Consider the following 224,364-nt stretch of genomic DNA (forward strand, 5'->3'; position numbering starts at 1 on the left):
ACGAAATCCGGGTGGTGCCTGATCCACTCATCAGTGTATTAAAACCTGCCTTTCCGAGCCACCTCCGGAAACAAAACTCCCTGAAGCATTTTTGGTCATTTCCACAGAAGCAGAGGACAGGCTGGAAGGTATCCACCAAGCTCCTGGCCACAGATTTGCCCGGAAGGAGAAGGGGTCAGCAACGTGGGAAGGAGGCCAGGGACAGGGCACTCGGATCTCAGCCGCTTCCTGGGCACAGCGTACCCCTCATAGCAGCCCTTCCCTGGCGCTACACACCCCTGCCCCTCCCCTCCCCGACATGGCTGCAGGAGATTGGCTGGGGTGGGAGGTGGCCGATGAGTCCCTCCCAGGCTCTTTTGTCTCTTTTGTGGGGAGCTGTAGTGCAACTCAAGCCCCTCACTGCTCGGGAACTCCAGCAGCATCCATCGTGGGCATGGCCTGGTGGGGGGCTGTTTAAGGCTAGCTCTGTCTTACCGAGAGAGAATGCAAGCCGCCTGGATAATGCAAAATGTCCTAGTAGCCATATTTTTTGAAGTAAAAAGAAACAGGTGAAATTAATGTTAATAATATGTTTTCTTTAACCTACCATGTCCCAAATATTATCATTTCAACATTTAATCAATGAAAAAAATTATTAGTAGATACTTTTTTTTTTCCTATGAAATCTTTGAAACCTGGGGTGTGTTTTGCTCTTCCTACCAATCTCAGTTGGGACCGGTCATATCTCAGGCACTCTGGCAGCCATACGTGGCCAGTGACTTGTATGGACAGCACAGTTCTAGGAATTCTATAAACCTGGAGCTGGGACAGCATGGGTAGGAAGTGGGGAGCATTAAGGGGACAGGACTTGAAACAGAATTTACACACAGATTAAATGGTTTTTGCCTAGATGGTGTGTATTGAGGGGGCCTCCTCAGAGCCACCTGTGAGCGACCTCAAGCAGGAGAACCCTGGGGGGGTTCTTGCAGAACTGACTTGTGGAACTGCCAGGTTCACAGCTCTAGCCTCCAGCCCCACCGGAAAGCACGCATCGTCTATGTTAATTGACTTTTAAAAAGAAGAATATGTTCATTGACAGGAGCAAGACACGTAGGTCATAACCACGCATTCACAAGAAATGAATGAATGAATGCAACACTCCGATGTGAAGAAGGAAAGTAGCTCTGCCAGTGAAAGGGGGTCGGGGCCTGGCATCTGACCTTCATCTAACCCTAGAGACTGGAGTTTTGACCTTGAGCTGAAGACAACCCAGATGTACCTGGGGCAGCCAGGCTGCTGGCTCACTCGGAGCTGTGTCCCTCCTTGGACATGGGGCCACAGTGGACCTAGTATCCTTTCTCCCGCTGCCTGTCATCCACCAGAATGCCCCCGCTTTGCTTCCTATACCCTTTCATTCATTTAATGACCCATTCATTCATTGAGTCAAAAGTGCACTGTATTGATCCTTGAAAACTAAGTGAAAAGAGCCGGTCACAAAAGACCACATCTTAGATGATTCCACTCAGATGAAAAAGTCCAGGAAAAGGGAAATTTATGGAGATGGAAAGTCCCATAATGGTTACTTAGGGCTAAGGGGAGGGGGGCATTTAGGGAGGTGACAGCTAAGGGGTGCCAGGTTTCTTCACGGAGTCACCAAAATGTTATTGAATTGGCTGTGGTGATCTCTGCACAGCTCTAAATACACTAAAACCCCCAGAAAAACAGTCTACTTGAGTGGATTGTACATTTATGTGACTATATCTCAGTAAGGCTGTTTTCTAGAAATGCATCGAGCACCTACTGTGTGCCGGGCACACTGGGGACTCAGAAGCCAATACAACAAACGCCATCCTCTACCATCCTCTGAGGGAGGGTGGAAAATCGCTTTTCAGGGCGCTGGTGAAGAGCTCTCAACACCAGGGCGGGCTGGAGCGAGAGCCCCCGGGAGGGGGCAGCACTGAGTGGATCTTCCCAGACCTGGAGGAGGAGCCGGAAATGACCAGCCCCGGGGGAGGCTGGAGAAGGGAACAGCCTTCCAGGTACAGGGAAGAGCACGTATGGAGGCCTTGAGGCGGTGCCCGGCACTGGGAATGGGCGGCGGAAGGGAGGAGGAGGACCGGGGCCAGGCTTGAGCCGCCCACAGAGTGGCAAGGCCTCTGGGGTCCTTCTCTGAGGCCGGGTGGTGGCAGGGATGGACTTGATAATTTGGGAGCTGTTTAAATAGCGCCCTGTCCTTACTGGGGAGTGGGCCACAGGGAAGCAGATGGGGGGTGGGGGGGAAGGCGGCACATCGCCTCCCACGTAACTATTAAGATGCGCCTTCTCCCTGGGAGGGGGCTGCCAGTTAATGAAACAGGAAGTAGCTCTCTGAGCCAACAGCCAGAGGACAGCAATTTGAGGACAAAGGGGCAGGAGGCAGCCGGCTTCTGGAAGATGGCAGGCAGGTGAGGCCTGGCTGACCTGGTTCACCCCCGTCTGCCTCTGGTGGCCAGGACTGGACAGGTCAGAGGCCGGCCGGCCAGCAGGAACGCCTCTGCATTTCGGGGGGCGGGGGGCTGCGGCCTGGCCCCTGCCGTGGGGGCGGGAGGCAGCGTTCCAGGCCCCAGGTCCTTGACGTCAGTGTTGCCATGGAGACCCTGGCTTTCATCCGCACGTGTCGCAGCTGCTGGAGACCCCCTGGTTGGGAAAGCTTTGCAGGGTTGAGGGAAGCAGAAAGCACAGAGCTGGGACCTGCAGGCCTGCAGCGCCGCCAGGGATCAGGGTACCGAGACCCCACGAGGCTCCCTGCCCACCTCCAGCCTGCCCCCAACCCTCTTGCCCAGACAGAGCTCCTTTCTTGCCGCCTAGGAGATGCCCTGTCCTAAAACGGCCCAGGCGTCCTCCACGGCCCTCCCGCACAGTCACATACCAGGGGGGCATGCGCCCCCTAGCGGCCCCTCCCACCCCCACACTCCTGGCCGCATTGTTCTGTTTGCACCGCCCCCAAGGGATGTTTGTGGAGGCCCTCCTGGTGCCACATGGCGTTCGGGATGCTCTGCCGAGCTCCTGTGAACCTCAGGGCGACCCCAGAGGGAGAAGAGGCGCTGGAACAGGGACGCAGGGCTCTTGGGCCCAGGACTTATTGACGCACGCGTGTGAAAGTGTTTTCTTTGTCTCCAAACCTTGCCCAGTGAAATCTGCCTTTCCAAATTCGTAAAAGACATCTTCAGTAGCAGACAGTCCAGGCTACTTGAAAACTGCAGAGGGCCTCCCATTTCCGGTTCATTTCACCCTCTTCCCTTTTCTGAGTCCCATCTTCCTCCCTGGGGGGTGAAGGTGGAAGAGGACCTCCCATCAGTTCTTCTCCCTGATCTGGGCAGGAAGCAGCATGAAGGTGAGCAATACCTGCCTCGCCTGGACATAGGTGCAGGGCGGGGGTGAACTCGAGACCTGGGGAGGGGGGTTTCTACCCTGCTCCTCCCACCCCAGCCTGCGGGTGGTGATAACGCGAGGGAGAGCCGCCTCCCCTTCTTCCCTCTTCTGGGCTGGTAGCCCTCCTGAGTCACAGACAGCAGCAGCCTTGGCATTTGCTGTGGGGGTGGGGCGGTGGGGGCAGAGAGGGAGAGAGCAGGGTGTTTTATCAGGTAGGCCTGAGGGACTTAGGGGAGGGATGGGGTGGTTCTCAGCAGGAGGAAATGAAGCGGAATGGACTCAGGTGGGGCAGCTGCTCCCCAGGAGGTGGCCAGCTGTGGGCCAGAGTCTGTTCCTGGGCTGCCCAGCCTTGTCTGGCATGACCGGGCACCAGCCCCTTCCCACAATGAGCGGGAGCTGTGTTTCTCAGTGGCTTGCCTTGGCAAATAACATGGAGTTGGTGTTTAGAAAATGTTTGTGCATTCATTTGACAAATATTTATATGGGTCTACTAGGTGGTGAGCGCTAGGTTCTGTGGTGGATGAGTGGGTGGAGGGTGGGAGGGTGGAGAGATGGGTGAGTGGATGGGTGAATGAATAAATGAATGGACAGGTAGGTACATGGATCAATGGATAGATAAGTGAATAGGTGAGTGAGTGGGTGTGGAAAGGAATGAAAGGATGGTTCAATGGCTCATGAATGGATGTATAGTTACCTATTGCTATGGAACATATCACCCCAAAATTTAGTGAGTTAAAACCAACATTTATTATCTGGCTGTTCCTGTGGATCAGGGATTTAGGACTGACTGATCTGGGTAGCTCTGGCTCAGAGCCTCCCATGTGGCTGCAGTCAGAAGAGACTGAAGGCGTAACGTGGCTGGAAGATCTGCTTCCATGGTGGTGCCCTCGCATGGCTGTTGGCAGGAGGCTGCAGTTTCTCATCACATGGGCATCTCCATAAGGCTACTCAGGTGTCCTTGTGACATGGCAGCTGGCTGCCTCTAGAGTGAGTGATCAGAAAGAGACAGAGAGGTGGAAACCACAGTGCCTTATATGACCTGGTCTCTGACATCTCCTACCATCACTTCTCCTGTTTTTCCCCTATGTGGGGCCAAGCACTGCCCACTTGTAACCTTTTGTCCCAGAATAACCATGTGTCTACATGGCCTCTCCTTCAGGCAGTATGCTAGGTATATGGTGTGTTGATGGCCTGGGGCTGGCCAAATCCAGGCCCGCCCTGTCAATGGAAACATTGGGAGGCAGACCCCTCTGACCAAGGTTTTATTCCTTGGGTGCTGGTTGCACAAGAATGAGCCCTTCTTGTGAAGTATGTAGTCTGTCCACACACCCCATTTGAAGCAGTCCCCTCCCCGTTCACTAGATCAGTGCACAACCTCGTCCATCTGGCCCTTCCTGGACTCCCTGTACGGAAGTCCCAGTAAACCCTCATGACTCACATGGTGTCCCCAGGCCTTTCCTTCTGTCTCTGGGGCGGCCCACCCAGTTGGGCTTATGATCACACACCCTGTGGTTAGAAGCAAATTACTGAAGCCAGCGCACACCCAAGAGGTGGGAGATCAGTTTCTACCTCTCGAAGGAGCACCAAAACTTTGGGGGCGGATGTTAAAGCCACCACAATAGGTGGATGGGCGGCATACCCACTGTTCTTCCCTAAGGCCGGAATCTTAGAATAACGTCAGACCTGCGCTCGAAGACTTAACCGTCATGCCTGCATGTTAAATTCATCAGGGACACTTTTAGAAGGTATCAGTGTCCAGGGCTAAAACCCCAGACAGTCTTGCTTAACTGATCTGGTGAGAGACTTGGACATTGTGTTTTTGTTTTTAGAATGATCTTAAACTTTGAGCATGAAGCCCAGCATTTATGTTTCTGCTACATTTTTTTATTGTGGTAAAATACACATAACAAAATTTACCATTTTGAGCATTTCTAAGTGTACGGTTCAGTGGTATTAAGTATATTCACATTAGGGTGCAACTGCCACACCCAGAAGTTTCTGCTTTTTCCAAATGGAAACTCTGTCCTCATTAAACAGTAGCTCCTGTGCCTCTGGTTACCTTTTTCCTACTTTCTGTCTCTGAATTTGACTACTCAAGGGACTTCATGTATGAGTGGGATCATATTTGTCCTTCTTGTCTGGCTTAATTCACTTGGCGATGCTGTGACGTGTCAGGATCACATTCCCCGGATGGCTGAGCGGCGTATCCCATTGTCTGCGTGCACCACGTTCGGTGCATCCATTCATTCGTCGATGGACTTTTGGGTTGTTTCCATGCTGCTATTTGTTAAAGCTCCTGGTGGTTCTGATACGCAATTAGGGACGAAAACCAAGGCCTCAGACCAGTGGTTTTAATCCTGGCCGCATGTTAGAATCACCTGGGAGCTGTTAAAAAAAAATACCGATGCCTGGCGCCCAGCGCACACTCACCGAATCAGGCTGTGGGGGTGGACACAGGCGTCCGCAGGAACAGAGCCCTTCCAGCATAGAAGCCTGGGCGTGCAGGCTCATGTCCGAGGCTCTGCTGCCCCCTGGTGGCGCAATTAACGACAGCCCTGGTCGCAAGAACGGGGTTCCTGCCTCTCCATTACTAGCTTGCCCATCCGTAAGGAGCCCAGATCAGCCAGCCTGGGGGTCTAGGGGCCCTGCAAGGTTCTGACTGCACCCTCCGCCCCCTACTTCCCAGCTGACCTCACGTGGCTCCATGTGTAGAGGAATGGGTGAGTTCATGAAACAGGAGGAGGTACAGACAGATGGAAGACTGCACCTGCTCCTTGGCAGCTGTGTGACCTTGAACAGTTAACCCCTGCCTCCGTTTCCCTGGCTCTCACGGGAGGATCCCCGTGGCTCCTTCTGACAAGTCCCTGAGCTTGCAGGTGAGTGTCTGTTGTGCTGGGGAGGAGAGCTTCTTGTCCTCGGCATCGCTGGCACTGGGTTCTCTGTGGCCAGGGTCCTGGGCCCTGCACGGCATTGAACAGCGTCTCTGGCCTCAACTCACTAGATGCCGGTGGCACCCCCAGTTTTAACAATCAAAAACGTCTCCACATATGGCAAACCTGGGTTTCAGTTTGTCAGACAAAGTGCAGGTTTCCCAGTTAAATTTGAATTTCAGATACGCAACTCATATAACTTTTTAGTATGATTATGTCCCAAAGATTACATTTTTATTTGCTAAATCAAAGAAACTCCAGCTAGGGCTAGAATCACCCAGCTGGGAGCTACCACCCTAGTGGGATTTTTGATACCTGCTAAGACACCAGATGGGGAAGTTGCGGCAGTGGCCTGGCAGGGCCGGGGCACCGCCCCGAGTGCCCTCTGGGGGCAGGCCCAGCCGGGGTGAGCCAGGGACAGGCCGTGGCCGTGCAGGAGGAGGCTGGGCTCACAGTTGGGCCTTCTCCCTCTGGGGCCTGAGAGCCAGTGGTGTGATGTGCTAGGTGCCAGGCTGAGGGCTGGGGCACCTCGTTTCCCCAGCACCTGGGGCTGCTGGCAACAGAGCAGTTTGTGGCCAACCACAGTTGGGGCAGTAGTTCACCCCAGCTTTCCCCCAGAGAGAATCCCCAGTGACAGGGAGTCAGGCCCAACCTGCTCATTTGCAAGAGGAAGCAACAGGCCCAGAGAGGGGCAGTGACTGGCCCCGAGTCACACAGCCAGCTTGTGGCAGTGGCACAGCTGGCATCTGGCTCTTCAGGCCTGGACTTTTGCCCCAGGTGGAGCCTGGGAGTGTCCTCTCAATTTCCAGTACATTCTCTGGAGCCCCCAGCATTTTCCAGACGTGGAGACAGTTGAGGCAGGCTTCCTGTTGAGGCTGTGTGGCCTGCAGACCCAAGCTGCTTTCTATACTATGCCAGGGAAGCGCTGGGACCCCTTCCTTGGGGCTGCCGCTGCAGCGACTGTCTCATTTCTGTCTGATGGGAAGAGGCGACGTGGGGAAGTGGAGAAGCACTTGGACTGGGAGTCAGACTGTCTAGGGCTGAATACTGGCTCTGCCCCTCCCCACCTGTGCCTGAGGCTCCCTGGGCCTCAGTTTCTTCATCTCTAAAATGGACTGCTGAAAACGATACCTGCTGTGTAGGGCTGTTGTTAGGATTCCATCAGTCAGCATGTACAAGCACTGAACACAGCGCGTGGCAGGTAGTGAGGTTTACCGTGTACCTCATTTTCCTCCCTTACGGTGACTCGACCCTTCTCCCTTGGGAAGCTAGTTCAGTGTGTCTGTCAGTCACAGCCACCACCACCCCCTCCCCCAAGGCAACCACTGCCCCCTGTTGCCCAGACAACGGGTCGATGAGTGAGACAAACCTGAGGATGGGCCTCACCTGAAGCTGGTATCTCCCTGGGATTCCCAATATATGAGACAATAAATCCCCCATTTTGCTTAAGAAATTTGCACTGAGTTCTAATCCCCACACCCCCTTTGTTCCTTAGAGCAGGAGGGGTTTCCCCAAGGTGGCCCCCTTCTCCCCTGGCCCGGGAGCCTTGGTTGGGATCCAGCCCCACACTAGATCTGTGACCTTCTGCCAGGGAGGCAGGTCCTCTGTTTGAGCTGCTATTGGAGCTTACAACAAGAGGAAACAACTTGTATAAAGTGTCTGCTGTGTGCCAGGTACTGTGCTGGAGCTTTGATGTTATTTTAATTGCATTTTACAAGTGAGAAAAACTGGCTCAGAGAGGTAAAGTGACTTGCCCAAGGTCACACAGCCAGGAAGTAGAATCACTTCACTGTAAGGAACCCAGATAGTCTGGCTCCAAAGCAGGGACACTTCCCACTGCACCAAGTGGCTGGTTACCTGCAGAAGGGATTTTTTCCCAGTAACTAAAATTTTTATTTTAATTTTTAAAAAACACAGATTTTTAAAAAATTCGTAACACAAAAATGTCTAATCTTTACCCCAATAGTAGTAGTGATTTTAAAAAGAATGTTTGCTGTGGAAACTTTTCTCCATCATTCTATACATTCACTGGAGAATAGAGGAGTCACTACATGCTTGTTGTAAATGAACCCCCAGCGGAGGGCCCGGGGGTTGCACCCAGGCTGCCGCAACACTGAACTGCAGAAGGTGTGTCCACTTCTACGTGGCGTTACCGGCCCCCTCTCCTCCTCGCTGACCCAGTGCCAGGGTGCCCGGCCACAGAGAGTGAATCTTGATTAGTGTAAGTCCTCCTCCCACTGATTGACAGGCTGGGCATGTGACCTGGAGCAGACCTAAGAGAAATAAGTTGGGTTGCCAGAGCCTTCCATGATGACCTGTGGCCACACATGAATCTTTCTCTTCTCTAAGTTCCAATACCCCTTAGTTTTGCCACCAAATATCTTTGCCCTGGACCATTCTTTGTCTCTCCCAGCTTGAATTTTGCTGAGTTACACACACACACACACACACACACACATACAAAGATTAAAACTTATGGACTGTATTCAAAATATTTAATAACCAGAATGACATGGGCACTGGATGACAACTGGCCTGTGGTAAATACCAGCTGGATGTTGACCCCAAGTACACCCCATACTGTGGGCAACATGGGCTGTGTGCTGGGGCTATAGAGATAAATTATGCAAATTTATTGCTCTCAAGGCAGGCAATCCGGTAGCTTCTGTAAGAAAAAGTAGGCAATTCTAAAACAGGAATGTTTCACATTTTTCCCTGTAAACCTGAGGTTCCAACCTTGGCTGCAGGTTAGAGTCACAGGAATTTGTCTGGGCTCTGATTCAGCAGATCTGGGTTGGCATGGGCATGTGGGTTATAACAAAGAGCCATAGGTTGAGAATCTCTGCTTTCAACAATTGATTCAGAAGCTGACTTTGTTGGCCAGAATTTATTCTTGAGCATCTGCCTGTAATACAACCATTTGACTATCCGTAGGAACAAGCCTATTAAAAGTTGCTTCCTTTTATTTTTTTCTTTACTGCTTAGAAGGAAGAGGGTGTTTCGAGGAGGAAGAACGTGGGTGTGCTTCCGGGGCAACATGATGTCACAGAAATGCAAAAAGGAGGCAACCGGCCCCAAACGGAGTCACTGGTGCTAAACCCACATCACCGAACTGCAGCTTAAAACGTAATGTAGCGGAAGTTCCGACCTTTCCCTTGGAGTGTAATCTTAACCAGTCTGTAATTTCCTGGTCTTTACCAGCGGGGTGATATTCCTGACTGACACCTCTTGTCTCTTAAAACAAGGTGACCTTGCCTGAAACATCCACCCTTTAACCCTTCTGCCTATAAAAGCCTTCCTCCCTGTGCAGCTTCTCTGACCTCAGAATTGGCTAGGTGGGATGCTGCCCAATTTGTGTATCATTGAATAAAGCCAATAGCTCTTCAAATTTACTTAGTTGAACTTTTTAAAAAAAACATTTTGAAGGACAGAATCTCACAGACCCTAGAAAACTCAACAAAGTGAATACCAGGACCCTAACGGGCATCTCTGCTGACCCTAAATTTGGTCAGATTAAAGTCCCAACGGTTAGCTCCCCAAGGCCATGCCACCACAGACAGAGCCAGAGTGCTGGCCAAAAGGAGGTAGAGGGTGCTTTCAGGCCTGCACAGTGTCTTCCAGCTTATAAATGCGGCGTTTTCTCGCCCCACATGGCTTTGCGCCGCAGGACCCTTCTCTCACCTCCTAGGGATCCCGATAGTCAGAGACCGCAACTCCCAGGAAACACCGGGGTCGGAAGTCGGGCGGCTGGCAATATAGTGGACGCACTATATTCTGGGAGATGTAGTCCACAGAGGCCGGAAGCTACCTGAGAGCGATGCATTCTGGGGAAGGTAGTTTTCAAGTCGTTTGATTGCCCCGCGTGGATACTGTGATCTCACCTGAGCCTAACGCAGCGGTAGGGGATTGACAGTGTTCGGATTTAGAGTTAAAATGTAGGATTTGTTTTTTGTCTGTCTCCGTCTCCAACATACAAGGAGAATAAGAGCTGTAACACTTCTGGGGTGGCAGGCAGGTCTGGATCAGTTATTTCTCGCTCAAGCTTCAGTACACAGGCTGCTTATCCTCCCTGAGCCTCTTGTTTCCTTATCTGTAAAATGGACAAACTAGTCATTCCACTTGGCAGGCTTGATAACACGGATCACGCAGCTAGCAAAGTGCTTAACACATCCCTCTTCTCTTTGAATAATAGCAGTTTACAGAGCAATGGGTGTGCTTTGAAACACAGCAAGAATTTTGTTCCAGGAGAGCACTTTGGTCTTCATATTTGGAAGGTAGGATTTCCTCCCAATTCCAGCCAAAGCTCATAAGTGTAAGGAAATCTTGTTATACGGAGGCTCAGCGAGGATGGGTGGCCCTCCTAGCCAGAACACAGTGAGATGAAAATTAGGAAATGAGACAAGCTTCCGGGGCAGGCATCCTCACGCAGTATTTGTGGGAGTATTGGTAACTACATCCTCTGTAGAGGGCAATTTGTGTAGGTGCAGTGGTTCCACTTCTAGGAGTTTATCCTGCAAACATACTGGATACTTTCAAGATGACAGAAGGTTAAGAATATTCATTGTAGCACTGTTATATAAAACGAATGATTGGAAATCACCTAGGCATCTATGGATAGAGGACTAGTTAAGTCAAGTGTGGTACCTCCATCGGCTGGAATACTGTGTTGCTATTTCAAACAATGAGGTGTAATATCACCTGTGTAACATTCCAGAGCAAAAAATGTTTAAACTAAATCTGTTGTGATGAAAGTACTGAAGAAATCTAAATTAATGGAATTTTGTGAAACTGGCTTAGACACTCAACACTGTCAGTGTCATGAAAGACAAAATAGGCTGGGGAACTGTTCTAGATTAAAGAAAACTAGAGACATGATTGTTGAGTTCAATGGATGGGCCTTAACTGGGGCCTGGATTTTATTTTTTTCTTTTATTTTTTTATTCCTTCTTTTTTTTTGGAGCCTGGATTTTAAAAAAGGACTTCTTAATTAGACCCCTTGGGAGCAGTGGGGGAATGTGATTATGGGCTGCATATTAGTTAATAACATTGTATCAATATTGAGTTTCCTGAATGTGATCATTGTATTGTGGGTATATAGCAGCAAGTCCTTGGGAGGTACTGACTGAAGTATTTAGGACTGAAATACTGACTCTTGGGCAGTTCAGAAAAAAGACTGGAAACAGACAAGCAAATGTGGCATATATTAATAATCAGGGAATCTAAGTTTTGAAATGTGGCTTTTCATTTTCCTGTTCTTGCAACTTTTTTTATGGTACTGAAATTTTTGAAGTAAAAAAAGAGGGAGGAAGAATAATGTGGAAGCCCCCATATACATTGATAGGGGAGAAGCATAAAAAAATACTGGTAAATTTTTTTAAAAGCCAGGTGAGAGCAGCCAGTGTAGAGTGCTGCCTTTTTGTGGAAATGCACAAAAGGCTGACCCTGGAAGGAGACACAAGGAAGAGGTGACAAAGGTGCCTCTGGGGAGGAGGGCCCAGCTGGGCGGAGGGGAGGTCTGGGAGTGGGAAGGAGACTTCTCACACCCTTTCAGACCTTTTGGATTTTGTATCGTAGGCATGTATAAACGATTCAAATAAAAAATACTAATAACTTCAAAAAAGGTTGTTTCTGGGAAAGCGCTTGTGGTCAGGAAACCCCAGACTGGCCCTCCCCTACTGCCCAGCTATAGACCTGATGGCAAACCCAAAACAGAAGGAAGGAAAATCAGTTACTTTCACATCCTTTCCCACAGCACATCCTCATCGCAACCCAGTGAGCCAGGCAGGTTTTACGGGGCCCATTTTACAGATTTGGAAAACAGGCTCCAAGAGTCTTAGCAGCTTGTGTAAATTCTGAGCAAGACACAGTCCCCAGCAGGGATTGACACTGTCTTTCCTGGGGACCCGGCCTGGCTCCTTCCTCCTGCGGGTGGCCTCCTCAAGCCCTGAGGGCTAGAGGCGAGGGCCTCGGGTGGGAGGGCGAGGGCGGAGGTGACTTCCAGGCTCCGGGTGTTCACTGAAGCTCGGCCCAGCTGCCTTCCTGCAGCGGCGTTTACACGGGGCTCTCCAGGCAGGAAACAGAAGTCGATGCTGGTGGCCCAGAGCATGGGTTTGATTTACATGTTCATGCGCAACTGGTTTGGGGGTTTATTTGGTGGGGCTAACTCAGCCCAACAACCTCCTTCCTCAGCCCGTTTGGCCTGCTGGTGCATCTCTGTAACCTTAAATAAAGTGGTCTTTAAAAAAAATTTTTTTTAATCATCAGAGACGTGGGCAAAGATGCACTGCTTCTGAGAGCGACAGACACAGCCATCAACGTCCCCCAGGAGGCCAATGCTGCATGCAGTGAAGGAACCCGCACAAGGAACAGCAGAGTGCAATGGCCGATAAAACACAATAAACAGGTTTGCTGCATTTGCTGACCTAGAAAGATAGCCACAATATAGTAAAAAAAAAACAAAAACTGGTCCCATTTTAGAAAAAAAAATAGCTATAAGCATACGTATATATAGAGAGATGTATTTGAACAAACAGAAAAACAGCTTACAAAGTTAAATTATTTGACTAGAATGTAAAAATGGCATTTCATTTTCATTTCTTTGAAGATTAGGGAGGTTGACTGTTTTTTTTTAAGTTGGCCAATTGTGTTTCCTCTGGTGTGAGTTGCTGAAATATTACTGCTCCTTGATCTTCTGTCACAAGCAAATAGTGTAAAATTCTGGCACCATGTGTCATAAAGAGAGTTTCTGTTTAAAATTCCAACGCTTCCATTATGATGGTATCTTGGAAAAGAGGTTGCTGAACTTGAAGTGGAGGGCTCCAGTCTTAATGTAATGAATTATCCTGTGAGATAAAGAGTTCAGAAAAATAAAGGAGGATATTTCCTACACAAAGCATTACTCCTGTTTCTTCCCTTCTTTTAATTCTAGGATGTTCTTATAAAGTATGTTGTTGGGTTCTTGGTGAATAGTGTGAAACTGGAGGTGGTTTTGATGTTTGAAAGGAAGAGTGACGGGAATGAAAGACTGACCACCAAGGCCAGGCTCAGGGTGAAGTGAGGGGGATGCCCAGGATGTGCTCAGTGAAAATGTCAGGAATTGCACACTTTAAGGATAGGCAAAATTGGAGGTGGTGTTCACGCAGGCACTTCACCCATGCCATTCAAGCCCCAGCCCTGTTGGCTGTCTCTTGGTGACAGAACAAAAGATCTGTGAACAGCTACTGTACTGCAAGGCTAAAGTGGTGATGAGTATTTCAGCAGAACTAGACTGGAGGGTGCAAGCAGCAGACAGACACACTAATTTTGCATCTGGGGCATGGCAGCAGAGTCTTGGCCTAGATGAAATGGTGTCCCAGACCCCTTGTTCTGGACTACTTGGCATGTTGGCCGTGCCTGCTTCCCAGGAGGTGTCTGAGTATTAGACATGCTACACCGGGGTTCACAGTGGACCTCAAGAGATGGGGATCATTCATTTTTGTCCTTAAGAATTTTCTGATTCATTCTCCATTGATGATAGCAGCATGGCTGGTTTTCTCTGGACATGCCCTGTGTGCAGCCTTTACCTGCTGCCAGCCCCTACCTGCTGCCAGCCCCAGGTCCCGCCTCCCAGAGAAGGGAGGCAACCTGCAGGCCCTGGGTCCTCGGAGATCCCCTGACATAACCCGACATGATTGATGCTGACATTTTACCCAACTGGCTAGATGGGGCAGAGAGGCTATACACTGAAGAAAGGTGGGCTTCCTTGTCAACCTGAGCTTGAGAGCCACACCTGCTGTAGGTGGAAAGCCAGGGGCTGCTGGGACAGGGAGGAGGCGGGGAACGGAGAGCTCCTGACGTAACACAGCTGTCACTTATTAAACTCTTACTGCGCACCAGGCATTGCATTTAGCACTTCACATCTAAAACCTCACTGAATTCTCATCACGGCCTTTAGAGGTAAGGACTCTGTTATCTCCAGGTTGCAGATAAGGAAACTGGGGCCCGGAGAAGGTAAGCAACCTGTCTGACCACAGAACTAATAAACGGCAGAGCCAGTATTTGGACCCAAAACTCCAGGGCTGCTTTCTTCACTCCGAAGCTCCCCCCTCCTCCATTATTCATGACCTCTGAGCCCGCTGAGTGCTGGCCACTGCGTGAGGGTTTGCTCTGTCCCCGGCGCTGGACCTCTGGGCTCCCCAAGGCCGCAGGTCTGGAGGCCCTCAGAACTCTAGGGTATCAGGACATCACTGTGGGGTTAAAGCAGGTTCCATCTTCCCGGTGGGGGGAGGTTCCAAGAAGCTCAAGCCCAGCTTGTCCCCTTTTCCCCAAGGGGAGGCGGCAGTATGGGTTGGGACACGTCCTCTTTTCAAGTTCTTTCTCGCTGCTTCTGACCACTTCCTCTTCTCCCCGGGGTGGGGGCAGCCGTGGCCGCAGTAATGGCAGCCGTCCAGGCGGTGGCTGAGGAGGCCTCTGAGACCCTCTGGAAGGGCTCACCAGCTGGGCCGAGGGCACTTGTCCACCCGAGTTCCATCCCCGCCTCCCCAAGACCCCCTCCCGAGCGCAGCAGGTCCGGGGACAGGCTGCCTGAGCTCTCCCTCAGCCAGACCAAAAATGTGACTGCGGCTGGTCACCTCTCCATTCAGGCTCTACCCAGGCTGCATCCACTTCCTGCGACTTCCACTGAGGGCGTGGCCCAAGTCCAGTACCCCAGCCTGGACAGCCAGACCCCTTAGGATGCCCCGGAGGCGAGGCCCTCAGTCCTGGGTGGGGGCCCCGGTCCAGCACGGGGCACCTCAGCGATGAGCACCCCACACGGGCCGAGGAGCTGAGGCATGGCAGGAGGGTGGGTATCAAGAGATGGGGGTTCCAGGTCCGGCTCTGCCACTTGTTAACTGGGGCCCTGGGTGGGTTGCTTTTCCTCTCGGGGCCCTGGTTTCCTCATCTGCACAATGGGCATAAATAATAACACCTCTAAGGGTTGTTGTATGAAATAAATGAGGTGCTTGATGTATTGGGCTAAACACAGAACCTTGTACACAGCAAGTGCTTAATAAAGGCATTAACTATTGTTAAGCAGAGCCTGCAGCTGGCCTGCGCCATTCAGGAGGCCTCCCCGCCCCACTCCCTGCTGAGAACAACCAGTCCCAGCTGCCCCAGTAGCCCCCGGCTTTCCACCTACAGCAGGTGTGGCTCTCAAGCTCAGGTTGACAGGGAACCCCACCTTTCTCCAGTGTATAGCCTCTCTGCCCCATCTAGCCAGTTTGGTAAAATGTCAGCATCAGTCATGTCGGGTTCCCCCAGCCCAGTGTGGTACCAAAGCCCTGGAGTGTTTTTTTTTTTCCTTTTTTTTTTATTGTGGTAAAATATACATAACATAAAATGACCCCTTTTCAGGTGGGCAGTTGAGTGGCATTCTCACAGTTCTGCAAACATCACCACTGTCAATCTCCAAAGTTTTCTCATCTTCCCAAACTGAAGCTCTGTCCCAATTTAACTCTAATCCCCGTTCCGCCTGGCACAGCCCCTGGCTACCACCATCTATTTTCTGTCTCCATCAGTTGGACTGCTCTACAGGCCTTGTATAAGTGGACTCCTACAGTACCTGTCCCCTTGTAACTGGCTTATTTCAACGGGCATGATGCCCTCAGGGTTCCTCCATGCTGTAGTGCGTGTCAGATTTTGCCTCCCTTTTATGGTTGAATAATATTTCATTGCATGCACAGACCACAATTTGTTTATCTTTTCAGCCATCCGTGGGCATTTGGGCTGCTGCCACACCTCGGCATTGTGAGTACTGCTGCTGTGCACATGGGTGTGCAAATATCTGTTCAGGTCCCTGCTTTCAGTTCTTTTGGGTGTATATCTAGAGGTGTAATTGCTGGGTTGTATGTAATTCTGTTTGATTTTTTTTGAGGAACTGCCAAAATCCTGGGGTTTTAAGTAGGACCCAAATGTTGCCTGGGGAGGCCCCTCTGGCCATACTCTGGGCAGGGAGGTATGCAATCAGGAGCTGGACATCTTGGGTTCAAATCCTGGCTCTGCCACTCTCAGTGGCATGACCTTGGGCAAGGTACGTGCCTATTCTGTGCTTCGGTTTCCTCAGCTGTACGGTGGGATGAGGGCAGTGCCCACCTGCTGGGACTGCTGGTAATCAGAGTGTTTACTTAGAACAGTGGCCCGGCACAGGAAGCACTCTGCTCACCGCTGTGTCTGTGGTCCTGCTGAGATCTGACCCTGCAGTCTTACTGCTTCCTGTTGCAGTGGCCCCACACCAGCCTGAGCCCTCTGCGGAGCACCCCTTTGGAACTAGCCCTGGTCCCTCCCTAGGACTCAGATTTCTTTTTCCCCTTTTCTGGGTCTCTGGGAATCTCCCTTCATTTGGAGGGGAGTTCCTCTCTCTCCCTGTTCATGGCTTAAGCTTTTGAAGTCAAAAGCCAGGAAGTAACGCCTTGAATGAACTCCGGGAGAGCTTGAGCCAGGACCAGCAGGGAAACGGAGGGCGCTGACCAGCAGGCCGGCATGGCACAGGCCAAGGGGAGGCCAGCCCGGGTCACTGTGTTTGCAGAACAGTGTGAATGTACTTCTTCTTTCCTTTGACCTTGACCGTTCCATCCCTAATGACTGGGTCCTGAGCTTTGGGAGGGGTAGGGGGAGCTGGAGACCAGGGAAGAGGCTCTGGGCCGGCACACAAGGAGCCAATGACGTGGTGCTTTCGTCTGGACGGGAGTTGCTGGGGGACTGGGCTTAGCAAGGGGTGGCGGTGGAGGTGAGATACCCCATCCCTGGACCAGCAGCCGGGGCTCCACGGCTGGGCCCGGGGTAGTCTGGCCCTCCTCCGGCGGCGGAAGCTAAGCGGTCAGGATGGTGCAGGCTTGTCTGGTCTGGGGCCCCTCCCAGCTCCGGCCCCTGGGAGCTGCTTCTGTGGACCCGGGGTGACTCCAGGAAGAAGGTCAAGGCCAGACCTGACAGAGTGAGGACTTCGGGGACCATGGGGACCACCCTGGGGGTCGATCCCGGGTCCTGGAGACCCGCTTCTAGGCTTGCCACCTCCACCTCTGACAGGAGGAGACAGAAGCCTCTGGGATGCCCCTCACTGGCCCCCTTCATTCCATTCCTTTCCTTTCCCATCCAGGTTTTCTCTGTTCCTTTCACTTCATACCAGGTGGTAGGTGGTTTGGAAATTCACAAAGCAGTGCACTTCCCTAGACAGTTTATCAACAACAAGGACCTTTAAGGAGTCAGCACTCTGTACCTGCTGTAGTGAATGACTTTTTGCACGGCCCTCTGGCAGAGGTCCCAGTGGGACCACTATTCCCCCAACACCTCATTTTCCCAGCATTGTCAGAGCAGGCCTGTCTTAAATACTTGCAGAGATCCCCCAAGAGGTGCTAATACCTGCTTTGGGGTATTAAACAGAATATGCCATAAAGATGCAGTAGACTGCCATGTAGAAATTGCCTGGCACTTGGTAGTTATTTAAAAATTAGGTATTGTTATTTTTTATTTTAAAAAGTTGTTATTATAGAAAAAGGGAAGACATTGCTTTTTAAAAAATATTTATAGAACACCTTCTATGCTCCAGGTACTGCCAGTTGGGATTCTGCCCTGGGAATCAAGCTGATTTTCCGAGCCTAGATCAGAAGCAGTGAGCCCCGCAAAGGCCATCACCCTAGCAACAGCACAGAGGGACGTGTAGGAGGAGGAAGAACCAGCTGTGCATCCTTAGGCAAGTTGCCTGGCCTCTCTGAGCCCTGTTTCCTGATCTGTGAAGTGAGGCTGGGAATCCCCCCTTCCCCTTCTATCGGGGTGAGGGTCAGATGAGATAAAACACACGGTCAGTCTTGACAAGGAGGAAAGTGCTGCCTGGCCAAGCAGAGAGGTGGCCATCCATGGGAGATAAGCCCCCACCTGGGCCTATAACTGAAGCTCCTGCTCTCAGCAACTAAACCGTCCCCACTGAAGCTCTGCGACACCCCTCACGGAGACTCAGACTGCCCTCCCCCGGGCCATCTGGAGGGAAATGTTCACCAGGGCCATCCGAAGATGCCCATTCTCCTCGTGCCCTGGGTTAGAGTGCAGGCAGGCTTCGCCTCCAACCCGTCCCAGTCCACGCCGTGACTCCAGGCCAGTTGATGCCATCTGTTTCCATGGAGACTAGGGACCATGACAGCATTTCTGGGAGGAAAAATGGACTTCTTGTTCGACGGCACAGTGGGATTTTAGAGGTTGGGGAGGGTGGTGGTAAAGCAGAGTGGTAGAGCTGTCATTACTCCATCAGGACAAGGTAGAGGGTTGCCAAGCCCAGGGACAGTAAGGGAGCCCCAGTGGATGGGCAGCATTTCCTCTGGAGGGCCAACTGGATAATTCACCGCCTGCCGTCTGGCCTTTCCGGCAGAGCATAATGGGATCATGGTATAGGCTGCTGCTCCGTGTGCTTGCAGAGCATGCACGCATGGAGTGCACATTATGTGCCCCCACTGGCCCCGGTGATTTATAAGTTTACCTCCTTTAATCCTCACAATAGATGTGTAAGGCAGCTACTATTATTATCCCCCTTTTATGGATGAGGAAACTGAGGCAGAGAAGTTAAGTATTTTGCCCAAGGGCTTACAGTGGTGGGGCTGAGCCTAGACTCCAGCCCACGTTATCTGAAGCCAGACCTGTGCAGCTAACCCTCCGTATACTCTGGTGGGCCAGGGGAGGACAAGCAGAGAGCTAGGTAGGGGGTAAAAGGAAGGCAGGTCCCAGGTCCCAGGTCCTACATGAACCTGTCATTAATACTGGTGTTGAGAAGTCACAGATTTCACAAGGAGGTGTCACTAGCTCTACTTTACAGACACGGAACCAGGAACACAGCGAGGTTAAATGAGTTGCCCTTGTAGAGGAGCTGCTTTTTGAACTAGAGGTGCCCACTGCAGACCCACTGCTCTTTCAGCGACCCCACCACCTTGTCTTGCTTCTTCCGCAGTTTGATCCAAGTCTGATCCCTCTTGAGAAGGGACAGGCCAGGGCACACCAGGCCTCGGCACATACTTTCTGAATCATGTAGGAGGGTCCCTGTCGTTTCCACTTGCTGCTACTTTGGGCGAGGGGGAGGAAATGTGGCAGGAAATGTAGTGACCTCGCATCTTTTGTGCATAGATGTTTGCCTGAGCCTGACTCTGCTGAAATGGAGAGTTTCGAAAAGAGAATTGTGTTGGGGTAGTTGACTCTCATTTACATTTAGGTGAGTCGGAGAGAAAAGAAAACTCTAGGAGGGACCCAAAATTGAAAACTCCATCTACCCACCCACTCATCTGCCCCTCCTTCCATCCATTTATCCTTTCCATCCACCCACCCACCCATCTATCCATTCACCCTTCCTTCCATCCATCCTTCCTTCTATCCACCCACCTACCTACCCACCCCCACACACCCATCCATCCACCCACTCATCCATCCATCCACTCACCCATCCATCCACCCACCCACCTATTTATCCATCTACCCACCCACCCATCTACCCTTCCTTCCACCCATCTATCCTTTCCATCCATCTACCCACCCACCCATCCATCCACCCACCCATCTATCTGCCCTTCCTTCCCATCCATCTATCCTTTCCATCCATCCATCCACCTATCTGTCCATCATCTATCCATCCATCCATCCACCCACCCACCCATCCATCCCTTTATTAATCTCTATTAGTAGTGATCTGTTGCTGCCTAACTCCAAAACTTAGTGGTTTAAACAACAGTAATTTGTGATCTCATGGTTACTGAGGGGCAGGAATTCAGCGACAGCTGACTGCTTAGCACTGGCTGTTGGCGAGAGGCCTCAGTCCCTGTCCACAAGAGCCTCCCCGGAGGGCTGCTTCGTGTCCTCACAGCATGGTGGCTGGCTTCCCCCTCTGCCAGTGGCTCAAGGGACCAAAGTGGAAGCTGCAGGGCCTTTTATACCTAGCCTCATACATCATGCACTGTCCCTTTCACAGACTTCTTTGGTCCTAGAGTCAGACGCTGTTCATTTTCAGAGGAGGCAACGCAAAGGCATGAATCCCAGGAGAGGAGGGTCATCAGGCCATCCAGGGGGCCCGACCATCCATCTCTCCCAGCCATACTTTTGTCATCTGTCCATCTGTACATTCAGTAACATCTGCTGGGCTCCAATTTTGGGCCAAGCCCTGAAAACAACACACACACACTCACTCAGTCACTCAGTCACTCAGTCACTCAGTCACTCACTCACTCACTCACTCACTCACTCACTCACTCACTCACAAAACCCCAGAACAAACAGAAAAGAGGAAGCCTCATATAAAAAAGCCATAGTTTGACATTTTCCTCCAGTTCTTATTTTACATTTGTAAAACAGCTTTATTGAGATCAAATTCACATACCATACCATTTACCCAATGAAAGCATACATAGAGCATTCAGAGTTGTGAAACTATCAATACAATCGATTTTAGAACGTTTTTATTACTCCAAACAGAAACCCCATACCCGCGAAGCAGTTGCTCCCCATTTCCCCTTTTCCCCAGCCACCTTCAATCACATATTTACTTTCTGTCTCTATAGATTTGCTTATTCAGACGTTTCATGTAAATGTAATCATGCGCTATGTGGCCTTTCTGACTGGCTTTCTTCACTTAGCGTGATGTTCTCAGAGTTCACCCATGTCATGGCATGTATCAGGGCTTCATTTCTCTTTATTGTTGAATATATTCCATAGTATTGGTAGACCACACTTATTTATCCTTCCATCAGTTGATGGACATCTGGGTTGTGTCCACCTTTTGGCTATTATGAATAATGCTGATGTAACATTCTGTGCAAGTTTTTGTATGGTTAAATGTTTTCGGTTCTCTGGGGTAAACACCTGGGAGTGGAATTGCCGAGTCATATAGTAACTCTACATTTAACTTTTTGAGGAACTACCAGATGGTTTTCCAAAGCAGCTACACCATTTTCCATTCCCACCAGCCATGTATGAGGGTTCCAATTTCCCCTTCATCTTTGTCAACACTTGTTACTGTATTTTTTTTTCTTTTTTGCCATTCCTCATGGGTATGAAGTGATATAAGTGATTTTCAATTTTCATTTCCCGTATGGCTGATGACGTTGAGCATCTTTCATGTACTGTATTGCCAATTTATATATCATCTTTGGAAAAATGTCTATTTGGATTTTTTGCCCATTTTTAAGTTGGGTTATTCATCTTATTGTTACTGAGTTGGAAGACTTCTTTATATATTCTATTTATATAGAAACAAGATATAGGTCTCTTATCTGATATATGATTTTCAAAGATCTCCCATTCTGTGGGCTCTAATTCTTTTTCACTGTACCTTTTTTCTAATTATTAAAGTATATATCCTCATGATGAGATAGTTGAAACATGCAGAAATGTATAAAAAGGTGGAAAAATACTCACCCAAAGACCACCAGGTTAGTATTTAATCATGTTTCCTTTTTCTTTGTCCTTATAACCAATTCAATTATGTATTATTTTTTTGGTAGGTGCTGTTTACAAGGCACAGAATTCTGGGGGTTTAAAGTAAGTCTCCTGTCTTGAGCCCCAGACACCCAAACTCCTTCCTAGGGATAGTCACTGTTACCACTCTCTTGTGATTTTTCAGATAGTTTATATTACATATAGACATACATGTCCATTTCCCTTTAAATTGTAGGACATTATCCATTCCACTCAGCATTTGTCAAGAGCTCCTTTCCTGTCTTTTAGCTCTGCATACTTTTCCTTATGTAGTTAACAATCACCCTGAAGATTCAATGTATCCACTAGTTTTGGGAGGTAGAGCAGGAACTCATTCTAGTTAGCATAAACAGGGACTTTATTCAAGGACATAGGTGCTTACAGACTCTTGGGGACAACAGAGATCCAGGTCCAGAATCGATATGGCCAGAAGCAAAGCTAAGCCAGGCATGAGATGGTTCCAGTGGAGATGTGCCAGGGCTGGGCGCAGACTGTTCAGCGTTCTACTGCTGTCCTGCTGTCACTGGACTCCAGGTGTCTTTGCCGTGGTCTTCCCTAGGTATGTGTTTTCTGAGACCCACATCTCCCCTCTCCAGCTTCTGAACACAAGCCTGGGGGCTGGTGTGCCTCATTCATGGGGCCGACAGGAATGTCTGCACTCAATAGCTGCAAGGGAGGCTGGGAAAGGTTCTGGCTTCTACCTTGGCAAGGTGTAGCCTCCTAAGGGGGGGCTGCCTTGGACAGAGGAGGGCTGATTTCACTGGGCAGCCAAAACGAATGGCAGAAGCCCAGTATATAAAACTTTAATGTGAGTGTATTATTATTATAAAATTATAATTCTTATGATTATAAGGGCAGTACTTGAGTGAGAGGTGAATGTTGTAATGGTTAAGTGCACAGCACAGGACTTAACTGACTGCCTGGCTAAGTCTTACTATTGTCCTTTACCAGCCTTCCGAACTTAGGCATGATTTGAACTTCTTTATGGGAAGTTTCCTCATTAATACAATGGGGATAATAATAGAACCTCCCTCACAGGGCTGGACTGAGGATTGAATTAGTTTCCAGATGTTAAAGTTCAGAAGTATACCTGGCTCACTGTATTGTTATTTAATTATCTCTTGTTATTTTCTCAACATTTTATTATGAGCATTTAGAATATATGGAAAAGTCGAATTGTATAGCAAGCATCCTATAACTACTACACATGATTTTGCCATGAACATTTTTTTTTATTTTGGTATCATTAATCTACAATTACATGAGGAACATTATGTTTAGTAGACTCCCCCCTTCACCAAGTCCCCCCCACATACCCCATTAGTCACTGTTCATCAGCGTAGTGAGATGCTGTAGAATCACTACTTGTCTTCTCTGTGTTGCACAGCCCTCCCCGTGCTCCCCCCCATTATACATGCTAATCGTAAGGCCCCCTTTCTCCTTCCCCACCCTTATCCCTCCCTTCCCACCCATCCTCCCCAGTCCCTTCCCCTTTGGTAACTGTTAGTCCATTCTTGGATTCTGTAATTCTGCTGCTGTTTTGTTCCTTCAGTTTTTCCTTTGTTCTTATACAAATGAGTGAAATCATTTGGTACTTGTCTTTCTCCACCTGGCTTATTTCACTGAGCATAATACCCTCTAGCTCCATCCATGTTGTTGCAAATGGTACAATTTGTTTTCTTCTTATGCCATGAACATTTTACTGTGTTTGTTTTATCACATATTTTATCTGTCTGTGTCTCTTTCTAATCATTCACACACCTTAATTTTAAATATATTTCAGAGTGATTGCAAATACATAATATACTATAATATAATATACTATTATTCGTTAAACTAACTCTTAACTATTAGTTTAAAATATGTGTATAAAATTTGCCTTGTCTTTCCCCTTAATATAATGAGCTGAGTCCTATAAGATGAAATATAATTTGTCAGAGGGAAGCATGAGAGAGCCAGGCAGGGCCTTCCTGACAGTGGGCATAGCCTGTGCAAAGAGTGCCACACTGGGATACAGAGCCCGCTAAGGCAGGCTGACCATACAGTGCCCCTTGAAATGGATGTTTTAAAATACTTGTTTTTTACAAGATTTTATGTAGAGGAGGGGTCAAAGGAGAGGCCCAGGAATGGGCAAAAGGGGAGAGTTCCAGATGGCAGAGCCCTGCCTCCCTTCCAGTGCCCTGAATAGTTCTGCTTTGCCCTGGACTTGCTAAGCAAACCCCTTGTCTTGGTTATCTATTACTGCATAACAAATCACTCCAAAACTTACTGGATTAAAGCCACAGTACTTGTTTATTATTGCTCATGTTTCTATGGGACAGAAACTCAGGAGTGGTGGGGCAGTTCTGGCTCAGGGTCTGCCGTACAGTTGCAGGTGGATGCTGACCTGAGTTGGGGTCATCTCAAAGGCATCTTTACTCTCCTGTCTGGTGCCTGGCTGGAAGGACTTGACCAGAGGGAAGCTGGAGCAGCTGGGGCTGCCTGGGCATCTCTGTCTCTGTGTAGTCTCTATGTGCAGTCTCTCCAGTGTGGTGAGTTCAGGGTACCTGGTCTTCTCAAGGCAGCTTGGGGCTCCTAAGCATGATTCCTGAGCCAGGCAGAAGCTCTCATACATCATCCCATCTGCCACATTCTATTGAGGCAGTTGTAAAAAGTTACAAAGATTGGCCAGGTTCAAGGGGAGGGAACCTGGATACCACCTCTCAGTGGAGGAATATCAGACTCACGTTATAGGAGAGCAGTTGTCTTTGGGAAACACAGTTGCCCACAGCTGCCTTTTGAATAGACTCACTCTCCTCAGGAGGCAGCTGGTGGCTGTGGATTTTCACCAGGCAGGTCCTGTGGGGTTCTCAGCCCTGGCAGTTGTCTGCTCAGCCGCACAGGCAGTGCTCCGGTAATTCTGGCTCTGCAGGAGGCCCGCGACAAGCCCAGGTTCCTCCATCTCGTTTGCTGCTGTGTGTTCTGGGTTGAACAGTGTCCGCCTCAAATTCATGTTCGCCTGGAACTTCAGAATGTCACCATATTTAGAGATAGATCTTTGCTGATGTAATCAAGTTAACATGGTCACATAGGGTTTGGGTGGGCCCTAAATCCAGTGACTGGGGTCCTTATAAAAAGGAGAGAGGACAGAGAGAGAGAGACAAAGGGAAGATGGTATGGGGACACAGACACAGGGAGAACGCCACGTGACCGCAGAGGCCCAGATTGGAGGGATGCTTCTACATGCCAAGGGACATCGAGGGTTGCCGGCAGCCGCCAGAAGCTAGGAGGGAGGTATGGAACAGATTCCTTCTGGGACCCTGCCTACACCTCGACTTGGGACTTCTGTCCCCTAAACTGTCAGAGAATAAATTTCTGTTGTGTTAAGCTACCCACTTAGTGGTCCTTTGTTGCAGCAATCCCAGGAAAGTAATGGACCTTCTCAGGGACATTTTGATCTCTTACAGAGCGGTGGTCTGGCTGGCTGGTTGGCAGGTTGATTCCGATTCAACGCAGAGGTTCAACCTGTGAAAGAATGCCCCTAGTGCGTGGCCGAGGGAGGTGACATGCCAGGAGAGAACTGGGATGCCAGCTCTGTTGACAGGGAGAACTTGGGTAACACATGAGTCATCAGATATTCATGGATATTTGCTTGCTTGAGTCTTTTTTTATTTTTTATTTTGTAAATTAGAAAATCCAGACTGGCCTTCCCAGGTGTGTCTTAAGTCTCCCCGTCTCTGGAGCTGATGTGACTCTGTCAACATGGCACTGTTTATAATGGCAACAGCTGTGACCTTTAGAATCAAGAGGAAAGTTTCCTTAATGGATTCAGGACACTGTCTCCATGCTTGGGGCCATAAACTAGTATTCACCAAAATATGGAGACACGGGGCAGAGGACAGAAACGCACCTGCTCCTTGGGGGAGGTTCTGCCCCTCTTCTGCTGGAATGGAGACTCTAGGGGGGGCATAGCGGGCCCCCCACCCCAGGACTTTCAGGGGTTCTGTGTTCTACACCCACTGTGTGACCCTCAGAAGCAATCAGGCATCTCTCTTGGGGCCTTTGCACTTGCCTGAGAAGTTCCTTCTCCAGACCTTCACTTAGGCCAGCTCCTCCTCTGGTCACACTCAGATGTCACCTCCTCCGAGGGGTCTCTGTGATTGCCTTGTCTAATCTCCCTCACTTCCCCGGTTATGTTGGTGGCGTTGTCAAAGTCCTTACTCTCATCTCACATGACCTTGTTAATGAGTTTCCTCACTTGTGGGCTCCCTTCCCTAGTAGAGTGGAAGAGCCACAGGGCTTTGTGGTCCATTCTTGTACTCCCAGCTCTCTGTAACTGTCTGCCTGGCACATGGCAAGTGTTCGGTTAATATCTGTTGAGTGACAAAATGTCTCAGCCAAGAACACACAACTCTTGAGAAAGAATGTCTTGGCCAGTCTCCTGCCTTCAGCCTGGCTGGCTCATCCCACCCTCTGCTGCTCACACACGATTTTTCCAAACCAGAAATCATGCCGGTCATTCTTCTGCTCTAAGACCTTCGGGAGCTGCCCTTGTCCTCAGGGAAAGTCCACATGCCTTAGCAAGACTCAGCAGACCCTGTGTGAGTCGAGCCCTGCCTGCCTTCTGGGCACACACGCTTTTCACTCCAGCAGAACTGAGTCACTCCCCAGAGTGTGTGTCATTTATGCTGTTCCCGCTGCCTGGAATCCTGTCTTCTCTCTTCACCTCCCTGTTCAACTGCACAAGGATCACCACCTCCTGGATGTCTTCCTGACCCTCTTTTCCCAAACAATCATTAATGATTCCTTCTCTTAACCCATCCTGGCTTTATCAGCTTTTTTTTTTAAGTAAAATATTTACACTCAGTTAAATTCACTCTTCTTGGTATACGGTTCTATGAATCTGGGCAAATTCATAACGTTGTGTAATCTGTACCACAATCAAAATATAAAACAACTCCACCACCCCACCCTCAAAAATTCCTTTATGCTCGTTTATAGTCAAGCCCTCTCCCCATCCCCAGCCCCTGGCAACCAGCGATCTATTTTCTGTCCCTATGATTTTACCACTCTATGATGTCCTATCAATGACATCATACTTACGTAGCCTCTTGATTCTGGCACCTGTAACTTAGCATAATGTGGCTGAGGTTCATCCTCGGGGTTGTGCCTGGGAGTGCTTTCTTCCCTTCTGTTGATGAGTACCCTTTCTGTGTGTGGATGTTTGCTTATCCATTCACTAGATTAAAGACGTTTGGATTGTTTCCAGTTCTCAGAGATTATAAACAAAGCCACCACAAGCATTAGCATACAGAGTTTTGCTTGGCCATATGTTTTCATTTCTCTTGGGTAAACGCCTAGCTGCAGGTTGCTGGCTCATATGGTAAGTATATGTTTAATTTTTTAGAAACTGCCCCGCTGTTTTCCAAAGAGGCTTCACCATTTCACATTCCATCCAGCGGCTCCACATGGGCGGCGCACTGGGTATTGTCAGTTGGTTTTAGTTTAGCCATTTTAACAGGTGTGTAATCTGTTTTGCTTTTTTTGTTTACCTGCTTGTCTCTCCCACCAGCCAGGAGCTCCTGACAATGACATTACCTCTCTTTATCCTCAGAGCCTAGAGTGGTGATGACACACGGCAAGGACTTAGGAAATGCTTGGGGGCTGAATGAGTGAATTGAGTGATCTATTGAATTTGTGTTTAAGGAGAATTTGTCTTGGATTCCATGAAAGGAGGGTTAGTCAACGCCTCTTTTCCAGTTATGGAAACTAATTATGAGATGGTGTTTCTGGAATCTTTCAGACAAAACCTCCTCATCTTTATGGCTAATACCTTCCTATACATGCTCCAAATACTAGACTGCTCTCCACCTGTGAAAAGACTCACCATGTGTTTCTTCGACGGTTCAGCAGAAGGCCTTGGTGCCCATACTAAATGGTACAAAAGAATCATGAGGTGTGGGGGGATGGTTAAAATGTGGATCCACAGGCCCCACCCTGACTAAGGTTCTGAGTCAGTAGGCCCCGCATCTCCGACCTCCCTGAGAACCCCTCTCATGAGAGGTAAGCATCCTCTGGAAATAACCTCAAAGAAGTCACTGGGATTCAGATTCCAGCTCTGTCACCAACTGGTGGGTCACCTCTGCAAGTCATTTAATGCCTCTGAGCCTCAGTTTCTTTGTCTGTAAAATAGACTTGAAAATAATTGAGTTTCTCTACTCCATTGTGAGGAGTAAATACATTTGCTGCATGAAGCGTCCTGATTTTGGTAAACCACAAAGATTTGAAATGTTTCCTGCCCCCCTCTTAGCTAACTGCCTAATATTTTAATCTTTTTGTTGATGCATAACATAATGCAGAAAAGTATACTTAATGTAAGTGTATGGTTCAGTAACTTTTCATACAGGTAATGCACCAGTGCACCCAATGCCCTGTCACCCCCAGAACTCCCCTTAGCTTACCTTTCACCACCACGTTCCAAGTGCCCACAGGTGGGTAAGCGGAAGAGCCACCAGGCCTGCCCGTCTCATGTCCTGTGTTCTCAGCCGCTCCCCCGCTGGTGCTTATTTTAGACCATCTCTCTTGATTTTATACGAGGCTCAGGCCCCGGGAAAGGCCCTGACAGTGGGGACAGTGTGTTGTGTGTCCATGACGTGATGACTGTGTGTCTGCTCTGGGATCCCATTTAAGCAGGATCAGAACCCAGAAATCAGGCATGCATCAGTGGACTCTCTCCTCCAAGGCAACCCCCTCTACCAGTGAAGAACCCAAACCTCACAGAGGATGGGTGTTCTGTGCAGGGCCTTGCGGACAGTGAGGGGCAGATCTGGGGCCAAACCTGGGCAGTCTCACTCTTGAGTCCCCTTCCTGTGTCCCTTCATTTACACTGCACGTTCATTGGTCAGGGCTCTGATGATTGCTGCTGCCTCCCTGGAGCCCAGCAGGGTCTGACCCCCTCACAGATGCTTGGCAAATGTTCGTTGAATGAATAAGTAAGCCCCAGGAACCGAAGGCTTGAGAAACCCAAAGAAAAACCATGGAACCAGAGGCTCTTCAAAGCCGGCCTCAGTTTAAATAGCAAACTCCTACAGATCAGCAGCACACACACACACAATTACATGACTTAAAAATGGGCAAAGGACTTGAATAGACATTTCTGCAAAGCAAGACATATAGATGGCCAATAGGTATGTGAGAAGATGGCCAACATCACTAATCATCAGGGAAATGCAAATCAAAGCCACCATGAGGTATCCCCTCACATCTAGTAGAATAGTTATTATAAAACAACCAAAAGGTACGGTTTGGGAGAGGATGTGATGAGATTGGAACCCTTGTGCACTGTTGGTAGGGATGTAAAAAGGTCCAGCCACTAAGGAATAGGGCAAGGAGTTTCCTCAAAAAATTAAAGACAGAACTTCTGTATGCAGCAGCAATCCCACGTCTGCCTGTGCATCTAAAGAAGAGGAAGGCAGAATCTCAGAGAGGCCCCTGAACCCCATGTGCACCGCAGCACCTTTCCCAACAGCAGGACACGGGCACAGCCTGAGTGTCCGTGGAGGGATGAATGAATGAAGAAAATGTGGGGTGTGTACACAATGGAGTATCACTCAGCCTTTAAAAAGAAGGAAATCCTGCCGTTGTGAAAATATGGATGGACACGGAGGACATTAAGCTAAGTGAACTACGCCAGCACAGAAGGCCAAATACTACCTGGTTCTGCTCCAGTGGGGCATCTCAAAGAGTCAAACCCACAGGAGCAGAGAACAGAATGATGGTTGCCGCGGCTGGGAGGGGTGGGGGACATGTGGAGGTGTTCAGGGGGTATGAAGTTTCTGTTACACTGATGAGTAAATTCTAGACTTCTGCTGGACAATATGTGCCTGGCGGTAACAATACTATATTGTACACTAAAAAATGTGTGAAAATGCAGAGTTCTTATCACACACACAAAATACAGCAACACAAAGAGCAACAATAACAATGGACACAAGGAGCCATTTGGAGGTGATGGATCTGTTTACTACCTTGATTGTGGTGGTGGTAACGTGGGTGTATGTGTATGTCCAGACGTATCACATTGTACTTATTATGTGCCATGTTTTATCTACCAATTAGACCTCAATAAAGCTGGGGGGAAAAAAGCACAAGGGCCTGCCCCACTGCATGCAGAAGCTTCTAGGCCAGGCCCAGCCCTGACGAGGTCTGGAAGCTGGGTCTGGGAGGTACTTCCTCTTACGGAGGCCTGCCAGCCAGCAGCTGGGACTAGGCTTGTCCCCAGGGAACATGCACTTCTCTGAACAATGTTGGGAAAGGAGACTAAACTCAGAGGCTCTCAGGAGTTTGTGGTCATTTCTGGCAGTGGGGCGGAGGGGGGATGCTGGCACGGCCCCCTGGGGCAGGGCAGGAGGCTTCAGCCTGGCCGCGGGGAGACGAGGCCCAAGTTTGGAAGGGCCACTGTGTAATAATGATTATAATGAGTGGCTGTTATTTATCGAAAGTAGTGTTGTGTTAAGCTCTGTGTTATCTGTTATCTGAAATTCTTTAAACAACTTTGTAAGGTGCGTATTTCTTTTAACAACTTTATTGAGATTTACTGCACATAGCATACAATTATCCCTTCTGAAGGGTACAGTTTCATGGCTTTTAGTGTTTTCACAGACCTGTGCAACCTCACATTCCGTTTCAGAACATTCCGTCACTCCCGAGAGAAACTCTGTCCCCTTAGTCCTCACCTTCCCACACCTGCACGCCCTCAGTCCCAGGCAACCACTGATTTACTCTCTGTCTCTATAGATTTGCTTTTCTGTGTATCTCAAATGCAGATCACACAATGGGTAAGTTGGAGGTTCAGAGAGGGTAACCAACTAGCTTAAGGTCACAAAGCTAAGAAAGCTGCAGACTTGGGACTTGAACCTAGTTCTTGGAGTCCCCGCTTGCCCATTGCACCACGAGGCTTTTTCTTCTAACCATCAACAATACTAGAGTCAGCCCTGATGGTTGAATGGGACTGCCTGCTTTACCTTCATTGTCTCATTTTATCTTTGCAACCTACACCCCAGGGAGGCAGGTACAGTTATACCCATTTTTCAGAGAGGGAAACTGAGGCACCAAGAGGGCACGGGTCCAGTGCACCATGGCTGCTAGTGAGTGGAAGAGGGTTATGGGAAAAGGTATGTGTGCGCACTTGAGGACTGGTGAGGGCCACAGAATAAAAAGTGAAGAAAATACTGGTTAAAAGATGATGTTCTTTAAGGTTACTCCCTCCCTCCTCTTTCTTCTTTCTTTTTATATGAAAAGGAAAAGAAATTTCCCTCCACCCTTTGAGGTCATTTCCTGACCCGTTTGTGAATCTATGTGAAGTGGTTACAAACCCATTTCTCCCTGCCTAACAACGCTGGGGAAGGGCAGCGGGCCTGTCTAGGGGCTCTGGCACCAGACAGCCCTGGGTTCAGAGCCTGTCTCCACCACTGTAACACCCTGGAGTCCTACCACGACTAACCTGTGCCGGGTATTTTGCTGTATATGCCTGAACATTCAGGGTGGCTCTCCCCATACCCATTATGCTTTGGAAAAGAAGGGCCATTTTATATTTGAGTTCTCCCAGAATCAGAGCTGCTGCCTCAATTACTGTGTTTTGAACAACCAAGCTGAACTTTGAGAGTAAGAGATGAAGAGCCCCAAACACTCCCATTCATTGCACTGAATTCCACTGGCCGTTCACCTGAGGGCAAAAAAATGAGGCAAAGAAGAAAAGCAGCGAAACTTATGAGAAGAGCAAACTGGCCTCCACTGTGTCCATCATCTCACACACAGCAGACATGTTAACTCCAGAAACACTGTGGGCTCAGTCACAGACTGAAAGACAGTTCCTCGCATTGAAACATGTCCTACGTGTTCTTTTGTTGCTTGATCCGTGGGGAACAGAGAAAACTCCAGGCTGAATTAGGATCTGTCTGGACAGAGGTTAGGAGCCAAGGCTTCCTACAGTGCTCACCCAAACTTTGGATTGTACCATCTCGTTTTATCAGCAGGAGATTTAACATGCTTGCCTACACATGTAGATTTTGTAATGATAAATTATACATGTATATGGTTGTACTAGTGTACAAGTACATTACATGACGTGTACCAAAATGAAATGTTAGGACTGATGGCTATAAATACAAGTTGGAGTTCTAAACAAAATAAAACAAGGCAACGAAGTTTAACCCAGAGTTAGCCATTATTCCTGGGAAACTGGCCCCATGATTCCAAGTGGTTAACATTGTAACAAGCCTTTCAAAGGTCCCTTCAAACAGCTGCAGGAAGTGGTAAATAGCATTGGTACACCCCTGAGGTAGGAACAGTGAAAGGAATGAATCCATGGATTTTCTAATGTCATTGAATAGGTCCTGTGGCTTCTGATACAACTTTTTCAGTTATAGCGACATTCATAGGTTGTAAAAATGCTTTAACTTAGGCAACTCAGGAGGAAAACTGATGTGCTCTGACAGCTCGGTAGGTAACCCTAAAGCCGGTCCCTGGTGCCAGGAAGATGCTCCACAGAGGCACAGGAAAGGTTTGAATAAAGTTGCTTCATGAACATAAGAACGGAAAACAGCAATATTTCTCCTAAAGAGTATGTAACATCATATGATTTGTGACTTGAAATAGGCACGTGCAGTTCAATGAATCAACTACATGCCACATCTAGGAATTTCACTCTCATACGTGCTTAGAAGTTTCTAAAGTGAGCCATAAATAAGACTCATCATTGGGAAAAAGGGAGAGCAATTCCCTGGTAGTCTACGTTCCTTACAACAAACTTTTGGGGGCGCCACTGTTTTGATCCCGTCTGACGGAAGGGGAAACTGAGGCTGAGGGTATTGGGCTTGCCTAAGGTAGTTAAGAGGTGGCCTGACACCTGGGTATCCTCCGTGAGGATTTCAGATGAGGGCCACCCATTGCCAACGTTGGGGGATTATTAGGATTATGAGTTCATTAAATGTACGTAAAACCCGTGTGTGCAGCACGCGCTCCATAAATGCTACGCCCTCCCGGCGGTTCTCTCTCTGCTCGCGTAAGCGGGCGCCGTGCTGGTTGCCCCGGGGCCGCGGCGCTGGGGGTCTCGGACGGCGGGCCGGGCGGGGCCGCCCGGGGCGGCGGGCGGGGCGGGCGGGGGCGCAGGGGCGGCCCCGGGGAGTCACGTGGCGCGCGGCGGCGGCCGAAGCAGAAGTAGCAGCGCCCGCAGTGCAGGGCGCGCGCGGCAGGGAGTGCCCGGAGCCCGGACGGCGGCGGGTGCGCGCGGGATCCCGGAGCCGGCACCCCCGGTGAGCGGCCCAGCGTGGCGGGAGCGCCTGCGGGCGCCGGGGAGCTGCGGGCCGGGTGCCGGCGCCCGGCGCCGCGATCGCGAGCAGGGGAGGGCGCGCTGTCGGGGCCGCCCGGCGCTGTGCCCGGGCCCGGGCGGTGACTGCGGGGTCCGCGCCCGGCTGCCGGCCACTTCCTCACTTGTCGCCGGCGCTACTCCGCCGGCCGTGCCCCGGGGCGGCCCCGGCTTTGAATGGGAACCCGGAGGAAGCGGCGCGGCTTGCGGTCGCAAGGGTGCGCGCGCTGGCGTTCAAGGCTCCGGGGCCGCGGGGTCCCGCGTCCGGGTTTCCTGGTCACCTCCGCGCGCAGGACTTGCCGCCTCCGGGCCGCACGGCGGGCCCCGCACTTCCCCGTATTACACAGGTGCCTGCGGGCGGATGGGCGGCGGGGCGCTGGCGGGGCGCTGCCCTTCCCCGGGAGGGCCGAGGAGAGTGATCGGGGAGTCAGGAGCCCCTTTCCCGCCCCGCGACGGCTGTGTATATGATTATGCGCGTACGTCTGTGCGTTTTCCTGGTTATGCTTTGGAATCTCAAAGAGGTCGTTACCCGCGAAGCGGAAGATGTGTCTTCGGGGCAAAGATGTGTCTCCTGCAGACCGGGGATTTGGCACCTGGATTCTGGCGGACACGGGGGAGGGGCTCCTTTAGCACCTTGGTCTTGAACTAGACAAAGTATGGTGGGGAGAGGGGGTGACGTGGCGCGGTGGGAACAGGTGGCCGAGTCAGTCAACTTAACTTGAATTTCAGTTTCAGCTGTGTGACCCTCGGCAAGCTGAAGACCTCTCTGACCCTCAGGTTCTTTCTTGGGGTACAAGGGCCACCCAGCCTACATTCCAAGGCTGTGTTGAGAACTGGGGACTGGAAAGGGTACTCTGGCTAGTTCTCGATCCCCTGGTTAAGGGCCCGTGTGAGGCTCGGCCCTCATCCTTAGCTACAGTTATACAGACAGGCCTTAGTAATTTAGGGTTCCACGCCAGCCCCAGGCAGTCACCCAGTTACAAAGGTGTGCGTGGCACATGTGTACCAGCTCAGGGACAGTACTCACTGCGGGTTTTATTGATGCTGATGGCTCCCCCAGTCCCTTGACCTGAAGTGTTTGAAGCTTCCCTCAAAGTGGCAAAGGAGGGGACCCCTATGAGTAGCTCTTTTGCTGGGTGGAGTTGGTGGAAAATTGCTGGTGGGAAGACTTGAAAACACTCCGTAATTTAGAAAACAGTAAAAACCTAAAAGAGAAAACTCATCCATATGTCAAATCATTCCCTCTACCCTTTCCCACCCTCCCAAACTAACCACTGTCCCTGGATTTATAAGCAGATAGCCTTAAAAAAATGTAACTATATTATACTTAGGGATTTGCAACTCTTGTTTCATGTATCTCATGAATCTTTCCAGATCAAACTGCTTGTAAATTTTCCATATTCTTTACAATAGTTACCGAGCATTCTTTAATGTGCATGTTCCCTTATTAAGGACTCCCCCCACATTGATGAGCAGTTGTTTCCTGCTTTCTTTTTCTTTTACAAACAATGCTTCCGAGAACATCTTTGTGCATTTCTTCACATGTGATTGCTGATCAAAGCATGTGAATATTCTATGTTTTAATAGCTGCTCAGGGGTTGCCTCCCCTCAAAGTTGAGCCAGTTTACACTTTTCTACCCGCAATGGTGGATACTGCCTGGTTCCTCCAATGAAAATATGTGTCTCCCTGTTCCTGCAGGGTGGGAGTGAGATGCAGCAATAGTGCCCTTCCAGGTGTAGGAGGGGCGGTCACCTCTCAGGGATTTGGCTCTGCCAAATTTCATCCCAAAATTGTTTTGTGGGATTTTGTACGGAATCCTGTATGGGGCTAATATGTGCAGAGAGCACGAAAGAAGAGAGCTCGCCTGCTTCCTGGTGTTGGATGCTTGCATCCCAGAAGTTTATTTTGAAGAGAAGGTTATGAAAAGTATAAACAGCAAAACCTCTTGTTAAATCTCAGACACTGTAGGTCATTTTACAGAGTTACCCAGGGAGGATGAGAAACGGGAACAAAAGAGGGATTTCAAGGCTGTTTCATATATATATATATATATATTTTTGAAAGCAGAAGCAAAATGGAAATGGCCTGTGATGGCTAGTGACCTCCCCTGGGGCCACGGCCTCGGAGACCTTCTTACCTTAGTTGCCGAAGCATCGAACTCTGGAAGCCCGAGTCGGGAGCCGGCTGGATTCTGGTGGTTGACTCCAAGGATCTTGTGGCTGGTGAGGATCTCTTTCCAGTTCTTGGCAAGAGGCAATACGAGAGACTTGATGTTTATGGTCGAGCCAGTCCACTGGGCTTCTGAGCTGGAAGTTCCTGGAACCTGGGGAAGGTTAGGTACAAGGCCCACCAGAGCGAACTGAGGGCCCTAGTGCCTGCTGGCTGGCAGGTGTGATTGGAGGTGGGGGAACCTGTGTGTCTCCTGTTTATGCCCTGCTGTACTTTGGCCGTGAGGCCTGGGGGTGGGGTCCCCCAGAAGCACATGGCTGGGGGCGCACAGCAAGGTGAAGAGCTGCAGAGCTGGGACGAGGTTCAGATCCTGGCTCTGCCACCTGCCTGCTGTGTGACCTTGCACAAGTCCTCTACCTTCTCTCTTGAGAGGGATTGATTTCTATCTGGCCAAATCCTGCCACAGGATTCTGAATTCCAGGAAAGGTGCTGAAGGAGCAGGGCCATTGGATTCAGGCCAGGGTCCTCATCCTGGTGCTGCCGCCTGTCTGCCTGACCTTGATAACATTATCTCACCTCTCGGGTCTTTGGTGAGATAAAGGAGATGAAGCAGGTGGAGCAGCTGCTGGCACCCGGGGAGGGCAGGAAACAGAATGAGGCTGGCCACGGGCACCTGTTCATCCCCTTGACCTGGAGTAGAGGTGACAAGGCATGAGGCCCACTTCAGGCAGAGTTCTTTGTGCACCCTGTTAATCCTGCCACTGGACCTTTGCTTAAGTCTGTTCCTCTGACTTAGAACACTTTCCCTCTTGCTTCGTCTTTTAAAATATTGGATCCAGATGCCCTCTTCCCCCAGAATCCTTCCCTGAGCCCTCTGAGTGCCCAGCCTAGGTTCAGGGTCCCTTCCTGATGCTCTCTTGGCATCCCTGCCCTCCCCATGGTGCCCCCCTGCACCCCCATGGCTGTGCTTCTGGTCTTACCTTTTCACATGAGAACTGCTAAGCCAACTGGGCTGTTTACAGTGGGCAGAGAGCAGGTGTAATCGATGGTTTTACCTCAGCTGCCAGCATACCTGCAGATGGGCCTTTGTGCCTTTGGCTGTGGGTGTGAAGTAGAGGGAGGAGGGGGCAAAGGGCAAGGCCTGGGCCTCTCCCCTCCCCTCATTTGCATCCTAGTCCGCTTCCTAGTGCCTGGCATAGAGTTGACACTCAGTTACCACACTGATGCCCTGCATGATGAATGTCAGATGCCTTGCTCAGTGCTGGGGGCTTGCGTGTAGTATAGCATGTAGTCTTCCCAGCACCCTTTGAGGGTGGTATTGTTATCCCCATTTTACAGACGAGGGAACTAGGGCCCTGATATCGAGCAACTTGGCAGGAGGTTGTGAAGAAGAGAGCCAGAGCGGAGGCCCAGACAGTCCTGGCTGAACACCTGCCTCTCTGCAGACTAATAACGGTGGGCTCCTGAAGGGCTTCGCATCAGAAAGATACTCAGGACGAGTGATGGCAGTAGTGGCAATAGTAGCAATAGCTACCCAGAGGCACACTGACTCCACATCATTGTTTGAGGGCCCGAGATGCACTGTCTGGTTTAATCCTTACAAGGGCGTCTGCAGGGGCAGCGTGCAGAGAAGCTCGGGACAACTGCAGGCTTGAGCAGATTGGCGTGATTTCACTCTTGTTCTGCGGGCATCCTTCTGCCTTCTGGTCTGACAGTTGACTGCGGTGGCCGGCCCAGAAGCAGGGACACCAGTTAGTAGGAGATTAGAATGACCCACGTATAAAATCCTAGGGAGAGCTAGGGAGAGACCCTGGCAAGAAGGGTTGGATTTACTAGTGGATTGGATGCGGGTGTGAGAGAGGCCAGACAAGGATGCCTCTGAGATTTCGGGCTCCAGCACCTCTCTGACTTTGCATGGGAATAAGTGGCCATCAAGAACATCTACTGGATGCTAAGGAGCATGCTAGGTGCTTTGCTGGTGGCACTGAATGAAATCTGTAACTGCCCTAACACTCTGGGGCTGCGGCTGCGGCTTGTAGGGGCCATAGCAGGACCCTGCACCAAGGTTTGAACCTGAGGCTGCCGGGCTCCGGCGGTCTGTCCTTTCGGACCCATTTCCATGCAGAGTTCTCCAGGGACACATTGTGAACTTTTTTCCTGTCCCCAACTTTGCTTAGGAAGTAAAGGGATGCTTAGGAATCTCTGGGCAGGATAGAAAAGGGTGCTGGTGGTGGGGATTGGGGGATGTGGGGAGCCAGTTGGCTGCTTTGGCTATTCAAATAGTCTTAGCATAAAACTGTGGGGAGGGGCTCTGCGGAGGGCGGGGGGTTGGTTATTCAAAGCCAGGATAGCGGTTGGGTCACTGAGGTCAGGGTGGCTCCCTGCTGCCTCCGCTTCCATTTAAACCTCTGTGTGTCCTGCCCGGGCTCTGTGAGTGGTCAGCAATTTCCTGCCTCTGTGACCTCCCAAACTTCACCCCGACGGGCATAAGACAGGCTTTTGGCTTTTGCTGGCCAAGCCCTATTCACTAAGCCTCCGTTAACTAAAACCAGTTCCTGCCTTCACTCCGCTCTTCCAGGCTCCTTGTTCCCTCCCTTCTTCCTCCTCCCTGAAGTGGCCAACAATGAGCGCCATGGTCAACGTAGACGCCCTTCCAGAATACGAGAAGAGTCAGATCAAGAGGGCCCTGGAGCTGGGCACAGTGATGACCGTGTACAGCTTCCGTAAGTCCACCCCGGAGCGGAGGACCGTCCAGGTGATCATGGAGACACGGCAGGTGGCCTGGAGCAAGACGGCCGACAAGATCGAGGGCTTCTGTGAGTATCCGCGGTGAGGCGGGGAGGCCCTGCACCGTCTCATCTGCCCGCCTTCCGCTGTCCCTGTAGGTGTTGCTGGTTTAATACCTTCTTCCGTTCTGGAAATGAAAGTGTGGCCACTCTGGGTGGGCCTCTGATGGGGTTTAGAGCAGGTGGGGTAAGTTGAGCCAGGAAAGCCCTGGCCAGGTAACAGAGGCCTGCCTGAGCCAACTTGGAAATGGCCTGGGGACAGCTCACCTGGCTAGCAGGTGCGTTCCTGTCTGACAGCTTCAGGAATCACTTGGTTCCCGTTGATGGTCACCCTGCCCTCTGGAGGGCTAACTAACTGAGCTTGTGGAAACCCCTAGCTGGCTAGCCAGTTGTCTGTTCTGTTGTAATGTAAACTGCAGAGTGGGCGGCCTTTACTTTAGCTGCATGTGGACAGAGCATCTCACTGAGTGTTCCCTAGCTTTCCAACGATGTGCTGGTTCTCGGGGAGGCATCTTTTCCCCACTCCCCTGCATTGGGTGATTGGCTCAGCTCCTAAAGTTCCTAAGACTGTTTCTAACAGATAGTAAGAAGACATAAGCAATTTTCAGTTGCAAGAGCCTTGCTTTCATTTGCATTCTTTTATTGATGACTTTTTAATTGAAAAATTAAAATGTGCACTTCGGGGAAAATCAAACAATTCAATGTCTCTCTTCCTCAGTCCCACACTGTGCTCCAGAGGCAAGCACATTACCAACTTCTTGTGTCTTCTAGGAGTATTCTATGCTTATGTAACGTGTGTCATGTTTTTCACACAAATGGGTATCTCCTAGATACACTTCTATACCGCGAGTTCTTTTTTTAGTTTCGTAATCATCCAAGAGGTGGTTTCTTATCAGCACTTTGATCAGCCTTATTCATTCACTGTCACGTAGCATTCTCACTGCAGGGTAACATTTTAACCCTAGAGGTGGACATTGAGGCTGTTTCCAGTCTTTTGCTGTTAGGTGCAGTCACTGTAACTGTATTTGTCATTCATTTTTTTTAGCAGCTTAATTAAAATATAATTCACATACCAAGTAATTCACTCGTTCAAAATGAACCACTCAGTGGTCTTTAGTATAGTCACAGATACGTGCAAACACCACCACATCGATTTTAGACCATCCCTTGGCCTAAGCAACCATTCATCTACTTTCTGCCTCTGTAGATTTCTCTGTTCTGGACACTTCCTGTAAACGAAATCATATAATATATGGCCTTTCGTGACTGGTGTCTGTCACTGGGCTAATGTTTTACAGGTTTGCCCACATGGTAGCATGTGTCAGTGCTTCATTCCTTAAGACAGCCGAATCGTGTTCTGTCACATGATGTTGCACACTTTCCTGATGGACATTTGGGTTGTTTCCACCTTTTTGTGAATAGTGCTGCTGTGGGCAGCCATGTAAAAGTTTTCGTGTGGATGTAAGTTTTCATTTCTTTCGAGTATACGCGTAGGTGTAATTGCTGCGTCACGTGGTAACTGTTTAATCATTTTAGGAACTGCCAGATTACTTTCCCTTTCCCATTCCCCCCAGCAGCATGTGAGGGAGGGTTATCCTTCATTAGTTCTTTACGCACACGCACAGGTGTATGTGCCGGACAACTTCCTCTAAGTATTATTTTCAAGTTAAAGGGTATGGGGTATTTTAACATCAAAGGGTACTTAGGCAACATCCCATAAAAGGTGTGGTGGCGTTCCCCACCAGGTGTGAGAATACCTGTTCCCAACACTGTTGCCCACACTGCAGTGGGGTTCTGACCTTAGCCTTCCACAGGTAGACTCTGGTAGCTTGGCGCAGTTTTCCACTTGATTTCTTTTATCATGAGTGAGACGAACCAGCTTTGCAAAAAGTTTCTCCTGGGCTCAGAGCCAAGCGGGTCTCAGATGCAACGGAGCCAGAAGCCCTGCTTAGAAAATGCCCCTGTGTGGGGGCAGCCAACCTTCCTCCCAGTTTTGTTTGCATTGGCCACACTCGGCCTCCCAGGAGGCGCAGACACCTGTTGCAGCTGGGGGGGTGGTCAGGCAGGAGCCTGGGGCCGGACCAGCCACAGATGGTAGGGGCAGGCCTGCCACACTGCACGGCCAGCGGGTCCCAAGTCTGGCTGACCATAGAAAGTCTTGGTGGGGCTTTAGAAAGTGCAGGCTACTGGCACCGTCATCTGAAGCTCATTCTGAGGGGTGTGAGTCAGGATTTTGGCTTCTGAAATCCATGCCTTGGGGGCCTCCACACAGTCCTAGAGGCAATTCTTCTCCCTGGAGCAGCTGAGGATGACTCATGCACTAGGTTGGCTGGGACTCAGGAGTGTAAAAAGCTCCCCAGGTGATCCTGGTAACTAGCCAGATTGGGTACATACTAGAGGCTCCTTCCGCCCCTCTGTCCACCTGTCTGTTCGTATTTGAGTACCTGCTCTGCCAGACGTTGTTCTAGGTCCTGGATGTACAACAGTAATTAAGTTAGACTCAAGTCCCATGGTAGCCTCCGTTGCTTCCACACCCTTGATTCCAACACCATTTGAGGAGCTCCGCTGTGGCTGTGAGCAGCTGATGTCCACTTTCTGAGATGAACTCTCTTACCTGTAGAATGGGCATGCTATTGAGGTCTACCCCGCAGGGTTATGGTTGGGGGTGAATAAGTGAGTGAATACATCAGAGGGGTTTAACCAGGTGCATAGCCGGAGGTAAGCACTCAGCCAGTGGGAACTGCTGCTGTTATTTTTGCCTTTGTTTTGGTTAACAACTGGCATCTAGCTTGTCTGGGGCGGCAAAATCTTGCTTCGGCATTTGGACTTTTTCTGGAGGGCAGTGAGAACCCGCTGAGGTTTTCAGAAGTGGGGTGGTGTGATTGCATTCGTGTTTTTGAACATGTTCTGGCAGTCCTGAGTGAGATGCCTGTGTTGGTGGTTGTAAAATGACAGAAAAAGCTAATTTTGGGGTACAGAGCTTAGAAATGGTGCTCCCCTGACCACTTTGAGAGAGCAGGCCTTCAGGCCCTGGGGGGAATTCTCACAGCTACATTTCCAACCTCCTGTTGCAAGGGTGATCACCCAAGGCCCTGCCCCCGCATTCCTTCAGGGGTTCTAGCGAGCAGGAACCTCTAGTTCCTGTGAGGTCAGCAAGGGGCAGGCATGTGCAGGTAGTTCTGGGATACTTGGCAAGTGGTGTGTGACTTCTCCACAGGTGTCACAACCCCTCCACGCAGGCTGGGGTGAGAACAGGCACACAGGATTGCACTGCTAAAGTGGTGCGTGGTTCTTAGCCAGGTGATTCCCCCTCTGGGGCCATTTGGATAGCTGAAGATATTTTTAGGTGTAATAACTGGCGGGAGCTGGGGTGGGAGTATGTGCTCCTGGCATCTAGTGGGTCGAGACCGGGGATGCAGCACAACACCTCACAATGAGCGGGATGGCCCATATCACAAATAATTATCCGGCACAAAATGTCAGTGGTGCCAGCGTTGTGAAACCCTGGTCTGAAGTCATGTGTTGCTTTGCTTAGAGCCATAAAATGTCACTGGGTATAATAGGGTTTCCCACTGGGCCATGTCATGATGGAGCTACTGTGTGTGGTCAGCCCATATTTGCCACCATACTGGGCTCCACGCTCTGCTGAGAAAGGCGGAAGGATGGAGTCCCTGCGCTGGCGGAGGAGCTGGTCGGGCACCGGACACTACAGGATCAGTGCTCCGGGGAGGGTCTGGGCTGCATGCCCTGTGAGGAAGGAAGGGGGGCATCCGTCTGGGGGTGGGGAGGTGGTGGGGTGGTAGGGAATGGGGTAGGCGGGGCAGCTTCTTGAGTAGAAAGGGGAGGGAGGGGCTTTCCAGGTGGCCAGCATGGTGGCCGGTCCTGAAGTGGGATCAGCAGGTGCCACTGAGTGTGAGCAAGCGGATTTATGGGTCAGATTTGGGCAGGGTGCTGCGGGATGATTCTTCTACTCTCTGTGGCCTGGAGTGTGGTGATTTGGTGGTATGCCACCTGGGTCTGGAAGGTTCCAGAATGTTCACTCTGTATCTGGTTCCTTGGTGGTGATGGCTGGAAGACTAGGCTAGCTGGAACTGTCACCTGAGCACCTACTGCTTGGCGTCCGGGGTAGCTGGACTTTTTAAGTGGCACCTGGCCTCCTGCCAGGTGTGTGTCCCAACAGTCCCAGGTTGAGGCTGCAGGGCCTCGTGGCTTGGCTATAAGAAGTCACTTTGCAGAAAGTCACTTGCACCAGCTCAGGTTCAGGGACCAGGACTCTCCTCTAGGAGAGGGAGTTGCATGCGTGTCCAGGGTGGGAAGGGACTGATGGCGGCCACCTTGGAGCCACGCCACCACAAGGACACCTGACCTCTGGATGTGGACTCGTAGCTCAGGTCTCTGCTCTCCCATTCCTAGGTGCATGATCTGAGGCACTCTGTGCCTCAGTTTCCCTATCTGTCAAGTAAGAGAATAATAGTTCCTGTCTTCTGGGGCAAGAATTAAGTGGATTTTATATTATGTATTTTTTTATATGCAGGAAATATGGTGCACAATTGAAATGTAGTACGATAAGCGGAAAAAAGACAGCTTTCATCCCAAGTTCTCACTTTCGCTTAACATGTTTTCTCTGTGTGGTTATTTTTGTCAAGTTGTGGCTGCCCATGAGTGAGAGATTCTCAAAAATAGGAGCTGTCGTGTTTCCCTGGTATCAGGTTCCCGGCCTGCTCCTCATGGTGACGACCCTGGTGTGCCGGGTGGTGCAGCCACCGCTGTGATGTCAAGAACCACCCCTGACGGATGATGCTCTTGCACACGAGCCTCCACGTGAGCACGTCACAAGGAACAGCTCTTTAAATCCTCCCAGGGACCCTGTGAAGCAGGAATCACTTCCACTTTATATATGAGGACACAGAGTCCTGGAGAGACTGGGTGACACGCCCGAGGCCACACGGCCAGGCGGGTGGTACTTCAGTTTGCACTTGGACCCGCCTTCCGAGCCTCAGATCTCCCTGCTCTGTGTTGTTCCTCCTCACACGTGATCTCAGGTGGTTCAGTTTTGTGTGCAGTAGAGAAACACCCTGCTGGGGGCTGAAGAGCTACAGCCCCATTCAGACTTTGTCACAGCAGGAGGGAGGCGCAGCCATTCCTGTGGTGCAAAGGACTGCTTTGGTGGTGCAGAAGGTGTCAGGAGGAAGGGGGCAGAGGTGCCATGGGCAGTAGGGGGACGCTGTGCCAGGAGGGCACCGTGGCATGACCCAGTGCCAACAGAGCCAGGGCAGTGAGGCTGGCGGGTGCTGCACCTCAGCTATTTCTGAAATCCTTCCTTGGGCTTCTTATCCATTAAAGAAATGGAATGTTTGAACGTTGTTTCGTCATAATGATTTTGAAACAATGGTGAGGTAGATGTTTTTCCACTGGCATGTTTCATCCAAGAGGAAGCCCATTGTCTGGAAGGCCGCCATGCTTCTCTGGCCAAGCTTTCCAGGAATAAGGTTCAGCCAGGCTCTGCAGTGTCTGTGAACTTAGCTGCCTCTTGGTCATAAAAATATGGCGTGTACCTGGCGTACGGTGCCCAGCAGCACAGACTCTGCAGTGCTTCGGTTCAAATCTCGGCCCTGCCGCCTAGATGGGCTATGACCTTGGGCCACTGAAGTCACCTCCTTCTGCTCCCATTTCCACATCTGCACAATGAGACTAGGAAAAGAACCTGTCTCACTAGGCTCTCAGGGGGATCAAATGCAGTGATCTGTGTAAAATGTGGCAGCATTGCCAGGCTCAAGGTGCTCAGATATTAGCTGCTCTTCTCAGTGTCAGCATCGCCATCCTCAGACATAAAGGGAAATAGCATTGCAGAAAGGGTGAAAGAAATACTAGAACTCCCATTTGTATGATGATTTTCCTTCCTGTACCTAACGGATTATCCTGCTCCCCTCTGGGGTGTACGTTCTCCACGCTGGACCCTGCTGGCATGAAAACTAACATTGATGTTTTTACCCTTGACACTGATACTTAACCTGCTTGTGTGCTGGATGGCAGAGGAATTGGCTTTTGTGGTTGTTCAAGGGTTGTTTTCTGTCCTAGATAACAATCACTCGATGTTCTTAGAATTCATTCCTTTGTTGATTTAGCAGATACTCAAAGAGGACTTGGTGTGTGTCGGGTGTTACACTTGTCACTAGGGATAAAGTGGCGAATGGACAGGGTGCTAGAAAGGAAGAAACGGCATTGTGACAGAGAGTAACTGCTGAAAAGCGCTATTTTAGTAGGGCAGGTCTCCGGAAAGTCTCTCTGTGGAGGTGACATTTGAGCTAAGACTTGAAGAGTGGGAAGGAGGGAGCCACTGGAAGCTCTGGGGGGAGAGCATTTTGGGCAGAGGACACAGCAATAAAGCTTCTGTATGAGTCAGGGTAGGCTAGCAACAGTGACAAATGATTTCTTGATAGGGTCCAAGTTCCTCAAGTCATGATCCAGTGGGATTGTGGGGTGGGGTTCTGCTGTCTGGTGGCACCACCATCCTCTAAGGCCTCTGAGGCCACCTCAGGATCGTCCATGTCCAGCCAGTATGTAGGGGAACCAGCAGAGTGGAGGATGCCTGAGAAGGTTTTTATGGGTCAGGCCTGCAAGGTGGAAGGCCCCCCGCTTTCCACTGACCAGACTTCAGCACATGCCTAGCTGCAAGAGGTGCTGGGAAGAATGGGAAATGGGTAGCTGAGCATCTCTCTGCCTCTTCCACATCCCCTAATTTTGCAGAGTGCAGAGGTGGCTGTAGGAGCCCCACTGATGGCTGCAGAATCGAATGATTGTGGGGATTTGGGGGCTGTTGTAGGAATCCAGGAAAATGAATGCCTTCTCACTGGGCCTCGTGGGAAGGGGAGGGACTGTCCCATCTGGTGCAGGACAGGAGCCACTGTTGGTGATGTGTCTCCATAGACGGGCCTCATCTGCCCCCTTAGGTTCCTCACAGTGTGGCTAGACCCTCCCCAGCAGAGCCCTTGCCAGCTGGACCCTCTGTGCAGCCTCCCAGGAATGGATTCCCGAGAGGCCTCTGACCAGCCAGGTGCTTTTGAACTGGTGCTCAGGGATTGGCTGTTCTGAGGCTGCTGTCCTCTGCTCAGCTTTGGTGGGAGAGGTGGGGTGTCTCTTGTTGGAGAACAGTCTGGCTTCTTTAGGGCTTCTGGTGGGGGGGGGTGTCCCCGTAATGGGTGGAATTATGATCTGCCCCAAACTCCTGTGTTGAAGCCCCAAGCCCTGGAGCCTCAGAAGGTGACCTTTTTGGAAATATGGTTGTTGCAGGTAGAAGTAGTTAAGATGAGGTCACAGTGGAGTAGAGTGGGCCCCCGATCCAAGATGACCGGTGTCCTTGTACGAGGAGGAGGGAGACGCGCGCGCGCACGCGCGCACACACACACACGGCCGTGGGATGGTGGGAACAGAGATGGGGGTGACACATTTACTGGCTGAGGGACAGGGATTGTGGCCACCAGCAGGAGAGGGGAGAGGCGTGAGCTGACTGTCTCTCGCAGCCCTCGGCAGGACCCCACCCTGCCAGCACCCTGATCTCGGGCTGCTGGCTTCCAGAGCTGCGAGACCATAGCGTTCTGTAGTTTAGGCCAACGGTTTGTGGTATTGTTGCGGCAGCCCCAGCAAACTAATGTGCTTCCCTTTAAAAGCAGCCTGAGGCGCAGCATGAGTGTGGCAGCTGAGGTGTCTGTTCGGCCGGTTATCACAGACAAGTTGGAGCTCGTAGGAAAGGAATGTAGGAGCCCTTGCTTGATTCCAGCTGTCATCTCCTGGCCACACTGGTCTTGGCCTGGGCCCCGAGGGCACGAGGGGGTAGTATACTGGTTAAATGTGGGGAGTAGCACCATCCTGCTTGGGTGTGATCCCTGACTCTGGCTGAATAGCTGTGTGACCTTGGAGGAGAGACTTACCTCTCTGTGCCTCCATTTCCTCCTCTGTAAAACAGGAAGAATGACAGTATCTACCTTACAGGGTGGTTAGGAGGACTGGATGAGCTCTCGTAGGGGTATCATTCAGGAAGGCGCCTGGGAAGTGCTGTGGAGGATTTGATCTTGTTATTACGGCTCATGCTTGTCTCCAGTCTCTCAGAAATTCATCCCCTGAATTCTCTACTCCAGGCAGCCCAGCACCCCGTTTGGAGGCACCTGAGCATGTCCAGTCAGTTGTGGTCGATCCAGTTCTCTGCGCTCCTGTGGCTGCAGGCTGTGGACTGGGGTTGTTTTCAGTCTTGCTTTTGGGGAGCTAGGTGTTCCAGCCCAGAGCTCCCTCTGGCCGTTGGCGAGGAGAGGAGAGAGGCAGCTGGTGTGGACCCATCCCACCCACTCTGAGAAGCCAGAAGGCTGGGCACAGGGGGCTGATTTGCAGAAGGGCGGCTAGCAAAGTGCATTCAGCCCAGCACGTGGAGAGCCCTGTGCTGCGGAGACCCTGCTCTGGGCCTGGGCGGCCTGCCGGGCTGCGGCTTCATCTCCCTGCAGCCAGGTGCCGCCTCCCTGCCGCCCCTGCCACCCCAGGCCACCTGGGGCCTGCTGCCAACCTCAGGCCACGGGCTGGAGGCCTGGCTGGAGAGAGTGCGTCCCCGGGGAATGTCAGAGGGGCCCAGGCTGGGGTGGCCGAGGGGAAGTTTGTGCCCATTTCCTGTTTAAGAAGCTCTGAGCTTCTCTCCTCTGACCTTGTTTTATTTCCCCTGATTAACACAAGTCTTGCTTTGTCTCCCTGCAGAAGTGACGTGTACTCGACAGCACAAACAGTTTCAAGTACACCTGGCTGGGGATAACAGCCCCTTTGCCCAGACGCGGGGGGCTGTGTGTCAGCCCTGGGTGCCCACCCTTCCAGACTGTTTCTATTTTTGTAGGACACAGATCCATTTTTACACATTACTGTCCTTCCAGGGAACTGGCTTAGTGAGATGCCTTTTCCGTTTTGCCCTTTGCTGTGACCGTATTCCTCTTGTTATTCGGCGCTACTTTGAGGTTGGCGTGGAGACTAAAACACTCACCACTGCTCAAGAGCGCGTCCTCTGCAGTCTGACTGCCTGAGTTCAGATCTTGGCTTAGTCACTTAACGTGTCTGTGGCTGTGGACAAGTAATTGAGTTCCTCATTGTACCCATCTAAAAAATAGGGTGGCAGGGGCACCTTTCTCACCCGATTAGAAGTATTAGGGGAGCTGAGGGTGTGGCATGTGGTGGGGTGGTGCCCACGGGTATCCCAAGGCACTCAGCAGGAGTTAGCCGCTCCTCATATTTATCATCATTTCCGTACAGAATAAAGCCATCTCCCCCAGGGGGTTCACATCTTAACCTCCCTTTGTGGCAAAAGGCGTTTTTGTAGATGTGATTCAGTTAAGGATCCTGAGCCAGGGGGATTATTCTGGATTATCTGGGTGGGTCTCATGTAATCAGAAGGGTCCTTGTAAGTGAAAGAGGGAGGGAGGGGAGTCAGAGAAGGAGATAGGGTGACAGAGCCAAGGTCAAGGGTCAGAGTGATGAAATCAGCTTTGAAGGCGGAAGGGGTCCTGGGTCACGGGGTGCAGGCAGCTCTAGAAGCTGGAAAAGGCAGGGACAGGGATTCTTCCACGGCTGACTCCTTGATTTTAGCCCGGGGGGACCCCTGCCTGACTTCTGGCCTCCAGAACTGTGAAACCAAAAATTTGCTTTGTCTTAAGGCCCTGAGTTTGAGGGTTGGTTTTTGCAGCAGCCATAGGAAATGAATACACCCTTCTAACCAACCTGGACAAATCATAATACTTGCTTCAGATATTTTTTGTTCATATTAAAGAAATATTACACATATAGTTAAGCCTACCGGGTACCCCCTCCCTCTCTAGAGAATCCAGTATTACGCTTTGACAATGATCATTTGCATGCATATTTTCTACATTTACTTCAAAAGTTTTAATCTACAACTGATATGAATTATGAGGTATCCAGATTGATATTGGTAGCTTTATTTTAAATTCCCTGAGTGGTTTCACTCAGGGAGTACAGCATGATGGAGTGGCCTGTCCTTTTGATTATGAGCATTTAGGTTGTTTCCAGTCGTGAACCCATTTCCACTCCAACTATTGTGGTCTCTTTTGTTTTAAAGGGCTATAGTTTTTCACTTTATTTTACACATTACCTTATTTTTTCTTATCAATCTCCTACTTTGGCATATTATGTAGTTTATTATTTTGCTATGCCACACATTGAATCTGGGAACGTCTTTATAGTTAACTCTTCGTCCTGTGCATGGTAATTTCTACAGGATAAGCCTCTAGGGAGGACGGAAGGGCTGTGTCATGGGCTCCAGGCACAGTGCTCACTTACCCTCAGGAAAGCTGCATGGGCTCTTACTGCCCGCACCACCCTTGCTGGCATCTGGATGCTGTCAGCTTTGACATCTATTACAGACACGAAACTCACAGGCAAAGAAAGGGTCTGCTGAGTACTGTTTGTGCTTCCTCTCCTGGTTTGCAGTTATTCTGTCCCAGGTTGTGAGGCTTGATCCCCCTGCTGGCTAAAGGCTGTGGATCTCATCAGCATGGGGTGGTGGTAGGGGAACTTATTTTACAAGTTATCTTATTTTTGTAGGCCACTGACATCCCCTTGAGGTTATTTTCCTAATCTTCTTGATGAGAAATTTGATGCTGAGGCAAACCTTGTAATTTCCCAGGTCGACAGCTAGGATTTAGTTTTTTATTCTGATGTTTTTGTTAGCAGACAAGGCCGTCTTCTGGGATTTGAGTTGGGTGTTATTTTCTTTTGAGAATAAGGCTTTGAATAATCTTCCATTTCAAAGTTGGTTCCAAGAATGTATGGCCGAGTGGAGTTGTCAACCGGAGTTAGGTCTGGAATGAAAAGACCAGACCCCAGCTCCTTGAGGCAGGTGGTATCTTGTTTGTACTTCTGGCCTCTGGCACCTGTCGCTCCCAGTACGTGCTCAATAAATGGGTGCTGTTGCTCTACCATCTTCCCTTGAGGAGGCATCTACTTGCCTCTATACATTTTCCTATGCTGCGCATTTCACGTCAATGGAATCAGACAATACATCTGACTTCTTTCTTTAACATAATGCTGTCGAGGTTCATCCACACTGTAGCAGGTGCCAGGACCGGATTCCTTTTTTTAGCCTAATAACATTCCACTTGTGGATAGACCCCATTTGGTTTATCCATTTCATCAGTTGATGGACATTTGGGTTGTTTCCACTCTTTGGCTGTCATGAATAATGCTGATGTGAACATTTGTGTACAGATTTTTGTGTGAGTATGTTCTCATGCTCTTGGATATATATGCCTAAGAGTGGAATTGCTGGGTCACTCGTAACTCTGTGTTTAATTGTTTGCGGAACTGCCAGGCGTTTTCCATAGTGGCTGTACCGTTTTCTACCAGCAGTGTATGAGGGTGCCAGTTTCTCCATATCCTCACCAACCCTTGTTATTGTCTGTCTTTTTGATGATAGTCCTCCTAGTGGGGGTGAATTCACATCTCATTGTGGTTCTGATTGGCATTTCCTTGATGGCTCATGGTTCTGTTTTATGTAGAAATCGTTACATGCTTTTTGGTTGATGCAGGGTTTTCCCATCAAACACTTGCTTTCTGTGGGCAGCATCCAATCTTAACTTTCCCTCACCTGGTGCCCGGCATTGCCACCTGGGTGCTTACCATGGGGCAAACCAGTGAAGAACCTCAAGCTCCACTAGCACAGAGCACGTGGGCAGGGGCACCGATCAGCAGGGACCTGATTCTTGGTTCGACTTACTTTAGAACCATACGTTTTAACCATTACTTCTGCTTTTAGGGGACAAAGGACCATTTTTTTTTTTTGATAGGGCATCTCTCATATTTATTGATCAAATGGTTGTTAACAACAATAAAATTCTGTATAGGAGGGTCAATGCTCAATGTACAATCATTAATCCATCTCAAGCCTAATTCTCGTCAGTCTCCAATCTTCTGAAGCATAATGAACAAGTTCTCACATGGTGAACGAATTCTTACATAGTGAATAAGTTCTTACATGGTGAACAGTGCAGGGCAGTCATCACAGAAACTTCCGGTTTTGATCACGCATTATGAACTATAAATAATCAGGCAAAGGACCATTTTTTGAAGGTGGTAGGTAGCCCATCTTAGTTTCCTTAGTAAATGTCCAAGTTCACCTGGATGCCGTGGGTGAGGTGTGCACAAGATTTTCCATCATTTCAAGGTTTATTGCCTCCCCCCAGGGAGTCCATACTTATGAATCTTTTGAGAGCCCTGGAAATGCCTCCTCCCTTCATAGTTGCCCACTTGAGCCTGCTGTTTGGCCACCAGCCACCCCCTAGGGAAGTTGGGGGAATGGAATTGGGAGGGACTGCTGGCACCAGGACAGGGGTACCTTGCAGGCGTGATGACTATTGGCATTGAGGGTGTGCCCTGAGTCTGCATTCTGCTACTACACTGGGCACTACAAGCACGTGTGCCCGTGGGGTCATGTGTATGGATATTCATGTACGGTCTCCAGTCATCACAGTAAGTCCGTGAGTTATGCCCTTTTACTGGTGAGTTAATTGCGCTTGGGTGATTTGCCAAATGGTACCAAGCTTTTTAGAGGAACTACATCAGGTCAGTTTTCCCCAGTCCCCATATGCTATAAAAGCTTTAGGTTAGGAGATTGAAAAGACAAGCCACAGACTTGGGAGAAAATGTTTATAAACACATTGCTGATAAAGAACTTCTTTCCAAAATATACAAAGAACTCTTAAAAACTCAACAATAGGAAAACAAATAGCCCAACTAAAACGTGGGGAAAAGATCTGAACACTTTATTCCCTCTTCCCCCATCCCTCCCACACTGCCCACCCACCCACCTCTCCATTCCGCTGTAGCCAAAAGAAATATGACATCGGCCACCAATGCTAGCCACGTGTATGGTTTAAACAGGTTAAAAAAGGTAAAAGGAAAGAGGTGAGATGAATTTTTAATATATTTTATGTAACTCAGTATGTCCAAAGTATATCAACATGTACACAATTAATTATACATAAGATTTTACGTTCTTGTTTTTAATCTGCATCTTCAAAATCCAGTGTGTATTTAACATCTGTAGAACATCTCACTTTGGACCAATTCAATTCTGAGCGCTCAGCAGCCATATCTGGCCAGCTGTGATACCAGACAGTGTAGTTCTGGAATATTCCTCCTTCCTCTTTTTGTATCACCCACTTCCTTTATTATCCTCATACACTTCCTTCTTCCCCAAGCAACAAAGGTGTTTTCCTTGTGGCAGCCGCCGTGGTGATCATGATTGTGAATCTCGTCCTTCATGGGGCCAACTGGCTTTATTTTCCCCCAGAGACCGAAAATGTGAAATTGTGCACATCTGGTAGCTTTGCCATCTGTCTGGGCGTCTGTCTAGATTTGGGTGTGACACCTGACCTCTAGACCAGAGCTTACAGTTCCCCCCATTCTGCGAATACTTGATGGTCCCAGGAGAGCCTTCTCTGGAGGGTGGCCTGCATCCCAGGTGGCACTGACCACCTTGCCGAGGGGCAGCTTGTGTGCCCGCGCTCACTGTCATGTCCGTGTGCACACCTCTGTGTGTGACTTTCTCCCCTTGTTTCTGGTTGCCCAGTCTTCTCTCACTCTGTCCTGATTCTAGAGAGAGTATATCTGATGGCCCAGTTACCACTGCCCAGTGCACAAATCAGAATCTTTTGGCTGCTGGGGTCAGAAACTGGCTTAGGAAGCGAGAATTGCCTGGAATGTGTGGCTGTAACTCACTGAATCCAAGGAGTTGGGGCCCCAGGGAGCAGAAGCAGACCTGCACGTCCCATCTCTGTCCATCCTTCTGCGGGCCCTTCTCATACGTCCTTTCTCAGGCAGACCTCGTCTGCAGCAATGCAGCCGGGAGCCCCCGAGGAGCGTGTTGCTCTCTCTCCGTGTCTGCAGTCGGTCCTCATTGTTCATGGATTCCATAGTTCCAGGTTTGCCTACTTGCTCGTGTTTGTTGGTAACCCTAAACCAAATCTCACAGAACTTTTGCAATTCTTCGCAGACTTGAACAGAGCAATGAAAAATTTGAGTTGGCAGTGTGCATGTTCTCAGTCAGCTGGCTGCTTCTTGTTTCAGTGCTCATACTGTTAACAAATGTGTTTTTTTTTGCAGACTATTCAGTGCCATGATTTTCTTATTTCTGTGCTTTTTGTAGGTAATTTTGTGTAAAATGCTGTCTAGTGTTCCTACGAGCAGAAACGCCGTAGTGTTTCTTATGGAGAAAATAACAGGTGTTGGAGAAGCTTCATTCAGGCGTGAGTTGCACCATGATTGGCTGGGAGTTCCGTCGTAACGAATCAACAATATCTATTAAACAAGGTGTTTTTAAATGGAAACACAGCAAGTGAAGTTACGTATCGATGACCGGAGGCTTGCAGGATCCTGGCCCTGTCCTTGCCGAGGAGCAGTGGCTCAGTATTTGCTAATTCAGTGTTCACAGTGACTTTCCAGAACATTCTGACAGAGAGTGATGTGAACTGGCTGCACATGTCAGCCCCGGGCTACGACTCTGGCTCTGCTTTGGTCAGGCCACTAAAGCCACCCATTGGCGTCTCAGGGTGAAACCCACAGCCCAGCGTTCTGCTTGCCAGAACTTTCCACCTGCCCTTCTTACAGTCCCAGAAGGTACTAGATTTTAAGGTTTGAGAGGGAAGAATATGTTTCTTTGCACTAGCTTCTTTTACTTCAGGGGAGTACAGGCTTCTGAGAACTGGCGTGGTGGGGGTACGAGGTCAGCGGGACATGTCTTAGGCCGTAGCTCTCAGGGCTGCTCAGAGGTGGAGGCCTCTGCCTCTGCCTACTTTCATCCTTGCTTCATTTATTCCTCCCATTCGTTCATTCATCTAGTGACTATTTTGATCATTTACCGAGGGCAAGGGATTCTTGAGTTCTGATCAAAATAGACACGGTCTTTCATTTTATGGACATCATTGTTTGGGGAACAGGCAAACATTGGTTGAATACTCACGGGAATGCATTTATAATGAAAATGAAGATAATTTCTGCTGTTTCTGTGGGCTCATGGAGGTTTTGCACTTGATGGGAGCCCAGGAAACAGCAAGCAGACTTCCAGCAGTGGCCTTTCTCGTCCCAGTGGCTTGCATCAGTGGTCCGAGGCCACACCTGACTAACCCGGGAGGCTGGGAGTGTGCACCTCCTGGGGCGACCCTGGGGTGTTGCTGCGGGAGGTCCTGTGATGTCACATGTACGAGCAGTGTGGCACTCCGTGTGGTGTCTCACTTCAGTGTCTGCGTCTGTGAGACGGGCCCTGCCCTGTGGGTTGGTGTGCATGTGGCTAGTATGTGAAGTCTTCAGCTCAGTGCCTCAGTGAATGCTTTTGTTACAGTGTCATCATCAGGGCATGGCTTTGCACCTATGGTCCAGGACTCCCCAGTGGGAAGGCCGGTCCTGGCGTCAGTCTCCTCACCAGGGGACAGAGCATCCCCTTTCCCCCCTGGCCTGGTAACCAGTTTGGGGATGGTGTTTCAATGATTTATTGCTCTGTAACAAAGCCTATCAAAACATGGGCTTACCATAACAAGTCTGTGGGTCAGGCACTTGGGCCGGGCTCAGCTGGGCGGCGGTTCTGTCCTAGTTGGTGCTGGCCGGGAGTCCCCCATCCGGCCGCACTCAGGTGGTGGGTGGGCTGGAAGTCCTGAGAAGGCTCGCCGCCCATTCAGGCCCCTCGGTGCTCTTCCGGTTGCCTGCTCCCCGATGGCCAGCATGGATTTTCTCGCACTGAGGGTGGAAATGGGCGCAGTGTCACTTCTGTTACATTCTTTCGGCCAAAGCGAATCAAAAGGCAGACCCAGATGTGAGGGGAGGGGAAAGGGTCCCACTTCCTGATGGAAAGAGTGACCGACTTTAGTCCCGCAACAGACACCACGGTAGCCAGGGGCTGCTCTCTGCCTTTCTGGGCCTTGACCTCGGATGTGTCTGGATAACTAGAAGGCAGCTGCTGTCAGTGGACAGTAAGTGGGTTCCCTCCACAAGGAGAGAGGGAGGGAGGGGAGTGGGAACCCAGGCCAGCGTCTGTGTGCTGGTGCCAGATGTTGGGGCTGGACTACAAATGCCCTAAGAGATGGCGGGAGGAATGCGGTCTGGTCCGAGGGATGGAATGTCTTTCTGCCATTTCTTTTCTGTCCCACTGTTCATAGCATTGTTCTCTGCAGTGGGTAATGAAGTCTTTCGAGGGCATGCACTTGTTTTAGCTGAGACAGGGCAGAGGTTATCGTCTGAGGGCGGAACATTCAGGAGTGGAGGTCCTGCTGGTGGGGTCAGCAAGGTGGGGTGTAGCAGGGATCAGACTCAAAAGACACTGGCAGGAGACACTGAAGCACAGGGGGATTGGAGAGCACAGACCTAGGCTTCTGTCCTGGCCCCACTGCTCCCTTGCTGTGTGACCACGAGCAGTTGGCTTAACCTCTCTGAACCTCAGTGTCTTTGCCTAGACAGTGGATCATAACAGCCCCACCCCATAGGGTGAGAATCAAATGAGCAAATACACTCCTGGTGCGTAGCCCAGGGTTTGGCCCCGTGAGTCCCAGTGAATGCCAGCTGCTGAGGATGTCATCTTACTATTATCAGAACGGCTTGTTTCAGTAGTTGTTCCAACTGACAAATCTCCTTCTAGCACTAAGCCTTCCAGTTGCTGAGGTTAATTTTTAAGTGCTTCTTTTTTTCCCAGTTACGAAAGGAATGTGTGGTGGTCGTCGGCAGTTTGGGAATTCGGAAGCCTTAAAATACAACACCTGTGACTTGGCCTCCCACCAGGCCTTTGGTGCTGAGAGAAGTTGAGTGAGGGGCTGGGGGCCCTTGGGTGGAGGGTCTCCGCCCCCCTGGTGCCCAGGCTAACCTCCGGGCCCTCACCAGGGGGTCTCAGCCCAATCAGGTGGGGGCCACGCAGGACGGCAAGGTGCCTACGTGGGGCCAAGCCCTTGGAATCCCAGGGGCAAAAGATACAGCCCCAGGGCGACCAGTCCTCCAGGAGGAAGCCTTGGGGGCTGTGGACCACCTGCCTGTACAGCTGCCATCTGCAGGGGCTGTTTTTCTCTTCCACCTGCCCCGGCCTGGCCTGTTCTGAGGTTTCCCTGGCCTCCTCAAAGGCCACCGGGGCTCAGGAGCCATCCGGAACACGAGGCTGGCTGTGGCAGCTTGGGGGCTGAGCTCCGAGGATCCAGCCCTGTGCGCAGGGGTCCAGTTTTGGTGTTTGATGCTCCAACGTTGTGCAGCATCTGGCCTCACTACTGAGTACAACTCGGGGTGGGGAGAGTTCACGCTGGGGGTGGTCAGCAAAGGCCTCAGTCTCCCCATGTTAAAATGGGCCTAATAGAAATGCCCATGTCATTGAGTGGTTATGAAGATGGAATGAATTAGTGCCTGTAGGCATCTGCCTCCACTGAAAACAACAGATGTTGGACAAACTATTATTTCACTCTTTTAAGCTAGAGAGGAGTCTTATTTTTCTCCTCTGGGAAACCCAAAAGTATGTGTGTGTGTGTGTGTGTGTGTGTGTGTGTGTGTGTGCGCGCACGCGCGCGCTTGCGTGCGTGCTCACGCCCTCGCACATTCACACAAACTCCTGCCTGGGTGTTTGAGTGTTTCCTTCCATTGTTCATTTCAGTGCCTTCTGGAGTCTTTGAAAGGGAAGGGTGCTCCCTCCCCCATCTGGCAGAGGTTCTGGGGGCGGGGCAGGTGTGGACGGTGCTGGACCGCAAGCCCTGTGGCCTCCCCTCTGTATTTCCAGAGGCTTACTGCATCTACGAGCACGCACACACACGAGCACACAAGCACCATATCCATTTTAAAGAGTAGCAAGTCATTCTTGTCTATATATGAGACCACACAGGCTGTTCGTGAGGCCCTCGTCTAGATGCACGTTTCAGTAATTCTGTCTCTTGATGCCTGAAGGCCCTGAGTGGTGCTCTAGCTTCATTAAGCCTGGAGGTGGGCTGTGTGGTGTGCCCGCTGAGGGTGTTTGACAAAGGAGAAGCGGCAGTGTGGACCAAAGGCAGATAGTTGCGAGGCTGTAGAACGAATGCGTCCATTTGGACTAGAAGAATTTTTTTTAGAGACAGACAAGTCCGGAGTAGTGGTTAAGACCCAGCACCCTGGAACCCCTCTGTCCACACCCTGGGCTGCTCTCTCTCCAGCTTTGTGACCTTGGGCAAGTCACTTCACCTCTCTGGGTTTCTTTTTCTTCATCCACAAAAATGAGGATAATCAAAGCAACTACCTTGCAGATTGTGGCAAATTTTTAGTCCGTTAAAGTCATGTAAAGAGCTTTGTTCAATTCCTGACATATCGAGAGGGCTGAATAAATGGGCAGTATTGTTAAGTGCAGGGGATTAAGATTGTGGGCTTGAGCCAGACAGCCTGAGTTCAAATGCTCACTGGTGGGTGACTGTGGGTAAGTCACTTCATCTCTTGACATCTTAGTTTCCCTTTTTGTTTAAAATAGGGGAAAATATTATCCTCTTTATCGGACTGTTGTGTGGATTAAATGAATTAACACTCCTGGCATGTGGTAACTGCTGAATGAACGGTGGTGCTGGTGATAATAATATCACTACTGCTGTGTAGCAAGCTGCCCCGGAGCTTAGTGACTTAATAGAACTGCAGTGATACATTACTTTGCACCATCCTGAGGCAGTCCTCCTGCTGGCTGCGCTGGCCTCACTCCTGTGATTGCTCTTGGCCAGGCTGGAAGTCCTAGATGGCCCGGCTCACGTGCAGGCAGTCAGTGCTGGCTGGTAGCAGTGGGCCTGTGTCCTCCACGTGGCCACTCCATTAGTGGGCTAACTGGGCCTCCTGACGTGGTGGTCCAAAGAAACACTTTACGAGGCAGAAGGCAGAAGCTCTAGAACTTGCACAATATCATTTCTCGTATGCTGTTGGTCAAAGTGGGTCGCAAGGTCAGCCCAGATTCAGGGATAGGGAAGGAGAGCGTTGTTCTTGGTGGAAGAGCCGGGAGAGGCAGTGGCAGGGCTTCTCAGCACACCCGCGTCCCCCTCTCCATCCGTCATTGTCCTGAGGGGCACTGTCTGCTCTCTCATGCAAGGCATGCCCTTTATCACTAGTGTTTAGTATGACTCTGGCTTCAGCGAATGTAGCTGTTGAAAGAGAAGTTCTCAAATTGCCCTGGTCTTCTGAAGACTCCAGACGGGTACGTGCATGCATAGTATCAGAGTCTGTGGGGATTCCTTAACGTATGTACTTACTGAGTATTTATAACGTGTCGGGCTCAGGCCAGGGTGTGCAAAAGCAAGATGCACTCCCGCCCTCACGAAGCATGCAGTCTAGGGTCCCTTCGTCCTTGGGGGAGGAGTAAAGGGATGTAGTGAGCTTTTGGGGTTCAAGCGAGGGCTCAGGGGTCTTCAGATTCTCCCAGAGGGGAGGGGGGCAAGATGGAGAGGCCTGGTTGTCCACCCCTCTCTGCTCCTTCCTACCGCGTGACCTGGGCTCAGTCACTTCCTCCCTGCGGGCCCACGTTCCAGTCTGTGGAGTGTGGATCACGGTACTTCTGAGGGTGGCTGTGAGCATTCGGTGAGCCGGTGTGCTAGGCTCTCAGTTATTCTGGTCGCTTCCATTCTCTGTGCCCTGGCCTCCTCACTGGGGCGGGCTTTCTGGCTCGGACTGTCCATGGGTTCACTCAGCAGCCCACCTCCTGCCTCTGCCCTCCTCGTCTCTCTCGTTCCGCCGTGCTCTGCTCCTTGGGAGCTTTCTCACTCTTGTGAGTTTCCGTGGGCGTTTGGTGCTCTCCCTCCGCCACCCCTTGGAGGGGGCCACACTTGCCCTGCTCCCTGCCCCAGCATCCCCCATGATGACGGGCAGCTGCCAGGTGCGCTGTAGACACTGTCTGAGTGGCTGAATGCCGCTCCTCCCCTGCCTGGGCCTGGGGATGCCCCTTGCCTGCAGTGAAGTGAAGCTCTGGAGGCCCGAGCGTTGGGAACTGTCTGTCTGGCAAGGGCTGTGTTTCTGGAGGCGTCCGTGGCCTGAACAACAGCCAGGCAGAGCCACCCATCCAGGTGCAGCCTCCATCAGATGTGGCAGGTCTGGCTGGCACTCACACGCAGAGGAAAGTGGCTGGGACAGCCTCCGTGGAGGTGTACCTTGTCATGAGTTTCCATGGAAACTGAGGGCTGCCTGGTCCATCGCCCTGGCATCGGGGAAGCATGCGGAGGGCAGCATCATGAGAGTTGTGTTTAGATGGAGCACGAATGGTGGAGGTTTGCTTCCTTTTGCAAAAATTAGTGGGAACTCACAGGATTTTTAAATTTTGGTGGGGGACTCTTGGAATAAAAAATAAAAACAAATACTGCCTTTAGTGAGAACTTGCGGTAATGCCATCATTCATTTCATCCTTCCAGCCTCCCCTACACAGGTTTACTGATGAGGAGGCTGAGTCTCAGAAAGGCCCAGTGACTCGTCCAAGGCCACACAGCCAGGGAGTGGCAGAGAGGGGGGATCCCAAACTCACCTGCCTTTGGGATTTGCTGGCTGATGGCAAGGCTGGAGTGTGGAACACAAAGCTGCCCTGGGGTGCAGGCTGCTTCTGGGGATGCACAGGGTTGGGGGGGGTGGCACGTGTCCCTCGCAGGGCCGGATGGCTGGGCAGAGTTGGCGAGGGGGGCTCGCGTGCGTCCCCTTTGTGCAGCCAGGCTCAGAGAAGCAGGGGATTGGGCCCAAGCCCCGACGGAGCCCGAGGCTGAGCCGAGCCAGCGTCCCGACTTCTCCTTCCTTGAGGGAAGCAGTCACCCAGGATGTCTCAGGAGGGCTGGACTAGAACCCACTGGGGTTTTCGAAATTGCATGGACTATGGATTTATTTTCTATTACAAGAGGAATACATGTTCACTCTAGCACCTTTGGAAAATATCGAAAAACACAAGTAAAAAATATCTCCCACTGCCTACCATTCAAGATCACTGGAGCCAGACTAGTATTTGGTTGCTTTTCTATAAAGATGTCATAGCTCACCTTTAAAGTTTTGCTCTTGTAGGAGGTCGATGATATGCCTGGTATTTAAAAAAAAAAAAAAAACTTTAAAAATGACCTATATTGAGGTATGATTCACATGCAACGATATACACCCATTTTAATTATATAATTTAGTACTTTTGACACATATACACATCACGACCACCACAATCAAGACAAAGAACACTTCCATCACTCCTGAACCCCTGGAGGACCCCTTGTGTCCCTTGCCAGGCAGCAGCCTGCACCCCCTGCCTGCCCAGGAGCCCTTGATCTACCTCCTGCCACGGTCAGCCTGTTTATCTGGTCGAGACCCCCACGCACGTGGAATCGTACGGTGTGCGCTCTCTTGTGCGTGACCTCGGTCGCACAGCGTGATGTTCCTGGGGCTCCTCCTGTTGTTGCAGGTATTAGCCGTCTGTGTTGGCCGAATACACCTCTGTTTGCCTCTTCTCCTGGCAGTGATCTCAGGCACCTCACTTTCCCCTTTTATAAAGGGGGGAGAGATTGTATCTACTGGGTTGTTGTGGGGGAATAAACGAGTTCCTGTGAGTGATTAGAAAAATGCCTGGCACATAGCAAGTGCTAAATACATGGTGGTGGTTATTGGTAGTGATTATAATGGTTTCTGTTATCTGTTGCTGTGGAACAAACCACCCCCAAAACTTAGTGGTGGGTATTGGAGGTGTTTGCAGTTTGGAGCTCTTTTGAATAACATGAATAAATGAATAAAATAATAAAAGGAGCAGCCCTGATGGCTACTGCCTTCGTGTGGGCTTGGACGCTGTGTGTCTTGGCCACATGCTAACAGGCAGCCACAGCCTCTTCTGAGATGGGCAGGTTTTGTTTAGAGGTGGGTCCTGATCTGATCAGCGCCAGCCCAGCTTCTTGCCCTGCGCCCTGCTCTTAGGCTGGCTCTGGTCTTGCTGGGCAGACACACCAGCTTGCCTCATTTGAGCCTCAGGAAGTGGCCTCTGTAGAAAAAAAAAACGTATAAGCAGCGGGTGATGAGCTTTTAGGCCAAGTGAACAGATCACTGAAGCAGAAAGCCCCAAAATAGATCTTTCTCTGCTCAGCCACTGAGCAAGTGGGGGCAGTGGCAAACGCTTTGCATAACTTCTTACCCGAAATGACAGGTTTTACTGTGAACATTTTGGGACCAAAAGAAAAAAATTCTCAAAAAGATCCAACTCTTTCCAGAGCAGCATAGAGTAAGAGTAGAAAGGCCTGGATTCAAATCTCAGATCTAGCATTTTGCAGGCTTTGTGATCTTGGGCAAGTTCCTTAACTTCTCTTAGCCTCACTTTTCCTCTCTGTTAATTGGCAAAGATGAGATCAGACTCCCAGGTGTGTATGCAAAGCAACTTGCAGTGTATTTGAAACATGATCAGGATGCTGCAAATGTGGAGTGTCTTTTTTCTCTCTCTCTCTTTTTATCCTCTTTCCTTGTCCCAGAACTTGTGCCTTAGTTTCCATTAGCTTCCTAAGTATGGTAGGCAAGAGGGGAGGGATAAGTTTGGCTTTCCCAGGAAGTTGCTTCCAAAGCAATCTTTGCAATAATGCACCTCTCTTCTGCAGATCCCTGGGGAGAAGATGAATGGTAGGCATCTGTGGTTGGCATGGATAATGCCCCCAAAGATGTCCACTCCTAGAATGTGTGGATATGTGAACTGACATGGCCAAGGGGATGGTGCAAATGTGATTAAGCTAAGGATCTTGTGATGGGGACATCGCTCTGGATTGTCCGGGTGGATCCAGTGTGATCACTCAGGCCTTTATCGGAAAGAGGCAGGAGGGTCTGGGTGAATGTGGGCAACCGTGCGGTGGCGGGAGCAAAGGCTGCAGTGACGTCCTCTGCAGGTGGAGGAAGGGGCCATGAGCCCAGGTGTGCAGACGGCCAGGCCACTCGAAGCTGAAAATGGTGTGGAGGAGGATTCTCTCTTAGAGCTTCCAGAAGGCACCATCCCTGCCCACCCTTTGATTTTAGCCCCGTGAGACTGATTTTGACCTTGGAACTGAAAGAGAATAAATTTGTGTTGCTTTAAGCCACTCAATCCGTGGCCATTTTCCTAGCAGCAGTAGGAACCTTAGAGCACGCTAGGCTCATGTTACGGTTTCACAGCAAGGCCGCCTCCCAGGTGTGGGCATGTTGTGTTCACGGTTTTGCTCTTGCCCTTCTGACTTGGGTGGACTGTTGTGTCTGGTCCGTGGGACTTGGGTGCTCTGGCTTCCCGGGGCCTGGCCTGGGAGGCTCAGTCCCTCTGGTCAGGCGGCCGCCAGCCCCGGCGCTGGGTGCCTGCTACGGAGGCTTCCTCCCAGGGCAGGAAGAGACGCCCCGCGTGCTGGCGGAGGCCAGGCTTCCTGTGCTCTACCGCCCAGCGCCCGGCGGCCGGGTGGGGAGGGAGGGGCCTCCGCTGCCCCAGTGCTCTCTGAGGCAGGCTCCTCCCTGTCTGGTGAGGGTTTGTGTTTAAGTTTTTAAAAACCATCATTGCATTGCGATTGGGCACCCATCGACCCCGGGACACATGTCAGGGGGCAGCACCAGCCTCCTCCGGGAAGCAGGACCTGGGCCCGGCACTGTGACTCCCTTGGGGCCCCTGATTGGATTGGTCTTGGTCCCTCGTGTCCTGCTTCTCATGCGCCACATTTGTGAGGTGATAGGGCATGGTGGGGCTGGGCATTCAGATTTAATAACAAGTGTTATAATTAAGGAGCAGCGCTGGGGCTGAGCAGTGAAGCCTACCCACGCTGGGGTCATCTTGCTGGCTGCCCTCATGTGACCTCTGCCCTTTCTGTCCTTTCCCATGATGCCCCTTTTCATTGGATGATGGCCTGTGTAGGCAGAATAGTAGCTCCCAAAGAGCCCATGTCCTAAGCTCTGGAGCCTGTGAATATGTGACTTCATTTGGCCAAAGGGACACTGCAGGTGTGATTAAGCTAAGGACCTTGAGACGGGACATGATCCTGGGTTATCCGGTGGGCCCAGGTCATCACAGCCATGTTTAAAAGATGGAAGAGGGAGGGAGAAGGTGGGAGTCAGAGAGAGATGGAGAGACTCTGGCTTTGAAGATGGAGGAAGGGTCCGGAAGCCAAGAGAGGCAGACGGCCTCTGGAAGCTGCATGTGGCAGAAAAGGGATTCCCCCGAGCCTGCGGAAGGACACAGCCTTGTCGTGCCTTGATGTTAGTCTGATGAGACGCATTTTGGAATTCTGACCTGCAGCGTTGTAAGCTAATGTTTGTGTTGTTTTAAGCCAGGAAGTTTGTGGTGACTTGTTAGAGCAGTACTAGGAAGCGAGTATGTGTGTCCGTCTGAGATCCTTTCATTGGTCTGTTTGGTGAACGTATATTGAGCACTGACAGTGTGCTAGACAGTCTGCTGGGCATCGAGGTCCCAGGCGGACTAAAGCAGGGTCCCCTCTCTCTGGGCTGATGTGTAAGGGGAGAGAGACGGCAGTGACCACGCTGCTGGGAGCCTTCAGGGAGCCGTGGGATTGAGGGGAAAGCCGAGGAGTCAGACTGGTGGCCACGGAAGGGTTCTTAGAAAGTCATCAAGACGAACTTTGAACTTGGAGGACGAACTCCGGACATGTCCAGTATCCTCTTGGTCATCCCCTTGGGCATCAGCCTTTCAGACTCAGCCTCTCCAAAGTGGAACTTGTCACCAAAAATTTTAAGGTCTCCCCCTTTAAAATCTGCACTTTCCTGTTTGCCCATCTCTGGGAGAGGAAGGCCACCACCCACCCGGTTACCCTCGCCGGGAAACTGGACTCACCCTGACCCCCTCTCCTTCACCTCCTGTGTCCATCGCCTCAGGGGTCTGTGGTTTTAAACCCATTCAGGGGTGTGTTTCCCTGTGCTGGGGGCAGAGCACAGGAATCCCAGGCTCACCGAGGGGGGCCTGAGAGGGACATCAGCAGGTCTCTAAGGGTAGCAGGAGGCAGCGAGTGTCATGGCCAAATGGGGGCTTCCTGGGTTCAGATCCCAGCCCTGCACTTAGGGTGACCTTGAAGTCGGGTTGCTTCATCTCGCCTGCCTCAGTCTCATCACTGATGAATTGGGAATAACAGTAGTACCTGTGTCACAAGGAGGTTTTAGAAGTAAATGTGTTAATACATAAAAAGTGCTTGGAATAACACACTCGATAAATGGCACTGGTGGTTGATAGAGAAGTCACTAAAGATCATGACAGTGCAGCCACCTCCTAACCGTGTCCTCTGAGCAGCCTTATTAACCTGTAAGCCTTAAAAAGTCTCAGAAAGTAGCATGAGCTTCCTAAAGCCTCCCAGCTGGAATAGCTGGGCCGTCCGTCATTTTTTCCAGTATGTCTCTCAAGGCAGCCCGAGATGGTTTTGAAAAACTCTTGGGTTTTTTGAATGCTCTTTCTGTATCCATTTGGAAGTTGTGGGTTCACTGCTGGCTCTCTGCAGAACCAGCTTCCTGCTTCCCCTGGACGGCCGATCCAATAACCCGAGCCAGGGCGCTGGGCCCAGAACTTGTCTCCATATTCAGTCTCAGTTCCCATAAGGAATTGCCTTTTGGTCCCCGGATTCTCTGCCACTGTGCCCGTGCTGAGTGGCCTGAGTGCATTTTCCTTTGGGCCTTGGGCTGAAATAAGACTCACTGGACTTTTTCATGGGCCCCTTGGTGGGATGCTTGGCAAAGCGCCTGGTCAGTTCATGTCCATTCCAGTTATAAAGGGTCAGTGTTGTTTTTGGAGCACGAGCTGTTTCTGTGCAGCTGCAGGTAAGTTTTCCACCCCTAGAACAGCACTTTGCATTGATTTCCTTCAACATCCCACCTCCTCTGTTCCATATGAGGGACCAGACACTCGATTACCTACAGAAGGACAGACAGGTGACCTAAATAAGAGAAATGGGCTGGGTCCAGGGGACACATGACAACAGCCACGGGCTGCAGAGTGGGTGAGGCGGGAACCCCGGTTGGGGGAGCCCATACCTGCCTGGATCAAGGCGCACAGACTGTACTCCACACTGCAGGCTCAGCGTGGATAGATGGGTGGCTGGAAATACAGGTCGTTACTGTGCAATTTGCTCATTTTTAAAAAGTGCTGACTCATTTAAACAAACAGCCAACTTGATCTTGACCTAACAGATCACATCTGCAGCCAAGTGCAGTTCCCTGGCCAATGATATATAAAGTCTGTTTTAGGCTCTTGGGGACTTGAGAAACTTTTATTGTTGCCTGGCATGTGGGGCACCTTTCTTTGCTTATATCAGTTTTGATCGGTGGGTCCTTAGGGTCTGTAGAGAATCCTGGGAAGACCCACTTGTGTGACTTCATGCAAGTTTTAAAACTTGGCTGTGACTCAGTGTCCTCATGTAGAAACTGGGCTTTACAGCACCAGCCTTCAGAGCTGCAGTGACCCTGGAACAATGCATGGTTTTTCAGAGCGCCTGGGGAAGGGCGGGTTACATAGAAGGCCTCAAAAAATGTGAATTTCCTCCCCCTCAATTTGCATTGTTTCTCTTTTCCAGACTTTGGATTTAAAAAAGGGAACTGAGAAGGGCCAGAGTCGTGGGGTTCATCACTAGAGGTCTCTTTCCAGGGTGACACTGCTTGGCGCCCCAGCATCCTGCCATGCAGGCCTCTATGTTGGTTTCTGGTTTGTTTGTGTTGGTCTTGTTCACACTTGGCTTGGGTCTGGAGATGCACCCGGGCGATGTGGCATTCAGGGAAGAGAGAGCGCTGCAAGAGAATGGGTTTGGAATCCCAGCAAGTGCCACCTGTGGCCAGAGAGCCTTTGCTAAAAAAAAGTAAAATGGCCAAAGGAGGGTGCAGGGGACTGGCCGCAGAGTGGCTGGAAATGAGGTCGGTGAGCTGTGGGCCTGTGGCTATCATAAAGACTGCTGCATTGACTGTGTCTTGCATTTTTAGGCTTTTTAAAAAGATTTGAAGCAGCACCCATTAAGTATTCAATGAATAAATTATAAGATGAACTATCATGTTCCCATCACTGAAGTCCAGACCTACAACATTGCCAGCCCCCAGAAGCCCACATATCTTCCCACTCACCTCCCCTACTCCCCAAACTGCTCTTCACTTTCTAGCTTGACCATCTGCTTTTGCAGCAGTTTGCTTGTGTCACTGAGCAGTTCAGGAAAATTTCCTAATTCAGTGGACACAGAGTCTAATAAGCCCTTTTTACTGGTTGCCTAATAGCCCACATGGCTGAACCACAGTTAAATCAGCAATTCCTTTAACCTTCGCTGTGTTCCCAGGTTTTTGTTTTTTATTTAGCCACTGCAAAGACTGAGATAAAGGGGCCTCATTCTTGCCTTATTATTGTAAGAGTGATATCCGCTTACTGTAACAAACTGCAACAATGTGAGAATAAAAAAATTATCTGCCCTTCTTTCCCCAAATCCTGAAGGAAACCAGTATAAACCGTTTAGTGTATTTTTTTTACATCTGTCGTATGTGTATATATGTCTATAAATATGTACATAAGTTTATGTACAGTTTTTAAGTGAAAATAGGGCCACATGATGCATATTGCTCTGCGTCTCCTTCTCCCCTTACCATCCTGTGGGCAGCTTTCTCATCAGTACACGTGGGTCTCCTCCATTCTTTTTTGGTGACCGCCTGGTGGCCCGGAGGGTGGTTGTGCTGTAGTTCATTTAACCAAAGTCCTACGGGTGGACAGGTGGTCCTTTCCAATCACCCAGAATAGGAATCCCCTGTACCTGCATCTTTCTGCCCCTGTGTTGAAATTTCTGCAGGGTGGATTCCTAGAAATGGGATTCCTGGGTGTGCACCTTGAAGGTTTTAATAGTTTGTGTCATATTATACCCTAAAGAGATTGTGTCTTACTAGCAGCCACCTGGTTTTGGAGAGAACGTTGAATGAATTCTATTGTGAGCATGAAATCAAACTGTTTCTAGACTTGGGAGTAGTCAGAAAAGCATAGAATCTGGGTTTTAATGATGGTGAGGGGTGAGGGGTGAGTCTGCGCTCCGCCCTTTTTCTGCTTTTGTAGTTGTCATCCATTCACAAGCTTTTGTCTATTTTAATTAAAATATGCTTGCGTTTTTAAATTATGAAATATTTCAAACATATATAGCAGGGTGCAGAAAATAATACAAATGATACCTATGCCCCATGACCCAATTCAGCTCTTAGCGTTTTCTTTATCATTTGCTTGAGATCTTATTGAATGCCATAGACACAGCTATAAAGCCCTCTGTCATTTCTCCTGGAAATCAGCGTTTCATGAAGCTGGTGTGTGCCTTTCTCTTTCATGTCATACTTTAATGCACAGTTGCCCATAATTATTGGTTTGTGTCTTTTAAATAAACCATTTTGTTACCATTTGTATACATTAAAAAACTTTTTGCAACCCATTTTCCTGCTCAGCATTTTTTGGAAAATGAACATTTAATTTTGGGATAATTTTGGATTTACAGAGGAGTTGCAGAGATAGCAAAGAGCTTCCATACACCCTTCTCCTCCAGGGACCCCAACCTTATATTACATGATGAATTTGCCTGAACCTGTACCCAGTTATCATGGGTACATGACTATTAACCAAAACCCAGACTTTATTTAGATTTTACCAGCTTTCCACTAATGTTCTTTTTCTGTTCCAGGATCCATCCAAGTACCACATGACACTGAGCTGTTTTGATTTATCCGTACTGATGTGTACAGATCTTTCTTAAATAGCTGTAGAGTGATCCATTATGACAAGAGCCAGTTTGCTTGCCCTTCTGATGCTGGGCACTCATGGTGACCCCCTGTCTCCTTTGCAGTGGTGAGCAGTCTGCAGTCAGCCTGAGTGGGAGGCCGTTGTGGGTGTATCTCGAGAAGTGGAGTCGCCTGGTGGGAGGGGGTGTACATTTTCAGTGTCCCTGGAAATCAGTGTAATCCGTGATCGCCAAATTCCTTCCAGAACCTTCATTCTGCCTCTTGGCTGAGTCCCTGCTTGGCTCCAGCCACCCCGCTGAATGTTCTGGATACAGAAACTAGCAGGACAGCTCCTCCTTTGAGGAACAGGGGGCTAGAGCCAGGTAAATAATGGCAAGACCGCCTGCCAAGGGCTGCAGCGGACTCCACAGGGCTCCAGAAGGAGCCAGATGAATACAGTGGCGCTCATGAGAGGGATGGGACAGCTGAGGGGATGAGGCTTGAGGCAGGTACAGAGATGACACAGGGGTCCTCTCCAAGCAGGTGGGATGTCTCGATGTTTGGATGCCCAGCTGGTGTGAGCAGAGTGTTCAGGCAGGAAGGTGAGGGGGGCAGGCCCTGGTGGCCACCCAGATTCCAGGAAGCACATGCATTGTGTTCCAGGCAGCAGCCTCCTGCTTTTTCTAGAGCACGTCATGAACATCCCCCTCTTGAGGGCTTTGCACTTGCTGTTTGCTCTTCTTGGACTCTTTCCCCCCAGGCAGCCACATGGATCTGCCTTCACTCCCTTCAAGCCTCAGCTTAGAGGGTGCCTCCTCCAGGGAGGCCCACCTCATCACACCTGCTGCCAGCGCCCCTCCCTGCCGCATCACCCATGCTGCCTCACTGTGCTTCGGTTGAACTCCTAACAGCACTTTCCCCCACCACATGGAATGCGGACTGATTGGCTTCTCTGCGTGCCCTCCTCACACTGTAATTCCTGAGGGCAGGGATTTGGGCTGTTGGGATGCCCGCTCCCACGCAGGCCTTCAGCAGCTCTCTGTTGACTGACTGTGGGCACTACGATCGCTGTGATAATCTGGATGACAGCAGCAAGCATTTAGCACCAGCTTTGTGTCATGCACTCTGCTAAGCTCTTTGATGTGTCATGACTGTTGTCACATCAACTCTGTGAGCCTGACCTTACTTGTTGTGTCTCCATTTTTCAGGGGGAACTGGAAGCCAGAAGGATTCTGGGTGGCTCTGATGTGGTGGGGCTGGGATCTGGACCTCTGCCTGGTGCTGCACTCCAGTTGGGAGCCCGGATTGGGTCCCTAGCAAATGCCGCGAAAGGGGGACACAGGGTGTGGCCTTCGGCCCCAGGCTGTGGGGGTTAGACATGTGCTTGTGCACCCCCCACCTCCCCAGGCTGGACTAAGATCCTTGTGCTGGCTGGGGGGACTCTGATGGGCCTGCCTCGGCTGCAGTGCTTGGGGGACCCTCCTGCCACGATCCTGCCTTCTCTGAAAGGGAGGGCAGACTCACCTTCTGGCTTGCTGCAACAGGAACTGCCACCCCCACCCCCCAACCTTGGTTTGCAAAACTCTGAGCCCAGTGGGGAAATGAAGGGCTGGCTTGCTAACCACAGTGAAGATCGTTTGCAAAGGCAAAGCAGGGGCAGCAGGGCCCTCCTCAGTCCCCAGCAGGACGGACAGGTTCACAGGCTCGTCTGGCTGGAGGTGGGCTTGGGAGGCAGCAGCTGTGGGCTGAACTGTCCTTCAACCTCAGTCTTCTCCTCTGTGAAATGGGAGTCATGATAGTCATGATAATATCGTGGCGGTATCGTGAAGCTTGAATGAAGAGTGTGTAAAGCCTCTGCCCAGAGCCTGCCTTCGTGTGAATGCTCGGGGGTCAGGAGCCGCTGCTGTCATGGTGGTGGTCGCAGTGGGTGTTTGTTTCCCTGCCTCTGCCCCCCACAGAGAAGCACACCTGCTTTTTGGGAGTAATCCTCAGGTGAAGGAACAAGGGGGTGAAGAAGTGTCCCCACGTGTGCCCTCTTCTTGTGCTTTTTGAGCAGAACCTGCCATTTTACTTGAACTTCCCTGGGCAGCCTGGTGTTGAGTTGACCGAGGGCATAGGCAGAGCCCATCACTATGAGGCTAAGGAATGAGGCGGGTCAGCCCTCCTGCCTTGGGTCCAGCTGGGCAGACCGTGGGGGGCCCTGCAGCTGTACGGGCGCAGGTGAGCATCAGAACAGGAAGGTGCTACCGTGCTGGAGCACCTCTGAAAGTTTCTTGTCGCCCACCTCTCACGGTGCTCGGGCCACAGTGCTAACGCGGGGAAATGAGTAATTACCGTAAATGTGATGAGAACCAGGAAAGGGGAAGTTGAGAAGAGGAAGGCAAGGCCTCCCTAAGGGGGGGCATCTGAGCTGGGCCTTGAGCTGAGGCGAAAGCTCTTTCCTGCTCCTGGACTCCTTGGAGAACCTCCTTCCCTGCAAAGGGGAAACATTTGGCATGAGAGCATTGCATTTGGCATTCAAGGACCCCTCGAAGGCTCGCAGACATAAAACCATCCCTTGAAAGAATCAGGCTTTCCCCCTCAGAGGGGGCTTTCCAGGTCAAGAGGGCAGGTGGGTCATGACTAGGCTCGGGGTGTCCTCTCCCTGGGCGCTGGGAGGGCTTCGGGGAGACCAGGGCCTCCTCTTACCATCTGGTCACGTCCCTGAGCCCTTTCCCTCAATCATGGCTCTGTTGGTTGATCCGAGGGTCTCGAGCCAGGATTCTGGCCAATTTGACACAGTCCTTGCTGGTAAAAGGGTCTGGAAGTTGCTGTGGGAGGCATCTGGGACCCCCTGGCCCTTCCTCCCAGTCTCCTAATGACTGACTTGGCAGTGGGAGCCTGAGCGCTTGGCATCTCTCCCCAATCCACGGAGACTTGGCTTCAAGGCGAGGATCCACCTTTAGCCAGAAGCTAACCTGTTCACCCCTGGGTGCTCTGAGAAGCCTCTGTGGGAGCAACTCCCTCCGACGGGCACAGGAGGGGAAGGAGCCAGGCTCACCTTGCCCGAGGTCTCTGAGGTGCCCCGCCTCACTGCCCTGCTGTCCTTGGCATCCGGGCCCAGCCGGGTGGCCCTGAGTCAGTGATTTCACCTTCCTGAGCTGATTCTGGAAAGTGGAGGTTTGTTTCCATGGTTGGCAGGAAGATCAAGGAGTCGGTGAAGTCAGCTCTGGCACCTAATAAATGCTTCATAACAAGAGTCCAGTCTCTTTCTGTCCAAGTTGGGTGTTTCTACCTTAGGCTTGATCTTGGGCTCCATTTGCTGCTGGCAGACTCAGTAGGTCAGTGTGCGTGGGCGCCTCAGCCAGGAGCCGGCGGGGCTGGGCTGGCAGGGCTCCCTTCAGAATCCCTGGTGTGCTGCCTGGACTTACCAGATGTTTCCATAATCGTGCCTTCCCTTCCCTTTCCTCTGAAGCCAAGAAGTCCTTGGTAGGAAGGTAAGGACCAGCGTTTTCCAGGGGAAGATTCAACATCGGTCAACCTCTGGAATTTTCTCTAGGGGTTGAGATAATGGTCTATGTTCTCAGAACTTTTCCTGTAAAAAAAGACACAAAAGATGAGCCCTCCAGCTCACGGAGTGAATGCGTGGTACACGCAGCCTCAGTTGGACCGCGTGGTCAGAGAGGGGCATGGTGAAATGAGGGGCTGCTGTCAAAGGGGGAGTCTGCATCTGCTCTTCTGTGAGTGCTGTGAGCCCCCAGAGTCCTTACGGAGGTTCATAGAAATTGGGTTCTTGGCCGTTGTGTTGTGCGAACGAGTGGGGCCCCCAAGCCAGGCCCAGTTCTGGGCCCCCCGCAGGCCACTTCCTTGGGGTTTCAGAGCCTGGCTTATCAGAAGGCAGGCTGCAGAAGCATCTATTTCTGTCCTGGCTGGAAATAGTATGGATCCTGGGGGAAGGCGGAGCACAGTCAGCTCCTGGAATGGAAGCAGCCCCCCGTCTCTCCAGTGTCCCAGGGAGGAGGCTGCGCCTTAGTGCTGGGCACTGGCGGACAGTGTCCAGGGAGCGTGAATCAATGGTCAAAGCCTGAGTCCCTTCATAGCTCTTTTTTTGGGGTTTCTGATCATGTCAGGGAGACTATCTCTTTGGTACTAGTGTGTTTTCCATTTCTTTCTTTCTTGGTACTCTGTATTTTTAGTTGAGAATTTTATTTCAATAATTGTAGGGTCACGTAAAGTTGTAAGAAATAACACACAGAGATGGGTCTGGAAGTTGCTGTGGGAGGCATCTGGGACCCCCTGGCCCTTCCTCCCAGTCTCCTAATGACTGACTTGGCAGTGGGAGCCTGAGTGCTTGGCATCTCTCCCCAGTCCACGGAGACTTGGCTTCAAGGCGAGGATCCACCTTTAGCCAGAAGCTAACCCGCTCACCCGGCTCACCGTAGACTGTATGCAGTTTTCCCCCATGGTAACATCTTGCAAGACTGTAGTGCGCATATCACAGCAGGATGCTGACTTGATTCTATCCGCTACCGAACTTTTCAGGATCCCCCAGTCTTTCTTGTACTCGGTGCCTGTTTGGTTCTGTACAGCGCCTGATCTGCCACTCAAGCTAGGATATTGACAGCCCATAATGGCACGGAGCCCTTGCGTCCCCCCTTAATGACCAAACCCTGCTCCATTTCTAAAATGTTAACGTCTCTCTTTTTGAAAGACGTGTTTTCTTCAATAAGGCATAACGTACTATGGTAAAATGCACAAATGGTGAGTGTAAGCTCAGATGTACATGTGAGTATTCTCTCTGTGACCTCCCCACCATCAGGTCCAGACCACTCCCCAAGCTCCAGGACCTAATGGCCCCACCAGACAACCACCACTCTGACTTCCGTCTCCATCTGTGAGTCTTGCATGACTACTGGCCTCACTTCTGCCAGTTGCTTCTCTCCTTTGATAACTCAGGAGAGTCTGGCGGGAGGAAGTGGGCGTGCCCGGCTCAGTGTCCTTGTCCAGCCCTGATCCCTCCTGTCCTCCAGGAACCACACCCGGCCCCACCCTGCCCCTTCAGTCCCAGCGCTCCCCACCCCCTAGGGAGAGATAGTCCCTACAGGGAATAGAAGCCCAGTTTCTCCATTATCACTTAAAACTCTTAAACACCTATAAAGCAGTGCATCAGACACTTTTGCATGAATACAAAACATTAGATAGTCTCCACCAGACATCGGCACCGTCTCAATTTTTTTTTTAAACAAAGAACATGAGGGTAACCCCCTCTGCCCCATCTCCAGACTTTAAAATAATTTTTAATATCTAAAACTCATAGAACAGCTTACATTTTACTGAGTTCTTTCAGGTATATTTATCCCTAGAATGGATGTCACCTCCCCATTTTACAGATGAGAGAGTAGAGGCTAAGCCAGAATCAGGAAACCAACCCCAGGTCACACAACCGGGACAGGCAGAGTTGGATTGTAGGCCCCCATCTGCTAAGTTCTTCTGAAGTTGGGCTCTTTCTGCTCTCCTGAGTTGAACCTTTATACTTGTATGTTCAGCAGTGCATCTTGGGTTTTTATCTGGCTGCAAGGTCAGGGGCTGATACGAATGTGAAGTAACCCAGCACCCTTGGTTTTTAAAGCCAGGTCCTTCGCTGAGACGTAGCAACACTGAGACAAAGCGAAACCGTCAGTGGTGGCCAAGGTGTTACTGAACGATGGTATGAAAGAGCGTTCATCCCCTGAGCTGACCTGACCTTGACTGAGACCTTAAGGGCCGATGTGGTTGCACTTCAATTTCATCTTGTTTGCAGAGCAGCTCAGTGAGGGCAGTGTTGTTATCCCTGCCTGTGCAGGTGAGGGAACAGCATGGAGAAGGGAGGTGACTTGCCCACGCTCCCACGCACTTTTGGGGAGCAGAACTGGGATTTGAGTGAAGGTGTCTGACCCCCAGGACGCCTCACAGGGCTCTCTCCTCCCCCTTTACCAGATTAACTCCAGTCTTCAGAACTCAGCCAAAGTGCAGGCTCACGGAGAAGCCCCAGGTCTGAGGCATTTAGGGTGGCATGGACTTAGGGGTCCGTGTGCTGGTCTGGACAGAGCCTGAAGTCCTCCCTCCCAGGCTCTGAGCTTCCAAGGCAGGGACTGCATCTGTTTGCTTCATCCCTGGCGTCTGCGTGATACTCAGTGACTACCTGGCTGATGGAGTGACTGATGTAGGCAAGGAGGGAGGGTGCATGATTTCTGAGGCGCCCGAACCTCGAACCTCGTGCATCCCTTGTGCCCTTGGGTACCTTTAGAGCTTCCTGGAAGATGCTTTGTTGAGCTTGCCGGCAGATGGCGCCACTTGAGGCCAAGTGTGGGGGTTAGGGATCGTGTGCCTGGTGTGAGGGATAAGGGTACTCCAGGCACAGGGCAGCCAGGGAGCGGCCCAGAATCAAGGCGGAGGAGAAAACAGGAGTCTGAAGAGCAGGGTTATGGGGACAACCAGCAAAGGGGGGCAGCAGAGTGAGACGTGGAGCTGGAGGGGGATGAAGATCACTAGTGTGCCCCTTCAGGGGCTGGGCAGGGGTGGGGTGGGAGGACAGGCCAGACCTGGGGAGGACCTGAGGTGATGCTGGGAAGTGGGCTGTGTGCAAAGGCAGGACCTCACTTCTGGGCTGTGTTATCTCACATTTCTTCAGGCAGGAAGCACGGCTGCTGAGCCCCACCGCGTGAGCACGCACGGCCTGAGCTCTGGCCGCCAGAGCCTGCTTTGGAAATGAAGTCAGTCACTTTAATGACTGCGTGCTCTTGACAAAAATTCCAGCCGATACAGATCAAGCCCCACTTGTCTACTGTTAACCCCTTACCCTTCCCACCGGTGACCCCTGTTGTCCGCCTACTGGTGGGGATCAGTTTTTATCCTTTCTCCTGCATTTACACACATCCGTACTCATGTACAGATACGGCATCCCTCCTTAGCTGAGCCTAATGCATTCCTGAAATCATGACGGAGAGCACTTTCTTTGGATAGCAGTTTATTCGTATTTTGTGGATACAAATGGTGATGCCAACCGATTGAAAAGCCCAGCCGAGTTCCCCAGGAGCACTCAACACCCTTAAACACCCAGAAACCAACTTGTCAAATATGTCTGCATGCATGCGTGGCACTGACAGCAAGAAATACCTAATTATTTGCTGTTTTAATGAACTTGTTACTAGACATGTTTGCAGACAGTATGTAGTATATTATATGATACTGGATCTGAATTTTAATTTTTTTCCTCTCTGTTTTGTAACTTAATAGAAATGACAGTGAAATAATCAGTTAATAATCAGTTAAATATATTAAAAATGTCATCTAAGTTGGACTTTGCTTAGTGCTTGTGAGAAGTAGATGCCAGGACTCAAGAACTCAGTGGGCGGGGAATAGGATCCTAGGTTTAGTGCATGATGATTTCCAGCATCGAGGGCACTGGTCATGTTCCTCTCCCATTGCAGACTGATACATGCAGTATTTTCATTGGCACCTACCTAGGAATGTCCTACTGTGGGTGTGTGATCCGGGTGGAGCATTTTGTGTAAAAGATGTTTGCAAGTTGCAGTGGATATTCAGATAATGAGAATTTGAATAGTGACAGACACCTGTATACAATACGTTCATGTACATGTGTATGTATATGTGGACACACACACTCATATTTATCCAGTTTCTTGTTTATATAAACTACATTACTGTGCTTGGACCTGCCTCTTCAATTTCTACAACAGATAAATTGAGAGTCGTTTTTTTCTTGTGCCTTATATGAGTCCAGCTTTATTCAAGTGCATTAATATTTTAAAAATAATAGCTACAAGCACTTAGAAGTTACTGCATCTTTATTAAAATACCAGGCACTGTCTTATAGCACACACACAAGTATATAGGCACACCCTCAGTCCTCAAAGGGTGCTGTGTGCAAAGACTGTTACCACTTCGAGTGGTCATGTGAGCACCTGGAGGCATGGAGAGGTGCAGTTCCTGCACGAAGCCATCTGTTATGAACTGGGATTCAAACCTAGGCAGACAGAGTCCATCTGCTGAGGATCAGCCACATGCTCACGATTTGGGAGGCCCCTGGGAACAGGTGAGTTCGTAACCCCAGGGGTAGGATTTTATTCCTGGCTGCAGGTCACAAAGGTGGTTTGGGATTAACGCAGCTGCAGGCAGTGGGCCTTGCCCCCATTTGCTGCTCTGCACACCGTGGGCAGTGGAACCATCATTCAGCAAGGTACCCCGTGGGACGCAAGATGAGGTGCTGGGCCCCTGTGACGCTGCTGATTTCCAAATAGGAAACTATCTCCTCTGGTAAGAAATTTCCTCACCCAGAAGGCCTGGGAAGTGGCAGCCACGGTTGTGAAGGGCTTGGTGGTGGCTCCACAGCCACCTTCTGCTCACGGAGGCCCCAGGTGCAGACTCAAGCGTGGCAAGTGACCTTCCACCTACATAGGAGCGCCCTCCCCGACCTGGGTGGATGGCGGGACAACCCCAAGGCTTGATGATTATAGCATGAAGATTAGCACCTCATGTATGAAGGTGTAGTCAGTGGAGGACTGCTTTCCACTCCTCGGAGATACCCAGGAGACTTGAGCACAGGTGTTCAAACAGAAACTTGCACGAGAATGTTCATAGCCCCACGATTCACAGTGACCAAAAGGTGGAAGTAATGCAGATGTCTGTCAACTAAAGAATGCATAGATAAAATATGGTCTTTCATGCAATAAAACATGATTCACCCTAGAAAGGAGTGAAGCACTGACACATGCTACAGCCTGGAAGCACCTTGATGACTGACGCCAAGTGCAAGAAGCCAGACATGAAAGACCATGCATTGTACGCAGTGTCCATAAAGGGCAGCTATAGAGACTGAAAGACTGGTGGTTGCGGGGGGCTGGTGTGGGGGTGAGAGGGGAGCAGGGAGTGACTGCTAATGGAATGAGTTTCTCTTTGTGGTGAGCATGTTCTTAAATTGACTCTGCTGGTGGTTTGTACAAGTCTGGGAATATGTGAAGAGCCATTGAATTGTTCACTTTCACTGGATGAATTGTGTGTGAGCTGTATCTTCGTAAAGCTGTTGTGTTAAGAAAGCATGCTGCTATCTACAGTCCAAGAAACACCTGTTGATGCAAGGTACCTTTGAGGGTGGGAATGTCCAGGGGCAGGAGGGTCTTGTCTTGTCTTCACGTAGGGGCTTTCCTTGGGGAGCCCAGAGAATCTGTTCTCTTCAGTGACAGGGACTTGTCTGCATTCATCACTGTTCTGCCTGGACTAGGGAGGTGCTGGGCCTTTGATCCTTCAAACATGGGTCCCTGCATCCAGTGGCATAGAAACTACCAGCCTGATAACGCGCTGTTGCAGGCGTAGCTGGGGGCCTGCTGATCACCGTAGCGTGTGCGTCTGCACGGTGAAGGCAGCTTGGTGTGATGGTGTGAACACAGCTCTCTGCCTGGGGGCTGGGGAACTAAGGCCCCCAGAAGCAGCCCTCAGCCGGCAGTAGGTGGGGCTCGGGGAGTACATACCCCAGCTCCCTCGCTTCTGGGTGGGATGGACTCTGAAGGGCCCCGAGTCCCCTGTGGGGTCAGCACCAGATGACACAGCATCCTCCTTATCAGCCCCTCTTCCCTGTCATTCTTCCCACTTCTTTGATGGTGTGTCCTGGGATGGCCTCCCAAACAAACTGTGCTCAGATCCTCGCCTCAGGGTCCGCTTGTGGGGAAATCAAGACCCCTGGGAACCTAATCCCTTCATTCTGAGTTTCTGCCCCGAGCCGGGCTCTGGTATAGGTGGCAGTGGGGCTGCCTTTGTGAACAGGACAGACATGATCCATGTTCTCCTGGGGCCTAGAGGAATGCAGGGATGGGGTGACAGACCTACAAATACAAATGGTGCTAGAGAGGAACTTCTAGGGATAAAAATCAGAGGGTGGATGGAGGTGGAGAGGAAGGCATTGTGGAGAAGTCACCTGAGTGAGGTCTGTGTGTATGTGTGTGTGTGTGTGTGTGTGTCTGTTAGGGTGCATGGGGGGCGGGAGTGGGACTTGGCTGGTGCAGTGTAGTGACGAGGGCTGGATCCTGATGTTGCTTTGCTGAGTCACTTGCTTGACTATGAAAAGCAACCTAAGGGTTCGGATCCTGGCTCTCCCCACCTGCCAGTTGGTGACCCTGGCCAGGGTACCTCCCCGCTCTGTGCCCCAGTTTCCTTGCCTGTGTGATAGTGAGCAGTGCGGTTATTGCACCTGCCCGGTGCTGTGAGGACGGAAGACTCAATGTAGGGACTGTCTTGCCCCCACCCAGACTCTGTGCCAGGCTGGTGCACGCCCCCCCTCCCCCGCTGCTGGAGGCTGGGAGGACAAATGCTTGTAAGAATTTTGCATGGTTATTATTGCCTTGGTTTTTATCCTCATGGAGGAGACTGAAGTGTCTATGACTCTCGAGGGCCTGGGCCAAGTGCATCCTGCAGAATGGCTGATGGTTAAAAATATGAAGGTCTAGTCGAGTTCACAGATAGGAAGGCTTAGTGTGTTGGTTCTTCCCAACTTGGTCTTAGGTTCAACGCAGTCCCAGTGGACATCTCAGCAGGGTATTCTGTGGGTGTTGACAAAGTCACCCTACAGTGGAGGGGCGAAAGGCCCAGAAAGGTCAACAGCACCGAAGAACAAGGTCAGAGGCCTGATGCCGTCCCCCTTTGAGACCTACTAGGAAGCCATGGTTATCTCGACAGCGGGCTACTGGTGAAACAATAGGTCAGGGGGACAGAATGGAGGGCCCAGAGCTAGACCCACCCAAGTACAGCCTACTGGTACCCGACAGAGGGGCAAGCGCAGTCTGATGGAGAAAGCGTGGTCTTTTCGGAAGGACGACGAGGGAGCCAGCGCTCTTCTGGGGAGAGGAAGGGGGGGACCGGTCGGTAATGCGGTGGAGGTGACGTCATGGCTGATGAGGCTGGCTGCCGGCAGCCCTCTCCTGGGACAGGTCTGGCTTCTAAAGCAGGCAAGGATGGTGGGGATGAGCAGGCCGCTTGCACCGTTAGAGAAGCTTTTACATCTCACTCTTTTAATCTCCCGTGTTTCTTTCTCTGTGTCTGACTGGTGTGTGTGAGTGTTTGCATCTCCCCCTCTCCATCCTCTCTTCCTGTCAGGGTTTGTGCCCCTCTTTCACCAGTCTGGGTGTCTCCGTTTGTGTCTGTTTATGTCTGCGTGTGTCTGTCTCCCCGTCTGTCCTATTTCCGGATCTGTCCCTGTGTGTCTCGTTTTTCTCTGTCCCTGTTCCCTTCAATAGCTTCTTATTGGGCTCTGCTGTGTACCCCCCGCTGTGCTGGGGTGAGGGTGCAGTGATGCGGAGAGGAGCCCCGTGTCGGGAGGGAGCCGAGTCCACGATCTGCACTGAACAGTGCCGGCCTCTGTTGGTGCTGCGGGAGGGGCTCGCTGTGCATCAGAGCAGGAGCTGGAGGGTGTTCTGTGCCTGAGAAGGTAGGTTAAGCTTCCTGGGAGGGATGACTTGGAACTAACTGGGCTAATGGTGTTTGTGGCATGGCTGGCATCCTGTGGTGGGAGTAAGCGCCACTCGCGGCTGGCGAATCCAACGTGGAGAAGGAGGCATGCGGTTGGCCCTGTGGGGTCTGTGGGATCCACATTGGGCCTTGGCTCTTAGTCCCAACTGTGCTGGGATGCCATCGAAGGTCTGAAGCCCAGGAGTGGCCTGAGCACATTTGCATGTCATAAAGATGCCTCTGGGGGTAACTTCTGGCTTCCTCAGTAGACCACACGACAGAGAACAGGGGCTTGGATTATGGTGGTGGCCATGGAAATGGATAGAAGTTGACAGATTTAGGAGCCATTGAGAAAGTAGAACTGATAAGACTTGGTGATTGCCTGAAGATCATGTTACGTTATCTGAAATTTTGTCTGTAGTGATGTACACATGTCAAATTTTGATTTTAATTTTGCTGCAAGGGCAAAAACTCACAGTACGTCAAAGATGCCCTTTTAGATAATCAGTGTCAGACTAGATAGGGAGAAAAAAGTATTTGCTCAAAGTCGTTAGACTCTTGACTGGCCGTCAGCAGGATGGGCGAGTGACTAATATTCGAGAACAAATCTAGGTACGTTTACTGTCCTCAGCGGAGCAGCTGAATCAGCAGTGCTCACCTCCCAGGAGGCTGTGAATCTCCGCGCACACCAAGGCTGTGTGATTTGTTGTTGTTTGTGAGGAGTGAAGGTAAAGAGGTGAGACTCCCAGGTTTCTTGGTTGTGTGAAGAATGGGGATATGACCCCCACCCCTCACCACTCTACCCTCCCAGGTTTAGAGACACCGTCCCCCAGTAACAGGGCCACCCGTAACTGATAAGTGATTTTAGCTTGAAACGATTTTAGATTCACGCGAACATCTCAAAATCGGCCCAGTTTCGGTGTGCCTTTTATCCAGCTTCAGCCAGGGGTGATGTCTTTCATCATCATGTTATCACACCCAGGAAGTCGACACAGCTGCAGTATTAGTAAACTACACACCTTGATTTGTTTTCATCATTTTTTACGTGCGCTCGATTTTTGTTTTGTTTCTGTTCCAGTGTACAGTTCTACAGAATATTATCACGTGTATGCATTTGTGTAGCCACTGCCACACACAGGTCGCAGAGCACACACTGTTTATTTATAGGCTTTTCGCATTGCCCTGACTCTTGTCCCCAAATTTGTTTTGCCTCTTCTCTCTTCTCTCTCATTCCCTCTTCTCTCTTCTCTCTCATTCCCTCTTCTCTCTCTCGTGGTTCCATTCTCGGCAGTCCCGCTCCTGTTGCTACCAGTGAATGGCCGTGAACCTCTCCTGTTATTTCAACCCTGACTCTAAATGCCTTCGTTCGCCTGTGTGGACTTGGGTCTGTCTTCCTCCTTGACCCTGGGTGGAAGTGGAGATCCCCTGCCCTGCCCTCTCATGGCCAGGGATACCTCTCTTTCTTTTTCTCTGATCAGCGCAAGAGCTGAGAACCAGGACTCTTACGGTTGCACGTGATGGAAAGTCATGTCTCACTAACCAAAACTAAAAGAGAATTTATTGAGTCATGTCAGTAGCATGTTCCAGAAGTGGCTTCAAGCTTTACTGGACCCAGGGGTTCAAATAGAGCATCAGGGCACTGTCTGTCCACATGGACCACTCTTTCTGCATGGTCCCTGTGACCCCCCAGACTCATGTTTTACTGGCCAGGCAGCAGCAGGAGTAACTTTAGGGACAGCTCGGGCCAAAGAAGCCTCTGGCAGATGCTGATGGGTCCATCTTGGGCCGGGCCCCCATCACTGTGCCAGGGGTGGGCCACCTTGCTCATTCTCAAGACCCTTGGCCCCCTCTTTGGCTTGTTGTGGGGGGAGCTGACTGTGGGTGGGTCAGCTGCATCTGAATGAATCCATCCCAAGAAAAGGTGATTTTCTGATAGAAGAAAGGGGAGGATGGGACTGGCTGAGCTTGTCTCTTTGTGACATTTCACTGGTTGTGCTACCCAGGGGTCTCCCTTGGGTCAGGTGGCCATCCTTTGGAGGAAGGAGGTCACCCTTAGGTCGGGTAGTCATCTTTTGTGGGGAGGAGGTCAAAAGATGGCCCAGCAGGTTTTGGCCGTGAGGGGGTTGGACTCACATGGCAGCAGCGGGTTATAGGGAGGATGGGTTCCTCTGTGCTTCCATTATCTGTTGTTGCACAATAGTTATTCCAGTACTTGGTGGCCTAATACAGCAGACATTTTATTTAACTGCACATAATCTTGCAGTTCAGGCGGAGCTGGGGGTCTGGCACAGCGGGTCTGCATTCTGGGAGCAGAGGAGCTAGGCTGTGTGCGGGGTGCAGGCGGGTGGCTGCAGCCTCGGGTGGAATAACTCCGGCCTCTAATGGGCTTGTGTGACTTCTCCTTTAGTGGATATCATGGAGATAAAGGAAATCCGCCCGGGGAAGAGCTCCAAGGATTTCGAGCGTGCAAAAGCAGTCCGCCAGAAGGAAGACTGCTGCTTCACCATCTTGTATGGCACCCAGTTCGTCCTCAGCACGCTCAGTTTATCAGGTGGGTGCACATCCGCGTGCCGTGGTCCCTTCCCAGGACGTCCCCTGTAGCAGAATGCTCTCCCTGCCTGCTCATGAATGTGTGCTTGGGGGCATCATGGTTTTGAATCCTAACCCTGCCCCCTTTCAGCTGTGTGTCTTTGGGCAAGCTACTCAGCCTCTCTGAGCAGCAGTTTGCTCAGTTGTGAAACAGGGAGAATGGTAATGCCCACCTCATTCAGATGTTGTACGGATTATGTTAAGGGCCTGCCTGGCTCATGCGGACAGCCTGACCTATGCCATTTATCCAGCTTAACTGCTGAGTAAATCTTGTCTCTCCCACGTGTAGACATGCACACACAGCACACGCATGCACCCACACATGCGTCACACACGTGTGCACATACAGAGACATGCATATCTGAAGGCGAGATTTGTGGCCATCCCTGTGAACACACCAAAAAGCCAAAGAGGCCTGTGAGAGGCCTTCACTTGGGCAGAAGCTGCAGCTCCTTCACGTCCTGTGCTAGACTGCATTGCCATGGAACTGCACATACATCAGACTGATGAGAGAAGATGACTACCATTAAAAGTTGACCAAAGTTGGGGGACACTCTGTTAAGGAGATTTCATTTGGGGTCAGATAGGTTCCACTGATCTGATTTCTCATTCATGCTTTCATCAGGCGTCTTTTGGGCAGATGCTCTGTGCTAGGTTGTGCCAGAAATCAGGGGGGCTGGAAAGATGAATAAGACACAGTTGCTGCCTTTCAGGAACTCACTGTCCACTTGGGGAGACAGACGTGTGGACAGGAACCTCCCGTCCACTGTGATAAGAGCTATAGTCTGAGCATAAGCAGTGTGCTGTAGGAGCACACAGTGCCTAATTCCAGGGGCAGCTTTGCAGAGGAGGTGACTTTGAAACTGGGTTTTGAGGCATCAGTAGGAGTTGGGAGGAAAGAGGGAGGATGGTTCAGGCAGACAGCATCACATGTGAGGCAGGAAGTAGGAAGCTGGATGTGGATATCTGACTGACGGCGTGTGGCAGGTGGCAGGGATGGGACGGGAGAGCGGTGGTGGTGGTGGGGGTCTGTAAACTTTCACAAGTGTGTCCACTCAGCCCCGCTGCAGGCTGAGGCCTGGCCACTGCTCTGGGTAGGCGGACCCAGAGAGCCCAAGGAAGACTCAGAGGCCAGCATGTCAGTGCCTCCCTGGGGTCTCTCTTCTGCCCCCTGGATTTCAAGGTCAGGTAGAGAGACGGGCAAGACTTGGACCCGGACTCCAGCTTCTTGCTTACTGCCTCTGGGGCAGGTCTCTTGACTCTTCTGAACTTAGTTTTCTCCTCATCCACATGGGCAGAGGGAGCAGCGACCTCGGCAGGCTCTCTTCCAGACCGACAAGGTCCCTGGTTGTTAGGAGATGTTCAGTAACTCAACGAGGTGTTGGCATTGCTAGCTGCATTCTATCGATGAGGAAACGAGGTCCAGAGGCGTAAGCCCCCAGTTGAACATCACACAGCCTTGAAGTGGTGTGGGGGCACTTGGCGATGATGCCCATCCCTTAGCCACTGCGTCTTGCCCCTTCCCTCGTGGGCATCAGCATCGCCTGCTTGGCGCCTCTCTCCCAGTGGAGGGCTGCTGGGGATTGTGGTGTGGGTTATCTCAGGCCCTGCCTCTTACACATTAGTGTAAGACTAAAAGCTAATACTCTTTTAAAAAAACAGTCACCCACTTGTCGCCCCTGCTGCAGAAGGTTCCTCGTGGACGTGCGGCCTCATCTCAGACAAAAAGCAGGTCTTAGGCCCATGAAGGTGTGAAGATGACTCCTAGGTGCCCTTCCTCGGAAGTAGAAACAGCACGATTGTGTCCCATCCCCGCAGTCTGGGGGGCTGAGGAGGCGCGGGGCCAGGGCTCGAAGCAGAGGCCTTCCCAGGGAGCCACAGCTTTGTGTTCGTTTACCCCTCCAGCTGACTCTAAGGATGATGCGGCCAAGTGGCTTTCTGGCTTGAAAATCTTACACCAGGAAGCGATGAATGCATCCACACCCACTGTCATTGAGAGGTATTGGCTTTTGTCTGCTTTTGTCTGTATTCACTCACTTGTTCATTCATTCTGCCCCCCCTTTAGCCAACATAGGTGAAGGGAGGGAAAATGGGACATTTCACTGTGGAGGCTGCTGGAGCGTCCTGTGGGCCGCAGGTGCCCGGTAGTGGCTGTGGTCTCCAGGGGTGCACAGAAGAGCCCCGCTCAGTGCCAGGCCTGGGCAGGGCCTGCCGGGGTGAGGAGTGCGGTGCCACCGAGACAGAACCGCCTCCGTGTGTCTGAGGGAGGACTGGGGGCTCTGTCCTAAAGGACGTGAGAAGGGGTGAGGCTGACGGATCTGAGGACGGTCAGCCGTGAGGACGGAATTCTCCACCGAGCCGGAGAGTTGGAAACCCTTCCTTTGCTTTTCTGTCTCCTTTGTCCTCGTCCCGTAGGACTCACCTAGGCTTGGGCTGTTTTCTAACTTCTCCCTCTTTTTTGTCTCGACTCTCTTCCCAGTTGGCTGAGAAAGCAGATTTATTCTGTGGATCAAACCAGAAGAAACAGGTGAGGTTCACTCGCACTTCTGCGGTTCTCTCCAGATCACTTTGAGCTCCAGAGTTCTTTTCCTTAACATCCCAAGGGTTCGGATAGTGTTTTGTGGTGTGGAAAGATCCTCCGGGGGTCAGATCTGACCTACAAGGTGCCAGACGCTGTGCTGGGGGCTAGGGGTCCGCGGGAACAAGCTGTCCACCTGCGTGGGGCCTCGTTGCAGTGGGAAATTCGAGTCCGTCTGGTACACGACTTCTCCGGCACAGCACTTGGAGCCCATCACCTAGGTCTTCACCCTGGAGCCCTGCCATCTCTGGGGCAGAGACGGGGTTGCCATGGCCCTGCCCTTAACCTTGCAGCGGGGGAGAGATGGAAGGTAAAGGACCGAGTTAAAGGGTGATGGTTGTGAGGGCCGGGAGACATGGGGTGGGCGGCGTGCTGACACACAATCCTGTGTACTCGCTCACTTCGCAGCGCACCTTGCAGGGGTTCCCTGTTGGCAACCAGCACGCTCGCTGCTGGACGTTGTTGTAACAGACACAGTTTTTGTCCTCAGATGGGTGCTGCGTGATTTCTGTATTTGATCAGAAATCATTTCCTTCTTGAAGGCCATAGCGGTGTTCGTGGTCCTTTGTTATCATTGTAAATCACGCTGCTGTGAAACTCTTGGGGCCTTACAGTTTGTAAACAGTGCGAGGGGGCTAAGAGCAGGGTCAGTTCAGAGAGCAGCGTACCAGCCGTAAGGCATTTTCCAGTCCAACATTTTCAGGGAGGCATAGCAGCTCCTGTTTCCACCAGGGGTGCAATTTCCTGATGCCCTGTATCATCAGATTTTCACCTTTGTTAATCTGTTGGGTGAAAGGCAAACAGCAGAATTTTTTGCTTAAACTTGCATTTCTTTCTTTACGGGTGAGGTTAAGCAGCCTCATATCCATTTTTTTAAGATTATGATTCAGTTAGGAATAATGTACCACCACTTACTAAGCCCTCAGCATCCATGGGACTGTGCTGCTAACTAAGCACTTTGCAAATCACGGCATCACTTAGCCTCACCTTAGATCCATTCACAAAATTTTAAACGCTTCTCCTTCCCTCCATTCCCCGTTAAGGTATGTCCGTCTTACGTGTGAAGCCGCGGCTGACCTGCACAACTCTCCCGTCTTGTGCCCAAAAGGTGTGCGCCTGTGTCAGGACAGTGTGCCCCATCACTAGTGGCCTCGTTTGGGTGTGCCTCTGCCATCTCTCTTACATATGCCACCCGGGGGTGGGGTGACTTGAAGAGTAGCTGCAAAGTGGTGGACAGGGTGGTGATGGTGCAGGTCAGCCAGCAGCGCTCTCCGTGCTGGTCACTGCCCGCCTCTCCCCTTCCCTCCTCCATGCAGCCAGTGTTCGCGTTGGCCCCGCGCCCTGGCCGAGTTCTGCTGTTACAGAGGTGGGTCCTGTGAGGTCGGAGTTGGAGGGTTCTGGACACAATGTTCTCTTTCAGCCTGAGAGGCGGTGCCTCCCTTAAGTGTTTCCTTTCTCTGTGGCTTAGGGGTGATTCACTGTTGCGATTGGCACTGGGAGGACAGGTGGAGCCCTCCTGGGCCCCCTCTCCACGTGGTGGTGGGACAAGGTTCTCGACTGGGTTCCAGGGTCTGCTTCTCTGTCTTCCGTTGTCAAGAAATGGAAGCATCCCTCTGGTCCTGCTCAGAACGGATTCTCGCAAGTCCGTCACCGAGACCCGTCTTGCTGTCAGCTGGCCCAGAGCCTGCCGCCTGGAGCAAGTCTGTGATTCCTTGTTCTGCGCTGACTTCTCCCTCCCCTGAAGCCTGCACAGTCGTTTTGCTCTGTCCACCTGTGGAAAATCCTGCCTTTCCGAGGTTTTCAAAAGGAACTTTAAGGTGCCAATGAAAAGGCAACCGACTCCTCCTCTGCCAAGTTCCCCTCCTTTCCTGCTGCCCACGACCAACCGCGCTTCCTGAAGGAAAACAAAGGAGAGACAGGGCGGCGGGAGGCAGGCCCTCAGCTGGCCTGCCTTCTCCTGGGCACCGTTTCCACTGTTCACCATCTCGGGGGGCACAGTGGTAGCAGCTGGCATTTGTTAAAAGCTCAGTTTGCAGCAGCCACCGTGGTGAGCACTTTACAGAGTCCCAGAATTGGGGGATGCTTATGGAATGTCCCCAGCCTGGTGAGCTAGGGGCCCCTTATCCGTTTTACGAGGACAGTGAGGCTGGGGGAGTTAAGTAACTTGTCTACAGCAGCTCACTTATCGGGCGTGGCACTGGGGTGAAGGCTTACTTATCACTGCTCAATGGCCCTTTTTTTTTCTTTTAAAGTTATGCACTTGAAAGCTGGTCAGTGGCAGAAATTGTCCCTTCCCCACCCCAACCTGTGACTAAAAACTACTTAATTTGTTTTATTGCAGGAAAATATACGTAACAAAGTTTACCGTCTTAAGCGTACACTCCCCATGAGATTAAATGCATGAACGCTGTGCTCTGTTACCGGAACCTCTGTCCCCATTAAAGACTAACTTCTGTTCCTCCTCGCCCAGCCCCTGGGACCCTCTGGTCCACTTTACGTCTCCCTGAATCCGACTGCCCTTGGCCCCCCATGAGAGGAATGGTGCAGTCCTTGTCTTCTCGTGGCTGGCTTAGTTCACTCAGCGCAGTGTCTTCCTGTTTTACCCACGTTGCTGTCGCGTGTGGCAGAGCATCCTTCCTCTTGAAGGCTGCCTAATTTCCCACCGTATGGCTAGCCCACCTTTTGTCTGCCTCTTCATCTGTTGATGGACGCCTGAGCTGCTTTCCCTGTGGCTGTGGTGAGTATTGTTGCTGTGGACGTGGGCGTTCGAGTCCCTGATGTCCGTTCTTTGTGCCCTGCTTTACCCAGAAGTGCTGCAATCGAACAGCTAGATGGAATGGTAGTGCTGTTGGACTCTGACAAACTGTCACACAGAGGCCGCAGGCACTTGACGCCCCCACCAGCAATGCACAAGGGTTCTGTTTTTGGACCCCCTTGCCAGTGCCTGTTGTTTTCCCTGCCCTCCCCTCCCCTCCCCTGCAGAAAGCTCCCCTAAACCCTTGTCCGGTTTTCCCTAATGTTCACAGGGTACGTCACCATGGTATATTTGTCAAAACTAAGAAACCAACATGGTACGTGACTGTTGGCTACACCCCAGCTTTATTTGGAGTTTACCATTCTTTCCACCAACGTCCTTCTGGTCGGGGATCCAGCCGCATGTCCCACATGGCATTTGCTTGTTCGTCCCCTTGGTTTCCTCTGGTCTGTGGCGGTTTCTCAGTCTTCCCTTGTCTTTCATGACCTTGGCAGTTTTGAAGAGCACATCTCAGGCGTTTTGTACGAAGTCCCTTGGTTTGTATTGGTCCCATATATTTTTGCTGTGCTCAGACTGGAGTTATGGGTAGCCTGTGGCTGTGGGTGTTTGGGAAGAACACCGTGGGGGTGAAGGCCTCTCTCATCACATCGCATCGTGGGGTGCGTTCTCACCGTGGCTTGTTGAGGGTGATGCCAACTCGAACACCTGGCCAAGGTGACACGTGGAAGGTTTCTCCTATGTAAAGTTGCCCCCACTGCCTCCATTCTTTGGGGATAAATCACCAAGTCCAGCACACACAGGAGGGGAGGGTTAGACTATGGTCAGTGCACATTGAACCATGGGAATGTGGACATTGCATTGCAGCTCTTCACAGACGTTATGTCAGTGCCTATGTTCTCAACTGGCCAGTGGGCATTTGACATTTGGCTTGAAGTTTTGCCTTTAGTCTGTCATTTAGTCTGTGCACAGTTTTCCCTCGCATCACGTTTCCAGTAAATTGAGTTCAGAGTAAACCCGCGACGGGACCCTCCCGGAAGCCCTGAGGGGCTGCTGTGCCTTGACGCGGCAGGGCCTGCGGCACTGTCCTGCCCTGCTGCCGAGTCTCTCCCGTGGGGCTACTGCCCAGGGGTGTTGGGGGGCCCTAGAGGTCAGAGATCTGGCCGGCTCAGTCTGCCTGGTGTGTGTCGCATGAATGAAAGTCCTACCTTTTCGTTCCCAGACCTAATGCAGGCAAACGGAACATTCTAGCTTTGGGAGCTTTCCTTGTGATGCTTCTGGGCCTGGAGGGCCTGGGCCCGCGGGGATCTTGGCCAGACTTCCAGAACCCCTCTCTCCCTTTCTGAGCCTTGGGAGTTCAGTTGGCTCCCATCTGGGAATCAGGTTGTAAGGTCATACATAAAGTAAGAATTTTTGTGGTCAGAATAACTCCTTTGAGTAAGCCCCAGAACCTCCTACAAGATCCCAGAAGGTGTATTCCTCGCAGGGAGGCTCATGGGGGCCGAGCCCCACAGAGGGGACAGCGGTCCCCAAGGCCAGCAGCACTTTGTCTCCTGTGCGCCTTCCCTCGTTTGCGCTTTGCCCTGCGGCGTATAACCCTGGATGTGCCAAAGCTGAGTGTGTGCTTCCGGGGGCGGGGCGGGGGGAGACGGGGCTGGGCCTTCCCAGTGGGAGGGGGCGGGGCCGCAGGTGGGAGGCCGGCGTGTGGGTGCGGTTCTGTCCGTCAGCGGGAACGTGAGGAGGTTTCATGCTGTTAATAATCGGTCAGCCGTCTGCTCTAGCACTGGGGACTGCGGGGGGCATTAGCCATGGGCTTGCACAGCCGACCCTGCAGAGATCTGCCTCACTGCGTCTGGCGTGGGGCTCAAGAATGTGCATTTTTTTAACAAATCCCCAGCTTGTCCAGGGACCCTACTTAGAAAAGCAGGCTTCTGGAGATGCTCTGTCTGATTTGGTGGCTACTAGCCACTTGTGGCTATTTAAATCTAAATTAATTAAAATGAAATAAAATAAAAAATTCAGTTCCTTGGATGCGCTGGCCACATTTCAAGTGTTCAGTAGCCACATGTTCCCAGTGGTGGCTGCACAGGACAGCCCAGGCCTAGAACCTTTCCATCATTGTGGAAAGTTCTGCTGGACAGGGTTGATGGTTGAATCTCAGCCCTAACACTTACTGGTTAAATTGGGTAAATTACTTACTTTCTCTGTACTTTAGTTTCCTAATCTGTAAAAGAGAGATAATAGTTCCTACTCCTAGGATTCCGGGAGATTGAATGTGAAAAGTGCATGGATGGTGCCTGATTTATGGCAAAAGACTGAATGGTGTTTATTATTGTCATTATTGTTATAAGAAGCTGGGGGTGGTGGAGGTGTTGGTCCAGCCTCAGGGTGGCAAGAAGGTTTTCCCGGGCTGCCACCCTTGGCTGTTGGGTAAAGGCTGCCCGGGTGCAGTGTTGCAGGAGCTGGGGCTGTGCCAGGCTGAGAAGGGACAATGCCACAGTTATCGCGGAAGAGGAGGGCTGCTCGTGGCCCCCGGAGGATTATGTTTGCCACCCCTCCCCTGAAGAGATTGCTCCAGTCCCTGTCCCCCTGTCACGGGTTGAGTCCTCAGGAAGCAGAATCTTAGATGTGGGTTTGTGCGCAGGAAGCTTATCGGAGAGGGTGTTGGGGATCAGCATCTGGGGAACTGAAGGCAGCGCCAGGAGTTGGGCTGTGTGGCAGCCACAGCCACGGCCTCAGCCGACCCCACAGGGAGCTCAGGGCGGCCCTGCAGAGCTGTCCTGAACTGAGGCCAGAAGGCAGCATGTTCGCAACAGTCAGATGCCCAATGTGACTTTGGCTGAGGCGCCCTTTATCTGATGGCAAGTCCTGGACGGGGAGGGGCTGAAGCCGGGAACTGCTGGCTTCTTACCTCCAGCAGCTGGGCGGTGAGTGTGCCTGTCCTGGCCGGGGGTGAGGGGTGCAGACAGGTCCACAGGCCCAGGTGGGTGGGCGAGGGCGGGGAGGCAAGTAGCGGGGCGGGTCCGGGCACTGAGGCTCAGAGGAGCTCTTTGGTCCCCACATCTACCTGGGGGCCCAGCTGCCCCGCTGTGAGGTGGGACTTTCGGACGAGGTGGGCTCAAATGTCCCCCGCTCAGATTCTCGTGCCCTGGGGCCCTGTGTTTGCTCCACTGGCCCCCAGCCGTCTCTTTGTTCCTGGACATGGGAAGGTATCTCAGCCCCACTTCTGTCTGGAGTTTCTGGGTTCCTGAGGGAACTCTGACCTCTCCCTTGGTCCTTGATGAGCCCCGTGGTGGGGAGACCCTCTCCCCGCCTCCTCTTGTGCTGCCAGCCCCCACCATTCCTCTCCCTTCATCCTGCCCTGGCCAGTTCCCGGACACCTTGGGGCTGGGTCAGAAAGGGGGTGTCGACCAGCCTGCTCGATTCTTTTCCGGTCAGCGCCCCCCAGCTCTCCAGAGGCTTTCGTTCTCTCAGCAGCATCTGGGGAGGCCCGCGGTGCTGGCCTTGGTATTAGGTGGGGGGCGGGAAGCATTCGTAGGTGACGATCCCCAGTGTGAGGGATGCCGCTAGACTAGAGTCTTGCAAGAAGGCTGGTGGTGGAGACACAGGGACGCCAGGAGTCCCACATAGTTGTCGCCAGGGGCAGCTGCAGAGTGTGACGTGCTGTTTCCTTCCTGGTGTCCCGGCCAAGGTCAAGTTGACAGTGGTGGGGAAGCTGGGCCTTTTTCTGCCCACATCCTGGGCAGGCTTCCTTTCTTGGCCACACACAGCCCCTGTCCATTCTCGTGTCTCCAAGAGCACAGCAGTTTCCTCTGATCACACCAGCGGTCCCCTGACCACCCTCTCACCCTGCCGGCTGCCCGGCTCTGCAGCCACAGGGTTCTGGACCCCATGCCTCTGACCCACACCCTAATTCCACCCCTCCCCAGCATTCTTGCCATGCTGGGCAGCGGTCAGTGCAGCACTCAATGCAGACCTGGCGGCAGGCTGCCCCGGAGTCCACCTCCCACCTGCAAGCACCGAATCTCTCTGAGCCTCAGTTCCTCACCTGGAATGTGGAGACGAGGGCAGTACCCATCTCAGAAGGTCCTGAGGGCTTTGCGTGTGTGTGTGTGTGTCCCAGGACATGCCTGGCATTGAATGCACACCACGTAAGTGTCAGCTGTTGTGACTGTCATCGTCGGCACTATTCCCGCTGTTTTCCCTGTTACTGGAGTGCACCATCCCCCCTCTCCTCTTACACCAAATCTTGCTGCCCAGCCCGGGTGAACATACTCGTGAGGGTCTGCGTGTTGTGGCCCAATGACTGTACGCTTTGGGATCTGATTCAGACCCAGGGTGTGCTGCTGTCCCTCTCTGATTCTGAGGGGCAGATCCCCAGCACCTGCCCCCATGGCCTGTTCTGAGCCCCAGGGGTCGACAATTTACACCGTGGAGGGGGTCCAACATAGTGAGAAGTTAGGAGCACTATTGCTTGGATGATGCCCAGGGCAGCCTGGCACATAGTAGGTGCTCAGATAAGTTCGGCCACCTGCTCCTTCTCCCCAACCTTCAGTGACCTCTCCTTGGTTGAGCCCCTGTGATGACATTGCCTCTCTGCAAAGGTTGTCTTGTCATCTGGCACCGTGTTGTGCTCACACCGAGAATCTCCCGGGTGACCGGCACCCACAGCCGTTCCTGACGGGTGGAGACCGGGGTCGTGCATGGGGTGTCACCCCCACCTTGAACCCCAGGGTCTCTTGTTCCCGGGTAGTGCTCCCTAGACATCTGCTGGCCAGCTCTTCCCGGAGACCCCGGGTCTGCTCGCCCGCAGCGGGAGCTGATGGGAGCAGCCAGACCCTCTGTGTTGAACCTCCCAGGGTGACGGAGCTGGGCTTCCTCTTTTCCAGCATCAGCCTCCGAGAGTTGAAGACCGTCCTGCCCCTGGTCAACTTCAAAGTGAGCAGCGCCAAGTTCCTCAAAGATAAGTTCGTGGTAAGTGTGTAGCTCAGCCTGGTGATTTTGTGACCTCAGGGTCACTTGTGCCTTGATCTCCATTAAGTGGTGCCCGAGAAAGTCCTTTACCTACAGGTTCATGTGTCTCAGTCGAGCCCTAGGACCGTGTTCTCATGGGGATGTCACCCTGAGGACCCGGTTTACCAGGCTGCCTGAAGAACATCTCCAGCCTGACCCTCCCTCTCCCGCATGTTCCCACAGCCCATTTCTCTTCTAGTAACGTGAATGGATGTGTTCTTTTTTTTTTTTTTTTTTTGGAAAATGTGAAAAATTCCTTATGTAGGTTGCCAGGAATGTGGCATTTTCTATGCAAGTCCTGGTTGTCAGAATTGGTTCTTCTCTGCTTCCCCCTGCTTCCTGCTGCCCTTCCCTCCATCCCCCCATCATTCAATTTCTGTTCTTGTGTGATTAAGCTGCTGATAGATCTGGGGCAGGTAAAGTCACTGTGCGTGATGACATAGAGCAGGTCAGGTGGGACATTTCTGAACGGTGTGAGGGTGGGGATAGCGTGCAGGCCTCCTTTCTGGTGCTCGGGTACCGATTCTTGTCAAGGAATGCAACCACACTCCAGGCCAGTAGCCCCCGCTGGAGGAGTTGGTGGCCATGTCAGCAGTGGCCCCCCCACTCACCCCCCCAGCCACAGGATTCTCCTGCTGAAAATGCTCATTCATTTTGTACCAGTGAATGCCTGGAAGAGCTGACCCACTTTATGGCTGATCAAGCATCTTTTTTTTTTTGAGAGGGCATCTCTCATATTTATTGATCAACTGGTTGTTAACAACAATAAAATTCTGTATAGGGGATTCAATTCAATGTACAATCATTAATCCACCCCAAGCCTAATTCTCAACAGTCTCCCATCTTCTGAAGCATAACGAACAAGTTCTTACATGGTGAACAAGTTCTTACATAGTGAATAAGTTCTTAGATGGTGAACAGTGCAAGGGCAGTCATCACAGAAACTTTCGGTTTTGATCATGCATCATGAACTATAAACAATCAAGTCAGATATGATTATTCATTTGATTTTTATACTTGATTTATATGTGAATCCCACATTTCTCTCTTATTTTTTTTAATGAAATGCTGAAGTGGTAGGTAGATGCAAGATAAAGGTAGAAAGCATAGTTTAGTACTATAAGAGGGCAAATGTAGATGATCAGATGTGTGCCTGTAGACTAAGTATTAATCCAAGCTAGATAAGGGCAATAAAACATCCACGGATGCAGAAGATTTCTCTCAAAACAGGGGGGGTGAGGTTCTAAGCCTCACCTCTGTTGATCCCCAATTTCTTACCTGATGGCCCCCCTGCGACTGTGCCTGTCTTAGGTTGTTCCTCCCTTGATCAAGCATCTTTTTGACCTTCCCCCAGCATCCCTACTAATCCAGGAAGGCAAAAACACAGGAGGGTGGGGATAAGGACCAGCAGAGAGATGGGCGGGCATTTACCACAGCCTCACGTCATCGGACATTGGTTCCTTATCGAGTCTTCACTGTGGAGGTGTTATGTAGGTGTCACCTGGTGTGGTTTCAGGGAAGTCTTAAGAAGGTAGTGGTGATTCCCCCACTTCACAGATGAAGAAACTGAGGGTTTGAAAGGGTTGAGTAAATTGCCCCAAACCATTAAGTAACTGAGGGGGCATTGCTCTCCCATGGGCTGTTCTGAGCCCCAGGGGGTTGTGCTCTAACTCCAAAGCTTGGTTAGTTTTTTTGTGCCTTTAAAATGACCTCTTTGTACCTACCGTATAAATATGTCTAGATTTGAAATTGTCTTCTGCCTCCCCCCAAAGGAGGAGGTCTGCCCTGTGGCTGCTGGAGTTCTGGCCCAGACTCTTCCCTCTTGGGGTCAAGGTCTTACCTGGTGGGGTCCCTGGGGGGCATGTTCTCCAGGCAGGTAAATTAGGAAACTTGTGGAGAGTTTGGGTTCAGAGGAATGGGAGTTTGATTTTAGCCACTGTTGTAGAAAAGCCGTTCTATTTCTGTGAACAGGGAGGAGGCCTTCTTGTGGTGGACCCATCAAAAACCGTGTGGTCACTTTTTTTTTTTGTATTTATAGGAAATCGGCGCCCACAAAGATGAACTCAGCTTTGAACAGTTCCATGTCTTCTATAAAAAACTTATGTTTGAACAGCAAAGATTGGTAAGCCGATTCTTGAGCAAATGATGAAATGTGTCTGTTTCCTTGTGTCCGGATGTCTGGCACTTTCCTAAGAAACCCCTGAGAAGCGTGCAGTCTCCCCCCTGGTCAAGGAAGTGCCAGGTGAGAATGACAAGGACATGCCATTTTCTTCTATTAGATTGGCAAGTGCTTCAGAGTGTGATAGAGTGATGGGAAAGATGTGGGGGATGGTGCTTGCCTGCCTTCTTGATGGGAATGTGAACGGCACGAAGTCTGACTGGAATTTCATCTGAGTCTGTGAAAGTAAAAAAGTTAACTATTACATGATTTCATTTGGGGAGGAAGTTTATCACATTATTAATATTAACCACCTCTGGGTTGAGAGATTATGCGTGTGTGGGGTCCTTCTTTTTATACTTTTATTCATTTTTCTAATGAGTATACTTTTTGATGATTTTAATTTTTAAAAAATTAAATGAAGATGTGCATATATTTTGACCGGGCAGTGGCATTTTGGGGTCTCTGTTTTAGAGAAACGAAAGCCCTGGGACCTAAGACTATATTACCAGATTGTTTATTACAGCACTTTTCATGCTGGCAAAATAACTGGGAACCATCTGACTGTCTCTCAGGGAGCAATAGCTGGATGAGATATGGTCCATGCACACTACACAACATTTTGCAGTTGAGTGAGAAGCCCGAGTCAGCTGCATTTCTGTTGATCTGTAGGGATGTTCACGATGTTTTGTGAGGGACGCCAGCAGCAGGTTCATATAAGGAGCTACGTCTGATTAATCAAACAAACAAAACCCCCCCTGTGTATGTTTGTGAGTGTTCTTATGAACAACGAGAAAGTGTGGAAGAACACACCTCTCATTTAATGTTGATTTTGTGTGTCCTGGAGAGGTTTGGGAAGGTGGGAGGGAGAGATCATTAGATTTTCCTTTGCATACCTCAGTTTTCTGTGACCAAGTAGTGCATTACTTGTGCAGTACAAAAAGTTCCATAAAGTATAAAGCTTACAAAGTGGGACATTGGCTGCAGGGCATGGAGCTCAGTGCCTGATGGGTGGCATGCACCCCACATACACGAACTGCTGCCATTAATGTTGGCAAAGGGCTTTGCAGGCCGCAGAGGTGGGTGCAGAGCAGAGCTGGGAGGTGGCAGAGAGGATGTGGGACTTAGACCTTGGTGAATCTGGTTTCTCCGGTGAGCTGTGTGATCTTGGGTCAGCCACTGACCACTCTCTGTCTTCTCATCTGTGCAGTGGGGGCAGTGATTCCTATCCCACTGGGTTCTGTGGAGGGATTGGGGTTGAAAGGGCAGACATTTTACAGGGATGAGCGTGGAAGTCGCTGGAAGACAGTTACCCATGGTGTGGGTGCAGGCCTGCAGGCTGGCCACGGGATAAGGTCTCCATAGGTGACCCCTGCCCATGGGACGTTGGATGTATCTGAGGTAGAGGAATGGGAGAAGCATTTTTCTGTCTGCCTAGATGGGGGAGAAATACATTCTTTTATAGAGTAAAAAATTCAGTTTCAGTATGTTCATTTTTTCACATATGTGATAATTAGTTCCTGGCTTGCCAAATAGAGTAGAAAGATTATAGGCTTTGGAAGTTGAAAGACCTGGACTCCAGCCCCAGCTGGACCTCTAACTGACCAGTTGGTTTTGGGCAAAGCCATTTTTATCCCCTTACTTCGTCTCCTCTATAAAATGAGGGTATTAAGTCAGGTCATTGGTTATAAAACTTTTAAAACTATGTGATCCCTCTGTACCCTCTTTTTACATGAAACTTGAACTTAAAAAAACTGCATAAAAGCTGATGAAAACACTTCGTAGGTTAAAATCTGTAACTTTTATTTATAGTCGGTTCTTGAGAATGTTGATGGCAGCGTCCAAATGAAAACCGGCCTAATGGCAATCACTGTCTTATGCGGTTGGCCGGGATTGAGAAAAAGCTTGATTCACTCAAGATAAGTAGTTGCAAATAACAGTGTTTATAATTGGTTGCCTTGAAATTTCGGGATGTCGTCTCATCAGACAGATGGCAGGCAAAGCTTGAGAATCAAGTTTGCACAAAAGCGATCTCACCGGCCAGCACAGGACCACTGATGGTCTCTGCTGTGATAAAATTCCACATGAGACATGTTTCAACCTGCAGTTTCCATTACGGTTCTTCTTCAGGCTGATGTGTGTGTATGTTTGAGAGAGGGAAGGGAGAGAAGGAAATCTGAGTCAGATTTCTACAGAATTCCTGAATGTTCCTGCAGCACCCTGGATTGCTCAATTTTGGGAGTAAAAATGTCGGTGCCAGAAGTTGTCCCTGGTGGCCAGACTGCCCCAGTCAGCCTGCGTTTGATTGCTTGGCCTGTCTAATGTCTTCAGTGGTCTCAAAATGAGCTGAATGTATATGAATCCTGAGTTCGCCAAGGGGATGTCGGAGTGGAAGGGAAGCATGCCCTCTCTGGTTTGCCCAGGTTCCCACCCCCCACCCAGGTCTGTCAACTAAGTGATGACGTCCACTGGGCCCGAAAGACTCCTTCGCACAGGGCGGCCTCTGGTCTCCACATGGGAGGGTAAAACTGCTGGGTTTGGACTTGCATATTTTAATTCAGTGACTTGAAATTTGAATACCAAAACGTCAAACTCTGTAGCCCCTTGAGAGAAACCTCACGGTCATTTTGTAGGTAAGCGCTCCCTAACCTGTTAGCATGCAGTTTACCTCCTGAGCTCCTGGCGGGCAGCACAGGGCAGAGAAAAGTATGAGCTATGTGCTCCAAGTGGCTCAGCCTGATTTCTTGGGTTCCTTGGGGACACAGGACTGTTTATGATGATTGACAGCTCCCAGGCCTAGTTTTAACAAGTAGGTTCCTGCTCATCAGTAACTATAGGTGTCTGTCTTGAGGCTGCCAGTTCATCCTTGTGCCTAAACACATGTTTATGTGCTGCTCGCAAGCTTCAAAGCTTCCAAAAGTTTGGCCACAATGGGAAGAAGAAAATTTTAATTCCGTATGTGCCCCCTTTTGGGGACACTTCTACCTAGGTCTATAATAACAACATTATGAGTAGAGGTCATAGCTAACAGTTTCCAAGTATGAACTATATGCTGGGTCTTGTGCTAAGTGTTTTACATACATTTTTTTCTCTGCACAACCCTTTGTGGGGGGTAGTGTTATCCCCATTTTACCGGTGAGGACACTGAGACTCAGTTACTTGCTGAGGGTTATGCAGCTAGTAAGCTGCAGAGCTCGGATCTGAGTTCTCCTTTGTCCAGCTTCAGTGCCCAGCCACTGATTACTTCTCTTAGATTTTTAAAACTTTTGTATTAAGGGGAATTTTGAACATATACAAAGATGAATAGTATAGCAGACCTTCAGCAGTGATCAACTCCTGGCCATCTTATTTCACCCAGACCCACACCCACTTCCTTCTTACATGATTTTGAAGCAAACCTAAGACATAGTATTATTTCTTCCTTAAATATTAATCTAAATCCCAGCTTTGTTACTACTGCCTTTTGCTTTCTCCCCACCAAAACTTGGGAAGCCCTCTTGGTTAGTGGAGGCTTGGGGGGTCAGGCATTTACAGGCCCTGATTATAAACAAGGACGCCTGCCTGATTTCAGTCTTGCTGTCAGGCCAGGACTTGAGTTTTACCCCCGTGGGAAGAGGTAGTTACTGCTTGTTCATCTACCCTGGTGGTTTTTACCCCCTGCTATTTGTATGGCCTGTTTTGGTTCCCTCCAGTCGGTCCTCTGGAAATGTGTAAGGGTCTGCACTGCTTACACATAGCTGCAGAGCGGTATGCCCACTGTGCCCACTTGTTCTCTCATGGTTTCTGGGGCTCAGGCATCCAGGCACACCTTAGTTGAATTCTCTGCTATGGAGTTTCAAAAGGTTACATTGAAGATTGAGGCTGGGGCTGTGGTCTTATCTGAAGCTCAAATGGGAAAAAGTCTTGCTTCCAGACTCATGTGGCTGTAGCAGCATTCAGCACCTTGCAGTTGTAGGACTGAGGGCTCCAGCTTCTTGCTGGTGGGAGGCCACCCCCTGCCCGGCTGTTTGCACCCTCAAAGGCAGCAAGATGGGTGCCACAGCTGTCTGTAACATCATCATGTAATCATTTACACATCATTGTTACGTCCTGTTATTTTTGCAAGTTACAGGGACAATGCAAGGGTGTGACTACCACCTTAAAGGTCTATCCAACATGGGTTCCCATGAACACAAGGTTCAAGCTGCTTTCTAGCAGCTCCCAAACCAGATCCAGTGCAATTCAGAGGACAGAGGCCTCCCGGTCCTGCCAGGTGCCAGAAAACATCAACACGCAGCCCTTCACCATCCTGTGACTGTCCCCCTGGAGTCACTGTAGGTGTTTTCTGTTGCTTGTCTGCCTGTAAAAATAGAAAACAACTCTGGTATCTCTTTTCTTTAAGGTGGCACTCATCTTTCTTGGGCATTACTTTCAGCCAAGAGAAACATTGCATTTCCGGGCCCTCAGTCTTGTTTGCCCTATGGGGGTGACAGTACCCAGTGTCAGTGCCGCTTAGGAGAGCTTGTAGGTATCAGTCACCACCAGAGTGTCTGGCATACAGCTGGCCCCTGGAACATGGTATCTGGTATTGCTGTCAGCTGGTCTTTTCAGGGGGCAGAATCATCCCAGGATGGTGGGGATGGGGGGAAGCCCATCCCCTCCTGCTCCTTACTCTCTGTCCTGCATCAAAAAGCCCAACGTGGTCAAAACTGGGGGGTTTCCCAACGTGTCCTTGGATTGCTTACTGTACCGAAGCAGAAGGCCAGGTGGTACTCGATAGGAAATTCACTTCTGATGTTTGAATACACTATTATAAGTAAAGTAGTACACATTCATTAACAAATGTTCTAAACTAAAAGTAGAAAGTGCACATGAATAAAAAGAAAATGCCTCCAAACTTACCTGTGATATATAAACTCTAAGTTTAATACTTATTCTTCCAGGTTTAGATGGGTGTGAGTGGTTAGCATTGTGGTGATATTTTGGTGGAGGATTCCAGGGAATATCACAGACTGTTCTAATCGGTGCCAGGGGAGAGACGTGTCCGCAGAAGTTAGCCGTGAGACTCTGGTTAGCTTCTCTGTCACTGCGATTTTCCCCTGGGCCTCCTAAGGCCAAACAGCTCACAAGACCTGCTGAGCACAGGGCGTGTATAGGCTGAACCACCCCTGCCACATGGGAAAGCCCGATCTCCTGACCTCAGGTGGACCTCGGCGCCGCTGCAGCCCCCTGCCTTTCACACGACCCCCTCCCCTGACCAGCTGGTAACTGCCTCTTCTCCTGGGGGTCGGAAGTCACAGGTGACCTTTTCCTGTAGCCTTTTAATTTTCCCCTGACAAAATTAATTTACCCATTAGTCGTTCATTTGGTAAATGTTTGAGTGATTCAAGAGGCCACCCAGGTTAACAGAACAGACGTCACCTTGGCCTGATCCATCCCTTGCTGGGGACGAAGGGGTCAAGGATGTCGCTCAGAGCCGCACAGGGATGCGCACTGTGGTTTTGGTAGAATTTGACCACGTAACCCTACACAATGATGCGAAAATGAATTAATTTCTGTCTCCACTGTATGCCTATAGCATCTAGAATATTCTCTCATTGCTAGGATGTCATTATTTGTTTTAGGTACATTTGTAGGGCAGTGAGATTGACCAAGGTGGGCCTGGGTTGAAATTCTGGCCCTTTGTCCCAAGTATTTATCCTGGAACAATGGCTTGTCCTCCCCGAGCCTGTTTCTTGTTTCTGGGATGGGCTTTATTTACTGCCTTCCTGGTTGCATTGGCATGAGCAGCCCCTGGGACTGTGGCCGCCCGCACCAGCCCACAGCCCTGCCTTGGTCGTCCCCAGGCCTGCCGTAACCACGTGCCATAGCCGAGTAGCTTAAAGGAGCAGAAGTTTATTCTCTCACAGTTCTGGGGGCTCAAAGTCTGAATTCAGGGTGTTGGCAGGGCCCCACTCCCTCTGGAGGCCCTGGGGGAGAATCTGTACCCTCTCCCTCTCTGAGCCCCTGGTGTTTGCGGGTGCTCCTTGCTCCGAGCTCTGCCTCCAGTGGCACATGGCCGCCTTCCCTGCTGTGTGTCTCCAAATCCTCTCTTTATAAGGACTTCCGCGCTGGGTGAGGCGTACCCTAATCCAGAGTGACCTCACCTTGGTGACGGCTGCATGGGCCGTTTCCAAATAAGGTCACACTCACGGGTACCAGGGGTTAGGACTTGGACACATCCTTTGGGGGACGCGGCTCTACACATGACACATGCTCTAACTTTTGCACCTGTGTGGTGTCCCCCTTGACCCAGCTCCCCCTTCCAACTGCGGCCCAATTTCTCTGCCCCGCAGAGTGACCATCCCCAGGAGCGCTGTCTACGCTGCTGTCTCCACTGCCCCCCCTTCCCTCCACCTGTAGAGCCTGTCCCTCTGTGTTTCCCTGCCCGCCACCCACAGCAGTTCATCTTGTCACATCATGGGTGACATCTGTGTCGAGGAATCCAGCAGTCCATCCTCTGGCCTCTGTCTTGTCTTCACAGTGGCACGGGTCACAGCTGGTGCCCCCTGGCTTTTGGACCCCACACTGTCTTCATTCTTCTCCTACCTCACCATCTCCTCTCTCTCAATATTCTCTGCTGAGCCTTTGATTTCTTGGCATCTGAATGTTGGCATGTCCCAGGCAGGGCCAGTACTTAGCTGGCAGGTACCAATACCAGGGTTAAAATAGAGAGAGTCCTCAAGTGCCCTCTACCCCCGCCAGCCCCCCCAGTCCTGGAGAGTCTTGCACGGACCCCATGGGGGAGCATCCCAGTGCCCGCCAGCTGCCAGCCAGCCCCTGCATGTCCTTGTGTGGCCCTGGCCAAAGAGCATGGGCACGGCTTTCCCTGCTGTCATGCTCTCAGCCAGAAGGACAGATGCCAGGCACCTGCTGCACCCCCAGAGCAGCCTCTCTGCTGCTCTCCGGAGAAGAGCCACCACACCGTTCTGTACGGTGCTATTTGTCGCATAGCTCTGTCCTGTCAGTCAGTCCCCAGAGCTCTTGTCTTTATGTACCTACTCCTGGTGTGATCATATCCGGTCCACCCGCTTCAGAGTCTGCCTGTAAGCTGCATATTCCAGAAACATATCACCAGCCCCACCTCGCCCCTGAATGGCAGACTCGCCCCTGAATGGCAGACTGTCCTATCTCCCTGCCAGCTTGCCTGGCACCTCACCCTAGACTGTCCACAGGAGGCTTACCGCTTGGCTCTGCTGCAGTGAGTGAGTACCCGCTCACCTTATCGGTCCAGCCTGGGACGCATCTAGACTCCCCTGTCCACCCCGGCCCCCCACTGGCATTCTGCCAGCACTCTGACGTACTCTCCAGTAACTCCGACCTCGGATTCTGGGAGAGCCACGTTCCCTTCTACTTGTGCTACCCAGATGGCGAGCGCTGGGCTGGTAATATTTGTCTCCTTGCTTTCAATCCATTCCCTGCCCGGCCTTGCACCCTGGGAGCTGACCCCTGCCAACACATCCCTGGGTGCCTCTGTCAGCGGGCTGCCGTTCTACTCAGCAGAGGGGGTGTCCTGGAGGGACACTGGGCAGAGGAGAGGAGGGCGGGGAATTCCTCCCTTCTTTTCTGGAAGCATCCCTGCAATAGGGACACCCCCTCCTTCATCCCAGCTCCCACGTGGCTAAAAAGAGGTGGAGCTTTTACTGGGTTTCATGGAAAGGGCAGAATGGCATGGGTGGGCTTTGAGGACTGAATGTGGTGGGTAACTGAGGGTGGGCAGAGACGGGGCTTTCTCCAGATGGAAGGAGACCAGGTTTGGGTTTGGGTCTGGCCTTAAGCACCAGAATGTGACCTAGTGATTGCCAAATGAGTCCACGTAATAAGCGGTATACCCTGCCTAAGATCTCTTCCCCCCTTTAAAATGCATAGCTATGCTGTAAAATATACTTTGTAAAATTAAGGTATCACTGATATACACTCTTATGAAGATTTCATGAGAAAAACAATGTGGTTACAACATTCAGCCTTATTATCGAGTCCCCCCCATACCCCATTGTAGTCACTGTCTGTCAGTGTAGGAAGATGCCACAGAGTCCCTGCTTGAGTTCTCTGTGCTACACTGTCTTCGCCGTGACCACCCCCACACCATGTGCACTAATCATGATACCCCACAATCTCCTTCTCCCTCCCCTGCCCCTCCCCCTTGGTAACCGCTAGTTCCTTCTTGGAGTCTGTGAGTCTGCTGCTATTTTGTTCCTGTAGTTGCTGTAAAGTACACTTAAGTGGAAGGAAGTATTTGGGGAAAGAGTGGCACTTAACCTTTTTGAGTGACCTACTTCTTTGAGATGCTGATTAAAGTTACGGATCATCTTTCCAGAAAAAACAAAATACATGCACAGACTTACACAGACCTCCTGGTGCTTCCCCGGGGCCTGTGGGTACCTTTTCTAGAGCTTTGATTTGCCACAAGTCATCGTGGACTCCAAGCAGTTTGGCAAGGGGACTGGGGAGTCCTGAGCAGGACTTCATATCTTCAGCATTTATAATGTGCCAGCGGCTCCCTTTCCATCTGTGCCTTGAATTATTCAAATGATAGTCAAATCACAGTCTCATTCAAGATCCTTAAAGTAAAGCTACCTAACCAGAAAAGGACATGGTGTAGGTGTGTGGTGTGTGTGTGTGTGTGGTGTGGATGGGTGTGTGCATGCACATGTAAAATGCTCGGCCGGTGAGCTGGTGTGAGTGGACACTGGAAGGAGGGGTGCAGTGGGATCCCCCCCAGTGGAGAAGCTCTCCATTGTTATATCAGTAGTCAGAACATCAGAGGACCAAAGCTGCTCAATATTTCTCTTTAATTTAAAGATTAGATAATAATTCATTTAAATATTAAAGATTTGAAATGTAGCAGTGAGGGCATAGAGTAATCTCTGGTGGAGTGCTGGTCGGGACAACTGTTTTGAGAGCACTTTGGCAAATCCATCAAAATTAATGTGCACACCCCAGGTGCTTTCCCTTCTAATACTGGCCCAAGTGGGCACAGATACACATATATAGACATTTTTTATATTACTGGATATAATAGCAGGAAATCAGTCATATATGTATTATGGAACACAGAATAGGTTTTCAAAGTAGTGAAGCAGGACTATTTGAGGTTGCAGAATAATATATAAAGTGTGAAATAACAGTGAAAAGTTTTGGAGACACGGACATAATATGATAAGATACCCAAATTCTAGAAGGAAACCTATCAAATTATTAGGACTAACTGCTTTTCAGGAATTAGACTGAAGGGTGTGAAGAAGATTTCTACTTTTTGCCCCCCAAGTTTTGGTCCTATTTGAATATTTACTTACAAGTCACACAAATGTCAACGATAATTTTCTAACAACAAAAAAATCTGTTGGTTTGTATTAAGTGGGTTGACTTGTCTAACATTCTGATTTTACGTGTTTTTCTTCTATTTCAGATTCTTGATGAATTCAAAAAAGATTCTTCTGTGTTCGTCTTGGGGTGAGGCATCTGCTCCGGCTCCGGTCAGGGTGGTGGGGGTGGGTGGGGGGCTGCCTCTGGGGGTCAGGTGCTGACCTTCACAGGGACGGGTGCCCCTGACCAGGTCACTGGCCGTTTGCCTCTGGCATGGGGTAAACACAAACAGCAACACGGTTTGTGGGGTGCTGGGAGCGTGGCACAGAAAGTCCTACAGCGAAACTTGCGCGCTCCATAATCTCCTTTCCCAGAGATGGGTTTGGGAGATTACTGGTTAAGCAGGTTTGACTGAATGAAAATGAGTAGAAGGCTATAAAGTGCCCTCACATGGTGCATGGCTAGGGCTCATAAACACTGGTAATGCTATTATTGCAATGTTAAGTGCTGCAGGGCTTGTCAGGACCTTTACTGTGCTTACTAATTCCCCAAGTGCTACAGGACTTGTCAGGACCTTTACATGCTTAAAGTGTTTTGTGTTTCCCAAGCCTATCTGCTAGGGAAGAGTTGCATGGAGTCAACAGCGCCTAGAACATGATTTGTGGCACTTTGATCCAAGCCTGCTTTTTGGGATAAGCCCTCATTGATGAGGACAGTCCAGCAACTGTTCCCTCTATCATTTGTTAAACCAGAAACCCCAAGACACCAAAAAGGACATATAAAACCAACCTTGTTTTTACTTACTGCTTTAATGAAAAGATTTGTGTTAGACCATGAGGCTGGTTAGCAAAGATTAGAAACACTCTCAATTAAAGACAATAGACTTTTGGGCTCTGAGTGGCCAGTAAAGGGAGAAAGCTTAACATGTATTTATCTCCTGCATTTTAAAAAATGTACGATGTTATCCCCTTTCCCTGACTAGTGCCCAGGGAAAAGTACCAATTTCCCTGGAAAGCTCTGTTCTCAGGATGCACTTCCCTTAGAAACCAGCGCGGCTTGTGCCTGTCTGGGGAGGTCCCGTTTTTCCCGTAGCCACCCACATGGTCCAGGAGGCCATCTGTCAGCCGGCCGTGGGGAGTCTCCCCTAATACCCGGTGAAGGGCTCCCTTGTCTCAAGTGGCAGATTCTCCCATCGGTGCACCTTGCTTGCTCCAGGTCTTGCCTATTCCAGCTGATTCTCTCCATCCACCTGGAGTCTAGGGTGAGGGGTCACCTGGCCCCCACTCTTGCGTCAGAGCCCTTGGAGGCTCAGCCAGCTCTGGATGGTGGCTTCTGAGGAGACCCGTTGATGCGGCCCTTGTTCCTTGTCCAGTGCCAGCTGCCCCTAAGCACTGCTCACACCCAGCCCTGCCCACCCCCGCCAGGCACGCTGTGTCCCTGGACGCTCCCTGCCACCCCTTTTCCTCTGGGCCTTCTGCAGGGATGTTTCCCTTTGCCTGAGACCCTTTCCACCTTCTCCTTGCTAACCCCCCCTCATTCCCTGAGACTCCATTAGAGGCTTCTTCCTCCAGGAAGCCTCCCTGGCCCTCCAGGTCTGGATTTGGGCCCTGCCTCTCTGCTGTCTCCTCATCTCCCGCACACACTCTATGTGACTGCCTGGCTTGCCTGACGCCCCTGAGGCCACACTCCCCAAGGTGCTTCTCAGCTCACAGGGGCCCCGGAAAGCCGCTCAGTGCAGATTCCAGGGCCTGTCCTCTGGCGTCAGGGCCCCTCTGGACCCTCCTAGGGCGGGGAAGGCATCCCGGCACCTCCGTCTTCCCATCGACCAGGCTCCAAGCCGGCTCGAGGAGGGCTGCCAGGCGTCTGGTGGCGGGCTGCCTGCGCAGCTGGCCTGCGGGCCGCATCGCCTCCTGCCCCCGTCGAGTGTGTCCATCTCTAAACGCCCTTCCTTTCCCGAGGGCAGCAACACCGACCGGCCGGATGCCTCCGCTGTGCGCCTGCTCGACTTCCAGCGGTTTCTGCTACATGAGCAGCAGGTGAGGGAACCGCGGGGCCGGGGAGCTGGGCGGCGCTGCGCGGACGGGTCTCATCTCGCCACCCGCCACCTGCCACCCTCCACCTGCCTTCCTCTGGAAACCGCTTCAGTCCCCCTGTCCAGTGGCGCTCCCGTGTCTTAGACTCTGGAATGAGAATAGCCTCATCTCAGCCGCCTTGCAAGCCGCACACTGAGGAAGGAGGGGATGTGAGGATACCCCAGGGCGGGCGGCTGTGTCCCCACCTGGCCGGCTTCTCCTCCTCCTGCGTCATCTCAGGTGTCCCTCCCCTGGAAGCCTCTCCTGACTGGTGGGAGGACGTGACCAGGCAGGCGAGGTCCTGGGGGACAAGACAGCAGGGCCGTCCTCGAACAAATGGCGCACGGGGAAGTCCTGAGCAGTGCAGAGGGAAGCAGCTTGGTGCTGGGCGGTGGTTCTCACTGGTGGTTTTGCCCTGCAGGCGGTATTCGGCATGTCTGGAGACATTTTTGGTTGTCATCACTGGGGGTGCTGCGGCAGCTAGGGGGCACAAGTCAGGGATGTAGCTCAGCCTCCTAAAATGCACAGGTCGCCCCTCCCAGTTCCAATGTCGGTAGTGTGTGGCTGAGAAACTCCGAGTCACTGAGATAAACCTGGGATCCTCTGATTAGCTGTATGACCTCAGGCAGGTAGATTGACCATTCTGTGCCCAGTTTCCTCTTCTTTAAATGGGGATGAGAACCCTCCCCTCCAGAATTCAGGGATCAGAGACTGCATTGATCTGTGTGTGTATGTATAAATATGTGTATACGTGCATGGTCATGTGTATTTAAAATTTTTATAGGTGTCACTGGAGGCTTATCTTTTTTTGCCTTTAATTTTTTGGATTTTTTTTGTTTTTAAATAGGCCTTATTTTTAAGAGCAGTTTGAGGATCACAGCAGTATTCAGTTCATTTACTTTTCAAAAAAGTTTGTATTGCAGAACATGTCAAGCATACACAGAAGCAGGCAGGCATCATGAATCACCATGTACCCATTACTCAGATTAAAAAATTATGAATGTTCTGACAATTTTATTTCATCTCTCTTCCATCTCCACACCCATGTGCTTCCCCCTTTCCTTCCTTCTTCGCTTCTGTGCCAGAACATTCTATAGTAATATCACTTCATTTGTAAATACTTTTGTATCTCTTTTATACATCCGTACTTAACTTTTCTTTTTTTTAAAACAAAACATAACCGTAATACTCCCATTGCACTTTACACAATCAACACTAATTTCTCCATGTCAGCTGATGCACATCCCGTGTTCAGATTTTATGGACTGTGGAGAAAATAACGAACAGATACATGCCTTGCTGGAGGCCAGGCACCGGGGGTAACACACGGAGTTACATGATAAATGGGGCATTGGGAGGTCAGCCTTCCCTGCGCGGGGCTGAAGGAGAGTGATGGAGAGGAGGCTTGTTGGCCCCGCCTGAGACTGGCCGAGGGGAAGTGGGGTGCGGGGGTGACTGTATTCTTTGTGCACAATTCGGTGCAAGGTCCGGTGCTACCAGTGAAGGGCAGCCGAAGGGGCACGTCCCACTCACCCATTGCTCTTCCTTGCACTGAATTGCTCAGTTTTGTAGGGAGCTATTGAAGTTCAATGGTTTAACCCTGGGGAACAAATAGCCTTATCTCCTGGAATTCCCCACCTACACTTCTGGTTTGGTTTATTACATGGGAACCTCAGGCTCTCCCAGCCCTGGTCCCTTCTCTGGGCTGCCCTCAGATGAGGTTAAGAGTCAGGAGCAGAGTTCAGGAGCTCACTCCCCGCACATGGGGAGCTGGGACCCGGGGATCTGTGTGAGCTTGCGATGTAAAGGATCGGGACCCTGAGCCATCAGCCTTGCAGACCCTTAATGGCCCGTGTGCCTGGAGCCCTGTGGGATGGTGGCATGAGCAGAGCCGGTCATCTAGGACTTTTGGGGCAATGGATGTTCACATGTGGAATAATCACTGTGGCACCTGGTGTGGAAATCATAAGCTTTTTAGAAAACACTCTGGCAGTATGCAATTAAAATGGAAGCTTTGAGAAAAGGTTTATATACTTTGCTTAAGTAAGTGCCCTCCCAGGAACTTATCCTAAAGAAATAATGGAGCATTTTTAATAGAAATGAAAATGTGAAACTAACCTAAATTTCCTTTGGGGGACTGGCTAGATATGCCACAGCCTAGCCCTGGGTGGGTCGGGTGATGCTGTAGAAAGGGGGTTAAAAGGCAGACCCCTGAACCGCTGTTCCCAGGCTGGTCTCGGGCTCATTGCTGGGCCAAGCTACTGAATGACTTGAGACCTCAGTTTCCCCGTGCATGAAACACGGAGAATAATATTTATCTACTGGGGTTTGTGTGTTCGTAGGCTTAGCACGGGGCCTGGTATGCAGCGCATGCCTGGGGTTGGTGGCTGTCACCATTACACCCTCACCATTTCCATTCTTAAACCTGGAACAGTACCCCACACCAAGCAGAACATTTTTTTTTTTTTTTTTTTCAGAACATTTTTTTAACCCCCAGAATGTTTGTATTTTAAGATCCTTTAGGTAGAAGATTTCTTCATTCACAACCAGTCTAGTTCTAAGTTGTAATAGCTAAGTATACCGTATGTTAAGTTGTAATAGCTAAGTATACCGTATGTTAAGTTGTAATAGCTAAGTATACCATATGTTAAGTTGTAATAGCTAGGTATACTGTATGTTTTAATAAATGTGAAAGCTCTTCAGAACAAGGAAGGAGGAAGCTTCTGGCCTTTTGGGGCATGTAGGTGTGGCAGGGTGTTTGCATTAAGTATCCTTCAATTTGAGTGTCACCTTCTAGTATTCAAAGACTATAACACCCCTATATTCAAATGAGGTCGCTGTCTCCCAGCCTCCTGGTGTTTTGCGTCCCTTATCCAAGTGATTTGCAAGAACCGTCCGGGAGGCTATTGGCCGATTTGCACTCAGGTGCCAGGGAAGTCAGTTCTTCACATTGTCGTTTGTATCTGTCCCGAGGCTTTTCTGAATTTCAGGCATCTTGGTCTAGTCCTTCCCTTCCAACCATGCACATACCTGGTAGCACATTTGTTTTTATTATTCTTAAAGTAAGAGGCTTTAAAATACAGAGAACATTAGTCAAAGTTGAATCTGTATGTTATGGTTCATGCTTTTGCTTATGAATATTTGGGGTCTTAGGGTTTAGAGAGGAAAACAATAAAGTTACTTTATATAATGTAGCCTTTTTCTAAAGGGCTGCTGAATTTCTAAGATCTTGCAGAAGCTGTTTTTGAACTGGTCATGTGTATTTCAGACGTTATCAGCGGCTGAGCAGCATTACTTGGCCTACTCTTTGAAAGAGGGTGTATTTTATGTCACTTTTCCAAAGTGTAGGTATTTGGAACCCTGACTCTGTTATGTACTGGATGTAAACAACTTGGAATCATCATCAACATCTGGAGCCTCTATTTCCTTGTCTCTAAAATGATGATGTGCAGAGTTGTATGGGCTGAACAAGATGACCGTAGGAAGATGAGAATCATTCTCACAAGGTGCCATTTCCATTCTTGCACCTGGAACAGTACCCCACACCAAGGAGAACAGTTTTTGAGCACTTCCTATTTACCAGGGTCTGTGTTAGCATGTAGCCTTATCTCATGCAGCCCCTCACAGAAGCTCTGCATAGGTGTTATTATTTCCATGTAATGGCAGAGGAGGCACGGAGAGGGTATGTAACTTGCCCGGGGTGAGCAGGATGAGTAACCCCCGTGGTCTGACGTAATCGTGCCCCCTGGCCGCCTCATGCTAACAAAATGTAGAGTAACAAAAAGAACTAAAGCAGAGCAAGAGTCAGGAAACAACGGCCTATGGGTCACATCTGGCCCACCTCTCGTTTTTGTAAGTAAGTTTTATTAGAGCACAGCTTTGTCTATCTGTATCATCTGTGGTTCCTTTCACACGATAATAGCAGAACGGAATGGTTATGACCGAAAACCTAAAACATTTACTCTCTGGTCCTACACAGGAAGAGTTTGCCGTGTACACAGTGAGGCCCCGACATGCGGCAACCGGGCCGCACATGCTTCCAGAATACGTCCACATGTTGGTCTTTGATTGAAACTGTGAGCTGACAGATGAAGAAGTTTGCGTCCTCTTTTTGATGATTTCTTGTTCTCGTTATCATTCTGAAGGAGCTGTGGGCTCAGGATCTGAACAAAGTCCGCGAGCGGATGACAAAGTTTATTGACGACACCATGAGGGAAACTGCCGAGCCCTTCTTGTTTGTGGATGAGGTGAGTGGGCTCCTTGTCTTGGTGTTACTTTTTGATTTGTCTGTGTCCTCTGAAGTTTACTTTTCTGGTTCTGTTTTCTTGGAGAGCTCTCCTGTCAGAGGACCTCTTGGTTGAGAGCTGGTTTTCTTCCAGGTTCTGAATTATCACAGCTTTTCATTTTCTCATCTTCCCGGTTAAGACTGCAGAGCCTGGGTGGCTTCTTCATTCTCGCCACTAGAGGGCGCCTGCTGCACGGGAGCGTCTAACCATTGTATTCACAAAAGGGGGTGCCTGTGAGCAGCAGAAATGATTGCATTTGGCCCTGAGTGAGATGGCAGGGGAGGTGGGACTGAGGGGCAGCTGGGGAGCTCCTGCCACGTGTAATGATGTGCCCAAGCAGCAGGGTGTAGCCTCAGTGTCACTCAATCTTTCATTTTTTTTTTAAGGGGTCAGGAATTGCAATATGAAATATCCTGCCTTTTAGATGTTATGATACTGGTAACGTTCTATTTCTCAGGTTGGGGTGGTAGGTTTAAAAAATGTTCATGGTATTATTATGCATTAAAGCTTATATATGGGAGATGTATACTCTTGTAGTATCATATATTTTAGGTTACACGTTAAAAAGGAAAATATTGTGTCGGAAAATAAGCACATGTCTATACACCCTACTGTACTGAAAGCTCGGGCAGCTGAGGTCTGCAGACCATCTGCTGAGTTCACGGATCAGAGCGACCTTCCCCGTGTTGGCACAGACTGAAGGAGCCAGGCAGCAGACACCCACACAGCCACCGTGATGGTTTTGTCTTTGTGTTTGTGGCTCTCCTAGTTCCTCACGTACCTGTTTTCCCGGGAGAACAGCATCTGGGATGAGAAGTATGACGTGGTGGACATGCAGGACATGAATAATCCCTTGTCCCATTACTGGATCTCCTCCTCACACAACACGTGCGTTTCACCACGAGGCTGGGCTAGGTGGGGCCACTGAAGGGCGATCTGGGGGCAGGGGTGTCCAGTGGGCTGCTCTGGCCAAGCGTGTGCGAGGTGAGAGGTGGGCGGAGTATGGCGCCATGCTTCCCAGACTGGATGTACAGGAGCTTTTGGAAGAGGTGGGTAGGTGCACCTCCCTTTCCTAGTTGGCAATGCAATAAAAAAATAGTCCTTTTTCTGTGGCCCTAAGAAGCAAGTCAGCAAAGCTGGTGTTTACAGTTTGGGCATCTCAAGGCAGCCACAGCAAAGCAGCTGAATCAGTCACGGAACTGATGTTTACTCAGTGTCTGCCCTGTGCCAGGCCTTGTGCTTGTAGGGTGTGGCATACACAGCAGAGAAGGGGCGGAGCAGCCCCCCGTCCTCATGTGCTGCGAGGGAAAAGGGCCTCCTTTGTGTCTTAACAAACAGAAATTGGTGAGCGAAGAACAGTGGTGAGGCAAGGATGAGGGTTTCAGACTGAGGAACAGCATGTGCAAAGGCCCAGGACAGAAAGGAGTGACAGGTGTCTGTTATGACTAGACTGTGCAATCCAGGGGGTGAATGGCAGGAGAGGAGGCCGTCAGGGTCAGCTTGAGTGGCATCTTTTAAATCACCCTGAGAGCGGTGGCACTGCAGCCACAGATGGCTTTTCATCCAGAGAGCCACATGCCCACATTTACATCTTTGGAAGATACCCCGATTGCAAAAGAGTAGATTGGGAGGGAGAAATGGATGTTGCGCTCAAGTCCCAATAGTTTGCCTTAAAAGGCAAGGAGGGTGGAGGCCGTGCGGGCAGCCAGAGGGCTGTCGGCTGGTACGTCCCCTGGTGCGTTCCAGGCAGGAGTTGGAGGGAAGGCCTTTTAAGTTCATCTCCGGACATTTGGGGAGGTGGAATCTTTTTCAGGGGCCAGCTGAGTTCCTGGTTCTCCCTCCCCACCGTGTCCATTGGCTTTAGAGTTTGTGTCCTAGAATGGTGAATTCTGCCACTCAGAAGACGGTTAAGGAACATAAAGTGAAAAAGGGGAGACGTGGTGAGGAGCGAGCTATTTTCATGTCAGCTCTGGTGGGCGTAGTTCTTAGTGTAGTGCATTTACCAGGAGTTGCAGGACACCCACCTGTGCCTGGCCTGGTGCCCTGACATGGAAATGATGGGCCATCTCTGCCCTGTCTAGACCGAGGGCCCAGGGCACAGCCATGGGGGGCAGTCACTAAGCTGCCATCACATGTCAGTCTCACTCCTGACACCTCCTGACCAAGTTCTTGAGAGAACACACAGTCTCAGCCCTCCGCCGGGGTTACCCGGCTGGCCTTGGTCACATCCTGTGATCGTGGCCTGAGTCGAGGCTCGTGACTGGCCCAGATCCTAACCATGGTCGGTCTAGACGGGAGGAGCTCAGGATGTGGGGGCTGGGGTTGAGCCGCTGCCCAAGGGCATCCTGGAAGCAGGCTTGCCCCCTTATGGCCGTGCCTCCCGTCCAGGTACCTCACGGGCGACCAGCTGCGGAGCGAGTCGTCCACGGAAGCCTACGTCCGCTGCCTGCGAATGGGCTGCCGCTGCATTGAGCGTGAGTGCCTTGCCCAGGCGGGGGCGACAGGAGCAGCGCGCCGAGGCTGGCGCTGTGGTGGCTCAAAGCTTCTTTTGTTTGAAGCGCCTTAGTAGTGGGGATGGGCGGGACGGGCGGGGGAACACCCAGGTGCGCACAGCATCTGGGGTGGGGGACGTGGCTACCGACAGCCAGGGATGTTTCCCCAGAAGACAGCTGTCCCCAAGATGAGGACTGGTGTCAGCCCAGCCAGGCTGGAGCCACAAATCCGTGGGCAGCAGGCTTGGGTGCCTAGAAGGTGCCCTACACACTGGCCGGGCCGGGCGGCCAGTAGTGATGCCCCCTGTGTTTCAGCAGCTGGCCCTGCTGGGGGTGCCGCCCGGACCGTTCTTTCCCAGATGCCCCTGCGGGTGATGAGGAGCATCCGCTCTGCCTGGAGCCGGCTGCTTGCTCCCTTCCTGCCTCTCGCCCTCCCGGCCTGGCCTCACCAGCAAAGCTTGGAGACGTTTTGGGCTGAGGAAAGGCCTGAACCCCTGATCTAGGCTCCGCTTTTACCAAAATCATTTGTCATGGTATCAGTCTTCAGTGGCGCTTATCCCTACACTCTGTCACCACATTTGTGGTCTCTTCCCCTGCAGGAAAGGGCAAATGTGAAAAAATCATGTTTGATACTGTCAGCTCCTGTTACCTTTGGGGGTTGAAAATATAGGGGTTGTTCACCTTCTACTACTCTAGTTCTGTTTGACTATTTTACCATACATAAACCTTTAAAAATAAATTTCCCACTGCTGTGTATTATTTCCACTAGCAGATAAAGCAAGCCAAAGATTAGATAAGTGAAATCAGAAAAAAGAAACCCACCTTGCAAATATTTTTAGAAAAGAAACATTTGAACTAGTTTCTTTGGGGCACAGGGACCTTTTAATTAAATAACCAAAATCTTGCTGCTGTAACTGCACAGGTGGCCCATCCTCATGATGGGGGGCCCCGAGGGTAGTTACTGGGTCAGGCCCCCCATTCTCTGGAAGCCGCAGCTGATCTCCTGGCTGTTGTGAGGGGACCGGTGAGGTGGGGACCGGCGGGTCAGGTGCTCAGGCCGCACGTTTCTCCCCTAGTGGACTGCTGGGATGGGCCTGATGGGAGGCCCATCATCTACCACGGCTGGACACGGACCACCAAGATCAAGTTCGATGACGTTGTGCAGGCCATCAAAGACCACGCCTTTGTCACCTCAAGGTCGGTTGGCTGGTTTCCCAGAGGTTTGCCTGCAAGGGGAAGGCAGCAAGGGCTGGGCAGACAGACCCCCCCACTCAACCCCTCCACCTGCCGCCGCCCCAGCCAGAGCTCCATCTTGGCCAGAGTCATTGCCAGCAAGGCCTCAGCCATTGGCGCCTCCTGCAGGCCAAGGGCACAGGTCACTCCCCGGCGCTGGAGCCTGGAGGAGCCGGATGCTAGGAAACCCTGTGGCTGTTCCGTGCTGTCTTACCCCCTTGCTGAGTGGCCTGGCCCCTCTGCCGGGAAAGCACAGATGGAGTGAGTGCCTCGCCCTCTGACCGGCCCCTGCGCCTGCAGCTTCCCCGTGATCCTGTCCATCGAGGAGCACTGTGGTGTGGAGCAGCAGCGCCACATGGCCAGGGTGTTCAAGGAGGTGTTTGGCGACATGCTGCTGATGAAGCCCACGGAGGCCAGTGCTGACCAGCTGCCCTCGCCCAGCCAGCTGCGGGAGAAGATCATCATCAAGGTGGGTGGCGTTCATTCAGGAGAGCCAGCGGCTCCAGGCACCGGCTCCAGGTTCTGCCGCCCCCTTACTAAGTCTGTGCATGACCCCGGGCGAGGTCCTCTAGCCTCTTGGTGCCTCTGTCCTGGCTGCTCTTGGGGGGTTAATATTAGAAACCCCCACATTCTCTCTGAACGTACTGTGAAGGGATGTGCAAGAGGCTTAGAATGGTGCCCATTCCAGAGTAGGTGCCACGTAAATGCTGACTCACTATTAGTCATTCATTCTTTTGGCGAACCTGCAGCGTGCCCCTCTTGGAGTCAGGCCTGTGGGACGTTCTAGGAGGTGTGCCTGTGCCCCAGGCACTTTCTCTCGGGGGCACCCAGTCTAGTGGGTGAGGCAGATTGGCAGTGCACGGTTGCTCAGAAAGGCACTGGGGACGGTGTGGGTGGTGTACCAGGTGTTCTGGGGACAGAGGAGTGATCAGTCGTACCCCAGAGTGCCAGGCAGGGGCTGCCGTTAGGGCATTTGTATTACAGACATTAAAAGACCAGATGGATGGTGGCTTGCAGCATCCAAGAGTTTATTTCCTTCTCATTGGAGGGACAGGGTTCTAGAAGCATGGAACTCTGGCCCAAAAGGTTATCCAGGGACCCGGGGTCCTCTCCTCTTATTCCACAGTCTCCCACGGAAGGGGCTTTCAACTGGGGTCCCACAGACCCCCGAAGAATCAGAGAGAGACTGGAAGGGGTGTACTGTGTAAACTTTGGGGGAAAAAATATGCCTCTTTATTTTTATTAACCAGTAAGTAAAACTTAACATTTCCTTCCATTATGAATGTTGGCAATAAGCCACTGGGAGCTTTGACACCAACAGAAATCACGAACATTTTCATGCCACATGTGTTTGTTGCAAATACCTCAAAATAATGCATTCATCACTACTTTGAAATTATGGTGGTTATTAGCTCTGCCTCTAGATCTTATGAGATGTTAATAAAGAGGCACGCCTATTATATATTGCAAATATCTTTAATTTAGTAGCTTAATAATTGTGTTTCAGTAAAATTAATTTCTCTTATCATAATAAACATTATTCTCAGGAAAGGGTCTGTGGTCTTCCCCAGACTTCAGGGCAGGTCCATGACACGGAAATAGTGATGGCTCTGCCCCAGGGCATCATCATGTGGGGAAAGTGCCTCAGTTTGTAAAGGAAATGTGAGGGTATCGAGGGCCAGCGATTTCTGGTAAGCAACGAGATGCTATATACAGGTCCTCCTGTGCATTAGAATGCAGTCACATGACCACACCACCTGCCAGGGAGGCTGAATATGAGCGGTTAGCTGGGCAGCCATTAGTGGAAGGAGGCGGATCGATTTCACTGATAACAAACAGGTTCCTGTGAAGGACGGACAGGTGTTGACCCCGCAGAGAAGGAGCGGTGCCCTTCAGGTTGGGGGAGTTACATCGTAAAAGTGTGGTGGTGTGAACATGTGATGCACCCCCTAGACTGTGACCAGACCCCAGGGTGCACTGGGAACAATCCCTACTAGCCATGGGGTCACGGTGTCTAGTGGGGAGACGGAGCCTTCAGGAGAGAAGCCTCAAAACCAGACATTGTGAGGGGGCTTTGGTGGAGGCCCGTCCAGACAAATGCTGTCACCTGCCCAGGGTCGCAGAGCCACAAGGGCAGCAGCTGTGCTGTCTGCACCCAGGCCTCCTAGGTCTGCCTCCTTCCGCTACCCTGCATGGCCATGCCCGCTGGGCTGGCTCTGCTCCTGCCTTCCGCTCCGTGGGCTGGAGAATGCTGGGCACGTGGAGGGTGCCACCGACTCACCTAGGGGTATCGAGCCCGTGCTCTCTGCCGAGCACTGTTCAGGCCTGGGAGGTTCCGTGGGGAACCAAGCCAAGTCCCTGCCCTCCAGGCCTTATATTCGAGCAGGGAAGTCAGAAGACAAACAGGTGGACACATAGATACCCACAGGGCTAAGCGCAGGAGAAAGCTACCTACCAGGGTGGTGACAGGGGAAGGGACCTGTGGCAACTTTCAGATCAGGTGGTCAAGGAAAGCTCCTCTGAGGAGGTGACCCAGAGCCAAATGCAGGTAGAGAGAAGTCAGCAGCGAGAACACCGTGCAGAGGTCCTGGGTGGGCCGTTGCCGATGGAGGCCAGTCGGCTGGTGAATGCTCACTGCATCCCATGCCGGGGTCTCCAGGGAGACAGACTGTGTGCATGTTTTCCCCTCAGCATAAGAAGCTGGGCCCCCGAGGTGACGTGGATGTCAACATGGAGGACAAGAAAGATGAGCACAAGCAGCAGGGAGAGCTGTACATGTGGGATCCCATCGACCAGGTGGGACTTCTTGCAGCCCTTCTCAGAGCCTTGCCCATGTCCGAGCCTGCTGGGGAGCTCTGGGGATGCTCCTGTCCTGCTCCCGTTGACCCAAGTGAATTTATTGTTACAATGAAACTTGATTTTTCTTTTGTTTTAATGATGTTTTAGTATGAAATAATTTTATATTCAGTAGAATATGCTGTGTATTTACACACACACACACACACACACACACACACACACACACACACACACACACACAGATACAGAGAGGTCTCATAAACCTTCACCCAGCTCTCCCCAAAACTAACATCGCATATCACCAGAGTATAATTATGGTGGCCAGGAGATGAACGTGGTTCAAAACTTCTAGTTCAAAGACCTTATTCCAGTTTCACCAGTTGGTCCACCGGCGTCCTTTTCCTGGCCTAGGATCCAGTCTAGGATTCGATAATTAGTTGTCCTGACTCCTTGGTATCCTCCAATCTGGGGCGGTTCCATTGAAACCTTATTTTTTTGGGGAGATAAGGCATTTGAGCACTGATGCCACTTCTCATATCCTTTAACCTAAGGTACAAATTCATTAATGTAAAAATTCATTAAGGTACAAATTAAATTAATGGTTAAGTTAATGACTAAACCATTAATTTGATGGTTACAATTCAATGTTGAAGAAAGGGTCTCTAGGCAGACTGGCTGAGAAAAATCCCGAAAGTCTTAAAAAGGGGATGAAATAGAAAAATACAGTCATTAGGATACAAAAAAACAAACCCACCATTCATAAGAGGCTTCAGATTAAATAAACATGAAATAGAAAATTGATATTAAGTTGTATCTACCCTCAGAGACACTGTATAGAAGGTCCTGAAAATGCCGAATTAACCCAAAATAAATAGGTGATTTAAGAGAAATATCTCAGGGGGCAGTGTCCGTGAAGTGACTGCAAATGTCTTTGAACGTTGGGGAACACGCGTCCCCAGTGAATGCTGGGGTGAAGCCAGGCAGGGGCCCTGGACCCCAGTGTTGACGGGCGGAGGCTCCGAGGGAGAGCTCATGCTGGGGTCACTTTCCAGAAGTGGACTCGGCACTACTGCGCCGTCGCCGACGCCAAGCTGTCCTTCAGCGATGACATTGAACAGAACGTGGACGAGGAGCTGCCCCAGGTGGGTGGGGACCTCACTGTCCCTTTGGTCCTGTGGCCTGCAGCCCGGGACATCCTCAGCCCCAGGAGCCGCCTCTTTGGGTACCAGGGCCTGCCTCACTGTTCTCTGATTGGCTGGCTGGCCCAGGCGCTTAACCAATGAGGTTCAAGGGTCTTTCCTGAGCTTGGGAGAGCCTCCTTGCCCTGTGCTGCTCGCTTGGAGGGCCCCTGCTCTGCCTAGCCCGCCCCCTGGCCTGCTTCTGGGCTGTCCTGCCCTCCGCCCTCAGGCTGTTGGCCATCCTTGGTCTCATAAACCTTCACCTGGTCCTTAAGCGCAGCCCCTAGGGCAGTGTGGCTTTCAGATTTTCTGCACATTTGACCTGAGGCTTGTATGGGGACCCCTCACCCCACATCCCAGGACTTCAGGAGGCTGCCATAAAGGGGGTCTGTTGGGAGTTAGGAGGCAGGCAGGGGGTCTTGGAGTGGGGACGAGCGGAGACCAGCGTCCGTTCTCTGGGCCTGAGGCAGCATGTGTAGAGGGAACAGGTGCTGGGGGTCTGGTGCAGGTTTTCAGAAGCCCCTCCTCTCCTTGTGGCCCAGGACACGCCCCCCACAGAGCTGCATTTTGGGGAGAAGTGGTTCCACAAGAAGGTGGAGAAGAGGGTAAGTGCAGAGAAGCTGCTGCAGGAATACTGTGCCGAGACCGGGGCCAAGGACGGGACATTCCTGGTGCGGGAGAGCAAGACCTTCCCCAACGACTACACCCTGTCCTTCTGGTAAGGCCCCTTGGCGCCGTGCCGCCTTCCCCTCGCAGCTGGCAGGATGGAGGGCGTGGGGAGTGGTGTGAGATGAGGCTGGACTCTACGGGCCTGGACTCGACTCCCGACTCAGTTAGCAAGCTGGTCGAGGTGGGGCAAGGGTGAGGCAGGCGAGGCCTGAAAAACATGGTAATCAAGGTTAGGGTATTTCAATGCAATAGTCAATGTGAAAAAATCAAAAGTAATGCAAAAAAAAAATTGTGATAACAAAATATCAACATTTTAAATAAAGACAGGATCTGACCCCGTACTTAAGACAATGTGACCTCATTCACCTACTCCCAGTCCTGGCCCTGGAGAAGGTGGTGTGACCTCGTGCAAGTTCACTCAACCTCCTGGAATCTCCATCTCCTAGCCTCTAAAGTAGAGATTTTGTGGAGCTGTTGTGAGCTTTCTCATTCAGTCATTCACTCATTCATCTGTGCCTTCATTCATTAGAAGATAACTATTGATGCCTGCTCTGTGCTAGGCACAGCAATTTAGCAGTGAGCACCCCAATGAGGTCTCTCTGATGGCGATTAGTCTGTTGCGCGAGGTGGACAGTGAGAAAGGAACTATGCAAATCATACCTAATTGTAGTTGTGATAAGTATGATGAGGAAAATGCAAGATACTATGAAAATCTGTGAGAGGGGATCTAATGTAATGCTGGTCAAGGGAGACATTGTGAAGAAAGTGATGTTTAAGTTGAGATCCAAAGGATAAAAATTAAGGCAACATACAAATGATAGTGATGGTCAAAGCCTATAAGATGCTTACTATGAGCCAGATAGCATTCCGGGCACATTGTGTGTGTGATCTTGCTGCATTCCCAGGACAACTCTGTGAGGACTGACCACAGGGATGATAATACGGAGGCTCAGAGAGGACAGGTCAGTTGTTCAACATCACTCAGCTCTCAAGTGGCAGAGTCAGATTTTGAACCCAGGCTGCCTGGCTCCAGAGTGGAAGTTATGTAGGTAAAAGTGAGTGGAGGAAATAGGTAGAATGTTCTGGAATCCAGCCTGTGCTAAAGTCCCAGGCCTGCTCTAAGAGCAGAGGCGGCCTGTGTGGCCACACGCAGTGTCCACCCTCAGGGCCCTGGCTGCGGGTCTGGCCCGACCTGGTCTCTGATGCCCCGGGTGCGGGAAGGGCCTGCTGGTCGAGCCCGGGCGCTGATGTTGGCCCTTTCCCCGCAGGCGGTCTGGCCGGGTCCAGCACTGCCGGATCCGCTCCACCATGGAGGGTGGGACCATGAAGTACTACCTGACTGACAACCTCATGTTCACCAGCATCTACGCCCTCATCCAGCACTATCGCGAGACGCACCTGCGCTGTGCCGAGTTCGAGCTCCGGCTCACCGACCCCGTGCCCAACCCCAACCCACACGAGTCGAAGCCGTACGTAATCTTCCTGGATCTTCCTGCTTGTCAGAGCTCATTCCTGTTCTGAAAGCTAGCAAGCGAAAGGAAACTGTGAGGGTTTTTCCTTGATTTTTTATGCAGTAATGTGAGTGCCAGTTATGCCTTGCAAAGGGTTGAACAATTCTGGAAACGAAGAAAAAAATAATTTTTAGGCAGAAGGCCACTAAAATACACATTTCTGGGGAAATCATCTAACTTACTTTTTTTTTTTTTTTTACTTGTCATATTCACATGGATTGCCTTTTAAAATTTGTACTTTACATCTTTAACCAAAAACCAAACCATAACTTCTCCAACACTGTGTACCTGTGCTGCCTGCCTCTGATTCTGAGATGCCCTGTGGGTGACTGCCGCTCGCTGGCCCTGGCTGGCCCTTTAGAGTCAGGCGGTGGGTACAGAAAAGCGATTTATTCTCTTGTGCTCCAGGCAGGCCCACTACACGAATGTTTTCCCCCCAGCCTGTACCTTGGTGGGCTTCTAAACAATTGCTGCCTTCTGAGGCCTTTCTGGGTGGGGAGGCCCACCGTGTCACATGCACGTGTTCTGGGCCACGTGTCAGGTGTGTTTGGAGCCAGCAGTTCGTCTTCTGTAGGTGACCCTCTCACTTGGCCGGTTCCCTGGCCTGTGTTGCAGGTGGTATTACGATGGGCTGAGTCGCGGGGAAGCGGAGGACATGCTAATGAGGGTCCCCCGGGACGGGGCCTTCCTGATCCGGAAGAGGGAAGGTAGCGACTCCTACGCCATCACCTTCAGGTAAGCACCGGGCTCGCCAGGGAGACTCACTCAGCAAGGTCAGGCGTGGAGAGCCACGGGGGACCTTCAGGCGGCAGTTCAGCCCGCAGTGTCCTCTCCCGAGGGCGTCAGCAACGGTGGTGGCAGCAGTAATAGAGAGAGCAGCCTAACGCTGCCACGGGCTTTCCACGTGCCGGGCACTGGTCTGTGTTCTTGACAGTAATGCGTTCGATGCCAACTCCTCTTCTGACAACTCTGGGGCCACCGTGCTTGTTTCTCAGGGGAGGAGACCTATGTCTAGTGAGGTTGGGTAACTCGCAGGAACATGCAGCCGGTAAGAGGTGGAACTGGGACTCCAACCCAGGCAGCCCTGGCAGCCCGGATCGGTGGTGGTAGAGATCCGATTTCCTCCCGTTTGTGCTTGCCAGCCAACACTGCTGGTGGGAAGGCCTTGTGGACCAGCCACCTGCGGGACGGCGGTCCTCTAATTTATCCACCAGCGCGGTGTCGTGGGGGTTCAGACGCAGGCCGTCAGACCGCCCCTCTCTCTCCTCTGTGCCAGTGTGTTCCTGACGAGGTCACAGAGCCCTGGCCGCTGTGTACTGAGTTCCTGACGTTCAGACACTGAGCTGCCTTGGAGGCTTCATCTGGTTCAGTGCCCACTGTGGCCCATGAGGGGTAGATCCAGTTATTACAAGTGAGGAGATGCAGGCCCAGAGAGGTCAAGTGACCCACCTGGAGTCCCCCAGCTTAGTCCTGGGCTGAGTTGGAATCTTAGATGTGGGTCTGTCCACCTTCAAAGCCTAGGACCTCGTCACTGTGAGGCTCAAGCTAGAGGCTGTTGCCACATTGGGTCTGTGGATGTTTTGCTCAGCCTGTGTCTGTCACAAACTGATGATGTTACAAACTGAGAAATTTCACTTGGAAATTCAGATTGCTGCTTATGAGAAATGGGAGGAGGTGGCGGCTCTGGGCCCTCACTCTCGCCCGGTGATGGTGGGTGCCAGCTCCACAGAAGGGGCCCCGGTCCTGTTGCCCTGGCTGTCCCCTTCGGCCACCGCCCCAGACTGCCGCCTGGGTGTTTGGGTGGCCCCCACCCCGTGGTCCCTGAGCTGCTGTTGGCTGGTGGCACAGCGGTCAGCGTCACTGCTGTTTCTCAGGACCCGCTGTCTGTGCCTGTTCCCGCCAGCGCGGCTCCTCGTGCTGCCAACAGGGACGCCTGGGCGTCTGGGCACTGAGCCTTTGCCATTTGCTCTTTTCCTCAAAGCTCTCAGTGGTGCAGCCTCTGCCTGGATTGGGAATTGGGAATTCATGCCTCACTGAGCATCTGCTAGGCCAGCCACCGAGCTGGGTGTTGGGGATCGAGCAGTACCGTGTTTCTGTCACTCAGGGTGACTTTGGGTGCAAGTGGCAGAAACCAAACTCCATAGCTGAGACAGACCAGGAAAAGGGTGGGGGGATTTATTGGCTGCAAATTGAGATGCTTATGAGGTGAAACTTGCTTCTGCCCTGTGGCACACACTCCAGGAGGCTGCAAACTAACTCCTTCTCCTGCCCCGTTCCTGTTCCTGTCTCTCTTTTTGATTCACCTCTTGCCCAGAGAAGCCTGATTTGGCTTCATCTTGGTTGCATTTTCCTAATCATTCATTTACTGAGCACCCTGTGGGTGCTGGACACATTACTAAGGGCTGACCAGGGGGTTGCCTGACAGGCGGAAGTCCCACTCGCCAGGAGACAGCTGCAGCCAATCCCACCACGGTGGGGAGGAAGCAGGCTCCGCGAGGTGACCGGGGGAAGGAGCCAGAACCTGCCCTGGCTCTGCACCTCCACACCCTAGGGCCTCCCGGCCCTGTGGAGCTTTGTGCAAGATTAAAAATTAATCTTTAATTATGTAAATATATTCTCCTCCTGAAGAAATGGGGGATTGGCAGTGAAAGCTACAGCCCCCTGTGGGCCGTGTCATCTCAGCCCTTGTCCTGGCAGCCTTCTCGCTGGTGTCTCCGCCGAGACTTTTAAAAAAAGAACATCCATTTGAATGTATCTATGGAGAATACGTAGTGCCATGTTTTGTATGGCTGTTCTGTTCCATTTCTTAAAAATACAAATGAGACCATACTATGGTTTCATTATGCAGCTTGTTTTTGTACTCATCAGTATTTTTTGCTTTTTTTTAAAAAATTAACAATTTAATGAAATACCACTACCAATAAGCCACTGAAGGAGATGTCTTCTAGAGTTTCTTTTTAAAGGGATTTTTGAAGAAATCATTTAAAAGGATATTTTTTAAACAATAAAAAGTCTCTCTCATGGTGCAAGATTTTAAAAGATGAGTAGATTGCTGGTAGTAGCCATGCTGTTAGACTGTTTTAAAAAGATGCTCTTGGCTGTAAGGTTTGGACCCAAACTTACTTTTGCAAGTGTGTGTCTATTCTTGCTGATAAAAGGTAATAAGACTGAGGAGTCTGTTCTGTTTTGGATTTTTTTCTGCCTCTTGTTTCAAATGGGTCAGGAAATAAAAGACTTGTGTCCTTTTGGAAAAGGAAAATTCCACTTTTGCACTAGCTGAGCCACTGAAGATAAGATTTAAGGGTTTGGGCACCAGGTCCCTGAGTTCTGGAGTAGACCGGCACACCTTTCTGTAAAGCACCAGGGAATAAGTATTTCAGGCCTCGCACGCCGTATGGTCATTGGAGAATGAAAGCATCCGTAGGCAACACGTAGACGGATGAATGTGGCCACGTTTCAATAAAACTTTATTTACAGAAACGGGGTGGGCTGGATTTGGCCTGTGGGCTGTGGTTTGCCAAGCCTGATCTGGACATTAGCATGTTCCCGAAGTCAAGCCCTGTGTCAGCGCGGAGAGGACGGGCCAGGGGAACTAGCTGTTGAGTCGCTCAGCAGTGTATCTTCTGAGGTTCAGGTTCCTCGGTGTCTGTTTTGAAAAGACCCGCATCCCTGTATTCCCCGTCATTTATGTGATCCCCCAGGGATGGCTAACTAGGTTCTTTCTGACCGGCGGGCCTTGCACAGCAGTTGTCCGGCCTCCGGGACCTTGGCACGTCAAGCCCGCGTGTTCTCCCCGCTGCAGGGCCAGGGGCAAGGTGAAGCACTGCCGTATCAACCGGGACGGCCAGCACTTTGTGCTGGGGACCTCCGCCTACTTCGACAGCCTCGTGGAGCTTGTCAGTTACTATGAGAAGCACGCGCTCTACCGAAAGATGAGACTGCGCTACCCCGTGACCCCCGAGCTCCTGGAGCGCTACAATATGGTAGGTGGCCGACTCGCTCACGGCTTGGGGGGGCATCTCGTCCGAGGTTATAGTTCATCTGTGGATTCATTCAGCAATTTTACTGAACCCTTTTCCCACGTCCAGTACTGCTGTACATCCTGGGGGTACAAAACTGAACACGGTGGACTAAGACCCTGCCCTCATGCCGCTTACAGTCTAGTGTGGGAGACAGGTGGTAAATTTAGGAGGTAAATAAAATACGCGGAGCTCACCTCAGATGGCTATGGAGAAAAACAGACCGGGCAGAGGGAAAGGAGGATTCCGAGTGGTAGGGAGGGGGTTTCTGTTCTTGAAGGGCGCCTTGGAGAGAGCTCACTGAGAAAGCACGTGCGCAGACAGCAGAGAAGGTAGAGGGGGCCGTGCAGCTGTGCGGGGGGAGGAGGAGCAGCAGGCACGGAGGTGCTGAGCTGAGGCGCCTGGAGAAGAAGCAGCGCGGCTCGAATGGAGTGAGCCGGGGGGTGGCGGGTAGAAATGACTAGGGAGGGGGATGGGCGGGCGGCTGCGTGGTGCAGGGCTTGCCAGGCCCTCGTGAGATGCTGGCATTCATTCTGGGCTGTTGGGTCGGGTTCTGAGCAGGGAGACACGTGATCTGCTTCCCCACCCCACTGCCTACCCGATGGATTCATTACCTTATTGGAAAGGGATTTACTGGGCACTCACTGTGTACTGGGAACTGTTCTAGCTACTGGGGTACGGTGGGACCATCTGCCCATGGGACATTGGGGTTCTAGACGGGGCTGCAGATGACATAGGTGCAGTCACATAAATAAGGTGTTTCTGGGCAGTGCGAACCACAGCAAAGAAAACAGGACAGGATGGTGGGTAAGCAGTGGGTGCTGCATTAGACTGAAGCCAGAGAGGCCGGAGAAGGCTGCCTTAGGAGGGCGCAAAGGTGAGCCAAACCTCCAGGTCTTGAGATGGGAGGGAACCAGCCACAGGGGCTGTGAAGGAAGCCGGCTCCAGTCAAGGGAGCACGGGTGGCACCCACCTTGAGGTGACTCTGAGGGACAGGGGGAGAGGTGAGGGAAGGCAGGATGGATCTCCAGGGTGTACTGGCAAATGCCTAACTAGCTCTCCCAGGGGAAAGAAGCCCTGTTCTATGGCATTTGCCAATTTCCATGGTGTAAATACTTCCGTGGTGGCCGATTTCAAGCCATGGACATTGAATGTGGGGCAGGAAGAGATGTATGATGGATGGGCTCTTGCAAGCAGTGAGCCCGCTCCAGCGTGCCGCTGGAGCTCTGGGTTTGTCGTCACGAAGGAGCAGCGCACCCGGCACATCAGGCCAGCAGAGGAGCCTCTCGCTTGGGGACGAGGTTTCCAAGTTTTCGGGAGCTTCTTATTAGCTGTCTCCACCCACGTGGTATGTGTAAACCGGGGCTTCACCTACTCTACCAGCGGGTAGGAAATGGCAAGGATGCTAGAACCCTTGTTCTGTGTAAGGGCTGTCCCAGGAGCTTGGATGGTTCCATTTATTTTTCTTTGTTCTTTTCCAGGAAAGAGATATAAACTCCCTCTATGATGTCAGCAGAATGTATGTGGATCCCAGCGAAATCAATCCTTCCATGGTACAGTACCGACCCCCCAGTTCACACCATCCCACGGTCACCCAGTCAGTGGATTGGCATGCAGTCCATCCCCCAGTTATAACAGGGCAAGGGAACATTTGGGAATCCTGGCCCAAAAACTAGATTTTTTGGTGGTGGTGGGGAAATGTTGATTGACAATATGATGTCTGGTTTCAGGGAAGAGATTAATAGAATTCCATCCCAATTCGACTGTGCCTTCCTAAAATTCTGAGGTTAGGTGAACCACCTTTGGGCCAAACAGCTTCTAATTAAAAGTCTTTCAAATGTTTCCTGCTCGCTGACTGAGCCCGTGGTGTTTATAAATTCTGTTTGGTTCACTGACCTCCTTGCAGCGTGAACGCTATCTCCTGTGCCCACTTGGGCTGTTGTGTAATTTCATGCAGGTAGGGATGGATTTGCTCCTAGCCCCCAGCTTCCCCTTGTTTTCATTTCATCTTAAATTTAGTTTAAACCTGCGGAGGAAGAAAGATGGCCAGTTTTCTATTTGGGGGGCCGTCTGGCACATGATTTGTGTCTACTTCTCACTTAGGAAGAGGCCCTGCTGATGGGCTCTGTGTAAAAGCTAGAGATGAATTTCTTTTTTTTTTTTTTTTGACTTAAAATCCTTGGCCAATGCACATCCCTTTCAGCATGAAGTGAAGTCTTGAGAAGTTGTGAACAAGAGCAGCTATATGTGAAATGCGTTAGGGGACCCAACTTAATGGCAAAAACTTATTAGACGTGAAGTAATGGGAATGGCCTGGCCTCAGGACAGCCAGATGTCGGGATGGTGGGGACTGGGAAACTGAGGAACACGTGCCTTATCTCAAGGGCAGCCACCCCCCATGAGCAGTAGGTCGTAGCCTTTTCAGAGAGCAGGCCGGGCCTTCTGATGTCTCAAGACAAGCCAATAACCTGGATGTTTTATGTGAAATCTCCTCATTTAAAAATCCTGGTAAAGAAACCAAGTTGTAGAGAAATTCTTCCTAGACGAAGTGAGGGAAGTAAAACACAATTATATGCTGAATTTGATTGTAAGCTGTTGACTCTCGTGAGTGCCTCCACATGAAATGATTACTATTATTATGATTGAAAAATTATGTGACAACTAAAAACACTTTTTGTTGTTTTGAGCTTTAAACTTTAAGAGTTTATTTGGAAAACAAGATTATAGAAAAAGGCAAGTCCCAAAAGCTGGGGCATAGGCAGACCCCAAGGGGTTCAAAAAACCCACTTTGGCCACAAAAAAGTACTCAGCCTGTTCCCACCATACAAATGTGGTAGCTGTGTCTTCTCTTGTGATGTGCCGAAGAATTTTACAGTCACCACCACACACGCCTGCCATTTTTACTCTAGTTTGTTCACTTGCTGCTCGGTCATGTGTAGGTTTCCTCTCCACAGCAAATCTTATTAATAACCATTCTTGTTGAGCCCGGTAGGCCAGGTAATTTAGGTGAAAATACATGGATTGCAATTTTAACTTAAAAAAAAAAAAAAGAGTGTTTTCAATGCTACAAAATATTCCAGGTGGCTGTGCCAGCTTAGCGATGTCCCTGTCAGTGGCCATTTGGACCCTTTCTCTAGCCTTGCCTCTTCTATTAAAACTAAAATGAGCTTCCTCATGCATGAGGCTTGGGCATTTTTTTGCATTATTTCTTTCGGATGAGTTCTTGGAAGTGGAATAACCAGATCAATAATAGGTAACACATATGGATAACTGCATATTGAGCGTTGTTCTAAGCACTTGACCACCCATTGGTCCTCACAACAGCCCATGCAGTGGGTACTGTTTTTGTGCCCATTGTACAGGTAAGGAAACTGAGGTGCACAGAGGTTGAATAACTGCTGAGGTCGCATGGCTAGCGGGGTGTGGAACTGGGATTTGCACCCAGGCAGGCTGGCTCCAAGGTATGTGTTCTTAGTCACCGTGCCGTGCCACAAACCGATGTGGTCATCCAGTGTTGTTCGTGAGGACCTCCCCTGCCATCTATCAGGGTGGAGACTTGCTCCTGCTAGAAGCTGTTGTATGACATTTCCCTTTACCACTGGCTGTACCTTTTTTGTGGCCTTGGTGGCCGGCAGTGACCTGTGGAGTTCCGTGAGGAAAGATGCGGCTCTAGTCCTGTGTGCACCCTTGAAGCAAGATGCACAGGTAGTGCCAGCTCTTTGCAGGTGGGGAGGGCAGGAGTCCTGGGTGGCCTCTGTTTGGGGGTTCCCATGGCACCGCTTCTAGAGCCCGCCGGGCTTTGTGTGGGACATCACGACTGTGGCAGTAACTCACATGAATTGTTCCATTTCTGAGCCCAGCCACTGACCGGCTGGTTGTCCTTGGGCAAGGATACTTCATGTCTCTGTACCTCAGTTTCCTTATCTGTAAAATGGGTGTAATAACATTACTACCTACCTCTTAGGGCTGTTGTGAGGATTAAAGGAGATGACCAGAGATAAAAGGCCTGGGACGGTGCTTTGATTACAGGAAGCACTTAGGAAACGCCAGCCATCGTCATTTTCTCATTATATAAGATGCCCCGTTTAATAGTCTCAGCCACCCTGTGAAGTTTTAATTCCCATTTCACAGATGGGGACACAGGCTCCGAGAGCCCCAGGGTTACATGACCAGTTAAGCGGCACAGCCAATGCTCTGAGCCCGCATGCCTGACCCCCTAGCCTGCGCGCGGAGGAGCAGTTTTCCTGGATTCCTTGTAAATCTCGTTCCTATTTCTTTGGCTGGAGTGCGGGGCGGCTGCTGATGGAAACAGGTTTAACAGTGTAAGAGGCTTCCCGTTAGTATTTACTTGCTGTGGGGTGTTTATGTTGCCGGGGATTTATGCTTGCCGAGCAGCAGGCATTAAAACAAGTTCACCGAAGAGGAAGCCCACGCTGAGGTCTGCCCTGTTCCTGTCAGAGGAGAGACCACTCCTGGGGAACATCACGGAGGGGCGCCTCGGTGCAATGGCACAATGCCAGTGTCCTGCAGGGGTCTAGTCAGGGACCCCTGGCTGAGGTGAAAATACCGGTGGGGCCTGGGGCTGGCCAGGAAGTGGCGTGGACCCTGAGTTGGGAGGGCTGTCGAGCATGGTCACTGGGGACGTCAGAGGCTTAATCTGAAAGGCATATCCTTTCTTTGTTGAGGAAACTGGGCAATCCTGGGTCCCCGCCGGGGTGCCCTTGCCTCCCATCGGGTCAGGCCCCGTCCCTCCCTGCTGACTTTGGGGCCACGGCGCCTTTGCAGTGCCAGCCCTCTGCCAGCAGATGGCACTGCGACCTTGGACTGAAGCCTCCTGCTCAAGAACCGCCTGTGCCGGGGAAGGCCGCCGCCTCCCTGGGCTGCCCTCAGCCTCCTGACCTTCTCCTCCTTGCTTTCCCCGAAAGCCTCAGAGAACCGTGAAAGCTCTGTACGACTACAAAGCCAAGCAAAGCGATGAGCTGAGCTTCTGCCGGGGCGCCCTCATCCACAACGTCTCCAAGGAGCCCGGGGGCTGGTAAGGCTGGCGAGGCCGGGCTGCTTAGTAGATGAACTTGATTTGTCCCTTCTTGGTGGTGGGACTCAGGGGCAGGCTGAGCTCTGACCCACTTTATATGCAATTCCAGACTGTGACCCCTTGTACCTCCTCTGGGAAGGTGGCTCGATGCATGCCTTACTGGGAAAAGCAGATAAACAATAGTGATGACAATTATGACTATCTTACCGTTTATCATGTCACATGATATGTATATTATTACAATTATAGCAGCAGCTGCCGTTTATTGAGGCCCTACTGTGTGCCCAGCACTGTGTTAACTGCTCTCACACACTGTTTAGCAGATCCTCCTCACAGCCGTGTGGATCTCTGGCTGTGATTATCGCCCCTGTATAGTTGTGGTGAATGAGCTCTCCAAGGCTGCACAGCTGCTGAATAGTGCAGGCTTTTTCTGTTTCACAAGCTTATGCGTTACTTTAAATTTAAATTCTTATGCTATTGCTTAGTCCTGTCCCCTCTGCAGTGGCCCTAGCCTGGACTGAAAAGGGCACATTTTTAGGCCAGAGATACCAGGGTATGCTAGGGTTTAATTACTTCTTCCTCCTTGTCACCTGGGAAGGGAAATCTGCTGCCCATCCCTCCAGGCAGGTGGTTTGTGGGGTGGCTTTTACGTGGAAACAGTAAGAACTTGGTCATAACCGGAATGCTGGTGGACAGCCAAGCTGCTCACAGCTTGGGCTGCTTCGTCCTTCTACAACATAGCTGGACCTGCTCAGAGATCTGAACAGCAGCTCGAACAGAGTGTCTCTGTGTGTCGAGCACTGTTTAAACACTTCATTTGAAATAACTTGTTTAGTGCACACATGACCCTGGAAGGTCGGTCATTACCTGCATTTAACGGATGACCAAACTGAGGCAAAGACAAATACAGGAACGCGTCCAGGGCCACACGGCAGGTGAGGCTGGAAGCCAGTCTCACACCCTTAGCCTTACCCGTGTACTAGGTACAGAGGTTTGTAAAGCTTTTCTTCTTTCTTTTTTAATTTGGAGAATCTCTTTCCAACCCAAATCTTACTTGGATCCCCAGAGTCAAAAACAGATAACAGCAGACCTATCTGCAGAGGCTGGAGTGGGGGCTTGGGGCTTCTGTCTGCACTTCCCACTGATATCTGCCCTCGCCCCCAATGTCTACACCCCCCTACTGGTGTCCCCTCCCCACCAGCACCCCCCTGCTGGTGTCCCCTCCCCGGTGGGTTCTGCTCTCCCCACTGCAGTCCCTGGAGCTCTTCCCTGCAGGCTCGCGGCCCCAGCTTGCCGGCCATGGTGTTGTCCACCCGCCTCTCCCCAGGACAGAGGTGTGCTGCCCCCTAGGTCCCCCCACCCCGAGTGGCGCAGCCCGAGCCCGGGTTACCCCCAGGCCCCTGACGGCACTCGCTGTGCTTCTGCGTGCTGCCTCCTTGAGGTCCCAGTTCTGTCGGTGCAGGTGACTGACTTTAATCGAGTTGTGGGTAAAGCCCGGGTGATCACATGCTCTTCCATGTGTGAAATCGCCTCATGCCTTTCCACACCACTGGTGTGGATTCTCCAGATTTCCAAGGTTCGTGTTTGAGATGAATTAAGAGACCAGCTTAAGTGCTTTTGGTGAGAGGCATCAGTAAACTGCTCCTCACGTCCCCTCCTCTCTGGTGGCACCAGCGCCACCTGGTGGGATGCTTGAGTTGTACCACCTTTTTTGCGTCTCCCCCAGACTGGTTCCAGTATAGCTGGGAGACCAAATAATTTTTGTCCAAACTGGGATGCATTTGAGAGTGAAGGGAATGGTCTTGTGCTAGGTTGTCGGCAATGAGTGTCAAGTTTGAGTCACAGGCAGGAGTTGAGGTCCAAGAGCTCCTGGGAAGACAATGCAGGGCTGAAGAGCCCGGGCTTGATTCTGAAAGCGTCAGAAGCCGTCAGTGTGGTGTGGTCAGGTTGCATTCAGGAAAGAGCCCCCTGGCTGCAGAGAGTGGCTGCAGGAGAGCCTGGATGGAGTGAGTGGGTGGCCCTGCATGCCCAGGACTAGACCTGGGGGAGAATCTTGGAGGTGCCCACAACTGCTAACTGCCCGGAGTCGAGACACCTTTGTAGACAGGTCACATCCCCTGGTATTAGCGCTGCACAGAGGTAGGAAGAAGGCTGGGGGCAGTGTCTCAGGTGAATGAGAACCAACACTGTGGAGCCCTTAGTATACACTGGGCCCTGTCCAAAGCTCTCAGCATATGTTAGCTCATGCAATCCCAGTAAAATCTGAGGGAGGCAGTAGGGTCATTCCTGTGAGAGGCTGGGGTGCAGTGAGCCTGCGGGCCTGCTGGCAGGGTTGATTCCAGGCTGCCTGGACCCAGAAGCACCTCTCTCCCGCCCTAGTCCCTGGGGCCACAGCCCTCCCTGAGGTGGGGTCGGGCCTGCTCGAGACTGCAGCTGTCACCTCACGCAGCCCCTGCTGTCCCATGAAAGCATTGAAACAGTTGACTTTTGGTGCCTTTGACCATATTTTAAGATTATGTTGAGGGGAGGATGGTGACCCCCAATCACTCATTGTTGATAAAAAGAAAGCAGAGGATTCCTTTGAAATGCTCTGTAGTCACAGACAATGATCACCACCTCTGGCCACCTGGCCACTTGGCCCCCGATGGCAGCTGGGCTCTGACGGGCAGGCTCTCTCTCCTTATCCAGGTGGAAAGGAGACTATGGAACCAGAATCCAGCAGTACTTCCCGTCCAATTATGTGGAGGACATTTCAACAGTTGACGTGGAGGAGCTGGAAAAGCAGGTGAGTCTCAGTCCTGGCACAGAGGGACCTGCCAGTCCTGTTCTACGGGGCATCCACTGAGCCAACTCAGTGGGTACGTTGTGCACATGCTGCTGTGTGGTCTCTGTGGAGCACCAGAACAGGGACAACAGTGACAGAGAAATTGGAATTGTCCCTGACTTGTTGTGGGGGAAAGTCAGTGTGACAAGCCAGTCATGTTTTAATCAGGTAGTGCTGGGCCGGAAGGCTTTGCATCTGCACAATTCCCTCCTGAGCGAAAATGGCCAAATGGGGAATTTGTCCTTTGCTTAAAGCAGCTTGCAAATGAAACACATTTAGTTTGGCCAGCCAGACATGCGGAACGTGCTTGGTGTGCATAAGCAAGCAGGCCTAAGTAGAAGGTGACTTGAGGCCCTCCTGGTGACATTGCAAACCTGGTTTCTGTTTGCCAGCCTCTTCTTGCCCAGAAGGCTTGATGATTCACCTGCTTTTAGGTGACAACACTGCACCAGGGATGGACTCTTTAAGGCTCAAACTTCCGCAGGGAATTGGGGCAGTCTGGGAAGGCTGCATGGAGGAAGGGGCATTCGAGTCTTAAAAGTCAAATTAGAGCTCAACATAAGACACCAGCAGAAGGGAATTCCAGGTGGGAGGTACAGCCTAAGCAAGGGTGTGGTAGCAGGAACACGGTTGTGTACAGTGTCCTCAGTATGAGGCAGGGATGTGACTCTGGCTGCGGGCCTACTGCGTTGCCCTTACACAGTCAGCATTAGCCCTTGGGGGTGGTGGGGTGGGGGAATACAAGCAAGGGAAAATGCATAGTTCTGCCAGCTCCCCTCAGACTGAGGTATTCTCCACCTCACCTGATGCTGGGATGGTTCAGACATGCAGCAGCATGTGGAGCTGGAAGGCTGACAGGGCCTGGAGAGCCTCAAAGCCAGATTAGGAGCGCAGCCATTGCTCCCACAGGACACGGGAGGTGCAGAAGGTTCTGGAGCTGGGCTTCAGGAGGCCAGATGGTCAGGTAGTGCCATTTCAGAATAATGGCAGAGTAAGTAATGTTTAGGATGTTTTTTGAAACCAGATCTACAGAAATGCTTCAAAAACCTGTTCTCGAATTCACAAGGCACATTTTTACGGATTGGAAAATGAAACGCCGAACCTGCCAGCACCTGCTCACTGCTGGGTCCCTGGCAGCAACGTGCTTCATTATTTAGCTCTCTCCCCACGGATGTGTCCTGTAATGAAAATGCGTTTTAAACAGTTCCACAGGCAGTGTCTCCGCTAAATGGTGTGCTTTGGAAACTGGTTGTCTTTTTATTATTCCTGTTAAGTCTAATGTGACTTATGTCTTGTTTCTTCGCAGATTATTGAAGACAATCCCTTAGGGTCTCTTTGCAGAGGCATATTGGATCTCAACACCTATAACGTTGGTACGTGCCCACGTGGTCTTAGCCTGACTTCCACCCAGATCCCCTACAGCCGGGCCTCAGAAGCGCCCCAGGCAGGGAGGCGGCTATTGCTCAGTCCTTGTAGCCTTGACTGGGATGCGAAGCCAGGTACAGGCCAGACTGGTCAAGCACTGCAGTGTTGTGTCTGCTGTTAGGATCTGTGAAGTGCTAAGCCAGAGCTGGTATGTCGTAAATGTGAGACGAATGTCGGCTGTTGTATCTCCCAGCTGTTATCTGCCCGGGTGTCCCAGGCTTTTCTAGGAGGAGCAGAGACGCCAGCCGGGCTGTGGTGAGCATGGGGCTGGGAATGTCTGGTTCTAAGCCCAGCTCTGCCTTTTGGTCGCTATGAGACCCTGGGCCTGCTTCTTCTCCTTTCTGAACCATAGCTTCCTGGCTGCTCAGCCGGGCACCAGGAGACCTGGCCTGCCCACCTTGGAGTCTGGTGCAAGGAGAGAAGTGAAGGCATGGCCTTGGCCTCACAGGCTCATACAGTGGTGGTGGCGTGGGATTTGCACGGGGCTTCCTGGGCCTCGACTGCGCGTGCTTTCAAGTGGGCGAGTTGTACTCCCACACGAGGGGCTGAGGCAATGAGGAGGGATGTTCCTGGCAAGAAGCCCAAGCAGGTTTCTTTGCTGAGCAGCCCTCCATGCTCCCTGCAGCCCATCAGTCCGTTAGCTGGATACAGAGAAGAGGGATTCTTTGTTCCAATTAACAAAAGAGAAGACCAAGCCCCTAAGTGACCACAGGGCGTGCCCGAGGTCCTGCAGTGAGTCAACGGACTAGCCGGGCCTGGGGCGTTCTGGGCTTGTGCCTTCTCTTCCGCCGAGCTTTGTATCATCTCCCAGGCCCTCTTTGCAGAGCACAGATGTGCGGCCCTGGGCAGGGTGAAGAGGGCGCTTGGTCAGAGCCTTAGCTTTGCCCCCACTAGCTATGTGACCCGTGTGTTACTTTGCTTCAGTGAGGCTATTTCCTCCCCAGTCAAACAGGCATAAAAAGAGTACCCCCAAAGGGTGCGATCAGGACTCAGTGAGACACAGTGGATGTAATCTGCTTAGATTTTTTGCGAAGTGTTTTGCGAAGGGTGACGTTCTGGTGAAGAATAGGAGCTTTAGGATTAGGCAGACGAGTTCACAGCCGGCAGGGATGGACCCAAGGCAAGTAACTACACCCCTCTGGGCCTCAGTTTCTTTGTCTGTAAAACAAGGAGCCAAATACCTAATTGACAAGATGTAGTGAGGATGAAATGAGATGACGTGTACCAAGTGCCTGACACAGCAGGGTCACGGCGGCATCTAATATTGCCTGGCATATTAGAGCTCAGAGATCTTAGCTAGTGATATTATTTGGCAGATAATTTTTCTTCTCATTGCCTAATTTTCTTATCTAGAAAATACTTTCCCTGCAGAGAGAATCCATTCCATACCTCTCTTCTTGTCTCTGGTGGCTGCTGGCCATCCTTGGGTATCCTTGGCTCATGGCTGCATCTCTCTAGTCTCTGCCCGTGTCTTCAGTGGCCATCTTCCCTGTGTCTGTGTCTCACATTTCCCTGTCTGATTTCGGGCCTCCTGTCTCATCTCAGGATCCCTAAGCACTTACGCACAAGACCTAGTCCAAGTAAGGCCACATTCACAGGTCCCGGAGGTTAGGATGTGGACACATCTTTTCGGAGCACAGTCCTCAGCCTGCTGCATGTCACAGGCAGGAACGTCCAGGAGGCAGATGCTACCCGATGTGAGGTTGGCGTCCCAGGCCGTGCCGAGTGTGATGCAGCCGTGGCGGTTTGGTTGGTCCATGAGAGGAGCGGCCGGGCCGTGTGAAGTCTGGTCTTCCTGTGGCCCCCGCACAGGCTGACCAGGACTTTTGTTATTCCCTCCCAAAGTGAAAGCCCCCCAGGGGAAAAACCAGAAGGCCTTCGTCTTCATCCTGGAGCCCAAGAAGCAGGGTGACCCTCCGGTGGAGTTCGCCACGGACAGGGTGGAGGAGCTCTTCGAGTGGTTTCAGAGCATCCGGCAGATCACCTGGAAGATCGACACCAAGGTAGGCACCTGCTCACCTGGGCTTGGGTGGGCCTGGCGTCCTCAGGCCCCGGCACTCTGCTGAGGCTCCTGTGGGGCCCGGGTAGCAGGTGGAGCAAGGAGGAGATGGAGTGGGTTCGGATGATAAAGCCACCCGTCCCAGAGAGGAAAGGGATCTCAGAGGTGCCCCTGTGAAGCGGGCTCTAGGATGTACTGTTGGAAGGCTCGAGTGTGCGCCCCGACAGTCAGTGTTTGGGGCCTGTCTGACCCTGCATATCTCAGCAGGAAAGTATTGCATTCCTCATTTCGAACGGTTTCTTGTTGCTAAGCATTGTTCAGAGCAGCTTGTATCCTCCCCACCAAGCGTTCACTGCTGGGCCTGCTGGGACCCTCAGCGGGACCTGGGACTCCCATCCTCGACAAGACCCTGTTCTTCCCCTCCAGAAGTTTGTATGCTTGTGGAGGGGCTCCCACTCTAGATGGGAGTGGACTTTTAGGGTTTTTCCTAGCTGGAGTATTAGTGTTTGGCTGGGAGTGTTTTGCGAAGGGTGGCGTTCTGGTGAAGAATAGGAGCTTTACAGACGAGTTCACAGCCGGCAGGGATGGACCCAAGGCAAGTAACTACACCCCTCTGGGCCTCAGTTTCTTTGTCTGTAAAACAAGGAGCCAAATACCTAATTGACAAGATGTAGTGAGGATGAAATGAGATGACGTGTGCCAAGTGCCTGACACAGCAGGGTCACGGCGGCATCCAACCGCCACATCCCTGCCAGGTGAGACTGTATCTTGCATGTGTAGCTGCATCTTGGGTGAGAGAGTAAGGTTCCATCTGCTCTCTCTTGTGGCCACACAACTAGGAAGAAATTTTAGGGTTTCCATGTTGCTTCTAGGGCAGATCTTGACCCTAAGGCCTGATTTCAAAGGGCCTTTGATCTTCTGCTCTTTGGGTGCCTCTGACCTCTGGGCGCAGTCGAGTCTCCCTCCTCACATGTACTCGGAGGGTCACCCACTGGCAGCCTGGTCTTCCCTTCCCCCTGGAGGGCCTCCCATCTTGGCCAGTCTCTGGTCCCCTGAGACCCTTTGACTTACCCATTCGACACCCCAGCGTGAAGGCCTCTTCTTCAGAAGACTTTCTGAGAGAGCTGGTCGAATGCTGCCCTCCTTGGCAGGGCCCGCTGTCTGTCCCAGTCTGGTCACAGGCCCGGTGACAGTCCTGAGCCCAGGACTGGTCACACCCTCACCAGTTACTTGGGGTGGACCATGCACTTGAGGCCAGCAAGGCCGTTCCCACTTCTGACAGGCCGTCTCATCTGCCCGCTTGGGCCCCTAGTGCAGTACTGCTCTGAGCCACAGGGGGGCGCCACTGTCCTGGGGGTTATGAGGAAGATCATCCCTGACCCCCCGCTGCCTTCTCACTGAAACCTGTGTGGCACCGTGTGCCAGCATGCGACCCTCCTGTGCATGTTCTAGTGTTTGGGGTTCTGAGTCCCTCCAGCTGAGAATGGAGGAGAGCCCTGGTGAGAAGCCCTAGGCGCTGTTCCCTGGAGACCTTGTTGTCCGGCATCCAGGCCACCTGACAGTGGGGAAGGGCCTGGTTATGACACCCTCTGCCTGGTGCATCCTGGGCCTCTGCTTCTCTTAATGGGGGAAAAGGGAGTTTCCCGGGAAGATTCCCCGCCACCCCTGAGCCCCCACTAAATCCTCCACAGGGATGGTTTCTGAAACAGGGCTGCTGTTCTCTGCCTTAGAGCTACATTCCTCCTTAATTGGTTTTTATGTCTGCTAAGATTTCATGAGGAAAAAAATATTTTAAGTCCTAGTATTGCATATGAGGGTTAGAAAAACAGGAGTCAGCAGAATCGGCCGAGTTCTGGCTCCAGGCACAACTGGCCTTTGGAACCAACGTGAGACAAGGCTTTAGCCCCCTGCTGGGAGCTCCCCACCGAGGCCTCACAGCTGCCCCGGCCCTCGGACCTGCTCAGGGCTCTGTGAGTTTACTGTCTCTGGCTTCCTTCCCTCGACAGCGAAAGTCCAGTCACCAAGCTGCGCCTCTCAGCGAGTTCCCACAGCCTGACCCGTGAGGTCTGTGGGCCTCCCGATTCTGAGACGGCCTGGGGGGCGAAGCCTGCAGGTCAGGGAGTAGAAGTTACACGATTTGGAAGCAGCAGCTGGGATCTCATCTTGAGCTGCTGTGCCGAGTGCGGCCAGAGTTGCTGCGTGTGAGGTGGCGCGTGTCCCACCCACTCTCGGTTCATCGGTTCTGTTGTCATTAGAGGTGATGTGTGTTGTGGGGTTTCCTGTCCCCAAACACCCCCACGGTGAAAGTCACGAGTGCAAAGCGTTCAAAGCCACGTTGATACAAGGACTGGGAGGAAATACCTAAACATTGAAAATAAATAAGGCCTCAGTTTCCCAACAGCATTTGGCTGTTGACCGTCCGACCGACATCTGTGCCTGTTGCTCTGGGCCGGTCTCACCTGCCTGCTTGTTCCCGAGGACGTTCAGGAAGATGGAGGGGCTGGTGAAGGGCGGGTGCGCACAGACGGGGGAGGGCGGAGTCTGGAGCTTGTAGTCCTGTCCAGCTCTGTCCTGCCGATGTGGTCGTTGCCGCTCTGAAGCTCCCCTAAAGGCTTGTTTGCTGGTCAGGGCCGAGGCCCACTTTGGCCCCGGGGTTTCCGTCGGCACTCGTGGGTGAAGAAGGCATTCTTACGGAAGAGAGCGGCCCCCCGACCTGCTCGTGTGGAGAGCTGTGTTCTCGTCCTCTGCCTGGAAGGGCGTTTCGGGGGCGGCCTCAGTAGCCATTGTTTGTTTTTGCCACAAGCCTGGTGCAGTGCAGGGGGCCCCTTGCTCAGTCTGACAGCCCTGGGAGGGAAGTCCTCATGTCAGCCTCATTTTACAGTTGAGGAAACTGAGGCACAGACTGATTATACACCTTGCTGAGTTGACACAGCCAATAAACAGGGTCTGCTTTTGAACCGTGTCCCCGACTCCAGTTCCCATGTGGTGACCGCGTGGTCTGTGTCCTGTCCACCAAGTCACCTCTGTCTCCTGGTCATCCCGCACGTGCTCTCGGTGGGCACAGGCCTGGCTCTGGTGTGGAACAGCACCAGTGCCGGGACAGATGAGGGCAGTGGAAGCCAGGACCAGGAGAGACAGTGAGTGCTCCAGAAGGTCGGCAGAAAGCCACCTGCTGTCTCCTGTCCTGCTGGAGTTACCCAGGAAGGCTTCCTGGAGAAGAGTGACTTGGGTGGGGTCCACAGGGCAGAGGGGGCTGGGTGGGGTCCGCAGGGCGAGGAGCCAGGAGCCAGGAGTCTGCTGCTATGGTTTAGGGGGACCCGGGATGTGAACTCGGGAGCATTCTAGAAGGCTCTTCAGGACCCGATGGCCGATGGTGTATAAGGGGAGAAGCGGAGTGGCACCAGAGATGAGATCCATTGCTCAGGCATCAGGTCTTGTCACTGGCACGCTGTGTAGCCCAGGGTAAGCTGCTCAGCCTCTCTGCACTGTAATTTCTTTGTAGAGTGGAGATAAATTCTACCTCTCGGGGGATGTGTGGGCTAACACAGATAATGCCCATCAAGCGCTTCGTGTGCGATGCCCGAAGCCAAGCAGCCCCCAATGGCGAATGCTTTTATCTGCATATAGTATTCTCTCAAGGCTCCCCCATGGCCAGTGGGAGGCTGAGGGTCGCCTGGATTGGGGTGCGGTCAGAAGCCAGGCCTGCACAGATGGAGATGGATTTGGTGGTGGGTCCTCTGAGGGGAGATGGCCCCCAAGTCCGTGGCATGGAAACCACTGGTCAGGGACTTTGGCCTGAGAGGAAGGACAGAGGGGCTGGGGGTGGAAACATCGCACCTGGTGAGGAGCTGAGTGATGCCAAGGCCAGGAGGAGAGAGGCAGGTGGGAGGAAAATGCATGCCCGTGAGCTGAGAGGGTGGGACTCTTTAGATGTGGGCCTGGGGGCTGAAACCAGACGGCCGGCTCCCAACAGGAGAACAACATGAAGTACTGGGAGAAGAACCAGTCCATCGCCATCGAGCTCTCAGACCTGGTCGTCTACTGCAAGCCCACCAGCAAGACCAAGGACAACTTAGGTACTGCCTCCCGGGGGCGCCTCCGCCTTCCGCGGAAACCCGTTTCCTTGGGCACCTGGCGGTTGTCATTGTCTGGGTAGAGTGGCTCCTGCCCGTTCCCAGCTGCTCGAGCTTGTCCTCAAGCGCTGGTGAAACAGGCCCTTCCGGTACCTTCCAGAGGAATATCCGAGAGGGTGGGTCCATTTCTTAAAGCTGCAAAGCTGGTGGCTGTAAACAGCGTATATTTATTCTCACCGCCCTGGAGGCCAGCAGTCTGAAACCAGTGTTCCAAAAGTGGGCTGAAACCGAGGTACCGGCAGGGCCTGTGCCCTCCGTGCCCTCCACAGCCTCCGCTCCTTGTCTCCTCGGGCTCCTGGCGGCTGCCCGCAGGCCCTGGCCATGGCCGCGTCACCCGGTCAGCCTCTGTGGTCACAGTGCCTTCTCTTCTGTGGAGTCAAGTCCCCCTCTACTTCTCTATTATGTTGACATTTGGGGCCTGGATCACCTCCCCATTTCAGGTTCCTTAATTTAATCTCATCCGCCACGCCCCTTTTGCCATATAAGGCGACATATTCATAGGTTCCAGGGATCAGGACCTGGGCATCTTTGGGGGCTGTTATTCAGCCTGCCACAGAAGGATTCAAAAATGGATCTTCTACCACATTTTCCACTGTAGCAGGTTCTTTGCATCTAATAATGATCATGTTCATCTGTTTTTCCACCTCTTAAAGAACTTCTATATTTGATCCTCTGCCTGGAGCCACAGATTCTTGAGATGAGAGTAGTCCTAAACCCTAGGGTTAAAGGTCATCGGGAGGCTGGTCCCCAGGCAGCTCTCCATGCAGGGAAGGAAGCCAGAGCTTGGAACCAGCCTCAGCCAGACCCTGCATGTCCATGGGCCGGCCCTCTGCAGTTGGAGGTGAAGGAGCAAAGCTGCCTCCAAGCAAAGAGTCATTTGCATGTTCCCACCCTCTCTGTTCAATCCCCGCTCAGCACACAGACACCCCTTTCCAAGCACAGCCCCTCCTGCGGACAGTGGGTTCTGCCCCCACTGGAAGGCTTGGTCTGTGCGTCTTGTGTCCACCACATCTTTGATAAGGAAGCCAGACCTATTGTCAGCCTCCTCTCCTCCCACCCACTGACCCCCTGGGCCGTGCCTCCACCCACCCCCTTCCTATCACTGTACCACTTTAGTGTTTGCTCATACAAAGCTGGTTTTAAGCAAAAAGTAAATTACAGTAATCCTGGACTGGAAGGCTGTGGGAACACAGCCCCCTTTGATATCTGGGATCCCTGTGGGCTGAGCCCAGAGTAGTATCAGTTATGGCAGTAACATCTCAACTACTTGAATGTCTTGTCCAGGAGAGATTCCTGGTTTCATCTCACGGCTGTGCACCTAGCCACGGCACCAAGCATTCAGAAAACGTGTGAGACACAGAATAAATGGCGGCTCCCTCTCTGTGTGCAGAAAACCCCGACTTCCGAGAAATCCGCTCTTTCGTGGAGACGAAGGCTGACAGTGTCATCAGACAGAAACCCATCGAGCTTCTGAAGTACAACCAAAAGGGCCTGACCCGCGTTTACCCAAAGGGCCAGAGGGTGGACTCCTCCAACTACGACCCCTTCCGCCTCTGGCTGTGCGGCTCCCAGATGGTGGCACTCAACTTCCAGACTGCAGGTAAAAGGGGACCGACTGTGGCCGGTAAATGATGCCGGGATGGTGGCATCATCCCGGCACAGTCTGCTGGGGCCATCAGGGTGACCATCTCCTGGGCCATGTGATTTGTCTTATGAACTGTCAGGGTCCAACCAGTGTGCTAACGTGGGGCTTGGCAACTGGATGGGTCCACGAAGGGGGCCGATGGCACCTGTGATTGGCAGGCTCTCTGATGGCAACTGACAGGTGCTGAGTCAGTGTGGTTAAGAGAGAAAGGAAACATCAGCTCATGTAATTCAAGTCTAGGAGCTGGCACTTGGCTTCAGGTCCAGCTGGATGCAGGTGTTCAGTGCCCTCTCTTCTGCTCCTGACCCGTCCCTCCTTGAGGGCGTCATGCTCAGCCTCTCTCTGGAGACAGATGTGGGGCAGTGGGGGGAACCCGACAGGCGGAACTTTGTATACAAGTGGCAGCTTCGATAGCAGAGCTTGGCAGCCTTCTTATTATTGAAGCCTCCTTGGGGACCTGTTAGTCTGTGGTCCCTGTATGTCGTTTTATGCCTGCATAGGATTCCGTGGGCAACTGTAATTTATTGACCTGGCTCCCTGCTGAAGTGCATTCACGTCGTCTCCCACCATTTGCTTGGACAGCCCCGCCTCCCATAACCCTACCCGAGTGCCGTCTCTCAGCGGGGGCGGATATCTGTGGAATATGCAGCATTGGCATTTTGATCAGTTCTGCCCTGAGGAGAACCAGTGCACACCTGTGTCCAGTGGCACCTGAGCTAGGATACTCAGCCACACTGCCTTCGTGGAGACGGTGGCTGGGAGTGCACACTGGTAAAATGGTGGCACACACCTTTTTTGGTATAAGTGTGACAATTTAGTTTTACCAAGCTTTTCATTCTTTGCCCATCTGACAGCTGCTGATTAATGTTCTGGTGTAGTTAGTTTCCCTTGTTGGTATTTCTCTTATGAGTAACTTTAACCAGGTTTTCCATGTATTCAGGAAGCCTTTTTTTTCTCTGTACAACCGTGCATGCTTCTTACCCAGTTTTTCTAACGTATGGCATACCTTTGTCAGATCTTTGAATAGTTTGAGTGCATATGTTTATATTTACCTGTCATTTGAGTTAAAATACCTTTTCTCTCTACAGCATGTCTTGTCTTTTATGGGAATATTTTTTTATGTAGAAATTATTTAGCTTAGAGTAGGTTTTAATCATCTTCTTTTTTTCCACTGGTTCTGGATTTTGCATCATACTTGGAATGCTCTTCTGTAGTCTGAGAGTTTTTTTTTTGAACCCATCTTTCCAGGTCAGATACCTATTTTCACAACTATCTTGAGCTGTAATGGAAGGAGGTATAAGTCACTCCCTACCTAGCACCCCCTGGCTCAGGAGGCCACCTTCCCGTGCCTGACTTACAGCGGCAGTTCCCTTTCCCTCCCAGATAAGTACATGCAGATGAATCACGCCTTGTTTTCCCTCAATGGGCGGACGGGCTACGTCCTGCAGCCTGAGAGCATGAGGACGGAGGAGTATGACCCCATGCCGCCCGAGGCCCAGCGGAAGATCCTGATGACGCTGACCGTCAAGGTGAGGCTCGGATCCAGGCACGCACAGCGCTGCACCCTAGCTGTGCCCACCTTCCTGTCCAAACGTTTCACCAGCACCGGACGGGTGCTCTCCAGGGTTGGTTCAGGGGAGCAGGGAAGGGTGGGGATCCCTGGGAAGGGTGGGGATCCCTCCCAACGCACCTTGGTCACCCCCCAGTGGTGTCTGCAGGGGTAAGGTGCACCTCCACCTCTTGCTTGGTTCAGCAGGGTGTCTCTGAGGTCCCACTAAGGGCCTCCTCTGGCCAGAAATAGAGGGAAACCAAACTTGTGGGAAATGGTCAATTGGGTCTTCATGGAAGAGAGAGTTTATCCTCCATTGGCCAGTTTGGGGGTGAAAGCCTCTAGGACTTTCTCTGACTTCCAAAGCATGTGTCACCTCTTTGTAGGAGCTTTTTCCTCCTTTTTTTGGAAACCATGCAGGTAGAGAAATGAATGGCATTTTTCATAAGATTAAGAAAGAAAAAAATGAAGTTTATTTAAGCAAAGATCTTTAAAAAAAAGCCAGTTCAGAAATAATACTATGTTCTCCCCTATCTTTTCCTGGGGCCGGGGGGATCGAGTGACTAAACTGTCTCTAGGTGCCCACCTGGGTGTATGTGTTTCTGTGCTCAGGTGAGGTCCACCTGTTCAGGGTGAGGGCATGCAGGCTCCAACCCTGGCTTATTCTTAACCCCAGCTCTCCACCCCCATTTCCTCATCCATGGGCGGGAAACAGTGGGGCGTCCACCACAGAGGGCTGTAGGACTAAGTCAGTGAAGAAACTGGGGCACGCTTTGACCTCATGCAGGCTGGCTCTGGGTCCTAGACCCCAGCACTCAGAGCCCGTCAGCCCTTCCCAGGACCGATCTGAGGGATTTCCCGTACTCACCTGGGCTGTCCTAGGTTCTTGGGGCTCGCCATCTGCCCAAACTTGGACGAAGCATTGCCTGTCCCTTCGTGGAGGTAGAAATATGCGGAGCTGAATATGACAACAGCAAATTTAAGACAACGGTTGTGAGTAAGTTGCCTGGGTTTGTTCTGTCAAACCTCAAGTGATTTGAATCACATGTGGGGGATGCTGTTCACTGGGGACTTCATGCCATTTCTATCATCCAGGGCCTTTCCTTCATCCCTCTTGTCCACTACGATATAGCCGGAGGGGTGAGGGGACAGAGGGCCATGGGATTGTGTGTTGGGCTCGTGCCCAGGGCGTCACTTTCTCTGCCTGTAACTCACAGCAGGAGTCCTGCGCGATGCCTGGCTCTCTGCACCACGATGCTCGGCTGGTCCTCTGTGTGCAGCAGCCCCCTCCTCTTTGTCCACCAAGTCCAAGGCCAGGCAGCAGAGATGTAGAGAGGACCTGGAGGGCACAGCCCAGCATGGGCAATTTTACCCCGGAGGGGAGGGAGGCCAAGAGAATTGCTTGTTCTCCCATTTGAAGCCGCGAAGAAACTATGAACTCTGGGCCTTTTAAGTGGGACCCCTGCCCCTGGGAAAGGTAGCTCTGTGAACAGCTCATGTGCTGACCAGTGACACTGGCGTGTGTGAGGGGCGGCAGGATTTCCGCCGACTGCTCCGGAGCCTGTGCCTGTCTCCGTGCCTGCCTCTCAGCGAGCCTGACGCAGGTCCCCCGGCAGAGGAGGCCGTGGAGGCCCTCGCTCTTCCGGATGTCTCCGCCAGTCCCACATATTCCTGCCCTCCCATTTCCTTTCAGGGAGTCAGGCTAGGAGATGTATAAGGGGGAGGTATTCTCTGCTTACTGAGGGCCAGCCCTGGGACAACAGCTGTCCAGCTTTGCTACTGGAGAAAAGTTTATTTCTTAGATCTTGGCATAGGTGCATGTTGACATGGTCGCCGTAAAGCTGCAAAGCCCATGGATGTAGAGATGGTTTGACCAGGAGAAGGCAGGACAAGTGGGGCCTCTAATGAGCTCTGAACTCCTTCCAGATGACAACGGCTTAAGCCCTGTTTGGGCTTCAACACAGGAGAAGGTGACGTTTGAAATTTATGACCCAAACCTCGCATTTCTGCGCTTTGTGGTTTACGAGGAAGATATCTTCAGCGATCCCAACTTTCTTGCTCACGCCACTTACCCCATTAAGGGGATCAAATCAGGTAAGACATCTTCATTAAGATGTTCCATCAGGGCTAGCATCATTTTGGTCTGTGCTGCTGGCTTTAAAAGAATGAAAGAGGCAGGGTCCCTGGTTTCTATTAAGTCATTGCAAAACCGGCTGGGTGGGTGGCTTGGATCTGGTCTCCTGGTGGTTCCCGTGAGGCAGCCTGTTATTTGGCATGGGGTTCAAGGAGGGGAGATGGCAAAATGGAATTACGAGCAGATTGTCCTGGCATTGTGTTTGATTCGTTTTGAAAGCTTAAAAGCTGTTTGCCTGTCCTCAGCGGGGGCCAGGGGCTTACGTCTGGTTGGATGTCCCCCACTCCCTGGCTGGCAACATGCTGCGGTGGGAGGAAAAGGCCTCCATAGCTGCTGAGTTGCAGTCTTAGATCTGCCTCTCCCAAGTCATCTCGGGGAGTCACTTAGGCTTTCTGGGCTCTGCGTTCCTGTTCTGTAAAATCGGGATGGTGGATTTACTCTTTCCAGTTGTAGTTTTCCTCCTTGCCGAACAAAACCAAACCCCTTTATGCTTTAAGAAGGGTCCTTTTGTGTTTGTCTGGGACCAAGCCAAGGTGGGTCATGTGACCACCTCTTAATCAGGAGACAGAGGGGAATCGGGACCCCTGAGCGTGGTGCTGCTTCGGGGCCACTGATCCAGGTTACTACTTCGTGATATGGCTGTCCGCATCTTGCGAACAGTTTTTCTAATTTACGTTCCTGCTGGATTTTATATAGAATGCCCGACAAAACAGGTCCTCACTTGATGTTGGATTCTCTTTTCCCCCTTCCTTAGGATTTCTGAGGCATGAGACATAAATAATCTCATAGATCTTCTGGATTCCTCATGAGGTCCAGGTCCCCTGTTTCGTAAGGATCATTTTCAAGAGAAAAAGCTCACTCAAGTATTAGTGATCTTTATACACCTACAGTCTTTTCTCTTGATGTTGCTTGGAAACCTTGGGTTCTTTTTTTGTTGTTTTTTAATTTCCTAAACCTGGAACATATCAGGCATTTATCCTAAATGTTTACTTTCCTTAGTGTCATAACTCTGATTCTTCTACCACTGGGTCCTTGCCCGACGAGGCATGGGTGGGGGTAGGAGTGTGCCAGTTAGGAGATGCAGGCTCTTGGGGTGGGGCCAGGAATCTGCATGGTTAGACCCTTGGATGGCACTTCGAGAAAGCTGAGCCCGTCTTATCATCAAAGAAGCAAATTCCTAAGGCAGTGAGTAGGTTACACAAGAATTTGAGATGTTTAAATGGTCTGAAACTTGGCAGCCCCTCTTAGTTAACTGCATTAACTCAGCAGTGTAGCCACAGTCTCTGTAATTTGTCTCTTTTGGTTTAGCTGAATAAATAAGGCTTCAGACGGGGTTCCTGTTGCAGTGGCTGCCTGTCCGTAGCCCGTCTCCACTGGCCGCCTCCCCTGCAGACAAGTAGCTGCATGCCCTTGTCCCCATGTCCCCATGAAGGACGAGGGCTGTGAGCTTGTAGCTCTTCCCAAGGCCTTGGAGAGAGGTCAGAGTGGATGAAGCCTCTTACTTTACCGCCACCAAATTGTGTCAGTTCACCCAGAACATGCCACGATTTAGCTTGGGGATTTAAAATACAAAGAACAAAACCTCAAGGATAATGAAAAATGTGACCCCTCCCCCGACTGTGAGATATGCTTAGTAAGGACCTTCTCTTCTCCTTTCCAGCTTCTAGCACCGCCTGGCACGTCCATGTCCAGGGGAAGAATGGAACAGAATGAACAATCCCTTTGTGCATAAGGCATTGGGGGGCCTTCTGAACTTGAAAATAAGCTGCCATTGTCGTTAGGGATGCACTTAAGCTTTTAAGCCGCTGGAGCTCAGCAAGGAAGGAAAGCACTGTTCATTGTGTCAGGGGCCTCAAACTCTCTCTGTTTTAATCCTCACAGCAATCCTGTCAAAGAGGTTTGATCGCCTCTACTTTTTAAATATGAGCACTTTGGGGCCTAGAGATGTTAATTAACTTGTTCAGGGTCGCACACCTGTAAGACCAGAGCTGGGATTCAAACCCAGGAACATCTGACTTCACATCCATGTGCTTCCCACTCTGCAGGCTACCCTCAAGGCCTCCCCTTCTCCTAGTAAGTCAAAATGCTGACCTCACTTTGAAAGATTGTCTCTATTTCCCTGTCCTCTACAACACAACCGAGACCTGGGCCATGGAGCTGGAGCCATCCAGGGGGAGGGAACAGAGCTCACCTCTCCACACTCACAGGGACGTGCTGAGCGTCAGGCAGTCCCACTTTGCTGAGAACCATGCATTGGAGTGCAGGGGCTGACAGCCCCCCAGCGCCACAGAGCGCTCAGCATTCCAGTACGTTCTGAGAGTGGGTCAGTGCCTAGACTGACTTCTTCCCCACTGTCCACAGACCGGCTCTTAGAACAGGATCTCGGGCCCCACCCCAGACCTTATTTGCATTTTAATAAGATCCATAGGTGATTCACATCTACCTGAAAGCTGGAGAAGTGAAGGTGGCTGAACCACAAGAGTTCTGTGGGTATCCAGGCAAAAGACAAACCAGCAAACAGACCAACAAAAAGACGGCATCACCTGAAAGGGGAAATAGGTCAGAAAACCGCCCTCCCTGAATACTGCTCTAGAGAAATGTTCCCAGAATCCGCTGAGGAAAGAGTGTGACCTGACAAGTTTCATACCCACTCAAACTGTCGTCAGATGTAAAATCAAAGAACAGACACATCCAGATATGTACAGTTCAGGGAGTATATGTCCTATGAACTCATACTGAATATAACAAAAGAGAACAAATTTAGCTAACAACGACACTGGTGGAGAAGTTCATAAAGATGTGGTAAACATTGGACATTAAGAAAAAAAAGTGCAATTCACTGTCTGTAAATAAATATTGAGCTCTAGTTAATATGCATGCTGACATGTTCAGGGGGAAGTATACAGATGTCTTCCACTTACTTTGAAATATATACATACATGTACATATATACACACATAGATTGGTGGATGGATAAATGTGATAGAATATACTATAAGGTTATAATGGTGGGATCTAGGTGGCGGGTGTGTAAGTGTTCCTTGTAATATTTATTAGCTTTGCTGTGTGTTTGAAAATTTAATCATAAGATGTCAGAAAAATATAACAGCTAAGAGTTCCTTTATGGGAGAATTATTGTTACAAGATGGAATGGAAATATTACACACTATGTCAGTGTAGAAACAGTAACAGTTTACCCAAATTAGGAGAAGAAAGGGGAGAGAGGGTACAGGGTTGTGTAAGCATGCCAATTTCTGCAACATAAGTAGTGGAAAGAGCGATTGAATAGCTATTATTTAGAGGTAAGAAGTCAACCGATAGTGTAAAAGGTTCTCCCAGAAGAATTATCAAACAAGCCAAGACCTGAATGGTGGGAGGCACAGAGGAAATAGTAGGTGTACCCTAACTTGGGCATTGCTTGTCCTGGAGAAGCAGTAGGTAAAATGCAAATAAAAAGCTTTCACGACAAACTAAGGCCATAGAGTGAACCACCAAGATACAGTGCTCAGTGGTAACCGAAAGTTCAGAACTGCTCAGGTTTGGGTCCTGTCATTTGTGGTGTAAAAAAAACCCTCCAACATAGGCATGGACTATAGGGGAAGATACTGTTAACGATGATTTCTTCTGGAATAAGGGGTTGTGAGTAGGTAGGAATAGGGCTCTTAATTTTTACTTTGTATTCATTTATACTACTTAATTAAAACAAACAAACAAACCAACTTCCGAGATGTATTGCCTTAAACATTACCTAATGGGGGTTGGGAGTGGAAATTCAGGTCTATCTCAAGCCTCCACTAAGTAAAAAACATTGAAGTGGCTGTCAGACACAGGTCCTAATTGTAAATAGGGAATGGCTTTCGAAGGAGGATGATCAATACTGCTACCAACTGCCAGGAGAAGGGAGATTTCCTCCCACTGGGAATCTTTACAAATGAAACACACTCTCCAACCCTGCGCTTCCTAAAGGCCTGGGGTGGGGAACGGCCACAAGGGTTCATTATTCCTTTGAGTCTTTTGGCCTCAAGAGTATTTAAGGAATCGAACCATAGCTGCAGTCACTCTGAATTCAATGTGTAATGTACCGTGCATTTTAATTTCTTAGGAATGAGTCATTTTTCTTTCAGATGACAGAGAACTTTAACTTCGCTTTTTTGTGTGGACTGGTCAGTCAAGGCTGCATTCTGGAGCCCTTCTCTCCAGCCATTGGGTGGGCCCTCCGGATTCCAAAAAGTCAGCCCCCAGCGTGGGGCACTGGCTTCCCTCCTTGAGCTGGGCGTGTGATCCCCGGGTAACCCAAGAAAGCTAAGATCTGACAATCCGACATTAATTGCCTGCCTTTGCGCTGTTTTTCCGTTCTGCTGCAGGATTTAGGTCCGTTCCTTTGAAGAACGGGTACAGTGAAGACATTGAGCTGGCTTCCCTCCTGGTTTTCTGTGAGATGCGGCCGGTCCTGGTGAGTGGAGAGACACCAGTTGGGGTTCCCCGAGCTGTGTCTGCTGGTGGGGTGGCGATGGCCTGTGAGTACGGTTGGCTGATGGACTTGAACCCGTTGAGAATTATCCAGCCGAGCATGCTGCCTCATAAAAGGATCCTTGCTGCTGCACATTTCCTCGGAGGGCCTCGGTTTGTCCTTCAGCACCCCTCCCTCCCTGAGAGCGCCGTACGATTCTGTATAAGTCGCGTGGTTGGAGAGGGTGAAGCTCTTTGGAACCTCGTCATGGTTTCATTCCAGCAGGAGCCAGGCAAGACGGTCTTGCTCTTCTAGGTCAGCTCATCCTTGCTGGGTGCTTTTCCCCATCTGAAGGTTTTGGTTTCCCTTCAGAAGGCCTGAGAGCATTCAGTAAGGCCTTGGTGGCCTGTCCTAGGGAAGGACATTCATGGTCCCAACTGCCCACAGTGAGGGACAGCCCTTTTGTGCTCTCTGCTGCTGGAAGACGGAGCCTGCCTTCTTGGTCCTTTTGGTTGGCCAAGGCCTTGAAGACTTAGTGTCTCCTTTGATTAGCCAGGTTGGGTAGGCTCGGTGAGCAGGGCGTGGCTTCACTGAGTACGAAAGAGGCTGAGGTTGCTCAGGACAGAGGGTGGAGGACGCAGCCCCCAGCTGTGGTCAGCTCAGGACTTGGTTTGATGGTGGGGGCAACCTGTGGACCCGTGATTCTGGAGCTTCACAGTCTGCACGGTGGCCTCTCCCACAGAGTGAAACCCACTCGGCCTGTGGTTTTGCAAGGCCCCCTGTGTGGCCACAATCTTCCAAGATCTTTCCATTCCTTTACCACAGAACCACAAAACTCAGCATGGGCTAGGTGAGTTTGCAGTCTCCCCAGTTCTCTTGGGATAACCTAGAAAAACCGTGGTTCTGGATCCCCGCAGGCTGGCGTGGGCTGGCGTCTTGCTCTCTCATCCTGGTTGTTCCCCAAGTAGAGAAAGCACAGCCGTTACGTTGCCCTTTTGGCTGCAAGAACTCAGAGTGATTTGGAAGTTGCTTCGTTGGCCATTTCCCGGATACAGCTGAGAACCAGCCGGTAGGGCACGGAGACGGCAGGCTGAGGCTGCTTGAACAGCCGCAGCCGTAGTCCCTGCAGGAATTCCTGAACTCGACTCAGGGGAGAGAACATTAGGCTTTTCTGCATAGCTGTTTGCCGTTTGCTCCGTTTTTTGTGACCTTGATAGTTTTCCACTTGAAAGCATTTCAGAAGTACTGATGTGGAAGAGGACGCAGAAACAAGCAGGCAGATGAGCCGTAAAAGCAGGAAGCAGAGACTTACAAGGCACAGTAGCTGGGGAGCCAGAGGGCCTCGGGGACAGTCAAAGGTACCACCTTTTGTTGGTGCAAACAAGCTGATGACAGAATTGTGTCTTGATAAGGGGACGGATAATGAAAGGATTTCCATTTTGAAACAAATGTCAAATGGTAGTACTTCAGATTTTGTCAATAAATGCTTGTATGAAAATTACAGTTTTCATTTGAACCTTAAATTATGGAACAAAAAATTACCTTTCATGATTCTTACTGTGATAGAAATGTTCGAGTGTAAAGTTTCTATCAATTCCTCCCTTTACCAGGGCAACTGAGTCAGGTCCTTGTTGAGAATGCCCACGTCTTCAATTTCTTCTCTTTTAGAATAAACTCTGCATTTGTCAACTTACCATTAATAAGGCTTTCTGAGGTCTTGAGTAAGTGCATTAAAAGACTTAAGCCAGGATATATTATTTTGTATGAATGGTTGAACGAAACAGCTTAGACTGTGTGGAATGTAGTCTCTATAATTTGGGGGAGAGATGACTAGATGAAGTAGCATTTGGTCTTTTGGCCTCCTTCCTGTCCTAGGCCGGTGCATTCTTTATATAAGTGTGTTAACAGTAATAGAAATTCGTGGAGACTTGTCTACTTTTCCTTAACAAAAAACAAAACCTGCTTTAAACTCTGGCACTCTGGACATTTGGGGCCAGATCATCCTTTGTGGCGGGGGCTGTCCTGTGCGTGCAGGATGTTTAAGCAGCATCCCTGCCCTTGACCTCCTATATGCCAGTACCACCCCTCTTGTGTTACAAACCAAACTATCTCCAGACATTGTCAAATGTCCCCTGGGTGGCAGAACTGTCCTTGGTGAGAACCAGTGCTCCAAAGCAAGATTATAGGCCCTGTTCATATACTATTACCTACTCTTCATTAGCATTTAAATGACTGACAGATTTTTTTCCATCAAGTCGATGGACCACAGAGTAATCATTCCCCCAAGCTGCGCATTTAGATGGAGTCCATTTACAAATAAAGGTCTTGTGAACATCTTCAGGTGGTTACCCTCTTTTAATTCAAATTTATTTCCTCAGGACTGATTCCCAGATAGGGCTTTAGTAGGATCAATTTATTTAGCAGGATGGTAAAATTGTAAAATCTGGGCTTTCAGCAAAAGCCTGGAATAAGTAAGCTTGAAGACCCTTGGCTTAGTCACGTGTACATCTCCCCAGCCCACCGAAGGACCTAAGGAGAGGGAACTGGCACTTCTCTGTGTGCATAAAGCTCATCTGCAGCCATTTCACAGGACAGTGAAGGGGCAGAATTGGTTTCAGGTGGTGGTAGGACAGCGTTGGTCTACATGCCACTCTCCAAAGCTGTCGTAAACAACTTGGAAACATAAATAATTTAAAAGATGAGATACCACCAGTGGCAGAGAAAATTAGCACATTTAAAATAAAATGTATTTATCCAGATCTGACTTCCTTGATGAGAGAGCTTCATGCGTCGGGCACTGCTGGGCTGTCTCGATAGAGTGGTGGGCGGCAGGGGGGGCGGCTTCCAAGTGGCTTGCCGACCCTCACAGATGTGTCTCTGTCTGGGTATGTGCAAATTTCATTCTAGCTGCTGATTTTCAAGCTTTTATTGGATTCTGCATCTGTCACCTGGTTCTCGGCTACTCACAGGTACCATTTGGCAGCTCTGGCCCACGTTGTGATGAGGAGCTGAGCTAGATTGTGTTTCTCAGGGCCCATGATTTCACTGGATAAAATCTTGTTTTATTTATCAACATATACTCTGTGATGCCAGGGAGAGACTCTGGTAAAGAGCTTCACAAAAGATTTGTCTGAGCCGATGATTGATCCAGTGGGGGCCGAGATGGAGTTTACTCATAAAACCGTCGCTGAGATGGCATTTAAACTGTCAGTAAGCACTTTAGGCCTCTTCTGAAGAAGCCATTTAATGTCACAATTACTTTATCAATTCTCGGTCCTTTATTCTGTTGGCTGTATGTATGGTTGGGCAAAGAGTACTTTAAACACCATTTCATCACCTACTGTATTTAAATTGAGAAGTAGGAAAAGAAAGGAGAGACGGGTTTGAAAAAAAAAAACCCAGTAAACCACCTGTGCGTAGCCGCCGGGAGCACCTGGTGTATGTCCTTTGCCTGATCGTTTCTGCATGTGATACTATCCATAGCTGGACTCCTATAATACGTGTAAGTACGTGCCCTCTGTCTTCACAGATGACGGTAAGCATTTGTCTGTGTTGTCATGTGATCTTCAAAGCCATTACTGCCTTTTTCGTCTGGTGAGGGTCCCTAATTCACGCCATTCTCCCACTGTTGGACGGTTAGATTGTTTGCAGTATTTTACTTGATAAATAATGAAAGTCTTCATGTAACATTTTTAAATTAAAAATCATTTCCTGGGGCTAGATATTTAGTAATGGGATAATAGATCAAAGGGGGGAAAAAAAACTGTATATTTTTGGATACATGTCAAATTATTCCCCAAAAGCAAATAGTTTCTTTTAAGTTGATGTATTATATTCAGTTTTGCTATTAAGTGAAAAGGGCCTACCCGCCAATGATCTGAACTTGTAAGATTCAGAGGCATAGGACAGGGGAAAGTATGGAAACTTGAATATTCATCCTGATTATCACTGATGGGTAAGCTGGCAGTCCCTGGAGGGTGTATTTGAGAAAACTGGCTGCCTTTGGGTCTTTTGGGGCACTGATCCTGGGCTGGAATGTGCTTAGCTTCATGTGGGGAGGGAGCTTGAGTGGCCTAGAGGGAGGCCCAGGATGTTGTGATTCCCTTTGAAGCCTCTGCTGGGAGGGAGGCGTGACTCCCTTTGTTAGAAGGGCTGTGGCACGCACCTCGGGGTCCTAGAGAAGCAGGAGGGGGAGCTGTACTCTGGAGCCGAGCTGGTACTGGGTTCTAAGATTAGGGAAGACTTCCGTACAGTCGGGGGGACCCAGAGGTGCAGAGAAAGGCCCTCCGTGTGCCTCAGCTGCTAAAGTTTGCCCATTGTCAGTCCCATAAGTAGAAACTGTTCTGCCTGCCACCAAGACCCAGCAACTTGACGTGACTACCAAACAGACAAAAACCATGAGACCGCTGCGCGAAAAACCGGCACCCAGCAGTAAGAGGAGAGACCGCGTGGAGGCCCAGCACAGCTGGCTGACAGCTGAAGTAGGGTCACTGGAAATGTCCAAGGAGAGCCCTGACCCCTAAGTCCTGATGAGGGCTTGCACGGAAATCCAAGCAGGGCACTGAAAAACACTGTCTAGAATTTGAAACAAAAAACTGATTTCTTGAATTTAAAAATTCAGTATATAAACAGAAGTCCACATTATTGACCCAAAAGATAACGTGCAAGAAGTGTCTCATAATCCAGAGCAATGCCACCACGAGCTGGTGATCATAGAGGAAAAGATAGGTCATTTGCATCTGTCCTTAGAGCCTAGTGTGTGAGCATGTCCTAAAGGACAAAGTGGAACAGATGTGTAGCTGTTAGTGAAACAGTTAATAGAGGGGGTTTTCTCTGATTTGCTGCTTGACAAGACTCACTTGGTTACGGAAGGGATGAATAGAAAACACATCCCCCTTCCCTGGTCATATTTTAGAAAAGTTTCTATTTCCAAGAATAAATAAATAACTTAACTTCCCAACATACTAAGTTCTCTAAGAAAGAAAATCAAATCTAACATCAGACTTGTCCTCTTCAGCATTGGAAACTACAAAGCAGTAGAGTGCCATCTACAGACTAAAGACAGAAGAATTCAGTGTCCGACACCCACATGGCAAGGCAATGGAAATGTACCTGTGGACATGCAAGATTTTAGATATATATCCCACTCAAGGAAATCTCAAGAAAGCCCCAAAATCAATGAAAACTTTAATCAGAACAGAAATTTCTAGAGAGGGAGATAAATAAGTAGAAATAATAAATTTGTCAGTACAGTTAGATTTTACAGTACTACATTATGATTAAAATTTTGTGATGTTAAATGTCAAATAAGGATTGTTGATGTTAATGTCTATCCTTCTCAAACTAGTCTTTTTCAAAAAATGTAAAAGGGAAGCTTCCAAATTCATTCTCCAAGGCTAGCATCACCCTGATTCCGAAACCAGGCAAAACCACTACAACAAAAATAATATATCCCTGATGAAAAAAACCATTAACAAAATATTAGCAAACAAAATTCAAGAATGCATTAAAAGGATCATCCACCATGACCAAGTGGGATTTATTCCAGGGATGAAAAGATGGTTCCGTATCCATAAGTCAATCAACGTGATGCACCATATTAACAAAAAGACAAAAGAAAGGATAAAAGGGATATGTTCATTTCAATGGATGCAGAAGAAGCATTTGACAAAATTCAGCATCTGTGGTAAAAACTCTGGGTACAGAGGGAACATATCTCAACATGACAAACCCACAGATAACATCATACTCAATGGTAAAAAGCTGAAAGCTTTTCTTCTAACGTCAGGAACAAGACATAGATGCCCACTCTCACCACTTATTTTTAACATAGTACTGGAAGTCCCATACACAGGAGTCAGACAAAATAAACAGAAAAAAAAAAAAGGTATCCAGATTGTTAAAGAGGTAAAACTGTCACTATTTTCAGATGACATAATACTATATATAGAAAACCCTCTAAAAACTCCACCAAAAAATTACTAGAATAAATGAATTAAATTGTAGAATATAAAAATCAATATACAGAAATATGTTGCATTTCTGTGTACTAATAATGAACTGGCAGAAAGAGAAATCAAGAAAACAATGCAATTTATAATCAAAAGCAATAAAATACCTAGGAATAAATTTAACCAAGGAGGTGAAAGACCTGTACACTGAAGACTAAGATTCTGATGTAAGAAACTGATGATGACACAAATAAATGGAGATATTCCATGCTCATAGACAGGAAGAATTGCTAAAATGTCCCTGCTGCATAAAGCAATCTATAGATTCAGTGTAATCCCTATTCAAAATACCAATGGCATTTTTCACAGAACTAGAGCAAATAATCCTAAAACTTGTATGGAACCACAAGACTCCTGAATTGCAAAATTAATCTTAAGAAAGAACAAAGGTGGAAGTATTATGCTCCCTGGCTTCAAACTATACTACAAAGCTATAATATTCAAAACAGCATGGCAGTGGCACAAAAATAGACACCCAGATCAATGGAACAGAACTGAGAGTCCAGAAATGAACCCATGCCTGTATGGTCAATTAACATATGAAAAAGGCAAGAATATTCAATGGAGAAAAGTCTCTTTAATAAAAGGTGTTGGGAAAACTGGACAGCTGCATGCAAAAGAATGAAACTGGGCCACTGTTGTACCATACACAAAAATAAACTGAAAACGTAGTAAAGACCTAAATATAAGACCTGAAATCATAAAACTCCTAAAAGAAAACATAGACAGTAAATTTTTGAACCATTGTCATTATTTTTTTGGAATGGCTAATATCAACAAGACAAACATAACAAGTGTTCTGAGGTTGTGGAGAAAAGGGACTTCTCATACACTGCTGATGGGAATGAATATAAATTAGTGAAGCCACTACAGAAAACAGTATGGATGTTTCTCAAAAAAAAAAAAAAACCCTAAAAATAGAAATACTAAAATATCCAGTAATCTCACTTATGGGAATTTACCCAAACAAAACAAAATCACTAATTTTAAAAGATACATGCCCTCCTATGTTGGTCACAGCATTATTTACAATAGCCAATATACAGAAGCAACCTTCAGTCCATTGATAGATGAATGGATAAAGATGTATGTATATAATGGAATATTATATACCACAAAAGAGAATGAAATCTTGCCATTTGTGACAACATGATGGGCCTAGAGGGCATTATGCTAAGTGAAATAAATCAGACAAAGACAAATACTGTATGATTTCACTTACATGTGGAATCAAAAAACAAAACAAATGAACCAACGAACAAAACTGAAATAGACTCATGATTACAGAGAACAGACCATGGTTGCCATAGGGGACGGGGGTGGGGGGATGGCTGACATAGGTGAAGGAGATAAAGATACACAAAATTCCAAGGGTAAGATAGCCATGGGGATGAAAGGACAGCACAGAGAATATAGTCAGTAACATTGTAATATCTTATATGTTGATAGACAGTAATCATACTGTGGGGAGCATAAGTAATATATATAATTGTTGAATCACTGTGTTGTACACCTGAAAACAATGGAATGTTGTGTATCAACTCTACTTAAATTTAAGAAAAGGATTGTTGAAACAGATGAAATGCACTATAATGAAAAATTTCATAGTAATCTGGAAAAATAAATATGAGTAAAACCCAGGAGTTGAGAGGTAAAATAAAAGGTGTCTCAAAAGGTTTCAGCTTTGATGCCTGGCAGATCAGTAGGCGGATAAAGCGTCCTGCAAGGGCAGAGTTAATTTAGATATTTGGATGTAAAAACAAAATATAATTTAAATCGGGATTATGTAAAAATGGAAGGTAATCACTGTTGGAGAACTGGAGACGCAGAGGAGGAATAAAGGAGATAAATACAAACTTGACCAAGAGAGCAGAAGGTTGAAAGAAGGAATTAAAGAAAAATATATAGTGAAACCAATGTTGTGTATCAACTATACTTCAAATAACAAGTCCAGGGATAGACGGTTGGTCCACAGGGAAGGCTCCTGGGTCGGCTGGTGACGATCAGACACTGGTCACATGAAGGGGGCTGTGGTGGCCCTGGGGACCTTCGAGGAACATGGAGTTTCTGGTTGGCTGTGGCCCTCGGGTGTTGAGTGATACCTTCTGTGGCCTCCCTCCCTCATTCTCTGATCCTTAGGTCACTTAATTTAGGACGTTTCTTTTGCTTTGTCAGGAGACTGAACCCAGACAACGAGGAGATAAATACATTTGAAAACTAGGGTACATGAGTGACTGCTTTGAAGAATGCAAATGGGCTAAGATGGTTCCAGAAAGTGAGTGTGGTCTGATTAGCCGTCCTTTACACACTAGTCAGCGACCTATTAGAAACCTCACGAGATAACGCCCTCCTCCTCCCGTACTGGTCCAAACTCCTTATCCTCATGAAGTTTTTTTCCCTTTAGCATAATGGAGGGAATATTTTGGCTCAAACAACTGCAAAGTTTAGGGGGAGGGCTTGCTTCAGTCATGACTGGATCCAGGGGCTTACCCAGTGGCTCTTTCCCTCTGTTTTGGGTTCATTCCCAACTTTCTCCACGTGAGAGCAAAGGGACATTCATTCCTGGGGTTGTTCCTCACTCTTCCAGTTGATCCCCAAGAAAAGTGGTCCTTTTACCCAGAGTGCCCCCCAAGTCCCATGGATGCCTCTATGGGCCTGGCTTGGGTCTCGTTCCTGGAGGTGGCGGGAGTAGGGGCGTGAGACACCATCACTGACTGGAACCAAGGCACTTGCCCATCTCTGGGGGCATCGCCTATGTTACCTTGGTTTTTTTGGAGTGTGTGTATGGGTGTGGGTAACAGCTTTATTGAGCTAATTCATATACCTCAACATTCACCCGCTTAAGGTACACGATTAAGTGGTTTTGAGCGTAGTGAGGGGCTGTGCAGCCATCCCCATGATCAGTCTTAGAACGTTTTCATTGCTCCCAACAGAAAGTCCTGCTCACTAGCTGTCACCACTCACTTCATCCCCACGCCAGGTGACCACAAATCTACCTTCTGTCCTCATGAATTCGCCTGTTCTGGACATTTCATGTAAATGGGATCCTATACAGTACACGGTCTTTTGGAACTGGCTGCTTTCACTCGGTGTAATGTTTTGAAGGCTCATCCATGTTGTAGTGCGTCACCTTGCCTTTTAAGGCCTTAAATTGTATGCTGGCTCCTGCTTACCTTCGTGTCCGCTTGCCTGGCTGCCCGTCTCCCTCTCCTGCTGTGTTCCTCCTGAAGCTCACAGCTCTTAAGATCCTTTGCATTTGGGTAAAGGTCAGCAAGTGGTAGTAGACCAGTGAAAAACTGGATTTGATTAAGAAATAGGATCAATGAGCAATGCATCTGTTATTTCAGTGTTTCACAGCAAAGCCACCCTGTACAGTGAACAAGGGTTTTATAAACTGCTTTCTTCCAGTGGAATAAATAACTGTGGGTTTTATCTCTGGTTAGAGTGCCCTGGATTCTCTGGGATAATTCCAGTTGCAAAATTTTTGCCCCTTGCTCCCTTCAGTCACATTCTTAATATGCTACATCCCAGGTCCCCGTTTGGGAGACAGTGTCACCACAGGTGGTCCTCTCCTCTCCCCTCCAGGAAAGCGAGGAGGAACTTTACTCCTCCTGTCGCCAGCTGCGGAGGCGGCAAGAAGAACTGAACAACCAGCTCTTTCTGTACAACACGCACCAGAACTTGCGCGGTGCCAACCGGGATGCCCTCGTTAAAGAGTTCAACGTCAACGAGAACCAGCTGCAGCTGTACCAGGAGAAGTGCAACCGGAGGTGGGCCCGCCCTCCCCCCGCCCCCCCACCCACAAACCCTCAGGTCTCCCTCCAGGCACAGTGAGATTGGGTGCCTGGGGCCAGGCTTCAGGAAAGCCCGGTCTCTGGAAGTCCTTTGAGCTGAACTCAAAAACTAGAGTCCAGGAACCCTGGACTTGACTCTTCTTTGTTCAGAAATTAACTTAGAGAAGGTACAGATGCCTGATATTAGTCTAAGTTGAAATGCAGCCACTAGAAGGACACTTTGATAGTGAAAATAAGCCCTGACCACTACCTTTTAAAGAGCCCTTACTGGGCTCCCAGGAGTGGGCGAGTCCAGTCTAGATTGGGCCAGAATCCCCCCCATCACCACCACCAAAAGGATGCTTCTCATTGTGCTACAGGCATGTAATGGGATGAGCAGCTGGGTATGCCTCGTGTCCTGCCCAAAAAAGAACTGTCCCAAGGAACAAGCCAGTAGCAGCCGCCAGTAGGAAACGCACGTAGGCTGCTTACCCATTAGTCTCATTCCATCCCACTTCAGCCTACCGAGTTGCAGTGATCCCTAGTGCAGTAACAGCGAGGAGATGGAGGGCCTGAGGGATTAAATGCCTTGCCAGGAGCCTACCTCTCTGACTCTCAGCCCTGTACCACCCGGCCACGGATGACCTGCAGACACGTGGGCAGAGAAATGTTACAGAACTGAGCATAAGGCCCATGTCTTAGCCTAATGGATGATGGCAAAATCTGTTTTATTTCAGGTTAAGAGAGAAGAGAGTCAGCAACAGCAAGTTTTACTCCTAGAAGCTGGGATACACGTGTAAGGGTGTCATGTGCATGGGTGTGTTTGCATGTTGGAGAATGTGCTCTACTCAGACCCTGGGAACATGCTAATCTGTGACATCGTTGTCTTTTTAAGCCTGTCATCAAGATAACATTTCTGAAGATGACCTGATTGGCATGAGTTGGGGTGATTTCCTGTTAATTTCTTCATTTTGGACAATTTCTTAACTTATATTCTCTATAGGGGATCCCAAAAAGAGCTCCTGATTTTTGGCCTGTTATGTTCCAAACCTCACTGAATAAAAGCAATGAAAATCTTGATCTGTTAAACCTGTGCATGGCCCGTCCTGCGAGCAGGATTCCTTTTCTGGCTTCTAAAGACCCAGGTAATTGACTTCTGCAGAAGATGGGCCTGATATGTAAGGAACTAATTCATGAGATCCTGAGAAGGACCCCACTTTAACTAAAAGGCAAAGGATTCCACAGTTAAGGCCATGGGATTTCAGCAGGGCGCACGTCTTTCCCGGTCAGGGGGCTCAGCTCAGTCTACTTGACCACCGGCTGGCTAGCTGGTATCGGCGCTGGGTAGCTGGGCGTGGGATCTCTGTTCCTCAGACATCTTCCAGTTTACAGTGAAGACTCACTTTTGTGACTGGAGTTACAGGGGGTGAGGGGGTAGAAACCTCGGGGCCTCTTTGACTTAAAAAATCCATCAGAGAGACCAGAGACTTGCTGAAGACTCAGCCAGCTTATTCCTCATCCCTGTCAGGAGCTGGCTGTGCGACCACCGGGCAGACCCGGGGTCTGCAGCTCCCCCAAGCCACCAGGTCATTTACTGATTCCATGACGTGTTGGAAGTCAGGCTCTGCATTTTCCAGTTTTCTGGAATGGGGAGCTAAATGAAGACTTAGGGAACTACAGAAAATCAGGTGCAGCATCCCAAAGGGGCACACCCACCCAGGACGAGGTAATACTCTTCTACAATCTTGAGATACAATTTAATGATTTGTACAGTGCGATGATTTAATAAGGCTTTTTAAAGGTGAGGATAGTGTCAGGAGGAAGGGTCAGTAGAGTCACAATTTGGTCAGAGTGAATCAAGAACTGACATGGGGAAAAAGACGTAATAGTGGGGGGAAAAAGTGATTGTGGTGAGGGGGTACCTGGCAGTCAGCAGAGGAGGGAAGCGTATTCCTGACGGTGGCAAGTGTTCAAAGCAACTTCCCAGAAAGGTCAGAGGAAGGTGCTGAGCTGAACGCTTCAAGTAAGGGATTTTCAGACTGTCGCCAGTGCCCCCCATGGACCACTGGCCAGCTACCACGAGAGTCTAATTATTGCACCCCTCCCTCTACCCCATGCACATTTTGGTGCCATCATTCTCTCCGGGTGTAGAGCTCAGGTGTTGCTGTCATTACCTCTGTTTTCAGCTCAGGGGTGAGTAAAGGATGAACTTTCCCACTTCACTCCATTTTACAGCCAAAAAGCTAAGGCCTGGATGCTATTTCTGCTTAAAATAGATATTCTGTTACTGTGTTAAATTAAGAAGTGGTAGCACAGAAGGCAGAAACCATCTTTTTGGCTGCTACTAAGTAAAATCCACGCCCACTCACAGCCACTCAGAGAAAGAGCAGGCATGGGGGTAAAGGGGGTTATACTCTAAACGGTGCTGGGAAGAACACTTCCTCCAAAACTGTCTCCTCCTCCTAGGTGCTGCAGTGACCTGAATTCACCCTTAGAGAGTATTTGCTTTGGCTCCTCAATTCTCCCCTTAACGGGGGTAATACATTAATCTAATTCTTGGTGGTGGCAAAAGTATCTCACAAAAGACAGAGATGGAAAGTGAAAGGCACAGCTGGCATTGATGTTCTTCCCATAGTCTGCCCAGGTGCCCCGTAATCTGAAATCCCTAGCTGAGATGGTGGTGTGACTCATGCAGTAAGCACGGTTGGTTCCGGTCAAGCAGAGTCACAATCGGAACGTCCTGGAAGGTGGAGGCAGCACTGATGGACCCGAACCAGGGTTGTATATCTGTTATGTTGCTTTCGTTCACCATTTCTCTAAGCGTATTATTTAGAATATTGGTTGTTACATGGGAAAATACAGGGGGAGGTTGGTTAGATCATTTGAGTGTGGGAGATTTAGGTTGTACAAAGTTAAATAATTTCTCTGCTGTGAAACTTGGATATGCTAATGTGAATGGCCAAGAGGGGTGCAGAATAGCACATTTCCCAAATTTGATTTCAGAACCCTTTTGCCAAGAAATAGCTCATGTGTTCAGTGGAACATATTTGGGGACCTGCTGCTCTGTAAAGAAGGTAACCAGCCAACATAACCTAATAACTTACAGGCTTCGTGACATACCTAGACATAAAATCTGAGCTTCAGCCCCCAGGACCAGCGGTGTTTCAGCTGGGCCAGCCTCCCCCCTGAAGTCTCCCAGAGCTTTCCAAGGAACTCACACGCTCCAGGTAGTTTCAAGGGATCCGGTTGCAGACCCTCGCCTTCCTATTGTCCAACTATGACTCATCTGCCTGACAAAATGCCTTTTCCTCCCCTTAAAAAGAAAACCTCTCTTTTCCCACATTCAGCCTCATTGTAGAGCGTGACTCAAGGAGTAGCATTCAAAATAGGGGTGCTTGGGAAGTGAGCTGCCGGGCACGAGTCTTCCTGCGATTCTGGTGGCTCCCGATTCTTTGCTTTCCACAAACCTGAAGGAACACCTGATTCTAAGTATTTTAGCGCGGAATCCTGAAGGGGCTGGAGGTTCCATTATCCTGCTGTCGCAGAACCCCTGTTCCTGCCTGCTTATCCAAGTGCACAAGAATTGTCGACACCTCAGACATGAAATGCGGAAGGGAGAAGGCATTGATGTTGTACCGTGGCCGTTCTGGCAAAAGATAATACTAATCTGCGCAGAAATGAAACAACTGGGGGGCGGGGAACGCCTTTTTCATCTCATTGAGTGACACACTGCCAATAATATTTTACTATGTTGACTAATTCATTAAAATTCATACTGTATATATTGATCAAACTCAATCCAGAAGAAAAATTTATGTCGAGCCTTATGATAATAGGATATAATTCTGTTACAGATATGCAATTAATATAAAAAGCCAAAAATAATTAGGCTAAAATTTTCAGGGTAAAGAATAAAAATACAGAGTCAAGGAGTAAAAGGAAGAAGGGGCATTTCCTACTATTAAAAATGGCCTTGTTCATAAAATTTTTTGAAAGGGTGATAGTGTCTATCAACTTGTATTTAATGCCTCCTGGCTAAATTAAAAAAAAGGAACGTAACCATTTTATTTAAAGATGCAGTATCTACAATATGCTGGCACTTAACACCCTTTGCAACTATTTTATGATGAAAAATGTTAGACATCAGTTTGAAAATGTGCAATAGGATACACAGCTTTTCAAAATTCACTTGAGTCTCTGAGCATAAAATTTTAAGATTGTTGATCTGGGGCCAGTAAGTCATGAGTTGTATTTGGAAGCATGAAGTATAGCTGAAAGGGGCTTTAGTTGCTTTAACTTTTAAAAGGCATGTAGGTCAGCTTTCAATTTGGGTGACATCTGACTTTGTTGGGATAACCCTACAAGCCATATGGTAGCCAACAGAAAGTTAATTAGATTAAGAAATATGCAAAATTACAAAATTGGCATTTGAAAAATGATTTGTCTCAGGCTTTTCATTTTCAAAATCCTTCCTTCTCGAAGAACCAGATTCCACAGTGATCCACTCTCAGAAATTCCCACATTTCTTTTAAAAAGCTGCATTTGTAAACCTGTTTCATTATTAAGGCTTATTAATTTTTTATATAAATAGTGTGTGCTTGTGTGTACATAATCATGTGAATGAGTGACACAAATGTTGGCTCTTGTTAATGTGAAAATTAAATGGCTAAATCACATTTTTAAAAAATAAAAATTTGGTCTAAATGAATACAGCAATCTGCCCAGAATGTTGTGTGTGTGTGTTTTTTTAAGTGTTATTCACTTTTTTGCTCTCAAAATAAGAAATAATTCAGCCATGAGATAGGTGCAATTAGAATCTTTTTTCTATCCTATTGTATACTTTCTTCAAGATGACTAGCTTACTTTCAGCAAGAAAGAATTTCTATGTAGAAACCCAAGTTATAAAATGAACATGACCATTCTTCAGTTTGTCAATCTTTGCAGTAATGTTTGGTGCCAGAGGAGCAATGAGTTACTCTATTATTAATAATGAGGTTATAATAATGAGGTCACTATAAGCATTTGTATTTTTCAACTAAGGGATAGGGCATGCTAAAACTGTCAACCACTGTATTTGTTTGCCAGCACGCCCTTAATGGCTGTCCCACCCCCAACTCTCAGCCACAGATGACTGGATTAATCACGCTAGTCCTAAACCTAAGAATAGCCTGTGCAAGTCTTTGATTAGAAGACAAATAAGGAGAAGTAAAAAGCAAAGAGAATTAACTGCTAAAAGATCATTTTCTTAAAATGGGTTAAGTCACAACTCTCATAAAGATAAATGAACACATCAAAAAAACTTATTTAATTCATAAATTAACAAGGGAGCCAATAAAATGTTACAACTGGTTCAGAGGAGAATCCAAAGAACAGTACATTAGAGATGCTATCAGCTGTCTAGATTATCTGATTCTACCCCTTCTGTTCAACTGATGCTTGTCCATGAAAATGCAGATTGTGTCCAGTGGAGATTCAGTTGATCATTACGTGTAGATACTGACCAGTTTTGTACGTACTAAGTAGATTTATTTCAGCATCACCAATGGACATGAAATCTGACCCCTACCTTACACCACATCCAAAAATCACATCCAGTTATAGATCAAAGTGTGAAAGATAAAACAGTAACATATCTAGAAGCTATCCCACACCCTTGGGGTACAGAAAGGTTGCTTCAACAAAATAGCAAAAGTATCAACCCTAAAGGAAGACGCTAGATTCCAATAAAGTTCACAACTGGTGTTTATCAAAAAGACACATTTAGAAGAATGAAGAGCAAGTCACAGAGTAGAAAATACTTGGCAGTAATGTATCTGACAACCTCAAACTATGACTCCATCCTTACAAGTCAGTAAGAAAAAGACAATCTCGTAGAAAGAAAAAGGGGCATATTTCACAAATACGCACCTCCAAGAATATTTTCAAATGGTTGATAAGCATATGAAAAGATGCTTACTTGCTCGTTATAAGAGAAAAGGCAAATTGAAACCACAGTGAGGTGCTACTACACACTTTTAAGAGTGGCAAAAATTAACCTAACAATAATACCAACTTGGCAAGAATGTAGGGCAACCAGCATGCTGATTATGTAAATTTGTTACACAACTACATTGTAAAGATGTTTTGACACACTACTGAAGTTAACCATGTGCATACCCTATGACCCAGCAATTCCACTCCCAAATCTCTACCTAATAGAAATGCATACATGTGCACACCAGACATGTATGTACAGGGCTGTTCATAGTACAGTCACCATGGGCAAAGGCGGAAAAGAGCCCTACTGCCATCTACTGCCAAATTGGTAAACTGTTTATACAATGGAGCATATACAGGGATGACATATGACAGCTATGTTGTATAACTGGATGCATTTCACAACTGCAAGTTGAGTGAAGGAAGCTGGACATGCACACAAATAGCAAAGGAAAAAATGGGACAATGTAAGTTAGTAGAAGGACATACAGGAAAATGTAGGTAAGATGGAATAGGTCAAATGGAATGGAGCACAACACATGTACGTAACAGAGATACGTTTAAAGAACTGTTTAAATACTGTTTGAGAAAAGCAAAATGCAGAGCAGTGCACACCCGGTGGCACCATTTACGTATATTTAAGGAACTACACAACACAATATTAGGCATCGCTTGTAACAGACATACAGATAGATGGGTTAAAGTATACAGATGGATTGAAAGGGACGTCTAAAAGTCAAGACAGACTGAATCGGTAGGGAAGGCAAAAGTGATGTGACAGACTGCTGGTGGGCATGTAAGCTAGTTCAACCATTGTGGAAAGCAATATGGAGGTTCCTCGAAAAACTAAAAATAGAAATACCATTTGACCCGGGAATCCCACTCCTTAGAATTTACCCAAAGAATACAACTTCTCAGATTCCAAAAGACATATGCACCCCTATGTTTATCACAGCACTTTTTACAATAGCCAAGATATGGAAGCAACCTAAGTGTCCATCAGTAGATGAATGGATAAAGAAGATGTGGTACATATACACAATGGAATACTATTCAGCCATAAGAAAGAAACATCCTACCATTTGCAACAACATGGATGGAGCTGGAGGACATTATGCTCAGTGAAATAAGCCAGGTGGAGAAAGACAAGTGCCAAATGATTTCACTCATTTGTGGAGTATAACAATGAAGCAAAACTGAAGAAACAAAATGGCAGCAGACTCACAGACTCCAAGAAGGGACTAGTGGTTACCAAAGGGGAGGGGTGAGGGAGGGCAGGTGGGGAGGGAGGGAGAAGGGGATTGAGGGGTGTTATGTTCAGTACACATGGTGTGGGGGCGTCACGGGGAGAACAGTGTAGCACAGAGAAGACACAAAGTAACTCTGTGGCATCTTACTACACTGATGGGCAGTGACTGCATTGGGGTGTGGGTGGGGACTTGAGAATACGGGTAAATGTAGTAACCACATTGTTTTTTCATGTGAAACCTTCATAAGAGTGTATATCAATCATACCTTAATAAAAAATTTAAAAAAAGTGCTGTGACAGAGATGGGGGAAGGGAGTTGTAGCTGTTACCTTTTATTTATTTTTTAAGTATTGGAAGTGTCTCTCTGCTTGGTACAAATGGATACAGGCATAGTCAGTCCTTGGTGCACAGGTGAACACCTACATGGAAGAATAAACACTAATGACACAAGGGGGACGGACACAGGAGGGCTGGGCAGAGGGGAACTAGAGGGAGGGAGGCTGAGGCTCAAAGAGATCGTACACAATGTCCGCGGCTAGTAGTTCTGGGTAGTGAGAAAACACCATTATATTATTAGTGTCCCGTCCAGCGGGACTTAGTTATTCGTGGGGACGAGGGGGATCCGACCTGAAAGAAAATGGGGGCGAGAGAAGAGCGAAGGCAAGACAGTATTCTGATCAAGCCTTCAAATTTTATTGTAGGACGGGGGTAGATATACACCAGTGTTCAGGGGCAGAGTGGGCCATAGGATACTTGGAGGCAGGGGATTGGCTGCATAGCAGGGGTGGCGCAGCGAGTTACATTCTGATTGGTATATGACAATAGGGAAGGAGGGGGAGAAGAGTATCTCTTGGCGCGCGCGGGCTTCCTTGTTGGCGCGCGCGGGCTCGTAACTAATCTCCAAGAAGTGAAGCAGGAACCTCATGAACTGTGGCCATCTTGTTGTCTTTGTGTGGCTCCCAACATCTCCTCTCTTTCTATTTATTTTAGAAAGGTGGGCCTTAATCGAGTGAGGGAATAGAGGCCTGGCTCCTCCAGCAGGGTAACATTCTGCAAATGCTCTCGGTATCTTTTAGGGAGGAGAGGCAGAGCTGAAAGCCAAATTGACTTTAATATGTCAAGGCTTTATGTACATATGGATACCAACCTCTATGCAAGCCAGGCGTATTCTCAGGGAGGACCAGAGAGGTTCTAGGAAGAACCCTCCCTTGCGGTACTTTGTCTCGCACTCATCTCGATGCCCATACCCTCATAGTTAGGGGTATGTCTGGCTCTGGCTGACCAGCATATGGGCCACATTAAGTACGGTGCCAGAATCGATGGTACCATGGTTGAGACGCCTGTAAAGTTGAAAACCGGAGACCGGGAGCATTGGTTGGCTCGGTGTAAGACTCTTCATCACAGGCCGTAAGTCTGTGATAATGAACAGCAACCGCTGGCTTGACGAGCTGGTCAACTTGCTCTCGAATAAAAACTGTCAGTTTTCTTAAGGCCCAAGGGCCAAGAGACACTAAAAGGAAGAATCCTGCCAAGGGTCCAAGGATGGTGGGGATCAGAGTAGTTAACCAAGGGGTGGCAGAGGTCCAGTTTTTATACCAGGCCTCATCTTTTTCTCTTTGTTTTTGCCTGGCTTCTAGGTTTTTCTTAACTTTATCAATGCTATCTTGCACTAACCCTGTTTTGTCTTTATAGAAGCAACATTCTTCTTTAAGAGCAGCGCAGAGGCCTCCTTCTTTCAGGAAAAGGAGGTCTAACCCTCGGCGATTTTGGAGCACTACCTCAGAGAGAGAGACAACAGATTCTTTCAGGCTGTCTAAACCCTCTTGCAGATTTTGTATGTCTTTATCAATAGCTTGACTAAGAGCATAATATTGTTGTTTAGAAGTAATTATGGAGGCAATGCCTGTTCCAGCCCCAGCTGCTCCTAGTCCTAATAATACAGATAAGGTAATGGCGGTTACTGGCTCACGCTTAGTGCGAGTAGAGCCCGAGTAATATGGAAGGAGATCTTCGGTGGGATGTATGAAAATCTTGGGCATGAGCATGACTAAAACACAATATTCATTGTTAGATATTAATAAGCGCGGGTTAACAGAGGGCGTTATGCCAAAGGAGCAAGCAAAATAAGTACCGTTGGGCGCGACAAGGAATTCATAGGACAGCGGGGGTGAGAAGGAGCTGTTACAAATGGGTACTAGCTGAGGGGGTAGACGCAAGAGGGGGCTATGTATACAGAGGCCTATTCCCGAAAGCTGCGTCAATGTGAGACCCGGAGAGGTCTCTGAAAAACGGGAGGGGTCTGACCAGCGAGTCTTGCTGGAGTCATTGGTAAGTATGAGGTCTGCTGAGGTGTTTACTAAAACTGCTATCCCTTCGTAAAACGGGGGAACGGGGGAGAAACATAACCAGCACTCGCTATATCCAGTGGAGTTAAGGGATTTTGCAGTCATATTAGCCAGGCCTTTAAGGATTTCGCCTGTGGAGGGTAAAACCGGGGGGAGCAAGGCCTGGAAAACAGTACTAGTAGACAGGGGAGAAGGGTTAGAAGGTCTTGGGTCTCTTGCCTTAGGGGCAATAGGGCCAAGGACAACGTGCTTGTTGGCGTTTGGAATAGATCGAATTAATTTGATTTTAAAAGTGAGCCCAGGGTCCTTTCCTGAAACATAAAGCCTTAGCCCCCATTCATGTCCCCTGAGCCATCCATCAATAGGGGCCCTTTTTCCCTTGTCAGTAAAGGTAATGGAGAGCGGTGTACATCGCCCTCTTGTGGATTGGGTGCTTTGACATTCTGGGGTAACAGTTGAGTTAGGCTTGGGATTCCAAGCCCTACTTACAGTTATATAATCCCAGGTGGAGCTAGGCTTCCAACTAGCATCTCCCGTAGTCTCACACCCCCAGGAGTCACAGAAATAGGAGTCTCTATATCCACATTTATAGTTAAGGGCTCGATCTCTATGAGCTCCCGGGCAGACATAAAATTCTGTTTCTCTGAGGTAGGTTCTCCTAGGGGTGTTGTTACACCCAGGAGAAGTGGTAGATTGTCCCTCAGGGTAGGTCTCAGGGGAGGTGGAAAAAGGAAAGTAAATGTCTGGGGTCCCCCAGGCCGTAGAAGCTCCAGCGGCCAAGTCACAGAGATCAGGGGCAAGAACAGGCCATGGGGGGGTACTTGCTAAGGTGGAAGAACTGAAAACGACGTCTCCTGCTTCATTGGTGACTGTCCAGGTGAAGTTGGAAATCTGATGGGTCCAAACGGGGCGAAAGGTCATGACGAGGGTCAATAGTGTACATATCTTCATTTTTGCCTCCTGAAAATAAACAGAAAGGGAAGGCTTCTCAGGGGTTAATATGCCCTGGACTGGAATTATTATTGTTTTTGCCTCTATTTGTGTCTAGGAGTTTAATGAGCCTATCTGGGAGCCATCGGGCATTTTGTGCCTTAGCATCATATATACAAGCATGTCCTTTCCCCCATATGAGCACAGGGTCAGGCCCGTGCCATGTGTTGGTCATCGGATCTCTCCACATAGCCTGTGCATAATTATCTGCCGTGGAGGGATGCCAAAGGCGATCAGCAGCGGTTTTACCCGCGGAGTCATAAGTAAGGAAATTGAGAACAAACAGTGCATGATTTAGGAGTGTCTTTGCATTACCTGTTCTCGGATAGAGTACTTCTCCCCCCGACTGAAGTTTGAATAACATGTTTTTAAGGGTTAAGTGGGCTCTTTCAACAATGCCTTGGCCTTGGGGATTATAGGGAATTCCTGTTACGTGCTTAATATCTAACTGCGCACAGAACTGTTTAAAGCTAGAGCTGGCGTATCCAGGCCCATTGTCAGTTTTTAAGATTTTAGGTTGTGGTAGATATGCCAGGCATGAGAGGACATGGGTAATAACATTTTTAGTTGCCTCTCCCGTTTGCAAGGATGCACATAGGAAACCACTACATGTGTCAATAGACACATGGATATATTTTAATTTACCAAAGGGAGGGTAATGAGTGACATCCATTTGCCATATCTCTCCTGGGACTAACCCTCGGGGGTTGATTCCGTTATGAGGCTCTGGGAGGAGAGTTAGACATCCTTGACATTGTCGAACTATTTGGCGGGCCTGTTCTCGGGTGATTGAAAATTTGAGTCTAAGAGTGTGAGCATTGAGATGATGTAGTTCATGAGCCCGTTGGGCTGCAGCTAAGGGTGAGTCTGGCGTGACAGAGGCTACTAATTGAGTCGCCAGATCAACCCTGTCATTGCCTTTGGCAAGCGGCCCTGGAAGGCCAGTGTGAGCGCGTATGTGCCCGATGAAAAAAGGGGCATCGCGGCTTAAAATTAATTTTTGCAATTTTGCGAATAGGGGGGAAGCATTTGTAGAGGGACGTATGTAAGGCACTGTCTCTAATAGGGGAACAGAGGTTGCTACATAGGCACTATCAGTGTAAAGGTTAAAGGGGGCATCTATTAAAAGCTCAAAAACCTTGATTATTGCAGTTAGTTCAACAAGCTGTGCAGAAGAGAGGTCTGTCTGTATTCGAGTAACTTGCCCATTAATACTGAAAGCGGCTATGCCGGAGGAGGACCCATCAGAGAACACCATTACGGCCCCAGCAATTGGCGTGGTTTTAGTTCTTTTGGGAAAGACAACCGGGGTCTTTTGAAGGAACTGGACTAATCTGTCTGCAGGGTAATGATTGTCTATTGTCCCCTGGAAGGAGGTGCAGCTAATTGCCCAATCATCATCATGTTGAATAAGCCATTGTAATTGAGATGTATTGTATGGGAGGGTTATAACTTCAGGGTCTTTCCCAAACAACTTGAGAGCTGCCTCTCGGCCTAAACGTAAGAGGGCAGCAACTAATTGAGGATAGGTAGCTAAGACTCTAGGGGGGGAGGCTGGCAAATGAACCCAAAATAGTGGATGGTTTTGCCAAAGGACTCCTGTAGGGGAGAAGGGGGTAGGGAAAATGAGCAGCCACAAACTTAGATGTGGAGAGAAGTAGCTAATGGTCTGTTTAGAAATAGCCCGCTCTACAATGGTTAATGCCCTTTGTGCTTCTGATGAGAGCGAGCGGGGGGAGGAAGGATCAGGGTCTCCACGTAGGACATCAAACAAAGGCTTTAACTCTCCGGTGGTCAGCTTTAAATAAGGCCTGAGCCAGTTGATGTCTCCTAGCAGACGCTGAAAATCATTAAGAGTGTTTAAGGAGCTTCTCTTTAACTGAATTTTTTGAGTGAGGATTTTGTTAGAAAATAATTCAAAGCCTAAAAATAGTTGGGGGGGGTGGACCTGGACCTTTTCTGGGGAAATTTGTAGTCCTCGATCTCGGAGGGCAGTGACTAGCTGTTGACTGGCCGCATAGAGCTGTTGCTGGTCAGGACCGGCAAGAAGAATATCGTCCATATAATGGATAATATACAAAGTGGGGAAAAGCAACCTAAAGGGGTCTATAGTCTGGGCTACAAACTTTTGGCAAAGAGTAGGGCTGTTGGCCATTCCTTGTGGGAGAACTCTCCACTGAAACCGGGGAGAAGGCCCTACACAATTGGTAATGGGTATACTAAAGGCAAAACGTTTGCAATCATCAGGATGCAAAGGTATGGAGAAAAAGCAATCTTTTAGATCAATTACTAATTTGACATACCCTTTAGGAATGGCTATTGGAGAGGGAATTCCCGGTTGTAATGCGCCCATAGGGACCATGGTCTTATTGACTGCCCTGAGGTCTTGTAGGAGCCTCCACTTGCCTGATTTCTTTTGAATTACAAAGATTGGGGTGTTCCAAGGGGATGTAGAAGGTTCAATATGTCCAGCAGCCAGCTGTTCCTGCACTAACTCTATGGCTGCATTTAATTTTGTAGTGGTAAGGGGCCATTGATCGATCCAGACAGGAACATCACTTTTCCAAGTAATCTTGTCTGCCTGGAGTGCAGGAGGAGCAACGGCCCTTACGAAAAATGTTTTTCAAACCCTAAACCTGAGCGGTCTATCTTAGGCGTGGCCAGTATCGGGTTGGGATCTCCCTGTTTTAGTTTGCCCAACCCCTGACCAGGGAGGTAACCCTGTGAGAGCATCTGCTGTGTTACAACTTCATTAGGGCTACACATGATGACTTTCATTTGAGAAAGGATATCTCTTCCCCAAAGATTTACTGGCAACCCAGGAACTACGAAGGGTTGAATGAATCCGGTATTTCCTTCTTCATCTTCCCAGTTTAGTAACTGTGAGCTCTGTAAGGTGTTTCTTGACTGCCCAATTCCTTGTAGATGGGTCAAGGAAGCGTGTAAGGGCCAGCTGGAGGGCCATGAAGCCTGAGATATGACCGTAGAGTCGGCCCCCGAATCTAAAATTCCTTCAAATACTTTTCCTTGGATCTTAAGCTTAAGAGTGGGGCGTTCTTTAGTAATAGCTTGGATCCAATATAAGTCTGAAGAACCTGGGGTAGAGGAGCCTCGCTTCTTATGAACAGCAGGGTGAGATGTACTTAAAGGGAGGGGGAGTGCCTGCGCAAGGCGCTGACCTTTCATAATGCTGACAGGGCACTGGGGAGCACTAGCAAGAATTTTTATTTCTCCAGTATAGTCATTGTCAACTAAGGAAGGGTGGACAATAAGGCCGTTTATTGTGGTGGAAGCTCGCCCTAAAATTAGAAAATAAGTATCTTTGGGAGGTGGGCCATAAATTCCTGTGGAAATAATTGTAACTCCCTCTTCAGGCGTTAATATTGTTGAGGAGGAGGCACAGAGGTCAAGTCCTGCACTCCCGGGTGTGGCCCGATAGAGGGCGGGAGTGCTACAGCTAGGCTGTTCCCCGAGGCCGGCTGAAATGGAATTGGCTGGGGGGCCCGGGGCTGGCCCCTCAGCCCGTTTCCCTGAAAAGGGGGGGTGAAAGGATTTGTGGTACTATAAAAAGGATTTGTTGGATTGTTACGGCACTCTTTGGCCCAGTGCCGCCCCTTATGGCAGCGAGGGCAAATACCGGGGACTGACCCAACTCTAGGAGGAGGAGCTGAGGTAGGGCATTGGCGAGCGAAATGGCCTGGCTGTCCACATTTAAAGCAGTTACGCATAGGCGGTGCGCCCCTGGGGAAGGAAGGAGGATAAGAAGCCGGGGGAGTCTGAACAGCGGCACCTACAGCTAAAAGGGCTTGGACTTTGGATGTAAAAGGATCGACATCTCTACACATTCTCAGCATTTCATCAAGAGTTTTGTCTCGAGTCTTACCGCGGAGGACGGCTCGACATGCCGAATTGGCGTTTTCATAGGCTAGCTGTTTTACAATCTTGTCATTGGCAGCCGCGGAACCAAGGGTCCTTTCGGCGGCCTCTAACAATCTGCTAACAAATTCGCTATAGTCTTCTTGCGAGCTTTGAGTGATCTTAGTTAGAGGAGTGTTAGCAGTCCCGGAAGCAGGGAGTGATATCCAAGCGCCCAAAGCGGCATCTTTCACTTGAGATAAAAGACCAAGGGGAAGGCGCTGCTGCCTGGTTTCAGAGATATATCTGCCCTGTCCCGTAAGCTTATCAAACGTCCAGGACGCTGTTGGGGAATGAGGGTCTTTTACATTGGCAGCAGCGATGGTCTGACAGCGGTCAGCAAAATCTGCCTTCCAAGTTAAAAACTGACCACGGGTAAGCACAGCCTGGACTATACGCAGCCATTCACCTGGGAGTAAATGTCCTCCTCGAGACAGCGAATCAAGAACAGAAAGGGTAAAAGGGGCATTGGGGCCATAAGCTTTAACGGCTGCGTTCAGCTCTTTTAAGCTTTTGAAATGGATTTTGTGAAATTCTCTAGGGCCATCGGCAGGTTCGGCCGGCTCTGGCTCAGCCTGCTCTTCCCCCTCACTTTCTAATTCCTGAGCAGCAGGGGCGTCTTCACCATCGCTTTCAAGATCGCCCTCTTCCGGGCTACGTGTTGTGGAGGTGGGGCCAGAGCGGGCGGAGGCCCGGGTAAGAACAGGAAAGAGCAGTTTTTTAGGTTTTGTGGCTGTAAGCGGTTTCTTAGAGAGGCTCTTTTGCGAAGATAATGAGGGACGAACTGGTTGGGAGACAACCAATTTTTGGAGATGGCAAGTTATTCTTTGTTCTACTATCTGTGCTATTAGGTCTTCAGTGCTGGTAGGGGGGGCTAACAGGACCGGGAGCCGGAGGGGGTAGCGGAGGGGCCGACGGGGGCAAAAAGGCCGGGGCGCAAACATTGGGAGGCCGAATAGGGGGAGTGTAAGAAGGGGGGTTAAGCGACGGGGCGGCAAGGGGCCAATCTGGGTTGTGATACCTGGCCGCCTCGTCTTCTAGTTCGGCCGCGTCTCCCGGATCTAAAGGTTCGCTATTTTGGCTCTTAGTCACGACCGGAAAAACCTTTTGTGTATCGACAAAGTCCGAATCTCGAGGGAGAGGAGGATAAATGCAACATTTGGGAGGGGTATCATGGAGGGCACCGAGCAAAGATGGTGTCAGGCTAGGGGAGGGGGATTTAGCTGATTTTGGAGCAGGGGGATCACTCGAAAGAGACGATTTTGAGGCCGCCCGAGATAGGGGGCGGAGGCAATATTCTGCTACTGACAAGAGTTGACGTTTATCAGGGTCAGTATTTTCAACAATATCTCTGATAAGACTCCAATAGGAAAATACTGAAACAGGAACAGAGTCAGGGCCGTTTTTGATAAGATAATCATTTAAATCTCTACCTACTTTCTGCCATTTTTTAGGATGAATTTCGGGGCCATTAACAATAAACCACGGACAGACTTCATCAACAAAAATAAAAAACTTTACCAAGTCTTTCTTTTTAACTCGAACTCCTCTCTCCCTAAGCGAACTTTTTAGGTCTCTTATGAAGACCGCTTCTTTACTTAATCTAGTTCCCATTTTCTTATAAGGCGGCCGGTACTCACCAGGGACGACGACCTCCGTGAGCGGCGAAAGGCGTCTCCTATTGTTTCATCAAGAAGGGGTCTGGCCAGACGATATCTTACTCGGGGGTCCGCCTGCGAAGGATCCGCGCCTCTGGCCCCACGTTGGGCGCCACTTGTCCCGTCCAGCGGGACTTAGTTATTCGTGGGGACGAGGGGGATCCGACCTGAAAGAAAATGGGGGCGAGAGAAGAGCGAAGGCAAGACAGTATTCTGATCAAGCCTTCAAATTTTATTGTAGGACGGGGGTAGATATACACCAGTGTTCAGGGGCAGAGTGGGCCATAGGATACTTGGAGGCAGGGGATTGGCTGCATAGCAGGGGTGGCGCAGCGAGTTACATTCTGATTGGTATATGACAATAGGGAAGGAGGGGGAGAAGAGTATCTCTTGGCGCGCGCGGGCTTCCTTGTTGGCGCGCGCGGGCTCGTAACTAATCTCCAAGAAGTGAAGCAGGAACCTCATGAACTGTGGCCATCTTGTTGTCTTTGTGTGGCTCCCAACATATTAGTTTCATTTTTCCTATTTCAAAAAAAAGGAAGGGAAAAGAAAGTTATATAAAAAGGCAGAGTCTGATAAAAATAAAGCCGGTGTAGCATTATCTCAGAAAATCACAAGGCAAGGTAGGTAACCCCTAAGGACAACATTTTACATTGATACCAGGCACTCTGCCCCCAACAAACTGTGATGGACACACACTTTAATGCTTCTCACAGCACAGCTTTGAAAATCATAAAGGAGATGGGGGCAGAAAATCAACCAGTTATGGTTAGGGACAAACAGTCCTCTCAGAAGACTAGAAGGAGACAAGACAAGCACAGAGAATCTGAATAACACAAGTACCAAGTTTGATCAAGGGCTCACACACACACACCTACAAACACGCACTGAACTTTGTACCCGAGGTTACTCATTTTGTTCAAGCACAGCACATTTACAAATATTGACCAAGGTTGCTGGGGGTGGGGAAGGAAGAACAATTTTAATTTCCTGATACAAATCAAAATTCACTGCCACATGGACATCACAACCTAAAAGATATCTCCTTAAAGTCCTGACACTTGAAAACTTTAAAACGTATTTCTAAAATATTTCTTAGGTTAAAAGGAAAGGACAAAACCGCTCAGGAAGACAAAATAGAGCTCTAAGTGCATTTATTCTAAAACAAGAAAAAGTGAAAATAAGTGGGCTAAACTTTTAACTTAGATGCTATAAAGAACCTCAAAAGTAAAAAAAATGAATTCCTTTAAAACTAATGAAGCAGAGTACTAAAGTCTAATAAAATTGATAGGATGGTTCTTGTAAAAAGACTAATAGATAAAGTAAGAAAAAAAAAAAAAGAAGGCACAAATGAACAGTACCAGGGGAAAAAAAGCATTTGTAACTAAGAGGAGATTTAAAAGGAAAGGGGAAGACTACACTCAACTGACTACTAAGACATTTGAGAGCCTAGACAAATGGGCATTATTTTATTATACTAAAAATGACTAAACACCCAAGATTCACCAGAAATCTGACCAATCCAATTACAATCAAAGAAACAGAAACAGTGACCAGAGATCTGCCTGCCAGGTGGCATCAACTCCAGATGATTTCATGGGCAACTACCAAATAGTCAAGAAAAAGTGAATTTTTTATAATGGTGTTAAAAAAAAACATATAACCTAAGATCCACTCTCCTCACAAATTTTTAAGTACAGTCCTGCTAACTATAAGCACATGTTGTACAGCCATCCTCTAAAAATATTTCATCTTCTATGACTGAAACTTTATACTCACTGAACAAACTCCCCCTTGCCTCACTCACCGGCCACTACTGCTCATATACCATCTTTTCATATACCTGTTGGCTATTTGTATGTCTTCTCTGGAGAAATGTCTGTTCAAGTCCTTTGTCCATTTTTAAAAGAAGGATTTTTTTGTTTCTGCTCTTGAATTGTAGGAGATCCTTATATATTTTGTATATCAATCCCTTAGCAAATATATAGTTTGAAAATACTCCCATCCCACTGGTTGCCTTCTCACTCTGTTGACTTTCCTTTGCTGGGCAGGAGTTTTTATTCCATGTAGGCCTACTTGTCTATAATTGCTTTTGTGGCCTGTTCTTTTGATATATATACAAGAAATCACTGCCAAGACTAATGTCATGAAGTCTTTCCCCTACATTTTATTCTACTTTTACAGTTTCAGATCTTATATTTAAGTCTCTAATTCACTTTGAGTTGATTTTTGTGTATGATGTAAGATTTTCCTAACACATTACCTCCAACACCATTTGTTAAGAAAAAATCCTCTCCCCATTGTGTATTTTTGGCACCCTTGTCAAAGATCAGTTGACTGTATATGCATGGGCTTACTTCTGGGCTCTCTATTCTATTCAATTGATCTACATATCTGTCTTTATGCCAATACCACACTTCTTCGTTTACTACAGCTTTTTAATATGTCTTAAAATAAGAAAGTTTGAGGCTTATGGCTTCTTCTTTTCAAAGACTGTTTTGGGTATTTTTGGTCTTTTGTGGTCCCATGTAAATTTTAGGATTTTTTTTTTCTATTTCACAATAGCAGAAATAAGACATTAAGTTGCTTAGAATAAATGTAACAAAATTCAGTACCTTAATATAGAAAACTATGAAACTTTGCAAAGGGGCACAAATAAATGGATATACCATGTTCACAAAGGAAACATCTCTAAACTCTGTATGTCAATTATCTTTAAAATATAATAGTAAAGCAAACCTAGTGAAAAAAAAAAAACTCCAAAGATTTTCATGTAACTCTATAAGCTGATTCTAAAAGTTACATGGATAATGTATATGAATAGCCTGGCAATTTTCAAAAGAAATTAGAAGGGGGACATATGTCCTAGCAAATATAAAAGACCTTATAAATCCTTAATAATTGAAACTATGTTGTCTTCACAGTGAAAGACATTAATAGATCAACTTGAAAAAGGGGTGAGAGAAATAGGGAGATGGGTAGAGAGGAAAGAGAGAAAAAGGGGGGTGGGGAGAGAGAAGACACACTGGAATTTAGTAGATGCATGAGTAATCCAATAATGTTAAGACAATTGGTCATTTAGAAAACACCAAGTTAGAAACTTTTTCCCATTATTTGCAAAACTAAATACCAGATAAAGGTAACTGGGCAAAATCCAGAACTTTAAAACATCGAAATAAATACAAAGGGAAAGGTGGGTCCCAGGTGGTAGCACAGAAAGAGCTCGAGCCCACCTTCCCCCATGTGCACGCTGAACACCCCCCCACCCCACAGAGCTCATCCCAAGAATGGGGGCCTCAGTGAACACCGTCTGCACAGAAAAAACACTGCTAGTTGTGAAGTTTAAACCCAGCAGGGAAGTGCTGGGACTCTCTCTGGGCCCAGAGGTGCGGGTAAGCGCCCTTGCTTGTGTCCTCTCTGGGCACTGCTGGTGTGAACGGGAGCAGGGAATACTCCGTTACTTTCGTTCCCCATGCATATTCTCCACAGGGTCATGGTGAACATACGAGCTCCAGACGTGGCGGAGGCAGCCTCCCGGTTCCCATCCCCACCCAAACCCGCCTGTCAGAGATCCAGCAGACCCACCAAGGTGGGTGTGTAAAGCAGGCAGGTTCTCCCCTGCCCACGCCCCTTCTATCCCTGGGCACCCCGTTTACACAGCAGCCTGGTGTTAATCCATGAGGCCCCCCCAGACTATACCCATCTAACCTCGGCTGCCCCACTAGTGTGGCCCCAGTCGGTGCCCACTCAGGAGATCCCTGGACTGTTCTTCTCCTTCCTCGGTCACCTCACCAGAGAGGTTCCAGCTTATTGCCCACCAGCGAACTCCCCAGGCTGGGTTCCTTTGACACCAGTGGCCCTTCCAGTGCAGCCCCAGCTGGCAGCCACACAGAAGAACCCCAGTGCATGCCCATGGAGCCCTGGCATTGGGACATCCCAGTGCATGCCCACTCAGCTAGCCAGTCGAAACCATCAGGCACATGCATCAGAACTGAAGGAGAGTTAATAAAGAGCTTCTCAGATAAACACAGGTTAAAAGAGTTCACCACCACTAAAGCAGCCTTACAACAAATGCTAAAGGGACACCTTCAAGAGGGAAAGAAAAGGCTAAAGCTAGAAAAAATTATGAAAAGAAAAAGATTTCACTGGTAAAAGCAAACAGCCAGGATAGTACATCGACCACTTAAAACATAATAAAAGGTTAAAAGATAAAAGTAGTAAAATCAACTACTTTAAAAACTAGTTGAGAGAATCACTTAAAAAAAAAGGTGTTAAAGAAGACATTACATACATAAAATGTGGAGGAGGGGATTTAAAAAATGTAGTGCTGTTAGAACACACTCAAAAACTTAAGTGATTGTAAACTTACCATAGACTGTTATATATGGAAGATGTCATACATAAATCACATGTAACCAGAAACCCAAAACTTATCATAGATACACACACAAAAAAATAAAGATAAAGGAATCCAACCATAAACCTAAGGAGTCAACATGGGAAGAGAAGAAGAGAAGAAGAAAGGACCAGAGAAAAATGGCAAAAACAACTAGAAAATGCTTAATAAAATGGCAGTAAGTTCACACCTATCAATAATTACTTTAAATGTACATGAACTAAATGCTCCAACCAAAAGATACAGGGTAACTGAATGGATAAAAAAACAAGACCCGTCTATATGCTGCCACAAGAGACTCACTTCAGACCTAAAGACACAGACTGAAACTGAAGGGATGGAAAAAGATATTCCAGGCAAATAGAAATGAAAAAAATAAAAAAGCTGGAGTAGCAGGACTTTTATCAGACAAAATAGATTTTAAAACAAATACTGCAAAAAGAGACAAAGAAGGACATTATATAATGATTAAGGGCTCAATTCAGCAAGAAGATATAACAATTGTAAAAATCCATGCATTCAACAGAGAGGCACCCAAAGACATAGAGCAAAAATTAACAAACATGAAAGGAGAAACTGACAGTAATCGTAATAGTAGGGGATTTTAACACCCCTCTTACACCAGTAAATAGATTATCCAGACAGAAAATCAATAAGGAAACCATGACTTTGAAAAACACATTAGACCAAATGGACATGATATATGCAGAATATTACATCTAAAAACAGCAGAATAATGATTCTTTTAAGTACACACAGAAGACTCTCCACATATTATATCACAAAACAATTCTTAATAAGTTTAGGAAGACTGAAATTATACCAAGCAACAGTGTAAAACTGGGAATCAATTACTGGGGAAAAACTGGAAAAAACACAAACACATGGAGGGGTTAAACAGCATGCTGCTAAACAACCAATGGGTCAACAAAGAAACTAAAGGGGAAATCAAAAAATACTTGGAGAATAAGAAAAATAGAAATGCAATTATGCAAAATCTTTAGGATGAAGCAAAAGCAGTTCTAAGAGGAAAGTTTATAGCATTATAGGCCTGCCTCAAGAAACAAGAAGAATCCCAAATAAACAGTCTAATCCTACCCATAAAGGAGCTAGAAAAAGAACAAACAAAGATGAAAGTTAGTAGAAAGGAGGAAATAATAAAGATCAGAGCAGAAATAAATGAAATAGAGTCTAAAATAATACAAAGAATCAATAAAACTAAGAGCTGGTTCTTTGAAAAGATAAAACAAAATTGATAAACCTTTATCTAGAATCATCAGGAAAAAGAGACTCAAAGTCAGAAACAAAAGAGAAGTTACAAATGACAACACAGAAACACAAACAATTATAAGATTACCATGAAAAATTATATGCAAACAAATTGTACAACCTAGAAGAAATGGACTAATTCTGGAAAGATGCAATCTTCCAGGACTGAACCAGGAAGAGACAGAAAGTCTTAACAGATCAATTACTAGTAATGGAATTGAAGCAGTAATAAAAAAAAAAATCCCAACAAACAAATTTCCAGGACTGGATGGCTTCACAAGAGAATCCTACCAAATATTTAAAGAAGAGTTAATACTTATGCTTCTCAAACTATTCCAAAAAATTAAAGAGGAGAAAAGCATCCAAATACATTCTATGAGGCCAGCATCACCCTGATACCAACATGAGACAAAGACACTACAAAGAAGGAAAATTACAGACCAATATTCCCGATGAACATAGATACAAAAACCCTCAACAAAATATTAGAAAACCAAATTCAAAAATACACTTAAAGGATCCTTCACCATGATCAAATCAAATTTATTCCAGGGATTTAAGCATGGCTCAATATCCACAAATCAATCAATGTGATACATCACATTAACAAAAAGAAGGATACAAACCATATGGTCATCTCAATAGATGCTGAAAAAGAATTTGTCAAAATTCAACATCCATTTATGATAAAAATTCTCAACAAAATGGGTATAGAGGGTACGTACCTCAACATAATAAATGTCATGTACCACAAGCCCACAGATAACATCATAATCAATGGTGAAAAGTTAAAGCTATTCTTCTAAGATCAGAAACAAGATAAGGATGCCCACTCTTAGCACTTTGATTCAACAGATTACTGGCAGTCCTAGCCATGGCAACTGGGCAAGAAAAAGAAACAAAAGGCATCCAAATTGGTAAGGAAGAAGTAAAACTGCCCCTTTTTGCAGATGACATGATGCTATATATAGAAAGCCCTAAAGACTCCACCACAAACTACTAGAGTTAACAAATGAATTCAGTAAAACTGAAGAATGCAAAATAAGTATACAGAAATGTGTAGCTTTTGCATATACAAATAATGAACTAACAGAAAGAGAATTTAAGAAACTAATCCCATTTACAATTGCATCAAAAATAATAAAATACCTAGAAATAAGTTTAACCAAGGAGGTGAAAGACCTATACTCTGAAAACTATAAGACACTGATGAAAGAAATTGAAAATGACACAAATAAATGGAATGATAGTTCATACTTATGGACAGGAAAAATTAATATTGTTAAAATGGCCATACTGTCCAAAGCAATCTATAGGTTGAAACTAATGGCATTTTTCATAGAACTAGAGCAAATAATCCTAAAATTTGTATGGAACAACAAGAAACCCTGAGTAGCCCAAGCAGTCTTGAGTAAGAAGGACAAAGCTGGGGGTATTATGCACTCTGATTTTGAACTATACTACAAAGCTACAGTAAGAAAAACAGTATGGTACTGGCACAAGTACAGATATATAGACCAATGGAACAGACCAGAGAGCCCAGAAATAAACCTATGTCTGTATTGTCAATGAATATACAACAAAGGAAGCAAGAATAAATAATAGGGAAAAGACAATTTCTACAATAAATGGGGCTGAGAAAACTGAAGAGCTACATGCAAAAGAATGAAAATAGATCACTGTTTTACACCATATACAAAAATAAACTCAGAATGGATTAAAGACCTAAATATAAAACCTGAAACCATGAAACTCCTGGAAGAAAACATAGGCAGTAAACTCTTAAACATCAGCTTTATTAACTTATTAACTTTTTTTCTAGACAAGATTCCCCAGTCAAGGAAAACAAAAGCAAATAAAACCTTTTTTTTTGAATATAACTCCCCAGTCAAGGGAAATGAAACAAAAAACCAAACAGACAAAAAGGACTACGACAAACTAAAAAGCTTCTGTACAGCAAAGGAAACCATCAACAAAATCAAAATGTAACCTGTTTTATGGGAGAATATATTTGCAAAATGATATACCCAATAGGGAGCTAATATGCAAAACATATAAGGAACTCATACAACTCAACACCAAAAAACACCCCAAATAATCCAATTTAAATATGGGCAGAGATCTGAACAGACATTTTTCCAAAGAAGACATACAGATGGCCAGCAGACACACGAAAAGATGCTCAACATCAGTAATTATTAGGGAAATGCAAATCGAAACCACAATGAGGTATCACCTCATAGCAGTCAGAATGGCTAATATCAAAAATAAGAAATAAGTGTTGCAAGGATGTGGAGAAAAGGGAACCCTCATATACTGCAGATAGGATTGCAAACAGGTGCAGCCACTACAGAAGACATTATGGAGGTTTCTCAAAAAACTGAAAATAGAAATACCATATGACCCAACAATTCTACTTCTGGGAATTTACTCAAAGAAAACAAAATCACTAATCTGAAAAGCTAAGCACTCCTATGTTTATCACAGCATTATTTACAATAGCCAAGATATGGAAACAACCTAGATGTTCACTGATAGATGAATGGATAAAAAAAGAAGTGGTATATATATATATATATATATATATATATATATATATGGTAGAATATTATTCAGCCATAGAAAGAATGAAATCTTGCCATTAGCAACAACACAGATGACCTACAGGGTATTAGGATAAGTGAAATTCAGACAAAGACATATATTGTGTGATTTCACAATATTTGTGGACTGTAAAAAATAAACCAATAAACAAAACTGAAATCGACTGATAAATACAGAAAACTAGAAAACTAGTGGTTTCTAAGGAGAGGGGGTAGGAAGATGAGTGAAATAGGTGAAGGGGAATAAAATTAGTAAGAATGTTTGATATCTAGATCTGGATGATGGTTATTTAAAATAATAAAAAAAGAAATATTCAATACTTTTTTATTCAGAATGGGAAACACTCATAAACGAATACCAAAATAAAGAAAAAAGATGGATCAATTTGACATCAACATTAAAAGTACTGTGTAATTAAAAAGAAAACTGAAACAAAGTTAAAAGGCAAGTGTTGGAGAAACTATCCATGTCTTATGGGATAAAACATATCACCCTGAAAACATACTACAAATCCGTCCATACAATGCTGAGCAATCCAATAGAGAAGTAGGAAAAATATGACCAAGCCTTTCACCCGAAGGGAGACACAAAGGTCTAACAAGCATCTAACAAGATGCTATTTTTAGTAGTAATCACAGAACTGTAAATTTTAAAACATGGTATACCAGTCTTTTCTCATCAGATTGCCAGAACTTTCTCACATTTAAATTTCTGCCAATGATGTGAGGGAACTAACTCTGCAGGGAGGGTAAATTTGCGCAGCCGCTTCAGAAAGCAACTGAGCAAGGTGGCCATCCCCGTCCCCACCCATAGTCCTGTCCCCTTCACCACCCCAGTGGTGGTCTCGGGCCAGCTGTGGGTCTCAGTTCTGGCCCGTGTGTGTGAGAAGAAATCACTGAGTAGGCTTTTGGGGAGGCTTTTGAAAAGGAACAGAGGCAGCTGGCATTCCCTCTGACCTCGCTTATGATCTCCTTTCTTTTTGCCTGTAATGATGCCTAGAAAGTGCTTCTTTCCCAGGAGCATGAGGTGAGAACCATCAGAATGAAGGTGCAACAACGTGGAAAGATGGGGCCTGGTCCCTGATGTCACCACCCCAGGCCTGCTGACTTCTGGACTCCTTGTTATATGAGAACAACACACCCCTGCTTCTTTAAACTATTCTGAGGTGCTTTTCAGAAAGAGCAGCTAAATGCACGCCTGCTATAGCAGGACCTACTAAAATTCCAACTCTGCTTCTGGGTGTCTGCAGTCCAGACTCATTCGGAGGTGTGTATATGAGCACTCAAGGCTCTGCTGTTCCATGAAGCGGCCAAGTAGAAAGAAACTGAGACAACACCACTAAGGAAATGGCTGCATCAGTGGTAGCACATTTACATCATGGAATACCATGTAGCCACTAAGAAGAATTAGGAATATGGATCTTATTTGATGTTCATAAATAAGACACATTCCAAACCATCACTGTATCAGAAAATATCACCCATCTATGGTCCTATATTAATTACAAAGACAAGATTTAGGCTGCGGGCTACCTGGTTCACACACTGAGGCTTCTCCCTTGGAGGGAGGTTCCTGCACCACATGTGTACCCAGTGTGGGGAGTGGAAAGGCAGTCTGGGGGTTAGATCTCCTGGGTCACGCTGGTGGCTGGCAGAGACGCGGCAGAGGTGGAGGTGGGTGTAGCATGAGCAGAGGGAGGTAGTAATGTTCTGATGTGCACAGAAAACCAGAGCTCCTTCCGCACATGGGAAGCTATAGGCTTCATGAGCGGCCTGGGGTGGGGCAGTTCCACCTGCTCTGAACACCCCTGTTCCTACAGGGATGGCCCGAGCAGGATGTGTCTGAGCATTTCCCAAATTTGAGGCAGCGGGATTACTAGAATAACAACCACACTGTCCAGAAGGACAATGAATTGTTTGAAGCTGTCATTGACTCTACCGCTAATGCATCGTTGGCCAATTATAACAAGAATTCCCTATACTCCGGCAGCACAGATGGCTTTTTAGATTTTGAGAAAATGAAGAATAAAACATTTATGATGCATTTTACAAATACTTCTGGATTTATGCTGCTGTATTTACTGAAATACCAAGTTCCATTTGAGTTCACTGAAATTATTTTCCTTTTTGCTTGGATACTATAGTATTCTGTGAAACAGTTTATTTTACTGCATTCACAAAGTTGATATTGGGATTCTTTCAAGTGTACATTGTGCTGCATGATCTGTACCAACATTTACTGAAATATTTATTTTTCACATGCACAATGGCCGCTGGCGGAGGAATTTATTCAAATGCATTATAGTTTGCTATATGGCTTTCCCAATTTTTACTGATATTTGCTTTATTTTGCATGTGCTGTAGAGAAATTCTTTCAAATACATTTGCCAATGTAGCTTTCCCTTTTAGTTCCTGGCATGCAGTGAAATTCAGTGCCACTCTTTGCTTTGGCACCACCTGCCAGATTACCTTCTCTTCCACCAGCCAATGTGTTTTGCATCTAGCTACATAAAAAGATTAGTGACAAACACATACACGTAAACTTTCCTCAGCTACGTAATTTTATGCTGACATTTCAGCATCGGTAAAATATTGCAGCATGCTCAGCATTTAAGATTTCCTATTGGATTCTACTATCCATGTACACAATGATGTTTTTCCTTCAGAACCACTCACAATAATTTCTAATACATATATTATGGGAAAATATTTAATTATTTATATAGTTGTACTATCTTATATATAGGGTGGCCCTACAATTTATTATGCAAAATGGGATACATTTGCGCGTGAAAGAGGATGCTATTAATTAGGATGGGACCACGGGCATAAAATTGGAACTGCCCTGGGTAAACTGGGACATACAGTCACAGTATTTATATGCCTGCACACCTCCTATGTCAGCAAATGAGGAATATATACTAATATTGGTAGATGATCACAGTGTACTAGTTAGTGGGAAACACAAAGAGCAGCAGAAGGAAATGTGGGGTAGGAGACAGTAGTCTGGAGAAAAATGAGCACTATAGCCTTAGTCTCTAAAAAAAAAATACGCAGACATATACAGGCTTTGGGGTACTGTGGTAAAAGGGTTCTTTGGCCTTGTGTTTTAACTTTTTACAAGGAATATACTCATGTGTTATTTGTATAGTTACTTTTAAAACTAAAAAGAAGTATTCTGAGTGTATAGAATTAAGAGTTTGTCTGGTAATGCCTGTTTGATTTGGCCTCTCAGCCCAGCATGGTTTAAAACCAAGACACACCACTGTGATTGTTTAAGTATATCCAAATTTAAAGGAGAGAGGTATAGATTACCACCTTTTCTCTAGCACAGTATAATCTACCTGCCACCTCAAAAAAAAAAACCCTCTCATTTTCAGTTTAGAGTGCAAAACATCACTGGATTGAGGTATTTAAAACCACAGAAAGTGAACTTGCACCTGTTATATATCAGTGAATCCATGAAACACTTTCATTACTATCTGAACAGCCAGTTCTTCGAGTCAAACTCTAGTCCTGTGTTGCTTATTACTCAGTGAGCATTCTGCTGAAATGCCTCAGAGTCAGCGGGCATATGTTGCATTTGTTCCTCTACACCCACGAGCTCCAAGCCTTCCTGCCTCACCCAAAAGAACCATTATTTATTAAGGACCCAAGTGCATGGAGCTTTGCAGGTTACAAAAGGGCCTCTATGTTATATCATCCACATAAGCTCCCCTGTGAGATGAGTAGGGAATCATTTATCCCCACTTTACAGATGAGAGGCAGATTTGCTGGAAGTCACCTTGCAAATAAGAGATGATTCCTGCCTCAGGCATGTGGCCCTTGAGCATCAGAGAACATGACCACTGCTCACAGAAGAATTCTTTTCCATTTGGGTCAAAGGTCTAAGATCTTCCCAGTGCTAAGAGGAACTTCTGTTCAAAAATGCTATGAGAAAAGTTTGCTTCCTTGTGGGAGAATGTAAATCTGTCACGGTATGTCTACAGGTGGGACTTTGCATTTTCATTACTCTGGCAGTTTTCATCAGGTCCTCACTCCATGCCAGAATGGCGTAAAGACGGCAGGGGAGGAAAATATCAATCAAATACCAAGAGTAACACTTGGGTTCTGCTCTCAAGACACTGATTGCTTTAGGATGCTACTCAGGAAGAGATTAGGACGTGTGCAATATGACCAATGTCAGTATAGACCAGGTGCAAATCGAATCCACTGTCCTTGGAGGGCTCTAACATGCCGTACTCCTTTAAATAAATCGGATTCCAGTAGATTAGCTGACGTAACACACACATCCCAGACCCACCACACACACACACAAAATGATGCTTTGTTTGTTGATGTAACTTAGGATGGGTCCGTGCAGCAGAGCTCACTGTGCACAGTTACATTTTTTTTGCAACAAAGAAAACAACTTATTTCAATTGCAGATGCAGTCTGGGTGATGTTTGGCATTGATTAGTGTCATGCTTAAGTAAGAAAGTCACATCAGATATGCCACCAAGAGTTTGGTGCCTGGATTCGCGTGTACCTGGCTCAAATCCAAACGTTGCCACTTCCTAGCCGACTGACTTTGGATGACCTTGGGTAAGATGCCCCACCTCTCTAAACCTCCATCTCCTCACGTGCGCACTGGAGATAATAAATGCACCTACCTCTTAAAGTTATGGAGAGAACTTACACATTATGTGAGCCTTCCGCATAATCAACAGTCAGAAACTAGTAGCAGTGAGAAATGAAGCATGATTGTCTTTGAGTAACTTAGCTAATGAGAGTAACAGGTTACTAGCCATCATGATCCCAGCATTGAACACGCCCAGAAGCAATAGCCCCTGTGGAAATTACTTGACCATAACTCAGTGAGGGTGTTGTAATTGCCCTGGCAACCCAGCAAATAATTCCTCTCAAAAGCTGGGCAGCATTTCAGACCCACACTAGCTCACTAGCTCCTAGGAATGATTAGGAGCATACGATGACTCATTCTCATAACAAAATCTTAAAATACATTTGGTAAGAAAGTATTTTATTTTTAGATCTGTAATAAGGCTCCCCTGGAAGACTGGAGAAAAATACATCTAGAATATTTGCCAGAATTAAAATCCTACATTTTAGTAATGAAGAAAGTTTTGATTACTTGCATGCTTCAACCATCTCTGTTAAAAATAAACATTGCAAATTACTGCAGATAAAGCCCTTGTTGGCTGAAAAAAACACTTGCTCAGGTCACTTTGCTATGTGTAATTTTTTTGTAGTGAGCTAGAGTCAAAATCTCTTGAGTTCATAACAAAGGCATCTTTCCTGGTGTGCATGACTTCTGAGATACAGAAGGATAGCATCAGATGAATTTGATCAGCTTCAGGCACTGTGGTCTGGTTGACTACATTGCTGGTTAGATCTCCAATAGCACATAGCTGTTTTGTGCTGAAAGATCAGGTAACCAGGCCCAATTGCATGGTTCCAGGTGGGCCAGAGAAATCAATACTGACATGTAGCAGTGTTTGTCAGTCAAACAACAACTGGCCTGCAGAAAGGAGGGGGGGGAGGTCGCTTGAACCGGATACCCTTTTGTGAGTCCCATCTCCCCTTCCCTTCATTCACTGGACAGGGAGGAGCAGTGGAGAATTCTGGAGACTCTCCCTCAGCCACTTACCATCTTGCAAAGGGAGTATGTGCTCCGTATCTGGCAGCACTTTCCACCTCCTTGTTGGAAGATAAAAAACACCTGCAGGGCAGATCCCCAGCCCACTCAGACCTTCTGCATCAGAACCGCCAGGGCAAGTTTGGAGTCTGCATGTACATTTTTTTTTATTTTGTTAAAATATACATAATAGAAAGAGTCCTGAAATCATTGGCTCTGATCATTTTATTCCCAGTTTATTGGCTACGTTGGTGAAAGGGCTTACCCCTAGAGCCCCCCTCCCTGCTGTTCTGCATGAATTCACTCCTTTGGAGTCTGTATTTTCTTTTTTTAATAAAAATTGTGTATATTTAAGGTGTACAAATGATTTGACATACATACACAAAGTGACATGATTATTACAGGCTAACTGGCATATCTCCCCACATAGGTACCACTTTGTGATGAGAGCACCCGAGATAGATCTAGAGCTCTAATACCCACCATGACGGCTGTAGTTAATAAAAGTGTACTGATCACAGGTGTCTGCATTTTTACCTTGGGCCTCCAGCACCCTTATTTTCAGGGGGCTACAGATTGAAAGGGAGGGATGACTGCGATATCAGTGTTGTCATCTCAGAAGAGGTCAGCTGGCTGATAATTGCGTTTGGCCAATCAACGAGCACTTACTGAGTGTGTTACGGAGTCCAGGCTTGTGCCACTTGCCCCAAGACATGCCAGTAAAGTCGAGAGACAAGGTGTTGGGGCAAGGAAAGTGACTTGATTTGGAAAGCCAGCTGCCCCAGAAGATGGTGGACTAACGGCCTAAAGAACCTTCCTAACTCAGGGCTGATTTCAGGCTTCTTTTATGCCTAGGAAGTGGGGGGCGAGAGGGGGGTGAACTCTGGCGATGACCGGCCTCAGACACGTGACGTCAGCAGGTCTGAGGAGGGTGACGCTCCTTGCCCTTGGCTAGTTGATTCCAGTCATTTTTTTGACACCGGTCTGGCCGCCATGTTCCTATAAGCCCTTGACAATCCAGTCGTCGCTGTTGCACACACCTCTTTATCTGTCTCCTCCAGGGGAGGCGAGTTCCTGGGAAGGGGCTGATTGCATCAGGCTTAAGCCATGAGCAAAATCCCTCTTTATGATTAACAAGCCTGCGAGCCTGCAGGGCTGAGCTGAAGCTTTTTGACTTTAAGATTACGGCAGCAAAGGAGACAGAGACAATATGAAGGCAAAAGCCAGCTTTTTCACTGTTATGCTTGGATGAAGGAACTGTTCTGCGTTCTCTGGATGTGGAAGCTGACAGCACAGACATGGCCCCTGTCTGCATGGGATACCAAAATTACAGGGAATAAATCACTTTGTCAAACGATTTTTTTTGTCATAGAGTAAGAGAGTTTGAATTCGACTGCTGAAATACGGGCCCAGCCCAAGATGCGTGATTCTAGAAAAGGAAGTTAGTCCACTTTTGGAAGAACGCCAGCAAATGCTCAGGTCCCCAGGGGACTTAAAAGAGTCCCCCTTGCAAGGAAGAGGGCACACGGGTGAGTGGGGAGTGCGTGCTGTTGGAAAGCACGGAGTATGCTCACCTATACCTGGGAGTGGATTGTTCAGACCATAAGCCAGAAAGCCAGAACCTTTTCCAATTCATGGAGAAAACCCAACGAGAAGATTCTCAGCACAAAAGAAAACATACTGACTCACATGACATGATGACCCAGGATGAAGATGCCTCAGGCACAGCTGGGTGGCAGGGCCACACTGATGGCCTCAAGGATCTCCGCTCTCTCTCCGTTTCTGTACTCTGGGCTCTGCTGTACTTAACTCAGCTGGAGCTTGGAGCCCAAATAGCATTATGAGAACTTGGTCTTTCCTCCAGGGTAGGGAAAACCGCCACGGCCCCAGAGCCTGTTCTCCTAATGAAGCAACGGCGGCAGAAAGCATTTCTCCTGTGGCTCCCAGAGAAGAGCTTCAGAGACGATGTGGACTGGCCCACACCGGCCCAGGGAGCGTGGACAGAAGGATGGGAGCCTCCGGTTGGTCAGGTCGTACATGCAGAGGCCATCCCCGAGGAAGGGCCCCGGAGAGGTTTTCTTTCATCAAAAAGGGAGTGGGTGTCATTCCCTAAAGCAGGGAATGCTAGCAAAGTGGCTGTTTTTTTTTAGTTGAAGTAGAGTTCATGTACCATTTTATATTGCTGTCAAGTGTACAACACAGTGGTTCAGCAGTTACCCACATTATTAAATCCTCACCCCAACTCGTGCAGTTACTATCTGTCAACATAGGAAGATGTTATAGAATCGCTGGCTATATTCTCCATGCTGTACTTCCATCCCTGTGACCAACTTATATTATGATTGATATTTTTGTGCCTCTTTATCTCCCTCACTCTCCCCACCCAGCCACCCACCCCAACCCTTCTGCTGACGGTAACCACCAGTCACGCCGCAGTGTCTCTGAGTCCACTGCTGTTTTGTTCATTTTGTTGTGTTTTTAGATTCCACAAAGAAATGAAATCATATGTATTTGTCTTTCTCCACCTGGCTTATTTCACTTAGCATAATACCCTCTAGGTTCATCTGTTGTCACAGATGGCAGGATTTCTTTTTTTTATGGCTGAATAATACTCCATTGTGTATCTGTACCATATCTTCTTTATCCATTCATCTACCAGTGCACATTTTGGTTGCTTCCATATCTTGGCTATTGTAAATAATGCAGCAACAGACATGAGGGTGCATATATCTTTTTGCATCAGAGATTTTGTTTTCTTTGGGTAAATTCCCAGGAGTGGATTACTGGGTCATATGGTATTTCTATTTTTAGTTTCTTGCGGAACCTCCACAGTGGCTGCACCAATTGACATTCCCACCAACAGCACAGGAGGGTTCCAAGCAGTTCTTCTGGTACAGGTCTGGGCTCTCCCTTCAAGGCCCGCAGGAAGGGAGAGGGGCTTCCTCTGGGGGCCTTTGGGACCCAGCTGTTTGGCGAGAGCAAGACCGTGGGGCAGGTGTAGTAAACAGTGCCACAGGGGCCACTGGGGGAGGGCTGGGCTTTGCAGTGGTACAGCCACGGGTTCAAACCTGACTTCTTGTCATGGTCACTTGTTCTTTGCCGAATATTCCCTCCTCTTATACTTTTTGGAATACTTCAAGAAGGATGGGTTAGCTTTTCTTTTAATTGGTAGAATTCAGCTGTGAAACCATCTGGGAATGGATTTTTGTTTGCTGGGAGTTTTTTGATTACCATTTGATTCAGTTTCATTACTGGGCAGATTTTCTGTTTCTTCCTGGGTCAGTCTTGGAAGGTTGTATTTTTCTAGGAATTTGCCCATTCCTTCTATGTCGTCCAATTTATTGGCATACAATTTTTCATAGAATTCTCTAGTAATTCTTGTATACCTGTGGTGTCAGGTGTAACTTTTCCTTTTTCTTTTTTTCTTTTCTTATTTTGTTTATTTTGTGTCCCCTTTTTCTTGGTAAGCCTGGCTGCGGTCTGCCTGTCTTGCTTTGGGTGAGTGTTCTGCATGCAGCTGTTAAGTCCCTCTGATCCGATGTGCTGTTCAGTGCCTGTTTCCTCATTTATGTTCTGTCTGATGGTCTGTCCATTGACGTAAGGGGGGTGTTAAAGTCTCCTATGTGATTGTACCACTCTCCATTTCTCCCTTTAATTCTGTTACTATTTGTTCTACATATTTAGGTGCTCCTATGCTGGGTGAATAGTTAATTGTGATATCCTCTTGTTGGACTGACCCCTTCGTCATTTTGTAATGTCCTTTTAGTCTCTTATGACTTTGCTTTGAAGTCTATTTTGTCTGATGTAAGTACCGCTGCTCCTGCTTTTTTCTTTTATTTGGATGACATATCTTTCTTTATCCCTTCGTTTTTAGTTTGTATCTGTCTTTAGGTCTGAAATGAGTCTTTTGTAGGCGACATATAGATGGGTCTTGTTTATCCATTCTGCCACCCTATGTTTTTGAATGTTGTGTTCAGTCCATTTATATTTACACTTAAGGTAGTAAATGACAGCTATGTACTTATTGCCATTTTATTGTTTTCTGGTTGTTTTGTAGTTTCTTTCTGTTCCTTTCTTCCTCTCTTATACTCTTGTTATTTCATGTTTTTTTTTAGTCTTGTGTTTGGACTTCTCTCTTTTAATTTTTTGTGTATGTATTATAGGGTTTAGGTTCATAGTTACCATAAGGCTTATAGTTTCCTAAATATATAACCGTCTATATTAAGTTGATGTCACTCCACTTCAAACACAACTGAAGATACTTCTTTTTTATTCTTTCTCCTCCACACTTTAATATTAGATGTCATAATCTGCATTTTTTTGCATATCTTTTGGCTGAATTTTGTGTATAGTTGATTTTACTACTTTTCTTTTCTTTTTTAGCTTCAGACTTAGTAGTAATTGGTCTACTACCTTTATTGTGGGTTTATTTTCTCTGATGAAAAATATTTAGGCGTAAGAACATTTCCATCTAAAGAAGTCCCTTTAACATATCCCGTAAGGCCTGTTTAGTGGTTGTGAATTCTTTTAACTTTCACTTATCTAAGAAACATTCAATCTCTCCTTCAATTCTGAATGGCAACCTTATTGGGTAGAGAATTCTTGGTTGCAAATTCTACTTCAAAACATTAAATATTTCATGCCACTCTCTTCTGGCCTGTAAAGTTTCTGCTGAGAAACCTACTGATAGCCTTGGGCTTTCCCTTATAGATAACTGCCTCTCTCTTGCTGCTTTTAAAATTCTCTATTTTTAATCTTTGCCATTTTAATTACTATATGTCTTAGTGTAGTTTTCCTGGGGTTCTTTTCATTAGGGGCTCTCTGCACTCCCAGTACCTGGGTGTTTATTTCCTTCCCCGGATTGGGCAAGTTTTCATCAATGATTTCTTCAGAGACTTTCTACTCCTTTGTCTCTCTTTTCTCCTTCTCATACCCCTATTATGCAAATATTGTTTCATTTGGAGTTGTCACACAGCAATCTTTGCATCTTCTCATTTTTAGAAATTCTTTTTTCTCTGCTCCTCAGCTTCATTGATTTCCTGTTCTCTAATTTACATCTCATTGATTGTCCCCTCTACTTGCAGCAATCTATTACTCGTTCTCTCCATTTTATTTTTCATTTCAATTACTGTATTTTTCAGCTCTGAGCAGTTGTTTTTCAAATCTTCTATATGTTTTTTGAAGTTCTCCCTGAGATGATCGGTTATTTTCCACAGGTCAGTGAGCAACTTTGTGACTGCTACTATAAAATCTCTATCAGATGATTGGTTCTAATCTTCATTTTATTTAGCCCTCTTTCTGGTGTCTTATCTTGTTCTTTTCTTTGGAACATATTCCTCTGCCTCCTCACGGTGTTTCCTCCTTTGTATTAGATGGGTCTGCTGTGCCTCCTTATGTAGAGAGTAATGGCTTTATAAAGAAAGTGGCTTGTGGTGCCAAGAAACTCAAGACCTTTTGCTTACAAGTGCCTCGTTTTCTTTGTGCTGGAGCTACAGTTGCTGTTGGTTGTGGCCAGGGTCACCTTCCTGCCTGTCTGCCGGCTCTGGCTACTTTTGGTCAGCAGTGGCTGAGAGCTCCCTCTGTGCCCTTTGTGAGCCCTTCTGCAGGGATCATTGTAGGCGGGCCACCCTCTGCCTGCCTGGCAGCAGTTGTGGTACTGTTGAGCCAGAGGAGCTGGTACACAGGGGAGCTTGATGCATGGCTGAGCTGCCAGCATGGGGGATGGAATGTTTGGGGCTCCCCCAAAGTGTCCAAGCAATTGGGCTGAGGAAGTGTCTTCCATCTGCCCTTTCTCCTCTGGAGATAGCTCCTGCCAACCTCTGCCCTTCTGGCATCATTCCCGCTGCTGGTAAATCTTTCAAACTGCTGCCTCAGTGTTGGGTCTCAGTGGGACCAGCGGAGTGTGCCTGTCCTCCACACATGGCTGGAGTCTCAGCCTCCCAAAGTGCTCCAACTCTCCCTGGTGCTCAGCCCCCTTAATCACCAAAGCCCAGTGCAATGTGGACTCATGCCCCCAGAGCAGATCTCCAGGGCCAGGTGTGCAGGATTCTGAGCACTTATACCTTCCCTGCTCCATTCCTTTCCCTTCTGCTTGTGGGCTAGGCTGGGGGAGGGGCTTAGGTTCCACTTGATCATGGCTCTGCCACCTTACCCTTCTTTGTGTGGTCTTCTCTTCTTCACCAAGTGTAGATGGTCTATTCTGCAGGCTTCAGGTCATTTTCCGGGCTAGCTGTATTTGCTATAGCTACTGTCTTGGTGTTTATGTGAGAGGAGGTTTCCACCTTGCCTTCCTACTCTGCCATCTTTTCCCCAACTTCCAACAGTGACTATTTTAATGAGACACTACCTGCTGGTTATGGCTCCCAAGGCCAGCCCTAGTTCCAGGAAGCCCAGCTGGTTGGCGCTGGAAGTAGCATTCTGCAGGTTAATTATTCTGCCCTGTGGGTATGGCTGGGTGAATTGGAAAGAAATACAAGGTAGGAGATGTCCCAATAGTTGTTAGTAAACCAATTAATCTACAATAAAGCAATCTGGCTTTCTTATGATCACCATGTTCAGAAAATAATACTGTTTCTGGAAAAGAATCCATAGACCTACTTTGGATGCTTGAGAAATACTATAGTGTCTTGCCAATGGGTTTCAGCTCTAGGCAAGTTCACTCTTGATTTGGTGAGACTGAAAAATGACAGTAGACATTCTGGGGGTGAAAGGGTTTATACCCAATTTTATTTCCACGGTGGCAGGTCAGGCGCTAGAATTCCATCCACCTCAGAGCAAGCATGCATGCAGCAAGCAGGTCTCTGCCTCCGGGCCTCTCTGTCCCTGAAGCTGTCTCAGTCTCTCCTAGGCACTGCCACATCTCCAGCTTCTGCTCTCCTGAAGCTGTGCTACCCAGAGCACCAGGCAGAGCTCTTTATATAGAGTCAATAACAACCTATTGTCCACATGTGTGTAGTGAGCAAGCCGACTGGGGTCAGGTGAGAATCCTGGCCGTAGGAACTTTCATTTTCTCTACATATAGCCTAGATAATTTGGTGCCAGAATTAGTCACTTCACCCTCCAGTAACTGCTATTCATAATATGGCATCCTCTGCCACCCATGACCAGAGCAACACAAAGGAAATCAAGTATTTCCACAGGCCTGCCAGGCCCCCTTCCCTTTTGTAGACATGCACAGTTTGGGCATTACCTTTGGGTTCTACTACAGGGTTCTTTGCTGGTGATCTGCCCAATGGGCTTATGGATGACACACCATCTACTCCTGGGACGCCGAGGCTGGGGTGGCATGCTGATGGATTATACCCAGGCTTCTAGGAGGGCCCCATATGCATAGGCCTGAGCATTATTTCAGAGCTTTAGGTAGTTTTGGGGACTCAATCCAAGGTTGAGGGCAGGTCAGAGCAACTGGGAACCTAACCCTAGAACTGATGAAATTCCTTAACTGCAGTATCTCCTGACTTGAGGGAGAAAGGGAGTTATCTTTCAGGTAGTTCTTTGAAATGGTCCATTTTCAGCTGAGATGTGGGGGGAGGACACAGAACTTCTCACTTTGCCCGCACCCCCTCTTCCCTGAGTATTTTACAGCATTTAGGAGCTCCGCCATATATGTAAAATAACCTCACTTATTTACTAGATCTCATCTAGCCTGACAGTTCTAGTAGACTGGCTATTTTTCCCAGTGTTCAACAATTAGAGACAATAAATTATGTATGCCCCAGGAAGAATTCACCCTCAGGAGGAAAAAGAGCATTCGTTCAACAAATATTGAACTCCTGTTTTGTGCTGGTGTTAGGGGTATAACAGTAAGCAAACAAGGTTCTTACCCTTGTGGAGCTTAGACATTAGACAAGTTATTATAGAAGCTACCACAGTTGTAATAAAGGCTAGAGAAAAAAAGCCTGGTGCTATGCCAAGTTGTACAGGAGGACAAACCTAAATTGTCAGGGTCACGGAAGGCCCCTGAAGAAACTTAAGCTGAGACATGAAATAAACTCTATGGGCCAAATGGGTGTGTGAGGGGTTGGGGACAAGGGTATGAGGAACTTGGAACCTAGGGCCTTGAAGAAGCTGGTGTGGTCTGGGTAGAGAAGGCAGTATGGCGTGAGATGAGCTTCGAGCGGCAGGCAGGGCCACACCAGGCAAGACCTCTTGGGTCCCCTTGAGGATTCGCAACCTAAACCTAAGGAGAGTTTTGAGCAGAGAAGTGACACAGATCTACATCTTTATGGGATAACTCTGCTTGGCATGTGAGAATGGATGGACTGGATGTGGGTAGAAGAGAAAACAGGATATTATTGGAACGTAGGGGAGAGAAGTCACACTTGAACACTGGGTGACTTCGAGGCGTGAGCGGAGGGCAGCGTCAGTAGGCTTAAAGGTACATTAGTGTGTCAAGTTAAGGGGCAGCAGAGATCAAAGATTATGTTGGACTTCTGGCAAAAAAATGTCTTATTTCTGAGAAATTCAATGGATACTGGTGACATTTCCTAAGGAAAGAAACCCTGTAAGAATTTGGAGGTGTTGTGAACTCCATTTGGGGCATGTTGACTGGGAGGTGCACACAAAACATCCAGGTGGAGATGCAGAAACGGTCAGACGGTCTGGAGCTCAGGAGGGTCTGGTTGGAACTATGAATTTAGCAGCACAGATTTAGAATAGAGATGGAAATTAAGGCCAGGGGCTTGGGAAAGACCATTAGGGAGAAAACATGGTATTAGAAGAGGGCCTGGTACTAAGCCCTGAAGAAGTCTACCACCTGAAACTGGAGCAGAGATAAGCACACTGGTAAAATGCAGGGTGTGGCAGCAGACTCCAGCACAGGCCCCAGGCGTCCTGCTTCCTGGCCCGCTCGTCCTGTGTAATCGCCTCCTGCACGGAGTGGGGCTCCCCTGAGCAGCCAGTACGGCACTGCGTAAACGACCTTGAATGACAGGTTGTGGCTCTACAATGTTTTAAGACCTCAGGGAGACCGAAGGTGGGTCTCAGAGAGCTGATTGAATCAGGCTTTTAAGAATCTTAAGGGTATTGTCCCCCAGCAGTCTGAGAAGCCCAAGGTAGAGAAGGACTTATCTCAGAGAAACTTGTGGGTGGGGCTTTTGCCTGATGGGCTGAACTGCACTAAGACTTACAGGAAACACAGTGTTCAAAAGAACTTTTTGCAGTTAACATTACCAGCTTGGGCTGAAAGAGGCACAGTACAAAATGTAAAGAGGTTGGACCCTCACAATTCTACTGGGTGGAAGCAGGCTGAGAAAGCCATGTAGCTGTAAATACGGGCTACCTTTTGTGGAAAGGATGCTCGGAGGGCGGAGCCGAGAGCCCAGTCTCCAAGACGGCCCTGACTGTTCCCCACCTTCTAGGACTCATACCTTTGGGTATCCCTCCCACACAGAAGAGAGTAGGATTGATCTGTGTAGCCAGTGTACTGTTAGGTGACAGTGTGTGACTTCTGAGGATAAGTCCTGGAAGACTGCAGCTTCCACCTTGCTCTCTCGGATCGCCTACTCTGGGGGAAGCCAGCTGCCACGCTCCTAGGAGGCCATTCAAGCGGCCCTACTGAGATGCCCACACGGTGAGGAACTGAGGCCTTCTGCCAACAGGCATGTGGACCAGTCATCCTGGAAGGGGATCCTCCAGCTTCAAACGTTTAGATGACTGCAGAGTCAGATGACATCATGAGATGACCCTCTGGAGACCCTCTAAGCAGGAGCTGCCCAGTTAAGCTGCACTCCAATACCTGACCCATAGAAACTAGGAGGTAACATTTGTTGTCTTAAGATGATGTACCTCGGGGTAATTTGTTATGTTAACAGTAAGTAATTAATACAAGGACAAAGGCTGTAAGAATGTAAGTTCACGAAAAGGAAATGCACTATATTTCAAGGAGAGAGCAGACAACTGTGTCAAGTGTGGGATGGCCAAATGCCTTCTACTTGGATGACAACAGCCCACATACCAATTCCGAATTTCATTTAGGCTTCTTGATTGTGGAAAACAAAACCAAGCAAACCCCACTATGCTCGGTATTCCTGGTTTAAGAAAATTGAGAGGTTTGTATCGTTCTTTTGAAGGGCTTCATAAAAACATGTTTTGAAAGTCTGTGGTACCTCTCACTGACAGTGGGCAAATGTTCATCGTACTTATCTGGTCTGTCAGAGACTTTCTCATATGCACACACTAGACTGGACAAATGTATGGAGCAGAGAAACCTTCCAAATAGCACCAGGAGGGTTAGATATGTTGCAGCTATTCATACAAGTTAGCTCTGGTGGAAAGCAGAAGTTTCTTATGCTATCAAAGACTCCAAAAATATTTTACCAAAAAACAATCACTACCACCATCTCATATTTATGTTGGAATTTATATATTAATAGTACTTTCACCACAACTTATTTTATGCTCACAACAAACCCTGTGAGGTGGGTGGGTGGGGGGGGTTATAGAAAAGTCAAATACAGTCATTCCTATTTCCCAAATGAGAAAACGGAGGCCTTCAGTTACTGGGTTAAAGCCACACAAAACATTCATGGCTGTAGGTCCTCTGGTGTCAAGTTGAGCACTTTTTCCAAAACATTCACCAGGGACTATTCATCAAGCATTTGCCTTCTATACATCTTCTCTGAACAACTTGAATGTCTTTCCAAAGCAATCCTAATAATGTTTTAATACTGTCCTTTCTGTAACTGGAATCATGGAATGGGTAAGAATTCTCTTCTTCCCACTTTGGTTCCTATGCAGAAGTACAAGTTGAGTGTCAATGCCACCACTGTTCAAAACATTCCTCCTTAGAAGTGGCCTTCAGAGAATCAAAATTCTTCCCAGCAAGAAAACCAGTCTATTAGTTTAGGGTTATGTTTCATTTTTTTAATTATAAATGGCATTTTTATCTTGATTAACTTTCTTAATCACCAGACTTTTAGCTGTTTCCTAAAGCCTGATCTATTCTCAAAGACCAAAACTTAACAAACACTGAGGATATTCAAACACACCTGTTACAGACTGAAGGAAAACCAGTCATCCCAGAAAGCGGACAATATTAAGAAAAAAAATGGCTTGTGTTGTGTTGAGTGGCACTTTATACGCCTTGTCTAATTTAATCTTCAAAAGAATCCCATGGGGTAGGATAAAGGTCTTTGTTTAAACATCACACATACCATATGGTCACATAGGCTGATGCCCTCATTTCGCAAAGGGCACAAACTAATTCCTAAAATTTATACTGTGAGCTCATGCCTGCCAACAGCCACCACCCCCTCAGAAGGCTGATCTGTAGGGTGTTTTCACACATTTTCAAGCTGGTGTTTTGCCATTCCCGTATCCGTGCATGTTTTAGTCCATTTTAAGTAGATGTAGCATGTACAGAATAAAATAAGTCTATTTTTTGGCTTCTGGGAAATTCAAGTTAGACATTTCTGCTCTACGATTCCAAAATGACTTCTACTGTATTCATCCAAAGAAGGACAGAAGAAACAGATTTCAAACTTATCTCTGCTTCTTTTCTTTTCCCATCAGGATTTAGTACAAGGAGGGAAGAAAACGAAAACTTAGTTCAAGAATCTATTCTTAAATAGCAAAAAAGTGAACAGCCAAAATTTGCTACCAGGTATCACTATATTTTCCCAAACCCGTGTTTCTTGAGAACCACCAAGTGTGATCAGTTCACTGCCAGCTCCTCCTTCACAGGGACAGAATCACAGAAGGCACACACATGAAAACTGCTATAACCACGAGTAAGACCAAAAGTCCGCCCCAGACAAGACGCTCAGAGTCATGACTCCCAGGACTTCTGCCATGACCATGGGCTTTAAACCATTCTACTACTTCCTGGAGGTCAAACGGCTGAGCCTCATAACCGAGCTCCTTCTTGGCTTTCTCCAGACTAAAGTAATGTGTGACACCAGTTTTGTAAACTTCGGTGCGTGTGAGGAAGGGCTGGAAATTGTAGAGTCGGCCCAGAATGAAGTGAGCCATCTCTGTTAGGAAAGCAAAGCAGTAGATGACGGTCAACGGCAGGCGTGTGGATGGGAACGTGTAGCCCAGACCCTCAACCAAAGGCCGGAAGAACTCAAAGTTGTTCACGGGTCTGCCATCTGAGATGAAGTAGGGCTGTCCAGAGGCAATGTGGCCCTTGTCAGCTTTCAGGGCCTCTGAGGCCAGAATGTGAGCCTGTACCAAGTTGTCTACATGGACAAATTCAACCAGGCTCCTGGGATCCCCGTATACAAATTTGAATAGGCCCCGCTCAATGTAGCTCACTATCCTGGGAAGGTGCCTCTGTTCTCCGGGCCCATAGATGCCAGCCGGCCTCAGAGCACAGGTTCGCAAGACACCATCGCTTCTTTCCAGGGCTGCACCACTTGCCTCCAGCACCTTCCTCTCTGCAATAGACTTGGTCCGAGAGTAGTGATCAGGGTGGAGGTGAAGGGGTAAGTAGGGCAGAGATTCATCTCCGTTTCTGATAACTTGACCTCCGAAGACGACATTAAAGGTGCTAGTGTAAACTAACCTTGGCACCCCTCTCTGCCTGCAAGCTTGGAGGATGTTGTCTGTGCCCCCGACGTTGACTTCCTCAATCAGGTTTGGGTTCAGCTGCTCTCGCCCTGACATGCCATAAGAGGCAATATGGAACACGCAAGTGACATCCGTGTCCTGGAAGGCTTTCTCTATGTCAGAGAGGTGGCGGATGTCTCCACGTACAAACTCGATGCCTTCTGGAATGGTCTGAGCAGGGCTGCTGAGGTCAAACAGAAGCACGTGGAATCCCTTCTCATTAAGAGCACAGCCTAGGCTGAAATGAGAGAGTAAGTCTGATCGAACTGCTATTAAGCGATGCCTAGGAAAATAATCTACCCGTCAATGTGGGGCTGACCCAGGAGTGCCCTGTCCTGAGTCCCTCACTGTACAGCTCTTCCTTATGCGACTCACCCTTATGCAAACACTCAAAAATGAGAATCCTTACATTTGCTTAAATTACAATGAGAGCTTTTATCTTCAATGATGGTAGCATCTGCATGTCACATTTCCCCCCTCATTTCAGAACCCGCCATCCATTCTCTTGAATTTATGAATGATAACATAACTGGGAAAGAATAGCCATTATTTAGAAATTGTTTTTGGGGATATGAATGATCTCTCCTCCCCAGTTTAATGGTTTTACAAAGAATTTTTCTTCAAGGAGGACATATCTGTAGTTCTGAAGTTAATACCTAAGCAGTGGACAACAGAGTTCACTTCTGGCTTAAGACTATACAAACACACAAAAGTGTACACAGTATTAATGTCAGAGTTCCAACCTATACTTTCCAGCAACTTCCAGAAAAATAATTCCATGGGCATATTTTATCAATGCACTGACCGGAAACCAAAATAGCCACCTCCTCCTGTAATGAGGACAGTTTCCTTTGGAGATTTTTGCGAGTCCATATGTGTCGGTCAAAAGATCACTGGACCTGTAGGAAAGAAGTATGCAACACTGGTACTGAGCCTCTGCACCTATCGCTGCATCTACAAAAGTGGGGCCGCTGATAAGCTCACAGGCTTACAAAGACCCAATGGGAAAGAATATAAAAAAATGCCCCGCAAAATGCCTGACATGACTTGAGCAACACATGGACATCATTTCTCAAATTTCCTTTTCTTCATGTGCTAGAATTTAGGGATTCAGTTACTCTACTACAGTCCCACGTACCGTGATTAGGTCCCTTGAAAGCACAGAGTTACAGAGAGTTTCACAAGTTCTTTTGGAGAACTGACCTACATTGATCAGATTGCCAGGAAAGGTCATCATTCATGAAGAAATCTTAAGACAGCTGAAGACAAGGTTCAGTGACTCAGGGGTCTGAGGGGGTGTGGAAAAGAAGAGTGAGAAATGTTAGGAAAACTGAGCTAAATGGTGAGGAGGATGGCTGATGGATTACAGAGGCTTGACTAACAAGTGCCACAGTTGTGCTTCTAAGAAAACTTGTGAAGAATGAAGTACCAGCAGCCCTTTAATATGCCCAATCGTGACCTTATGATTCTATTATTTTCTGAGTGCAGAACACTCCCCCTTGGATTTGGAGTAGCCACAAAAATGAATGTAGTCAGTTCTATTCTATTATTTAACATCATCACCATGACTTTGTTACAGAGGCTATTTTCAAACACAGATGTCAGATGTATATTTCAATCCAGATTTCTTACCTTCATCTACTTGACCTGGTTCTATCTCCCTCTCTGGTTGCATCTCATATTCTTCTGCTATTGGCATGCTACCCTCCAGCCACCTGGATTCTTTCCTTCAGATGCCAAACTCATTCATTCCTTGAGAACTATGAAAAGTTCCAATTTTGCCTTGAGGGGAACCATCACTCCATCAGATCTCTGCCTGGCTGCATCTTTCTCAATATTTAGGTCTGCTGGCATTCTTACTCAACTCAGAGAAGCTTCTGTGATAAACCTATATAAAATCTCACCTTTGCCTTACATGCTGCTTTGTTTTCTTCACAGGACATTTCACAACCTAAAATTACTTGTCTACTTTTTTACTATCTCCTTCCAATAGTACAAAAGTTCCATGAAAACTAAGACCTTTTGCCTTTTTTACCGGCACGTCCCTACAAGAACCTACAACAGAGCAGACTCAACAAATATTTGTTGAGTTTATGGATCATTTTGAACACCATGAAATACATGCAACTTAGTAAAATTATGATGTGCACAAATTATGCAGGGTCCTGTAGTGTCTGTCATTATGTATGTCAATTAACACTGCCATTCTAACTTATCTCCTAAAAAATTCTGGGTCACATAATGAAAATGACACAAAGAGCAATTGCAAAAAATTCCTGCATTTTGGAGCTTACCATGGGGAAGAGAGGCTTTTGCAAATATCTAAAATACAAGGCAAAAAGGAGAAAACAGATCACTGTTATGAAACTGGTATAAACAAGAGGCTGTGGGAGCTGAGGAGCTGCAGGGCAGATCAGAGAAGACTTCCCCGAGGAGTGGCCGGTAGAGCTCAATGGGAAGGTAGCTGATATGAGGCAGAGGGTTTCTGCAGGCTGAGGGAGCATGAGTAAAGGGAACAGCAAAAGAGAAGGCTGTGTTGGGCACCCGAGATGGCCAGGCCCCTGAGGCTGGTGTGAAACTGAGGCCCAAGTATGCAGCTGGTGATCTAGGGTGGAGACAGTGTGAGGTCAGCTTGCAGGGAGCTGGACTTGTATTCTGCAGACAACAGAAAGCCTCCACAGGCTTACTGAAGGGCATGCTCACTTTGGTCCTTGCTCATGATGAAGCTTTCCACGAAGGAGGGAGAGTCTGGAAACAGGCAAGGGTCTGGGAAGGGGTTCCCGGGATCTGCAAGTGAGGACAGATGCCAGTGCGCTCAGCTAAAATTAGGACGACGGGTGGCAAGCAACTGAATGAGGCCACGGCAGGCAGCATCCAGGGGAAGCTCAAGGAGAGTGATGTCGTTGACTGAGAGACAGATTTTAGAAATGCTGTCTGGCTGAGTTTTGATTAATAGGATGCCAGACAACAAGGTTTAAGGCATTCTTAATATCTCCACAAGAATTCCACTGCAAGGGATTCGGAAAATGGACAAGGTCTCAAGGGGTCCAATTAAGCAAATTCCGACAGAAATTTGTCCTAATCTCCAATTATTCTGTTTGCAAAACTGTACATTCTAGACTAGTCACAAGACCACAGGTCAATCATGGCTCATGTGCACATGAATCATGCTGGGAACGTACAAGTTCAAATTATTAATGCTTCAGTGTACCTGCCAGGCTTATTCATGCTTCTCCTCATTTGCCTTCCTACTAATTCCAAAATGATCCAAGGCAAGAACTTGTACAACTGACCTGGCCAGGAGGGTCAGATGGGAAAGGGGGCAATGAGTAAGGAAATACTGATGGTTTAGCAAGACCGACAGCTATCCATTCAGGTGGGTTAAACTTTTACAGATTACCAGCCATTAACTGTACCACCCAGGAGCCATCTCCTCCCTTGCAGGCTCCCTACATCAATAAGCAGAGAAAAACTGTAGCAAGCACGTTTCAAGAAAAACTGCAAGCAGGTCCCACGAGCACTCAGCCAGAAGGGAGAAGAAGCCTATACGCAGTTTTTCTTCAATCGGCTGCCGGACTTTTATATAACTTATGGCTTCTGTTTTATTAATTAAGTTCAGTCGATTCCTTCCAGGGCTGGGCGCTCAGACCAGTTTCTATAATTGCAAGTGCTTTGGGGCTCTTCCAAAACACAGCTTTGTTCAGTAATTGCTTTTCCTCTGAGTGGAGGGGAAGGGTTACATCTGATCTGAGCAGCCATCCTGGTGGAGACAGGTTAAAGTTAAGTGCATGATCGGGAAAAGGAATCTTAATTACAAACAGGAAAATAAATGAAATTTAAAATGTGCCTGACCTCTTGATAAAACCAAGATAAAGCGAGGGTAATAAAGTTGACATCTCACAGGGAAGTTAGGAGAAGAAACTCATAAAAATGACTATGAGTACTTTAGATTTTCAAAGCCCTAATTAAATGCTAAGGATCAGTAATAAGAACCTTAGATCATGCACCCAGTTCCTTTATCCCAAGTACAAGATGACCATACCACTAAACCTCCTGTATTATAAGGCAGTATACAGATCTATGTGCCAATGGAATACAGAATGCTGAATTGAGACTGTTCTCATAAAAATGAAATTTTACTGTATTTACCTTAAGACAGATAAAAATATCTCCAGGTGGTTGTGGTGGTGTGTTTTAAATTCCTGCCCAAGTACTGACTAGAGGTAAAAGGTAACTGTCTTACTGTATTGAGATCAGGAAAATACAGAGGCTGGAGGATTAGAGAAGGTGCTGTTCAAATTCCATGCATGATCTCAAAATTACCTGTGTTAATTATTAAGTAGTCAGAGCAATTAAGATGAAGGAGTAGTTAGAGACGAGAGCCCTGATGCAGGTGAAAGGGTGACTAGCGCTGATACAGGCGAAAGGGATGTTAGGTCTAAAAGCAGACTCTTGCAATTCATTATGTTTAGGACAAAAATAATAATTTTCTGACTGGTATTCCCCATCTGCTTTCCCAACTACCATATAAACCCCATGTGCACACAGGCCATTTCTCCAGGAGTATCTGCAGGGACAAGAGGTATCTATCCAGCAGATTGCAGACCCAGTAAATCTAAATGGAACGAATATTCTGCAGCCTTTTCACATGCCCCCTTCTGCTCTATCCGCAAGGAGATCCAGAGTACTTTCTCCTCTCCCGAGGTCAGCCGGTCTGCCACTCTAACATAGCCAAGTAGTATCAGCTGCCACTTACTAAGCACTAACCATTGGGTTGGGCCCTTTCCATGAACTATTTCCCTTGATGTCCTATGAGACAAGTACTTATTTGTTAATCTCATTTACTGCAGCAATAAAATGGTAGAGCTGGGATCTGTCCCATTGGAACCCAAGGGTGTCTGACTTCACGGCTTATGTCTCAGCCACAACAGCACCTGGGGTGAGGTCCCTGACCTGCAGCAGCTGAGTCTATGCCGATCTGAGTCCTGTGGGGTCTTTCATAGCTAATGTATTTTACAAGCTCCTCAGGGCCCCTCCAATCCCCACAAGGGCTAGGAGGAGGTGCCCCATCCTCTCCCACGAGGCAGATGTGGTGGGAATGTAGGGTTCAGCTCCCTAGGTTGTTAATCAGAAAATGTGGATCTTAGACTTGGCTCTACTACCAATTCCCTGCATGACCCTGGGCAGGCCTGAACCTCTCTGATACTATGTCCTCCTCGCTAAAATGAAAACAATAACTATGGCTACTTTTATTACTTATTATGAGCTAGCTGCTGTAAGGGCTTTAAAGGCTCACCACTGAAGCCTCAGGACAATCTTCTAGATAGTTACTATCCTCAGTTTTACAGAGATGAGGAAAAAGGTTAAGAAACTTGCCATATATATATCCGAAGTGAATGAAATCACTCTCAAAGATACCTGCACCCCCATAGGCATTTCAGAATTGCTCCCAGTAGCCAACACATGAAGACAACCTAAATGCCCATCAATGAATGGATAAAGAAAATGAGGTGTATTTATATACAACAGAATAGTATTCAACCATTAAAAAAAAAAAAAGGAAGGAAATCCTGCCACTTGTAACAACATGAATGGAACTTGAGGGTCTTACATGGAGCAAAATAAGTCAGGAAAGATAAATACTGTATGATCTCACTTATATGTGGAACCTAAAAAAAGCTGAACTCAGAGAAACAGAGTGGAATGGTGGTTAACAGGGGCTGGGGGATTGGAGGATATGAGGAGCCGTTGGTCAAAGTGTACAAATTTCCAATTATAAGACAGTAAGTTCTGGGTTGTAACATAGAGCACAGTGACTATAGTTAACAATACTGTATTATAGGCTTGAAAGCTGCTAAAAGAGTAGATCTTAAAGTTCTCAGCACAAGCACAAGAAACTGTAAGTACGTGAAGTGAGATGTTAACTAATCTTATACGGTGGTTATTATTTCACAACATATATGGGAATTGAACCGTGGAGTTGCACACCTTAAAATTACACAGTGTTATGTCAATTAGCTCTCAATAAAGCTGGAAGAAAATAAAATCTTTAAAAAACTCCAACAACAAAAAAACTGGCCCACAAATCATGTCGGTCACAAGTGGCTGAGCTGGACCCAGCACTCGGAATTAGGTGTCCGGACTCCCCAGCCTGGGCTCTTCACCATTATCTGTCGCTGGGGTTGGGACAAGGCAGTGTTCGTTTACCACCTTCAGGATTTGCCACACCTGGTACTCTGGTACACTTACCTGTTACCTTCCCACGAAATACATTCGTGTTAAATGGGAACCTTACGTTGCCACTTTAAACGGGAGACCAGAATAATTTGTCATAAAGACGTGTTCTCCCTCCAAGACGTGAGAGGCAAACAAGCGACGCGAATCCAGTGTAGAGGTGCGTGCTAAAAGCTCTGAGCTTGGGGCTTGCTAAAAAACAAGAAAAAAAAAAAAAAAAAGGACGAGAAATGGTAGTTAGCCAGTGTTTGTGGCCCCTGCAGCAGTCGAGGAAGGCCCGCCGGGCGCGGCTCCCCGCAATCGGGGAGGACAGCGCGGGGGAGGCGCGCCAGCCCCGGCCGGGGGTCACTCGCTACGCACCCGGCGCACTTGCCGCGGGGCTCGGCTCACCCGGCGGCCGCCCCGGCAGGCAGAGGCAGGGGGACCCTCGGGCCGCCCCCGGGGCGCGCACCAGCCTCGGCGCGCCGGCCAGCCCCGTTCCGGCCCCCCGCGGAGGGCGCCCTCCCGCCCCCGGCCCACTCACAGCGGCGCGGACGCGAGACGGGGCGGCTCAGGGCTCTGGCGGGCGCTCGTCTCTGCCGCCGCTGGCTCCGCGCACAGCCCGAGCCGTCGGACCGGCTCCGGGAGCCAATTCCGGGCCTCTCTAGGCCGCCCGGAGGTCACGGCATCTCTGTGATGCGCAGGTTTCTGCGCCACCCTCACCTGTGATGGCGAGCAGGCTCACCCCGTCGTCGATCTGCCCCTTGTGCCCAGCCCAGGTGTTCCAGCTTCTCCGGAGCCCTTTGGGGGTCACGTCTACTGCTCTCCCCACCTCCATTTCCTGCCTTTAGACTTCCACCTCCACCTTTGTGTACCGCCAATGCTGAGCACATTCCCTGGGAAAGAGGAGGGGCTCAGCTCAGCCAGTACTGCTTGAATGGATGGATGGATGGATTGGGGGATGATGGAGGGTTGGATGCGTGGCTGCTGAGGCTCCGTGAGACTTCAATGTTCATCCTCCATGTATCTTTTTAAGTCTTTATTTGAGTTTGCACGTTTATGTGCATCTGTATGTTTTCCCATATCCTTGACTTTCCTTATTTTTCCCAGTTCTAGTAGGTGTGAGGGGATGGCAGCGAGGCACCACCAGCTTCTGGTACACACCAGCCTCCTGTAGTGCTGTGCCTTTCAAGGGTGCTATTGGGTGTCTGTCCTATCTCAATGGTTTCCTTGGGCAAAGCTCCTGAGATATCTATTGGGAAAGTGGCTTGTGACACGAGTCCTAAAGAATGTGCTAGAGTTTGCCCAAGGAGAAGAGAAGAAAGGGACATTTTGGTGGGAGAAATAACAGGGCTAAAGCAGTCAGGACTGAGTACCTTGTGTTTGAAGAATGAAGAGGTGCTGGTTATGTCTGTTCTGGGAGGAAAAAGGAGATACTGTGCTGTGTGCCTCTCAGATTACTTAATCTGGTGGGGAAGAACTTGTCCATACGTTGGGACTGTCCAGAGGGCTGCCGCAAGATGTAGGAAGTCTATAGGAGAAGGTGTGATCCAGATCCCCATATTCCACCCTTTTCCTGACATGTTCTTGTCCAAATAAACCTCTTCACTGCTTCTGGAAGCTTCTTTAGAGCTCTGCTGTGGTTTCAGGGAATTCCAGCATCTGAAAACACTGTCCTGACCTACTTTGAAGGGTCTCCTTTTGCCCCTTGACTTGAAATCATTTCTCCAGGGAGCCATACTTCCGGGGGGGTGGGGGTGGTTTTCAAACAATATGTGTTGTGATCAACTAATGTCATAACTATTATCCTACCTATAGTGTAGTGGTAAACTCATACTAGAGAAGTAATGAATGACTTATGTTTCTAATATTTAGACTTAGACAAAGTATAACAGGAAGGCAAGAAGCATATATTTTGGAGTCAAGGAAATGGAGATTTGAACCCTGACGCTGCACAGAGGAGTCTGGAACTGACGAATTGAGACGACGCTTGTGTCTCCCACAGACACCTGATAGGCAGTGTTGATGCTCTTGTTACAGATCGGGCACAAGAGTACGTGTGAGAAACGTGTACAGAACTGTCCACAGCTGCATTATTCCTAATAGCTCCAAAGAAGAAACACCTCAATTGTCCATCAATGGATGAGTGGGTAAATGAAAAGTGACACAGCTGTCATTTACCTGCAATGTCCAGTCTGGGCCAATCTGTAGAGACAGAAAGCAGCCGAGGAGTTTGGGGTGAAATGGGCATGAATGCTATGGGTATGGGGCACAGGGTTTATTTTTGGGTAATGAAATGTGGTGATGGCTGAGTAATTCTTTGAACACTGAAAACCACGGATTTGCACACTTGAAATGGGCGAATCATATGATATGTGAATTATATCTCATTGACACTGTTACACCTACAATAATGTCAGTCTCATTGTAATTGCAATGTTGTTTGAGTGGGAGAGGGCAGGATGGCCTATCTGTCACCCAGGATGTGCCCACACAGTGTGTCATAGGTTGCGTTATCAATACAGGTAAAAGTTTAGGAGCGATTGCCTTAGAGAAGTAAGCATAAATCTTCCTACCATCTCAATATGACAGCTTTGCTCCTGGGACCTGCTCTCACCTTCCTCTTTCTCCGGGCATGGAGAAAAAAAGCACAAACCTGGAGGGAAAGTGAGGTTTGAATAATAAGTGGTTTTCAATTAGCTGCACTGAAAATTGAGAGTCAGCTTGTATTAATTTTCATGATCACATTACTTCATTTTGTCTCTCTAACTGCTAGGGTAATTTTATGCCAGGATTATTTTAGTCATTGTAATTATGCATGCATCAATATTTAGTGGGTGTTTTTGTAACCCACAGCATACCCACATGTTTTCTTCCCTCAGAGACCACAGCAGTACAATATAATATGAGGAGGTGGCGCACACCGCAGAGATGAGGTTCTTTTTATTGCCCCCTCCTTGATTATAAAGAACATTCAGGTGGTTCCTGAAAGAGCAGGGTGTATGCTATTCAGACGGATCTCCAAAACTAAAGGCAGTACTCTAAACGCTGTGAGTTCATTATATAACATTAAATGCAATTCTTGCACAGATGTTTCATTAGGGATTCAGTTATGCAAGACAAATTAAAATTTACCATTTGTTTAAATCTTCCTTTTGCAAAGAACCTTGCCTCTCCAGTTGTCATGCGATCGAACTTCTGTCACGGACAGTATCACGTACCCCCTTTTCCTGCAGAACCCTCTCGCCTTTAACCACCCTCTCTATTTATGCTCTCCTCTGCCTCCTCCTTCTCTTCCTCCCCCTCTTCCTTCATCCCTCATCACCATTTTCTTTCTTTGGCTCCTTTGTATTTTCTTCCCAGCTCCTAACTGGGGAAAACCCGAGATTCAACCTGCAGCTTTCTTCTACAGCTACATCTCTTTTCTTTCCTGCTTCCACTCGGGCTTCCTGATGGCCTCCTAACTAGAGGAACCCCAGAGTGTCAGTGAGTCACTCTTGGCAGTCTGGAAGGTTCCATCATCTCTTAGACGATCCATCCCAAGGCCAGACCACAGGGCCTTCTAGCTCCCTTCTTGCCCCCCACAAACCAAAGACATCTCACTCCTGCACCACTCCCCCAAGTCCTGTGGATTGCAAGGAAGCTGAGAGAGAGCCTTAGTTAAGAGAATAGGACATGAAGTGGGCCAGTGCAGGGCCCAAAGGCACAACGTAGACCTCAGGGCCTGGGAATGTGGACAGAGAGAGAGAGAAAAGAGCAGAGGAAAGGGTGCCTGCCTGTCAGTGGGATGACTCCCCAGTGGACATTGATCTTTGACTCCGAGGCATCATGTTTAACGAGGTAGACTCGGAGTTGAGTAAATCACAATAGTGCTAATTTCAACACAAATACAGTATTGTGAATGCAATATTTTTCCTAAAATACTTTAATCTTATCATGTGTCTTAAGTACATTTTAAAGCAACTTTGTAACTGAAGATTTACCTCATTCAACTTATGGAAAATAGTCATCATGTAATTGGCAAAGCTATTCTACATTGCCAAATCAGTCCGTCAAGTCAAAGTATTTGAATTCTTTTTTGAGTTTTATGCCCCAAATTATACTGAATGATCATCTGTTAGAAAAAAGTGTGACTTCGTATTTCAGTTCAAATAAAAACAACAGCCCCGTCATGACAAGTGTTTCATTTTTAGTAGATAGATCAATTGATTGTGGAGTTTTGTGTCGTTGCCATGAGTTTGTTACTTGGGTTATTTTCAAGGGAAGATTTAGAGCATGTTAAGGAGGAAGGCAGTGGGGTTAGGGTGCACTGAACAGGAGACCTGAGAGCAAAGAACTAAAGGAGGCCAGGGAGTCAGGTGAGTGGACCAGAGCACAGCAGGCAGAGGGCAGAGCCGGGAGAGGCTGCCAGGCAGGACCAGGCCAGTCTGAGGGGTGGCATGGAGGCCCTCGTGGTCTGAATGGAGTGATGAGGGAACAGAAGTCAAAGACGCAGTCCACGAGCCGCAGGGCCAGATCGTCTAGCCTTGGAGCCTTTTAAGGATTCTGGCTTTTGCTCTGGGTGAGACGGGCAGCCTTTGGCACAGGTTTTTAGCATAGGATGTGATGTGATAGGACTCAGTTTATCAAGTGACTTCTCTGGTCCTAGGCTGAGAACGAACTGTAGAGAGACAAGGGTGGGATCAGTGGGGCCTCTGAGGCGGCTGTTGCTGGAACCCAGGCCAGAAGAGAAGGTAGCGTGGACAGGCTGGCAGTGGAGTGCCAGGGAGTGGATGTATTCTGAATATATAGGCAGCAAGATTTCTTGATGGATTGCATGTGGGATGAGTCCAACAACAATGTCGAGGGGGGTCCAGTGCCCATATGCTGTCCTATAGAAGGATGAGGTTGCCCTCGCAGAGACGGGGAAGGCCATGGGCGAAGTACGTTTGGAGCATGGCAGCTGGGGAATAGGATTTAGAGTGAGCTGATAACTGCAGGGTAGCGGGCGGAGAAGCTAGAGTCCTTGGGACCACAAGGGAAGGAAGGAAAGGGGGGGTCATTAAAGGGAGAGTTGGAGAAGCTTAAGGAAGCATCTGTGAGGCGGGTGAACCCCCGTGGTGGGAGGAGGAGGCGAGGCCCTGCTTAACGAGCAGAGTTCCCTTTGGGGTCACGTGGCTGATGGTGATTGTTGGTGTCCTGGCACTGCCATAGCGAAGGGCCGTGAAGCGGATGCTCCAACAACAGGAGTTGACTCTCTCAGCCCTGCAGGCCAGAGGCCGCAGTCAAAGTGTCGGAGGGCTGTGCTCCCTCTGAGGCTCTGGGGAGACCCTTCCTTGTCTCTTCCAGCTTCTGAGGGTCCTCTGTGTCCCTTGGCCAGGGCCTGCTAATTCCAGTTTCTGCCCCCATCTTCACGTGGCCTTCTGCCTACATTTCCCTTTGTCTCGTTCTCTTCTACTGTTCATAAGGACAGCTGTCATTAGACTTAGAGTCCATCATAATCCAGGATGGTTTCATCTAGAGAATCCTTAATTACATCTGCAAACACCCCTTTTTCCCAAATAATGTCACATGAGTTAGGATGTGGGCATATCTTTTGGGGACCACCATTTGCTGCACTGTAGTGATGAAATGCGTCCTCTATCCCCTCCATCTCTCTCACCCCAACTCCCAAGCCACTGAAAGTAGAAGGAGCTTCAATAAAGTTGACTTGACTGCTATACATTTTGTTCTGCAAACAGAAAAAAGAGGTTGAGTTTCACACTGAGTTCAGAATGGTAGAGAGAAGCAGTGACTGACAAGAAGCAGAGGGAACTGTGAGAAGATGGGACCCGAGGGTCTTGAAGAAATCCTGGAAAGGCTTTAAATGCCCCAAAGGACAGGGAATTTTAGCTGACCTTATCTGGATCCCAAAGATTATGATGTTTGAGATGATATATGGGTTATAAGGACATAAAAATACAATCATACTAAATATGATCTACTTTGTAACCTGCTCTCCTCGCTCAAAAAATATTGCAAACATTTTTTCAAGTCATTAACTATTTTTCAGCAACATGATTTTTAATGGCTGTATAGCAGTCCATCAGATGAAAGCATAAATTCTAAACAAATCCTTTATGGTAAGCCATTTATGATGTTTCTACGTTTTACATATGATAAATAATTCCAAAATGAACACCTTTCTCTATAAATCTTTGGGCACATCCTTGATTATTTTCAAATGGGCTCATTTTAAATGACCATGACCTATTTTGTGACAGCAATTTCTGCTCATTGTTTTCTTTATGAGCTAAAACTTTTCCTTCAGGCAAAAAAAAAAAAAAAAAAAAAATGGAGAAGAAGTTCCTGGAACATCTGGCTTACGGTGTAATTTACTTATGGTATTCAGCTGTGTTCCCAAATTCTGAAATATCTTCTTCATCACAGACTCTTCCTAGATTTAATCTTCCTTCTGGAGATACAGATGCAAGCGTGTTTCTGTCTGCGAACCTTCCGTCTGGGAACCAAGACTTTGGGGCAGAGTCATGCTAAACGGGACAGTGGTTGATTTCAGCTCCTGTTTCTCATAAGTCCAAGGACGAAGGGACAGAAATGGAAAGAATTACATTGCAGGAGTTTTTGTTGAGACTAAAAAGATTCCTGTGATAAAGGCTGCCGTTGAGAACTCTGATAAGCCAGGCATTTGATTATCTCTATGACCAGTATGAGGTATGAATTGTTATACCCCTGCGGACGAGCAGTCCTGGTTCAGAGCGGAGAGCCCAGTTCACGCTGTCAGGGAAGCTGCAGAGGTGCATCCCCAAGGTTTGTCTGACTCCAACCTACTGTGCTGTCTGTCAGTAGGGCTCCCATGTTTCTGGATTTTGAACACTGGTTAAGATTTCAGACCAAAATTTGGGGGGATGTGCAGGCTTGCCAACTTTTTATTTTGTCAAGTTAGTGCATCAAGCTAGAAACAGCCACTAAACTGTGATATTCTATCACTGCCATCCCATACAGGAAAAGATATTTTAATGCCAAGAAGAGAGGAAAGCTATAATCTCTGGAGACAATCCTTTAAATTAAATGAATTCCATCTTATGAGAACTCAATACATTGTCCTTACCGATGACCAGCATCTCATCATGGGCTAGTGAAAAATCGTAACTGTCTCTAAACCACGTTTAAGAATTGCTTCCAGAGGTCCTGTTATCATCACTGCCTTGAAGGAATGGTTGCTCTGGCTGGGCTGACTGACACGCAAGAGGTGCACGGCTCCTCTACTGATGCAGGAAAGAGCTGGTAAAACATTTGGCTGGGTGAGAGTAGGGCATTCATGCCATCACCCCCTTCCACTGGAGAAGAAGTCGGACACTCCGGTCCTTCCCAAGAGTGAGGAAAGTGGAGACGGGATATAGATGAATTTCAACACTTAAAAGGGAGAAAGAGAAAGAGAGAGAGAGAAATATTTGGATACACAGCTGAAATATTTTTAGACATGTTGATCCCTTAATGTACTCATGAAAAGTGGAGCTATGTAGACGGAGAACTCTCGTTAGTATCCAAATGTATAAGTCGAAACAGAACTCAGGCATTTTTCAAGCTGGCCCTTTACCAGTATTATTGTTCTGATATAGGTGGCAAGGCCAACAGGCTCATGAATACACCTTGTTGCCTAACTCATGCTTGAGTCCCTCAGGGGCCAGGAGAAGCCTGTACCTCCAATTACTGGCACTGAATGGACACTTGGTAAATAATTGAAGAACCGTGAAGTGGGCTGAAAGCCGGTTATTAGTAAATGTGTTATTGTTTAATTCTAGCAGATCACCCCACCCTCACTGCCTCATTCTTGGATTTATGGTCAACAGTGCCTTGTGTATTGTCTCCATGGAGAGAAAGGTCATAGGAAAGGTAAAGAAAATGGGCCAGATGGTCTTCTGACTCACAGGTTAGGTTGAATTTCCTGAAGTCAACCATTACGGAATGAGCACTATGGACCTGACATTGTACCAAAACTTGACCAGCACTGAGCTCACATGACCCCCTAAGAAAACAATGAGGGAAATATTAGTAATATTATCTCCAGTTTACAGACTGCAGGGCTCACGCTGATGCTTAGTGGCTGGGCTTCAGAGCTGTAATGGAGCAAGGATGGAATTCCCATCAGTCCTCCACATACACAGAGCACGCACAAATATGTACACTTGTACACATGCACACAAGACATTCCCACCCACCCCTGACATGGACACCCCACACATACCCACATGCCTATACACATGCGCACATATGAATAATCACATACCTGTGCACATACACATAATCACACGCCTACACACATGCACGCACATGCACCCACAGACACACAAACCCAAACCTATACACAGAGTCACAAACGTACACACCTACACACAATATACATGTATACAGGCACACATATACACACACCACCATAGATACCACACACACACACACAGCGAGATCCCTGGTCACACAGCGAGATCCCTGGTCATACACCGAATTCTGATGCTCATTGTTCATGTGACTCTAATCAAGTATTAGCCCCTCTGTTCCTCAGGTTCTTCACTGCAAGTCTTGATTAAATTAATTATCATCTGATCACGTGTTCTGGAGCCCCAGGGTTCTGTGGGTGGTGCTTTGGGGCTGTCTCAGGAGTGATAGAAAAGCCCCACATGATGGGTAACCAGGACAGCAGAACTTTACCTTATTTCTCTAGTTGCTACTCCACCTAATTATTTCATTTGCACAAAAGGGTTCATAGCTTAAAAAATTTGGGAACAATAGACTGCAGAGGCCCATGAGAGAGAGTCAGCCAAGGAAAGCTCTCCAGGGGCAGGAGGGGCCAGGGGGTCTCAGGGAGCAGCGATGGTGAGCAAGCCACGCTCTGGTTTTCGTGTCCAGGGCCCTGCCCTCCACTCCCCTTCCCATCCCCCAGGAAAAGTCTGCTAGACACAGGAGCCTTGTCTCACCGGTATGGGGGAGACTGTGGGGAGGGTGGTCAAGGAAGTGCAGCCTGCTCCAAGCACCCCTCTGCCGAGGCCCACATCACCGGGGCTCTGTTGTGTGAAAAGAGGGTCTGAGCTCTCTGTCCTACACAGCAGCCTGAGGGAACTGCTGGTGCCCAAGGGGACCGAATTGCTGGTGGGAGCCAGACCTCCCTGGGCCTGCCGGTGGCAGGAAACGATTTAAAGGAAATGAAAATCCCTCGAAATCCTCAGAGACAGTATCATTAGGACTCTAGCCTTCCGAGGGAGAAGGAAGAATTCAGAGAGTCAAACACTTAGGTTTTGTATCTGTAGGTATATAAAGCCCATATTACCATCAGGGTTAAGGGGAATAGTTTAGTCTTTGCTACTGAGATTATAAACCTCTTTGTCAGGAAGAGAACTACCTCATTATCTGTGCTTAATTTCAACGTACTTATTGAATTTAAAGAAATGTGTGTGAGAGAGAGAGAGAGAGAGAGAGAGAGAGTTTTCATTCTTGATGCTGTATTGCCCCTTGCTGTGGTCAGTGCTGAGAAGAGAAGGGAATAATCCCAAGGACAAGAGCAGAGATAGAAATACCAGGATTCGGCACGCCAGTTCCCGTTCGCTGAATCCATAACCTGTTCTGTCTTGTGAGCATGAAATTCTACTGTTGTCTTGAGAGCAGGGCCCTTTACATTCTCATCCTTGCTTTGGTTCCTAAATGGCAAAACTTGGCCTGCTGCCAGTTGATGACAAATCTTTTACAGTTCTGGGGGTGATTCTGAAAAATGAGGACAACATAGAATGTTTTTCATAAAGCTAAATTTATTCACTGTAAGAGACCATGTTTTATTCCGAGACTGTGACCATTTTTCAGTGTTAAAATATCTTTTCTTCACAGACTGTTGGTAATTGATTTTTAAATGCATTTTCACTGGATGGAATTAAATAGTGGAGACTCAGTGTGTTTCTCCTTTTAAAATAAATTATACTGGTCTATGAAGTACAAAAGTTGGGAACTACTGATCTAGGCAATTTTATTACTTAGTTGCAGTCCCAGGAAATTATTAGCCTGAATCACATCAAAGATTTCTAGGAATATTACATAGGAAGAGTTTTGTAGCCCAGAAGCTAAAAATTTGAAATATTCTAAACTTAAAGGTAAGATAACTTCCTCTATAATGCTGAAATCCAGATTGGGGTTTTATCTACAAACATTTTTGATGTCACTGTATATTCATGGACTAATTACTCAGAGAAATGCATTTGAAGTCTACAAGTCCTACATTCCTAATTTTTATCCTTTTCCAAAAGAGAATGAATATTTCTTTTGAAAACCAAGGAGAGGGGAATTTGACTCTCACTGTGACCCTTATAAAAAGAGAGGTCTGGGTAATCTTTGAAGGAGGAATCAACAGTTACTACTAATTAATATGGCTGACCGACAAATAAATATGTCATTTTAGGGTTACTCTACTGATTGGTGGAATGAGTAAACATACTGATTTTGGATTTCCGCGAGGGATTTGACAAGGTTACTTTTGATATCACTGAGAGATTTGGCAAGATAAAGAGATGTCACATGATTAATATTGATTTAAGAAAAGGTTCTCAGTGGTATGTTTCTCATAGCTGTACTGTAACTGCCTCTTTACTGGTCTGACTCCCTAGATAGAATTTAAGCTCTGTGGGGGTAGGAACCAAGTCAATTTATTCACTGTTGTATTCCCAGTACCTAGCATAGCACCTGTCATATACAGGGACTCTGTAAATATGTGGTGAATGAATGAATGTTTTATTAAATGTTTTGTTTCAACACTTAGAAAAAACTATAGAAGGTACACTTTTTAGATTTTTCCATGACATGTTGCTGTGAGGGTAGACCAGTGACCTTGATGTTAATTACATGAAATTTCACAGGGTTTCCCTTTTGATACAAATAAAATATCTTACAAGGACGGGGAGAGCTGAACCTTACCAGGAGGTATAAAAAAAGACTTAGGAACTTTGCTTCTGGTAACAGAGGACAAGATAATTAAGATCAAGTCTGTTGTTGAGAGTTCAATAGATTCAGATGAAATATAAAAGATAATCTCCTCCAAAGCATCAAAATGCTAAAAAAAAAACCCACCACTGCAACCTTGAAATTCTATACCCAGTGAAAATGTCCTTCAAAAATGATGAAGTCATTTTCAGAGAAACAAAAACAGAGATTTCATCACCAGCACCCACACTAATGGCAATACTATAGAAAAACGATCTGAGGGGCAAGTTTGGAGATATGGGAAGGAATGAGAAGCTACAAAGGGTAACTACTTTGTGGAAAGTCTAAATACATTTTAACTGTATAAAACAGATATAACATCTTGTGGGATTTGACACATCTAGATGATAAAAATTTATGACAACAATAGAATATGTCAGGGAGGGGGGAATGGTGTTCAAGGGTTCAGATGTCCTGGCATTACTTGGGAAGGGAGCAAAAATACCAAGTCATATTGGATCATAAAGAGTGTGTAACTCTCAAGGCAATGAGGAAAGAGAATGGAAGACAATAACAAAAAGTAATTAATTCAAAAGAAGTCAGCAAGGTAGAAGAAAAGTAAAAGAGGATAGTAGGGACTAAAAGGAGTTAATAAAATGATGGATTTAAACTAAATATATCATTATTTACATTAAATGTAAGTGAACCAAATTGTTTGATTAAAAGACAAAGGTTATTATACTGGATAAAAATTTATCCTAATATGTGGTGCTTCAAAGAAACATCTGAAATTAATTTAAGAATGCAGCAAAATCGAAACTGAAGGGATGGAAAAGACCTGATTGAAATGCATGGAACAGTGGAACCAACAATACAATATATATTCTTTTTAAGCCCATATGAACATTTACAGGAATCAACTATATGATGGGCCATAAAGCAAGACAGGTATTTCAAAGACCTGAACTCTCATATGTTTTTCAATCAGAGTGAAATTAAGCTCGAAAGTACAATAAAAATATGACTAAATTGTCCCATAAGTTTGTAAATTACAAAATACATTTCTAAATAATCAATAGAGCAAAGAACAAATCCAGTGGAAATTATAAAATATTTTTCACTGAACAATAATGAAAATAGTCATATCAAACATGAAGGATGCAGCTTAGACATACTTAGAAAATATGGCATAGCCTTAAAAATACATATAGCTTAAAAAGAGTAAAGGCTCAAAAACTTATCCATCTAGAGAAGTTAGGAAAATGGAGAATAAATTGATAAATAAATTGATTAAAAAATTCACAAAGAGCATGCCACATGGCCAATAAACACATGAAAACATGCTTCACATTATGAGTCATAAGAGAAATGAAATTTAAAACTCAGATCCTATTATAAACCTATTAGAATAGCTAAAATTAAGAAGCTTGACAATACTACATTTGAGGAAGGATGTGAAACAAAGAAATTCTCATGCTCTGCTTTGAATTGGTGCAATCATTTTGAAAAAAATTGGCACTAAAGTTGAATTTATGCATATGCTATGGATCTCACAATTCCACTCCATTGAATGTGCCCAAGTGCAGTGTATACACATGTCCCTCAAGAGATGTTTATAAGAATGTTTTTAGCAGCACTATTCATGACAGCCAGCAAAGTGAAAAACTCAATTTCCCATTAATGTAACTCTAATGGAGAAATAAATAGTAGTATATTTATGCAATGGAATGCTCTACAGCAGAGGCTGACAAAATGTTTACGTAAAGAACAAGATAGTAAATCTTCCAGGCTTTGCAGGTCTCATGGTCTCTTTCTCAGCTACTCAGTTTTGCCCTTGTGGCAGAAAAGCAGCCACACAAATAAGGAAATGAGCATGGCTCTGTTCCAATAAAACTTCATTTACAAAAACATGTAACAGGCCAGATTTGTCCTATAGGCTGTGGTTTGTTGACTCCTGCTTTCTGCAATGAAAATTAATCACCCATAGGAATGCAAAGTAAAACCACAGTGAGATGTCACCTCACACCAGTTAGGATGGCCAACATAGAAAAGACTAGGAACAACAAATACTGGTGAAGATGTGGAGAAAGGGGAACCCTCCTACACTGCTGGTGGGAATGTAAACTAGTTCAACCATTGTGGAAAGCAATATGGAGGTTCCTCAAAAAACTAAAAATAGAAATACCATTTGACCCAGGAATTCCACTCCTAGGAATTTACCCTAAAAATGTAGGATTTCAGTTTCAAAAAGACATATGCACCCCTATGTTTATCGCTGCACTATTTACAATAGCCAAGATATGGAAGCAACCCAAGTGTCCATCAGTAGATGAATGTATAAAGAAGATGTGATACATATACACAATGGAATATTATTCAGCCATAGGAAGAAAACAAATCCTACCATTTGCAACAACATGGATGGAGCTAGAGGGTATTATGCTCAGTGAAATAAGCCAGGTGGAGAAAGACAAGTACCACATGATTTCACTCATATGTGGAGTATAAGAGCAAAGAAAAACTGAAGGAACAAAACAGCAACAGACTCACAGAACCCAAGAAGGGACTAACAGTTACCAAAGGGAAAGGGACAGGGGAGGGTGGGTGGGAAGAGAGGGAGAAGGGGAATAAGGAGCATTATAATTAGCACACATAACATGGGGGGGTGCACGGGGAAGGCAGTACAGCACAGAGAAGACAAGTAGTGACTCTGTAGCATCTTACTACACTGATGGACAGTGACTGTAATGGGGTATGTGGGGGGGACTTGGTGATGGGGGGAGTCTAGTAACCACAATGTTGCCCATATGATTTTATATTGATGATACCAAAAAAAAAAGAAAATTAATCACCCATAGTGATTATATAATAATCCACTATAATAAACATTATAATCCACATAGTGTTGAGTGACAAAGTTGAATATTAATAGTGTAGGATTCCATTTATGTAAAGTTAAACAAAAAAACCCCAGGCAAACTAAATTATAGTGTTAAAAGTCTAGGATACAGGTTTTTTTGAGGAATGCAGAAAGGAGAGTGATTGGGAGGAGGTGTGAGAGGGGTTTCTGGGGGTTGCTGACCACGTTCTCCTTGACCAAGGGGTTGTTATCATTTGTTTTCATTCTTTGAGACATATATTGTATATAATGTATGTATATGTATACATACATACTGTACTACATATGTATATAATATAAATAAAATTGTACTTTCTTCATAGTTTTCTGTAAATATATTCTAAAATAAAGTTTATTTAAATAGATGTATTTTTACTTATAATATATTACGATATTATATAACATAATATATCTATTATATAAATAGAAAAATCTATAACATATTTATTATAAATTGTTAATATTTTTTATGTTTATATATTACATATGTAATAAAATTTTTATTTTATATTGTAAATTTACAGAAGCTAGTGCAGAGTTCCTGTATACTTACATCCAGCTTCTTCTATTGTGAATATTTTCCATTGCTGTGGGACCTTTGTCACAACTAATGAACCAATATTGATGCATTATTATGACAGAAGTCCACCTGTATTCAGGTTTCCTTGGTTTTTACCTGATGTTCTTATTCTGTTCCAGGATCCCATCCAAGAACCTTCGTTACACTTACCTGTCATGTCTCCTTAGATTCCTCTTGGCTGTGACTGTTTCTCAGAAGTCCCTTGGTGTCGATGACATTAGCAGTTTTGAAGAGTGCTGATGAGGTGTTAGGCTGCACGTTCTGCAATGATAAAGGTACCCTTTTCATTACTGTTGTCGTTCACCTTGATCACGGGGCAGAGGTTGTGTGTATCAGTTTCTTCCACCATCAAGCTATTCTGTTTCCTGTTTCCACACTGTGCTCTTTGGAAGGAAGTCCCTATGGGCAGCTCACACTCCTTAAGTGTGAGTTATATGTCACCACCTTCACTGGCGTAGATAGACATCAATTATTTGGAATTTTTCTGCATGGGAGATTTGTCACTTCCCCTCCATTTATTTATTTATTCAACCATTTATTTATATCAGTATGGACTTATGGGTGTCTACTTACATTTATATTTTGGGTAATTTCTCCACATGTACTATATTTTAAAAGCAAAAAAAATTTTAAGTGACAAGAAAACTGCTACAGAAATAGCAATTTTATTTGATGGCAAACACAATGTAAGTCAACTGTAGGGCTTGACCACAAATGAGTCTTTGGACATATGAGTAAAAACATAGTTTCAGGTATAGGGAAGGTGATAATCTTGCTCTATTTTGTGTTGTTTGCCTTGTACTGAAAATATTGTGACCTGGTCTGGGCCCAGTCTTTCAGGGAGAAATAATTAATTGGATCCCATACTAAGAGGGGCCAGGCTCCTAAGGATTTTTGAAACCCTATACAAAAATGAGATTTAACCTATTTGAAATTAATGATAATTTTGGAGTTTAGACATCTCCACCCCATAATGTCTCAATGACAGAAAAAAAAAGACTTGATCCAGCCCCAACTTCTGGTTTTCTTCTCCAGGTCTTTCTCCCCTTCCATTATATGAACTAGAGAATGAGATATATAATATTTGCACAATTACAGCTCAATACTTGAAACATTAGTTATCGCCCAAAAGCGTGACATTGTAACAGAACTTGCATTACCAACAAGACCAGCCTGATTTTTTTGTGAGATGACCTGTTATGACCCGTACCACTCTGTCCATATCTTGAAGTTTGGGTCACTGTGACATGAACACATGGTTATTCTCTGCTTGGCGAGAATCAAACTATCCCCATGTACACGCACCATCACAACACATTATTCAGTTGTTGCAATGACATGATTTTAAAAAGGTTTGAACTTTTTAAAAAAAAATGTGGCTACTTAGGCACTTAGAACCAGATCAGCCATGTTCTGCTGTATTTAAAGAGCAATTGAGAGAATCGAGGACCACCAGCGTGGAGGAGGTCACATACGGTAGCAGTCTTCAAATATATGAAAGAAATAGGGACTAGATGTCGTCTGTGTGACTCCACGTGGGAAAGAAAGGACAAGGATCAAGATCAGGCTCGGTTCGGGGGAGAACTTCCCAAACAATGTCCCGAGCGGAATGCCATGGTTCCAAGGCTCTGCAGTGCCTGTTCTCAGGGGTGTGCTGGCAATAGATCAGACAACCACTGGGTGGGGTGGGGGGGTTACAGAGAACCCCTGTTTTAGGTGGGAAGGTGCGAAGTTACTTCTGCAAATTCCCTTCTAAACTCAAGAGCCACTGACTCTATGGAAAAGTTCATTCTAGGACTTTCAGAATTTTTTTGTGGGGTGGGGCCAGGTTTGGAAATCCCCTCTCTAGCACAGGGATCTTGTCTTCAGAAGGTACCTTCCCAAAGGCACCTCTGCTGGCAGAAGGCAGCAGCCCATTGACCCAGTGACATCTTAGCAGGAATGAGTTAATCCAATCAGCTCCTTTGTCTTGGAAAGCTAAGAGGATGCTTGCTAGAAATGTGACCCTGGCCAAACAAGGATGGGCTCACAGAGAGCTCCAGGCAAAAATAATGGGGACAGAGAGGAGACACAAGCCAGCTCAGCCAGATGGAGGGGTGGTCATTCAGAGGCAGAGCCACCAGCGGACAGACTAGGACCCCGAGGCCCTCAATCTGCATGAGGGCATCCAAAGCTCAGAAGGCGCTGGGTGGGTTTTCATGTGCGAATGCTGCAACTCCATGTGTGTTCCCAACTGGCAACACCGCCACCATCTGCCCCCACCCGTCCCGGCTCCTGTGGCAGCTACGCCCAGCAGCCCCCCAAGGCCAGGCCCCGGGTCCATATCACAACCTGCTAAATGCCCCCCGGCTGGTGCACACACTCTGCCACCTAGAAGGCACTCAGTGAAGACTTGCTCCTGCCTTTACACAGTCAGTGAATAGTAAGCACATGCAGTGTGCCGAGCACTAGGCTAGGCATCGGGTGCATAGTGAATAAAAAAACAAAACCAAACAAAACCAAACAACGGATATGGTTCTTGTCCTCATGAAGTTGATGGTCTAGTAGGGGAGATGGAACAATCTTAAAAATAGAAAAATTCAGGACATAATTATGAAGCAAGCTAAGAAAAGTGAAGGGAATGAGCCAGTTTCCCACGCCCCAAACTCTCTACCTTCTTCCATGATATGTGGTGTGGTGACAGAGGTACTCAGGCTGGGTGAGTTAAACAGACGTCTGAAGGGTGACTAGGGGAAGAGCGATGTGAGGAGCTGAATGAAGAAATAAATGAGGAGGAGGCTGGCAAGAACCTATCCCTTTGCCCAGGACAAAAGGGCTAGGAGGCAGGTGATCAGCAACAAGGAAAGTGGCTATCACCCGCCAGTGCCTGGCACAGCAAAAGGATTATGTTCTTCACTTTAAAAAACAACACTAGGGGCACAGGCTCCCCTGCTTCAGAGGAGGGAGCCGTCTCAGGAAGGGTAGGTAGCTTGCCCAGTGACTCACAGCTCCTCAGTGGCAGAGTCATGATTCGAACTCAGTTCCAGCAGACTTTAAAGCTCATGCTCTTAATATTGTCAGGGGGCAAGGAGCGTGCTCTTCTAGATTTCTGCATCCCAACAGCGTTTGCCCTCTCCTTGGGAGCCCCAGGGCTGAGCAGCTGAGAAGTCATGTGGGCTGCCACCGGAAAAGGGCTGCTTCATCTCTGGTGTGTGTGCACCCATCAGGAAACCCATATAGATGTTTGGCCCTGGCCCCAGCATGGGGGCCACAGACCGACTGCCAAGGCCCCCGGCACAGAGCCATAACCCATCC

General features: G+C 48.5%; 2 protein-coding genes and 2 long non-coding RNA genes across 12 annotated transcripts; 2 read left to right on the top strand and 2 right to left on the bottom strand.

Moving 5' to 3' along the window:
• Nucleotides 1-1,949: 1,949 nt before the first annotated feature.
• Nucleotides 1,950-13,364, top strand: LOC108400465 (uncharacterized). Its single transcript, XR_012126865.1, has 4 exons — nucleotides 1,950-2,018; nucleotides 6,077-6,266; nucleotides 9,306-9,446; nucleotides 12,585-13,364. It is a non-coding gene; the product is annotated as an uncharacterized lncRNA (long non-coding RNA).
• A 2,690-nt stretch (nucleotides 13,365-16,054) lies between these two features.
• PLCG2 (phospholipase C gamma 2) lies at nucleotides 16,055-158,936 on the top strand. Of its 3 annotated transcripts, XM_036993777.2 has the most exons (34): nucleotides 32,947-33,067; nucleotides 35,189-35,343; nucleotides 37,869-38,106; nucleotides 80,615-80,758; nucleotides 82,702-82,795; nucleotides 83,276-83,323; nucleotides 91,016-91,100; nucleotides 93,178-93,261; nucleotides 102,725-102,768; nucleotides 104,585-104,657; nucleotides 108,839-108,940; nucleotides 109,749-109,867; nucleotides 111,368-111,453; nucleotides 112,548-112,668; nucleotides 113,005-113,173; nucleotides 115,396-115,500; nucleotides 116,556-116,645; nucleotides 117,224-117,399; nucleotides 118,619-118,819; nucleotides 119,477-119,596; nucleotides 122,664-122,844; nucleotides 124,362-124,433; nucleotides 127,806-127,915; nucleotides 130,604-130,700; nucleotides 132,046-132,112; nucleotides 134,010-134,167; nucleotides 138,137-138,239; nucleotides 139,687-139,896; nucleotides 141,325-141,470; nucleotides 142,373-142,487; nucleotides 143,417-143,584; nucleotides 147,989-148,077; nucleotides 157,671-157,855; nucleotides 158,596-158,936. In XM_036993777.2, the coding sequence occupies exons 2-34, from the start codon at nucleotides 35,212-35,214 to the stop codon at nucleotides 158,636-158,638; spliced, it is 3,975 nt and encodes a 1,324-aa protein (XP_036849672.2). In that variant the 5' UTR covers nucleotides 32,947-33,067; nucleotides 35,189-35,211; the 3' UTR covers nucleotides 158,639-158,936. The 3 variants fall into 3 exon arrangements, with proteins under 3 accessions (XP_036849673.2, XP_036849674.2, XP_036849672.2); XM_036993778.2 differs by lacking the exons at nucleotides 32,947-33,067; nucleotides 35,189-35,343 and adding an exon at nucleotides 16,055-16,085; XM_036993779.2 differs by lacking the exon at nucleotides 35,189-35,343 and having other exon boundaries at nucleotides 32,939-33,067.
• A 6,818-nt stretch (nucleotides 158,937-165,754) lies between these two features.
• On the bottom strand, nucleotides 165,755-174,493 carry LOC140846934 (uncharacterized). The gene is made up of 2 exons (XR_012126458.1): nucleotides 173,974-174,493; nucleotides 165,755-168,388 (listed from the first exon to the last, which is right to left on the bottom strand). It is a non-coding gene; the product is annotated as an uncharacterized lncRNA (long non-coding RNA).
• Nucleotides 174,494-198,742: 24,249 nt separating this feature from the next.
• On the bottom strand, nucleotides 198,743-207,506 carry SDR42E1 (short chain dehydrogenase/reductase family 42E, member 1). 7 transcript variants are annotated; one of them, XM_036993886.2, is made up of 5 exons: nucleotides 207,201-207,358; nucleotides 206,693-206,869; nucleotides 201,651-201,731; nucleotides 201,249-201,342; nucleotides 198,743-200,681 (listed from the first exon to the last, which is right to left on the bottom strand). In XM_036993886.2, the coding sequence occupies exons 4-5, from the start codon at nucleotides 201,314-201,316 to the stop codon at nucleotides 199,571-199,573; spliced, it is 1,179 nt and encodes a 392-aa protein (XP_036849781.2). In that variant the 5' UTR covers nucleotides 201,317-201,342; nucleotides 201,651-201,731; nucleotides 206,693-206,869; nucleotides 207,201-207,358; the 3' UTR covers nucleotides 198,743-199,570. The 7 variants fall into 7 exon arrangements, with proteins under 7 accessions (XP_036849781.2, XP_036849778.2, XP_073081731.1 ...); XM_036993883.2 differs by having other exon boundaries at nucleotides 201,647-201,731; XM_073225630.1 differs by lacking the exons at nucleotides 201,651-201,731; nucleotides 207,201-207,358 and adding an exon at nucleotides 207,380-207,506.
• Nucleotides 207,507-224,364: the final 16,858 nt, after the last annotated feature.

Source organism: Manis javanica, chromosome 17 (assembly GCF_040802235.1).
Source record: "Manis javanica isolate MJ-LG chromosome 17, MJ_LKY, whole genome shotgun sequence".
Classification (NCBI taxonomy): domain Eukaryota; kingdom Metazoa; phylum Chordata; class Mammalia; order Pholidota; family Manidae; genus Manis; species Manis javanica.

Excerpts from the sequence above, each read along its gene's own strand:
- SDR42E1 (XM_073225630.1), bottom strand. The coding sequence starts at position 201,316 with ATGGACTCGCAAAAATCTCCAAAGGAAACTGTCCTCATTACAGGAGGA. Across the intron at positions 200,682-201,248 it reads GGTGGCTATTTTGGTTTCCG|CCTAGGCTGTGCTCTTAATG; the intron begins GTCAGTGCATTG and ends CTCTCATTTCAG.
- PLCG2 (XM_036993777.2), top strand. The coding sequence starts at position 35,212 with ATGGCTAGTGACCTCCCCTGGGGCCACGGCCTCGGAGACCTTCTTACC. Across the intron at positions 83,324-91,015 it reads GATCAAACCAGAAGAAACAG|CATCAGCCTCCGAGAGTTGA; the intron begins GTGAGGTTCACT and ends CCTCTTTTCCAG. Across the intron at positions 127,916-130,603 it reads TCCAAGGAGCCCGGGGGCTG|GTGGAAAGGAGACTATGGAA; the intron begins GTAAGGCTGGCG and ends CTCCTTATCCAG.